General features: G+C 41.3%; 3 protein-coding genes, 1 long non-coding RNA gene and 3 pseudogenes across 4 annotated transcripts; 1 reads left to right on the forward strand and 6 right to left on the reverse strand.

Annotated features, from left to right (window-relative positions):
- Nucleotides 1-33,751: 33,751 nt before the first annotated feature.
- On the reverse strand, nucleotides 33,752-66,880 carry LOC145403366 (calcium-transporting ATPase type 2C member 1-like). Its single transcript, XM_080275152.1, has 5 exons — nucleotides 66,833-66,880; nucleotides 62,252-62,418; nucleotides 49,956-50,097; nucleotides 37,912-38,096; nucleotides 33,752-34,163 (listed from the first exon to the last, which is right to left on the reverse strand). Exons 1-5 carry the CDS (start codon nucleotides 66,878-66,880, stop codon nucleotides 33,752-33,754), a joined length of 954 nt encoding a protein of 317 aa, XP_080131278.1.
- A 3,271-nt stretch (nucleotides 66,881-70,151) lies between these two features.
- Nucleotides 70,152-109,599, reverse strand: LOC145403367 (calcium-transporting ATPase type 2C member 1-like). The gene is made up of 10 exons (XM_080275153.1): nucleotides 109,528-109,599; nucleotides 108,538-108,726; nucleotides 103,899-104,201; nucleotides 100,183-100,374; nucleotides 97,459-97,606; nucleotides 91,030-91,168; nucleotides 85,439-85,553; nucleotides 83,211-83,309; nucleotides 80,990-81,146; nucleotides 70,152-70,303 (listed from the first exon to the last, which is right to left on the reverse strand). The coding sequence occupies exons 1-10, from the start codon at nucleotides 109,597-109,599 to the stop codon at nucleotides 70,152-70,154; spliced, it is 1,566 nt and encodes a 521-aa protein (XP_080131279.1).
- A 9,333-nt stretch (nucleotides 109,600-118,932) lies between these two features.
- On the reverse strand, nucleotides 118,933-119,051 carry LOC145403420 (5S ribosomal RNA; annotated as a pseudogene).
- Nucleotides 119,052-119,056: 5 nt separating this feature from the next.
- Nucleotides 119,057-119,175, forward strand: LOC145403464 (5S ribosomal RNA; annotated as a pseudogene).
- Nucleotides 119,176-135,084: 15,909 nt separating this feature from the next.
- Nucleotides 135,085-194,197, reverse strand: LOC145403206 (uncharacterized). Its single transcript, XR_013897946.1, has 3 exons — nucleotides 194,063-194,197; nucleotides 153,857-153,910; nucleotides 135,085-135,161 (listed from the first exon to the last, which is right to left on the reverse strand). It is a non-coding gene; the product is annotated as an uncharacterized LOC145403206 (long non-coding RNA).
- Nucleotides 194,198-223,907: 29,710 nt separating this feature from the next.
- stas (Transmembrane protein stas) lies at nucleotides 223,908-272,177 on the reverse strand. Its single transcript, XM_080274869.1, has 8 exons — nucleotides 272,116-272,177; nucleotides 261,041-261,203; nucleotides 257,992-258,120; nucleotides 257,038-257,087; nucleotides 251,678-251,826; nucleotides 237,242-237,380; nucleotides 231,616-231,707; nucleotides 223,908-224,331 (listed from the first exon to the last, which is right to left on the reverse strand). The coding sequence occupies exons 2-8, from the start codon at nucleotides 261,199-261,201 to the stop codon at nucleotides 224,254-224,256; spliced, it is 798 nt and encodes a 265-aa protein (XP_080130995.1). The 5' UTR covers nucleotides 261,202-261,203; nucleotides 272,116-272,177; the 3' UTR covers nucleotides 223,908-224,253.
- On the reverse strand, nucleotides 260,757-260,873 carry LOC145403440 (5S ribosomal RNA; annotated as a pseudogene).
- Nucleotides 272,178-288,358: the final 16,181 nt, after the last annotated feature.

Genomic DNA, 288,358 nt, shown 5'->3' on the forward strand with positions numbered 1-288,358 from the left:
AACTTGTTTGTGTCTGTTCATCTGTCCTATTCGTCAATCTATCAATTCATCTGTGGACGCTAATCTTTGCCAGTCTGTTTGTTCACAAGTGAGTTAATAAGGTTCTTCCATGAAAAATCTGTCTATTCATCCATGTCTATTTATTGCGGACATATTATGCCATTCTTCAATCGGTCAATCTATCTATCTACTTACCAATCCATTTGTCTGTCGGTTTATCTATCTATCCCCCTTTTATCATTTACTTCGATCCATCAATGCCCTTGTATCTATCTGCCCGTCTATCCAACTATCAGGCTGTATTTAACTGTCTATCCATCAATCTAACTATTACCTACGTCTATCCATCTATCTGCCTGCATTATCTACGTCTGTCCACCTATCTGCCTGTCAATCTACCCATCTATATGCCTGTCTGTCTTCCCATTTATTTGCTTGTGACTATCAATATATCTGCTATATCTTAATCCATCTGCCTGTCTGCCTATTTAGCTGTATATCTGTGTCTGTCTGTATATACCTGCCTAATGACTTTTGTCGTTGCTCAGTAACCTGGGTCTGTCTAGCCGAGCAAACCCATCAACCGCAGGCAAACGACCGCTCCTGAAGGGCCGTCCCGTGCAGTATTCCCTACATTTCACGTTTTCTGTAATTCAGTCTGCCTTTCTTTCTACCAACCAAACTACCTACCCATCTATTTATCTACCGATTATTTGACAGTAAACTACCGATATTTGCATGTGTCCACACATCAGTCTGCCTGTCCAACTCTCAGGTATATGTCTAGCTCTCCATCTATTTACCTAACAGTGTGCATCTATCAGTCTGTCTGTCTGTCTGTCAACACGTCTCCATTCTTCTTTGTTCCTTTGAAAACTTTTGGGCTTTTCTGTGCTATCCCAACTTCTGCCTAGTTTCCTCTCTCTCTCTCTCATATATTTCTCCACCAACTTTGCTCAATATCCTCTCCCTCTCCTTCCTCATTTATTGCTCTCTTCCCCCTCTTCCTCCTTTCCATAGTTATTTTCCATCTCTTATTAAGTCTTCATTTCTCCTCCTCTTCCTCTTTCTTCTTCTCCCTTTCCTTATTATTCTCGACTCAGTTCTTTCAGTTCCTTTCTGTGTTATTCTCTCTCTCTCTCTCTCTCTCTCTCTCTCTCTCTCTCTCTCTCCATGTCCTTTCCTTTTTTTTCTCTCCTCTCTTCCTTTCGTTTCCATGTCCCCCGTCGTCATTCCTTCTTTCCCCTCTCCTCCCTTCCACCATGTCTCCCTCCCTCCCATTAGGAAAAGTACTTGAGATGGTCTGGCCATGTGGGGAGAATGGAGAACGAGAGACTGACTAGGAGAGTGTATGTGAATGACGTAGAGCGGGAAGGGGGAGACCGGGGAATGCTATGGAGAGGCACATGTGTTTGGAGAAATGGCAGACTGATGGCGAAGGAGAGAATGGCATGGAGGCATTTCGTTTGTAGTCACCCCTTCGTGATTAAAGCGTCCGGTTGTAGATGGACAGACTTTCCTACCCTTCTGTTCCCTCCTCCTACACGAGCTTTCTTTCCTCCCCTTCCCTCTCCTCCTCCCTCTTTACCCCTTCCATCTCCTCCCCCTTCCATTTCCCCTCCATTCTTCCCCCTCCTGCCTCCTTTCCCCTTTCCCGTCCTCTCCCGTACTCCTACCTTCATTTCCCCTCTCCTCCTCCCTCCATTTCCCCTTCCCCTTCCTCTCTACTAAACTTTCGTCTCTCGCCGCCCCCCCACCATCTCGTGTCAAGAAGTCCCACTACATATTTACCTCCCTTCTTTCTCCTCCCCATACCCTTCCCTTCCCTCCTCTCCTTTCCTCTCTGTTTCTCTCTCTTTTTCTTCCTCCCCTCCCATCGTTTCATTCTCATCTCTGATCCCATCTTCTCTCTCTTTTTCCTCCTCTCTCCCCCTCCCATCTCTTCGTCTCCCCCCCCCTTTTTCCCCTCCCTTTCCTTCTCTCCAGTCTCATCTTACCTCCTTTCTTTATCTCCCCCTTCCCTTCTCCCCGACCTTCCATCTCTTCCCTATTATCCCTCTCCTTCTTTGTATCCACATTCCTCTCTCTTCTTCTCTTCTCCTCTCCCCTATCCTGCCTTCCTCCCTCTACCACGTCATGTCAAAAACTCCACATGATTACCCACTTATTTTCTACCCCTTCCCTTTCCCTTCTCTTTTCCTCGCTCCCCCTTCCTCCTTTTCCCCTTCCCACCTCTCATTTCCATCTCCCCTCCCCTGCCCTACATCATTTCTCCCTCCCATCTGTTCCTCGTCTTTACTTTTCTTCCTCCTCTTAACATCTCCATCCTTCCGCCTTTTCCCACTTCCCTTCTACTCCTTTCCCCTTCCCGACGTTTTTCTCCTTTCTTTAACCTCTCTCCTTCCCTTTCCTCTCCCCCATTCCCTTTTCCCTTTCCCTTCCTCTTCCCTAACTTTTCCCTCACCTCATTCCTCCTCCATTTTCTTCCACACGCCCACCTTCCTCTCTCTCTCTCTCTCTCTCTCTCTCTCTCTCTCTCTCTCTCTCTCTCTCTCTCTCTCTCTCTCCACCTTTCCTTCCTCTGTTAACCCTTTCTTTCTCCCCCAAAGTTGCTATACTCTTCTTATTCTAACATGGACTAAAGTTCCCATCTCTCTTAACTGAATGCTGAGCTGTAGTAAAAGATTAACACTAGAATGATGCTAGTTACGAACAAACGCAGTGTGTCCAGGCATCTCGAAATGAACGGATCTTGATTTTGACTCTCTTTTGTATTGTTTTGGTTTTTTCTTGGAGGGAACGGTTTGCGGGCTCCGACCTTTGCTTCCTTCTTTCTTGCATTTAAAAAAAAAAAAAAAAAGTACTAAGGAACGAATGTAGACCCATATCATTAAATTATTCTGTCGCTGATCTACATGAAATAAACTGCAACAGGGCAAAAATCGGGGTCAAATGAAGGTGAAAGAGCTATAATCAAAGCTACTCACCTTTTTAGACAAGCGAGATAGGTTCCCCGACTCACTCACCTGCGGAAGAAAAAAAAATGGAGAGAATTAGTATTTTGTCAAGCTTTTGAGGCCTGTATTTGTACGACTGGGAGTAAATAACATTTCATCATCATCATCATGATCATCATCATCATTCCTGTCCCGGTTACATGGGGTGGGAAAAATACAAAAACACGAACAGGAAAGAATGGAAGTAGGAGAACTATATATCAACAGTGCCCTGTAAAAATAGCCAACACATCCAGCCACTCATCATTCATGCCTTCGATATTCTTAGCTTCATCTCACACGTCAAACGATTCACACACACACACACACACACACACACACACACACACACACACACACACACACACACACATGCGTTTCATAATACCTGTGGAAGAGAGCCATTCCGTCCACAGCCATTATTGTCATCTACACTCCGTTCACTTAACTAAACGTAAATCTCTATATCTCCATCCTAAATGCTGAGGTATAGCCAGAGTTATGGTGTTCTTGCTCACCCCAACCACAGGGATAGGACTGCCATATATCTACCTACTTTACCTGTTCTGCGACCTTGTTGGGTGATCCTCTAACCAAACGACTCGACCTTTAAAAAACAAAAAAGGTGGCAAAATCATGTCATAGGAATTACATATACAAATCCTGTCTATACTTTTGCATAGTAGAGATGCTGTTCATCGGAAAGTTGGTACAACTTTTCCTGGCAAGACAAAGGTTCCAAAGTGGAAGATCTATTGCGGAGATTTTATTAGCAAGATATGCCCAACCCATACATACATTTATACATACATATACATACTCTATCTGTCTCTTTATCTATTCTTTAATATATACCTGTCATCCTGCCTATCTATATGTCTACATGACTATCTATCAGCATTCAGTGACAATCAATCTACCTTTCCCCGAAATAACACCCAGAACATTTTTCGCTACAAGGACGTCTTATCACATCATTCAGTCGCCCACCAGACTACTCAGTGGATTTGTTCTACCCGAGTAGTGAGTGGGCTGTAAAAACGAATCGAACAAAAAATGTGGAATCCACATTTGTGGGATGCCATATTTGTGGGATCTTTTTATGTAATAATTACGGTACTGGGGGGAAAAGTGTGAGACGCAAGAAAGTCTTCATACTCGTTTTCAGATCCAAATGGTATAATGATATACTGTAAAACTATTCTTACGTACTGTCACGTTTACAAATTTCACCCCGCTCCACAAAGGTGATTAAGCATACTGACAAATTGCGAAATCCTTGCTGTGGAGTGCGCCGAATGCACAAATGTGGAATGCCACAATTATTGTTATATACGACCATAAGTTACGACAGGGAATCAACCTTAAATAACACCAGAATCCCTCCCCAAACCTGCTGCAGCATTTCAATTTAGCGCGGCGGAGTTGGAGCCTAAACAAGCAAGGCGAGCGGTTTGTCAGCACACCTGAAAGCGTCGTCTCTGTGAAGCTTGGCACGTTCAGCCGCGCATGGGATTCAAACACGATTTTTTTGTTTTACACCCACGCTCCGGAATCAAAGCAGGTGTTATGTTTTTTACGGTGTGTGTGTGTGTGTGTGTGTGTGTGTGTGTGTGTGTGTGTGTGTGTGTGTGTGTGTGTGTGTGTGTGTGTTTAACAAAATAGCACAGCTTTCACCCATTTTAACCAAACTTGGCTGGGTGGCGGGACACCCCATTTCGGAACCTATTGCTTTTTAAAACACTAGGCCAATGATCAGTGTCATAGGGCTAGGTTAAACGTTGACCTACCATAAGCATCTTAGAGAATTTATCCAACTTTCACCAAACTAGGAGGGAAAGGCTGAGGATCAAGCAAAAACAGTCATTGAATTGTGAGAACCAGTCAAAGGCCAAGGGCACAGGGCAAGGTCAAAGTTCGATCCGTCGTTGTAGTTTGTAATAAAATAACGACCAATTCTCATCCGAGTTTCACCAAACTTGGCAAAAGCGTTGAGGGTAAAGCCAGAGTAAACCTATCAGAGATGCACGTGACGTCCACAAATGCATCCACATTCTTGATGCACCCCAATTAAAATAAAAACCAGTATCCGCTTCTGTATCCGCAGTTTCACTGAAGTCAACATCCACATGTGCATTCGCGTCCACACATACGTCATCCACATCTGCAGCCGCACATACGTCATCCACATCTGCAGCCGCACATACGTCATCCACATGTGCATCTGTACATGTCATCCACATCTGCATCCGCACATACGTCATCCACATCTGCAGCCGCAGCCGCACTTACGGTGTAAGGATGTTGCTGATGTTTGTAAATTTATGAAATTATACTTTTACATAATTTTTGTCACTAAAACTTAAATAAGTAACACCGTTATAGTCGGGTCTCTCTCTCTCTCTCTCTCTCTCGGCTCTGACGCAAAGGGCACCAAAGTTACTGTGCAACCCCCACCCAAGTTTCCTTAACAGACAGAGCATCGCGTCTTTCAGAAACATGCATAGGAAAACTGCAGTCCCAGTCCCACTCCACGGCAGGGTACACCATGAAGCCTATGGACCCACAACAAATGCAAATACCATAGTCTGCCCTAAAGAGATTTCTGCAGCAATGCCATATTAGCCCTAAAGCAGTATTCCGCAACGCTCCACGATGCCCCAGATTGTTAGGCAACGGCTTCTGAGAACATCCCACCCCACCGAGAAGTCCAAACACTCTTTATTAGCGATCATCATACCTGCAGTTAATTTGACAGAAATATGAAATAAAGAAGGGTTGACGTTTATGTCAATCGACTACAAAGGGAACTTTAAGGCAGACACAGATACGAATATGTGCTAAGTCCCAATTTTCCCCTTGAATGCGGCAAGAAAAATCGCCTAGCTCCCAGATGTACTGAGTGGAGCTATGGGCCCCTAAGGAAAAAAAATAAATAAATACCTTGCTTTACTGTCGGTTATCCCCCGTGCGGTAAATCTGACGGAGAAATATGAACTACGAGAGCCGAGGCCTTCCAATTACCGAACGGTACCAAAACAAAGCGTGCCGGAGCTTAGCCTAATCACCCGGCACAGTTCATCCATTTTTAATCCCCCTTTCCTAGCGGATTTTTTCCCCCTTCGCTGTAAATATTCTCAGGAGCTTCCCCCACATTTTTAAAAACGGTGACGATAATTTTTCTTTCCTATTGGTTTTTGCCCGGCCCCTGTTGCTGTGGCAGATTTATCAAAAGGAGAGACTAATTCAATTTCTGTTATTTCATTCCCATCGCCTCGCTGATTGAGCTGGTGCGGGGACTGAGGCACGGGGGAGGGAAGGATGAAAGGAGCGGGGGGATTGAGAATGTGAGGGAGGAAATGAAAGTGGGACAGAGAGAGAGAGAGAGAGAGAGAGACAGAGAGAGAGAGAGAGAGACAGAGACAGAGACAGAGAGACAGAGAGACAGACAGACAGAGAGAACCGGGAAGTGAGGTAAAGAGGACAAGCAGCTAGGAGTCATGAGAGAAATTACCGAGAAATGAAGGACAAAGGAAATGAAAAGCAGAGAGGCTAATAAGAGGAACTGGCAGGGAGGAAGAGAACAAAGGATGTCATAGACCACACAGACCTACCAACTATATGTACCTATCAGACCACACACACCTACCAACCACATATACCTACCAGACTATACAAGCCAACCGGCCACGCACACCTACCGGACCACACATACCTACCAGACCACACACACCTACCAACCACACACACCTACCAGACCACACACACCTACCAGACCACACACACCTACCAACCACACACACCTACCAACCACACACACCTACCAACCACACACACCTACCAACCACACACACCTACCAGACCACACACACCTACCAACCACACACACCTACCAACCACACACACCTACCAACCACACACACCTACCAGACCACACACACCTACCAACCACACACACCTACCAACCACACACACCTACCAACCACACACACCTACCAGACCACACACACCTACCAACCACACACACCTACCAACCACACACACCTACCAACCACATACACCTACCAACCACACACACCTACCAGACCACACATACCTACCAACCACACACACCTACCAACCACACACACCTACCAACCACACACACCTACCAGACCACACACACCTACCAACCACATACACCTACCAACCACACACACCTACCAGACCACACATACCTACCAACCACACACACCTACCAACCACACACACCTACCAACCACACACACCTACCAGACCACACACACCTACCAACCACATACACCTACCAACCACACACACCTACCAGACCACACACACCTACCAACCACACACACCTACCAACCACACACACCTACCAACCACACACACCTACCAACCACATACACCTACCAACCACACACACCTACCAACCACACACACCTACCAACCACATACACCTACCAACCACACACACCTACCAGACCACACATACCTACCAGGCTACACACACCTACCAACCACACACACACCTACCAGACCACACATACCTACCAGGCTACACACACCTACCAACCACACACACCTACCAACCACATACACCTACCAACCACACACACCTACCAGACCACACATACCTACCAGGCTACACACACCTACCGGACTATACACACCTACCAGCAACACACGCTTACAAGGCACACACCTACCAACAACACACACCTACCAGACCACACACACCTACCAGACAACACATACCTACCAGACCACACATACCTACCAGACCACACACACCTACCAACCACACACACCTAACAGACCACACACACCTACCAACCACACAAACCTGCCACACCGCACACACCTACCACACCACACAAACCTACGAACCTCACAGACCTACCAACTTCACAAACCTACCAATCACACAGACCTGCCAGACCATACAGACCAAAAAGATTACACCACCTACAGCCCTGAGTAACGAAGTAGCAATTCATATAGCCTACAGGCAGGGAGGTATTACCATAAAAATAAACACCGACTGAAACTCCCTAAACAAGCGAGACCCAGTGATACCGGCATCACCATGAAATAAAATGACCAGAGAAAATTCACAAACAAGCGCTTTCATCTACCGCATATCTGCATCGGATAGGCATTAGGCGGCATACCCATCAGTCGGCATAACCCTGAGAACAGCAACAGTAACAACAGCCAAAGATTTTTCTTTCGTGAACTACGCAGAGATTAAATAATATTCCGGACACGAACTAAACCCATGTTTGGTAGTGTTACATTGATGGCTTTAAATCAATCCTCCTTAACCGCTTCAGTTCGATGGTGTATTTTTTCCCATATTCTTGTTATAATCCAGACGACATTTACTCATTTTTTTTTTTTTTTTCAAAGTTCATGTTAAACACAGCCTTCACTAACTCCTTCATTACAACAGGTTAGTCTTAAATTAAATAAAATCGCCTAGTTAACATGAATAAAAAACTATGTCACCAGACTGTAGGAGCTAAACTTTTCCAGTGTCTTGAGTCGTTATCGCATTTCTTTATTTACTCTCGAATTACCTTCAAAACAAATTTGTTGATTTTCCATTTTCATTTATATACGGTACAGAGATATATCTACTAGTAGTCGCGTGGTTACACCTTCCGAAACGGCACTTGTAACTATGACATTCAGTCTTTCTTTATTTGCCATTTTACCACCTGAACAATATTAAACAACAGTGAATGACCAGAATCGTTACTATCTTTGTAATACACATGCTTTTTATTTTGAATTTTAACATGAACAAAATCAGAAAAAATAAAATCTTCACCGCAGAAAAGCAGTACCCGGTATGCCTCTATTTTTATGGGAACGCATTTAAAACATACCGTAGTTCCTGAGACCCGCGGTTTTTTTTTTTTCTTTTTGTGTGCGCATGGACAGACATCATGTTAAGTGAGGCTCCCCTCTTTCAAATATCATGCATCCTACTAGGTACTGACTTCCGGCTGCATTAGGCCTACATGAGGTCAAGAAATGTTATACAGTATGCTACACTGGCGACACGAAGAGGCATATTTTGCATCAGGGGAGGCGGGCTTAGGATTTTTGCAAGGGTGTTCGGGGGGGGGGGGTGTTGCTCCAGGGGGGCAAGTGACCATGAAAAATGTTTTTGGTCCGGTGATGGGGAGGGGTGCAGGTAAGAGTGCCCCCTCCAAGGCTGAGAAAACCTTGAAAATGCAGTATCTTTATCACGGATTTTTCTTTTTGGAGAGTAAAGTTATCTGGCGTTAGCAAGAATTAAAATACCGGTATGTAATTTGACGGCCACTGTTTGGGTGTTAATGGAGTGAATTCAACGACTGTGGTAATCTGGATAATGCAGTGGCCTTGTATCCTAGGATAATGGATGAATAATCCAGCAAAGGCCCAACGGTCTAAGTCAAGGAGAGACGCACCGCAACCTACCGACTTATGGCGTCTGTCCCCAACATTTACCTTGCCTTTACCACCAGACGCTTTTATGCAGCTCAGAAGAGACTCGGAAATGGTAGAGTTATATATAAGTATAGACTATACTGACCCCTTCATTGACTGTGCTCTCTCCTAGGCTAAATAAGTTCCTCTAAAGGTGGCACGAAGACATCGTAGTGAAAGGTTCCTTCGCTGACAACCACAGCAAGGTGACTGCTAACAGAGGCTTGTGGTGATAAATTAATACAAAGATAGTATATATAAAATAAATATAACAATGCAAAAGGGTATTTCAACTCAACACTTTTTCTCCTCGTCAGATTTTCCATCTTGTTTGGTCACTTGTATCTGCGCATTCGTTAACCTGTTCAACAAGAGGACATTCTTTTCAATGAATTATACTTAATGCAACGGTACCGATCAACTGTGTTTATATCAACCTACAGGTAGCCTATGTATCTATTTATCATCTTATCTTTTTTTGTCCAATCAGAAGCGTAAGGGTCCGGGGCTAAGCTACTCAGTCCCAACATTTACGGCAAGGATGACTAGTCTCACTATACCCTCCCATGAGTGGCATTATTTATAAACAATAAATCCCAACCATTCCTCAGACGGAAATCCTTTAAGGTCCCATTCGGCTGAAGCGTCTTAGCTGACTACACCACAAGGTGTCAAATTTGCTTTATGGTTACTATCCATCGTAGTAAATGATTTCCTAGGGTACACGAAACCATTTGGCTTCTACTCTGTGTAGGGTAACCTGGAGGAAGCACTACATCGAGTGAGAGGATGACGGTCACCCGCACATACCATGTGTTTATGCTACTGCATCTCATCAATGGCTACAGTTCATGCACTTCTACATGACGGAGATATTTGTCATTTTCTCATCATGATTCTCGTAGCTCAATAGCGGAGTAAGACATGCTACGGCCCTGCAACCTTTCCTTTTTTTTTTCTTTTTTTTTTTCATCCACTTCTTCATGACTAACACCATGTTCTACCGTTAATTTCTTGTCACAACTCAGCACTCAAGATGGAGAGATGGCAAGTATGTGCCTTGTAAAAGTGAACAGATTATAGCTTCCGAATGTGGCTACAAATCTTCCTTCTGAAAAATCCACCTTTCTCTCCCTCCTTCCCTCCCTCTTTTTCTCCCTCCTTCTCTCCCTCCTTCCCTCCGCCGTTCTCTCCTTCCTTCCCTCCATCCTTTCATCTTTTTCTCCCTCTTTCCTTCCATCTTTCTCTCCCTCCTTCCCTCCATCTTTCTCTTCTTCCTTCCTTCCATCTCTCCCCCATCATTCTCTCCTTCCCTTCTTCAATCTCCTCATCCTCCCTCCCTCCCTCTCTCTTCTACTACATATTCTCAAGTGTCCCTGCCTTTCTTTCTGGCTGCCTGTTTGCCCGCCAGAGAAATTAAGGGGAACTATCAAGAGGGCTCCAAAGGGGTATACGAAGAAGTTAATGGTGGGTTTAAAATTGACGAACAGATGCTCCTGACGGCCAATGGCGGAACTATCAGGTCAACATGGTGGAGCTTGGTGGTATATTACCGTAGAGTTTTTACTTCTTCCTACACCCATATCAGTATTACAACTTAAAAATTACTGTAACATGTCAGTATGGTGGAGCGAGGTGCCCTGGTGTGTAGGGTGGTGGGCGGCGTAGGTGGGGTGTGTAGGCAGGGTGGGGTGAGTGGTCAGATACCAGCAAGTGACTGGGTGGGTGGGTGGGTAATTGGGTCCATGTCCTGAGTGGGTGGGAGAGTAGTGCGAAAATAGGTCCATGGTGTGAATAGGTTCATGGGGAATATATCCTTGGGAAAATGGACCCAAGGAGAACATGGAGTACATGCAAAATGGGACCCTGGTGGTCGTCTCCCACGGGGGGATGGCCCCCCTAAGACCCCGGACAATACGGGTACGCACGGTTCTCTGTTTATCGTACCTCCAACTCCCTTTCCCTCCCTCCATTCTCTCTCCTCCCCAACCTATTTCTCTCCCTCTCTTCATACTTGCAATTCTCCCTCACTCGACCTTTCTCCCCCTCTCGCACTCCATTTTTTCTTCCATCCCTCTACCTTTCTCTTCATCCTTCCATCTTTCTCTCTTTCCATCCCTCCGTCCGCCCCTCCCTCCCTGCATGCCTGCCTGCCTCCAGCCCTCGTGTCTATGATAAACGGCTAATTGAATGTCATGATCCAGAGAAAGGGAGAGAAAACGGGATGTGAGGGAGGAGGAGGAGGAAGAGAAGGGGGGAAGGAAGGTGGTGGAGAGAACAGGGAGTGAGGGACATGAGGAAGTGAAAGAAGGAGATGAAAAAATACGAGTACCGTACATGAGAAAAACCTCAATACAAAAAGAAAATAATACTAAGAAAGGCCAAAATAAAAAAATATATATATACACTACCGTACGTAATCTTGAAAGAGAGAAGGGAGAGAAGAGGGAGGGAGACTGTGAAGAAGGGAGAGGGAGAAAAGCAGAGGAAAGAGAATGACGAAAGGAAGTAAGAAAAAGGGGGGGGAGAGAGAGAGAGAGAGAGAGAGAGAGAGAGAGAGAGAGATGGGGAAGAAATGAGGGGAGAAGGGAGAAGGAGTGAATGAAGAGAACAGAGAGAAGGGCGAGAAAACACGAAGAGTGGGAGGAGGGAGAGACGGGGGGAGGAGGGAGAGATGGGGGAGGAGAGAGAGATGGGGGAGGAGGGGGAGATGGGGGAGGAGGGAGAGAAGGGGGGAGGAGGGAGAGCTTGAGGGGGAGGGAGAAAAGAGGGAGGAGCGAGCGACAGAAGGGGGGAGAAGGGACAGAACGGGGGAAGGAGAGAGAGAGAGAGAGAGAGAGAGAGAGAGAGAGAGAGATGAAAACGACAATGAAAGGTTTAACTGAAATGGGTAGACGCGCTTTACAGGAGGAAGAGGAATACAAAGGAATACTGTACAAAGGAAAGCAAACAGCAGCAGACCTTATAGTCCTCTACGGGCTGCTTGTTACAATGTAAACTATGACTACGAGCTCTAATTCTACATGCTGAAGGATAAGGATAGTAAAGCAAGAAGGCTCCCTCCGCCTCCAAAATTTTCCAGTTAAATCAGGCAGGAAAAAGTGACAAAGACCATCATGCAGCATGGAAAAACTGATACGAAAGTTTCATAGGAAAGACTGAAAAGTTAAATTCTATAATATTTTTTCTATTGTATATGCTACCAGTATGAATAACATGAAAGAGAAAGTAATAAAGTAAAATGAATAATCAATTAAGTAAATAACTATGGCATGACATTACGTACGGGTACAATGAGTTAATGGGGTGTCTGTAGACACAGTGTGGAAAATACACAGTGCGGATGTTCAGGGGTGGTGCGGCAGCCTTGCTTGGCGCTTTTAAGGTAGGAAGCAGCCAATCAGGCCCCAGATCCGTTCACTCAGTTGAGACATTGAACTTTCTCATGTGGAACAAGGTAACACAAGTTACCTCCTGAAGCAGTGACCCCTGGTACACTGAAAAAAAGCCCGAACAGGGATCCTCAGTGATCCTCAGCCCATCATAGGTCGAAAGTAAGGTACTGATCGTTAACTCAGGGCTATCTGTGCAGATCCTAGTCTGTGCTTAAACTACTTTATCTGTATTTAAGAAACTGATAAATATATAATGACGTGACGCAACGCTATGCATGGGTACGTTAAGTTTACGGGGTGTCTTCTGGACAGGAGGGGAATGACTTACGTGTAGATGGTAGAAGTAATTTATTCGGACAGGAAACAGAGTCAGCTGAGGACTCTCGTGCAAGTACTTGGCTATTTTGCTTTTACATGTCTTAGCTGAGATACTGTTCACGGTATCTGTGGGTAATCTTTTCCAGACAGGCTATTTACGACTCTGTTGAAGAAGCATTTTGTTTCATGGAACTGGAAACGCTTTCCCATAATTCTGCAGCCATTACTCCTGGTTTAACTCGACCGGTCTATTTCAAAATATCCCCTCATGATTTTGAAAACTTCAGTAAGGTTACCTTTTAATCTGCGTTTCGTTAGGTAAAATAATTTAGGTTCTTCAAGGTGTTCCTCATAAATTATGGTTTGTTTCTCAGTCGCAGGAGGAGGAGGAGGAGGAGGATTACATAGGATTACATAGGAAAGCAAACAGCAACAGACCTTATGGTCCTTTCGAGGCTGCTTGTTACAGAGAATACTATGACTACAAGATCTAACTCTACATGTTGAAGGATAAGGATAGTAAAGCAAAAAGGCTCCCCCCACCCCCAAACCCTCCAGGAAAAAGTGAGAAAAACCACCATGCAGCATGGAAAAACTAACATGGAAATTTCACAGGAAATACTGGAAAGGAAAAGTCACATTCTATAATACTTTGTCTATAAGCTACCCGTTTGAGTAACCTGAAAGAGAAAGTAAGCAAATAAACTAATAGTTACGGCATGACATTATAAACCGGTACATTGAGTTTATGGGAAGTCTGTGGACATAACGTGGAAACTACACACTGCACAGTGTGGATGTTTAGGGGTGGTGCTGCAGCCTTGCCTGGCGCTTTTAAGGTAGGCAGCAGTCAATTAGGCCCTAGCTCCGTTCACTCCACTGAGACAAGGAACTCTCCCATGTGGGACACGTACACAAGTTTCCTCCTGAAGCAGTAACCCCTGGTATATTAAAAAAGTCCCGATGGTGGTCACTTGACTAACAGGGACCCTCGGTGATCCACAGCCCATCACAGGTCGAAAGTAAGAGTAACGTAGTGACCGCTAACTCAGGGCTATCTGTGCAGATCCTAATCTGTGCTCATATTACTTTCTTTGCATTGGGGAGATTGAAAAATATGTAAGACGGGGTGTCTTATAGACAAAAGGGGACTGCACAGTGCACGGTGTAGATGTACAGTGCACAGAGTGGATGTTTAGGGGTGGCGCGGCAGCCTTGCCAGGTACTTTTTAGGTAGGCAGCAGTCAGTCAGGCCCTAGCTCTGTTCACTCCACTGAGACAAGGAATTCTCCCATGTGGGACAAGTATGCAAGTTTCCTCATGAAGCAGTGATCCCTGGTACATTTAAAAAATCCCGATGGTGGTCACTTGGCTAACAGGACTCTCAGTGATCCACAGCCCATCACAGGTCGAAAGTATGAGTAGTGGCCGTTAACTCAGGGCTATCTGTGCAGATCCTAATCTGTGTTTACTGTATATTACCTTACTTGCATTGAGTAAATCGAAAAATGTATAATGACGTGACGCGACACTATGTGCAGGTATGTGAAGTTTACGAGGTGTCCTGTGGACACAAGGGGACTGCATAGTGCACAGTGTGGATGTTTAGGGGTGGTGCAGCAGCCTTACCTGGCGCTTTTAAGGTAGGCAGCAGTCAATCAGGCCCTAGCTCCATTCACTCCACTGAGACAAGGAACTCTCCCATGTGGGACAAGTACACAAGTTTCCTCCTGAAGCAGTGACCCCTGGTACATTAAAAAAAATCCTGATGGTGGTCACTTGGCTAACAAGGACCCTCAGTGATCAACAGCCCATCACAGGTCGGAAGTAAGAGTAGTAACTGTTAACTCAGGGCTATCTGTGCAGATCCTCTGTGCTTATATTATTTAATTTGCATTGAATAACCTGAAAAATATATAATGACGTGATGCAACGCTATGTACTGGTACGTTGTTTATGGGGTGTCTTGTAGACAAAAGGGGAATGAACTTACACGTAGCTATCAAAGCAAGTTATTTGGACAGAAAAAGAGTCAGCTGAGGATTCTCGTGCAAATACTTGTCTATTTTGTTTCTGAATGTCTTAACTGAGATACTGTTCACGGTATCTGAGGGTAATCTGTTCCAGATATTTACGACTCTGCTGAAGAAGTATTTTGCTTCATGGGATTGGAAACGCTTTCCCATAATTTTGCAGCAATTACTTCTGGTTTGACTCAACCGGTCTGCTTCAAAATATTTATTCATGTCTAAGTTGTCATATCCCTTCATGATTTTGAAAACTTCAATAAGGTCACCTCTTAACCTGCGCTTCGTTAGGCTAAATAATTTAAGTTCTTCAAGGCGTTCCTCATATGGTTTGTTTCTAAGTCGTGGTATCATTTTTGTGATTCTTCGCTGTATTTTCTATAATTTTTCTGTCCTTTCTGTGGTATGGAAACCAGAAATGCACACAATACTCAAAATGGGGGCACACTAGCGAGTTGTGCAAGGCAAGTATGACTTTTTCCGATTTAAACTCGAAAGTTCTTCCAATAAAATCCACAAGCTTGTTTGAAATTTTAACCGCCTCGGTGCACTGTTTACTCAGTTTTAGGTCATTTGATATTATCACACCAAGATCCTTTTCATTGTCCGTACTTGATAACTGGATATTATTCATTTTGTAATTCACATGGACGTTGTTACTCCCAATATGAAGTACTTTACATTTTTCTGTGTTGAATTTCATTTGCCATTTTTCTGCCCAGCTTGCTAAAGTATTAATTGGATACTTTACAATTTAGACCCTCATCAGTATCGTTTATATAGATAATAAAAAGTATCGGTCCAAGTACTGAGCCTTGGGGAACGCCACTATAGTCACATTACGCCATTTGGATTCCTTTCTGTTTATCACAACTTGCTGTTTTCGGTCTGAAAACCAGTCTTGTAACCATTTCTGCGTATTTCCTTTTATTCCATATGCTTCTATTTTGCTCATGAGACGTTTGTGAGGGGCAGTGTCAAATGCTTTCTGAAAGTCGAGGTAAATTATATCTACTGCTCTTGAGTCATCATGTGTAAACGTCATGGAAGAAATCCAGTAAGTTAGTTAAGCATGAACGACGATGTCTGAATCCATGCTGCGTCTTTAATTATACTATTTTCTTCTGGATAATTAACTATTTTATCTCATGATTTTTTCCATTAACTTGCACACTACTGATGTTAACCTGATTGGTCTGTAATTTCCTGGGTGCGATTTATTTCATTTTTTGAAAATTGATGTTACATTTGCTAGTTTCCATTCGCATGGAACTTTCCCAATACTTAACGATTTATTGAATAAGACAGAGAGTGGCAGCAGTAACTCATTTTTTGCTTCTTTGAGAATTCTCGGTGATATTTTATCAGGGCCAGGGGTTTTGTTTATGTTCGTAGCCCTACTATTTATGGCTGAGAGGATATCGCTATTATGGATAGCATAGTTACCAAGGACTAGGTTATTTACTTGGTTTGTGGGTAACAGTAGGTTTCTGGTGGTGTTTTTTACTGTAAAACATACGCAAAATAATCGTTAAGAATGTTCGCAATTTCGACCTCATTTTCTGTGTGTTTGCCATTGTTCGTTTCTAGAGGGCCTATTGATGTAGACATAACCTTTTTTTTTTTTTTTTTTTTTTTTAATGTAACTGTAAAATTCTGTAGGATTTGTTTTGCACGTATTAGCAATGTGGATCTCCAGTGCTCTTTTGCTTTGTTTAATAAGTCTTTTCGATATGCGGCGTAGATTTTCGTAGTGTGATTTATCATCATTATTTTGTGTAGTTTTATATTTATGGTACGCCTGTTATTTGGCTATTAAATTACTTTTAATTTCACTGGACCACCACTTTGGTTTACTATTACCAGCTGGACGCCTGTTACTTAGTGGCACACATGACTTTACTGCTTCATTAAATTTTTTGGTGAATAGGAGCAGGAGGAGGAGGAAAGACAATAAGGAGATGAAAGATTAGAAAGAAAACGATGAGAAGAAAGAAAATTAAGCAAGTGAGATTTGGAAAAAAAAAAAAAAAAAAAAAAGGGGGAAAGCCAGAGAAGAAAGGGAAAATATAAGACAGGAGGATGAGGACGAGGAGAAAGGGGATAGGAAGGAGGAGAAAAAAAAAAAAAGACGCATCAGGGGGAGAAGACAAGATGAGGCGAAAGACCAAGAAAAGGGGAAAGAAGAGGAGGAAGAGGAGGGGGAGGTGGAAGAGAAACAGAGAAAGGACAAGGAAAAGAGTGAAAACAGAAGAAAGGGAAAAAGAAAGATAAGAAACGGGGAAATGTGGAGGAAAGATGAAATGATGCTGATGGAGTAGGAGAGGGTGGAGGCAAAATATGGAACAACTGCTTTTGCCTGAGGACATCTTTGTATTTCTTTCTTGCCGCCTCCAGACTATTTCATTCTACTTGCCGATATGTGTAACCTTTCGAAATGAAGGGATCAGGCACAGCAATCACTACGAGAAACCTTTGCTATGAAGAATAAAATCGCATAGAAGTGCTGCACTTAGAGTCAACTGAAATTACAGGTCATGTAGTGAAGGGGTTAAAAAGGCGAGGAAGAGACTAAGATGGAAAAATGAAACTGGAAAAAGGGATGGCTTCACTAAACCAAATAACACACTGACTACGATTACTTATTTGTTTTATTTTACTGTTACCAGACAATTTGATCTGGCTTGGAGGATATCTCAACCAGCCTAGTGATGGAGTTAATGAAGGCCATATCTGACCTCTCCAATTTGAGAAGTCTACCCTAACCTGAAAAAAAAAATAAAAAGAGACAAAAATCAAATAAAATTTGACGCCCTCAGACAAAAACGGTTAACTATTGTATATTAAGCAGCATCCGTCTAACGCCCAAGTTATTAAAAAAGAACTGAATGGTGTGTGTGTGTTAACCTCTACTATTTGTGGTCACTCATGGAACATTAGTAAGCTGTGATAAGGCTGCATCCCACATAACAATACAGTCAGCAGCGATACGGAACGGTCAGTCATGCTTTGGGAGTGTTCACCCGGCCACGTACTGCATTGGCGGACACAAGGAGTGCTGTGGTTGAACCAGTGTCGCTTACTGTAAAGTATGCTTGCACCCAGTCGGCTTGCGCGGGCCGATTACACTTGGTTCACAGACTACACACACATCCAGAGCCACTCCAACACTACAATTACACTACAAGCACTTCTCACCCTACATACAATCTCTACCAGACACCCTAACCCACTTGGTAGAGATACATTGGCTGTATCGTCCCGACTTCGGTCGGGATAGGCCGGTCCAGCAGTGGATACTCCAGCGGCTGATGATGATATATATATATATATATATATATATATATATATATATATATATATATATATCACCCGGACCTCTTTTCCCGCACTAGGGCAGGGTGTGTGTATTATGTGTATTATTTTAATGAGAGGTGAAGTCAGTGAATGTACAGCGAGGTTGGATGGTGAGGAATTGGAAAATGTGAGTACGTTTAAGTACTTGAGTAGTGTGATGAGTAAGGATGGAGGTTTGGAGGGTGAAGTGCTTGAAAGGGTACAGCAGGGAAGAAAGGTTGCTGGTTCTTTGAAAGCAGTGATAAGAAACAGGGAAGTGAGCATGGAAGTGAAAAAGTTACTACATGACAGTATTGTGATACCAACTCTAACGTACGGAAGTGAAGCTTGGACGTTGTTGGAAGGACACAAGTCAAGAGTGAGAGCAGTGGAAATGAGTTATTTAAGAGGAGCATGTGGAGTCACATGGAGAGACAGGCTGACGAATGAGGATATAAAGGAGCGTTGTGGTGTTGATGTGGATGTGATAGGAAGCGTTATGAGGAACATACTGAGGTGGTTTGGCCATGTGGAGAGGATGGAGGGTGAAAGACTGACGAAGAGAGTGTATGTGAGTGAGGTGGAGGGGGAAAGAGGGAGGGGGAGGCCGAGGATGAGATGGAGGGATGGGGTGGAGAGGTATATGAGAGAGGGGGGGTGTGAGTTGGAAGCAGGGGAGTGAAATGGCGGGGGACAGGGCGACTTGGAGGCGATTTGTTTGTGGCCACCCCAAACGGGATTGAGGCGTCTGGCAATAGATAGATAGATAGATTTTAATGAACATACATAAAAACTACTGAAGGAAAGGACGGACGAAAATACATACTAGCCAACTAACCTACTACAATTATTCAATTCTCGATTAATTATATATAAAAACAACCTAAATGAAACATATCCACTCCTAAATGAAGTGTATACACACACACACACACACACACAAAACTAGTGTGTGTGTGTGTGTGTGTGTGTGTGTATAAAGACTAAGACTGAAGCAGATGAAGATGAGTGATACTGAGGAGGCGGAGACAGAGTGGGGGAGGGGGGAGAGGATAAAGATAGATTTCGTGGGAGGAAGGGTTGTAACTGACACAAGTAACAGGGATGGTTATAAGTCCAAGCGAAACCAATCCTAACAGGAAACCGTGTAGGGCAAGAAAGACATTCATCATCATCATCCGGACCTCCTTTCCACCCTAGGGCAGGGTGAGGAGTAGCAACGTCCAGATAGCCCAAGTTTGCCCAATCCAATGGGCCACGTATCCATTCACTCATCATTCAAGCCCCCAGAACGCTGGCCCCCGGAACCACATTACGTAGCTTCACATACTGTATACGTATCCGATACAGTCAGTCCGGACGCGGTCACGTTATAAAGGTGTGCCAAATTCCTCATCACGCGCTTCTCACAATATTCATCCAACCAGATCGATCTCTTGTCAGTTCCCTCGCCTCACCGACTTCCATACCGCTCTTCCTCACTCATCCACCATATCCCTCCACCTTCTCCTTGGCCTACCTCGCCTCCTCCCTCCTTCAAACTCGTTCCAATATACATACCTTTTTTTCACCACTCTATTGTTATCCATTCTCTCCACATGACCATACCATCTCAGTGCACTCTCTTCGATTCTGGTGTCCACAGGTTTCCTCACTCCACATCTTTCGCGAATCACATTACAGGTATTTCGTATCTTATCCACCCTCTGTACCCCACTTATATTCCTCAGCAGTCCCATCTCCACTGCTCTCACTCTTAACTTTTCATTTTCATGCCACACCATAGTCTCACATTCACACGTTAAAGTTGGCACTAGGACTCCTTCATGTAAGCGTCGTGCAGCAGCAACATTCATGCCTCTGTTTCTTATCAAGGCTTTTATAGCACAAGCTACTTTCCTTCCTTGTGTCACTGTATTTTCCACTTCTTTTGCACATTTTCCTTTCTTTTCTATCACTGTACCCAGGTACTTGAACTCTCTCACTAATTCCAGTCTCTTTCCTATCACTGTAACATCACACTGGGAGCCACCTTCTCTCCCAATAACCATCATTTTACTCTTTTCTACATTTACTCTCAATGCACAATGCTCACAGATATTAGCAAAACTCCGCTCTAGTCTACCAAGTTCTTGTCCGGTATTTGCAAGTAGTACTGCATCATCAACATACAACAAATGAGATATTCCATCCATCACTATTCATTACCAACGCCATCCGTCTCTCCATTACTCGTGTTTTTACTTCTCTCATCACCCCATCCATATAGGCTACATATTGAACAACTGTGGGGACATCACACAACCTTGTCACACGCCCGCACCGATCGTGAACCATTCACTTAGATGCCCATTTACCCTTAGACATGTTACACTACCATCATAAGAACTCATGACGGCAAACAGCAGCTTACCATCTACAAGCACAAGCGCAAAACCTCCCACAATCCTTCTCTGTCTACTTTGTCGTATGCTTTTTCCAGATCCATGAATGCCATAAACAGCTTTTAGTCCTTCTCACAAGCCTTCTTCATTATCTGACCTACTGTAAATATTTGATCCACTTATCCTCTGCCACTCCCAGAGCCATGCTGTTCATCACTCATTAGGATTTTTGATATCTCTCCTACTTTCTCCATAACAAGCCTTCCATACACCTTCCCTACCACAATCAATAAACTTAAGCCATGACTATTCTTGCACTCACTTTGCTCACCTTTATTTTTGTACAAGGGTACAATCACAGCCTTTTTCCACTCTGCTGGCACAGTTTCGCTCATCCATGTCTTATTACACATCTCCAACAAGCACTTCATCCCGCTCTCTCCACTCCACATAATCATCTCTGCATACCCTTCATCATAACCCCAGCTGCTTTCCCATTTTACAGCCGCTTCACAGCATTCTTCACCTGTGCGAGCGTCAGGTTTTCTGGCACTGCATTCCTTCTCTGCACACCCCTCAAATCAATCATGTTTATTGTCGTTCTTCTCTCTCTAGTTCCATTCTTTAGGCTTTCAAAATATTCTTTCCATCTGGTCCTTACTTCATCCCCATGGGTTAATAATCTACGGTACCACTTACAACCTTCACACTTTCACATTTCTTTCCGCTGTCACTTTCATATAATCTCCTCACCTCCTTCCAGAATATCTTCCTATTTTCTGAGTAATTTGCGTTCATTTTTCATCATTTACCTCCTTTTTCCTCTTCACTAGTCTCTTTACGAGCTTCTAGCTCTCAATATATTCAGTTATTTCAACTGATTCTCTGTCCTGTAACCACCCTAGCCACTGCTTCCCCTTTTCCTCCACTGCTCTCTTAACCTCTTCATTCCACCATGCCGTACTTTACTTCTTTGTTGTTACTCTCGCCACACTACACACCGCTTTAGCATTCCTAACTAAACAATCCCTATATGCATTCCACAGGCTGCCCAGATCCATTTCATTCCAGTTCACTGATTCTAAATCCTCCTCCACTGTGGTCCAGTATTCATCTGCCACTTCTTTGATCCTGTTTCTCGACTTTCAGTCTTTCTCCCAGACTGTTCCTCTCTCTCTCTCCTAGTCCATCTCACTCCCTTCAGTTTGACCTTGTATACCACAATCATATGATCTGACAGACGTCCACATCGTTCTCTCACGGCCCTCGCATCAGCAACCATTCCCAGCATCGACCTCTCAGCAAGCACGTAATCAATCAGGCTCCTTTCAACACGATCCCCGTTCCCTCTATACCATGTATAGTATATTCATGTGCATCTTTGTTTGAAATACGAGTTACAAATGCACAACCCCTTTTCCTGACACACATCCTTCTGTCGCTTCCCATTATCATTTTCTCCTGGTACTCCATTACAACACATTATGTCATCCTCAGGACCAGTGCCTACTCTTCCATTCATATCGCCATTACAATCACTTAATAGCTTCTAGGCATTTCTCCAACTGCTTCATCCAGGTCATCCCAAAACCTGTCATTCTCCCTCTCACTCCTGTCATCACACGGTGCATACGCTACAATTACAGACCTTCTCAAACTTGAACTTGACATACAAACATCTCGAGCTGACACATTTGTTATCTCTCATTCCACTCTGCCACACCTCATTCATCAACAAAGCGACTCCTTCCTTGCATCTTCCTCGCCCATTCATGCCCGATCTCAACGCTTTTCACACCCTCCCACTCCTCCACTTCACACCCTTTCATCTTTGTTTCACACAATGCCATCACGGCATATCTCGCACTCTTGAACACATTCACCACCTCCATCCTCTTGCTCTCATTCACATCTCTCACATTGCACATGGCCATGCGAATCTGCCCATTTGGTCGGGGTCCTGGGCAGATACTGGGCCCTCCGGGTCTCTCGAAATATTTGCCATGATTAACTGATTTTAGATAGGGAAAACTGGCGGACACTTCACCCCGCCAAAAACCCCGGATATATGGTTACCACCCAGCGTAGTAAACGATTTCCTGGGTACAGGATATCATTTGGCTTGTCACTCAGTGTCGAGACCATATGGCATCCCTACACTGTGTGAGTGGATGATGGGCGCCTCCATCTACCACTAAGACAATACGCGTATTTCCACATGGCAACATACTAAACTAAATCCACACAAGACAAATTACTGCCTTGGTAAACTTCAGGGAGGCATGGGACCACCATATCTAGCAACTTTCTTCATTTTTTTTTTTCTTTACAAAGCTCTTCATGGAATTCTCTGAGCACTTTCTGGGTGCGTTTCAAATTTCGATTCCCCCCCCCCCTCTCTTAAAAACTGGTGAACAGCACTTAAAAAGCGTTCTTTGTTTACACCCCCCAACCACGCCGAAAACAGACGGATGTCATCTTAGAACGCCATTTTTGGCACTAACTACCCTTACCAGTTAAGGTTTATCCATACTCAACATAAATTTTTGCAGCTTATCCCAACCTAATTTATCATAACCTATTTTATGCTACCGGAACAAACTTATCCTAGCGAAACTTAACCTAACCCTTATAAAATTGTAATTTCCTTGTTTACTGGTGGATCATATTATACAAAAACGCATTTCCACATACCTTTGCGGTCACTGATCCAATTCAAAGGAAGGTACGATTTTTTGTTAATATTTAGGAGATGGCTCTATGTATCCTTGAAGATTACCACTGCTTTTTTTAATGATGAATGTTCAGTGTTAATATATACAAAAAAATAAAAAATATGTACCGTACAAGTGAACGTCCAGAATCGTATAATGCAGTTATGTGAAGTACGGTATTGCATGCTTTTGTGGATAAACTGGCATATAATCGCAAGTTGTAACTTAAGGTTAGTAAAATGCGTGCTCCCGCCGTCGCAGGAATGCGAAACTACTTCTCGGCCGGACCAGCCCTCATCAGGATCGGGGTGGGACTGCTCCAGATACAGTCCCACTCAGTACCGCGGTAACGGCCACTGTACGTACCGCGGAGAGAACGGCCACCGTACGTCTCTCAGCTGCTTCTCCCTGCAGCCCCGTGACGACGGCCACTGTACACGTCGGGGAAGGAATGGCTACTGTACGTCCTTCTGCTGCAGCCACATCTGGAGCCCGCCTCGGTGTGACGACCACTGTACGCACACTGACAGGCAAAGGCAGGAGTGGGACTGCAACAACGGCCACTGTAAGCGTTGGGGAAGGAACGGCTGCTGCATGTCCCCATCCACCTCCTCCTCCTCCTACAGGAGTAGCACCGCGGTAACGGCCACTGTACGTACAGGGGAGGGAATGGCCACGGTACGTCCCTCAGCTACTTCCCGTTGGGCAGGCAGACCCGCAGCGACGGCCACTGTACGCGCCGGGGAAGGAACGGCCACTGTACGTCCCTCATCTGTCTCTTCCTCCTTCGGGAGCAGCCCCGCGGCGACGGCCACTGTACGCGCCGGGGAAGGGACGGCCAATGTACGTCCTTCTGCTGCCTCTTCCTCCTTCGGGAGCAGCCCCGCGGCGACGGCCACTGTACGCGCCGGGGAATGGACGGCCAATGTACGTCCTTCTGCTGCCACCCCAAGGGGCTGTGGAAACGCGAAGACGGCCACTGTACATGTCGTGGGGAAAGACGGCCACTGTGCGCCCTGCGTCCACAGTCCCGAGGGTTCTTCCAGAGGAGAAGGTCCCTTGCGCAGCCCACTCTCCACCCCTCGGCTGCGTGGGACCCCCTTCTGTCTCTCCCTCCAGGTGTGGTTCCCCGGAGGTGCTGCCATTCCAGGAGTGGTGGCGAGGTCCTGTCGCTGAAGGCAGGGTTACGCTCTCCTGCCTGCCCCTGGACGACGCCAGATCCTGACGGACGCCCCGTGGGCGAGGTGCCGCAGCCAACCCCTGATGGCGCCCCCACCTAGAGGCGACCGCAGTCCCAGGCCTCCCAGGGCCAGCCCCCGGACCCCAGGGCGGGACCGCTCTGGCCCCACTCACCGTCAGCCCTCCACCAGGAGCAAGAAGCGGCAGGCCCGACTCCTGACACTGTTTGGCCCCAGTCCCGAGGGCCCCTCACCAGGTCGAGGCCCGAGCAGGAAAGGTCCTCCCTGCACCCCAGAACAGACACGCACCCGGGCCGCGACGCCCCTGAGAGCTGTCCCGTGCCTTCTGCAGGAAGGCTTCCCAGTAGGGCTCCCTCCATCCCCAGGGCGCCACCTCAGCTAAGCCCAGACCTCAGCAGCCCAGTGACGACGCCTCAAGACCCCAGTGTCGTGCTTGAGACTTAATAGTAACAGTGACTGTGTGTGGTATAGAAACAGTGAGACCGAAACACCACCCATAAAGTTTATCCAGAGTGCTGCGTTAATGCCTAAGCGCCCTAGAACCAGAGTAATAGTGTATGGGCAAGAGACCAATATACCACGCAGAGTCCAAAGAGGACGAGTGTATGAACAGTGTCACCATATCTATGTGCTATTCTCTTGTGTAGTAACTCAGGTGTAAGCACAGTGCCCATGTGATATATCGTACCAATATTAACTGACCTGTCACTATACGGTCTATATCCCATCCACAGTCAGTGTAACATTGGATGTATATTGTAAGGAAGTTGGACTAAGGCAACATATGTGTTAAGGTGTTTTGCCGAGTTTTTATGCCGTTCCTTTGTAAGTGTTCTATTTCCGGTCTAGAAAGAGGACCCCGCTCAGTCGCTGGTGTCTTTAGAACGAGAAGTCGGTCTAAAAACACCCAGCATAACAGTTAGGTTAGGTGGTGGACTATGTTACGCAACCAAAGTATCTACGAATTTCAACTAAGTACTTAGCTTCTTGCATAAATTTGTGTTACCGGTAATGAGAAAAATCCATGCACACTTTTTCTTATTTTACTCAAAATGTAGACTGCTATCTATGCAACAATAGGTGTTGATATGTTTCATTCCTGCAATATTCCACGTTATCCATGCACAGTACAAGATTCTGTAATACGTTACTGGTATTAATAAATAATCAATCGAGACTGGCAAAATGTCATTTTTTTTTTTTCCCACAGTGATTTAAAAAATTGAAACATCCCAGAAACATTAGCGTAAACTTGATTACGGTACTTGAAAACAGAAAATGTCATTCTGTCTCAACGCAAAACCTACAATAGTTGCATTAGAAAAGGAATTGCAAAGTAGGTTGGTTAAAGTACTTCAGTCGATACAAATTACTGTACTGGTTTCGGAGGGAGAAAATGGAAGCTTGCCTAAACTTTACTGTACAGTATGTGGCCACTGCTGAGCGGAGGCCTTATGGGAATCATTGCTTAATAAGTTGGTAATGCAACATTCCAGTGGCTTCAACCATACTGAAGGGATGGTTGGCAGTGAAGGTTGGAAATATGGGAGACGAGAGGGTGTAACAACTTGGGGCGGCTGAAAAATGAAGAGTAAATTGATAAAATCAAATAAAATGGCCTACCGTTTACTTGGACTAGCTGCATATGAGCAAGAATGTGGTATCGTCAATCATTTGATACTTTACCTTCTTTGATGGTAGTTTCGCACCCGTATCGTCCACCTATCACTACTACACGTCCTTCAGTCACCGACACACGAATGTCACAAAAGCTGGGCTCGGATTTGCAAACTTATCAGCTCCTCGCTGTTGTTTTCAAGAACGAGATTCGTTGGAATATTCTGTGTTCTTTGCTTGTCTTAATTACAAAAACAAATCACACATAAAGCAGAGGCTTAGTTTTAAGTGAATTCAGCAACTATCACATCACACACCCAAACGAGATATCGGTACAACTGCCCGTTACGCCGGAGTATAGTGTCTGTTGATATGGTAATGGACCGTCTTTTCCAAAGGACAGTTTTAGTATCATCCTTCAAATACCATAATATACTAGATAATGCTAGTAGACTTCTTCCGAATTTCTTTGGCTATACTATGGATCTATGTATATGCAATTTAAAAACCCTGTAAAGAAAAGTATTTTTATACCACAAGAGTGTGTCTACCAGTGAACGTTGCCTTTTTTTTTCTTTTCACTTGGCGAAAATAAACAAGCTTAGCCGAACGAGCATTCGCAAATGTTCGCGTATATGATCTTATTCTCAAGTAAGCATTTGCTGATGTCCCGGGACCTTCGTAGCAGAGGCAGACTTCACTCTCCTCACTACAATCATTCACATACCAAAATGTCAAGGAATTATTGTCATCTATTGGGTCTTGAAGAAAGAGAGAATGTAGCTACCCATTTGAACATTCATGTGAGCTCGCTTAGGCTCGACGGACAGGCCGCGCATGCGCACTACTTGGTTGGCGAGTATACAGTATTTGTACGATCTTCCGCCAAGTGCAACTCTACCTTACGAAGATGATTATCAAAATCGAGGTTTCGCGGTTCATTTCAATGTTTCAGATGATTGTAATAATTGCGTTCGGTCTAACTCAGCTTCCCAGGCGACAGATTCGAACAATCTCAGCACAGTCTTTCAGGCACGACACTTTAGCTCAATTTTTTAATCTATCTATCTATTGCCAGACGCCATAATCCCATACGGGGTGACCACAAACAAATCGCCTCAACGTCATCCTGTCCCCAGCCAGTTCACTGCCCTGCTACCAGCTCACACCCCTCTCTCTCATATACCTCTCCAATCCATCCCTCCATCTTATCCTTGGCCTCCCCCTCCACCTCACTCACATACACTCTCCTCATCAGTCTCTCACTCTCCACATGGCCAAACCACCACAATGTGTTTCTCATAACGCTTCCCATCACATCCATATCCACACCACAATGCTCCTTCACTTCCTCATTTGTCAGTCGCTCGCCATGTTACTCCACATGCTCCTCTCAAATAACTCATTTCCACTGCTCTCACTCTTGACTTCTCTCCCTCCAACAAGGTCCAAGCTTCACTTCCATATGTTAGGTTGGTATCACAATACTGTCATGTAATGAATTCTTCACTTCCATGCTCACTTCCCTGTTTCTTGTCATTGCTTTCAAGGAACCAGCAACCTTTCTTCCTTGTTGACATACTCTTTCAAGCACTTCACCCTCCAAACTTCCATCCTAACTCATCACACTACCAAAGTACTTAAACATACTCATATTTTCCATTTCCTCCCTATCCAACCTCACTGTACATTCACTGACTTCACTTCTCTCGAAGATCATAACTTTACTCTTCCCTACATTCACCTTTAGATTCCATTTCTTACACATTCTCCCAAACTCATCCACCAAGCCTTGCAGCTCCCTTCATCTTCACCTAAAAACACAGTATCATCTGCAAACAACAATACAAGTTTTCAAACACTGCCCTCTCTCATTAGGGCCACTCCAACATCCACTACCCTACCTTGTATATCTTTTATAACCCCATCCATGTACAGATTGAACAACCATGGAGACATGTCACATCCCTGTTTCAACACAACATTCAAACAGAAAAATTCACTCAGTTCACTATCTACAAGCACTGCAGCCTTAGCACCCTCATACATACTCTTCACAGCATTCAACAACTTCCCATCTACTCCATATATTCTTAATACTTTCCTCAATCCTTGTCTATCCTCCCTGTCATAGGCTTTCTCCAAATCCGTGAAGGCTGCATACAACTTCATTCCCTTCTCTAGAAACTTTTCCACTAAAGATCTAAGAATGAATATCTGATCTACACAACCTCTTCCCTTCCTAAAACCTCCCTGTTCTTCTCCAACTAATTCCTCTCTTATTTCCCTAACTCTGTCAATAAGTATCCTACCATATACTTTTCCCAATACACTAAAAAGACAAATGCCCCTATAATTACCAAACACTTCTTTCTCCCCTTTTCCTACGTACAAGGGAATAATTATACCCGACTTCCAATCCTCCCAGGCCAATCTGCACATCTTCCACATCCATTCTACTACTATCTCTCCTCCATGCTTCAGCATTTCACCACACACTCCATCAATTCCTGGGGCTTTCCCCATTTTGACTTTCTTCACTGCTTCCACAACTTCCATCCTACTGACTTCTTCCTGTCTTCTCACCTCCCTCTTTCTCCCAGCCACTTATACTTGCATTATTCTCACTGTCTATGTTCAACAATTCCTTAAAGTGCTATATCTGAGTGTTTATTATCGTCTGCTTTTAGCAAGGTGGAGCAATAGTGTCTTTGCCAGTGTGTGTGTGTGTGTGTGTGTCTGTATGTATCTGTTCCCAATATATCTCGAAAAGTTGTGGACGAATTTTCACCAAACCTTAAAGAAATAGCAAGTGTGTGGATGTGCAGAAGCCTATTACTTTTGGTGTAGATTTGATCAATGATAGCTAAATGGCAGCCGCCATATGATTTTTAATATGGACTGACTTTTTGCGAAATGCGGTGACGGAATTCTGTAGTTTTGCAAATTTTCTTCAAATTTATTTTGTGTGTAATTTGTACGTTATCCAATGACATATTTTGGCAGGCAATTAGCATCTGGCCCCCAAACACTTTTGTTTCATTATTTTAAGTGTTCTTTCCATACTTAAAATTAGATATGGGTCTATGAGGTACAGCAGGAAAAAAATTCATGGGAGCATGTGAAAACCACAAAACATGGGAAAATCTACAAGTGACAGTCAAATCAAATACACAAGCATTTACGAGACAGAGAGAGATAGAGAGTTTACTTCCATGGTATGAAATAGAACATGATGAAGTATGGATATGACTAACATAAAGTTAATATCTCAAGACAGTTTTGTCATTATGCAGCTTAATTACAAGGATTTTTACCATATGATGAAAAAAATGCAAAATCTTTATTTCCATCACAGACAGTAGCATAAAGAGATGACAGAATATATCTTAATGTATAAATATGCCAATTTTTAGGTCAATATCTACAATAGCGAAGTCAGGATGTATTTTTCAAGACTTGAATTTTAGGGGACTGCAACAAAAAACATCATGAACAGGTAGGGAGAAATGAGTTTGAACAGTGGCTAAAATAAGCTCCAAATGCCACCATATGATCAATACTAAATCATTAGTCACCTATTCACCTCAAAGCAGTGTGGATAATTACATTTTTTAGACTGACTCAAATGACATACGCCACAGTTGCCCACTGAGCAACCAGTGATATGTCACAGTTCTTGACATGATGATGATTGATGATGATGATGATGATGATGATAATAATAATAATAATAATAATAATAATAATAATAATTATAATAATAATAATAATCATTCATTAAGAATTCAATGGTACTCAAAACATACTTGCACCTCTCCAATTACATGAAATATGTCAACATTCATGTGTAGTACTTTACAAACTTCATATGCAAAAGTGGTAGCAATTACACCCAGTAGTCATCAATCACAACACCTCTCTTAAGATCATAGTTTCTTGAAAAGAGAAAGGCCTTGAGTTGCCCCTTAAGAGATTCAACAGATGTCAACTGAATGCTGACAGTCTGTTATATGGTCCTAACATGGAAAATGATCAATCACTGACAAACTTATGATCAATCAACTCTCACAACACAGGTTTTTATTTAATGAGCAGAACAGATGACACAGGAATTTGAATTCTCTGTTTCTTGTCCTGCCTGCAACAAGAACTACTAACTCATGACAATTCTCCACTTGTAATTATGCTTTGTTTTGTAGACACAGTAAGAGACATGGAGAGATTTCACCTTCTGCTCATCCTTCCTGCAAAAACACACACAGGTTACAAGAGGGAGTTGACTGTAAGTCTGTTTGTCTCAGTCACGGGGTCATATTCTGGTCAGTTTCAGGGACTGTCTTACACCTCTTTCTTTGCAATTTATTTTGAACACTACAATTTAATATTTTAGTTGTACACTATTTATGTGCTTGCATGTCAACACAGATTACAAAGTAACAAGAGAATATTGATGTGTCATATACAGAAATAAACTAGTAAGACAAGAGGTGCTAGGAAGCCTACTTAATCAATGCGAATGAGGGCCCCGAATCACTCCCACCCAACAAATTAGTAAGAAACAGTTGATATGATCAACAGATGGTTTTGACAAGCAAATCATGTTTAGGGAGAACTTAGAGCAATGTTGCCAGTCACTCATGTTGACCTTTAATACCGTACAATGATGTATTAACTGTATTCTTGCTACTTCCAGATTATTCTATTCAGCTTATGGGAATGCTTTTGAACTAGAAGAGTTAGATATGACCTTCACATACCCCTGCAATGCATGAGGTCTCCCTCAAGCTGAATAAAATTGCCTGAGGTAGCAAGAATAAGCTATTAAAATAAGTTACTAGATTCAAGCAGTTAATGCCATAAGAGTAGGATGTAGAGCTGTAGGACAAGGATATAATAATTTTCTTTATTGAAAACAACATATATAAACTAAAATGATAATTTAAAATATTTACTCAAATCTACATAAAAATACTGCTAACACAACCCATGTATACAAAAATAAAATTCACACAACTTATACGACAATGACTTTAAGACTCTGATTGGTAAAAATACTGCTGAAACATAATGAAGTACTGTACACAAGTAAACAATTTATCAGAATCATCAGAGAACAGACAGGGACAACTGCAAAAACTATACATTCACACAGGATGCACTAGAGACGAGATAATGTGAACACAAAAGTGACACACAGGAGATGTAATATAGGTATTCTGTGGAACAGATGTGCAAGATATCTTTGAAGTGATTCTCCTTTCCAGTGCATTACCCGTAGGATAAAAACTCAATCAGAAGCTTGGTAGGCTTTGTGAATCTTCTGCTTGCATTTGTGTAAACAGGAATAGACAACTTCAGAAAGTTCTGCTGCACCCTAAACTCTCCCCCCAAAATGTGGTAACAATTTATTTACAGCAGTTTAATAACTGCAGGTACAACACCAGCACATTTTTGTGATCTGATGGCAGTCTTGTCAGTAACATAAAATAGTGCATATTCGTGTGTAATGTCTGACTGGCACCACTCATATGCACAGAATATATCTTCAGAAAACCACCACTGTCGTAGACACATGCACTGTACAACACCAAGTCTGGAGAGAATTTTTCCCACAACTGCACTTCGTAGAAAATCACTGGCGTACTACCAGAACAACTCTATTGCATTGCATAGACAACACCTACAGCGTATGATAACTGTACCTTTTGCTTACAAAACTTCTTAATTTTTAGTTACAAAATTATTATAGGCTACTGAGGTGCAACTGAAGCTTGGTTAAAAACAAAATACTGTAATATCTTTACCAAAACTATAAAAAATGCACCTCTGCAAGTAGAAAATTGAACTGTGTTATCCTCAGTGAAAATCTTACTAACAAACATCCAACACTATTTTCCCTCTGAGTGTCCATAAAACAGATCTCTGGTGAGTATGTCACTGTGATAATTTGTGTGATGACTGATAAGGGTGAGACTGATAATGAACCATACCTAGCAGTGCTTCACTTTAAACACAAGATATAATGTGTATTCTAGACCCTTAGAAAGTTACATTTCCTTTTTATCATATACTATACAGTAAATTATAACTAAATCATGTAGAATATGAATTATGATACAGTAATTAGCAAGACAAAGATTTCTTTATATATAAAAATATTGTGAAAAATGTTTCAGTATGGAGTGAATGACCATAATTGTACTACCTAAACCTTTCAACAAATATTAAAACTAACAACCATTCATGTACAAAAAAGGATATCTTCTTGTACAGTCACTGGCAATCCTTCTATACTTGCATATTAATACAGCCTATGGGTATTCAGCACTTTATTAAAAAAAAAAAAAAAGTACTGGTATATATGAAAAGCTTATAGTACTGTATAAAATCTCATATACTATGATAATGGTATATGAAGACTTGAATATTATGTGAATGACTATGAAGAGGAAAATATTGCACTTTTGTATAAAACCATTTAGAAAAGTTATGGAAATGGTACAGGAAAAAATGGCATTCTGAAAAAACACAATTAACATCACTCTGTTTATCGTGTATTGATCCACATACAACTTTGGGCGATGACTATGCACAATCACTCTGTCATTTACAACACTATAACCAAATATGCACATATTTCAACACAACATGTTACACTGGCACTTTAAGCTCACATTTTCTGTAATTTGTTGCATATATCACAAACCTTACATATCAAGCACAACCTAAAATATGGAAAGAATAGTACATGAACTTCTTTTCATTAATAAGTATACCACAAATGGACAGTTATAAGTGTCTAAGTATGACTGAAGACACTGACACTGACAGCATAATGATACTGCACAAACTGCAGGCACACTGACAAACATGTTTGATCATAATTATAACACACACACACACACACACACACACACACACACACACACACACACACACACACACACACACACGCAAACACATACACACACAAACACATACACACACAAACACAAACACACACACACACACAAACACACACACACACAAACACACACACAATGTGCTGATAAGACAAGTACTAAATTCAGTGACCAAATGCAAAACAACTTGCACACCACCCAAGGAAAATAAGCCTGTGGCTCTTTTATAAGAACAGCCTGAGTCCAGTTAATTTGGGGGCACAAAAAATATGTGCTTAAAACTGCTTTTCCACTTTAACTCCACTATACACACAACATAACCACAAATATTCCCTCAGGAAAAATGAACACATCTTTACTGTCTTATAACATATGAACTCTCACACAGCATCCATCCAACTAGATTTGGATGATGAGATCTTCTTCCCTGCGAACCAGAACCTCCTAAATGGTTCTCCTTTTCGCACTTCACCTTGCCTGTCCAGGAATTTTCTTAACTCTGAGACCAGAAGGACAGTAGATGTGAGGCAGAGGAGGTACAGCCAATCAGAGAAGTGTATTCCCTCTGTCTGAAACACCCACTGGAGGAATGGGAGATACACAACTGCAAGGAGACATCCCATGGTTGCAGTGAGGGCAATAAAGAGGTACCAGTTTGAAGTGAGGCCTAGTTCCAGTACGGACTTGGACTGGGAGCGACAGGACATGGCGTTGAACATGTCGAACATCACAAAGCAGGCAAACGTCATGGTGGTGTCTCGCATAGTAACCATACCATCACTCATCTCAGATCTGCAGGAGGGAGAGGGTTAAGATGATGGACTGAAAAGGATGTAAAGTATGGTCTCACATGAAATATACAGTATGTGGGGGTAAAATACTACTTTAAATTAAACAAGTTTTTTACAGTACAAGTTCCATTTCTCCAATTCACTTCCTCTTATCTTTGGCTTGTACTACACCATCATTTCCTTCCTAAACCCTCTAAATTCAGATGATGTCCATTTTATTTTTTGCTGTTACCAATGAGCTTTATTCAATACTGAAAAGGCCTCTCATATTCTAAGAGATTCATTAAGACTGTATCTAACCCTTCCAGTTTGAAAAGTCTATCCTAATTTAAATTAAATCAGGAGATGGCAAGAAGAGACAGGGACATCACTGGGAAGAATGGGTTCAGCCTTGCTGAGCTGCAAACCTCATATGAGGCACAATGAAGGTCTGCATGAGCCAAGCCGGAAGCCTCATTTGAGGTACAATTTACTATCTACAGGTGGACCCCTACTTACGAGTAAGTTATGTTCTAAGAAAATGCTCGTAAGTTTATTTTTTCGTAAGTCAAAATCGCATTTAATAATTCATAAATTGTGGGGGCGCTCACCATCCACTCACTCGATGAAGTGCTGCTCTCAGATGCCTGCCCTTTCCTCTCTTTCTTCTTTCCAGCCTTCTTCTTCTGTCTTTCTTTCTGTCATTCTTTCCTCTTCTGTCTGTCTACAGGTGGCTTTACACACAGTGACAAGCCAAATGGTTTCCTGTACACCAGGAAGCCATTTACTAAGCTGGGTGGTAACTATATACTCAAATTATAGCACCTGGTGGTTTAGTGGGCAATTAAAGTGCTCCAATCGAATTAAGCCAGTGCAGGTTTATATCCAAGAGGTGGTTATCGTTTATTGCTTACATAAAGCCACTCAGGGATGAGTGAGGCTGGTCACTCACACCTTAAATGTTAGGACCAACTTGCCTAGCCCTGGGCTCCAACGCTCCTCATGGAGCCACACTAAATCAGATGATGAATGAATGAATGAATTCGAAACTGCATATAATAATCCTAACAACTGAATATCATAGCCTAGCTGAGCCTAATTTAAACATGCTTAGAATACTTACATTAGCTTAGAGCTGGACAAAATCATTAACACAAAGCCTATTTTATACTAAAGCGCTGAATATCTCATTTTATTAGTGAATTTCAAAGTACGATTTCTACATTCGTAAAGTTGGAAAATTGTAAGCGACTGTTTTTATGCACGGGACCACCTGTATATCTATTGCCAGATGCTTTGATCCTGTAAGGGGTGGCCACAAACAAACTGCCTTCATGCTGCCCTGTTCCCTGTTATTTCACTGACCTACCCCCAGCTCACATCCCCCTCTCTTATATACCTCTCCACTCCATCCCTTCATCTCATCCTTGGTCTCCCCTTCACTCTCCCCCCCTCAATTTTACTCACATACACTCTTTCTTGTTAGTCTCTCACACTCCATCCTCTCCACATGGCCAAACCCTCAGTGCATTTTTCCTAACATTTTCTATCACATCCACAACACAACGCTCCTTCACTTCCTCATTTATCAGTCTGTCTCTCCATGTAACTCCACATGCTCCTCTCAAATAACATTTCCTCTGCTCTCACTCTTGACCTGTTGTCTTCTAACAAAATCCATGCTTAGCTTCCATACGTCAGAGCTGGTATCACAAAACAGGTCTCCCTCCATATTCGCAGGGGTCATGGGGCACAGACACACGCAAAATACAGGGGATCCGCGAATTTTGGATGCTCCCCCCAGAAAACGCCTATACAGTATCAAATTACCCCTGTAAGCCCCTAAAAACCATTTTAGGGACCTGAAACCAGCATTAAACATGACACACACATACTGTACTACTATATACAATACTTTAATAATACAGAAATTATTGATGGATATTGCATACATGGAAGAACAAGTTATAACACTAAATTGCTCTTTAAAAAACTCACAAAACAGGGCAGCTGTTCACTCAACAGTATAGCTCAGCACTGCAATACCAGTTATTGTACCCTTTGCACACATGACAGCACTATACGGCACAATAAAGATAGAAATGTGATATTTCCTGGAGGCTGAAATGCTTGCAAGAGTGGCTGGGCAGAGGGTGAGACAAAGGTAGGGTGGTGCAGTAACGTAGCAGCTTCATACAGGGGCAACACAACTGGGTGCACAGAAAAGTGCAGGAAGAGACCAACACCGCAAACACCACGCAAATCAGTCCCGATGGTACCTCAAGGATTCCAAACTATAAAATTTTGTCACTGGCGATGAACCCACAAGTTTGCGGGGCCATGAATGGCAGGGTCGCAAATTTTGGGGGTTACCTGCACTCTTGTGCAGTGGCTTTTTTACTTCCATGCTCACTTCCCTATTCCTTATCGCTGCTTTCAAAGAACCAGCAACCTGTCTTCCCTGTTGTTCCCATTCATGCACTTCATCCTCTAAACTTCCATCCTTACTCATTACACTACCCAAATACAGTACATCAATGTACCCACATTTTCCATATCCCCACCATCCAACCTCTCTGTGCATTCAGTGACTTCATTCCTCTCAAAGACCACAACATTACTCTTCCTTACATTCACCTTTAGATTCTGTTCCTTATGCACTCTCCCAAACTCATTCACCAAGCCTTGCAGTTTCCTTTTGTCTTCATTTAACAGTACAGTATCATCTTCAAACAATAATACAGGAAGTTTCCAAATGCTGCCCTTTCTCATTAGGGCCGCCTCAACATCCACTGCCCTACCTTGTACTGTATCTCTTTTATAACTCCATCCATATACATACTGAACAACCATGGTGATATGACACATCTTTGTTTCAATCCAACATTCAGACAGAAAAATTCATTCAGTTCAACATCCATATGCATTGCAGCCTTAGTATCCTCATACATATACTCTTCATGGCATTCAACAGCCTCCCATTTACTCCATACCGGTATATTCATTTTCCACATTTCTTGTCTATCCACTCTGTCATGCTTTCTCCAAATCCATGAAGGCTGCATAGCCTGCAACTTCTTTTCCTTCTCTAGAAATATTTCCATTGAAGACCTTACGATGAATATCTGATCTCTGCAACCTCATCCCTTCCTAAAACCTCCCTGTTCTCTGCCAACTAATTTCTCTGTTCTTTTCCTAACTCTGTCAGTAAATATCCTACCATATACTTTTCCTGTCACACTACAAAAATAAATGCCCCTCTGATTACCACACACTCCTTTTGCCCCCTTTTCCTTTGTACAGAGGAATAATTATACCTCTTCCAATCCCCCGGGACTCTACTTCCTCCTAGGCCAGTCTGCACATCTTCCACATCTATTCTACTACTCTCTCTCCCCTGAGCTTCAGCATTTTACCACACACTCCATCAATTCCTGGGGCTTTCCCCATTCTGAATTTTTTCATTGCTTCCACTACTTCCATCCTACTGATCTCTTCTTCCCTTCTCATCTCCCTCCTCCCAGCCAGTCCCCAGCCACTAATACCCGCATTACCTTCATTCTCTATGTTTAACAATTCCTTACAGAGTTCTCATCATCTGCTCACTTTTCTCCCTTTTCCACTAGCAATCTACCATGTTTATCTGGTTATAAAACAATACCTCAGGGGAGATAAACTACCTTACAAAGAATCGACCTAGTGTGGGTTAGGTACCTTCAGTATTTCTGTTCTTTTATATTCTTCTTTAAATAAAATACAGTGTAGCTCACCTAAAGACCCAAAGCGTCCCACATATGATGATGGCAGCAGAAATGACACAGTTGCGAACTAGCTGGCGTGTGATGAGATCCTTCTTGGTGTCTCGTGGTGGCTGCGTCTTTACATCATCATCTATTGGCTCCATTCCCAAGGTTAAAGCTGGCGGACCATCCATTATAACATTGATAAGAAGAATCTGTTGGGGTATGGCCAACTGTTACTGAATACAATTACTATAGGAGTACACGGTAAGAATGTAAAAGCTCAAAATTATGAATATACAGAGGCACTCCTCATTATAAGTTACGGATGAGTTCCAGATTACAAACTTCACCACACAAGTGGTGCAATACAGAACAACAAACTGTGGAAAACAGACAAATTTACTCCACAGGTAGCAATGAACCTTTTTTTTTTTTTTTTTTTTTTTTTTTTTTTTTTTACAGTGTTCAGTATTTAATGACAAAAAGAATGTATAAAAAAGAGGAAGAAAAAGGCCTATTGTCTTATATAGTGATCTCTTGGTTACTGCACACTTGGTTATAGCAGTTTTCGTTATCACTGCTAGATGAAACTTTGCACTCCTGCCATTATTACGTATTTTTTGGCTAAAAAAAATTTTTTTTGCATGCACCTGAGTTGGTCCACGATGATGGTGCAAAATCTGTGGTTTCTGATGGTTTTGAGGGATTTAAAGACGAGGTCCTACTCGAGGAGTTAATTGCAGATGGTGGCGACCATTAATTCTCCATCCCCTAGCCTCAGAACCCCTTATCTCAAGTCCATCTCAGGTCTCTATATGGTAAGGGTTTCTTCCTTGTTATGCCTTTTTTAATCCTTTTCTATTAACCTAATCATGTATGTGTGTGTTTCTAATACTTACCAAAACAGTATTTATGTATTTGGTGGGTGTAGATTGTTGTAATGGGGAAAATCGAGGTTTACAAGTGGCATGCCTGGAACTGATTAGGATCAATCCTATAAGTTTTGCACTTTTGTTATCATGCAATTTCATTATCACAAAAAAAACCATGGGGGTATTATGTCGTGCGCGAAACGCGGGTGAATGAATGGATACCAATGAAAATTTTGTTTGGCAAGCCGACAACTGCATTTATATTGGTGTATGCTCCACATCCTAACTTGGATGATGTAAGAAAGATAAATTCAAGGATGACTTGGTACGTGTAGTAAGTGGTATGGGGGAGGAGATCGTAGTTTTGGGTGGGAAGTTGACAGGTCAAGTGGGTGAAGTAGCTCTAGGATACAAAGGGTACATGGAGGATGCACATATAGTACAAGGAATGTAGAAGGGAAAAATAATACTTGACTTTAGGGAAACAAATGAACGTGATTGTGTGCAACACGAATTTTAAGAAGAGAGAGAATAGGTTAATTACATATGAGTCTGGGGGAAACAGTAGTTAGACTATTTCCTAATCAGGAGGGTTGACAGGAGGTTGGTGAGGGATGTTAAAATTATAGGAAGCAAAGAGTGTGTGCAGCAGCACAAATTACTGATATGTGATATGGGGCTTAAGGCATGGGTGGTGAAGAAGAGGACCTATGCACCTAGAAGGAAAATAAGGATGTTGAAAAACCAAGCAGTAAGGGATGCCTTCTACAGCAGGATGAGTAGAATGATGACTGAGCAGGGACTTGTACAGAGCTCTCAAGAACAATCTCCTGAGACTAAGTGAATCAGTGTGTGGGTGGACAAGGGGATCCCCAAGATGTAAAGTAACATGGTGGTGGAATGAGGATATAGAGAAGAAGAGTCTTCCAGGAATGGAAAAGGGGTAGTAACAAAGAGAAATACTTGGCTGCCAAGCATAAAGCTGGAAAAGAGATATACCTCACCTCATCCTAGGTATTTAACCCCTCCGTGGCCGAAGGCCCGGAATATTCCGTGCACCCCAGGCCGACGCCAGGGCCATTTTTTGAAGTTTCGAAAACTGATTTTTTTTTCTTACCATATTGAACAGAAAGTTCAGATGCACCTAATAGTGCAAATCCCAGCTTCCTAGACACATTTTGTGGCTTGCAATGAAGTACGGAAGTTGCAGAAATATCGGCAACTGATATCGCCGCCCAGGGGACTGCCGCAACGCAACTGGGCAGGTGTTGTTATTTTTTTCTATTACTTCCCAAAACAATGTGAATGGTGCTGAAATGTTGTGCATATATAAGACATGATGATATCGAATGATTTCAGTACATAATCTGTTAGGAATGGCTGGAAAAAAAAAAAATTATGAATACATTTTCACCTTTTTGATATCAAATATGTTTATGGTAGTTTCGAGTTACTCTTTATGTTATCGTTGCGTCCATGCATGGAAAAGGGAGCGAAAGAGTTGAATTTTCATTCCTAAATGAGAGAACTGTACGTCCTCCAAGGCTAGACTCTGCCACGGGAGAATAAAGTGGAGGGTCAGATCCGATTAGCAATACGGAAGTTGAGTTGCAACTTCTAGCTCCCACATCACAAGCATGGGTAAAAATAGAATCGTAATGCAATTTCAGAACCAAGAATAAGTCTAATTATTACGAATACAGATGCAAAGCAGAAATAAATACGTTTACAGATGGGGGAAAACGTATTTTTTCCGTCATAACATGTTCATCTTTCTCTGTCATTTTAAGTTCATCTTTATCATTTTACCTTGTTATTTTTGCAATATATATTGCTGTCTCATAAACAGGGTGGTTATGTGTGTTTTGCAAGGGAGGAAAAAGATTGTATTTTCTGTCTGGGTCGAGATAATGTCTGTAACTGTGTGTTTAGGCATGGCCACGAGAGAAAAAATCGTACATCCACACGTCACGACAGTAGGTGGTGAACTGACAGATGATATGTGAGACGGTGAAGTCAGGGTCAGTCTCATGTCCCAGATTTTCGTTCACTTTCCGAAGGTTTTCACAGTTTTCTACAAGTTGCACTGCATCAAATGATCCAAACCATTACAGCAAACCTGAGCAAATAGGTAAAGATACCAAGACAAAAATGTATTTTTCACTTATCATGTCTTTTTTGTATGTGCCTGTATTACTTCATAATTGTAAACAGGTGGTTGTGTGTGTTTTGCGAGAGAGGACAAAGATGATATGTTCTTCCTGGGTCGAGACAATGGGTGTAGTTGTGCGTGTTTAGGCATGGCCATGAGCGAAAAAATCGAAAATCCACTAATCACAGCAGCAGGCTCTGAACTGTTTGATGGGGTGTATGGGAATGTAATGTAGGTCAGTGTGAAGACGTTCAGAATGTTCACTCACTTCCCAAAAATTTTTGCAGTTTTTTACAGGCTGCGCTCAAATGACGCCGGCGGCCATTAATCAGCTAAACGTCATTCGACGCTGGTTGCCACGGAGGGGTTAATGTGAGAGAGAGAGAAAGAGAGAGAGACAGAGAGAGAGAGAGAGAGAGAATTATCACGATTCATGATGAAGAAGGACATCTATTAGTAAGAACGCACTTGATAGTAAATCTGCTGGATACCAGGGTACCAGATATCCACCTACCCATTCAGGTCGGATACCAGATGTTCAGCAAAGCATCCAGGTCTGATACTTTAACTGTTACTTGTAATACACAAATCCTTGCATTATCAAATGAACAAGGATCCATAATGATGCAGAGGAGAGGGTGGGATCAGAGATGGATGTACCAAACTATGCAAGAGAGGTATATGAGGATATGGCCGAGTGGAAGCTCTTCTTAGATGGCAATCCCCATCAACTACTGGAGAGTTCAGGGTTCAGTTCAGTGCAATTCCTGCAAGAACTGGACCCATTACACATGCACAACACTTGCATCTAGAAAACATTACACAAACACCTGGACCTGCTCCTTATGCTCCTTCCCCCCACCCACCAACCCCCCTACAAATCCTACTCCTACTTCATCACACCTCCACAGCCAAACCCATTGATCCTTCCCACAACATCCACTCCCCCAACTTCTCCCATTCCAACCCATCCTAATCCACCTCAACCCTTACCTCCATCACAACCTCCTCCTACCTCTTCCCCTCCACCCACACCACCTCTCCCCCGTGCTGCAGCAGCCAACACACATCACACACACAACATAAACATCCTTCAGTTAAACATAGATGGCATAAACACCAAAAAACAAGAACTCACACAATTCATCAAACAACAGAACATACACACTGCCATTTTACAAGAAACAAAACTACACAGAGCACAGAAAACACCAACAATTCATAACTTCACCACCATTCGACAAGACCAGGCTGATGGCGGTGGCAGTGGACTCATCACCCTAGTACATAAATCCATCAACATTGCAGATACCAGTGCACACACAAAGTCACTTCTCTCCCCACATGACACCACAACAGAAAAACAATCAGTTAAAATACGCACTGATAACAAATCACACATAACAATCGTTAGCACATACATTCCCCCCCAATCGTTCCCCACAGTCACACAATTACTCTCCACAGATACACCACATCACTAACATACCCAACATCATCCTGGGTGGTGATTTCAACACCAAGTCGTCGGCCTGGCATGTCAACAACCCAGACACAGACAGAGGGCTGGTACTACAATCCCAGACAGATCATCTTTTCATATTGAACAATCTAGACTAACATACCCATATCCCACACCAAGCCCTCTTCCTCCCATCATCTCCAAACATCACCTTCTGCTCCCAAAACCTCGCCCCCACTAATAATGGAGAGTGGTCAAAACCCTAGGTTCTGATCACCTCCCAATCATCATCACTACCAAAACCAGAATCACCCCAGCTGGCCACAAACACACATACACTAATTATAAGAGAGCCAACTGGGAGGCCTTTGTAACTGAAACAGAACAACATTTTGAAATACTAAACAGTACACCCATCACAAACATCAACACCGCTGTGCACACTTTCAATACAATTATACAAAACGCAGACAACAGAAAGAGACACAACCCCAACTTCACACCAGAAATTCAAGGCCTCATCATACAACAGGACACACTGCGACACTCCCCAACACCCCATACACAAGACACCGTACAACAAAGACAAGAACTCAACACTCACATAAACAATAAAATACAGTAAAACCTCTAAAATTCGGCATGATACATGTGCAAGCCTTACCGAATTAGCCTATTTGCCGAGTTGTAGGGATGAACTTTAAGTTCCCCCCCAGCACACACACACAAAAAAGAAAAAATGGAAAAAAATTAAAAGTTTTTACAATAAACAGTAAAAGCTGCCTTACCATGATTCCATGGAGTTGTAGGGTGTATTCCAGGCATGGAGGAGGGCTTTTGGTATTTTTTGGAGGTGTTAGGGGGGCTCAAGATCAGTTTTGGGCCACCTTTACTGTACTGTACTTGTCACTGTACACTATGTAAAGCACAATTAACACTATAAAGGCCATTAGTGTAATGTATTTATCACTTTTACTATACTGGAGAACTAAACACTAAACACTTAAATATTACTGTACAACTCAGCATCTTACCGAGTTGGGGGGATTTTTGCCGACTCTCTTCCTCTCATGTGCGCATTTTTTGGAATTTTGGAATTTTGATTTTTTAAATGAATATTTTGGAGCCTTCCCGAGTTGTAGAGGTTTCCGACTAGAAGGATGCCGAATTATAGAGGTTTTACTGTATCAGAACAGCAAACACTAAACTGGAAAAATTACCTCCAAACATTTGACCACAAAACAAACATCAGCAAACTCTACAAAACACTAAACAGCATCACACTTTCCAACAGCAACACCACACAATCATATGCTGCCATCACAACAACAGACACCATACCCTCAAACAAACAACAAGCAAAGACTCTCATCAATCACTTTTCACAAGTCAGCCATCTAAACCCCCATCCCGAAGACCAGTATCATCAGATGTAAGAGACAGTTCCCCATAGACCTAGACTACGCACCTTTCACTTACAACCAGACGAAGCACATCATTAGCAACCTCAAGCACTCATCTGCCTGTGGACCAGACAACATAAGCAACATTCACCTTAAACACCCTGGACCACAAGGCATACAAGCACTCACCAACATATCAAACTACAGCTACTCACAGAACATAACACCCAGCATCTGGAAGCATGGCATTATCATCACTATCCCTAAACTCAACAAAGACCCCACGTTACCCTCCTCACACCGCCCCATCACACTCCTCTGCACCCCCTCTGAAGTCACTGAACGACTGGTACTACAACTAGTCACACCTCACATTCCCCTAGCCCAGTCACAACATGGCCTTAGGCCACTACACTCCACAAACACACTTCTTACAGACCTTACACAAAGAGTTTTTGATGGCATGAATTCAGCTAGGCCACCACACAGAACACTCCTAATCACACTAGACATTAGCAAAGTTTTTGATGCCATCCCCCACCACAACCTCACAAACAAAATACTCAACACAAACATGCACAATAACACAAAAAGATGGCTGGCAAACTACTTAGCAGGCAGATCTGCACACGTAACATTTGCCAATAAGTCTTCTAACATCAGAAACTTCACAAACGGCGTCCCCCAAGGATCTGTTTTGTCCCCTACACCTTTTAACCTATACATGCACGACATACCCACACCCCACACACCAGATACACATAGCTGCCTGTGCAGATGATATAACACTTACATGTACGCACCAAAATGCAAACACAGCTGCACACATCATTCAACCTTACCTCAACACACTACATGAATGGTTCACCACACACAGGCTCAAAAGAGCCCCAGCCAAATCTACAGTGACCCATCTCACAAACTGGACAGCAGAACACAGTCACATCCCACACCTCACCATTAACAACACTCCCCTATCACACACACACACCCACACACAAAATCCTTCGTGTAACATAAAATACATCAATATCATTTAAACAACACATCACAAACAATAAAAATGAAATAACACCTAGACTCAATGCTCTAAGGTCACTTGCCCATACAACATTCAGACACAACAAAGTAACCACCACCACAGTATACAAACAATACATACGTTCAGTGAATTATGCAAGCCCTGCCTGGGCTTCTAACCTCACCAAAACACACTACAACATGCTACAGACCATATAGAACAAGGCCCTAAAAATAATCACAGGCTGCACAGCTACTACACCCACAGACCACCTACATCAAGAAACCAAAGTCCTCAAAGTCAAGGATCACCTAGACATGAGAGGCACCCAGTATCTTGCTGCAGCCTCCACAAACCCACAACATCCACTATATTACATGGCAGCACATCCACCCACACCAAGGAACATCAAAACAACACCCAGCACATGATACCATACACAAATACCGTCATCTCTACCCCCTCGCCCACCTCAGACCAGCTTCCAGCAGCATATCCACACCCAGATCACTCGCCGCTCCATTCAGTCACTTAAAGATAACACACAGCTGCATGCACGGCCTCCTGACATCCACCCTTCTGAATCCTATCTACCTTGTGAGGACAGGGTCCACCTGGCCAGGCTGAGATGTGGGCACCATCCAGCACTCTTAACCCCTTAACCGCGGGGCGTCACTTTCGTGACGCTTGGGAGCAAGGGATCATACCGCGGGGCGTCGCTTTTGTGATTCTGTGTTATTTTGAATTCACCTGGGCTTCCAAGTGGGGGCTTGTATCATCTATCAGTACTGCCAATGTCCAACACTAGTCAGCACTCCTAATCTCATCTGTACTCCCATCCATTGTTGACAATTTAGCCATTTCTCCCTGTTCTTGACTCCCCTCCCTACCCCCCCTCCATTACACTATCCTCTCGCCTGCCCGGCCGTGCTACGCTAAGTAAATCTTCCCTGGAATTTTTCACTGATTTCATCCATTGAAATAAGCCCTATGCCCTATTCTTATACCAAATAATATATACAAGAAAGAAATAAGGTAAGTGAGAGTGCCATACACCTGGAATTGGCTAATTATCACCTGACAACACCTCACGTGCACTCGTTCGCTAATTTTCGCTGTTTTTTTCCCCTTGAAATATGCCATATAATCTATTTTCGTAATAAATATACATATAAGGAGGGAAGGGAGAAGCCTAAGTGATATTTACATTCACCTGGAACTACCTAATTTATAATGTATTGTCTAGATTTCCTGCCAATCATTTCAGTGAAATACATAGCTGTTTCAAGAGCTACGTTGGTAGTGCTGAATAACCCTCAAGTAGGCCTCAACCCTGGCCGGCCCTCCTATCAGTTCTCTCTCAGATTCCGAAGAGGAGGTACGGCTCGTCCTCTTGCTGACTTCAGGGCCTTTTTTCACCCCCATGCAAGGGCCCTGTGACCTTTACCCCCTACTAAACCTCGTGTGGAAAGAGGTAAAGGGCTGACAATTGATAAAAGAGTGACTACGATCTTTCTATTGAGTAAAACAGTGCAAGTGGAATTGTAAATAATGTGTAAATAATGTGTAAACAGCAAGTGAAAGTAATGAATGTAAATATACGTGAACAATGGAAAATAGTTTTATAAGTTACTTCAAGTGACAGAGCATAACACAGTGTAAAGAAAATAGAAATGTAAATAACGTAAATAAAATAGAGAACGTAAACAGAAATGTAAATGAGTAGTATTATAAGAATACGAGTATATACCCTAGGAGTAATGAAAGTGAAAGTTTCACTATAGCATGTCTGAATACTATGAGTTATGAGAGTGAAGATGAAAGTGACATTCACTCTCAATGCCAGTATACAGGACGAGAAAGTGAATGCTACGTATTTTACTGAAAGAAATTGAATCCCTACAGTGGCAATAAACTAATACTACTGAAGGAAACTTATGGATAAAGACTGTAGATATATATAAGTGTTATATAGTTATAGAAATATAAAGTGTGAGGGGTTTTATGAATAATAAATGACAGAGTACCAAGAGCGAACTAGCGGAAGTGCGGCGGTCAGATGCGCTCATAATTTTCATTGCTTTCACAGTGGTTTTTTTTTTGGAGTATGGATCCCAAACTACTTGAAAATCATAGAGTAGTATTTATAGTGTTAATATCTGGCTGTGGTAATCATATTACGGGTTGTCGGGAACTGTAAAGTGGAGACTTCGTTACCCGACTTCAGAGGTCTCCACAAGTCCTACGGTAACTGACGAAGGCTCAACAAACATTCCAGAAGAAAGCTGAAGGTATGTGCCATAAGCATTTATAATTTTAATATTCTAGGACTAATAACTGATTTTTGGCAAATATTTTTTGAGAGTCTGTCGGAGCCCGAATAACCCCGCGGCACACGCAAAACATCGGTAAACATGCCCGCGGTGTAGGGGTTAAGCTACCAGAAGAGGCTGGATGACTGCCGTTGATGCCTGTCCAGGATGCAACACAGCACTCCATGCACATTATGGAAGACTGCACTGCGCACAATCACCTACGCCAACAACACAATATACACTCTTTGAGAGCTCTGTGGGAAAGCCCGGTCTCGGCCATGGCCTTCCTAAGGGACTCGGGGCTGTTTGGCCAGACTGCCTAGGGAACAACTACTACTACTACTGGAGAGTTCCAGGAGGGGACTGAGGCACAGGTGCGTGGACTAATTTGGTCTGACTGATAGTATCCAAGGTACGAGAAAGCTTTGTACCTGTAGTTATGTACTGTAAGGTAGTTACATCATGGTATATCTGATATCACTTTTATTCTAAGAGAAATATAGTTTAACAATCAGGAAATAATATATCACATTTGGTAATGGCAGTCACATGCTAATTCACTGTACAGAATGCAGAGAGTAAGTCTATAGATTAATTTATAATAATTTACTACATTTTAATCCAATGGAACCAAGTGGGGAAGAATTTCTCACTGGGAGGAAAAATGGACATTCCAGGGGGGTGGGGTGAGGGGGGGGTGAGGAAAGAGATAAGACCAAAACAGTAAAAGCATCCTTTGTGATGTAAAGCTGGTTATAGATATGATATAATTAATGGTTGCATGCATATTCACTTTTAAGTTGCGTTTCTTTAAGAATAAGGCCACAAATTGGTCCTCAAATAATTACCATTTTACAAAAAAAATAAAAATAAAAATAAAATATTTCTAAAATCCTGCAAGAATTTCCATAACATGGCTAGATTTCTTACTGTTGCATGTTAAAAAATTATTTAAAAGAATACTCTTGAATATAGACTTATCATTAAATAAAAGAATTCCCAAGGGGGGTGGGGATGAATTTCCCCCATTTGAAGTTTGGGGGAGGGAGGGGATTTTCAAAGATTTACTGGCACAAGAAACAGGGAAGTGAGCATGGAAGTGAAAAAGTTACTACATGACAGTATTGTGATACCAACTCTAACATATGGAAGTGAAGCTTGGACGCTGTTGGAAGGACACAAGTCAAGAGTGAAAGCAGTGGAAATGAGTTCTTTAAGAGGAGTCTTTGGAGTCACATGGAGAGACAGGCTGACGAATGAGGATATAAAGGAGCGTTGTGGTGTGGATGTGGATGTGATAGGAAGCGTTATGAGGAACACACTGAGGTGGTATAGCCATGTGGAGAGGATGGAGGGTGAAAGACTGACGAAGAGAGTGTATGTGAGTGAGGTGGAGAGGGGAAGAGGGAGGGGGAGGCTGAGGATGAGATGGAGGGATGGGGTGGAGAGGTACATGAGAGAGGGGGGTGTGAGTTGGGAGCAGGGCAGTGAAATGGCGGGGGACAGGGCAACTTGGAGGCAATTGGTTTGTGGCCACCTCAAACGGGATTGAGGTGTCTGGCAATAGATGGATAGATAGAAGTTTACTGTTCTTTCATATATTATAATACACAAGTTACCATTGTATTCTTATGTGTTTATCTTATTGTGGTGCCTTTTACATATATCAGAGCCACTCACATAGCAGGTATGGAAAACGTGGCAAAGCTGTACAGAAGTTCATGCTCCACCCAAACCGCCAGTTCAGAGTGGTACCACCATAGGTGACACAGAGACTATCTGCCTGTGGCCACCCTTTAAAGGATAAAGGTATCTGGCTATATAGACAGGCAGACAGAATGATATTCTATGCATATTATATGTAAACTAGGGATAACTGGTAAATCAGCTTCACAATTGGTGATGGAACTAAAATGTACTAATCAATTTTTCTATAATTTAATGTAAACTTGCACCCTTCAAACCAATGATATCTAGTGTTGATTTCTTCTTGCCGCCTCCAGACAATTTCATTCAAATTTGGGGGAAGACCTCATGCAGCGAATGGGTTAAAGAAAGCTAGCTACCATCTCCAGTTTGAAAAATCTTTACGAACAGGAATAAAACTGTCTGGAGACAAGAAGAATAAAAATCTAGTGTGTTCCATGAATGTGAGGACTGGGGAGGGCTAGGATTATGAGTGGAGAGTTGAGAGGAAGGATGAAACTGGAATGTACTGGTGTTGTGAAGAGAAAGGGTAAACTAAGATGGTTTGTGTATGCTGAGAGGATGGAGGATGACTATTGGGCGCAGAAGGTGAGAAGTGTGAAAGTCGGAGGTAGGGTTGTGAGGGGCAGACTGAAAAAGACCTGGGACGAGGTCATAAAGTGTGATGTCAGGGAGAAGGGACTGAATACAGGGGCTGCCAGAGATTCTGCAGCATGGAGAGCCACCATTAAGAGGCCTAGGCTGATGCATGCAGGCATGTTGGAGCCTTTATAAACTATGCAACAAAGAATAAAAACCACACTGGAGCACAGCATTAATGGCAAAAGAATAAAAAAAAAAACAGTGATCTATAGCAAGGATTTACTGTAACTGAAAAATTTACCCATTAGCTGTTATGATTTTCTGTAAGCCGAATAATGCTGAGGACCATAAGCTGAAACAATTCTTCAATCAAAAATGCTAATAGTGATTTTTTTTTTTTTTTTTTTTTTTTTTCCCTGGGTGTTTCAGACTTATGATCATAAAAAGACAGTCTACTGCTAGCCAAATTAAATACAGAATAATAAATTCACAGCCAAAGGGTTAAAAAAAAATTGGCTAAATGGCTGATTACTCAATGACTGCAATGAAACACTCACCTGCATGGGATTGAGTGGGCTGGGAAGACCAAAGAGTGTGGAGAGGGCAATGAGGCTGAGGGCTACCAGACTTGTGCTAACTTGGAACTGCACAAAGTTGGAAATGTTGTGGAAGATGCACTTACCCTCCTCAATGGCAGACCTATGAAAAAGTAGAATAGTCTACTGTATCAAAATTAGGGAATATTATTAAGAATATTAGCACTTTAACATGGCACAGGTTGTCATACTTTTGCATCAAATTTCACAATACTCAGTGGCAGCATAAGAAAATACTATGGCTATATATCCTTTCCAGAGGATTTTTTCCTGATTAGTACTATGTTCTTATGCTAATTATAAGGACTTCTTCAAGACTACCACCATAATTTATTATTAAACACATTTTACAACTTGGCATTCAAAATAAAGGTATGGCAATTTTAGGCGCAGTTAAAGTGAGTAAAGTACTGTATAAGGTTGGGGGAAAAAAAAAATGCTCTATGACCTGACATACCACAAATTTACCCCAAAACAAGATTTTTCAGCAATGAATTAACAAATAAACTAAGCAATTTTGCAAACTGTCACACAATGAAGTATATAAATGTACAGAGATAGGTCAGTTATCCAAGCTATATGGCGTGAAGAGATGCCCGAACCGTCCGAAATTATGATTAATCTGGCGGAAACAAAACATAAGTACTGTTAGACTGATTTATTTACCAGTAAATGTACACTTTAAGCAGCAGAAAGACCTTACCAATTCAATTCATATTCCCCCAGCTTGTTTCTGTATTTATTATTTTCTGTTTGGTAAATTACTTTTTCTTACTGGAAAATTTCCTCCCTGTTATTATTGTCATGTTCCTTATGCCATATCTAAGATTGTTCCAGCGCAATGGATGAAACTCAACATACACAAAGGTGGATTTTGTTTCCCAATTTCCCAACTGGAGGTCAGGTTAGGTTAAATTATTAGTTACACTTAAGCTAGGTTAGGCCAGGTTTAGTTAAACACTTAGGTTGGAATAGTCCCTTCCACCATTACTTTAACAAATCAAACATGAATTGTCACAGCAGAACAGCTAAAACAACAAGAAAAACGATTTAACAAGAACATTTATTTACCAACCCAGAAATACTGTAATCAGAAAAATATAACAGACTATCAGGAAGAATTGACTTGGTAAAGTGCTTTTACTGCTTAAAGCAGAGTGTACTGTATATTTATCCCACTAAATGGCCATGAGTTCAGAAATTTGCGTGCTCCCACAGCTGGCCTCAGGATCATTTTTTCAAAGTTTTAAAATCAATTTCTTTTTCTAACAGATGTGAAAAAGACTTGTCTGGTGCACCTGGCTTTTTCTTCCCCCTAAACCCATGTTGTGATTTGCTATGATTTGTGAAAGAATTAATAAAATTATGGAGCATGTTATATTAGCAAGTAAACATTGACGAAAACACCTGGGATGAAATGACCACCTGACTGCTTGGGATGGTAGAGGAGGGTCGTGTAAACATACCAGGGACCTTTGTTCCCTTCCCATAATTGTTCGCAGTTTCTTTGAGCTCGCACTAACTTAAAGTCACTGACACTGGTACAGTGAAGCATTGTTCATGGCTGGCAGCTGTGAAGGGGTTAATGGAATACATTACTGTTTGCATCAGTACTCTCTCCTTCACACATACACATAAGAACGATCAAAATTATGAGCAGTAAATATACACTTAACTTTATGGAGCAGAAATAACTATGTTCAGTTGGTCTGAAATGTGTTGGGAAGTGTGACATCGACTGAAGAATGTGGAACTGGATGCTAACTTACGAGAACACATGGGATGAAAGAGTCATTTTTTTCTGATCAGCAAATATTCTTCTTCCATTTTCATTTAGTTTTTGAAGACTCCAATATGCCTGGATGCGTTGGCCTGGTCACCTACTGGTGGCTCTCCATACTGCTTGATCTATGGCACCCTCCCTGTTCAGTCCCTTAACCCTGAGGTTTTATCCAGTCTAGTTTTAAACCTCTGGAAGTTTTTTTTGCATTCACCACCTCTTTGTCTAAGTCATTCCAAATGAGGAGTCTCGAGGACAAGGGGCGAATGCGCCACCCCCATCAAAAATGAGTTATGCATTTTTTCCGATAGATGGAAGCACTGAAAATCTCGTGGTGAAGAGCGTTTTCCGATTCCGACCCATGTGGGTTCAGAATTCTAGGTTCAATCTCCCTTGTTTTGCACACGTGGAGGGGAGGAGGAGGGCGGGGAGGGTCTGTGATTTCAGAGCGGTAGGGGCGAACGTCGGCATGCGCCCAGCCAATGGGCGAGCGGCTCCCTCTGTCAGAGTTAAAGGGCCGCCTCTCGGCCTATCAGACGCATGCTAGCACCCCTGCTAGTCATCCCCCTAAGCACGTGAGTGAAGCCTGGCATTGTTTACACTCCGCATTACTTTGAGATTACGAGTGAATTACTCGGTGTCAAATGCCTTCTTGAGGTCAAGATAGACACAATCTGCCCATCCCTCTCTCTTGTATGACATCTATTACCCTCCTATAGAAACTTAATAGGTTAATAACACAAGATCTTTCTTCCCTACAACCAAATTGTTGTCTTGGTGTTGTCACTTCATTTTCTTCTAAATACTTTATCTATCTTTTTCTAATAATTTTCTCATAGATTTTACAAACGACACTAGTAACTGATACAGGCCTATAATTGAGTGGATCTTCCCTATCTCCTCCCTTGAAGATTGGCACAATATTTACTCTTTTTCAGATGGCAACATTACAAATGACCCATGTGGGAAAGCAGATATCTTTGCCAGTATATTTGCCAGAAATTCTACCATAGAGAAAGTCAGCCAGAATGACCCTGTACTAGAACTTGACTCTCCTGAAATTGTTCCACTTAAAATATAGACATGGTATGTAATATCCATCCTAGACAATTTACCTACCAACAAAGCTCCAGGCCCAGATGGAATTCCTCCAATTCTTTTGAAAAGGCGTTCCCCAGAATCTACCTTTGTTCTAGCTAAATTATTTAGACAATGCATACGTACTTCTTCATTCCCTGATTCATGGAAAGAGGCCAATATCCACCCAACGCCAAAGAAAGGAAGTTCCTCTGACCCCTCTAATTACAGACCAATAGCTGTCACATCTTCTCTTGGTAAAGTATTTGAAATTTTAATTAATAAGCAAATAGTTAAACATCTTGAATCCAACAACTTAATTAGTGATAGACAATATGGTTTTCACCATGAATGATCCACCATTTACATACTCAATCACCTGAATCATACCATCCATCAATCAAACAACCTACATGGAGAAACTCATGCAGTAACCCTTGATATTTCTAAGGCTTTTGACAGAGTATGGCACCATTCCCTGCTGTCCAAACTCCCTTGCTATGGACTAACATCTTTTGGTCCTCTGCTTTCCTCGTATCTCAGCAACAGAAAAATATGAGTAAAAGTAGATGATGTATATTCCAATTTCCACTCAATTAATGTCGGCGTGCCACAGGGATCAGTTCTGGTGCCAACCCTGTTTCTGATTCATAAGAGTATTAATGATCTCTTATCTGTCACCCACAATCCCATCCATTCATATGCAAATGACTCAACACTTCACAGTTCACTCACACTCAAACACCCATTTACAAAGTCTAATATCTCTAACTGTCAACTCAGTACAGCCCTCTCCATAAATCAAGATTTATCTATGATCAATGAATGGGGACAAAACAACCCTGTCTCATTTAATACTAGTAAAACCAAATATATACAATTTACTAACAGACAGACATTGCCAGATTTGTATATTACCTTCAATGCTACTAATATTCCCATCTCCAAAAGCAATGAACTTCTTGGCATGTCACTTAACAATGCCTTCAGCTGGACCTCTCATGTCAGATCACTTGCCAAAACCGCCTCAAGAAACTTGGGTTATTGTACAGAGTCCGTAACTTCTTCACTGACGAGCAATTAGCTATAATTCATAAGAACATCATGTGTGCTCTCAGCCTGAATGTTGCTTACCCTTGTGGAATGGATGTGGAGGGGTTGCATTGAAACAACTAGACTAAATTCAGAACAATGCTGTTGGAATTATTAATAGCCCTGCTGTTATAAACTACCTCCCTTACAAGTAAGAAAGACTGTTGGCTCCCTTGCATATTTTACAAATATTTTTATGCCAAATGCTCAGATGAAGTTGTGTCCATTGTGCCACCTCTCTATGCCTTCCCTCGTGCTACAAGGGCATCTGGTAGCACTAATGACTGGAATGTCACCCAGCCATATTGCAGAACTTCTGCCTATCAGAATTCTTTCATTCCCTGAACCGCATCTCTCTGGAACTTGCTTCCCTAGAGTTGTTTCCCTCCAAACTTCAACCTACAGCTGTTCAAGTCCAACTGTTACAGATATTTTATGAATGGAGGACACCAGTAATCTGGTGTAAGGATTATTATTATTTTTTTTATTCATTTGTTTTTCTTTCCTCTGTTCTGCTTTAAAAAAAAAAAAAAAAAAAAAAAAAAAAAAAAAAAAAAAAGTCCATTTTCAAGAGAGCCCTTAATGATGACATATACAGGCCACACTAATTGGTCAGCACATTCCTTGAGGATCCATCCAGCCACACCATCTGATCCCATTGTTTTCCTCACATCCAAGTCCCTCATCAGCTGTAGCACCTCATTCATGTCAACTGAAATATTCGCCACTCTCATCATCCTGGGTTCCACTTCAGTTTCCCTAAATTCCTCTTCCAACACATACGCAGACTGCAGCTTGTTCATTATTTCGCACAATTCTTCTCTTTCATAAGTTTCATCTCCATCCCTCAATTGTATTGTACTGTCCTTAACTTTCATTTTACCATTTACAAGCCTATAAAATAGTCTAGGCTCTTTCTTACATTTAGTTACAATATCTTTTTTGTATTTCCTTTCTTCCTCTCTCCGCACCCTTACATATTCATTTTTTACCTGATTGTACTCCTCCCATGCCCTTTCACTATACCTTCTTTTCACTTTATTCCATGCTCTTTTTCTTCCCTCAAGTGCCATTCTACACCTGTTGATAAACTATTCTTTCATCCTTTCCACTGCTGTGGGGAATTTTGGGACATATTTACTGTACTAACTCCTGTTTTATATACTTCTATCAAAAACTAATATTTCTCATCGACATTTGTGACAGCATTCATTATACTCCAGTCTACATTTTGGACAATGTTCCTCTGGGAAGCAAAGTCTGCCCTCCCATAATTGTATCTATTTTCTCCGTGTTTTATATCTCTTTCTCCTTCCCTTACTCCCACCACCTCCATCTCAATAACCAGATTATCACTTTTACCACAGGGACATTGGTAGGTTATGTTCTTCACATTGTTCGGGTCCTTTGTGAATACCAAGTCAAGTCTTAATGGTTCATTGTATCCTCTAATTCTTGTATTTTCTTTCATTAATTGAGTTAACATGTTTTTCATCACCAATTCCATCAATTTAATTCCCGATGATTCCTCATTGTTCCCAGCATCCATACTTTTCCAATCAACTTCTCTTCCGTTAAAATTCCCATGATTATTATTCTATTTCTTCATTCAATTAACATCTTCAGCTTAATAATGGATTCTCTTATTAACTGTTCATAATCTTCTTTTGCCCATGCCCTAGTCTGGAGGGCATACAAAATATAATTACATCTATTTTTATCCATAACAGTCCTCTATTTCCATTCCCAAAAGTTCAGCCATGGTATATTCAATTTCAATACTTTTTGTTTTATGTCAGTACAGGTTAAAATCATATCACACCTCCCCCAAACTTGCTTTCTCTATCCTTCCTCCAAATATTATAACTGTTCCATCCAAATAATTTTGTATCAACATCTCGGGGCAATTTAGTCTCCACCAAGCAAACTATTTCAGGTTTCTTTTCATTTATATAGTCTTCAATTTCCCCTTTCTCAGATATTAATCCATCTACATTACTATACATGATTCACAGATTTACTGCCCTGGTTTTACCTATACTCATTCTTCTCTTTTTCATTTTCATATCCATCCCCCTTGTTTCCTTAACTTTTAGTTCCACATATACCACTTCCTTACTTTTATAGCCATCACCCTTCAAAAATATATATTTACAGTCTTCCTCTGTTCACCTGTCATTTTTTTCCCTTCCTTGCTCCATCAAAGATTTTTAAAATTCTCTTTCTTCTTCATTCAAATCTTTTCTTACTATAATATTTTCCATCCCTGCCTCTTTACTTACTTTCCAAGTCACTTAAAGTATGTCGTTTACTACACTTTCTGATGACTACTTAACTCTCACTGGTCTTGTTTCCCTTTTCTTATACAGCCCTATCCTCCTTATTTCCTCAATTTCTTTTTCCCACTTGCTTCCTTCAGGATCGATCTTGCCCAACATTTTCTCACTTGATTCAAGTCACTCTCGGGTCTCACAGATATAACCTTTTCTTCCTCCTCCCTTTTTCCCAATATTACCATACATCTGTTCCTTTCTACAGTTTCTCTCACTATTTTCTCTTTCTACTTCAATATTTTCACTACATTTCCTTCCATTTTTCTCTTGTTCATTTCCCTCTCTTCCTGAATTATTTCCCTTAAGCTGACCACTTCTTTTTGTTCTTCCTCCACATGTGCCCACTTTGTCTTTTGCTCTTCTAACACACTACTTACCTTCTCCAATTTGTTACTGCTCTCATCTAATTTTCTTATTAATATGATATTTTTTTGTTTCAAGTTCTCAATCTCCTGGCTTGCCGTCTCACTGACCTGTATCAGACTCTGTTTACTGTTTTTGGTATATTCAGGCATTTTTCTTGATACTAGATCCTCCACTTTCCTTTCTAGTTCACTAATTCTCATAATAAACATTTCAACTAAATCCATCATACTTGTTTCACTGTCAAATCCTGGAAATTCGGGTCCCTCAATGTTTACATTGTCGGCCATGTTTGATGGTTGTACTAACAGCTGTTATCGAGATTCCTAAGAACATTCACGTATACACAAATATTTACTGACAAAGGTTCTTTACATTTTTAGCAGACTATATTAAGACAATACAGTAATACCTCGATATACGATACCCCTAGATGTGATACCCCTGCTTACCAATGGGGGTTGAAATACAGTACCACCATACCCCGCCTAACGATGGCCAAACCCTGGTTTAACGATGGGTTTTGATTTTCTTTTTTTACCGATTTTGATGATATTTTAGACTAAAATTGTGTGTCTAGGTTCATTTATAAACTGCTTTTAGACTTAGATTAACGAGTTTTAGCCATAGGTGGGGTGAACATTGTCGTTTAGGGGTGTAGTTTACTAAGCTTAATTTTTTCCAGACTTATATTTGACGATTTTCAGAGTTTATTCGTTGCTTTCAGTGAATTATTTATAAGTGTTAGGCTTAGGCTGGCTTCCCTGACAGCAGTTAGGCCATTTAGATTGACTTTAAAATTGTTTTGGGGCTCATTTGGGTGGGGTTTGGACTTGGTTTGGGGTGAATCCCATGGCTGGTAAACGCTCCACATTACATGTTAATAGTACTTATTGACAGAGTTAGAGAAAGAACAGAGAAATTAGTTGGAGAAGAACAGGGAGGCTTTAGGAAGGGAAGAGGTTGTGAAGATCAGATATTCATTCTCAGATCTTTAGTGGAAAAGTTTCTAGAGAAGGGAAAGAAGTTGTATGCGGCTTTCATGGATTTGGAGAAAGCATATGACAGGGTGGATAGACAAGGATTGTGGAAAGTGTTAAGAATATATGGCGTAGATGGGAAGTTGTTGAATGCTGTGAAGAGTATGTACGATGGTGCGAAGGCTGCAGTGCGTGTGGATGGTGAACTAAGTGAATTTTTCTCTTTCTGTAGGAGAAAGTCTAAGCGAAGAGATCTGCTTTATCAGTAGAAGAAATACCTACAGAGCCATCAGTGCATAAAAGTGGAGGGAAGGATGATGAAGTAAAGTTGTTAGGATGGATTTTGGCAAGGCGCCAGAAGGAGCGAAAAGAACTCGAATTGGAGAGTTTAGGGCATACAGTTCGGATGAAATTATTTTTAGCAGAGCGAAGAACAGACTTAGCATGATGCTGAACAGAAACACAAAAATTATGAGATTCAGGGGTGGGTTGGCTCCAGTACCTTTTGCAGGCCTTCTTGCTGTGGACAACATTAGAACAAGCATGATTAAACCAAGGTTTCTTTGCCCGAGAGTATAACCTCCATAACACACATGGCACATTCAGATGGCTCTCAGTCAAAGAAGCAATATCATTCCAGGGAAAATCAAAGAAGTACTGCCTGAGGGCCTCCCAATCAGCAGCTCCAAAGTGCCACAACTGACATATCTTTGGAGGGTCAACAGGCCATACTGGAGTGACAGGACAGGTTATGGCAATAAGGTTGTGGTCGGAGGAGCCCAACAGAGAGGAAAGACTGACAATGTAAGCTGAAGACTTAGTTATATGGAAGAGGTCAAATATGTTGGAACTCTCTCCATGGCAGTCAGGGATACAGGTAGGGTGCTGAACAAGCTGTTCTAGGTCATTAAAGATAGAAAAGATGTAGGCTTGTTCACCAGGTGGATCAGTGAAAGGAGAGGAGAACCAAAGGGTGGTGGTGAACACTGAAATCTCCTAGAATGAAGATTTCAGAGAAAAGAGAAATGGATGGGATGTGTTCGATCGCAGAAGTAAGATAGTTGAAGAATTTTTCATAGTCAGTAGAATTAGGGGACAAATAAAAAACACAGATATATTTAGTCAGAGAGTGACAGGAAAGCCAAAGCCAGAGAGTCGAGAATTCAGAAGAATCAAGTTCAGGAAGATGAGAGCAAGATAAGTCGCTGCGTACATATACACAACAGTCACCTTTGGCTTTGAAATGAGTATAGAGAAAGTAGGAGGATACAGAGAAGGGTTTGCTATCAGTTGCATCTGACAGCTGTCTCAGCCAGGAAAAGAAGGTGAGGTTTAAAGGAGAAGTGGTGCTCAACAGAGAGAAAGTTGCAGGAAAGGCCACAAATGTTGCAGAAATGAAGAAGTGAGTCAAACAGTGGTTCCAGGCATCTCACTGGGTTGTCACCAGGAGTGGGGCAGGGTGGGTGCTGGGGACATAATTATGTGCCCCCACCCCCTAGACTCCGAGGCCTGATTAAGAGACACCATTTTGATTGATTTTTGAATAGGAAGTGTAGTGTGTAATCTGCATGTAGTCTGGTGTTGACAGTTCGAGAAACTTGTATTGGAGAGTATGCTGGCCTACTCTCTGTGTTACTGAAACACTGAAAAAGTTCAACAGAGGGGCATGGTCAGGAACTAGTCCCGACAGCTGATGAAACGGGAGCTCCAGCTCTCCATCATCAGCTTTCCATCCACCTTGGGAGTATCGCCCTGCTCGACTGGTGCTCCAGTCCTGGGGGTTTACTGTACCTTCTGGAACTCTCTCCATTACCTTCATTATCGAGGCCAAAAGTTTTATGCCTCTATATTTTCCTCTTTCCAGGGCATCAACCTTCCCCTTGTACACATTTACACTCGACCCTCAATTTCCCGGACTAAAAGAGGGGGAGAACAGTCCGGGAACTCCAAAGTCCAGGAGTCCCAAAAGTCCGGCCCCACATACAATTCCCCAGACTATTACCATACTTTGTCCGAATTCTCCAATACTGTCCGACAATTATTCTGATATTCTAGAGCATTCTGGAATGTAGGCTACCTAAACCAACATAACTAACATACACAGTACATAAAATAATAACAATGACACAATAACAATAATAATGACACAACAGCAGTATTTTGCTAGCTACAACCCTAAGAATGGTTGTTTAGACAGTTGTTGATGAGAATGTGGAGGCTATGAGAGAAGATCAGAAAGCTGAGGAAAAAGAGGAAAATGAACAAGGAATGGAACACAAGATTAGCCAACCACTCATCAGCTGACTGAGCTACAAACACGCAATCATCAAATGTGATCTTGATCTTGGACCGAATCAGCAATTTTAATTGGAATATATTTTAATCTTTACCACCATATAGGTTTGCACACTTAATTATTTGAAATTCAGTCAAAAATTTGCGCTTAATTATTAACAGAAAATCAGGATGCAGAGCGAAAATTTCTTAAAGTTAGCAGAAGTGTTTTGCCTCTAGCCTAACAAGTCACCTTGACAGATTTTTGTTTTGTATAAATATCAATTTACAATGCAGATACATTGTTTTGTACTCAAAATAAATATATATGTAAAACAGAAGTTTGTCAAGGCGTGCTGATGATCTGATGGGGAAATATCTCCTAACATCGGCCAACCACTCATCGGCTGACCGAGATACAAATACGGAATCATCAAATGTGCTCTCGATCTTGGACCGAATTGGCAATTTTAACTGGAAAATATTTTAATCTTTACCACTATATAGGTTTGCACACTGAATTATTTGAAATTCAGTCAAAAATTTGGGCTTAATTTAATTATTAATAAAAAATCAGGATTCAGAGTGAAATTTTCTTAAAGTTAGCAGAAGTGTTTTGCCTCCAGCCTAACAACTCACCTTGATGGACTTTTGTATATACTGTATATCAATTTACAATGCAGATACATTTTTTTGTACTCAGAATACATATTTATGCAAAACAGAAGTGTGCCAAGGCGTGCTGATGATCTGAAGGGGAAATATCTGCTAATATTAGAGCATTTTAACTCTGAAATCTAATTTTTAAATTAAGTTATATTAAGTACAATTTTTTTTAGCGGATTTCAGATAATTCGGTGTGTATGACCCCCTGTGGCTAAAAAAAATAAAATATTTTCCAGTGAAAAGTGCCGATTCGGTATTTTGTCTCACCGAGTCGAGTGAGCTAAGTGAGTAGGAATGGATCCCACCGACTTTGTCCATAAGAATTTTCTTTTTTTTTTATTACCTATGAATTTTATTGTGTCCATGCCTTCCTTAAATTTTACTGTGTTATGCAATAACCTATTTGCAATGGCATTTGAGAAAGGTAAGAGGCAAATGGGATATTGTCACGAGTCAGAAGGAACTGGTGGGTGAAGCAGGTTGGTGGCCAAGATGCATTTCATGTATAAAAATATCTTCTTGTGTGTGTTACAAATGGCCTTTTTTGAGTCAAAACCTTACTAAAATTATACTGCATTGAGCAGCAGACTGCTGATAGTTTTTTTATGAGAGAATAATGGCTGGACTTTTGTGAGAATTATGGACTTATATGGGCATCAGTCTGGCATTTGATAATACTATCCAGCCTCAGCTTGTGTCCAGGAAATCCAAAAACCGGGAAATAGGGATACAGGAAATCTAGGGTCAAGTGTATAATCACACTTTTCAGCCAGTCATCTGGGACAACACTCATATATAATTGCATTTATTAAATCAGTAACTAACCCCACTCCTATATCTCCTGAGGCCTTCAGCATTTCAGCAGTCAACCCAGACACACCTGCCACCTTCCCCCAGTGTATCCTGCCTATTGCTCTGCTCACAGCAGCAACATCAATCAAAGGCCAAGGGCCAAACGCTGGTGTGCAATGTGAAACTGAAAGGCACACTGAGGAAAACATCCATCCATCATCCAATCCTACATTGCCCCATGAGGAGCGTAGGAGCCCGGGGCTAGGCAGTTGGTCCCGACATTTAAGATGAGAGTAACCAGCCTCACTCATCCCTGAGTGGCATTACATGAGCAATCAACCCCAACCATCACTTGGATATAAACCTTCACCGGCTCAATCCGACTGGAGTGCAAAAATTACCCACTAAACCACCAGGCGCCATAATTTGGTTATATGGTTACCACCCAGCATAGTAAATGGTTTCCTGGTGTACTAGAAACCATTTGGCTTGTCACTCAGTGTAGAGTCACCCACAGGCTGATGGAAGTGGAAAGAATGAAGGGAAGAAAGACAGAAGAGGGAGTGTAAAGTCACCCGTAGGCAGAAGGACAAGGAAAGAATGAAGGAAAGAAAGACAAAAGAGAATGGAAGGAAAGAAGGATGGAGAGGAAAGGGCAGACACCCGAGAGCAGCACTACATCGAGTGAATGGATGGTGAGCACCCCCACCTACCACAGACCAAATGAATGGAATACTCAGAATGAACTAATAAAAGGTGAAAAAATGAGAATCATATCTACAGCAGGTGAATAAGCGCTGGTAGTGATGGAATAACAAAACATTAACTTGGAATTAAACGAAAATGTGGTAGGAGAAAAACAGTAAACTTATTATTCAACCTCAAACAAACACAACTCACAAGATCGTAGTAAAGTCATCGTCATTAAGTATCATATCAGCTGCCTCTTTGCTGACAGCTGAGCCCATCTTTCCCATCGCGATGCCGATGTCTGAGCGTTTCAGAGCTACTACATCATTCACTCCATCCCCTGTCATCCCCACAAGGTCACCACACTCTTGTAATGCCTGGAGGGAGAAGCAAGAGACTGGGTTAATCTTTTAGCCCAACAGGGACTCTCTCACTTGAGTAAAACTGTCTGATGTTTAGGAGAAAATTCATAAGTCAACTCTTCTTTTTTAACCTATGAGCTGTAATGATTTTCAAGCTGAATTAAATCACCAGTGGGTGACCATACTGTATTATATTAATTGAATCAACTGTCACAGTTTATGGCATCAAATGTGGGGCTGGAGATCTTGGAACTGGGGGTACCTTAAGGAGGAAGAAGGAAAGCAGAATTAGTCAAAATGAGATGAAGTAAAGATAGGGAGTGAATACTGAGTGGGTGGTGATTAGCACTTTTTATGGGAAGTCCATCTAAATGAATGAACAGCTGTAAAAGAAGCAACCCTAGACCTTGTACCTGGTCACGGTAACTAAAGAATGCAATCTCCGACTCGTACACAGACTCGATAGGAAAGAAACAGCATTGCATACAGTCACGCCACCAGACAGTCCCAGGACAGTTAAATAAACATCTGTTATGCATAATAATAATCTATGGATGATGCAGAATCATCCGTGATGGAGATGCATTAATTTTTGACGAGGAATATGATATTGATGCTATCGGGATAGCCTTTTCAACGCCCCCCCTTTAAGTTGTTTTGGTTACTCTTCTCATTGCTGGGCTCCTTTAATTTCTTCTCTCTTATTTTCCTTAATTTATTAAGAAATTCCTTTGTATTTTCAAAGTGTTTTTCCTTGAACAGCCCAAGTGTAAATACATGATTTATCAATGTCACAGTTTTCATCAATGAAATATTCACTCATTAAGGCTTTCATAAATATTACATAATGTTTATTTAAAATTATTATTATGTATTCCATGATAGGTTACATGTTCAATGGTCTAACACGAAATATTCTTTGTTGAGTCGAGTCGCCTAGTTGTCCACACTGTTTTGTACCTTGTCTGATGGGCGAGAATCTGTACTCCAAATGACAGTGTTCACTCCACCTATGATGAAAACACATTTATCTAAGTCTAAAAACTGTTTATAAATCAACCTAAACAAAATTTAAGTGTAAATTATCATCAAAATCATTTTTTTTTAAATCAAAACCCATCACAAAACCAGGCCTATGACAGGCGGGGTTGGGTGGTATTTTTACACCCATAACTATTCCAGGGTATTGCATCTAGGGGTATTGTAAATCGAGGTTTGCCTGTACTCGCTATGAAGCCAGGAGACCCATATGAACAAAGGTTTTGCACATTTCATGCTTCATTGCACCTACACAAGACTACATGAAAACAGTCATTACTCGTTTTACAATGATTCGGTTTACGATAATTTGTTACAACGATAATAGAAAAGTTCCACCCCAAAATTCAATTTACAATAAATTTCCCACTATAATGATTTTGCCATTGGAAAGCGCCAGGCACATGCAAGGTGACCGCCGCTTGTCTCAGGCAAGATGGCGGTCCCGGCGTGCAGAGCATGCGAGGGGTACGTTCCCAGACCCTTCGTGTATGTGGTAAATTCGCGTATACGTTCTGACCATGTGTGCACGTAATTAAGCATGTGTATTAAGTGTATTACATCTGAATAATACTGTTTATGCACTACATTCACCTAATAAACTAGCATAAAGGATCAAAAACAACAAAAATGTAAGAGATTTAACACTGAAAGCTGACAAGCACAGGCATAGGTGGAGACACTTTAGCAGTCTGGTGTACTAGCCCTCACTGCCTCCCGTATGCTACATTCTGCCTTCTTTGTTGTACGAACAGTTGACTCATTCACTCCAAACATATGGTTCCAAGACAATTCACAGGCATAGGTGGAGACACTTTAGCACAGTCTGGTGCACTAGCCCTCACTGCCTCCCATAGGCAACGTTCTGCCCTCTTTATTGAACGAACAGTTGACTCATTCATTCCAAACATACAGTTCCGAGACAATTCACCGTCAAGTCAATTCACAATCAAAACATGGACGATTCCCTGTCAGGACAATTCGCACCCTGGACGATTCCACATCATTCTATAAATATAGTTATTATTGATTAATTACAGTAATACTTTAATAACTAAGTTTCAAGGGGATTTTATTACTAATATAAGTAAAAAACTAGTGTACTGTACTTGCTAAATAAACTGGTATGTAAATAAGTGACGGGAATCGTCCTGATGGCGAATTGTCGCTGACATTCCTTCCCTACGTTTGTCCAACACTTTAACTTTCTCTGTCAGCGATGTCACTTTACAAGTCCATTTTGGCACGTTACCATATGCATCACTAGCACTACGCTTAGGCCCCATGTCGGCAGACAAGGCAAACAATCACTGGAACGCAGAAAAATAAGCCAAAAATAACAATTCGCGAGTCACGCACAATTCAACCGTCGGATTCAAACTGATCGTGTGGTGCATGGTAGGCCGACCTCACACACACACACACACACACACACACACACACACACACACACGTATGTATGCACACGGGCAGCAGTTTAGCATTTTTATATTTTACTTATTTCTCTCGTATATTAAAATTATTTATTTGAATACAGTAAAATCTCAAATTTGGACAGTTTAGAATTCGATGAATCAAATTTTGATGCACTTTGGAGTGGTCTGCCTACATTACTTTTTTGATGCAAATTCGCGAATTTCGATGCTCTCAGGGTCAGACTCCAACCAAAACAAGCAAAGATGATATGTTTGATGCGAACCAAAATGCTAGAAGCGAAGGAAAATTATTAGAAAAAGTATGAACCTAACCTAATATCGTATGTAACATGTGCTCTCAGGGCCAGATTCCAACCAAAACAAGCAAAGATAATATTTTTTATGTGAACCAAAATGCTAGAAGTGAAGGAAAATTATAAGAAAAATTATAAGCCTACCCATATGTGGACATGCATTTCACTGCAATTTAGTTGTATGTATTTTCTTTGTATTTTCGTTGCAACTTACCTGTTTCAAAATGGCAAGCAAGAGTGGTTCTTTGGGTAGCAGTGGTAATGTATGAGAGCAGCCTGGCACTTCTAAATCTTCGCAGCCAAAGGAGAAATGGCAATACAGGAAAGGGCAGAAATACACCAAGTATACACTTGCTGACAGTATGGCAATACAATGCAGAACTACAGTTACTTAACCAAAATTATAGTTCATAAAGTTTACAGGGGATGTGGGCAAAAAATCATGATTTTAGGTAGTTAGGTTTGGAGGCCCCAGACCCAAACTAAGTTCAGTTTAAATTTCAATTATTTGAATTTCGCGGTGATTTTTAGGTACATATGTCCATCGAAATTTGAAATTTCACTATTATAATTTTATGTTTTAATTGCTGTACAAAAAATTTGTGGATAACAGAAATCGTGTGAAAAAAGTTCGCTTGAATTAAGGAATTACTTCCATGGATTTGTGTGCCCAGTGGTAAGGTTAGTGCCATGTAGGCCCCAGTGTTATGGTTGGTGCAGGTATGGGTCCCAGTGCTAAGGTTGGTGCAGGTATGGGCCAGATTCCCCTCCCCCTAACCTGTTCCTGTCTGACTCACAGGCTGACCACTAGTGCCTGTAAGCACAGGCTGTCCCCCAGCCTCGGGGGGGACAACTTGGAGATGACTTGGACTAACAAAGGAAGGAATGATGGTGGGTTGTCATTCATGGTTCAGTCTTTGTTAGGTGACTTTGGAAAGTTGAGTTGCCATAACTCCCCTTTTATAATGGGTTTCAATCTCCCGATTTATGATAAAATGGGTATACGATAAGGTATGACCTAACGTAACTCGATCGTAAAACGAGTAACGACTGTACCTTAATCAATTACTAAATATAAAAAATAAAGCATAGTGTGGCTTAATGATATTACAATGGTACAATTCAGTAATTGGTAAGTCACTGCCACCCCTACTACAATAGATCAGGATGTTAGGATCTGAAAGGAAATTCAGGCATCTTTTAGTCCTGCGTTGGCTGAGGTGTTTGAGCGCATACACTTTCACCTGGGTGCGTGCACCCATATGTATAACCATAACCACTTCAACCAGTATCCTTTTATATATCATTAATACAAACTCTATGTATCCATCTACAATAGGATGTCGCCAATATAACAACTTTGACAATAACGTTTTCGGCAATAGTGGTAAGTTAGAATAAATACCCAGCTTCTAAAATACCATTAGGATTCACTTGAATAAAGGTTATTCTGCAAATGCCATGTTGTTAAACCATATGTCCATAACAATATGAGGAATGAAACAAACAAAAAGAGATTACGGAAATTGCCAAAAAAGTTAGCAGCAGCAAGAAGGAGATGGAGGATCCTCCCCTCACCGCCTCCCCTGACTCACCCGCCACCATCCCCTCCACCTCCACCTTCACAGCCCCACCTGACTCACCAGCCGCCTCCCCCTCTACCTCCACAGCCCCACTTGAATCACCAGCTACCTCCTCCTCCACCTCCATAGTCCCACCTGACTCACCGATCGCCTCCCCCTCCACCTCCACAGCCCCATCTGACTCACCTGCTCCACCTGGCATACCTGCAACCCCTGCCATAATGACTGTTGTTGCATTCTGGAAGAAGTGTAACATTCGACAGGCCGTAAATTTTTTCATCAAGGCCCGGAATAATACAACACTGGCAACCATTAAACACACCTGGTTGGCACTACTGTCACAACTCTGTCTGCTGAGATGCAGAGAGAGCAGCCATCAGAGTTTACGACTAATGATTGTACCTGGAAGTCAGATTTCAAGAAAATATCAGAAACAGTATCACGACCAAGTGAATGCCCACCATCAATCACTCATAACTTGCTTTCTTTGACAACGCCTACCAGCCGAGGAAGAAAAACAGAAAGGGGTTGAAGCAGATGAAGACTTTAATGACACAGAGGACTTGCCAGAAGATTCTGATCTTGTGGGATTTGATGAAGTGTTGAAGGAAGTGGGTGACCCTGGTGCGAGAGGAAGGAGTGGGGGCAAGGCCAGCGAGGGATCAGGGGGTATGCCGAAATAGCCTCAATGTGCAACCCTCAGAACACTCATCACACCAAACACTTCATTAACTCCTTTAAGGCGAGTTTTACAATACTCATGACAATTTAATAACTCATTATTTCGGCTAAAAACAAAGTAGAGACAGGAGGGCCTCAAATACGAAAAATAGGTAAAAGTCCTGGGGTGGGAGCATCAATAAACCCTTTATATGTCATGCAAATAATGTTTTCGCCAATAACGGCATTTTTCTGGCACCAATTAGACATTACTGGCAAGATCCTATTGTACAGCCAGACGCCATAATCCCACAAAGGATGGCCGTTTGTCTTTGAGTTAGTGGCTTTACGAGAAGGGGCACTAACTCTGCCAACCCACTTGTTGACAAGTAGGGAACACGTGTAGGTTGATTATATGGTTACCACCCAGTGTTGTAAATAGTTTCCTGGTATACAGGAAATCATTAGGCTTGTCACTCAATGTAAAGCCGCCTGAAATGGAAAGAAGAGTAATAAAATGTGACAGGAAAGATGAGAGAAACAGGAATAGAGGAGGGCAGACACAGAAAAAGACTGATTGCGGTGAAGGAAGAAATAGGCAGCACTACATCAAGTGAGTAGATGAAAATACAAACTGTGTCAGTAATAAAACATAACAAATAACAGAGAAAGTTAGGGTGCAATATGCAAAACTGGTATACGGCCATCTATGTCTACCTAGAAAAAAGTCCACAGTCTTGCCTTAACAATGCGCAGCTTGTGTCGGGGTGAAACTCGATAGAAGACAGTGGCCTCCTGCACCAAACGAGACAGCAGGCGGTCATCCATGTTGTCTAACTGCTCCCCACAAAAGACCGTCCCTCCTCTCACCTGGAGCCCCACAGCTTGAGCAATAGCACATGCTGTCTCCTGGGCATCACCAGTCACCATTTTTACCCTGATCCCTGTGGACTGCATTGTGGTGACAGAGGTATGGGCTGCCTCACGTGGGGGATCCATGATGCCCACCACACCCATGTAGCTCAGCTCAGAGAGTGACGGCCCACGTGCAATCCCAATCACTGCAAGAAACCATTCTCATCATCATCACCATCATTATCTTCACTAAAATTAATCATCAACCTTCCTCCTCCTACTCCTCCTCCTCTTCATCATCATCATCATCATCACTGTAACCATCACCATCACTATCCTGCACTTTCTTCCTACCTATGGATGAAGTGAAACAGGATCCAAGAAAAAAAAATCCAAATAACTTTACAATAAACAAAATCACATGTACACAATAAAGATGCAACAAAGTAGAAAAACATTATGATGAACCACTGGAAAATATATACTAGTCCCTATTTGTTTTTACTGAACAACTCTGTTGCTTTCCTCTGCTTTCCTATTCTCTTATCGTGCTTTGCTCTTCTTTTTCCTGGTTTTATGCCATACAATGGCACTGATGAGGAGCTTATACATGGTGGCATTATGTATCCTCCATGATGCAAATGTGGCATCTACCTGAGAGCCAAACCTCCTCATACAGCAGACCCTGGCTATAATAAACTAGTTGGGGGGAAACCAGGTTCGTTAAAGCTAACAGTTTGTTATGTCCAAGGGTTCCCCCCACCCACTTACTTGGGATTTCAAGGGCATGCTTGAAAGCAAATGAGTAAAATATCATATTCCTGAAGTAAAAATGTTAACTATATCCATTCTACACTAACTTGGCTCATAATTTCACTCTTTTTTTGGTACATATTTCACATCCCTGCCATAGCACTTCTTCATGACTAGTACAGTATTACTAGTGGCTGTTATTACAACTCAGTGATCATAATGGGGAGAGGGCAATTTCAGGCCAGGCTGGAGTAAAACAAGTAGGAAACATATATACTGTACACCATACCTGTACAGATGGAGGTACACTGCTTACACTGCCACTCCTCTTGTTGGTTGTACGCTGAGTAAACCGTCATTAATCATCACTGTCAGCAAAGATGGCTTCTGGTGGCTCTGGTGTCAGGTCTGGTACAGTGAGTTATGACGTGCTGGAGGATGGGGTCCTGGAGGCTGTAGTGCTGGACCATGAGGCTATGTGGAAGCTGGCTGAGGGTGTGGATGCTACAGACAGTGGAGGTCTCTGAATGTGTAGTGCCTCTTGGCAAAAGGAGAGGACACAGGCCTGAAAAACTGGGAGATCTAAGGCTGAATCTTCTTTGGCTGCTGCTGCTGCATGCACTTCAGCCTGATGAGCCACATGATCTCATAATGTTGAGCCAGAGGTCCTCCAACTCTGTCTATGATGGTATGGATTGTGTATGCAGCATCAATGTCTGCAACTAAAGACAGTCCAGATGCCTCCTACTCCTCCTCCTCTTCTTCTTCTTGCTCCTTTGCTGCTGTCCTGTCTTCCTGTAGTTCTGCCATGATCATCTTTGTTGATGGTAGCCAGGCACACTAGCATCCTCAGTAACCCACTCTTGCAGCTCCTCCTCTGCAAGGTTCCCTTACCCTGCAGCTGCCAACAACTCTGTCATCCTTGGTGGCTCAAACCTCTCAGAATCATGCTGTGATGATAGTCTTGTGGGTTTTGAGGAGTTTGCACCATCCATTCTTCAGCATGGCAAGTGGCACTTTCTTCCACACCTCTATCCAGGTGAACAGGTATCCTTTATGATGTATTTCTTGAAATTGTGCAAAGTTTTCTTGCCTCTGGTGTCCACTAGTCAGCCTGATCCATCCCATCCTCATTCATATTGAGGCTCTGGTGCAGGCAGAGGGTTTCTGTAGTGCCCCTTGGCACTCTCTATGACTCCTTGGTCCACTGGCTGGATAACGGCAGTGGTGTTGGGTGGCAAAAACAAGGCCTTGACACAGCCATCCTTGCTGGAGAGTTTGCCTTCAATTCATCAGGAGTGATGTCATATCTTTTTTTGGTGTTGCCTCATGGATGAGTCAAGGCCATGGTGGAAACAGTCATTAATGACATCCTGGGTAAACCACACAGACCTGTTCCCCTTGTACTCCACAGGAAGCTTTACCATGATGTCCCTGAATGACCTGGATTGTTTGCTTTTACTTACTATGACTGGCTGTAGGCAATGAGTCATCAGGAAATGGCTCAGGCCAGAACAAGAAGCTGCTCCTTCACTGTTTTATGCCCTGGAGTGCTGGCAATATTTTTGGAAGCATGGGCGTTTTGCGGAAACACATGCCAGAAGACCCAGTCCCATTTGCACTGTAAATCTTAAAACCATGCAAGGCCTCCCTTTTCTCCACTAGCTTCCAAAGATGCAGAATGAATGACTCCACAGCATCAACATCACTGCTGAGCAGCTCTCCAGTTATGGCCTTGTTAACAATGCTATGACACCAGCCATCTTCATGAAATCTTCTATTCCAAGATGTGCAACATGCCTCTGTACTGTGTCTTGGATGTCCAGACAATGCAAAGGGACACCCTCAGCTAGCTCGTGTGTGTACCACTTATACATAGCTTTGTCCAGCTTCTCATGTGGTAGCTTCCTGGTCCTGAATTCATCCCTCCTCTTTCTCCCGCTATTTATTTTGTTCACTGCTTCATTTGTTTTATCTTTTGTCATTTTGGACATCATGAAGAGGAGTCGTCTTAAGGTGCATGAGTTTGGCCCTGCTTGTGCCTTTCTCATGGTTCTTGATCACCACCATCTTATCCGTGGTGGTAATAATCCTCCTCTTTGCTTTTTCAAGAGGTGCTGGGAGATTCCTTACTAGAAGCCATTTTTCACAAGCACAGTGAAAAACACTTGGAAATGTTGAGACGAGACACACGCACCATTGCCTGAATGCACTGAAAGATGCAGCACCACTGAGGCCAATCAAATGTGATACAGTGTTTCCACAGACTCCAGTCCTACCAAGGGCTAACAGAAGTAGCCTGAAAATAGGCCAATTCATCATTAATTCCCACTTGCAGATCTCCAATCTAGCCCAAGTGGGTGATAAAAACTGCTGCCAACCTTGGTTACTGTGTTCCGAGTCACCCCCTGCGTGGGAAGCAGTTCGTAGGGGTCGCGTGATGCACCCCATTCTATAGATACTGTTATAGACAAAAAATTGTTCCGTGGGCTTAGAGGTACAGTATTCGAGAGGGCCAGGTAATACGTCCCATTAACGAACCTTGCTCAGTATTGCTGACGTGACATTCACCAAATCCCATATCCACTTCAATGAGGTTCATTACAGCATGGGTATACTGTATTTCCCTGCACTCTCATGAGCAGACCCTGGTTTGATCCTGGCAAGGTGCCACAAGCAGGGGCCAGATCCCTACATGGTGTACATTATGTACAGTACTAAACCTGAAGGATTGCATCATAAGCAGTTGCTCACCTATGGTGATGGGTCAGCTTGACCAGACAGATCAGGGCTAAGCAACAGCAACAGAATCAATAACAAAAACAACAATAACAACAACAACATGCACTCCCAAGGGGCTCTGACACTGCCCAATGTACAGTAGTGGACTTCTGTTGGAGAATGTAACACTTTCCAACCAGATCCCCTTCCTGACATCCACCTACAGCCCATGGGCAGGCCCAAACACCTGACTTCTCAGTTAATAGCATGCGCTAAGTCACGAAAGCTAATACATTCTCATTACCTTCACTCAATGACATTATGTTTATTTCCTGTAAATGACAGGCAATTTTATTCAGCTTAAAAAAAAAGTTTACTGGTAGTGAGGAGGTTAATGATGCATACAGATACCACAAATTGACTTAGGACCTCCCCCTACAAGATATTAAAAAACACAGAAATCATAGCATATCACAATGTTTTTTCATAAAATGCCATTCATTAATGTGAAATCATGTTTCCCTTGTTTTTCAAGACCAGTTGGATGTGTTTTAGCATGGAATCATTTTGATCTCTAAAGTAATCTAAGGACATTCCTTTGCACCAAATATTTGTCAGTTCAGTCTTGAAGCTGTCCAGATTGGGTGTCTTCTTCTCTGCCATGATATTCTTTGACCTTGCCCAGCAGTTCAATATCGGATTTAGATCTGGACTGTTGCCAGGCCAGTCGAGGACCTCAATCCGATTATCCTGAAGCCAATTTGTCACCTTTCTTGACTTGTGACTTGGAGCTGAATCATGCGTGAAAATGTCGCACCCATGAATAGCAAAAAAGTTTAACAAATGATTTTTCAGAACTTGAATGTACCAGCCACCATTCATCAAGTTCTTAGGAAGAAAGTAGAGGCCTCCCCTTCCCATTTCACCTGAAAAACACCCCCATACCATTACTAATTGTGGGTGCTTAACAGTTGGCACCATGTAAGCAGGGTCATATCGACTACAGGAGGCAGGGCAACGAACTTTGGCAAAACACACCTGGAACACTTGAAATAAGCTTTCATCAGAAAACGTAACTTTTCTTCACTCATCCGATGTCCAGTGTGCATACTTCTAGGCAAACTGAATTCACTGCTTCTTAACACGGTCAGTGAGATGCAGTTTCTTGGGTGCGGTGCAGCTTGGCAAACCCAGCTCCCTCTGCACGTGGTGTTGGATAGATTGAATTGGGACATCTTGTAACAGCTGGGGATGCATTCTCTTCAATTCTGCTGCAGTCAGTCCAGGATTCTTGATTACTTCCATCTTCAAAAGAGTATCTGTACCTCTGGAAGTCATTCTCTTCTTTCCACCGCCATGCTTGTGCTGTGGTACGACATCAGGTGGCAGGCAGCGCGCTGCAACTAAGAATCTTCATGATGGTCGACTTTGCGCGTCCAGTATGTTCACAAATCATGTTGATAGGGACAGTATCCTGCCTCCATGCAATGATATGGACCCTCTCAGCACTTTCCAGGCATGACAACTCAACTCTAGGAAAATAACAAGGCAAACAGTAATGCATACAAAAAAAGAGGGAGGTGAAAGCTTGGAGCGACGGGAACATATACTGTATATACTCCCACTCTCGCTTCTGGGCAAGCACTGACTTGCTGAGTTTTTCACCACCTCCCGCCAACACAAGAGGAATTGCCAGTTACTTCTTGCCCAAAAAATTCACTTGGCAGAGATGGAAACACAAAGCAATGACAGACAACTCTCCCATAGCAATTCTGTGTGTAGGTCCTAAGTCAATTTGCAGTGGATGTAGATCTATTCCCCTCACTTGAAAAGTCCCCCCTGTGCTGAATAAAATAATTTGGAGCTGGCTTGATCAAACAAAATTAAATCCTTGCAATGAACTTTACCCACATGAACTCCATTATAACCAAGTTCTAGACCCACTTTATATAAGCCAGATCATACTCATGACTTTGGCTTTCACTTACTTTGTTTTTATTTTTTCTTAGAGGATACAATCTTGCAGGCTTCTGGCCTTCAGTTCCTTCTTCCTTGCATTTAAAAAAAAAAAAAAAAAAAAAAAAAAAAAAAAATGTTTTTCATAAATATATGCCATCGAAAAGTTTTTCACCTACCTCTAAGCAGATAACTTGTCATCTAAAGATATCTCCTTCCCAGATGCTTGAATGTTGCTCCACTGCCTATCATGGTAAGTGATCATCACTTACTTACCACTCTGTACACTCTAATTAACCTTTTTTTTATGCCCAGAGCTGTTCCCTGAGGTTGTATGCGCACTACAGCAAATGTACGGTATGATCAGGAGGGGGTAAAAGTGTTTTTAAACAGCCAAATGCGAGGGGAGGGGGGAGGACTTTGGGAATATTTTTGGATTTTACCAAACCATATAGCCATATAACATTGGTTTCAGAGTTGTGATTTTCCCACTTCAGTTTGCAAGGTAAAATATTCCTGGATACAATAGACATGCAAAGTGAGGGTCTACTGAATTAAAAAATGCAGGGAGATATTAAATCCTTGAGTCATTGTACAACTGTTACTTTTCTCTGTTTTAAATCACTGCTGTACAGTATATAATACAAACACTGTCCCAGTTCACTGACTGATTCACCTTTATGTCACTTCACCATCTCCTGGACTGACTCAGCGTCTCACCAAGGCCTGAGAGAATGTGGAGGCGAAAGTTGAAAGAATGCTTTTAAAATTTTCTTTGCATGCAGTTCGTAAATAATCCTCTGATCCTGGACTGATGCTCGTAGCATTGAATTTTTGGTACTCTTAAACCTAGATAGGCAACCTGGGGTCTCAGAAACCCCAAACCCCTTAAACTAAGTTTTTTATATATGAACTAAAGGTCAAGGGATTTGTTCTTCCATTTACGTTCCTGACTAGTGAAGTCCTTCATGGGGATGATGCGGTCATCCTGGAGCTGGCTCTACTTTTGCTCTACAGAGCCTCTGGGGTCTGTCAGACCCCAGGTCACCACACATGTTATCTCATATGTTCAGTTAATTTTCATTTGCTGTATTTCTCCTTTTGTCTACAGTAAGTCCCATTACTGGTCTGTAGCAGATGACCAAAAGTTTAAGATGTTAGCTTTCAGTTTTGCTACAGTTAAGATTAAAATTAGCATATATGATATTTTTGCACTTTTTTTCCCCAAAAAATTTCTAAAATATATTGTTTCATTTAAACTTTTTTTTTTTTTTTTTTTTTTCCCAATTAAAAAAAATGGCTTGAAGTACTTGTGTATTATGGCACATTCCAGTAAATAAAACGCATTTTTTTTTTCCTCTTTGGGGGGTATGTGAGACCTCTAATTACCTTAAAAAAAAAAGGGGGGGGTTACCTATCTAGGGTTAATACTGAAAAGTATCCTATATTAGTTAACCCTGTAACACTGAATTCTCATATAATGGATGTTCGCTTAAGGGAACGCAGTGTACAGGGTGGAATCGAGTCCATCAAAAACCAATTCAAGTCTTATGAAATGCTACTGCAAACTTCACATTGATCATGAACATGTAATTATTTACCTTGTATTGTACATATGCTGAACTCACTATTACAGCACAATTAGCACTTCTTTGCTAAAATGAGCAAAGTGCAGTTGCTAATTCAGTATATAATTCTAACTAGTGGTAATTGGTGGCAATCGTCATCCACTCACTTGACACAGTGCTGCCTACTTCTTCATTCACCATGATCACCATCCAAACCTCCTTTCCCACCCTAGGGCAGGGTAAGGAGTAACAACGTCCAGACAGCCCTAGTTTGCGCAATCCAATGGGCCACGCTTCCATTCAAAGCCCCTGGAATCCTGGCTCTATCTTCCTTCACTTTTATTCTTCTTTTGTGTCTGATCTCATCTTTCCTATTTCTCCCATCTTGCCCCCCTACACCCCCCAACTACATGCGGCTCTACACTGAGTGACAAGCCTAAGAGTTTCCTGTTACTCAGGAGGCCATTTACAATGCTGGATATAAGCAAATGCCAGAGTGATGATGAGCCTACTCTGGTGCCCCTGTTAACAGGGCAGAGACGACTGTAGTGTCCATCCATGAACCAAACCTTCACACTCATCCCCAAGTCTTGCTGTGGTTAGGCACTGCCTACTGCAAGGGAATATCAGTTCATTGCACGGGCCAGTCCTGCAGGGGTGGCTGCTTACCTGCAGTTGATGGGTCTGCTTGGCCAGACAGACCAGGGTTACTCAACAAAAACATTAACTGTTTTATCACTAAATACAAAATTTACAAAATTATCACAAACTAACAAAGGTAAAAATACCTGTAATTCACTCATTTTTCACATATTTCATACTATACTTCATTGTACTAAAACTTACCAATGACACATTACACCAATGTAGTGCTGCTCTCAGGTGTCTGCCCTTTCCCCTCCTCCATCCTTCTTTCCTTCTATCCTCTTCTGTCTTTCTTTCCTTCATTCTTTCCTCTTCCTTCTGCCTACAGGTGACTTTACACTCCCTCTCCTGTCTTTCTTTCCGTCATTCTTTCCTCTTCTTTCTGCTTGTGAGTGACTCTACACTGAGTGACAAGCCAAATGGTTTCCTGTACACCAGGAAACCATTTACTACACAGGATGGTAACCATACAACTAAATTTTGGCACCTGGTGGTTTAGTGGGTAATTACAGCATTCCAATCAGATTGCGCTGGTGAAGGTTTATATCCAAAGGGGTGGTTGAGGTTTATTGCTCACGTAAAACCACTAAGGGACAAGTGAGGCTAGTCACTCTCATCTTAAATGTCAGGACCAACTTGCCTAGCCCCGGGCTCCTACACTCCTCATGGGGCAATGTAGGATTAGATGATGGATGGATGGATATATAAGTTATACCGCTTGAACACAGGCGAGTGACAAGTGGGAGTTGAGATAGATAAAACAGCACATCAGAAAGGTTTTAAGCACTCAACTCATCAAACCAGGTTTAACTTTTGGTGCCAAACTTGCCATAATATAGAGATGGAATGGGGTACTGTACAAGGATTTGTAAGTAAACATGGATAAAACAAAAGTGATCATATCTAGAGCAGGTGGTGGTGCTGTCAAAGCAGAGGGTATATGGTCATATGCAGTTTGCCACAAGGGTGTAGAAAGTCACTCCATTTTGTGCAGCATTTGTGACAAGTGGGTGTATAAGAGATGTAGTGGTACTACAAGCAGGCAGCAAAATAATGCTGATTTTGTGTATGCAGTGTTTAGAGAAGAGCATGCAGAGGCAGAGACAGAAAAGGATTAATCTTGCTGGAGAGTCTCCCGAGTGTGTGGTGTAGTTTTGTCATTTAGGGGATATGGTATATCCAAGAGGTGAGGATGGAGACAACTCGGTGGCAAGGGTAAGGAGTGGTTGGAAGAAGTTAAGGTAGCTGTTGCCCCTCCTGATTGCTACGGAGTCCTTGTATGCAGTATGTGCTAGGAGCATAATGTTGTATGGTAGTGACACTCAGACAGTAAAGGAAGAGGATATTTGTAGGGTTAAACATACAGAGACGAATATGTTTAGGTCGATGTATATATTAGGTGGATGTATAGTGCATGACGGGCTCACAGGGGTTAGGATTGTCAACGGAAAGACAAGAGGAAGGTTGGAACTTAAGCATATTAATGTTATTATGAGAAGGGGTAGATTAACCCTCTTATACAAGAGGGCTTGGTAAAAAATCCAGCCGCTCGCACTTTTTCAACGCTGGTTGCATCCAACTGAAATCCAACCACTTGTAATTTTTTGATGTAGGATGTGTCCAACCATACAGGTTGCGGTATTTCTTTGCCATGATTTTCAGTTGCGTCCTAACTTAGGCTGTGGACATAGCGTGAGTCCAGGCCATGTGGATGTTGAACCAGGTGCTGCTGGCTGACGGAAGTATGCAACGAAGGAGCGTGAGATATTTCTGTTCCATATACCATGTTAATCTTTCTAACAGAGCTAGAAGTGTCCGTTTTTTGTGAAAATCATTGCAAATAAATGCTCTACAACTGTTTCTCAACAAGCACAGACGAAATGTTTATATATCTCTACAAAATAAATAAATGAATGAAAAAATATGGTAATCTATTATTCTTTTTTTTTTTTTTCTCTCATTAGGAAGATAATTCATTCATTTATAACATGAAATAATTTCATAACACTACAGTTACAAATAAGGGCAGGGGAATGAAATGATTGGAAACATTTTATGATGTTGAGCTAGATGATACTAGAGCAGCTGGGTGTGGTCAAAGACTAAGATATTTCTGTTTTGTATGCCATAAAAATCTTTCTAATAGGGCTAAAAATGTCATTTTTTTATGATAACTATCGCAAATAGGTGCTTTACAACTTTCTCTCAACAAGCACTGATGAAATGTTTATATGTCTGTGAGAAATCAGCTTGAATAAATGAGGGAACGATAAACTATGGTACTATAATTTATTATTATTATTTTTTTTTTTTCGTGAAGTGTTTGAAAGGGTACAACAAGGAAGAAAGGTTCCTGGTTCCTTGAAAGCAGTGATAAGAAACAGGGAAGTGAGCAAGGAAGTGAAAAAGTTACTACATGACAGTATTGTGATACCAACTCTAACGTATGGAAGTGATGCTTGGACCTTGTTGGAAGGACACAAGTCAAGAGTGAGAGCAGTGAAAATGAGTTATTTAAAAGGAGCCTGTGGAGTCACATGGAGAGACAGGCTGACAAATGAGGATATAAAGGAGCATTGTGGTGTGGATGTGGATGTGATAGAAAGCATTAGGAGGAACACACTGAGGTAGTTTGGCCATGTGGAGAGGATGGAGAGTGAGAGACTGACGAGGAGTGTATATGAGTTAGGTGGAGGGGGGGAGAGGGAGGGGGAGGCCGAGGATGAGATGGAGGGATAGAGTGGAGAGGTATATGAGGGGGGGGGTGAGTTGGGAGCAGGGCAGTGAAATGGCAGGGGACAGGGCGATGTGCAGGAGATTTGTTTGTGGCCACCCCATATGGGATTATGGCGTCTGGCAATAGATAGATAGATACAGTAGATAGATTTTTTTTCATTCAATAGGAAGATCATATATTCATTTATAACATGTAGCAATTTCATAACAATACACTTACAAATAAGGGCAGGAGAAAAAGTTGAATGGGAACATTTTCCAATGTTGCAAACATTGCTGAGTGAGGGGTGTGCGGCATGAGCCTGTGGGGATCATGCAGTACTCGGAAGCGGCTGGCCACAGGTTATGACAAGTGAGACTGAGAGGGTTAAGATGATTTTGGACTTGAATGTATAAGTGTTGTAATTAGAAGATTTAAGACCTGAATGTATTAGTGTTGTGATTAGAAGGGGTAGATTAATTTGGGTTGGGCATGTGGAGAGGATGGAGGATGACAACCAGATGCAGAGGGTGAGAGGTACAGATGCTGAAAACAAGGTTATACACTGTGACCTGAGGAATAGGGGCCTGAATAGAGAGGCTGCTAGAGACTGAGCAGTGAGGAAAGCAGCCATTAGGTGACCACAGACAATACATGCAAGCATATTAGAGCCATTACAACAAATGAACAAACCAGCAACACTGGGACTCAATGGATTAGGACTGAACTGTATCTAACTCCTCTAGTTCTAAAAGCCTATCCTAAACATAATTAAACCATCATGAGAGAGTGAGAAAAAAATTATACAGAATGGAAAGTGTTGCTTGGGGTGAAAGTTGCTTGAAATGCAGGGAAGAGTTCTGCTACCTGGAGATATGCTGAATGCAGGCTGAGGAGCAAAGGCTATTACACTAATTGCATAAGAAGTAGAAAAGAAATTTAAAGAACTGTTACCTCTCCTGACTATGAAGGGGATCTCTTTCTGTGCAGGGCAAATGTTACACTTACTTGATGTAGTGCTGCCTATTTCTTCCTTCATGTCTATCACTGTTTTCTGTGTCTGTCTACCTCTCTTCCTGTTTCTCCCATCCTTCCAGGCCCTATTTATTACTCTTCTTTCCACTTAAGGTGGCTGTACACAGAGTGCCAAGTCAAATTTCCTGTAACTTACGAAACAACTGACAATGCTGGGTGGTAACTAAATAATGAGGTAACATGGAACCTACTACAGTGCCCATATTAACCCCTAGGATACGCAATTCTGTCGACCGAACAGGCATGAAAATCTATATATGGAGCCAATTTTTTAACTTTTGCAGGAGTAAAAAATGTTATGCCCATGTTTTTGAGTTGGAATTTACACACCTTATGCCAAAACCAGAGCATTTTAGACCAACTGGTTCATGAGCTATAGCCCATCAAAGAGAAAAGTTACCCTTCCAGGCGGCACGACTCCTGTTTTCTATGCACTCCCACCTCATTCCTCCCTCATTCTTCCCCTCCCTCCTTTCCACCTATTCAGCACTTAGTTCTGATTGGTTGGAAGGGATATACATCACATTCAGGGCAAAGCACGTTTTCCCCAGTTTTTCCCTGAGCCCCTCAATCGATCACATTCGGTATCTTGCGTAATCCTGAAAAAGGATCGATTGATCCTGTTAGAAATTTAGGGGTTAACTGGGTGGGATGCAAATGTAGCATCCACCCAGGAACCAAGCCTGCACATTAATCCCCATGTCTTGTTGTGGAGAGGCATGGTCAACTGCATGGGAACGTCGGTTTACTGCACAGGACAGTCCTGCAAGGGTGGCTGATTGTCTGCAGTCAGTGGTCTGCTTGATCAGACAGACTGAGGCAGCACAACACTGACAAAAGTGTAAGTAGTGTTACACTGTTTGGAAAAAAAAACTAAGTCCGTGAAAGTAAAGTACAAGATGTGTGCAGGAAGGAGAGAACTGAAAAAAGAATGTTGAGATGAATGGGTAGAACATTTCAGAATGGCAGAACAGAGAACAATGTGCTACAAGAGAAGTTTTGTATAAGTAATATTCGAGAAGTGATGCCCCCAGTAAGTTAAGATGGCTTGAAAATGTTAAAAGCAGAAGGAAGGGTGACTAACTGAGGAGGACCACAGTTATGACTATGGAGGGAAGAATACCCAGAGGTAGATCAGGGAAGACTTGGGATGTGGCTCTGTACGAGGACCTATGCAATGGAGGTTTGCAAGAAAGGAAACAGCTCCAAATCATGACATATAAAGAGATGCCATCAAATCATAAGATCTACACATGCCAGTATGGTCCATGGTTTTCAAATGTAATGATACCGACAGCTTTAGTGTGCATGGATTAACTCTCCTCACCTCTCAGGCCAAGACGCCCCCATTCTACACTAAGCGCATAAACTTGTTGTCGTTTCTCCTGTGTTAAGGGCAGCACTGCCACATTCTGCTGGTAGTGTGTGCAGCTCTTCAAAACTGCCTCCACTGCCCCCTTCACAACCCACTCTACCTCACCCGTCTGGAAAAGAAGAAACGCACTGAGAATATGCACTGGACAACAAGATAATGACAATATCACCATAAACTGTTAGCACAAATCACACTCAAGGTTTACAAATGGAAGAGATCTACATATCAAGAAAATGCATAAACAGTCATGAGAAAAGATGAACCATAGTTTTGCCCTTTTGCAGCTTATTTCACATCCACGTCATGGCACTTGTTCATAACTAGTACAGTACTGACTGTTATTACAACTCACCAATCACAATGGGGAGAGGGCAATTTCAGGCCAGGCTGGAGTAAAAAGAGTGGGAAACACATATACTGTGACTGACTGCACCTCATTTAATGACTATTGGTTGTTATAGCCGACAAAATTTCTACCCCCCAACACCATGTCTTTGATGCAGCCGATTGACCAAAGGGTGTTTGCTGCATTTAAGGCCTACTACCTCCGCCACACAATGAAGCAGTTGGTAAGGGCCTACAACAGTGACGACAGGACAACAGTGCAGCAGTTCTGTGCTTTGTTATTGCACAGTTTTGTTATCACGCACTATGCCCAGTACCTGCACCAGTTATGTGCAATAACCAAGGGATCACTGTGTTTCGAGTGTGTGTGTGTGTGTGTGTCCATCCATCCATATTGATTGATTTATTCAACGCAGCAAGTGGCTGAAAAAACACAGGTCCTTAATCTAGTATCCTAACCTAAATGGGTCAACAGGCTGAATCTGGCTGCTCCTGAGGAGCGCCAACAAATTACCAAGCCTCACTGAGGCAGGAGTGAGGCATAGGCACAAGGTACAGATCACCTAATCTTTACCCCACTGAGTTTTGAACTCTTGCAGATTTTCCACCACAGCACACCTTGAGCTATGGTTCACTTTTGACAGCTGAGAGCTCACCTCTCCTACACAGGTAGTGCAGTCTGAGCGGGGCTTGAACTCAGGTCATGTGAATTGGGAGTTGAGTGCTCTGTCAACCATGCCACCATTGTGTGTGTGTGTTCTTACCTGATTGTTCTTATGTAATTTTATCTTTACAGGAATGAGTCAAGATCATAATGTCCCATGTATTAAACCATTTTTATTATACATATCTTTAATTTATGAATAGTTTTGACACTTTCATTTGGTATTGCAATCCACTGATCAATTGCCCTGATTGGGAAACTGAATTTCTTTACTTCTTTGTCACCTCTCTTTTTATGCAATTTTTTGCACTGCCCTCTTGTTGATGCCTCCCCATAAGTTATATACTCATTGATGTGTACTTTCTCTTTCCCTAAGATGCATTTATATAACATAATTGTGTCTCCTTGTGGTAGGTGGGGGCGCTCACCATCCACTCACTCGACGTAGTGCTGCTCTCAGGTGTCTGACCTTTCCTCTCCCCCATCCTTCTTTCCTTCTATCCTCTTCTGTCCTTTCCTTCATTCTTTCCTTGTCCTTCTGCCTACGGGTGACTTTACACTCTCTCATCTGTCTTATTTCCTTCATTTTTCCTCTTCCTTCTGCCTGTAGGTGACTCTACACTGAGTGACAAGCCAAATGGTTTCCTGTACACAAGTAAACGATTTACTACGCTGGGTGGTAACCATATAACCAAATTTTGGCACCCGATGGTTTAGTGGGTAATTACAGCGCTCCAATCAGATTGAGCCGGTGAAGGTTTACATCTAAGGGATGGTTGGGGCTTATTGCTCACATAATGCCATTCAGGGATGAGTGAGGTTGGTCACTATCATCTTAAATGTCAGGACCAACTTGCCTAGCCCTGGGCTCCTACACTCCTCATGAGGCAATGTAGGATTCGATGAGGGATGGATGGACGGCTATTTTACTCATTATGTACTTAAAATCCTCCTTCAGGAGGGGATCATTGAACTTGGCAAATAATCGGTTTCATCGAATTGTGCTTCCCCTTCCCCCAATTGATCTGATACAGAAAGGGTATACTGTATTAACAGATATGAACTTGTGGATATTGATCCAATGAATGTTGAAATGTTAATTAAAGCAGCTTCAACAGACATCCGTTATAATAATTAAGAAAAATACAAACAAGATGAACTCACCTTTTTATTTTTCACTTTCACTGACATTGTTTTTGTGTCGGACTTGAAAGGAAGTTCTTCTAACCTATGATATTTATCCTTTGCACTGTATATTCCATGCTGTAATAAAGAAAGACAAGTGTTATACAATCATGATATTAGATTTTTTTAAAGTAATACATTCACATTAATATAAATAATGAATCAGAAATCTTCACTAGTAAACTATGTAATGACAATCAATAATAGTAGGCAATATAATAAATAATTTATCTCCTTAACCCCTCGTGGGCCAGGGGTTACCAAGTTACATGGAAGGCCGATGGGGTACTGGAGGACCCCAAACCTTAATGGTGTATTTCTGCCATATTCATAAAGTTATATCTACTAAACTTTGTACATATGTTGCCCAGGACACGGCATGTGGAACCAACCCACCAAGTGTCCTTTTTTTTTTTTTTTTTTTAAAGGTTTGAGTGTGGAAGTACTGATTCTACACTTATCTGAATGTCTGATTGTCAGTATTCTTGGAACAGGTTCTCAAAATAATAACAAGTTCACGTGTAAAGTAAATTAGCATGATCATAAAATAAAACTATCCCTATAATGTTCGAATCTGGTACAATATTTTCTTGTTTTATCCTCTTGATGAGCATCTTCTGTATTACTACCACCACTTGCATTTTCAGAATTATCATCAGCACTCACAGGAGACTTAATACTGCTCAGCCTAATTTCACTGTCTGATCATTCAAGCACTTCATAATCATCAGCGTCGGATACAAATAAATCACCATCTGAATAATTTTCTTCTTCTTGGTCACCTTCTGCCATCGCCATTGAGCATAAAACTTTGTCACTGGTATTGACATTGTCCTAATGTTTATAATCTGAAAAATCTAAAAATAAATACAGCATATAAAAAAAATTAGGCACACGAAAGGCCAGGTGGGGTCCTGGTGGACCCCACTGACATTTATTGCAATGTCACTCCTTAATCATGCAAGATATTCTGTTCAAATTTTATTACTATATAAAATAACCATTTACAATAAAAGTCATAAGAGGCCATGCTGTGAAAGTAAAAAATGGCTTAATGGCAACATTTTAAAAACATGTTGGGGTCCGCATGGACCCCATTTGCCCACGGTGTTAAATCTAGTGACTTTTTTTGTTTTAGCTAACTCTTTCCAGTACCAGATTACTGTATTTTACTCATAATTAGTTATGACTGCTGGTAGTGAAGAGTTAATGATGACTGCATTTAATCCCTCCAGTTTGAAAGTTCTATCCACAGGTAAATACACATCTGCAGTTACCAAAAAACAAAATAATGAATAGGTCATCACATTGCATACATTATCCCCTTCAATCATATGACTTATGAGGTGCTACCTAAAAGTTCCTGAAATTTGACTAAAGAATGAAAAGAACTTGGCGCCTGGTGGTTTAGTGGGTAACTAAGACGCTCCAATTGGATTGGGCCAGTGCAGGTTTATATCCAAGTAGTGGTTGGGGTTTACTGCTCATGTCATGTCACTCAGGGATAAGTGAGGCTGGTCACTCTCATCTTAAATGTCAGGATCAACTTGCCTAGCCCCGGGCTCCTACGCTCCTCGTGGGGCAACACTGGATTAGTAGATGATGACGAAAAAAAATTAATTCCTAATTACCACCATCCCTTTTAAAGTGGTCTCTTCGGGCATGCAGACATTAATCCCAGTGTTTCCCCCAAGATCGGAACGCGTTTTGGAAGTCTTTCAGCATCAGCTCATTCAGGATCTTCTGTTAGTCCTCCTGGATCTCCCCAGTGGTGTCAAATCTTAGTCCTATCAGTTAGATTTTCATTTTCCGAAAGAGGAAAAATCACAGAGGGCCAGACCTGGTGAATATGGGGGGTGGGGGACAACCATCAAGTTTTTTAATACCCAAAACTGCTAAACAACAAGGGCTGTGTGTGCAGATGTACAGTCATAATGAAGCACCCATTTGTTTGTGTGCCGCTTGTCTGGACAGTTTCACTTCACGTACTCCCAGAGCCATCTCAAAATGTCCCAGTAGAACTTTGCACTGATGGTCTGTCATTGAGGAATGAATTCCTCATGAATAATGTCCTTAATGTTGAGGAAATTGATGATGAGCATTGACTTCACACTGTCCCTGACCTGATGTGCCTTCTCTGGTCAGGGCGATGCTGGTCTCTTCCACTGCAATGATTGTTGTTTGGTTTCTGGGTCCTACCCACAAACCCAGCTTTCATCACCAGTAATGACACCTGAGAGGAAGTTAGGGTCATTTCTGGTCATTTCCTTGAGCTCCATGCAGACCTCCACGTGATGCTGCATCAGCTCATCAGCCAGGAGCCTTGGGACAAACTTGGTGGTAACAAATCTCACGTCAAGGTCGCCAGACAAAATGCGATGGCATGTTCCATATGATAGGCGAACAATGTCACAAAAATTGTGCATTGTCCTCTTGCGATCTTCAAAGGTGGTTGCTCAAACTCTTGCCACGCTGCCAGGAGTTTAACTGGCGGAGGGGCAACCAGAACATGCATCATCATCTGTTGACGTTCATCCACTTTTAAAATGCTTAAACCCGTTGTAGGTTTGTGTAACCTTCAAAGCATTGTCACCAAATGCTTGTTTTAACATTTTACAAGTTTCTGCTGGATTCTTCTCAAGTTTCACAAAGAACCTGTCGCACAAATGTCACTCTTTCACATCCTCTATTTTTGAGATCACAAAATTCACAAACTAACCCAACCACAACGATACAAAAACACACACGTGCAATGAACACATCCACCCTGCACAATGCCACTTGACACGCTAACAAAGGAAGCATGCACTGCCATCTAGAATCCACAAACCACACAACAAGCAGTTTCCGCCCTGCTTTCAAATTTTGGGAACTTTTGGGTAGCACCTCATTTTATATACTGTATTTAACAGATTTTTAAGACAGATTTTTCAAATGGGTGAGGTTAGCTACAGCTTTCACTTCCCCCTCTGCTACTATGGCAGTCTCTTAATATGTGAAACTGTCTAGGCATACCAAGAACAAAATTTTTGAAATGTCAAATGATTTTAGGGTTTACAGCTGATTACATAATATACACACGAGACAGATGGAAGAGCTGAGGGAGGGGTTTTAATAATGACAAAAAAATATGACAGCAACGACGTTTAGAAATAAATACTGGAAATAAAAAGACAAAAGCTATAACAATAGAAATCATCAATGAGAAATGTAATACGATAGAAACAGGAGCAGCTTATATGCCACCTCGAACAAAGATATGAAATGTTGAAGAATAAGAAGTAATGAATAGAGGTGTGCTGAAATACTTCGAAAAATTGGTCCAAAAAAGAAATGGACTGGTATTAGGTGGAGATTATAACAGTCAATTGGTTAACTAGGAGGAAACCAATGTAGGTACAGTAATATCATCAATACACAGGGGTTATAACTTACATCAACTGGCAACAGAGAACTGATGGATCCAAAATACTGACCCTCTCGAACTCTTTTGACACAATTTGTGTCCAACAGCTTCTGAATATTATATGACCCCCACAGGCTGGCCCAGCCTTACACGCCACACACCCCTCACTCAACGATGTGCGTGACATTGGAAAATATTTCCATTCAACTTTCTCCCCTGCCTTTAACTGTATTGTTATGAAATTGCTACATGCTATAAATGAATAAATGATCTTCCTAATGAATAAGAAAAAAATATATATATATACCATATCGTTCACTCACTTATTCAAGCTGATTTTTCACAGACATATATTTCATCAATGCTTGTTAAAGGAACGTTGCAGAGCAATTATTTGCGATGATTTTTGTACAAAATGGCACTAGCTCTATTAGAAAGATTTTTATGGTGTAAGAAATATAAATATCTTATCGTCTTTGACCACACCCTGCCAGTCTAGTATCAGCTGGCACAACATCATAAAATATTTCCAGTCATCTCATTCCTTTACCCTTATTTGTAACTGTATTGTTATGAAATTACTACATGTTGTAATTGAATAAGTGATCTTCCTAATGAATGAATAAAAAAGAAAAGAACAAAAAAACAACACTACCATACTTTTTTGTTCATTCATTTATTCAATGCCAATTTTTAAAGACATATACAGTATAAACATTTTGTCAATGCTTGTTGAATGCTCTACAACTTTCTCCCAACAAGCTCTGACAAAATGTTTATATATCTGTGAGAAATCATCCATCCATCCATCATCCAATCCTACATTGCCCCATGAGCAGCGTAGGAGCTCAGGGCTAGGCAAGCTGGTCCTGGCATTTAAGATGAGAGTGAACAAAGCTGAATAAATGAGTGAACGATAAAATATGGTAATTTATTTATTTATTTTTTTCATTCAGAAGATTGCATACATCCGTCCATCCATCATCCAATCCTACGTTACCCCATGAGAAGCGTAGAAGCCCGGGGCTAGGCAGTTGGTCCTGACATTTAAGATGAGAGTGACCAGCCTCACTCATCCCTGAGTGGCATTGCATGAGCAATAAACCCCAATCACCCCTTGGATATAAACCTTCACCAGTTCAATCCAACTGGAGCATAATAATTACCCACTAAACCACCAGGCGCCAAAATTTGGTTATATGGTTACCACTCAGCATAGTAAATGGTTTCCTGGTGTACAGGAAACCATTTGGCTTGTCACTCAGTGTAGAGTCACCCACAGGCAGAAGGGAGAGGAAAGAATGAAGGAATGGAAAACAGAAGAGGGAGTGTAAAGTCACCCATTGGCAGAAGGAAGAGAAAAGAATGAAGGAAAAAAAGACAGAAGAAGATGGAAGGAAACAAGGATGGAGGAGAGGACAGGGCAGACACCCGAGAGCAGCACTACATTGAGTGAGTGGATGGTGGGCGCCCCCACCTACCTACCAGCTTATTCACTTATAAAATGTGGCAATTTTGTAACAATACAGTTATAAATAACAGAAGGGGAGAAAGCTGAATGACACAACCAAAAATTGTGGCAAAATATACTGCAACTTATATGGTTGGACACAACCTGAGCTGAAAAAGCTGGTAGTTTAGTGGGTAATTACTGCACTCCAGTCGGATTGAGCCAGTGAAGATTTATATCCAAGGGATGGTTGGGGTTGACTGCTCATGTATTGCCACTCAGGGATGAGTGAGGCTGGTCACTCTCATCTTAAATGTCGGGACCAACTGCCTAGCCCCAGGCTCCTACACTCCTCATAGGACAATGTAGGATTGGAAGATGGATGGATGGATGTATATATACACTCAATCCTTGTAAACTGCGGCAATTTGGGTCTGGATCACAGCCGTGATTTACGAATTCTGTGATTTATGAATAATAACTCTTATGTGAAAAATTAATTTGGGTCTGGACTTTGGCCAACCCGTCCCCACAGCACCCTACCTACACCTATCTAGGCACCATCAAACACAAACATACAAATTTGGGAATATTCAGTGCATGTAATAAATAGAAATATGCCAAGTTAAGGGATCTCACCTTAATCCTATGACAAAATTGCTTAAGTGAACGGAGTGGGGTGGTGTTGGGAAGAACTTAGAACCTTTCAGCACTTATTCTTCCCAAACTCTTTCGCCAGCTTTGAAAACTTCTCTCCCCTCTCAACACGACGAATGAGCTCCAAACGTAGACTGTATAACAACGGCAGCAGCTTCTTGACGCCATACTGCTTAGAGCACTTCATCGGGGGGTCGGGAGGGGCCATGGCAGGTAGGAGACAGGGGGAAGTTGCACAAAAAAGGCAGGTAGCTCTTGTACTCCATGGCGACGGTCTGTTGTGTGCGGACTGGCGGGAAAAGAACAACAACAACACGGCGGCATTAGTATGCACACATGCCACCAGGGACGTGCGGTGATTGGTTGTTGGGTTGCAATTTTCAGTTTGAATGCCGCAGTCTGGGGTTCTCCTTGGAAAAGGCCCACTTGGGTGCCTAGGTCCGCGATTTTCGTGACTTAACAGTGATTTAAGGCTGCCAGCAGTCTGACGGCCACATAGCGGTGATTTACGAATCCGTGATTTATGAACACGCAACTTAAGAGGATTGAGTGTATATATATATACAGTACCCTCGCGTCCAACACGCGTTAGTCCAGCACGATTCGGGTCCAGCACAGAGAGCAATTAATTAGTATTATTTAATACGATTTAATTACTGCAACACGAGTGTGTTAGCATAACACGCACAGAGCTCCGAGAAGTGGGCGAAATCCGCAGAGTTCACTCTAGCACGATCACCCCCGGTCCAACACGGTCATACTGGACATTCCCATGATGATGATAGCCAATGAAAAACTTCTGATCAAGTAGCCTTCCCCGCCCGCTATCGTGACGTGATCTTGATGCCGCCCAATTAAAAACGCTTCTGGTGTCACGTGATGTTTTGTTTCCATTTCTCCCGCCACAGCGCCACTCAGTCACATAATTGCATTGGAAGGGCTTTTTTCTTGCTGCATTTTCTGCCCTTGTTATTGCATTTTACCCTGCTCGCGATGCCTAGGAAGCCTTCTGAGAACCCCAAGAAGCGTCGGCACCTCCCTCAGGCCACCAAACTAGAAAGCATCGAGAGGAAGAAGAAAGGGGAGAGGAAAGTTGACATTGCCAAGGCCTACGACATGAATGAAGCCAACGTGATCATAATAAAAAACTTAAGACAAGATCCTGGCAGCCGAAGGCTATCACACGGCACTTCATACCAGGTTTGCCGAGGATACGATGGTAAATCGGAACGGTAACGTGGTAAAATTGCCGACGATACCACGGGCATTTGGAATTCATCTGGATGGATTCCTGCCAGCATACGACGGGGAAAACAGTGCGACCAAAACCCAGGCGACTCGACAGAGAATGTATCGTACAACAGCATTGAACATTTAGCCTGACACTGAATACATATTAATATTTTAGAATAAATATCAATCGTTTTGAAACCTTTCTCATCGGCGTGCATACCAGTTTATAAACAAAGTTGCTTCTCCTTATTCTCTACCGAGTCAGCGACAGCGATCACTTTCCACAGTCACGAGACGGGGCTCTGGCAACAGTGTGAGAAGCATGCACTTTGCCGAGGATTACACAGTGCTAGGACAGGCAGAAGCAGGACCTTCCATGGCTGTGGACAAAGGTAGTGATTCTGAGTGTGATTTCGAAGGATTTATGAGGGAGGTTTGATTTCGAAGGATTTATGAGGGAGGTTGAGGAGGAGCAACAGCCATTACCCGCTAGTGACGCCAGCAGCCATCCTCCGGGGACCCAGTAGGACTAACTACAGCCTTGGATACCATCTTCCATTCCCAGCAAGCCCACCAACACTATCCTAAAAGGTTAGTTATCATTTATACCACAGTACCATTTATTATAATTACAACAGTACCAATATATGTATAGGTATATGGTATGTATTTAGGGTGACTTTTCCGAGGGTGCTGATATAATTCATTTTTCCCCATAAGCTCTATTGTTAGTCCAACACGTTTTTGGTCCAACACGTGACCCATGCATGACAATATTACCGTGCTGGACGCGAGGGTACTGTATACTATATACCTAAGCTGCTTCCCCCAAGGAAAGGGAGGTAGCCAAGACAGGACAACACACTCCCAATTTACTCATGCACTCAAACACATTCACTTGTATCTTAGCCCCAAAGGGGAGATGTGACAGATCCTCACTGCACCACACCGCACAAGGGTCAACTGCACGGTGCAATCAGTGACATCCGCAGCAGGGCCTGACAGCAGAGCTGGTTTACCCTTGCCACAACATTATCCCACCTCCCACTCACCTCCTCCTAATATGGCCCTTAATGCTAAACGACTGTAAAACATCAAACCTCACCTTAATTGCAGCAGCCAGTAATGCCCCCTCTGTTGGTTGTCCCAGCAGCTGACCACCAACTATCTGGGCATTATTACACACAGCACCTGCCAACCAGACCATTTCAGTAATTTGCTCAAGTACTACAAGTTCATCATCACCATCGTAACTTTATCTCCTACCAATGGATGGGCTAACACAGGATCCAGAAAACAAGGAAAGAGAAAGTATTAAAGTGGAAGAAAAATTATAATCATCCTCATCCTCATCAGTGCCATCATCATCATTACCAAGAGCATCACCTTGACCTTTGTGTCCACCTAAGGATAAGGTGAAGTAGAATCTGCAAAACCAAGAGAGATCAGGCATGGAAAGGGAAGAACTATCAATTGTATGACAAGTAAAACAGGCCACACACACACATTCTCACTCTCTGGGTCTGCCTCACAAGCCTGGAAAATCTGCAATATATTTATGGAGGTAACTACTTTTCCTTGTACCCCAAGGAACTAGCAGTTGTTCATCAATCATGCTTCTCTAATTTGTCATTTCCCTATGTGGGCCCTAGATAATATAACTGATTGCCATTACAGTATCTATATTCATCCACCCATCATCCAATCCTATGTTGCCCCATGAGGAGCATCGGAGCCCAGAGCTAGGCAAGTTGGTCCTGATATTTAAGCCATTATCTATAAAACATAAAATTTCTGTTGAATCTTGTAAATGGTAACTCAAAACTTTTTATGAGATGCTACAATCCTGAAAAAGGTGTTGTGATGGATTATTACAGAGTTTCTACACTCCTCATGAAGCAACACTGGATTAGATGATGAATGAATGATGAATCAACCGGCTATACATAAATATATATATATATATATATATATATATATATAGTGTACAGACATACAACATATACCGTCATTACTCGTTTTACAATGTTTCGGTTTACGATATTTCGCTACAACGATAAAAGTTCTACCCCAAAATTCTATTTACAATAAATTTCCCACTATAACGATTATGCCATCAGAAAGCACCAGGCACATGCAACGTGACCGTCGCTTGTCTCAGGCAAGATGGCGGTCCCGGCGTGCAGGCATTGTTATGGTTCAGGTCCTGCCACCTCTTCGAAGCCCTGTCTTTTCAATTTGTTCATGTGTGCCCCCCAGTTATCATCATCTCTCAGCCAAACATCGTACTACAGTACTGTGGATTTGTGTGCCCAGTGGTAAGGTCGGTGCCATGTAGGCCCCAGTGTTATGGTTGGTGCAGGCATGGGTCCCAGTGCTAAGGTTGGTGCAGGTATAGGCCGGATTCCCCTCCCCCTAACCTGTTCCTGTCTGACTCAGAGGCTGACCACTAGTGCCTGTAAGCACAGGCTGTCCCCCAGCTTCGGGGGGGACAACTTGGAGACGACTTGGACCAACACAGGAAGGAATGAAGGTGGGTTGTCATTAATGGTTCAGTCTTGGTTAGGTGACTTTGGGAAGTTGAGTTGACGTATCCCCCCTTTTATAATGGGTTCCAATGTACCGATTTACGATAAAATCAGTATAAGATAAAGTATGACCTGACATAACCCCATCGTAAAACGAGTAATGACTGCACACACATATATATATATATATATATATATATATTCCTTTAAGAATTTGGTAATGAAAAGTTAAATTTGGTAATGAAAATTGAGGAGTTTGGTAATGTGGCCGAGTTCAGATCTGGTAACCCTGTCCCCAGGTACTGCCTAACCTTTGTTCACTGGATGCCACATGTGCTTGTTTTTTATGAATAAACAGTGAATAAACTGCAGTACATCGCCACTAGACCACATGGGGCTTTACAGTGTTGTGCAGTGTTAAGAAATAAGAATTTAGAGTGCAAAGGATTAAGTGTGGAGTGAGTGTCCAGTGCAAAGTGGCGGCTGAAACTGGCGTGGTGCAATTAAGAAGAATGTGCAGTGTTAAACAATTATAACTCACATTGCAAAGAATTAAGTGTAGTACAACACTGGATTACTATACGTGCTTCAAGAGCATTTTCAACACTACCAGAGCCTTAGAGAGTTAGAGGCAGCGGTCACAGAAGTGCTGTAAGTACAGTACCCTATACGCTTCTAGGCCTAAGTATTTTCCGTCCTCACTTCTAATTCCTCATTTTCTGGTTCCCTTTCATTTATTTCATGCTTTATGTCCATTACTGGTGTGAATAGGGTCTTAAATAGGTTTAAATAAGCGCTATGTATGTCCGGTAGGGAGTTATTTAGGTGGCTTTCAAAGTTAGGCTGGGTTAGGGTCATAAGTACCAGTCAAGCAGGCAGAGGCCCACTTTCCAGACGGGACCACTTTCCAGACATGCCTTTGGCTCTATTACATCGGACAGTAGAAGAATTACTGTATATACATACAGCAAGACCTCACTCTAACAGACTAATTGGGGCCCAAACCATTCCGAAAAATGCGAAATTCTGATGAAAGCGACATCCGGACTTCCCCCTGCTAACCCGGACTTCTTCCGACATATCAGACATTAGTCAGGATATCATGAACGGTTTTTAAACCATTTTGACTACCTTTCAAGTACTGTACTGTGTATAGCTCCACTACATTAATCAAACGGTATAATATATATAATAATTCTGTACTGTACATTGATAAACATGTCTTTTATTTACCTTATTGTGGTGAACATAGCTGAAGTGGTCAGGCAGTCTGGACTGTTTCTGGCTTTACTGGACATTCTCTGACATATAGGAATTTAATCCGGTAGCTCCTTCAGTCCGATAAAACCGAATTCTGGTCTATCGAAGTCTGTTACACCGAGGTTTTACTGTGTGTATATATATATATAGATAGATAGATAGATAGATATATGTACAGTATAGATAGACAGATATATATATATATATATATATATATATATATATATATATATATATATGTATATATATACATACACACACACATACACATAAACACACACACACACACACACACACTATCTATCTATCTATAGCCCGACGCCCTAATCCCGCAAAAGGTGACCGCAGACAAAACGCCTCCAAGTCGCTCTGTCACCCACCATTTGACTACCCTCCCCCAACCCCCCCCCTCCCTCATATACCACACACACACACACACATATATATATATATATATATATATATACAGTATATGGAGCCTCTATGGTACAGTGGTAGAGTGTGCGTTTTGTACACAGGTGAACCAGGGTTCATGCCCCGCCAGGGTAATAAACTTTGGGAGTGTTCATCCGCCCACGTACTGCATTGGCGGACACAAGGGGTGCTGTGGTTGAACCAGTGTCGCTTACTATTAAGTATGCTTGCACCCAATCGGCTTGTGTGTATATACAGTATATATATATATATAAACAGGTAAGCCCTAAATTCACGCGAGGGTTAGGTTCCCAGACCCTTCGCGTATGTGGTAAATTCGCGTATATGTTCTGCCCTTGTGTGCACATAATTACGCATGTCTATATGTATATTACATCTGAATAATACTGTTTATGCACTACATACACCTTATAAACTAGCATAAAGTATTAAAAACAACAAAAATATAAGAAATTTAAAACTGAAACCTGACAAGCACAGAAGTTTAGACTTATGGAACAGCCTTGACAGAGAGATCGTCCAGTCTAAAAACTTGAACGAGTTTAAAGCTAAATTTGACTTACTGAGAAACAGCAACAGAAACCCACGAGCATAGTACATTCCGTGTATATCACAATTAGGTATATTAGGTAAATACTTAAATATTTGGAACGACTTAGACAAAGAGGTGGTGCATGAGAAAAACATTCACGTGTGTAAAGGTAGACTTGATAAATGTGGATACGGAGACAGAACAACACGAGCATTGCTCAATTCCTGTATACTACAAATAGGTAAATACATGGCCAAACCACCTCAGTGTATTTCTCCTAACACTTTCTATCACATGCATGTCCACATGGCTGACATTAAAATTTCTTCAGCTGATGTATTTTCTGCCATCACTGGCCTCAATACTAATAAGGCATAGGGGCATGATGGAGTCCCTCCTGTTGTTCTCAAGAACTGTGCTTCTGTGCTTACACCCTGCCTAGGCAAACTCTTTCGCCTTTGGCTATCAACTTGTACCTTTCCTTCTTGCTGGAAGTTTGCTCTTATTCAGCCAGTCCTAAAGAAGGGTGACCACTCCCAACCCTCCAACTATCGTCCAATTGCTTTAACATCCTGTATTTCAAAAGTTTTTGAGTCAATTCTTAATAGAAAAATTTTAAAGCATCTTTCCTATCACAACCTTCTTTCTGATCGTCAGTATGGGTTCCGTCAGGGACGCTCCACTGGCGATCTTCTCACCTACCTTTCAGACTCCTGATCATTTTCCTTTCGGGACTTTGGCGAAAGCTTGCCATTGCACTTCACATCTCAAAGGCTTTTGATCGAGTCTGGTATAAATCTTTAATTTCCAAACTGCCCTCTTACGGTTTCTATCCTTCCATCTATGCCTTCATCTCTTCCTTTCTGGTCGTTCTATAGCCGCTGTTGTAGATGGCCATCATTCTTCTCCTAGATCTATCAACAGTGGTGTTCCTCAGGGCTCTGTCCTATCACCAACCCTCTTCCTTTTATTCATCAATGACCTAAGTTGTACATCTAACCCTGTCCACTCTTATGATGATGACTCCACCCTTCACCTTTCCATTTGGTTCCCTAAACCTCCTTTTCAGCAGTTACTTCAACAAACAAGGGATGAGGCTATGGCACACCTAATGTCTGACTTGGCTTGTATCTCCGACTGGGGTAAAAATAATCTGCTTGTTTTTAATGTATCAAAAACTCAGTTTTTAGACCTATCAACCCGTCAAAATCTTCCACAGGCATATCCACTAATGTTTAATAATATTCAGCTTAATTATGCATCATCCTTGAACATGCTTGGGGTTTCATTTACTCGGGACTTATCTTGGAAAGATCATATTACACCTCTTGTAAAATCTGCTTCCAAGAGATTAGGTGTGCTAAGCCGACTCCATTCTTTCTTTACCCTTGCACAATTGTTGACTCTATACAGGGGTTTTATCCGTCCCTGTGTAGAGTACAACTCTCATGTGTGGGGAGGCTCCCCACATACAGCTCTTCTCAATAGCGTGGAGTCAAAGGCTTTTCGTCTCATTAACTCTCCTCCTCTTACTGACTCCCTTCAATCTCTGTCTCTTCGTCGCACTGTTGCATCTTTATCTCTTTTCTATCACTACTTCAATGGTCACTGCTCCTCTGAACTGTCTGCATGCATTCCTCCACCTTGCGCAGCACCCGTCTAGCAGCAAACTCTCATCCTTTTTCTGTCCAACTCTCTATTGCAAGTTAACCGTTACTCCCAGTCCTTCATTTATGCAACAGGACAACTCTGGAACTGTCTCCCTCTGTCTGTATTTCTTGCTTCCTATAATCTCCAGTCTTTCAAACGCAGTGTGTCCAGGCATCTCGAAATGATTGGATCTTGAATTTGGCTCTCTCTTGTATTTTGTTTTTCTCTTGGAAGGAACAATAATTGCGGGCTCGTGGCCTTTGGTTCCTTCTTCCTCGCATTAAAAAAAAAAAAAAAAAAAAATCACAATGCTCCTTCACTTCCTCATTTGTCAGTCTGTCTCTCCATGTAACTCTACATGCTCCTCTCAAATAACTCATTTCCATTGCTCTCACTCTTGACTTGTGTCCTTCCAACATGGTCCAAGCTTCACTTCCATACATTAGATTTGGTATCACAATACTGTACTGTCATGCAGCGACTTTTTTAGTTTCATGTTCACTTCCCTGTTTCTTACCACTGATTTCAATGAACCAGCAACCTTTCTTCCTTGTTGTACACTTTCAAGCATTTCACCCTCCAAACTTCCATCCTTACTCATCACACTACCCAAATTCCTAAATGCACTCACATTTACCATTTCCTCATCCTCCAACATCAAGTTAAATCCACTGACTTCATTTCTCTTGAAGACCATGACTTTACTTTTCCCTACCTCCACCTTTAGATTTCGTTTCATACACACTCTTCCAAACTCATTCACTAAGCCTTGCAGTTCTCCTTTGTCTTCACTTAACAATACGGTATAATCTGCAAACAACAGTACAGGGAATTTCCAAACACTGCCCTCTCTGATTAAAGCTGCTCCAACATCCATTACCCTACCTTGAACAGTATCTTTTTAATAACCTCGTCCATATACAGACTGAAGAACCATGAAGACATTCACTCAATTCACTATCCACATGCACTGCAGCTTTAGCCTCCTCATACATGCTCTTCATGACATAATGAAAATAATAATAATAATAATAAGAAAAAAAAAATGTACGTCTGGTGAGAGAGAGTCTTCTGACCTGCCTCTAGAAGTTTTGTTAGCGCCTCACTGGCCAGGTCGGAGTAGCCGGCTTGGAACACCACCTGACCGTCTGCCGAGTATCCTACGCCGGTGAGATGACATTCATCACCCTCAGACGTCATGGCATGGGTGACTGTCATTTCATTCTAGTCCAACAAAATAATATATTTCAACCCTTTTGCTGTTAATCATGCACTGGATACTGTATTTTACTCAGAATAAAATATGATGACACTTATCTGGCTGATGATGATTTAAGCAGTATTGTAAAAGGGCTTATGGAGATATACTGTACCTTTTGTCTACAACAATTCCATAAGAGCTGAACTATATCATCTGGTGTTGCTAACTATCTATTTATCTGTTTATTTATAGCCAGATGCCATAATCCCATAAGGAGTGGCTGTTTGACTTTGAACTGGTTGTTTTAAGGGGAGGGGCACTAACCCTCCACCAACCCACTTCCTGACATCCAAGGAACACATATGAGCATGCAAGTAAAAAAGTCACTGCATGACAGTATAGTATTGTGATACCAACTCAAACATACGGAAGTGAAGCTTGGACCCTGTTGGAAGGACACATGTCAAGAGTGAAAGCAGTGGAAATGAGTTATTTGAAAGGAGCATGCAGAGTTACATGGAGAGACAGACTGACCAATGAGGAAGTGAAGGAGCACTGTAGTGTGCATGTGGATGTGATAGAAATCGACAGGAGAAATACACAAAGGTGGTTTGGCCACCTCGTGTATGGTAGAATACTTATTGACAGAGTTAAAGAAAGAACAGAGAAATTAGTTGGAGAACAGGGAGGCTTTAGGAAGGGAAGAGGTTGTGCAGATCAGATATTCATTCTTAGATCTTTAGTGGAAAAGATTCTAGAGAAGGGAAAGAAGTTGTATGCGGCTTTCATGGATTTGGAGAAAGCATATGACAGGGTGGATAGACAAGGATTGTGGAAAGTGTTAAGAATATATGGAGTAGATGGGAAGTTGTTGACTGCTGTGAAGAGTATGTACGATGGTGTGAAGGCTGCAGTGCATGTGGATGGTGAACTAAGTGAATTTTTCTCTTTGAAAGTTGGGTTGAAACAGGGTTGTGTCATGTCTCCATGGTTGTTCGATCTGTACATGGATGGGGTAATAAAAGAGGTACAAGGTAGGGTAGTGGATGTTGGAGTGGCCCTGGTGAGAGAGGATAGTGTTTGGAAACTCCCTGTACTGTTGTTTGCAGATGATACTGTGTTGTTGAGTGAAGACGAAGGGGAGCTGCAAGGCTTGGTGGATGAGTTGGGGAGAGTGTGTAAGAAACGGAATCTAAAGGTGAATGTAGAGAAGAGTAAAGTGATGGTCTTTGAGAGAGGTGAAGTCAGTGAATGTACAGAGAGGTTGGATGGTGAGGAATTGGAAAATGTGAGTACGTTTAAGTACTTGGGTAGTGTGATGAGTAAGGATGGAGGTTTGGAGGGTGAAGTGCTTGAAAGGGTACGGCAGGGAAGAAAGGTTGCTGGTTCTTTGAAAGCAGTGATAAGATACAGGGAAGTGAGCACGGAAGTGAAAAAGTTACTACATGACAGTATTGTGATACCAACTCTAACATATGGAAGTGAAGCTTGGACGTTGTTGGAAGGACACAAGTCAAGAGTGAGAGCAGTGGAAATGAGTTATTTAAGAGGAGCCTGTGGAGTCACATGGAAAGACAGGCTGACGAACGAGGATATAAAGAAGCGTTGTGGTGTGGATGTGGATGTGATAGGAAGCGTTATGAGGAACACACTGAGGTGGTTTGGCCATGTGGAGAGGATGGAGGGTGAAAGACTGACGAAGAGAGTGTATGTGAGTGAGGTGGAGGGGGGAAGAGGGAGGGGGAGGCCGAGGATGAGATGGAGGGATGGGGTGGAGAGGTATATGAGAGAGGGGGGTGTGAGCTGGGAGCAGGGCAGTGAAATGGCGGGGGGCAGGGCGGCTTGGAGGCGATTTGTTTGTGGCCACCCCAAACGGGATTGAGGCGTCTGGCAATAGATAGATATAGATAGATAGGTTTGGCCATGTGGTGAGGATGAAGAGTGTGAGACTAACAAGGAAAGTGTATGCATGTGAGGTGGAGCGGGGGAGAGGGAGGAGGAGGCTGAGGATGAGATGGAGGGATGGATTGGAGAGGTATATGAGAGAGGGGGGGTGTGAGTTGGGAGCAAGGCAGTGAAGTGGCACTGGACTGGGTGACATCAAAGCGATTTGTCTGTCACCACCCCTTATGGGATTGAGGCGTCTGGAAATAGATATATAGAAATAGGTAGCTGTAAACTAAGCTCTGCAACAAATAACAAATAAACTGTAAGGTATACACAAGTTAAGGCACAAACATAAGGTTAAGAACTACTCTCTGCTTGTCACATTTATCAAAATAAGATAAAATCACTGTAGACTCAGTTCTCTGCCTTTTCAACTTTCATGAACAATTCTCAGTTCTCAAAACTGACTTGTCTAAAATTAGATATTAATAAAAATATTATCTTCTAATCAGTAAATTAGGGTGATATTGGCAGAAATATGGAAAAAATTCTTGTTAAATCAGGCAGATACTTACAGAATATTCTTTGTTTAGGTTGGGCAGAACAGTGATTCAGCTATTGAATTAGCCCTTCAGTATGAAAATCTCTCTCTCTCTCTCACACACACACACACACATGAGAGAGAGAGAGAGAGAGAGAGAGATAAGTATACCTTAGTAAGAGTGCCAGTCTTGTCAGAGCAGACAGTAGTAATACAGCCCAGTGTCTCTACGGTGTGTAGACCCTTGACAAGTGCCGATCGCTGAGCCATGCGTCGTATTCCCAGACATAACGTCATAGTGACAACAATGGGAAGGCCCTCTGGTATGGCTGCCACTGCCAGTGACACCGCAATATTGAAGATCTGATGAAAATCAAACAAAATTTTACTACAACAATTACACAGTTCACACACTACAAATAAAAATCTTGCAAGAAAAGAATCACATGTACAGTAATTTCATTATGGGCATTCTCCACTACAATATACAATCTTCTAGAATATGACATTTAACTTGAAAGGTTGCTCATTTTTAACACCCTTCTCTGGCAAATGATTATCAGGCTTCTGATTTAACAATCATTATGGTGAAAAGACTTTATGATCTGCAGGAGTACTGTAACCCACCACCAAAACAATCATTACATCACCTTGAGAGACAGTATGCCATACTTATCCTACGTATGGCCTGTGCATTGTAATCCTCAATGATAACTCATATTTTTTTTGCTTTATTGTGACAAAAATTGAGATAAATGTGTGAACTGTACTTTAACATAACACTTCCAAGTTCTTAATATCAAATGACCATTCGGTGGTAAATGAGTGGGAAACAGCCAAAGCAACAATCAACATGAAAACAAAGAGTATATCAACCAAGATCAACATGAGCTTACTTTTAGTGATAGTTATCTTCAGTGTGATCTATGCACTGCAATTCTGAACAGCAATTTACCTATCAACTGCGATGTGCAGCCACAGCCTATGTGCACCTCATTAGTCACTGGTATGGCAGAAGGTCAAGGTCCCAGCCACTAAATTCCAAAAATTCACTACCGCTACACCAACACAGATACTGAGCTGTGTTCCATGATATTTATGCATGCACCCTTCCCTGTACTCACAAAATTTATTTATGACAAATATTCCTGGTAGATGCACTTCTGCCTAAGTCCCACCTTCTAAATACTGAAATATTCAAGCTCTTGACAGCTAAATGACAGCAGATATTGAGCTGAAAATCTGCACACCCATACTGCAGCATGGTCTCTTCAGTACTGGTCTCTGGAAAAAGTATTATATGTGCCACAAGGGTGTGGGCAGCAACTCCATTTTCTGCAGTATCTGTGACATATGGGTGCATAAGAGATGCAGTGGTATTAGGGGTTGACTGCAAGATAATGCTGATTTCATGTAAGTGGTGTGTCGAGGAACGCACGTAGCAACTGTCATGCGTGAAAGGACTGATCTTGCTGGTACATTTCTTGAGTGTGCAGATGAGTTTTGTTATTTGTGGGACATGGCATGTGCTGGAGATGGGGCTAAGGTAAAGAGTGGTTTGAGGAAGCTTTTGCCTCTCCTGACATTGCGAGGGCTCTCCCTCCATGCTAAGGATCTTTGTATGAGGCATGTTTTAGGAGTGTAATGCTGTACGGCAGTGAGACCAGGGCAGTAAAGGAAAAGGGCATTTGTAGGCCGAAACATAACGAAGTAACAATGAGTTGGTGAATGCATAATGTGTCCTTGAATGCGAGGCCTGGGGAAACTAGGTTTGCAACTGATGAGTTGAGGGAAGGGATGGGACAGGAGTGTATTGGTGTTGTGAGGGGTAGATTAAGATGGTCTGGGCATATGGCATGGATGGCATTGGGTGCAGAAAGTGAGAAGTGTGAACATTGGGCGTAGGACTGCAAGAGAGACCGAAAAAGACCTGGGAGAGGTCATAGTGTGACCTCAAGGATAAGGGACTGAACAGGTAGGCTGCCAGGGACTGAGCAGCATGTTGCGCCACCACTGGGTGACCAAGGCATGCGTGTTTTAGCCTTAAAAAACAATGCAAACAATATGAACGAACAATGTGCGTGTTTTTCAGCTCCTGAAATTACCAGTGTTGCCCTATGAGCAGCGTAGGGGCCCAGGGGTAGGCAAGTCGATCCTTACATTTGAGTGACCAGTCTCACTCATCCCTGAGTGGCATTACGTGAGCAATAAACCCCATTCCCTTGGATATAAACAAACTTCAAAATACTGTGGCAGCTAAACTACGGCATACATCAAACTACAAATTGATATACACATACTCTGGCACATCCTCTATCAATCAGCAAGACACAAAAGCAATTGTGAAAAACTAAAAAATATGTATATTTGTTTGTTTTTACACATGGACTGCACTTTGGATTTCCAGTCTGTCACAGGTTATTTTATTATTACTTGTTTAAAATCTGAATTGACACCCCAACACTAGCAATGAAGAAACATTTATATATCCATTTCACATGCAGGAGAGGTGATGGCAACCATCATCCACACATCTGATGCGGTGGTGCCGCCTACATCTAAAGGTGACTAACTCTACACTGAGCGACGAGCCTAACGGTTTCCTATAACCCAGGAAACCATTTATAAGAATGCTTCGTAACCATTTAACCAAATATTGGGGAGCTGTCGAACCTACTATGGTGCCCCTATTAACACAGTGAAGAGACACAAATGCAGTGTCCTTCCGGGAACAAAATGTTCACATTCTGTGAGGTGCTGTCCTTCTTAAGGACATATCAATTCACCACACGAGATGGCCCTGCAATGGGCAACTGCTTGCTTGTGGTTGATAGGTCTGCTCAGCCAAACAGACCAGGGTTACTCTATCGCTACTACTACCACTATTACTGCATGAAAGGCAATACAACAACTTGATCAGAAAACTGTGCTACAAGTCCCCTCCAGCACTTATCCATCAGAGATTCCTTAACCCCTACACGCCGGGGAGTTTCTGATGTCGCAAGCTCCTCCTTATGGGGAATATCTGTGATGGAAGAAAAATACCCTTACTTCAAACCCTAATATCTGCCAAACTATAACAGCCAGAGAAAAAATTAAAGATACATAAGACTCATCAACTCTTCCTCCTTCAAATGAAAGTATCCCAACATTTCCGGGTGGTCCTGTCAATGAGTAAGGATTAAAGTCCAAAGGGTGGTGGGAAGATGCTTGCGGCTATACATGTTAACCGGCGTTGCTCTGTGCCCAAAATCGTGACGGCTATACACATCAATCGGCGCATAGGGGTTAAATAGAAATTACTGAGTTCCCCTGGTACCTAGGCTTAGATCAGGATGTCATTCAGCCTTCCTCAGTTACCAGCTTTGATTCAGAATGAGTGGAATCAGTGATGGCAAGTGTCCCATTTGCAGAATACGTCCACACAACTAAACACATCTAATGGTACACTGCACAGCCCATGCCACACAAAAACACAGGCACAACATTAATGGTGTAATAGACAACCCCATAGAGGCAGCTGCCTACCCATAGTCAACAGATCTGCTCAGTCAGGCAGACCAGGGTTAAGAAACAAAACAACAACCATATCTGACCTTCATTTTTGAAGTCCTGGTAACAAATGCAACATTCCAAAGTAGGCCTAAGTATGACATACTATAGTTATAACAACAAACAGACATCATCAGATATGTCATAGATCAAAGAATGATGACATATAAGCATCATCATACAGATGGAGTTAATACTATCATATAGTACTAGTCACAAAAGTGTTATGGAAAAATTGGAATGATGTAATATTATCTTTTTCTTCCACTGAGCTGTAAAACAAGCTACAAAATGACAACTTCTCTGTCAGGTTACGCATAATGCACTATAATCACCTTCTGTATCGGTATGCCCTGGTAGAGGCCCAGAACAAAGACAACTGCAATGAAGCAGAATGAGAAGATAGAGAGTTTCTTGGCAAGTGCATCCATGTTGCGCTGGAGTGGGGTGCGTGGGGCCTCCTCCTCCTGCATCATGCGGTACAGCTCCCCAAACTGTGACCGCTCACCTGTGCTGGTTACCACGCCCCGCCCTCGTCCCGTACGCACAAACGTACCCATGTATGCCATGTTGCCCACCGAGGCTTCACATGAAGAGGATGAGGATCCATATGTGCTGGTGGTGATGGTACTGTTAACCTGAATAAGTAAGAGCAATCAGCAGCTGGCAACAAAATATGATGTTATGAACACATCCAGCACTTGTCTGGTTTGAAGACGTGCGTGGTTAAAAATAAGACTACATACAGTACAGTCAAACCTCCTTGATTGCTAGCTTTGTTATTATGGCTTATCTTCATCATGGTCTACTGAAAAAAAATCCAGTATCTTCAATACTGGAGGTAATATTGTGCTGGCTGCAGTTAAGCTCTGAGAAAAACTGAGGAACATCAAAGGATGTAGCAGAAATACTGCATCCCCCATTGCAGTGAGTGCTATCACTACCTCTGCAAAAGCTGCAAACATTTATCAGTGTAATTAACCCTTGCCATGCTGAAGACTTCTTAAGTGGCAATAATGACGGTCTGCACAGGCCAAGCTGCATCCCTCATATGAGGTAGAAGTTACATTGGTTATAAAACAATGACTCAGGAGATGTAAACTACCTTACATAGAATCAGCCCAGCAGGGGTTAACAACACAAACACAACAATACTGTTTTCTCGTTTTGTTTTTAGCACACTTGGTAATAAAAATATTTACTGCATTAAATCCCCCCCCCCCACATGGGTGAGTGAAAATACACATGTATGTGAAAATACGAGCAGCCAGTGTGGTAGATCACTGGGTAATTATTGGTCACTATGGTAATGGTGTGCCTTGGAGGTGACTGACTTCTACAAGCAAACGACCCAATAATGTAATAATGCTTATGCACTTTACACTCACTTATTAAGTGCCTCAGTAGATGCCAGTTATGAAAGCACCATCATCGTCATCATCATCTAATCCTGTGTTGTCCCATGAAGAGCACAGAAGTCAGGGGCTAGGCAAGTTCGTCCTGACATTTAAGATGAGAGTGACCAGCCTCACTCATCCCTGAGTGGCATCATGTGAGCAATAAGCTCCAACCAACCCTAGGATATAAACCTGCACAAGTTCAATCAGACTGGAGCACCTTAATTGCTCACTAAACTGCCAGGTGCCATAATTTAGTTACATGGTTACCACCCAGCATAGTAAATGGTTTCCTAAAGTACAGGAAACCATTTGGCTTATCACTCAGTGCAGAGTCACCCACAGGCAGAAGGAAGAGGAAAGAATGAAGGAATGAAAGAGAGAAGAGGGAGTGTAAAGTCACTTGCAGACAGAAGGAAGGGGAAAGAATGAAGGAAAGACAGACAGAAGAGGAAGGCAGGGAAGAAAGAACAGACACCCAAAGCAGCACTACATCGAGTGAGTGGATGGTGAGTGCCCCCACCTACCACAAGTTTTTTGACTAGGGTAGTAATTAAGAATAAACTGAACCACTGATAGAACTGTTTAATGATAAATTTAACTAAAAGAATGAAACATGAAAAGTGTCTAATCACACAGACAGAAATTAATGGCTAGGAATGGTTAAGATCACACAGACAGAAATTAATGGCTAGGAATGGTTAAGAATGGGAGTTTCATATTCAGAAAAAAATTCATTGCTAAAGATGTTGGCTCACTAGTTAAGAGAACTATAAAGAGAAAAGACTATCTGGTTCACAATCAAGAACAGTAGTAACATCATTGATTCAGTCCTTCCAGTCTGTTTAGGAGTTACAGTAATACTCGATTATTAGGTAAAATAGCCAGTGAAAGCCCATGGGTCCTGAATCAATTACTTTCACTGTATTCCAATTTCCTGCTTTATTTAATGATGATGATGACTTGGTTATTGCATGTTTTCATTATTATGGTAGTTTGGCATACCTATTAATCGCGATCAAGGAGGTATGACTGTACAAAACAAAAACTCACCCAGGCATAAGAGGTAACCATAACAATATTCCACATCATAGGAGTATGTAGTGACGGCGGTGATGGTAGCATAAGAAAAACACTCATTCCAGCTGTGATTCACAAAACTGCTAATTATGCAATGTTCAGAATTATATGTAAACCAGTACACAGAACTTATAACAGGCTATTAAAATTTTCTAGTACAGTATACTATTACTGACTCCCCAAAAATTTACAAACCTGTTATTTTCTTGCAAAATTCAACAAAGAAGTCTGGCACACATAATGCAAAATAGTGTTTAGCATAAATGCTTAGCAGAATTACCAAAGAGCTTTAAAACTTGCAGGTACAGTAATAAATCCGAGGCTTGACAAACTTGCTATTTTCATGCAAAATTCAACAGAGAAGTCTGGCACATGTATGCCCAAGACTGTTGATATGATTAACTAAACAAGATAGTGACATCTAATTACAAAAGAGTCCAACAATTTTGAGGGTAGGCAGTAGCCAGAATATTATACAAAAGTAGAATGCAGGTAAATTATGTCTTCCTAGGATGGACTTTATTTATTTATTTATTTATTTTTTTTTTAAGCATGGCATTTAAAATCAACATTTTCATCTTTATGCATCAACTCTTGCTGATGTGAAAGGAGGGAATAGGATAACTTTCACCAGAGGATGAGTGAAACCAAACAGGGCTCAAGATGCTCAAGCTGGTTGATGGGCAGACAATCTATATACAGTATATGTTAACCCTTTAACCGCGGGCATTGTTTTGCCCCGACTGTCCTCTCCCGTGGGGGTTTCAACCAAAATGTAAACAAACTTTAAACCTTTATAACTCTGCACAGAATAAATCTAGAGCGAAAAATAAGGTACCATTAGAAAGTACTAACCTTCGGCTTTGCAATGATGTAGGTTTCATGATTTCGTTGACTATCACTGGATGGGCAGTGCCATTAGAAGTAAGCGATCTAAAATCACTATTTTTCGCTCACACACCATTACCTTCGCTCATACACCATTACCAAATGCCAACCTCATTCTGATAATAATACTATAAACATATATGAACACTGCACATACGATAAACACCCACTCTGTGTTCACTGAGGCAGGTAAAAGGCACTGTAATTACCCGCACTTCACTGCCACATCAGCGGTGTTGTAATCACTATTTTTCGCTCACACACCATTACCAAATGCCAACCTCATTCTGATAATAATACTATAAACATATATGAACACTGCACATACGATAAACACCCACTCTGTGTTCACTGAGGCAGGTAAAAGGCACTGTAATTGCCCGCACTTCACTGCCATATCAGCGGTGTTGTAATCACTATTTTTCGCTCACACACCATTACCAAATGCCAACCTCATTCTGATAATAATACTATAAACATATATGAACACTGCACATATGATAAACACCCACTCTGTGTTCACTGAGGCAGGTAAAAGGCACTGTAATTGCCTGCACTTCAATTCCACATCAGCAGTGTTGTCACTCACACAGCTGGACAGATAATGATGCGTGTTTGGTCCGGGGTGGGGTGGGGGGCCCAGGGGGTGGGAGGTGGGGCCCCAGGGGGGGGAGGAGGGAGGTGGGGGTCAGCTGGAGTGAAAGAACTTAATAGCTACTCTCCCTTGAAACAATTGGCGCACGGAAAAAACGCGGGGTATTCAAAATATTCACAAACATTCGAGAATGACACCCGCGGTTTGGTCCAGTTTTTGCAGTGTCATTCTGGAATGACACCCGCGGTTAAAGGGTTAAGATGCATTAACCTGCTCTTGTAGTGTCCTTCTAACTTGTTCACTTTATCACAGCATGACTGGACTCAAATTTTACTGTTCAGTAAGATAATTAGTTCCTCACAACTACAATGATCAATATTTGTAAGCAGCCATTTCCTACAAGACTAATATTCTATAATGTGTAGCTAAAACCTAAAAAAGATGGACCTCTCACAAGAAAAAAGGATGTGGTAATACTGGATCAGCACATTTATTTCTTTACAAAATCTACATTATTTCTAGACATTTTTACATCAATTCCCCATCAGTGTAAGCGTAAAATAAACTGCTTTTAAAATACAACACCAGGGATGTACACTGGATTCCCCATACCAAAGTTTTGCCAACATTATCAAACTCATTGCATTTTCTTAGCTTCTAAGGTAGTCATAAAAATTTCACAAATTTAAGGTATACTTTGGGAAGACTTATCAAAATATGTTTTTAAATAATCTGGAAAATACACTTTAAACAAGCAGATTTTAATGTCTGATGATGTTCAAGAACACAACAAAGGGTTTTCTGGTCAATTACACAGTTCAATTATGGTTGCAAAAGCCTTTTTAGATGGGTCTGTATTCTTCAAAAATATCTGCAGGAGTGGCTGTTTTCAGAAACTTTGCAACAAATGAGAGATTACTGTATAATACTGTACTTACCATCCCCTTTTCCCAGTACGCTACAATATTAATCAGTGATACAGTGTTACTGAAACATCCAGGTATTCCAACCTACCTTAGCAGCTGGCTCTGTTTCACCAGTAAAACTAGACTCATCAATGGTGAGATCTGCTGCATAGGTGAGCCTAAGGTCAGCAGGCACACGGTCTCCAATGCTAAGGTGAACAATATCTCCTGGCACCAGTTCCCGTGCCTGGTACTCCCGGAGGGTTCCATCTCGCAAGCACTGGCATGTCAGTGGAACCTGTAAAGCAAACAGATACAGTTATCCCTAAATTATCCTATTTCATTGAGCCATCGGTACATTTGTATACAGACGATGTCTGGATACAGAACAATCCCATTCAGACCCTACCTATATGTACAGCACCCCTCCTAATTTTGGTAGTGTTCTTCGGTCTTTCAGTTAGACATCAAAACACACATGGTAGTATCTGGGATAATGTTAGACACTAAAAAAAATAATGCAAAAACAACAAAAATCCACAAAAAAGGCAATGAAGAAGATGAAGGCTACAAAAAGAATTTTAATAGTTACAGTAATGTACTCGACTGTACTTACCACCCACTGAACGGCGGACAGGTTTCGTAACCCGCAAGCCTGTACAGTAGCAGGTGTACAGTAACCTTGTGTGTTCTAGTGGCTAATGTACCGGTAATCACTTAACAAATGTTGGAAAACTCCTCCTCCTCCACCCACTGGAGCTGGGAAATGAGTGGGGATGTGAGGCAAGGTGATGGAGGCCTGCTACTGAACAAAGTGTTGCTATGTCTCTATCAACCATCCAGGTGACTTTGACCATTTGGTAGGGAGGCAAAGGGCCGCATGTGCCCGGGAGCGTCCGAGAGGAGTCATCTGGCCAGCCAGGCAACTCTGACTGTTCGGTGAGGAGGCAGACGGCCATTTTTGCTTAGCTGGTGGGTTAGGGTCTATTACCCATATGCAGCCAGAGAGGACAGCCAGTTAGCCAGCCAGGGGACTTTGACAGTTCGGTGAGGAGGTAGACGGCTATTTTTGCTCAGTGGGTGGATTAGGGTCCATTACCCACATGCAGCCAGAGAGGACAGCCAGCTGGCCAGGGAACTTTGACAGTTCGGTGAGGAGGTAGACAGCCATTGTTGCTCAGCTGGTGAGTTAGGGGCTACAGTTTTACCCACTTGCACCAGAGAGGGAAGCCACCCACCCAATCGATTTTTTTATTTTGCAGGTTGCCCAACTGACCACAAAGGAAATTTTATGTTTAGATACGGACATAGATTTTGGATACTGACAGAACAGAGCCAAGGCCTAACATAAGGATATGAAGCATGGTCGGATACAGGACGTCTGGATAATTGAGAGATTACTGCTAAGCTTCTGATTCCAATTCATGACACAAACGTACAGAAATCTGTGTATGCTAGGTGATCCGAAAGAACAGAGATAATACAACATATGGGTCCTGTATAGTATATGAATGACCGTAATGAAGAGGCTGGCCCGCACATACTTGACATGGCAGGCAATCCTACAATACACATTCAGGCTGTGTGTTTTAAGTATCTTGACGGTACATGTATATATCTGTACAGCAATCCCTTGGTTATTGAACACGTGGTTATAGTCATTATCATCATCATCCAATCCTACGTTGCCCCATGAGGAGCATAGGAGCCCAGTTGGTCCTAACATTTAAGATGAGAGTGACCAGCTTCATTCATCCCTGATTGGCATTACGTGGGCAATAAACCCCAACCAACCCTTGGATATAAACCTTCACTGGGGAGCACCGTAATTACCTACTAAACCATCAGGCACCAAAATTTGGTTATATGGTTACCATCCAGCATAGTAAATGGTTTCCTGGTGTACAGGAAGCCATTTGGCATGTCGTTCATTGTAGAGTTACCCACAGGCAGAAGGAAGAGGAAAGAATGAAGGAAAGCAAGACAGAAGAGGGAGCGTAAAGTCACCCGTAGGCAGAAGAATGAGGAAAGAATGAAGGAATGACAAGAGTGGATGGAAGGAAAGAAGGATGGAGGAGAGGAAATGGCAGACACCCGAGGGCAGCACTACATCGAGTGAGTGGATGGTGAGTGCCCCCACCTACCACCTGGTTATAGTGACTCATAATCACTGCTATGTGAAGCTCTATACTCTGTTGTTACTGCACATTTCTGATTTTAAAAACTTTGTTACTGCGCATCTAACCTGGTTTGTGCTGGCAGTGATGGTGCAAAATCTGTGGTTCTGATGGCTATGAGGGATTCAAAAATGAACTCTTACTAAATGAGATAATCCATGGTGGTGAAGACCACCAATTCTCCACCCACTAGCCTCAGAACTCCTTACCTCAAGCCCATCTCAGGTATGAGTTTCTTCCTTATTGTGCCCTATTCATCTTTTTCTATTACCTAACCATGCCTCTGTGTGTTTCTGATACGTACCATTATAGTACGTATCTATTAGGTAGGTCTAAACTGTTTATCCTGAACTGTATCGTGTTGTTTTATATAGGCTCTAACATGCTTGCATGCATCAGCATTGGTCATTTAATGGCAGCTCTCCATGCTGCTCAGTCTCTGGCAACCTCCCAATTCAGTCCCTTATCCCTGAGGTCACACTCTAATGACCTTGTCCTGTGTCATTTTCGGGCTGCTTCTTGCAACACTTTCCCCGACATTAACACTTCTCACCAACCACACCCAACTGTCAACCTCCATCTTCTCAACATGCCCAAGACATCTCAATCTACCCCTTCTCATCACAACACCAATACATTCCAGTTCCATCCTATCTTTCAGCTCTTCAACTGTAATCCTAGTACCCCCCCTAGCCTTGCATTCAAGGATGCACTATACATCCATCAAATCATTGTCATTTCTGTACATTTTTGCCTGTGAATATCCTCTTCCTTTACTACCCAGGTCTCCCTACCATACAGCATTAGACTCTCAATGCATGCTGCACAAAAATATCCCTTATCTTGAAGGGAGAGCCTTTTCAACATCAGGGGATAACAGTTCCCTGAACTTCCTCCAACCACTCCTTACCCTAGCCACAGAGCTAACCCCAGCCCCACCTCCAGCACATAACATCTACCCTAAGTAACAAAACTCTTCCACACACTCAAGAGAATCTCCAGCAAGATCAATCCTTTCACACATGACAATCTCTACACGCTCTCCCCGACACACTGCACACAAACAAAATCAGCATTATTTCGCAGTCTGCCTCTTATACCACTGTATTTCATATGCACCCAAAAATATCATAAACACTGTACAATAAGGAGTTACTGTATTTCCCATACCCTTGCGACAAACTGCACATGGCCACACTCCCTCTGCTCTGACAGTACTGTCACCAGCCCTGGACATCGTCACTCTTGTTTCATCGGCATTTACCCTCAAGCCCTTGTGCCCCATTCTGTCTCTCCATTTCCTAAATCTTTCATCTGCAATCAACACCAAATCATTGGCATACATCCTTCATGGGAGTTCATTTCTGAAGTCAAGTGAGAGAGCTTCAAGCACCACGACAAACAGTCAGGGGCTCAAGATGGATCCCTGTTCCACAGAAAACTAATCACTCAAATCTCCATTCACTCTCACCTGAGTGCATGCACCCACATACATAGCAATAAACACTCTAACCACTTACTCCTTTCTTATTGCCGACTTCACCACCTCCCTAGGGACCCTGTCAATGGCCCTCTCCAAATCAACAAAGCACACTCCAGCTCCATTTTCTTTCCTATATATTATTCCTGAGGCTGTCAGACAACGAACATGGCATCAATGGTTCCTCTGCCTGGCATAAACCCAAACTGCATCTCATCAATATTCACTTTTTCTCTTAACATACCTTCGAGGACTCCCTCCATTACCTTCGTTATTTAGTCAAAAAGTTTATGCCTCTATAATTTCCTCTCGGCAGGGCACCAACCTTCCCCTTGTACAAATTTACCATCTCACTCTTCAGCTGGTCTGGGACAACACACTCATAATCATATTTATCAAATCAATAATTAAACCAACTCCTGTATCTCCTGAGGCCTTCAGCATTTCAACAGTTTACAAATGGGGTGCCCGGAACCAATTACGATAAACACATCCTTTTTTTTTTAAGTCATGTCCCCTCTTTTCAATAAAGGCAAAGGCCTAGCTCCTGGGTAGAGGACTTTTGGTTTTGGAGAGTGTAGCACTTTATGACCAGATCCCCTTCCTGATGTCTATCAATGACCCTCAGGTGGACGCGAATGTACAGTGAGGTTGGAGGATGAGGAAATGGAAAAAGTGAGTGCACTTAAGTACTTGGGTATTGTGATGAATATGGATGGATGTTTGGAGGATGAAGTGCTTGGAAAGGTAAACAAGGAAGAAAGGTTGCTGGTTATTTGAAGCACTGATAAAAAATAGGGAAGTAAGCATGCAAGTAAAAGAAGCTGCTGCATGATAGCATTGTGATACCAACTCTAATGATGGAAGTGAAGCTGGGATGTTGTTGGGATGACACAGAGAGCAATGGAAATAGAATTACTTGAGAGGAGCATGTGGAGTTACATGGAAAGAGAGACTGACAAATGTGGAATTGAAAGAGCACTGTGGTGTGGATGTGGATGTGACAGAAAGCGTTAGGAGAATTACACTGAGATGGTTTGGCCATGTGGAGAGGATGGAGAGTGAAAGAATAATGAGGAGAGTGATGTGAGCGAAGTAGAGAGGAAGAGTGGGAGGGGGAGGCCGAGGATGAGATGAGGGGATGGGGTGGAGAGGTACTGTATATGAGAGAGAAGGGGTGGGCTTGGGGGAGGGCAGTGAAATGGCAGGGGACAGGACGACATGGAGGCAATTTGTCTGCAGCCACCCCCTTATGGAATAAAGGCATCTGGCAATTTCGTTTTCATGCATTGGGCACAGTACCAATTACGCACGATAACCAAGGGATCATTGTATATATTTCTGCTATCCTTGCTCTGCTTTTACTCCTGTTGTACAACAGCAATGACCTCTGTTGTTATGTTACCACAATCTTTTTAGCCTAATCAATCAATCCATATGGGCATGGCAACAGTACAGTTCAGAGTTTTCTCCCAGAACAAGAAAAACAAAGTACCGTACAAGTAAGCATACACGACTCTCATATACAGTACTCTATGTCTAGCAATGAAGGTAAAATTTTTAAAGATACCAACATTCTAGAGAGGCTAACTCATAAAGGAACAGCATTAAACTTTCTTTTTTCTGACTAATGCCAAATAATATCATTCCCATTAGGCGAACCTCATACCGTCAAAAGGCTAAACCTGTCTCAATTAATTTGGGAGTGGTGTCGCTGTTTAGTGTTGGATCATATATTGACAAATACAAGACAATTTCAAACAGCTCTAGGAATGTTCATCACTTGGAGTTAATGAGCATTTGTTTCTAACCTATTCAGATGGCAGTGCAAAACACAGGATACTGAAGGTATTAAAAGGTTCACTTCGTGGGAAAGTCCTACAGGGGATGCTTAAAGACATTTCATGTTGGAAAATACTGAATACTCCAAGTCCTGGTCATACAGAAATGAGAGAAAGAGAGAGAAAGAAGGGGTGGAGAGTGAGAAAACTGCACTGACAGCTGGAAATCGGACACTTGGTAATGAATATTGTACGTGTTGTCAAAGATAAACTTGCTACTTGTATCAGTTACACAACTGCATATGGCATTTTCTCAGGCCCTTATCATATACTATTATGTATACCAATGACACAGCTAAACTACTTTTCAAGGCTGGCATCGCCAGTACTTCTACGATTTATTACCTAAATAGTAATGAATTAAAACATATTAAACCAGTTAACCCTCTCACAATCATGACATTTATGGTATCCATTTCCAACTAACACCAAACAACTGTTTTCAGTTGAATAAGTCATAGAGGTCGAAGTGTATTGATACTTGTGCCATTTCATGATCAGGACAACTCTTAAGTTTTCTCTTCTAGCTAGGGCCATATGATTTAATTCTGCTGAAAGTAAGTAATATGAATGAGTGTTTGAGAAAGCTCTGTGGTGGCACTCTCTCTCTCTCTCTCTCTCTTTCTCTATACAGTACCCTTTGTGGTAGGTGGGGGCGCTCACCAACCACTCACTCAGTGTAGTGCTGCTCTCAGATTTCTGCCCTTTCCTCTCATCCATCCTTCTTTCCTTCCATCCTCTTCTGTTTTTCTTTCCTTCATTCTTTCCTCGTGCTTCTGCCTACGGGTGACTTTACACTCCCTCTCCTGTCTTTCTTTCTTTCATTCTTTCCTCTTCCTTCTGCCAGTGGGTGACTCTACACTGAGTGACAAGCCAAGTGGTTTCCTGTACACCAGGAAACCATTTACTATGCTGGGTGGTAACCATATAACCAAATTTTGGCGCCTGGTGGTTTATTGGGTAATTACAGTGCTCCAATCAGATTGAACTGGTGAAGGTTCATATCCATGGGGTGGTTTGGGTTTATTGCTCATGTAATGCCACTCAGGGATAAGTGAGGCTGGTCACTCTCATCTTAAACGTCAGGACCAACTTCCCTAGCCCCAGGTTCCTACGGTTCTCATGGGGCAGCATAGGATTGGATGATGGATGGATGGATGGATGGATGGATATACAGTACCTTTGCGTCCAGTAAGGTATTTTTTTCAGAGAGTACTACAGTCATTACTTGTTTTACAATGATCTGGTTTACGATAATTCGCTACAACGATAATAGAAAAGTTCCACCCCAAAATTTTATTTACAATAAATTACCCGCTATAAAGATTTTGCCATCGGAAAGCGCCAGGCACAGGTGTGGGTGGAGACACTTTAGCAGTCTGGTGCATTAGCCCTCACTGCCTCCCACATGCTACATTCTGCCTTCTTTATTGTACGAACAATTGACTCATTCACCCCAATCATACAGTTCCGAGACAATTCACAGGCATAGGTGGAGACACTTTTGCACAGTCTGGTGCACTAGCCCTCACTGCCTCCCGTAAGCAACGTTCTGCCTTCTTTATTGTACGAACAGTTGACTCATTCACCCCAAACATACGGTTCCAAGACAATTCACCGTCAAGTCAATTCACCATCTAAACATGGACGATTCCCCGTCAAGACAATTCGCACCCGGGACGATTCCCTGTCATTTTATAAATATGCTTGTTATTAATTAATTAATACTTTAATAACTAATTTTCAGGGAGATTTTATAACTCATACAAGTAAAAAAACTAGTATACTGTACTTGCTAAATAAACTGGTATGTAAATAAATGACGGGGAATCATCCTGACGGCAAATTGTCGCCGACATTCCTTCCCTAAGTTTGTCTAACACTTTAACTTTCTCTGTCAGCGACATCACTTTACGAGTCCATTTTGGCGTGTTACCACATGCATCACTAGCACTACGCTTAGGCCCCATGTTGGCAAACAACCGACCTCCCACCCGCACACACACATACACACACGTGTGCTCATGGGCAGCAGGTAGGCATTTTTATATTTTATTTATTTCTCTTGTATATTAAAATTATTTATTTGAATACTATAATTTTCTGTTTTAATTAGTGTACGAAAAATTTGTGGATAACCGAAATCACATGAAAAAAGTTCGCGTGAATTAAGGGATTACTTCTGTGGATTTGTATGCCCAGTGGTAAGGTCAGTGCCAGTGTAGGCCCCAGTGTTATGGTTGGTGCAGGTATGGGTCCCAGTGCTAAGGTTGGTGCAGGTATGGGCCAGATTCCCCTCCCCCTAACCTGTTCCTGTCTGACTCACAGGCTGACAACTAGTGCCTGTAAGCACAGGTTGTTCTCCAGCCTCGGGGGGGACGATTTGGACCAGCACAGGAAGGAATGAAGGTGGGTTGTCATTTATGGTTCAGTCTTGGTTAGGTGACTTTGGAAAGTTGAAATGATGTAACACCCCTTTTATAATGGGTTTCAATCACCCGATTTATGATAAAATCGGTATACGATAAGGTATGACCTGATGTAGCCCCATTGTAAAACGAGTAATGACTGTATCATGCTGGTCTAAATCCGTACTGGACAAAAAAAAAGGCCGTACGGGAAAAATGAATAATGTCAGACAAGCCTTGAAAAAGTCCCCCCAAAATACTACTTAACTACATTTTGACAAAACTAAGATTTTACCAACCTTCAAGGTAAGTGGTGATGTGCTTGGGGAGGAAAGGGTAGGGGTTTCTGAGGCTGTGGGAGGTCCTACTGACCCTCTGGAGGAGGGCCTTCAAGATCCTCAGGAGGCCTCTCTGCCCCAACCTCCCTCATAAATCCCTCATAGTCACTCACTGACACATCATCGTCTTCGTCATCAGAGGGAAGTGCAATACTGCAATTTGAATGGCACACACCATGAGTCACGAGGAAGGCGTACTGGACTGACGTGGCAGTACTAGGGAAACGTTCCTCAGTGTTGGCCGTCTTCCCGCACGCGCGTGGGTAGCAGTACTGGACGCAGCACGTCTACACTAGAGAAGAAATCCTCGGATTTGGTCCACTTTGCGCAGTCAATCCGTACTAGCCCAACAAATCTGTACTGCATTAATATATTAAATAATTTTTTTGCCGATCATACTGGATGAAAATAGTACTGGACAAATGTGTACTGGATGCAAGGGTACTGTATACATATATATATATATATATATATATATATATATACAGTGCTCGTCAGAAGTATCGAGCGCCCTGCGTCCCTCCTACAAAACAAACCTTTCAACATTGAAAAAACATATAAATAATGCATTTTAATTACCTTTAGTGCTTCGTAGGGTATCCTTTATGCTTCTTCACGGACCTGAGACGTCTTGGAAGTGAAAAGGCAAGGTTCCTGAGGTGCTGGAGGGGTATTTTGTCCCAGGAGTCACGAATGGCGGCTTCCAGCTTAGGCAGAGAGCTCACGTCCTTCCCTTGGAGATTCTTCTTTACGAGGTACCAGAGGTTTTCTGTCGGGTTGAGGTCTAGACTATTTCCTGGCCAGTCTGTCATGAATGATACCTCGCAGTAACAAAGCCAATTGGTGACCGATTTGGCCTTATGAGCAGGTGCACCGTCCTGCTGAAACACTCGTGCACCTGTTAGCTCGATCACACAGAAGCTCCAGATAAACGTCCTGATTCACTCTGCAGTTCTTGGGATGCACAACAAGCTTCCTCAAACCTTTACCAGAAAAACAACCCCATACCATGAGTGAATCAGGATGTTTAACTGTGCTTTCAACGTACCGTGGGTCAAGTGGGTCACTACCTTTGCACCGGTACACACGTGCTCCTCTGTTACAGGTTACACTAAACATTGCCTCATCAGACCACAACACTGACAACCATTGCTCCTCACCCCAGTTAAGGTATTTGTTAGCAATGGCAAGCCTACGAAGTCGCTGGTAACCAGTGAGAAGAGGCTTTCTCACAGGCCTGTGACTTGTGTAACCAAGTTCATGGACCCTTAGAGACACTGTGAGCACAGAAACCTCACCAAACACTTCCGGGTTGCTCTCCTTGATTTTCCTTGCACTCACACGAGGACTAGACTCCACTGAACGTTTTAAAACATTAACAGACCTCGGGGAAGTTTTCCTAGGCCTACCAGACCGTGGTTTATTTGTGGGAATGTCACCACTGTTTTCCACTCGAAAATGCGCGCACCACCTACGCACCGTCGATCAAGCCACGCCAACCAATTCACTAATTTCCTTCGTTTGGTGGCCTGCCTCCTTCAGAGCAATGATCTGGGATATGATTTCACTTGATAGTTCATGGGTAGGTGACATAACAAAGTGATGAAAGCCAAAACACTGCGGGACACTCGGTAAAAAATGGTGCGAAAAGAGAGGGAGACGCGGCGGAGTTCTTCTCTCTCAGGCAGCCCGGAGGCAACTGAGACAGGAACCAACTAGCGCGTAGGAAGGCCTCAGGGTACCGTGACGTCATGCTAGCACCGCAAACTTCTGGCTCAATTTTTACTACCAAAAACGGGTGATTCTTTTTTGGCCATAAGTATTGCGCGCCCAGCCATGGGCGCTCGATACTTCTGACAAGCACTGTATATATGTATATATAAATATATATATATACATATATATATATATATATATATATATATATATATATATATATATATACACAATAAAACCTCGATATAATTGATTCAATAGACCGGAATTCGCTTTTATCGGACTCAAGGAGCTACCAGATTAAATTCCTACATATCGTAAAGTCTGATAACGCCAGAAGCAGTCCAGACTGCCTGACCACTTCAGCTATGTTCACCACAATAAGGTAAATAAAAGACATGCTTATCAGTGTACAGTACAGTATTCATTCATTCATTCATTGCCAGACGCCATGTATCCGAAACGGGGTGGCCAAGGGCTTAGAGTTAACTGTTTTACAGGGAGGGGCACTAATCCTCCACCAACCCCACTTGACACGTAGGGATGCCAACAGCATCTGGTGTTCCCAGGTGGTCACCCATCCAAGTACTAACCAGACCCAACGTTGCTTAACTTCGCTGATCGGACGGGAAGCGGTGTACTCAACGTGGTATTATTATACATATTACACCATTTGCTTAATGTAGTTGAGTACACTGCTTCCCGTCCGATCAGCGAAGTTAAGCAACATTGGGTCTGGTTAGTACTTGGATGGGTGACCACCTGGGAACACCAGATGCTGTTGACATCCCTACGTGTCAATTGAGGTTGGTGGAGGATTAGTGTCCATCCCTGTAAAACAATTAACTCTAAGCCCTTGGCCACCCCGTTTGGGATACATGGCGTCTGGCGATGAATGAATGAATGAATTAATGTAGTGAAGTTATAACACAGTACGGTACTGCAATGGTAGTCAAAACAGTTTCAAAACCGTTCATGCAATTCGGACTAATGTCTGATACATCGGAAAATGTCTGGGTTAGCAGGGGGAAGTCTGGATGTCGCACCTATTGGAATTTTGCATTTTTCAGAATGGAATGGGCCCAAATTAGTCAGTTATAGTGAGGTCTTACCATACATATATATATATATATATATATATATATATACTGTATATATATATAAAATAATAATAATAATTTGGTTTTATGCCAGGTATCCCCGAAGGGCTAAGACGTTGCCCCTGGGCGGAGGACTTTGGACTGGAGCATGTAGCATTTTACGACCGGATGCCCTTCCTGATGTCTACCAATGACCCTTGGGTGGATTCGATCCTCCGACCCTTCGGTCAGAGCAGAGCGCTCTAACCCACTGAGCCACGGCTGCTACTATATATATATATATATAAATACAGATACAGATATAGATATATATAAATAGATATATATATATATATATATATATATATAAATACAGATACAGATATAGATATATATAAATAGATATATATATATATATATATATATATATATTTATATATATATATATATATATATATATATATATATACATATATCTATCTATCTATCTATCTATCTATTGCCAGATGCCTCAATCCCGTTCGGGGTGGTCACAAACAAATCGCCTCCACGTCACCCTGTCCCCCGCCATTTCACTGCCCTGCTCCCAACTCACATCCCCCTCTCTCATATACCTCTCCACCCCTTCCCTCCATCTCATCCTCAGCCTCCCCCACCCTCTTCCTCTCCCTCCCCACCACCGCACTCACATACACTCTCTTCGTCGGTCTTTCACCCTCCACCCTCTCCACAAGGCCAAACCACCTCAGTGTTTTCCTCATAAAGCTTCCTATCACATCCACATCCACACAATGCTCGTTTATATCCTCATTTGTCAGCTTGTCTCTAAATGTGACTCCACAGGCTCCTCTTTAATAACTCATTTCCACTGCTCTCACTCTTGACTTGTGTCCTTCCAACAACCTCCAAGCTTCACTTCCATACGTTGGAGTTGGTATCACAATACTGTCATGCACTAACTTTTTCACTTCCATGCTCACTTCCCTGTTTCTTATCACTGCTTTCAAGGAACCAGCAACCTTTCATCCCTGCTGTACCCTTTCAAGCACTTCACCCTCCAAACCTCCATCCTTACTCATCAAACTACCCAAGTACTTAAACATACTCACATTTTCCAATTCCTCACCATCCAACCTCGCTGTACATTCACTGACTTCACCTCTCTCAAAGACCATCACTTTACTCTTCCCTACATTCACCTTTAGATTCCAATTCACACACACTCTCCCAAACTCATCCACCAAGCCTTGCAGCTCTCTTTCGTCTTCACTCAACAACACCGTATCATCTGCAAACAACAGTACAGGGAGTTTCCAAACACTACCCTCTCTCACCAGGGCTACTCAAGATCCATTACCCTACCTTGTACCTCTATTATTACCCCATCCACGTACAGATTGAACAACCATGGAGACATGACACATCCCTGTTTCAGCACAACCTTCAAACAGAAAAATTCACTTAGTTCACCATCCACACGCACTGCAGCATTAGCACCGTCATACATACTCTTCACAGCATTCAACAACTTCCCATCTACTCCATATATTCTTAATACTTTCCACAATCCTTGTCTATCCACCCTGTCATATGCTTTCTTCAAACCCATGAATGCCGCATACAACTTCTTTCCCTTCTCTAGAAACTTTTCCACTAAAGACCTAAGAATGAATATCTGATCTACACAACCTCTTCCCTTCCCAAAGCCTCCCTCTTCTTCTCCAACTAATTCCTCTGTTCTTTCTCTAACTCTGCCAATAAGTATCCTATCATACACTTTTCATACTACTCTACTCTAAGAAGACAAATGCTCCTATGATTACCACACACTTCCTTTTCCCCTTTTTCTTTGTACAAGGGAATAATTATACCTGACTTCCGGGACTCTACCTTCCTCCCAGGCCAGTCTGCACATCTTCCATATCCATTCTACTATTATCTCTTCCCCCATGCTTCAGCATTTCACCAAACACTTCATCAATTCCAAGGGCTTTCCCCAATTTAACTTTCTTCGTTGCTTCCACAACTTCTATCCTACTGATTTCTTCCTGTCTTCTCACCTCCCTCCTTCTCCCAGCCATTCCCCAGCCACTTATACTCACATTACTTCCATTCTCTATGTTCAACAATTCCTTAAAGTGTTCTCTCCATTTGCTCACTTTTCTCGCTTCTCCACTAGCAATCTACCATTTTTATCTTTCACTCCCCTGCTAACTTCACTGCCACCTTGTCTTACTCTCTTCACCTCTCTCCAGAACATTTTCTTACAGTCCCTTCACTTTACACTCAAATTCATTCCAAATTTCTCATCCATTCTCTTCTTGCTCTCTCTTACTAATCTTTTCACCTCCCTCTTCCTTTCTACATAAGTCTCTCTTCTGCCTCTCTCTTCCCTTCTACATATAACTCTCTCTTCTGTCTCTCAACTTCTTCCATGCCCCTATTTCTCATCCATTCATTGTATGCTTTCTTCTTTTGTGCCACAGCCTGTCTCACCTCTTCATTCCACCATGCTGTTCCTTGCACCCCCTTCCGTCTTCTCATAACCCCACACACTACATCACATGCTGCACATATTTCTCTGGTGAATATCTTGCACACACCTTCCACGTCCCCCATCTGCTCCAATTCAAATTTACCCAATCGTTCCTCCACTTCTCTCTTATATTCTGCTGAATCGGTAGAGAGGCGGCTTGCAGTCCTAATGGACCCAGGATCTAATCCCGGCTGGGGCAGGGAACTGTTTAAGGATTTGAATTTCCTAAAAAGCAGACTTTCCTCATCTACCAGATGACCCGCCGACATGTCGTAAAAATACCCCCGCTAATACCAGTACACCAGTCCTGTATGAGACAGCCCTAGCATGTATTCAATATGGACGGTGGGTGTTAGCACCAAAGTGGTGACACGTGGAGGTGTAGGAGGACTACTGGGCTTTGGGATAGGCCACTGCCCCCAAGAAATAGGCCCTGCGCCTTTGCCCAGAGTCGGGCATGTAAAAAAAAAAAAAAATCCTCTTGTAACCTTTCCACTCTCCTTGTTCCTACTCCTTCCTCCCGTCCTTCCCTTCTTCTATTTCTCCATCTTACTTGGATCTTGATTCTGGCCACCAACAAGTAGTTGTCAGAAAGTCCACTCCCCCAACCTCTATAAGCTCTTGCATCCATTACACATCTTTGCATCCTTTCATCTACACACACAGAATCAATCATTGCCTTCCATTCATTCAGTTCACTACCCACCCTTCTCATCACTTGCCATGTATACCTGTGGATCATTTTGTGCCTGAAGAGGGTATTGGCTATCACCAACCCCCTCCCGGCACAAATGTCCACTAACACGCTGCCATTCTCATCTATTTCAGCAGGCACACCCCACTCACCAACGATTCCATCCACCTTCACATTCCATACTTTACCATTCATATCACCAATCAAAAACACTCTCTCATTCCTTCCAAACTTTTCCATGCACACTTCCATATTAATCCAGAGCTCTTCTCTCTCTCTGCTTGCACGATCTTGCGTTGGTGCATACACGCACACAATCGCCCACATTTGTACTCCAACTTTCAATCTTACCCACACAATCCTTGAGCCAACTGATCCATACTCTCTTATGTTTTTCTTCCATCTTATACTCACAACAATACACACTCCTTCTTTTGCCTTCTCATTCTCACCTACTCCTCCACAAATACCCCGTCCATACTCCCATTCTCTCACTCTCTCTCCTCTCCATTCAATTTCAGTTACTCCACATACTTCCACTTTCACACCCTCAAGCACCTGGACAATCTCTCTGTCATTCACCTCATCATTTGCACCCCTTACATTCCATGTCGCGATCCGTACCATGTCCTTTGTCCAGTCCTTGGTTGTCATCTTTTGGTCAGTCCTTGTCCGAGGCTTCTTGTTCGTCTCTTCAGTTAGCTGTGTTCCGGGGAGGGGCACTAACCCTCTGCCAACCATTTTAGTTGCCTCATATGACAAGCAGGAATACTGGGGGATTATTCCTGAAAACCCCCTATCCCCAACCTTCCCTTGGCTACACCGGCTCAATCTGATTGGAGCACCTTAATTACCCACTAAACCACCAGGCACCATAATTTGGTTACATGGTTACCACCCAGTGTATTAAATGGTTTCCTAGTGTGCAGGAAACCATCTGGCTTGTCACTCAATGTAGAGTCACCCACAGACAGAATGAAGAGGAAAGAGTGAAGGAAACAAAGACAAAAGAGGGAGTGTAAAGTCACCCATACGCAGAAGGAGGATAGAATGAAGGAAAGACACAAGAGAAAGGCTGGAAGAAAGGAAAGGGCAGACACCCAAAGCAGCACTACATCCAGTGAGTGGATGGTGAGCGCCCCCACCTACCAAAATACAGTGGTTCCTCGTTTTTCGTTGCTTGGATGTTCTGCCAAAACCACGCGAAATGCGAAAGGTTAAAGTGTGAAGTTAAGAATCAATGGGAAAAATAGAGGAGCGTTCCGGTGGGACATGTACCTACACTATCAGAAAGTACTATAACACCAAACAGGCCCTACACTCCCATGACGCAGCCAACCCCACACCAGGCGCTAAGGGATCTGCACACATACACACACACACACACACGAGAGAGAGAGAGAGAGAGAGAGAGAGAAAGGGAATCTGCACACACACACACACACACGAGAGAAAGAGAGAGAGAGAGAGAGAGAGAAAGGGAATCTGCACACACACACACACACACACACACACACACGAGAGAAAGAGAGAAGGAGAGAGAGAGAGGTAAAAATGATCTGCGCACACACACACACAGACACGAGAGAGAGAGAGAGAGAGATAAAGGGAATCTGCACACACACACACACACACAATGAGACAAAAAGAGAGAGAGAGAAAGAGAAAGGGAATCTGCACACACACACATGAGAGAGAGAGAGAGAGTAAATAAAGAAATGGCAGAACATGCGTCCCTTGCACGAATGAGGAGATAGGGAGTGACAGCCGTCCCTCTTTTCTTTCTCATTGAGAGAGAGAGAGAAAGAGAGAATAAAATACAGGAATGGCACAACGTCCTTTCCTCCCTTGGAATGAATGAATGACATCCCTCTTGTCTTTCATTCTCCATTCCCACCATCCTCTAGCCCCATCACCTAGGCCGAAGCCCTCAAAGTCGAACTCAGGCTCCAGCACCTCCACTTCCTCTCTGTTCACTTCTCCTCCTTCATCCACCCCTGCTGGCAAGTCCAAGTCTTACAGAATAGCAGCCACATTCTGTCTCTCCTGAAAATATTGTGTGATCTGTGTGATCCGGGCTTGTCTCTTCTGTATATTTCTGTTGTAGACGGCCATCACTTGAGACTTCAGATCATTCAAGGTCAATAGGATGTTGGTATCCTCAGGCATGCGTCGTTGGCTGCCGGCTGGGAGCATCGAAATGTAGGGAACTTCGCGAAGTGTGAGACAACTCGGAAACTTTATTCTTACGCGAAAAACGAGGTGTTGAAGTAAAATGTGTCGAAATATGAGGAACCACTGTATATATATATATATATATATATATATATATATATATATATATATATATATACATATATATATATATATATATACATATATATATATATATATATACATATATATATATATATATATATATATATACATATATATATATATATATATATATACATATATATATATATATATATATATATATATATATATATATATATATGTTTGGGAGGAGGGGGAAAGCACCTTACAGAACATTGTACAACAGAGGTATCATTTCGATCCATTTATAAAGGCTCCAACATGCTTGCATTCATCAGCCTTGGTCACCTAATGGCGGCTCTCCATGCTGCTTGATCTCTCGCAGCCTCTTCATTCAGTACCATATCCCAGAGATAACACTTTATATCCTTGTTCCAGGTCTTTTTCGGTTTGCCTCTTGCAAACCTACCCCCAGTGTTAACACTTCTCAATTCTGCACCCAACTGTCATCCCCCATCCTTTCCATATGCCCAAACCATCTCTATCTACCTCACCTCATCACAACACCGATACATTCCAGTCCCATCCTTTGTCTTAACTCTTCCATCGTAAACCTAGCCCCCCCAGGCCTTGCATTCAAGGATGCACTGCACAGCCACCTAATCATTCTCATTTATGTACGTTTAAGCCTGTGAATATCCTCTTCCCTTACTGTCCAGGTCTCATTACCTTACAGCATTGCAATCCTCCTAGCACATGCTGCATACAAAGTTCCCTTAGCACAACGTAAGAGCCCTCTCACTGTCAGGAGAGGAAACAGCTCCCTGAACTTATTCCAACTGCTCCTTGCTCTAGCCAACAAGCTAGCCCCAGCCCCACCTCCAGCACATAACACGTCTCTCAAGTAGCAAAACTCTTCCACGTATTGAAGTGACTGACCAGCAAAATCACTTCTTTCATGCCTGACGATCTCCGCATGCTCTCCCCGACACACCGCATACATGAAATCAGCATTATCTCGCAGTCTCCCTCTAATTCCACTACATTTCTTATGCACCCAGTTATCACAAACACTGCAAAAAACAGAATTACTTCCCACGCCTTTGTGGTAAACTGCACATGGGCACTCTCCCTCTTCCTTGACAGTACCACCACCAATGCTACTGAGAAAAGAAATTATCATCATCATCATTATCATTTATAGGTACAGTAAGCTCCCAATTATCTGGCATAACGGAGCCAAAGGCCTGCCGGATACTGTCAAAATGCCAGGTTATGCAAAAGTACCCCCTACGGACTCCTAACCCCCCCAACCCTACGACACTTATCCACTGTCTAACCTAATGCTTTAAAACATCAAAAATCAGCTAACTGATGTCTGCAATAATAAAATACTGTAATGTACAGTTAAGTACATTGCAATTTCATGTATATCCTTGAAGCAATTTCATTTTGACGATGAGGATAATATCAGAGTCCCCCCAGCCGGGAGACCCATTTTCTTTCGCCTGGCAGTAATGTATAAACGCACGCATTGTTAACACTACAAATCATTGAAAAAGAGCTAAAAGATGTTTCTAATACTCAAAATACTGTATGTGCTGTGAAGTACCCTGTAATTTTCTGTACGGAAACACATTTCTTGTTGATGGTAGTGGTGGTGGTGATGTAAAGATATTATTGGAGAACACTGTACAATAATGCCCAAAATAAACAATGGAAACATCAAAAAAACAGAAAAACATCAATAAAATGAAGCATGCTTCACTGTACTGTACTGTACTGTGTACACCAGACTGTACTTTCAATCCATCCATCCATCCATCATCCAATCCTATGTTTCCCCATGAGGAGCATAAAAGTCCAAGGATTGGTCTTGACATTTAAGATGAGAGTGACCAGCCTCACTTACCCCTGAGTGGCATTACATGAGCAATAAACCCCAACCACCCCTTGGATATAAACCTGCACCGGCTCAATCCGACTGGAGCACCGTAATTACTCACTAAACCACCAGGCACCATAATTTGGCTAAATGGTTACCATCCAGCTTAGTAAATGGTTTCTTGGTGTACAGTAAATCATTTGGCTTGTCACTCAGTGCAGAGTCACCCACAAGCAGAGGGAGAGGGATAGCATGGAGGAAAGGCTGTACTTTCATCAATCGGAATCCTAGCAGATGACTCCACAACACAGAACAAAATAAAACTTTTGTCTCGTAGTAGCAAGGGCAAACCTCACTTGGGATGAAACAGTTATCTAAATGATTTTATATTTTGTTAATGATTCCTTTCCAGCATGATTATTTTGCTTAGTAAAATCAACACATTTTCATCAACTCTTCTTGTTTGGTAACATTCTAATTGACTTTTCTTTCCAATACACTTTCATCGGTGCCTAAGCAGAATCCAACAGTCACTTGTACAGCAAAGTAATGTACACTTCAGAACACTGTAAGTTGTACTTAGAAGCCCATGCATGAGGAGAGGAACGGCAAAGGTGAGGAATCCCATGGCGAGAGAGAAGGGGGGGCAAAAGAACAATGTCAGACCCACAGCAGCACTAGAAGGCCAGCCAGGTTTTGGAGGGAAAACCCATTGCAAAGTTGCCATTTCATAATAATAATGTTTGGATGAGACATAGCTCATTTGTATATTGGCACCATAGCAGAGGAGGAATACAATGGGGAGTAAGAGAACATCCACCCTCCCGCTGCCAGCCAATGAAAACTCTGCAATAGAATTCTCCCTCCCCTGCCTTAGCCAACCAAAACTCTTCCACTCCTTACCACTGCATCTCCACATCAACACCCTGTGAGCCACTAGGCCCACCAACAGTCAACTCTCCCTCCCCCTCTCCCTCCCTCACTTTCATATTACAGTACAGTATAACCCCATTCTTTTTGTGTACTATATTTATATTCTTTTCTTGTGATTATGGCTGGAGGTTTGGTGACAATAACTGTCTCATGCATGACAATAATGTACATTTAGATAGAAGAAAGGGCCTTTCATACCAGATAGTGTCAAAGATTTTATGCTTACTGACAGGTATAATTTTAATTCAGCCATTGGCTACACCAGATAATGTTGCATGCCAGGTGGTGCCAAGATGGACAATCGGGATTTGCTGTACACAGAATATTGTATTATAAATAAAGAAGTGCTTCTTAGAAAAAAAAAAAAAAAAAAAAAAAAAAAAAAAGCAGAATCTTGGACACTACAGTACCTGTTTCTTAAGTTCTTCCAGTGCACGGTCTGTCCTTAGTTCCTGTATGAAGGCAACAGTGGCCACAATCACGATGGCAAGTGTTATCACCACAGCATCATCCAGTTGGCCCATCACCAAAGACACCAGGGATGATGCCAGCAGAAGCAGAATTAACGGTTCCTTGAACTGAGTGTAGAAGTAACAGCTGATATTAGATTCTTCTCTTTACTGTAAATACACGAGTCTTTAGTGCTCATATTGTACAGCTTAGGCAGAGTTACTTAACGACAAAAGGTACATATCTTTACTGTAAATACAGTACATGGGTCTCTACATCTATCTATCTATCTATCTATTGCCAGACGCCTCAATCCCGTTCGAGGTGGCCACAAACAAATCGCCTCCACGTTGCCCTGTCCACCGCCATTTCACTGCCCTGCTCCCAACTCACACCCCCCTCTCTCATATACCTCTCCACTCCATCCCTCCATCTCATCCTCGGCCTCCCCCTTCCTCTTCCCCCCTCCATCTCACTCACATACACTCTCTTCGTCAGTCTTTCATCCTCCATCCACTCCACATGGCCAAACCACCTCAGTGTATTCCTCATAAAGCTTCCTATCACATCCACATACACACCACAATGCTCCTTTATATCCTCATTTTGTCAGCCTGTCTCTCCATATGACTCCACAGGCTCCTCTTAAATAACTACTTTCAACTGCTCTCATTCAACTTGTGTCCTTCCATCAATGTCCCAGCTTCACTTCCATACGTTAGAGTTGGTATCACAATACTGTCATGTAGTAACTTTTTCACTTCCATGCTCACTTCCCTGTTTCTTATCACTGCTTTCAAGGAACCAGCAACCTTTCTTCCCTGCTGTACCCTTTCAAGCACTTCACCCTCCAAACCTCCATCCTTACTCATCACACTACCCAAGTATTTAAACGTACTAACATATTCCAATTCCTCACCATCCAACCTCTCTGTACATTCACTGACTTCACCTCTCTCAAAGACCATCACTTTACTCTTCCCTACATTCACCTTTAGATTCCATTTCTTACACACTCTCCCCAACTCATCCACCAAGCCTTGCAGCTCCCCTTCGTCTTCACTCAAAAACACAGTATCATCTGCAAACAACAGTACAGGGAGTTTCCAAACACTACCCTCTCTCACCAGGGCCACTCCAACATCCATTATCCTACCCTGTACCTCTTTTATTACCCCATCCATGTACAGATTGAACAACCATGGAGACATGACGCATCCCTGTTTCAACCCAACCTTCAAAGAGAAAAATTCACTCAGTTCACCATCCACACGCACTGCAGCCTAAGCACCATCGTACATACTCTTCACATCAATCAACAACTTCCCATCTACTCCATATATTCTCAATACTTTCCACAATCCTTGTCTATCTACCCTGTCATATGCTTTCTCCAAATCTATGAAAGCTGCATACAACTTTTTTCCCTTCTCTAGAAATTTTTCCACTAAAGATCTAAGAATGAATATCTGATCTACACAACCTCATCCCTTCCTAAGCTTCCTTGTTCTTCTCCAACTAATTTCTCTGTTATTTCCCTGTCAATAAGTATCCTACCATACACTTTTCCTATTATACTAAGAAGACAAATACCCCTATGATTGCCACACACTTCTTTTTCCCCTTTTCCTTTGTACAAGGGAATAATTATACCTGACTTCCAATCCTCCGAAACTCTACCTTCCTCCCAGGCCAATCTACACATCTTCCACATCCATTCTACTATTATCTCTCCCCCATGCTTCAACATTTCACCACACACTCCATCAATTCCTAGGGCTTTCCCCAATTTAACTTTCTTCATTGCTTCCAAAACTTCTATCCTACTGATTTCTTCCTGTCTTCTCACCTCCCTCCTTCTCCCAGCCATTTCCCAGCCACTTATACTCGCATCACTTCCATCCTCTATGTTCAACAATTCCTTAAAGTATTCTCTCCATCTTCTCACTTTTTCTCCCTTCTCCACTAGTAATCTACCATTTTTATCTCTCACTCCCCTGCTAACTTCACTTCCACCCTGTCTTACTCTCTTCACCTCTTTCCAGAATATTTTCTTACAGTCCCTCCACTTTACACTCAAATTCCTTCCAAATTCCTCATCCACTCTCTTCTTACTCTCTCTTACTAATCTTTTTACCTCTTTCTTTCTACATATAACTCTCTCTTCCGCCTCTCAACTTCTTCCACGTCCCTATTTCTCATCCATTCATTGTATGCTTTCTTCTTTTGTGCCACAGCCTGTCTCACCTCTTCATTCCACCACACTGTTCCTTGCAATGTACGTATAAAAATTCCTCTATTGTATCCTCTGTATCTTTGTTCATTTTCTTCATATGTTTGAGTGGCTAAATAACTGATGAACAACTGCATACCAAATAACCATTCCCTATTTTACAATACATTAATTCTCCTTTAACCCCTTAACTCCTATGTTCCTTCTGAATGGACCTATCGACAGACTGTGGCGTTCCTTTTAAAATCAACAATTCTACGTCAAAAGTTGTGCCCTGTATTCTGCCCCAAGAACTTTGTGTATTCGTCCACTCACACTCGGGGTTGCTAGTTCATCATTTTAGCTTCCTGCTATGTCTGCATGAACACTAGCAGGCATGAATAAGTATGAAGGAAAGTGACAACATGGTACCCAGAGTGTTGGATTGGCTTATGTCTGGGAGACTGCTACCATGGCTTTCACACACCCGTCAACTTCTAGAAAAGTGACTCATAATTTGTTAATAACTGGAAGAAACTTGTATGTGTAAGTGAATAAAATATTTGGAAAATGAAAGTCTGATGTAAGCTATATAAATACAGTGAGTCCTTGATAAACGAAAACCCGAAGAACGAATTTCCGATGTTACGAAAGCGATGAATATAGGACAAATTCCACAATACGAAAGTATCTGTCTCGATGATATGAAATGTGATACAAAACGAAATACGAAAAATTCAAAATGGACGCTCGTTTGCGGCGAGGAAACAAACTAACCCCTCTCTGGTAAACAGTTTTTTGCGCGCTTCTCAGTTGAGTCCACGGTTTCGGGACAATTCGCCGTAAGGACAATTCCCCGTCATTTATTTACATGTCAGTTTATTTAGCAAGTATATCAGTTTTCACTCTCGTCGTAAATGCTATGACCAACTTTCCTAGCCCTGGGCTCCTATGCTCCTCATGGGGCGACGTAGGATTGGATGATGGATGGATGGATAGATCAGTTTTCAAGTTATATGAGTTATAAAGGTGATGGTGGTTTATTCTTTTTATAATACATGTAAAATATTGCATCAGATAGTTGGTATTAAAGGAAAAAAATATGATATATTGAAACGTTAATCAGGTGATGTACGGTTTCAATTCATCGTTTAACATACGACTACATATGAGACATTGGCATTTATATAAACGCCTAATAACCTCAAGTGAATGATCGACATATACTCTAAAATTATACGAATAATCTTCATATGACGTTTACATTCTCAGCTAATCAATCAATCTCGACCTACTGCATCCAAAAATTACAATAAAAATTACTGAAGACAGCTATGGGAGATGCCAGATTATAATTCAAAGTCAACTACAGAAAGGCAGAAGCAAGTTAATTATTGACTACAAGTGTAAATTATTAATACCATCCAAAGCCTATGCTGTTGATACTTCCCCAAGAAATTAGTTATTATAGTATTAATTATTTAATAATAAATATATTTATAGAATGACGGGGAACTGTCTTGGGTGCGAATTGTCCTGATGGCGAATCATCCATGTTTTGATGGCGATCGTAGCTTAAGTGCATGAGGATATTTTCGCAGCTCTACACCTTTTCGTACTGTTTAGACATGCCTCCCAAGTGCCATGCTTCATCTCTAGCATCGGGGTAGCCCACTGCAGAGAAGCAGCGGCACCGTAATCTAACTTTGGAGAGGAAATTGGAAATTACAAGATACCACGAGGAGGCGCAGGGAGTCTCGGAGATTGGGCATGCTTTAGGGCTTGCAGCTTCCTCCGTTGGGACTGTGACCGAGAAAAAGGAGATGTACAAAAAAATGGCCACCTTGTCCTCGACATCTACAGGTATTACTTACCTCTACAGGTATTACTTCAAAACAGGAAGGGTAAAGTTTAGGTGGGGGGTCCGAGGGGGTCCTGGGACGCATCCACCCCTTTCTATGTTTATTTCAATGGGGAAAATTGTTCCAATATACGAAATTTCAAATTACGAAAGTTTTTTTCAGTCCCTATCCCTTTCATTTATCACGGACACACTGTATATATCATTGAAGTTAGCACTGTTTTTCACTGTTCAATATATCAATCATTTCCTGTGGCACCCAACGGGATGCATAAGGCCTCAATGAACTCTCCACACTGTTTTATTTTATAATGTCTGTAAAGTAATGATACTGACGTGCTAAGCAGCACATACACCACTGTGCAAATCCAAGTGATGCGCATAGTAGTGCGTGGTAGTGAAGTGAAGGGGTGGGCCATGGCGGAGGTCACTGAGGATGACGGATAGCAACAGCAATGCACAAAAACACCAAAGGTGACGTTGCTTCCACTTACCTCTACAACAATGTAGGAGTATCTACAGTAGACATTCACTGAAGTGCTCATAGGTAAACAGAAGAGTTTAGCTTTCTTGTGCATGTATGTTTTTATTTTTTAATCTCGTATAGAGGAATTGAAAAATGTGAGTACGTTTAAGTACTTGGGTAGTGTGATGAGTAAGGATGGAGGTTTGGAGGGTGAAGTGCTCGAAAGGGTACAGCAGGGAAGAAAAGTTGCTGGTTCTTTGAAAGCAGTGATAAGAAACAGGGAAGTGAGCATGGAAGTGAAAAAGTTACTGCATGACAGTATTGTGATACCAACTCTAACGTACGGAAGTGAAGCTTGGACATTGTTGGAAGGACACAAGTCAAGAGTGAGAGCAGTGGAAATGAGTTATTTAAGAGGAGCCTGTGGAGTCACGTGGAAAGACAGGCTGACGAATGAAGATATAAAGGAGCGTTGTGGTGTGGATGTGGATGTGATAGGAAGCGTTATGAGGAACACACTGAGGTGGTTTGGCCATGTGGAGAGGATGGAGGGTGAAAGACTGACGAAGAGAGTGTATGTGAGTGAGGTGGAGGGGGGAAGAGGGAGGGGGAGGCCGAGGATGAGATGGAGGGATGGGGTGGAGAGGTATATGAGAGAGGGGTGTGTGAGTTGGGAGCAGGGCAGAGAAATGGCGGGGGACAGGGCGACTTGGAGGCGATTCGTTTGTGGCCACCCCAAACGGGATTGAGGCGTCTGGCAATGGATGGATGGATGGATAATATGAAAGTTACTGAAGAGAAAATGGGAAACTTTTGGGTGGACTGCTGCAACAGGGGTCTCACTTTCGTCACCTTAGCCGCAGTGAAGGGGTTAACCCTTTAACCGCGGGCTTGATTTGCTTTTTCTTGCAGCACCCGCGGGCATATTCGCTCTCCGACAGACTCTCTAAAAATATTTGCCAAAAATCAGTTATTAGTCATAGAATATTAAAATCAAATATGCTTATGGCACATACCTTCAGCTTTCTCCAGGGGTGTTTGTTGAGCCTTCGTCGAGTACCGTAGGACTTGTGGAGACCTCTGAAGTTGGGTAACGAAGTCTCCACTTTACACTTCCCGACAACCCATTATATGATTACCACGGCCTGGTATTATCACAAGAAACACTATTCTATGATTCTCAAATAGTTTGGAATCCATATTCCAAAAAAAAAAACACTGTGAAAGCAATGAAAATTACGAGGGCGTATGACCTTCCCACTTGCGCTAGTTTGCCGCTGGTGTTGTCATTTATTATTCATAAAAACACTCAAAGTTTATATTTCTATTACTATATAACACTTATATATATCTACAGTCTTTATCCATAAGTTTCCTTCAGTAATAGTAGTTTATTGTCACTGTAGGCATTCAATTTCTTTCAGTAAAATACGTAGCATTCACTTTCTCGTCCTGTATACTAGCGAACGAGTGCACGTGAGGTGTTGTCAGGTGATAATTAGCCAATTCCAGGTGTATGGCACTCTCATTTACCTTATTTCTTTTTGGTATATATTATTTGGTATAAGAATAGGGCATAGAGCTTATTTCAATGGATGAAATCAGTGGAAAATTCCAGAGAACATTTACTTAGTGTAGCACGGCCGGGCAGGCGAGAGGAGAGGGTAATGGAGGGAAGGTAGGGAGGGGAGTCAAGAACGGGGAGAAATGGCTAAATTGTCAACAATGGATGGGAGTACTGATGAGATTAGGAGTGCTGACTAGTGTTGGACATTGGCAGTACTGATAGATGATACAAGCTACCACTTGAAAGCCCAGGGGAATTCAAAATAACACAGAATCGCAAAAGTGACGCCCCGCGGTATGATCCCTTGCTCCCAAGTGTCACGAAAGTGATGCCCCACGGTTAAGGGGTCAAGGCATTTTTGCAACACATTTTTTCCCTATAATGTTACCACTGAAAATACTGTAGGCACAAACATAGTTCATTATTAAGATGTCTGAATGGGCAGGGGAAGGTTCAGTTTGATATGCAGCAAGTCAGTAGCATTTCATTAAATAAATAACTTACTAAATCACACATTGTGTTACATGATGAATTACTGTACTTCTCAATTAAAATATTCTTGTGTCTCACCTGCCCTAGGTATTTCTTCCAAAGTGGGTCATCTGGTGCCTCGGAGAACTCGTTGTATCCAACAATCTGCCGCCGCGTGAGAACTTCTCGTGATGATAGGCCTGTACCTGGATCTGTAGTCAGCAGACGAGCCACCTCCTCCCATGGCAGCCCGCCCGCCTCACGTCCACTAACCCACATCCCACCCAACCCCGCCTCCTCCTTCACCACACTGCTCCCTTCAGATGTGGATGATGAGGCCGGCAAGAGCCCAATCTCTTCCTGGGAGAATATTGACTTTGCATGAGTTGTGATATAAAGACTGGCAAAATGGTCCCCACTTTCATAAGTTAAAGATGTTTCCTAGTACCTTTTCCTTTCCAGTACAGGAATATTTCTTTACTCGTACAATAATGTACTGGTATAGCAAGAAATATTTTCATTTATGTATGCAATCTGTCAACATGAAACCATCCATCATCCAATCCGATGTCGTCCAATGAGGAGCATAGGAACCCTGGGGCCAGGCAAGTTGGTCCTGGCATTTAAGATGAGAGTGACCTGCCTCATTCATCTCTGAGTGGCATTACATGAGCAATAAACCCCAATCACCCCTTGGATATAAATCTACACCTGCTCAATCCGACTGGAGCTCCTCAATTACCCACTAAGCCACCGGGCGCCATAATTTGGTTATATGGTTACCACCCAGCACAGTAAATGGTTTCCTGGTGTACAGGAAACCATTTGGCTTGTCACTCAGTGTAGAGTCACCCATAGGCAGAAGGAAGAGGAAGGAATGAAGGACAGAATGACAGAAGAGGGAGTGTAAAGTCAACCATAGGCAGAAGAAAGAGGAAAGAATGAAGGAAAGAAAGACAGAAGAGGAAGGAAAGAAAAGAGGAAAGGGCAGACACCCAAAGCAGCACTACACAGAGTGAGTGGATACAAAATAAACAATGTACAAGAGAATAATACATCATTTTATGCAAAAGCAAATTGATGAGGAAGAAATGCTAGAAAGCCTTCACGGCTTACTACACTGTACTGAAATACTTTAAAGTGAGTACCATGTACTGAAATTAGTGAACACAAAAACAAAGAGTTGTTTAAATAAATAATGGTTTAACAGTGTAGGAAGAGTATTTATAACAGTTCTTTGTTAAACAGGTGTGCAAGAGTTCATGTGCTTTTGGTGGGCATCTGAGAACTTGTACAAACGCCTAGGCCCCATTTTGTGCTGGCGCTCCGTTTAAAAGGCAATCACATTTCTGAAATAATAGCAGTAAAATATCAACATGAAATAATGTGCTCTACAGTTCTTGCTGTGTTACACTATATACAGTACATCATTATTACAACAGCCACTAGGGGCAGTTCTCTTTTAAGTACAGGTACTTTTCCTTCATTCTTGACCTGTTTTTTGCTGTGTTCCCAACCAATAACCATGGTTGCACTGCTATCAATGTACTTGATTTGTAAGTTCTCCCAATTTACAGCAGGAAATACACACAAAATGTTGATATTTTAGAATTTATCCTTTACTTAAAAAGGGGACTGCCTATGATATATAATACAGTATGACAGAAAAGCTAAACCATTCCCAATACATTCCTTTAGTCTTCACCTTTCACTGACACAAACTGCAACTATCCTGGCAGAGTATGGCCATGCAATGCAAACTATGGAAGAACAACACACACTATTGAAGCATGCTGGCTGGGAAACATGACATGAAGGAATGAGGCCTTAAACTTAAAATTTTATAATGTACCTTTTCACAATGCAGTATATACAGTAGTATAGCATGTCTGAGCTGCGTAATGCTGAATGCTGTGGCAATAAGAAATTTAATGCATGAACCTGAAACAGAAAATATGAAAAAGGGAAAAAAGGAAAAGTTATTCCAAGGTAGATAAGGTGTGGAGTGAAACTCAGTCTTTAGGCTATAAACTGAATCTGATGCACTAGAAAACAATACTCAACAGAAAATCGACACAAATTACACATTCCCATATAACATAAAAGCATAATCAATATGCAGTTAGCAAGGCAAAATTTGGCAAATAGCATGATAATGCTTATACATGTGTTTCTAATGTAAGAGCACAGAATGGCAAACAAAAGACAGTATCAGAAGCTATATAAGTATAACTGATTCACTGTACCACATTAGAAACTACAGTACAACATTTTTATTAAATACCTATCACATGGATATCTTGCAATCACACAAATGCTGTCATAATTTAAAAATAATAATGATAAAAATAATAATAATAATAGCTGCAAAATAATAAAAATAATTAGTGGTAGGTGGGGGCGCTCACCATCCACTCACTCGATGTAGTATTGCTTTGGGTGTCTGCCCTTTCCTCTCTTCCTTCCTTCCTCTTTTGTCTTTCTTTCCTTTTCTGTCTACAGGTGACTTTACACTCCCTCTTCTGTCTTTCTTTCCTTCACTCTTTCCTCTTCCTTCTGCCTTTGGGTGACTCTACACTGAGTAACAAGCCAAATGGTTTCCTGTACACCAAGAATCCATTTACTATGCTGGGCAGTAACCATATAACCATAATTATGGTGCCTGGTGTTTAGTGGGTAATTAAGACACTTCAATCGGCTTGAGCTGGTGCAGGTTTATATCCAAGAGGCGGTTGGGTTTATTGCTCATGTAATCCCACTCAGGGATGAGTGAGGCTGGTCACTCTCATCTTAATTAAATGTCAGGACCAACTTCCCTAGTCCCAGGCTCCTATGTTCCTAATGAGGCAGCACAGGATTGGATGATGGATGGATGGATGGATAATAATAGTAGTAGTAGTAATAATAATAATAATAATAATAATAATAATAATAATAATACAGTAAAAGTCCTCCAATTCGATCACCAATAATCCGAATATACCAATACTCCAAATTATTCAGGGAAAAATTTTTCGAGTTTTTCCGGACTCTTAACATATTATTCTAAGCTCTATCTAAGGATTTATCTGGCTTAGACTTGCTCTTGGACTTGGATGTACCTGCCTGCAATTATTCATCTAAACTTCTATGCATATCTGGTGAGTAAAACAATAACCCATATAATTTTACATGTTTATTTAATGATCACATACATATTTCTAATGTTTTCAGAGGTCTCTCCCAACAGCCCGAAAAAAACAATAGTCCGAAACACCCTCAGTTCCCTGTCATTCGGATTACAGGACTTTTACTGTAGTAATAATAATACCAGTAATAATAATAAAAATAATAATAATAATAATAATAATAATAATAATTAATAATATTAATAATAATAATAATAATAATATTAATAATAATAATAATAATAATAATAATAATAATAATATTGTTATTATTATCATTATTATTAATACTGAAATAATAATTAATATAATGTCTGTACATACAGTGATGCCTCTGACTTAATGTAACAAAACTAATCTGCAGTACAGGACTACTGCCTTTTACAATCCTAAAAAAAAAAAATTACCAATCACATAACCCTTGCTGAACTGCAGACCTCATATGAGGCACAGTGAAGGTCTGTTCGGGCCAAGCTGCAACTCTCATTTGTGGTACAGTTTACAAAACAGACTTAGGGAAGGTGTACCGGTACTACCTTCCAAGGAATCAACCTTGCAGGCGTTAAAGGTACAGCAACATCTAGTACGTTATTCATAGCAAAAGATTAACTGCACTGAAAGCAATCAACAGCATTACTTGCCAGAGAACAAGGATGCCACCAACACTTGACATTGCATGTCAAGTCATATCTGGTGCATTCTGAAGCAAGGTCATCTTTCTATCAATACAAGAAAAAAAAAAAAGGCAACTTAAAAATACAGTAATACCTCAATACATGATACCTCTAGATGTGATACCCCGGCTTAACGATAAAGGTAGAAATATCGCCATACCCTGCCCAACAATGGCCAAACCCCAGTTTAATAATGGGTTTTTATATTTTTTTACCAATTTTGTTGTTTTAGACTAAAATTGTGTGTTTAGGTTGATTTATAAACTGTTTTTAGAATTGATTAATGTGTTTTAGCCACTGGTGAGGTGAACACTGTCATTCTGGGGTACAGTTTGCTAAGCTTGATTATTTCCAGACTTACATTTGACGACTGTCAGACTTTATTTGTTGATTTTAGTGCATCATTTACATGTGTTTGGCTTATGTTAGCTTCCCTGACAGCTGTTAGGCTATTTAGATTGGGTTTAAACTTGTTTTTGGGCTCATCTGGGTGAGTTTTATTCTTGGTTTGGGGGTACATCCAAGGCTAGTAAACGCTCTACATTATTTGCAGTACCCTGATATACGATACCTCACCTAACGATGGGGTTTTACCTAACCAATTACATCATTAAACCAGGATATGCCTGTAATAAGGAATTAACTACTTAAGCACTCTCCAAGCTTATACTATCTGCAATGAATGGAAGTCTTGCAACTAAAAAATACATGTATGTACAGTAATGTGACAGCTAACACAAACACAACTGAACTGATAAGGCAAGCATATATAGATGTAATATCATAATAGGACTCATTCCTAGTAGTAGCAATATAGAAGATTCTACTACAGTGTGCTGTTGTTATTGTTGCTGTTGATGCTTTTGCAACCCCAGGTTCACCTGAATGTGTTCCTGGCAAACTACAGAATGAATCTGTCTTCTGCAATGCACCATACTCCTTAGAGAGAACAGGAATGGAGATGAGCGACATTTGTATAACCAGGAAGCAGAGGCACTTGGCCATATTGCTGCCACTACAGGAGGCGGTCCCTCATCTGCACCAACAACTGTGAGCTAAGGTCCCTTACTAACTCCTTCAACCCCATGACATTTTTGGAGTTTTGTTCATGCTACCTGTGAATGATTACTCTTAGCTTGAATGTGGGTCCCTGAACTGAATAAGGTAATGGAGAATAAACCTAACTGCCCAGTGCTAAATGGCACTTATAGCGCATAAAATCATCTGTAAGTAGCAAGAATAAGAAGAAAAATGTCACCAGAATAAAGGGTTTCATTCTTATAATAATCATGGAGTCTTAATACTCTGATGAAACTTTTTTCACTGCAGTGTGTGTGTGTGTGTGTGTGTGTGTGTGTGTGTGTGTGTGTGTGTGTGTGTGTGTGTGTGTGTGTGTAATATAGAGAGAGAGAGAGAGAGAGAGAGAGAGAGAGAGAGAGAGAGACAGACAGACAGACAGAGACAGACAGACAGACAGACAGACAGAGATGGTTTCCTATACACCTGGAAACCATTTACTATGCTAGGTGGTAACCCTAACACCAAATTATAGTGCCTGGAGGTTTAGTGGGTAATTAAGGCACTCCAAATGGACTGAGCCAGAGCAGGTTCATATCCAACAGGTGGTCGGGGTTTATTGCTCACGTAATGCCACTCAGGGATGAGTGAGGCTTGTCACTCTCATCTTAAATGTCTGGTCCAACTTGCCTAGCCCTAGGCTCCTATGCTCCTCATGGGGCAACAGGATTGGATGATGGATGGATATATATATATATATATATATATATATATATATATATATATATAAATACACACACACACACACACACACACACACACACAGTAAAAGTCCTGTAATCTGAATCGCACGGGACTGAGGGTCTTTCGGACTTTTGTTTTTTTTGGACTATTGGGTGGGCCCTTTGAAAACATTAGAAATATGTACATGATCATTAAATAAACACTTAAAATGATATGGGTTATTGTTTTACTCACCAGAAATACATTGAAGTTTAGATGAATAATGGCAGGCAAGTTCATCCAAGTCCAAGGGCAAGTCCAAACCAGATAAATCCTTAAAGACCAGAAAAAAAAAAAAAAAAAAAGCCCCGAAAATTCGAGAAAAGCCCATAAAAATTAGAAAAATTTCGTCTTAACAAATTTGGAGTATTGGGATTTTTGGATTATTGGCGACTGGGTTACAGGACTTTTATTATATATATATATATATATATATATGCAGCAAATGCTCGATTTAACGAGCTAATTCACCCAACCCCCATTCCGTTATCTTCAAATTTCCACTAAATCGAGTTCCATATCTATGGCTCAATAATGTACCTGTATAAGGGAAAATTTTCCGGTATTTCAAGGTACTTTCCACTAAATCCTTGAAGGCAAACCAAACCTAGCAAACTATGCTAACTCTCAATACTACACACAGCAATCTGAACCCATAAATAATACCTCCACAAGAGCATTATTGTACTGTATATGGAATTCCTTTAACAGAATTAGACTCGTTTTAACTTAAATTTTCCTTTAAATAATGCAAAAAATACCAGAAAAATTATTCCATTATCTCGCGCTTCCGCTAAATCGGTGTTTGTTAAATTGAGCATCTACTGTAAATATATTCCACAAGAAACCCAATAACAAAGAGTGAAAGGAGGTACTAAATCAGTTTACTAATCTCAAAATAAGTACAGTATAGAATAAATGGCATAAAAACACACACACACACACAAAAGCATAATCATATGCAACAGATAACTAACCCCTTCACTCTGATAATGTACAGCAATCTGTATGTTAAAATTGCTACCACTGTATCATTTCACTTAGCTATGGAGAGAATTTTCAAACTGGAGGAATTAGATATAGCCTTCCATAGCCCCCTCACTACCAGAAGTCCATCCCAAGTTGAATAAAACTATCTGGTGGTAGCACAGAAAAATAACAAATCATGTCATCAAACTGAAGAGTTCATAGTTAATGAGTGGAGAGAGTTAGATAAACAGACTGTATGTTATCAGTAAAAAATTAATAGTGAAATGTGGGCTGCTAGATATAAGTTCCCAGTGTCAGGCAATCACCGATATTCACATGGCAATCCATACACCTGCTGCAAGTCAGACAACATAATGATTAACCCTCCCACTTCAAGGACACTTGGCATCACCTTAGTAAATATGTGCTTCTTATCCACAGCAATAGTACTCCACTCTCTGAACAGTAACATTAGGATGAACAGAAATAAACTGGAACAGAACAGGAAAGGATCATTTTAAATTATCCAGACATTATTTATCCTTAGGCTGACTGTACTCTTCCTACCATGATTAATACAGGCACTGTATTAAAGTATTTCAACTGGGAACAAAATTATTATACAATGCAGTTTGGGAGTGTGTGTAAGAAACAGAATCTAAAGGTGAATGTAGGGAAGAGTGAAGTTATGGTCTTTGAGAGAAAGGAAGTAACTGAATGTACAGTAAGGCTGGATGAAGAGGAAATCGAAAATGTGAGTGCATTTAAGTACTTGGGTAGTGTGATGAATAAGGATGAAGTTTGGAGGATTAAGTGCTTGAAAGGGTACAACATGGAAGAAAGGTTGCTGATTCTTGGAAAGCAGTGATAAGAAACAGGGAAGTGAGCATGGAAGTAAAATGTATGGAAGTGAAGCTTGAACCTTATTGGAAGGACACACGTCAAGAATGAGAGCAATGGAAATGAGTTATCTGAGAGGAGCATGTGGAGTTACATGAAGAGACAGACTGACAAATGAGGAGGTGAAGGAACGTTGTGGAGTGGATATGGATGTGATAGAAGTGTCAGAAGAATACAGTGAGGTGGTTTGGCATTGTGGATAGGATAGAGAGTGAGAGACTAACAAGAAGAGTGTATAGCAGTGAGGTGGAGGGGAGAAGAAGGATGGGGAGGTCAAGGAGGAGATGGAGGGATGGAACAGAAAGGCATATGAGAGAAGGGGGTGTGAGCTGGGAGATAGGCAGTGAAATGGTGTTGGACAGGGCGACATGGAGGCGATTTTTCTGTGGCCACCCGTTACAGGATTGAGGCATCTGACAATAGATAGATAGATAGACAGACAGTACTACCAAACTGATACCTGTTACATGTACTGTAACTGCAGAATGATGTACTATTCAGTTCTTTATCATGGTAGCTACACTGTCAGTGTTGATTACATGACACATGATAACCTACTCTAAACCCCAACAAAATTAATACGGGTTACTAAAGTACTGTATGATGCAGCAGTCTGATCAGTACAGAAAACAGTGGAAATCATCAATGCACCTTAAGAGTGTGTGCAATACATTAAACTGTATGTATGGTGTTGGCGAGAAGTCATGTGATAAACATTACAACATGCAATTTGTACATATTATAAAGCATCATGCATCTTCTATTATCTTATTTCAAATCCAGTCACAGACAAAAAATCTACACCATGTACATGCCTACAGAGAACGGTACCATGCATGAGCTCCACCCATGTACACTGATGAAGGAAGTGCGTGTCCATCTGTACAGTTAGCTAATTTACCAACATCAAAACAAGGATGGTGAGGAAATGCTAGCACCTTTGTTTCAGGAAAAAAATACACACCAATTCTTGATAAACAGCACTGTGCACTTTATCATACAGGACATCAGAGAGATGGAAGTAAAATGCAAACCAACATAATACAACTATCAACAATGTCCAGTCCATATTATTAACCAAATTTACAGAAATAAGTAAAACATACACACAAAGGCAACAGTAATAAGGGAAAGCAACAATAAAAATTGCAGATTCTGCATTCCAACTCTGACATAAATCCAAAGTGAGTGAGATCTATCCACAAAGAAAGAGTAAAGAATATTAAGATGGTGAAAGGGATGACAGTGTTGAACAGCATACTGTGTAATACTCATGTTTGGAAAAATGGGTGACACATAATTATTTTACTTTACCATTTATATCTCAAGCACACTTCATTAGGTACTGAAATCATGAAACGACTTACTCTTATATATAACTGTCCTCTAAGGCACATAACCCTTGCCGAGCTGCAGTACTCAATTGAGGCTCAATGAATGTCTGCACAGGCCACGCTGCAAGCTTCATGTGAGGCACAATTTCTGTCTATCTATCTTTTGTCAAACGTCTTAATCCCGTAAGGAGTGGCCATAAACAAATCGCCTCCATGTCACCATGTCCCCTGCCATTACACTGCCTTACTCCTAGCTCACATCCCCCTCTCTCATATACCTCTCCACTCGATCCTTCCATCTCATCCTTGGCCTCCCCCTCCCTCTCCCCCCCTCCACCTCACTCACATACACTCTCCTTATCAGTCTCTCACTCTCCATCCTCACCACATGGTCAAACCACCTCATTGCATTTCTCCTAATGCTTCCTATCACACTGGTTAAAAAACAATGACTCAGGCAAAGTACCCTACCTTATAAAGAATCAGGTCGGCAGGGATTAAAGCATTAGAGAGTCATACCATTCAAAATGGTGTAGGAGAGGGACATCTTCTAGCAATGGCACTGGTATACAGTAGATGGGCACCTCTGCTGCCTGGTTGCATAAATGACCCTCAACTCTATTTCCCAAAATGGGGATCACAGACTGCTGGAGAAGGGCAGCTTCAGCCAGCCACTGGGTTAACATTTTAGCTGAACCTGGGGATAAAGCTACTATAATTACAACCAATCAAACTGAATGCAGACAGTATGTTCATTTCAGGCAACTTAGTGTCATTACAATATTATACAGTCTGTTAAGCTTAGCCAACTGTGGGAGCAAAAAAAAAAAAAAATATCTACTATATTTATAACACGGACACAAAAAAATTTTACCTGAACTTTATCATACTCTACTCAGGTTACACAGATTTAAAAATGGATAAGATGTGGGCCAAAATTTATGGCCCGGGACTATATCCAACATTACGGCAAATTTTTACAATGATATATTTTTTAAAGTTTAAACTAGAAAGAGATTAAACAAACTTTAGTGTAACAAACTTTTAAGATTTTGAAATACCATAATATAACCTATTCGCATGTGCGTGTGTGTGTGTGTGTGTGTGCAGAGCACACACACACACACACACATACACAAGTCGCCAACAGACAGAGCTCTTTGTGGATCGTGGGGAAACAATTGCCCAATCAGCGGCGAAAAGGAGGCCAGCCTATTGTGATTATGTGAATGAATACATGAGTGGTCCCATCTGATATTAGTGATAAAAATGCAGCTTTTGGTCATAAAAAGAGTACAAAACACAGTGGAAGTATAAAGTTTTTGTAATGCTGCATCATGGTGAAAAGGAATAGTTCACTGCTTACATCTGGTGGCGGTGAATTTGCCGGCTTCTCTGATGAAGATAAAGGTAAAGGAAGTACTAAACTGAACCAAACAAGAGTACCAGGAGTGGAGAAAATGATGGAGAAGAATATCCAGGAGTTAAAAAGGGTATGGTCAATAAGTAGAGAGTTGCAGGAACAGACCTTAGAACTGAAGAAAGGGATTAAGGTAATGTAGAGCAAGTTGGAAACCATCTGCACACACAGTGCTGAACAAGAAAGACAAGTTACAGAATTAAAAGTAAGTAACGAATCTGCCTCAAATGAAATGAAACAGCTCAAGCGGGAAAATAAGAGGTTGGAAGAAAAGAGGGACAGGATGAAAAGTAAACTAGATGAGCATAAATCAAAGTCATGGATGCAAGATGAACACATTCAGGAAATCAAGAAGCAACACAAAGGGTGGAAGAAAATTCAAGAGGAAGGAAATATAAACTTGAGAGATTACTGAACAACAAAGCAAGGAAAAGGTGGAGAAGGAAGTGGTTAGGGTAATAAGAAGTAGAGAATCATTAGTCATGGATGCAGTAGACAAGAAAAATGCGTGATAATTTCGGGAGTAAAACAAAAATGTATGACAGTAAGATGAGAAAGGGAGAGAAGAAATGAGTAAGGCTAAAGAGATAGTATCAGTAGTTATGGAGGGTAACAACGAAGCTGAAGAAGAGACTGAAGAAGTGTTTAGGCTAGGAAAGTATGAGGAAGGAGGGGCAGGGCCATCTGAAGTAAAGTTTAAGTCTCAGGTAATGGTAAATAAAATCATCAACAGAACATGGAAATTATCAGACAAAGAGGGGTTCAAGAATGTATAGATAAGGAGAGATGCAAATGAGGAAGAAAGAGGTAAAATAAAAGAGATAGTAAAGGAAGCAAACAAAAAAAATGAACAGAGAACAGAGGAAGAGAAGACAGTGTTCTATCAGAGTTCTATCTATGTATCTATCGATCTATTGCCTTAATTCCGTACAGGGTGGCCACAAACAAATCGCCTCCATGTCGCAATGTCCCCAGCCATGTTACTGTCCTGCTCCCAATTCACACACCCCTCCCTCATATACCTCTCCACTCCATCCCTCCATCTCATCCTCGGCCTCCCCCTCCCTGTCCCTTTCGAATACTGTACAGGGGTCTTAAGCTGATTTTGGTTCAACCATTAAAACCCTTTACAGGATCATGAGCTGTGAGTGGAGGACAACTTCGGCCTGCAGTCCACTTGTCTCACTTTCAGATAAGCCTGGGGTGGCAACTGCAACTTCTATTGTAGGAGGCGAGATAAAGTAAGGTGCAGCGGCCTAGGAATCTTCTACACCTGTACTGAGTTCAAACCTTTACTCTGATGTCGTGATTGTCTCCTATTCTTACAGTATTGCCCACTTCCTTCCACCTCTGGAGGTAGGGGGGTTTTCAAGAATACTCCCCCAGTATCTCTGCTTGTCGTATGAGGCGACTAAAAGTTTTTTTTTTTTTTGATGTAAGGAAGATGGAACCAAAGGCCATCAGCCCGCAATAACAGTTCCCTCCAAGAGAAAAACAAAATACAAGAGAGAGCCAAATTCAAGATCCAATCATTTCGAGATGCCTGGACACATTGCGTTTGAAAGACTGGAGTGCAAACTGGCAGTTGAAACCAGTCCAGGACCCAGGGACTTGTTGTAAGTACCCAAAATGTTTAATATTGTATAAACTCACCTCTTCTGGTTCTTTTGCATTTATTTCAATCTTTTATGTCCCTTATTGGTGTGATTTGAGTCTTAAATAGGTGCTATGCATGTCCAGTAGGGAGTTGTATAGGTGTTTTTCTGAGTCAGGGTAGGTTAGGGTCCATAAATACAAGTCCAGGAGACTGGGGCCCACTTTCCGGACGGGGCCACTTTCCGGACATGCTTTTGGCTCTATTACATCAGAAAGTGGAGGGATTACTATATATACTGTATATATATATATATATATATATATATATATATATATATACAGTATATATATATATATACGTATTCCATGCGGTGGAAGACGCAATTTTTTGTCTCAAAATCACTTTCAAATATCCCCCTGCGTCCTGGAGGCAAGACTAAGACCTTGGCTCCATTTAGAAGAATCACTTCTACAGAGGATCATCTCACTGTTTGACAGTCAAGTATTTTTTAGAGTATAAACACCTTTGATTTAGTGTAAAAAGTTACATTCACTTGTGTATATACTCAGATTTTACAATTAGAAACACCCAGGCTCAAGAAAAAATTTAGGGTTTATTTACAACTGGCCATGTGACGGTTTGGGGGTTTAGCGGTATAGCAGTTTAGCAATTTAGCATCTAGCACACACCCTACATTAGCAGGCTAACATGATCACTGGTGAACTCCCTGCTAACCTTCTGAAATGGAGTCATGATCACTTTGCTTGCCATCCACTCAGTAACTAGTAAGGGAATCATACTGGAGATGATGGCTAGCATGACATTTGAGTCATTGTAACAGATGTCTGTCTCATGGAAATTCAATAACCTTTGTTTAGCTGGCTTCTCTTACTGATATTTTGTTTCATACGAGACAAGAATATAATAGAAGGAAACAGTTTTATATTACCGTTACTGAAAAATGGGAAAAACAACTGCAATATTGAACAGTACTCTCTGAAATTACAGCTTATTAGCAGTTTAGCACCTAGCGTTCCCCCAACTCTCAGAACATGATCACTTCTGAACCCCTAGCTAACCTTCAGAAAGGCAATAATGATCACTTGCTATCCAATCAAAAACTAGCAAGCGAATCATATTGGAGATGTTGGCTAGCATGACTTTTGTTGAGTCATTGTAACAGATGTCTGTCTCATATGGAAATTCAAAAACCCTTGTTAGGCTGGCATCTCTTACTCATAATTTGTTTCATTCGATACAAGAGCATCATAGAAGGATGCAGTCTTTTATTACTGATAGTGAAAAATGGGAAAAATAGTTGCAACACTAAATAATACTTCCCGAAATTACAGCATTATTAGCGTTTTAGCAATTTAGCAGTTCAGTGCCTAGCAATATGGAAAATCGATCACCCCACGTTAGGATGACTTCTGGTACTTTTAGGGTACATAAAATGGTGTAAATATTCCTTGTAATTGATTTTTGAAAACTTGGATGTGTTGTCTGTGATTCTAAAATTCAGCACATGCAGACATTTGTTTTGGAGTTATAGTGTATCCCTTCACTTAATGGCCTATGTATTTTCTTAAATGAATGAAAGAACGGATTTTACTGAGTTCTGTTTTTTTAATTTCATGAAAAACAATACTTATCTTTATATACTAATACATATTTAGTGTACTTTAAAGGGGGTATCACACGGCACCTGAAATCATGGTTTGCCGACGGAACGCGTTCCTAGTTTGCTGGAACCAGGCACAAACGCTATCACACACGTTCCTCGAACGCTGCCGACCGTCAGCAAAAATAAAACAAAGGAAACCGGAGTCTGTCCCACCGTCTCACGAGTCATACGTATCAGATGCAACATGGTTTTTCTTAAATTTGCTGAAGGGAGAGTGATTGCTGCATTGGCCCTTGCAGTGGTGGCATTTGAGAAGAAAGAAGCGGTGGCAGCCAAAACCACGAGAAGGCAGCTGTGGAGCCGCCTTCTCGTGACATGGGAATGGCCTTATTTTTTCAATGAAGGCAATTTCAGCAGCCCTTTTCCATACTATCTGCCCAGATGTCTGCAGTGCTGAATGAACGGCGAGATACATAAAATACTCTTTCACTCAGCATGGTGTAATGTATCCACTCCCCAATGTAAACCACTGAATTATCGATATCGTTATTTCACCTGTGCACGATATAAAAGGTTATTTAAGCTTTCATAATTAATAATATATATAATGGAAAGTAACAGGCATTCTAGGAGGGAATGATAGAACTTTAAAAAAATAAACAAAATACTGCATTATAGCCTCCAAGTTCTCTATTCAGCTTGCTCTGCTATCAGAGAAAACATTTTGTACCTGGTTTCCCAGGCAGAAATGGATCTGAACCGATTCCAGTTTTGCCGATAAAATCCTTGGCGTCTACCACAGTTTCGTGGGAGGTTACCACAATTTCTTCGGCAAGCCACGATTTCAGGTACCGTGTGATACCCCCTTAATAGAGATGAACATCACGCCTCAAGTTACTGTATGAAAGGAATCGGACACTTTGGACTTCATATTTCATAAACAAACTGGTAGTGTTAAGATGGCGTCGTGGTATGGAGTAACATTTTATAAGGAAGGGGTTGTTTGTTTGTTTTCTTGTCTTGCACCCTTCTTTTACATAAAAATAAAGAAACCAAACATATATATACAGCACTGAAGAGAGACTCCAATCTGTTAAGATAGAGTCATGGAATGCAGTAACAGTATGTAAGGAAGGGGTTGTTTGTTTTCATGTCTTGTACCTTTCTTTTACATAAAAATAAAGAAACCAAAGACAGACAGTAGTATTGAATAGAGGTTCTGAAAGGTGAGTGTGTATTTTAGTGAAAAATACTCGTATCAAGCAACCTTTCTGTAGTCTTGGTCAAGACATACTTTTTTTCTCAGAACTTCCCTTCCAGAATTATGGTGCATCTTTCACACTGCAGCATCTAACATGCCATGAAATACGGTATATACAGAATATATATATATATATATATATATATATATATATATATATATATATATACAATATATATATATATATATATATATATATATATATATATATATATATACAATTTATATGTACAGTATATATACATATATATATATATATATATATATATATATATATACTGTATAGAGAGAGAGAGAGAGAGAGAGAGCCTCTGTGGTACAGTCATTACTTGTTTTATGATGAATCGGTTTACGATAATTCGCTACAACGATAATACAAAAGTTCCACCCCAAAATTCGATTTACAATAAATTTCCCACTATAACGATTTTGCCATCGGAAAGCGCCAGGCACACGCAAGGTGACCGTCCCTTCTCTCAGGCAAGATGGTGGACCCAGTGTGCAGCGCATTATTATGGTTACGGTCCCGCCATCCCTTCAAAGCCCTGTCTTTTCAACTTGTTCATGAGTGCCCCCCTGTTATCGTCACCACTCAGCCAAACATCATACTACAGTACTGTGGATTTGTGTGCCCAGTGGTAAGGTCAGTGCCAGTGTAGGCCCCAGTGCTATGGTTGGTGCAGGTATGGGTCCCAGTGCTAAGGTTGGTGCAGGTATGGGCTGGATTCCCCTCCCCCTAACCTGTTCCTGTCTGACTCAGAGGCTAACCACTAGTGCCTGTAATCACAGGCTGTCCCCCAGCCTCGGGGGGGACGACTTGGAGACAACTTGGACCAACACAGGAAAGAATGAAGGTGGGTTGTCATTTATGGTTCAGTCTTGGTTAGGTGACTTTGGGAAGTTGAGTTGACGTAACCCCCCTTTCATAATGGGTTTCAATGTACCAATTTACGATAAAATCAGTATACGATAAGGTATGACCTAACGCAACCCCATCGTAAAACGAGTAATGACTGTACAGTGGTTGAGCGTGCATTTTCGTACACAGGAGAACGAGGGTTCGTGCCTCGCCAGGGTAATAAACTTTGGGAAAGTTCTCCTGCCCACGTACTGCTTTGGCAGACATAAGGGATGTTGTTGCTGAACCAGTGTTGCATACTAAAAAGTATGCTTGCACCCAGTCGGCTTGTGTGGGCCAATTACACTTGGTTCACAGACTACACACACATCCAAAGCAACTCTAACATTACAATCACACTTACAAGCACTTCTCACCCTACATACAGTCTGTATGAGATAGCCTAAGCCACTTGGTAGAGATACATAGGCTGTATCGTCCCCACTACGGTCAGGATAGGCAGGTCCTGCAATGGACACTCGAATGGCTGATATATATATATATATATATATATATACTCCTCATGGGGCAATGTAGGATTGGATGATGGATGGATATATATATATATATATATATATATATATATATATGTGTGTGTGTGTATGTGTGTATATATATATATATATATATATATATATATATATATATATATATATATGTACAGTATACTTACAAAAAACATCCACACAGAACCTTATTTCTTCGGAATTAAGGAAAAAAATACAGTAATGTGCAAGGCTGTAACAGTCAAACCTTTCCATGTTCATCAACATTCAGATTTTGCACAGCGCCATTACATTATCATACTGTATTGAGCTCCTGATACCACCACTGTAATGTGCAGAATTAAATTCCCCCTCAATTCCACTGCCAATTCTGAGTAAATGTTTATTAAGTTGAAATCAAGTAAAAAAGCAGACCACACAATGCTCAAACTAGTCATTGTAAGTGTCCCATTGTTTATGTCTCAAGGATAGTGATAACAGGATTGTGGCTGAGCAAAGACTGCAATAGAAAAAAATAAAGTTAATTTATGAATGAGATGACGGAAAACGAATGTGTAAAAGTCAGATGTTAAAAAGGAGAAAGTGAGTGTGAGGCGACCCAGGAGTGAGAATATATTTTTTTAGGTATAACAGAAAAGTAACTGAGTAAAAAGTTAACCTCCTCAACCATATATTTTTTTTTATCTGTATCTTGCTGCTGCCAGACAATCTTAAACAGTATAAAAGAGCCTCCTTTTATTGAAGAGATTACTGAAGGTTATATATAACCATCCCAGTTCAAAAAGTCTCCTACGCAGAGTAAAACTGTCCAGATATGGAGAATAAAACAAAAAATACCATCTGCTTAACAGAATTAATGAATATAAAGTGAAAGAATTGTAAATGTGGCCAAAGAGAAAACGAAAAGAAAAAAGAAGAAAGTCTGAAGCAAGGTTCATCAAAAAAGGAGTGGGGGTGGAGTGGGAGGAATCAGTCTTAAAATCTAACCACTGTTAATCACTTCAATCAAGATTGTCATTTTCTTCTAGTTAATGCTTTTACCAGGTAATTTTATACTGCTAACAAGAAACTGTCCAAACTAGAGGGGTAAAAATACAGTTCCTTTCACTACAAAGATGTCCTCCTAAACTGCATGAACTTGTCCAGTAGTAGCCAGAGTAATGTATGGTAGAAAAAAAAATCTACTATAACTTAAGTGCTTAACATTATAATAGTTGGTGGTGTTCAAGCAAAAATTATCTGGTAGCGGAAAGGATAAATTACAAAACCACATCATCTTACCCGTGAAGGTTACTGAACAATATTTGGTGGAGTTCAAGCTACAGAGACAGGTTTGACTGTCGGTGAGTGCAGGTGGAATGGTAAAGAACAAATAGGTGCACACAGGAGAAGGACAGCTAAAGTCAAGACAAGAGTTCACCAACTACTATATACCACTGTGTCTAATTCACACTTCGGGTGCATCTTTCAATTTCCTACCTCATACATACAAAACATCATTGAACGAGAGAAACATAACAAGCCTCTCTCAACTTAGGAACGTTAGCCAGCTGAGGAAAAACAAAAACAGAAGTGGTAATATATTTAGTGAACTTTTGCCCCTAACAGTACTGTACTAAATAGTACATAAACCAAGCTTGCATTATAATGACCAAGACAACTTTGATTAGCTGATGCCAAAGTCTACCTTCAGCCATGCTGTAACTTTTTTTTGTTTTTATTCAGTGGGAAATCATACACTGTATTCTAATGTGTTAATAATCAATTAATGGTACCGAACCACAAATATGAAGTTCTACATCATCATAAAATTAACAACAGTAAGAGTTAGCTGTAAGCCATGGCTATGTTCTAAAATATAATTTTTTTTCCATACAACTGGTACAGTACATATGCTGCAAATTGAGGGAAAATGGTATATCAGTTTAACAGGCACCAGCAGAGGCAAGACAGACCGTTTTTATGAATTTATTGTACTTGATACTGACATGATGGCTGAGTGGTTATCACTGCTAATTACTGTACAATGTTGCTGGCTCATTAATGCCATAGTTCAAATCATGGTATGAACAGCTGGCACCACTTAACTTGGGTGTCTATCCACCTACATTAGGGTGGTTATTAAACCAGTACCTGCAGTTACACCTTGGATAGGTGACTGTGGTTATCTGGATGATACAGTGACCTTGCATCCCTGGAAAATGGGTGAATAAATAACCCACCATGGGCTCAAAGGCCTAGTTATCATGAAGAGCACCATACCTAAGCACCTTATGGCATTGTCCTCACCTTTCCCTTAAAAAAAAAAAAAAAATAAAAATAAAATAAATAAAGATGGCAAGTAACACAGCTTTACTGTCTATAATGGCCATATCTATTTTGATGGATAATACTTTTCAGACATACAAATGATCACAAGATTCTTCTACAATTAACCCAACCATATTCATTATTATCCTGAAAATATTGGTCTCTTTGCGTGCTGTAAATAATATGTTCATTAATACAAGGAATCTCCTAAACTTTAAGATTATTACAGCAATAAATTATTTTTTTCCCATACCGCATACATAAATACTGTACAGTACCATAGATGAATGACACTGAAATACAACTGTTTAGCCCCTTGACTCCAGCTATGTCTTTTCATTTTTGCTAATTCCAGGTGATTTTATTCAGCTAAAAAAAAAAAAAAAAAAAAATAGGGGACATATCAAACTGGATAGGTTAGATACAGTCTTATTGAACTGCCTTCAACACAAGCATTGGGGGGAAAATATCATCTAGTGATAGTGTGGTGAAAAATGAGAAAGACATCCTACAGTTGGGAGGTTTAAAGTTTCTTGGTCATTAAAATTCAACAAATCCAAATACGTTAGAATATAATACACTGAACATAACTTACATCCTCAACCCTTTTTTCTTGATGATTACTCATTACTCTTGAGAATCAAGACACCTACAAGAGAAGTGCAAAAAAATATGATAATTAGTTCACCTTAACTACAAGTAAATGTATTTTCAGAATAATGTGTGCCAATCACTTTTCATTAATATTGTTAGTTACTGGACAGTCAGAGATAAAAGTCTGCCTAATATTCCAAAATGTCTATTTTACACAGTTCATATTTAACACTTCCCTCCCTGATGGATCATACCAAGGAGTATCACATATAAGTAAAGAAATATACCATGCTTCTCTTACCTTAGGAACATTAGTCAGTACAGGAAAACAAGAAGTAGAAGAAGTAAAATATTATGAAAACTTTTGTCTCTGACTGAACTGGTATACAAACTGTACTGATGAAAGTAAATACTGTAAATATATAATGGGTTACAATACATGTACCCATATGAAATTCTCTGTTATAGCTTGCAGACAATTATCAAATACCTGTAGTGTGCTCAATAAACATAATAATAAAACACCCTTAACCAAAGGGAAAGGAATATTGTGAGCTTAAGTGTACATTAAGGTATCCTTTGGTGCAAGTCAAATGTTATAGGCTACTTCACACTAAAGATATGTATTTATTACTTTTATTTTCTGTATTAAAACTTAGCCTCTTTCTGGGCTGGAATATCCTCTGATAACTGAGAGGAAACTGGATATCAAACACCACACACATAAAAAAATGTAAATATAAAACATGGTACACCAGTTAATGTAGTGATTTTTTTTTTTTACCTAAAGCCTATTTCATCCTCCATAACTTTCACATCTGGCCCACTGAGCAATGATGATAAAGTTAAAACACCTGAAAAAGTGCAGAAAAACAAGAACTATACATCACCCAAATCATTCACCCACAACCAGCACATTATCACACTCAGCTCTTTCAAGGTCTCCATGCACCGTGACTCCACCAAATTGACTCCTTTACGTCAGTCCTCCATCCCATTTGTCAGTCTAGCAACAATATTGCATACCATACACTGCTACTCCCAAAATTTTAAGGTTTACTACAGTTTCATGCAAGTTAAATTCTCTCATTATCAAGCAGAGTATGACACTGGCAAAGGCAGAAGTAAAGTTTAAAGAACTGCAACATTTCTGTGATCACACCAATAATATATATTGTGAACTGGAGTGCAGTGTAATGCTGTACCAACCACCACAAACCTCAAGGTTTGGAACTGCTGAGAAAGTGTCACCATGTTTATTCTTCACATTTTCTTGAAAATATTAGTGTGTATATATAACAGAGTGCAAGTACAGTACTACTATAATGTCTTCAAATTTACATGGCTAATTATTTTTCAAAATCAGAAACATTGTGAGGCAACCTACATATGCTAGATCCTGGTACTACTACTGTCAAAATTAGGTATTTATACTTAGTACTCAATTCTGTACAATGTACAGTACTGTACTCTACCATGCTATTGGTTTGCTGGTTTCTTTCCCCAGGCATATTTAGAGGCGAAGATTTCACTACATAATGTAGACTTATCCATATGCAAAAGGCACCAGAAATTTTCATGGCCATTTAAGCTTGTAAGCAAGCCACTACCAATACCACTACACCCACCTGAGTTAACATATCCCAGTGATGTAAATGGATCTACATCTTACACCTGGCCTAGCCTCTTTACATCCACAAACTGAACCCCTACCCACAATAAATGTTTAAACAAAAAATTTAAAATGACAAGTCACTGAATGCAACAGGGTAATTTCACATCACTAAAATGATTTGGTTGGAGGCTGAAGAAACATAAATCAACATGTAAAACACATGGACTTTAGGAGCACCTACAATCTCATTATTTATGCTAGACCTGTAAGATGTTATGTGAATAACTTGCCAAAGCACCTCATCCTACCTACCTACCTACCTCATCCTGCTGTCTAAAATGTTTCCTTTAACAAAATGCAACTAACTATTGATATAACTATTGCCAATTCACCAAATGAGCAAAATTATTATAGCAACAGTTGTGCAACTTCTATCATCACTTATTATACAAGATACAGCTATTAAGATAAGAATCAGGGAAGGTGAGCTTAACACATGCACAAAAAATGCATGGCAAAGTAATGAGCAGCAGAGAGCAACAAGTAACACCTCCCCTCACCCCTGCTCACACTACACTGACAACTCTCACTCACATGCTACCAGACCATGCTCACCCCTCCCCCTCACCTCAGTTGCCACACAGCACTGATGATGCAATCTAACAAGATATCACAAACTAAACTAATGTACAGTAACTGAACTTTCATAAATCCTGCAATACTTATTTTGAATTCTATATCCATGTTTTAACACAACAACAGTGCAGTTCAGTTTTTAATTATGAAAAGCTTTTTATGAAACTGGAAGACATAATGGCTCCTCTTAAAGCCTAAGTACATACCAGATACAATAATAAGATCTGAACACAGCTTCCTGGTTAGTACCCGGTACTGTAATGAATCAACATCTGGCTTCAGAAATAAGTGCTTGATATTTAGCTGTTTTGGCAACAGCTAAATATCAAGCACCATAAATTCTCTTGACAACACCCATTTACTGCACTAGAAACACCTGTTAGCACTACTTACTACAAGTATTCCATACTAGTTCATCAATCTCTAAAAAGGATTCTTATTAAACTCTTGAAACTTTTTTAAAAAGTATATTCTTCCTAACTTCAGATGATTTTGTCAACTTTGGAAAAACCACCTGTAGTGATAGGGTTAGGACACAGCCTCCATTAACCCCTCCAGAAAATAATTTCTTTTACCAGGCTGAATAAAATATTCTGATGTTAGCAACAATAAAGTTTAAGTGAAACTGGACTGATGCTAAATAAAAGCTTCTCAAGATAGCAAGAATAACATTAAAAATATATTACTGGACTGAAGTGGTTAAATATGTAACTCAAAATCCACAAAATATGGCCATCAGAACCAGACATGGGGTAATAGTAATATGTAATAGTAATAGTAATAGACTATTACAGGGTTTTCAAAGTAATATTAATAGATCACAAGTTCCTGGCTGTAATAGTAATTGTAATAGTAATAGAAGGCAAAGTAATAGATAATTGTATATTACTTTCCCATTAAAGACACTTCTTTAATACCGTTTACCATAATCAATAAAAACAGCCTTCTCACTTTGGTTACCTGTTGGCTGCTCTCCAAGCTGCAGGTACCCCACAGGAGACCGTGCAGAATGGAGAGTGGTCAACAGGCCATCAAGTGATCTAGACACACTTGTGCATTCAGTGGAACAGCCTCCCAACGATAATGAAAATAAAAACCATTTTCAATTTAATTAATACCGTTACCATAAATAATATATTACTAGAGATAGATAGAATAGTAATAGTAATACTAATAGATGACCAAGTAATAGTAATAGTAACAGATGACCATTAAAGTAATTATAATAGTAATATAATAGAGAGCAACTGAAATTAATAGTACAGTAATAGTAATAGTAACAGAAACACAGTAATAGACCCCATGTCTGATCAGAACTTAGACACCAATGCAGCAGTCCTAGTTAAAACCTGACATAAAACTAAGAGTTACCAAATCCATAACAACAAAAAATATGGTCATACTATTCTGACCTGGGTTTCAGCCTAAACTCATAACAGTAATGTATACCATACGAGCAGCCATGACAAGGCTTGCTGCAAATATAAACATGGTACCGGTACCTGTATTATGAATCTCTGTTAGTTAGATATGACAAGATCATTACACAGTACTGAACCACTGCTTTTAAAATTTTATTAATACTGTTGTACACTAACTGCTAAACATGATACCGTTAACCTTGTTAACAGTATCATGTTATCTATACATCATCAAACCACAACTTTACTTGGCTCGTTCACTCACACCTCTCATTGTCACGTGCGAGTAATCTACTTTATATCAAAATGAACTTAACTCTCTATGGGCAGAGAACTTCCCTGACATGATTATCATCATCTGGCAACAGCCAAAACAACAACCTAAAATGTTCTAGCCAATCCTGAGACACTAATTAAGATGGGTTTTAACTCCATGACAATGCAAATGAAATATCAATATTAGATTTTAATCACTGACTGATGAGGATAGCTGTTACCATACAGGGTTACCCTCTTTGGGTTGGGTATTTTCTTTCATTAAATAAAACTGGCTGCTGGTGGCCAGAATAAATTTCAAAGTGTCCCAGCTATCCTTTAGGGCTGAAAACTTCCACAAATAACCCTCGTCAATTACTCCAATTACCTCTGCCTCATTAACTGATGCTTACAGATAAATTACTGCATCTTCCAAGTTGCTACTACACATACATCACTAGTCCTTCTAATTCCTAATGCTACTGTTACGGTGATTTAAAACTTCTAACTTCATCAACCCCTCCTACTCTACCTCCCTCTATGCCTCATTCTTTTCACTAAGACCATCACACATGATCTTCTCTATCAACTTAATGGCCTCCCAGGATTGTATTGTACCCACCAATCTCTCAACAATTTTCCTGACAAAGGGCAAACTGCTTATCACAGCTAACTTAGATCCACTTGTCACACTACTTCTACTGACACACCTCCTACTTGCTATGTTGGTTCTGACTCTATTAACCTCTTGAATCAAGTGATGTACTCTACTGGTTTATTCTTGCTACTTCCAGACAATATCTAAGTGGAGGCCTTTCATAGTGAAAGGGTCCGTGAATGTTACTGTATCTAAACCTCTAGTTTGAAAAGTCACTCCTAAACTAAATAAATCTGTCTGCAGGTAGCAAGAATGAAATTAACATTACCGTAAATCATCCGACTGAAAAAGTTAATCCATTTCATCTTCAAAAATTCCACTTCCACACTCTTTCAATCTTTCACCGTGACAGTTCATGAATCTCATTCAAATACAGTGCATGACAATGGGGATGTGTTACTTAAAAACCCATCATGTAACAATTTATCACATATCATCAATTATAATATGGGTTTAATGGGGATACATTTTTAGCCAAGGGTCAACCACCCAACAAAGTCTTTAAATAGGCTTCTGACTCGCCCCAACTAGTAGTTACCTCACTTTATTGCAATGTACTTAATTCTTACCTTCCCCAAACAAGGCTAAAAACGAATTCCCAGTGCACCTAAACTGGTACAGATGCTTATTTCCCTTCACTTGCTGCACAAACTCCACCACTACACTACACTACTATTCCATTACTGACACTAACTCACCTGACAGTGACTGAATTCAAAGCCCATCTTTCAACAAGCAAATGACTTTAAGCTTCTGTGTTGGTGATTGTAAATGCTAAAACAGCCACTGCGCATCAAACAGTGAGGCTTTGTACGGGATCAACATGACTGTATAAGCGAAAATATAACTGAATACTGAAAAAAATGTCCTATCTTTTTAGTCATCATATCGGCATGTTATTGTATACCAGTTCTAGGGACTGTTGTAACAGTGAACACAACGAACACTATATCTTGCACCCTTTCATTCTGAGGAGGTTTCATATTTAATTCTTGCTATTTAATTCTTGATCTTATTCAGCATAAGGGAGCACCCATGAAATGAAAGTGTTAATGAAGGCTATATCTAACACCTACAGTTCAGAAACTCATCATTAGTCAGCATTCATCATCAACATATCATCATAATCACTGTTGCCACCTCCTTTACTGCATGACACTGTCTAAAAGTGGTAAAAAATTAAACATACACCACTGAAGTGAAGTGGTTACACATTCCCATCTTTTTCAGAAGTCAGCTCGGTACACTGTACCATGCTCTTCATCTATCGCAAATTCTTGTCTTCTCTGTCTGTGGATAGGAGAAACAAAATAAGATGTGCACCATGGGAGTGAAGTGGTTATACCTATATCTCTACAAGCCAGCCGTGTGACAAAGGTAGGTGGTAGGCTGTTGGCCATGTCTGTGCATAAATCCACCAGATTATTATGACACCAGACTCTCACAGTGAATACAACAAGGAACAAAAAGAAGAAGAAGAAGGAAGAGGAGGAGGAGGAGGATAATTGACTGATGACTGACTGATGACCAACTGACTGACTGACTGACTGGTGGCTACCAGTAAATGACTAACTAACTGATAGGATGATATTCATGAGTTTTTTTTTTTTTTTAGCAAGAAAGAAGGAACCAAAGGCCAGGAGCCAACAAACCATTCCTTCCAAGAAAAAAACAGAAACAATACAAAAGAGAGCCAAATCCAAGATCTGTTCATATTGAGATGCCTGGACACACTGTGTTTGAAAGACTGGAGATCATATGAAGTAGGAAATACAGACAGAGGGGGACACTTCCAGAGTTGACCTGTTGCATAAAGGAAGGACTAGGAGTAACATTTAACTCTTGCATTAGAGAGCTGGACAGAAAAGGGATGAGAGTTTGTAGCTAAACAGGTGCTATGCATCCATTGTAGAGGTGGTGGGATGAAGGCAGACAGTTAAGAGGAGCAGTGACCATTAAAGTAGCGACAGAAAAGAGATAAAGATGCAACAATGACATGCAGTGACTCCCAGCCAGCAGATGCTGACATTGATGATGATGATGATAATGATGATGATGCATGGTAACATCATGTGGCTTTCAGCTTGTAGCAAATGACATCATGAGGTTCCTAGCTTGCAGCACAAAGACATCAAGTGGTTCCCAGCTTGCAGAAGCTGACAATGATGATGATGATGATGATGATGATAAAGATGGATGGCAACATCATGTGGCTCCCAGCCTGCAGCACAGTGCTGCACTGGAACAAGAAATTAATCCATAATGCTGCATTAAGCTGGTAATTACCTCGTGTCATGGGAGTCTACAACCAAAAAAAGCTCATAAGCAGATGCTGAATTGGAAGCATTGGATAGGAAGACAGAGCTGGAAAACATACAGTACATGTACCTTGATGGTATAGCCTACACACAGACTGGGCAATGCTGAAATATACAAGACATACTGTAATAATGGCTCTTTGAAAACAGTATGGAAAAAATGCAATACAGAGAAGTTCAGCACACAACACTGTGGTAGCCTTGAAAAAAGTGAATTAAGCTATTATTGTTGGTGGTGATGGACACCTTCTTGCAGTGGCACTAATATACTGTATCAGGATAGCAGAGATGTCTGATTATGTAAACATTCCTCTATTTTCCTCCCTCAACTTCCTCCTATTCCCCAAAGGGAGGATGGTTGACTGAAGAAGGGCAATTACAGCCAGGAGTCCACTGGGTTCATATCCAGAAGAGCCTAGGGACACAACAACAACAAAGTGGTTCATACATGGCTGGAGGTACTGTATTAGTTACTGCAACTCAACCCGTATTAGCATCTCCCATTCCCAATGCGTACACTCTTAACAATGCAGTGAAGAAGGCCAGGTACAGTATATGCTTGGGGAAGGATTTGCTGACATTAATCATACAGCAATGATCAAATACTGACAAGAAGTAGCTAACAAGTCGTTCATCATGTTTAAGAGGGGAATGCCTTTAGTAGTAAATTATCTCTTGACCTTTTCTTGGCTATGTTCTAGATATGAGGTTTCCTCAGTAACATATGACTTCATTCAACATTTTTCATCAGCAACATATCCATATTAACTTGGATAATGATAAAAAACACGAACAATATGGTATGTCACCATGATAAACCACGATAATTAAAACGTTACAAAACAATAACCTTTTTAGGGCTTTTTCCTAATTTTGTGATTACACATTAATTTACATTTTGTGATTACACATTAATTTACGCAGATGTTGAATTTTAATAAAAATCTAAACACAAAATTTATGAATCCACTGTAAATGTGCAAAACCAAGCACATGCACACCATCTTGGCCTATGATTTATTTATAACTTATCTTGGAAGCCAGACTATGGCTGGTTTAGTAGTAATGACAATGAAAACTATTTGCAAATTTCAGCAGCCACCAGTTAAATACTGTAATTCAGAAATAGAAGAATCCATTCAATCTGAGATAAAGCAAGCAGTGACATTAAAAAAAAGCCGCACTTAAACTAAAGTAAACTGTGTTGCGCCCTGCAAAACCCTCAGTGTGGTCACAATGGACTACACACAAAGGAAAGTTAGAATCGCCTCAGATTTTTGCCAATCCATTCAACATGGCTTGGTGTTCCATTTAATTGGCAACCCAGAGGTTAAATACCACTCACCTACGGCCACAAAAACACCACCAAGAATCTGAAAAGCTTCCTCTACCACAAGGAGAGGGGGGGGAGGGGAAGAAGGAGGCCTATTACAAAGTAGTTATTACTGATGTCTTACATACGTATATAGCAGACCCGCATCATACAATCAAACAGTATGCAATGACACTGATTATAGGATGACAAAAAAGTTAAGGCCTTCCAACCTTTTTTCGATATACATTAGAATTTTCAATTGTATGATCATTATGATCCTGTACAAAGCCTCAGTGGTCAACCTATGACTGTTGTTTTTGCTTTGTAAGATTTATCTTACACAACTCTACAGTCATTTCTTTATCCCAAGATTACATCTGCACTTGTCACTATCATGTGTGTTAGTCAGTGTCAGTGATGGAACAACAGTGTAGTGTTTGAGTTCAAGCTGCAAGTGAAGTGCAGTGGAGTGAAACAGCAACCAGTTTAGGTGAGCTGGAAACTTGTTTGTTTTACTTCACTAGGTAAAAAAACAAAAATGTATCCCCATTGAATCTATGATATAACTGACCCAATACTACAAATCATTATGCATGGATTTTTTAAAAATGCATCCTTATAAAATGAGGGCATGGCATATACAGAAGTCATGTCTCCTTTTATGAAATCCCCATACTGGAGTTAGCCATGGTACAACTGATGTTTTCTATGGACTAGATGTTATACCAAGTCCTCCAAACCAGCTAAGTACTTCCCAACAGTTACCATTAGCCACTGGGAAACAGAATTCTGTGATGTGTAGGGAAATTTGTAACACTATGAGAGTCTTTGCTTGGATTCTGTCTAGATAGTACAGTCACTGAAAAGAAAGATTAGAGCGACTGCATTTGTGGCTTAATGTTCCCTCACCAAAAGTGATGGCTGTGACTACTGTAGTTATGAATCTTGTAGCCACATTATCATCTCATGGTCGTGCTCCCAAGGTTAATGGCAGCTATCCATCTACTACCTACAACTAATAATAAATGCCCACTATCCAACAGCTACCTATAACTACTGTATTACTATGTCTTGCCTTGAAAATAACTAACAAAATAAGCCTGTCTCCTGCCTCGTCCTCTGGGAAGCAACACTTCCACCTACCCACCTACTTTGCTCATCCACCCATTCTACCTGCCCACCCACCCACATGACCACCCCATCCACCCAACTCAACTCACATACTCACCACCCCTGCCCACCCACCCACTGTGTCCACCTCACCTTTCCACCCATCAACCCAGCCACCCACCCAACCCTTCTGCCCACTATGGTTCACCACCAGTGCAATGATTTGCAAGTTTGTGCGCACTCACACACACACACACAAAACAGCTTAATTGTAGAGACGAATTGCCTATCTCATATTTCAAGTCAATCTAGCTATGCAGATAAAATTTCTTCCATACTGATAACACAACCAAAAGCATAAATTAATTATATACATATACAATACAGTAATCCTTCGATTATCCAAAGTAAAAGAGCCAAAGGCATGTCCAGATAATGGCACCATCTGGATAATGGACGTCTCCTCTGACCCCGATTCGTACATAACCAAACTCTGAAAGCCAGTGTGCAAGGCCACTACAGTACATCAAACAACACTCCTCTACCACAACCTCACAAACAAAATACTCAACACAAACATGCACAACAACACAAAAAGATGGCTGGCAAACTACTTAGCAGGCAAATGTGCACATGTAACATTTGCCAATCAGTCTTCTAACATCAGAAACTTCACAAACGGTGTCCCTCATGGATCTGTTTTGTCTCCTACACTCTTTAACCTATACATGCATGACATACCCACACCCCACACACCACAGATACACATAGCTTCCTATGCAGATGATATAACACTTACATGCACGCACCAAAACGCAAACACAGCTGCACACATCATCCAACCTTACCTCAACCTCAACACACTACAGGAATGGTTCACCAAAAACGGCCTCAAAATAGCCCCAGCCAAATCTACAGTGACCCTTCTCACAAATTGGACAGCAGAACACAGTCACATTCCACACCTCACCATAAACAACACTCCCCTACCACACACACACACACACACAAAATCTTTGGTGTAACATACATCAATGTCATATAAACAACACATCACAAACTTTAAAAGTAAAATAACACCAAGACTCAATGCCTTGAGGTCACTTGCCCATACAACATTTGGACACAACAAAGAAACCACCACCACAGTATACAAACAATACGTACGTTCAGTGATAAATTATGCAAGCCCTGCCTCGGCTCCTAACCTCACCAAAACACACTATAACACGCTACAGACCATACAGAACAAGGCCCTAAAAATAATCACAGGCTGCACAGCTACTACACCCACAGACCACCTACATCAAGAAACCAAAGTCCTCAAAGTCAAGGATCACCTAGACATGAGAGGCACCCAGTTTCTTGCGCAGCCTCCACACACCCAAAACATCCACTATATTACATGGCAGCACATCCACCCACACCAAGGAACATCAAAACAACACCCAGCACACGATATCATACACAAATACTGTAATCTCTCCCCCCTCGTCCACCTCAGACCAGCTTCCAGAAGAATATCCACACTCAGATCACTCGCCGCTCCATTCAGTCACTTAAAGATAACACACAGCTGCATGCACGGCCTCCTGACATCCACACTTCTGAATTCTATCTCCCTTGTGAGGACAGGGTTCGCCTGGCCAGACTGAGATGTGGGCACCATCCAGCCCTCTTAAGCTACCAGAAGAGGCTGGATGACTCCGTCGCTGATGCCTGTCCAGGATGCAACACAGCACCCCATACTATTAAGCACATTATGGAAGACTGCATTAAACACAATCACCTACGTCAACAACACAACATACACTCTTTGAGAGCTCTGTGGGAAAGCCCAGTCTTGGCCATGGCCTTCCTAAGGGACTCAGGGCTGTTCGGCCAGACTGCCTAGGGAACAACTACTACTACTACTACTACACTTGTTCCCATTGTTTAACACTGCTCTAGCTGGTCATGCAGACCTAAAAATGAAGTGGGCTCACAAAATACAATGGTAAAATGGAATAAAATCATGGCAAAATAAATAAAATCATGGTACAGTACAGTTAAGCTAGAATAAAATCAATGTCAACACTCATGATTCAACCATTCCGCATCAATCTTACCCAGCATCTCTTCTAAAGAGACAGCACTACTCTCTTCCTTTTCCCTAGTCGAGGGGCCATCATCACACACTCTCGTAAGAGGCATGATAGGAATAGCAAGGCCAGATGCAGGTAGAGAGCAACTATAAAAATCAACACATGTGCCACTATAACAACAGTTTACATCATGATGCGGGAACTGAGAGCAAGCAAGGGGGGTCTCTGGTGGACACTGGGTAAATTTACCAGCCAGACACAGTGGTGCCACTGGGATATTCCTGCCCGTCCGGGCGGAAATTTTCGCACGACCATAATTTCCAAACGGATGCAAGCATTTTGTCCGAAGAGTGGGAAAAAAATGTACGAATAAAAAATGGTTCGGAACAGTCAGATCACAACATCTGGGTAATGGAGTGTCCAGGTAGTGGTTGTCTGGACAATCGAGATTCCTGTATATGGTACTACTGTATATCATTCATTTCATTTCATTTTTAAAGGCTTCAACATGATTGCATGCATCGGCCTTGGTCATCTAATGGCAGCTTGCCATGCTGCTCAATCTCTAGCAGCAGTGCTGTAAATCGGTATGATAAAGCCAATTAATACCAGTATCAGTATCGGAAGAGAAAAATTATCCGACAATTGGAATCGGCTGTGAAGCGATGAATAATATATAAAGTTTGATGTACCCAATGACCTTAGACTAGCAATAATTTCTTTACCATTTTAGGCATGAACTAACATTGTAAAGATTATATTTTAAAGGTACAATCGTATCCCATATTCTACTGACTCTCTTAAATGGTAAAATGCTTGAACTAAAACATAGGAATTATTAAAACCATAATTTTATATCTACATGACAGCAAGTGGGCTGGCGGAGGGTTACTGCCCCTCCACGGAGAACAACAAACTAAAAATACAAATAAGAAGCCTCGGACCAGGACTGACCAAAAGATGACGATTAAGGACCATAGAAAAAGGACATGATATGGATGGTGACGTAGAATGTAAGGGGTGCAAATGATGAGATGAAAGAGAGAGAGATTGTCCAGGTGCTTGAGGGTGTGAAAGTGGATGTATGTGGATTAACTGAAATTAAATGAAGAGGTGAGACTGTGAGAGAATGGGAGTATTGATGGGGTATATGTGTGGGAGTAAGTGAGAATGAGAGGGCAAAATATATGGAAGAAGAATATAAGACAGTAAGGATCTGTTGGTTCAAGGACTGTGTAGGTAAGACTAAAAGTTGGACTACAAATGTGGGCAATAGTGTGTGTGTATGCACCAACGCAAGATCGTGCAAGCAGAGTGAGAAAAGAGTTCTGTACAAATGTGGAAGTGTGCATGGAAAAGTTTGAAAGGAGAGAGTGTTTTTGATTGGTAATATGAATGATAAGGTAGGGAATGTGAAGGTGGATGGAGTAGTTGGTAAGTGGGGTGTGCCTGCTGAGATAGAGGAGAATGGCAGTGCTCCAGTGGACATTTGTGTCAGGAGGAGGTTGGTGATAGCCAATACATGGCAAGTGATAAGAAGGGTAGATGGTGAACTGAATGAAAGGAAGGCAATAATTGATTATGTGTGTGTGGATGAAAGGATGCGAAGATGTGTAATGGATACACGAGCATATAGAGGTTGGGGGAGTGGACTTTCTGACCACCACCAAGTGGTGGTCAAAATCCAGGTCCATGTAAAATGAAGAAATAAAAGAAGGGAAGGACGGGGGAAAGGAGTAGATGTATGGAGCGTGGAAAGGTTACAGGAGGATGAGAAAAATGCAGAATATATGAGAGAAGTGGCAGAACAATTGGGTAAATATGAACTGGAGCAGATGAGAGACATGGAAGGTGTGTGTAAGATATTCACAGAAGAAATATGTGCAGCATGTGAGGTGGTGTGTGGGGTAAAGAGAAGACGGAAGGGGGTGCAAGGAACAGCATGGTGGAATGAAGAGGTGAGACAGGCTGTGGCACAAAAGAAGAAAACATATAATGAATGGATGAGAAATAGGGGCGTGGAAGAAGTTGAGAGACAGAAGAGAGAGTTATATGTAGAACGGAAGAAAGAGGTGAAAAGATTAGTAAGTGAGAGTCAGAAGAGAGTGGATGAGGAATTTGGAAAGAATTTGAGAGTCAAGTGGAGAGAATGTAAGAAAATGTTTTGGAAAGGGGTGAAGTGAGTCAGACAGGGTGGCAATGAAGTAAGTAGGGGCGTGAAAGATATAAATGGTAGATTACTAGTTGAGAAGGAAGAAAAAGTGAGCAGATGGAGAGAACACTTTAATGAATTGTTGAACATGAAGAATGAAAGTAATGCGAGTATAAGTGGCTGGGGAATGGCTGGGAGAAGGAGGGAGATGAGAAGACAGGAAGAAATCAGCAGGATGGAAGCAATGAAGAAAGTTAAATTGGGGAAAGCCCCAGGAATTGAAGTAGTGTGTGGTGAAATGCTGAAGTATGGGGGAGAGATGGTAGTAGAATGGATGTGGAAGATGTGCAGGTTGGCCTGGGAGGAAGGTAAAGTCCCGGAGGATTGGAAGTCAGGTATAATTATTCCCTTGTACAAAAGGAAAGGGGAAAAAGAAGAGTGTGGTAATCATAGGACCATTTGTCTTCTTAGTATAATAGGAAAAGTATACGGTAGGATCCTTATTGACAGAGTTTGGGAAATAACAGAGGAATTAGTTAGAGAAGAACAGGGAGGCCTTAGGAAGGAATGAGGTTGTGTAGATCAGATATTCATTCTTAGATCTTTAGTGGAAAAGTGTCCAGAGAAGGAAAAGAAGTTGTATGCGGCATTCATGGATCTGGAGAAAGAATTTGACAGGGTGGATAGACAAGGATTGTGGAAAGTATTAAGAATATATGGAGTAGATGGAAAGTTGCTGAATGCTGTGAAGAGTATGTATGAGGGTGCTAAGGCTGCAGTGCATGCGGATAGTGACCTGAGTGAGTTTTTCTATTTGAAGGTTGGGTTGAAACAGGGATGTGTCATGTCTCCATGGTAGTTCAATCTGTACATGGATGGGGTTATAAAAGATATACAAGGTATGGCAGTGGATGTTGGAGTGGCTCTAATGAGAGAGGGCTGTGTTTGGAAACTCCCTGTACTGTTGTTTGCAGATGATACGGTGTTATTAGGTGAAGACGAAGGGGAGCTGCAACGCTTGGTGGATGAGTTTGGGAGAGTGTGCATGAAACGGAATTTAAAGGTGAATGTTGGGAGAAGTAAAGTTATGGTCTTCGAGAGAGTTGAAGCCAGTGAATGTACAGTGAGGTTGGATGATGAGGAAATGGAAAATGTGATACGTTTAAGTACAGTGGAGTCTCTTTTATCCGAAAATCATGGGACTTTCAAAGTTTTGTTTAATCGATTTTTTCAGATAAAAGATATACAGTATAGTGTAATAATATGTAGGATACAAGGGAACAGTACTGTACTCACCCATCACCCATTTCTGGCGAAGTCTAGCCCACCACCACCAACAGCACCCCAAAAGCCACTCATCCATCACTAAAACACTTAATACAATGTAGAAACTACGTATGTAACTGCACTTTTGTGACTGTAATAGAAACTGTCAACTTAAATAAATCTTCACTCAAATAAACTTAAATTAACCTTCACCAAAACAATGACTTAATTCACTGTAAGCAATTCAAACAAATAAGTCTTAAACCTAACTGTTTTTTCATATTTTCTGTTTCCTTATTCAATCATTCCCACATCATCCACATCATCTCCCACATCATCCAAATCTTCCGAGGTGGTGGATGCAGGTGAGGGAGTGGGCAAATAGCTCTAGTGACTAGCGGAGCAACCGTTAACTAACATTAGTGGCATGAAACAAGCCTGCCGTGTTTGAATTTTCGGACAGATATCAGATTTTTGCGGTTAATCGAAATGAGAACATTTTAGTAAAACTTACGGTTAATGGCATATCACAGTTAAAAGAATTTCGGATAAAAGAGACTCCACTGTACTTGGGTAGTGTGATGAGTAAGGATGGAAGTTTGGAGGGTGAAGTAATTAAAAGGGTACAACAAGGAAGAAAGGTTGCTGTTTCCTTGAAGGCAGTGATAAGAAACAGGAAAGTGAACATGGAAGTGAAAAAATTATTACACGACAGTATTGTGATACCAACTCTGACGTTTGGAAGTGAAGCCTGGACGTTGTTGGAGGGACACAAGTCAAGAGTGAGAGCAGTGGAAATGAGTTATTTGAAAGGAGCCTGTGGAGTCACATGGGGAGACAGACTGACAAATGGGGATTTGAAGGAGCGTTGTGGTGTGAATGTGGATGTGATAGGAAGCATTAGGAGAAACACACTGAGGTGGTTTGGCCATGTGGAAAGGATGGAGAGTGAGACTGACGAGGAGAGTGTATGTGAGTGAGGTGGAGGGGGAGAGAGGGAGGGGAAGGCAAGGATGAGATGGAGGGATGGAGTGGAGAGGTATATGAGAGAAAGGGGTGTGAATTGGGAGCAGGGCAGTGAAATGGTGGGGTACAGCATGACATGGAGGCAATTTGTTTGTGGCCACCCCGTATAAGGGATTAAGGCATCTGGCAACAGATAGACAGATAGCTAGAATGAAGCTTGACCAATTACCTAGACAGCAGTCTTCTGCAAAGGAGCTGTGGAAAACTGGTAGGAACCTGTGGTACACATACATACACTGGTGGTATTCCATCAATGGTATACTTTCGAAGATACAAGAGCTGTGTGCAGAAATTCTGTTTCTATTCATTTATCCTATTAATCTTCAATAAAATGTATATAATTAAATAATGTACACAATTATCACTGCCTTTCTTTAAGGTTAAGGAACTTAGTGATAAATTTGGACTTCATTTGAAAACCTAATTTTGTTTAGCTAATGTGCAAAATGCTGGTACTTAAGAATCATATTCGTATATTATACTACATCGAAACACAGCTTCCTTTAACATTTTTTATATGATCTTTATTAATCTTAAATAAGCCATAAAATGGTAACTGCACTATACCTTTTTATTTAAAATGTTATTAAGATGCATTAATACACATAAGTAATGTCTTTGCCACTGAACAGATACAGTAATTGGAAACATAAAGCACATACTGTAACTTTTGCACTTCCATATCAGTACGCAACACTCAATCATTAGACAAATACAGTAGTAAACAAATACCATTTAGTTTCTAAATCTAAGCCCAAGTTTATTAATAAATGATAAATGAAATGCACACCGTATGTAAACTTCTGGTAATTACCCATATAATAAAACAATGCATTTATACTTGAAAGTACCATATGTAAAACCTTGGCTGGTCGACCATTAGCCATAAAATGAAACAACGTTTATACTTGTAAGTACATAACATTTTCATCAATAGCTAGCTCAGTCCAAACTAGCCTAGAGTTAAAGCAGAGAGGAAAAACTATACCTGCTTTAATCCCTAAGACTGGATTTAACATACAATAAGTCAAGGACTGTTCCTCATATACAGTATATCCGTTCATCCATCATCCAATCCTAAATTGCCCCATGAGAAGCGTAGGAGCCCGGGGCTAGGCAAGTTGGTCCTGACATTTAAGATGAGAATGACCAGCCTCACTCATCCCTGAGTGGCATTACGTGACCAATAACCCCAACCATCCCTTGGATATAAACCTTCACCAGCTCAATCCAACTGGAGAGCCGTAATTACCCACTAAATCACCAGGTGCCATAATTTGGTTATATGGTTACCACCCAGCATAGTAAATGGTTTCCTGGTGCAAAGGAAACCATTCAGCTTGTCACTCAGTGCTTAGTTACCCACAGGCAGAAGGAAGGGGAAAGAATGAAGGACATAAAGACAAAAGAGGGAGAGTAAAGTCACCCGTAGGCAGAAGGACGTGGAAAAAATGAAGTAAAGAAAGACAGAAGAAGAAGGAAGGAATGGAGGGAAGAGAGGAAAGGGTAGACACCCGAGAGCAGCAATACATCGAGGGAGTAGATGGTGAGCGTCCCCACCTATCACAAATATACAGTATATCATAATTAAAACTGCCTTCTGTTAAATAAAGCACGAGTGGCTAAGTCCAGTGTATGACAACCACATACTTTACATAGGTAGTATATTGTACTGTAGTGGTTCACATTACAAACACTGAAAATGTCATGCTCTTCTATATTTTTAGACTGTCTTCAGTCAAGTACTGGCATATATCTCATTTACAGTACTGTACGTTGAAAAGCTTAGCACTGAAGGCTCTGTTGTTGAAGTGAGCAACACTTTTAGGTTTCACATTGTCTTCAGTCATGTTAAATATTCGTGCTAAGGGCTCTTTGTATGCAGCATGTGTTAGAAGTGTAATGCTGTATGGTAGAGAGACTTGGGCAGTAAAGGAAGAGAATATTCTCAGGCTCAAACGTACAGAAATGATTAGGTGCATGTGCAATGCGTCCCTGAGTGCAAGGCCTGGGGGGGCTAGGTTTATGATGGAAGAGTTGAGAGGTAGGATGGGACTGGAGTGTATTGGTGCTGTGATGAGGGGAGGTAGATTGAGGTGGTTTGGGCATGTGGAGAGGATGGGGGATGATAATTGGGTGCAAAGACTGAGAAACGTTAATATTGGGGACAGGGTTGCGAGGGGTAGACCGAAAAAGACCTGGGAGGAGGTCAGTAAATGTGACCTCAGGGTTAAGGGACTGAACAGGGAGGCTGTCATGGATCGAGAAGCATGGAAAGCTGCCATTAGGTGATCAAGGTGAATGCATGCAAGCATGTTGGAGCCTTAAAAAATGGAAATGAAAACGAAGTGGAGCTCAATCTGTAAATCATTTATGCACACAAACTCTAGTAGCTTACACACAATCATCCATACATACACATCATCAGAACAGGTTCACACTCTTCAATTTACCGTCATTCCTTTGTACACACACACACACAGGGCGTCATCAGCAGCAAAGCTCCATGCAGATTGTGGAAAAATAACGCAAAATCAACGGCAAAATGGAAATATGCCTACTGTGAACATGCGAACTGAATGTGTGAGTGATGGTCCCGTCCACTTTGAGTGAAAATAAGCTGGAGGTGCCGGTCAATTAAGAGTACAGTAAAAAACAGTGATGGTTTACAATTTTGTCTGATTCTGCCATGGCTGACAGAAGCAGTCCATTGTTTACATCCAGTGACAGTGAGTTCATGAGGTTCTCCAATGAAGACCACAGCAACAAACTGAACCAAACAAGAGTAACAAGGGTGGAGAAAATGGCTAAGAAAAATACCCAGGAATTAAAACAGGTACGGGTAACACTTAGGGAATTACAAGAACGAACCTCAGAACAAGAGAGAGATGAGAGAATTAAGAAATAGGTTACAGAGCATCCGTTCACACAGTGTTGACCAGGAGAGAAAGATGTCTGAATTAAAACTGGGAAAGTAAGAGGCTGCTGAAGGAAAGAGACAAGAAGAAATATAAACTTGATGAGCAGGAATCTAAAACTAAGATGCACGAGGAACATACCAAGGAAATCCAAGAACACCATAAGGGGTGGGAAAAATACGCAACGGGAAGAAAAAATATGTCTTAGGGAGATTTTAGAACAAAAGAAAAGGAAAATTAGGTAAAGGTGGAGAATGAAGTGGTGTAGGTATTAAAAAGTAAAGAATCACTAGTCAGAAAAAATGCACAATTATCTCAGGTATGAAAGAAAAGCCGATGTCAGTGAGGTCAGAATGAGAAAGGGGAGAACTGAGAAGCACGAAGGAAAAAGCGTCAACTGTTATGGATCGTTTTCGTTTTTGTAGGCTCCAACATGCTTGCATGCGTCAGCCTTGGTCACCTAATGGCAGCTCTCCATGCTGTTCAATCTATGGCAGCCTCCCTGTTCAGTCCCTTAACCCTGAAGTCACACTTAATGACTTCGTTCCACGTCTTTTTCAGTCTACTCCTCGCAACCCCACCCCCAATATTAACACTTCTCATCTTCTACACCCAATTATCATCCCCCATCCTCTCCACATGTCCAAACCACCTCAATCTACCTCTCCTCATCACAACACCAATACACTCCAGTCCCATCCTACCTCTCAACTCTTCCATCATAAACCCAGCCCCCCCAGGTCTTGCACGCAGGGACACACTGCACATCCACCTAATCATTGTCATTTCTGTACGTCTGAGCCTGTGAATATCCTCTTCCTTTACTGCCCAGATCTCACTACCATACAGCATCACACTCCTAACACATGCTGCATACAAAGACCCCTTAGCACATAGGGTGAGTCCTCTCAGTCAGGAGAGGCAACAGCTCCCTGAACTTCTTCCAACCACTTCTCAACCAGCCCCACCTCCAGCACATAACATGTCTCCCAGATAACAAAACTCTTCCACACACTCAAGAGACTCACCAGGAAGTTCAATCCTTTCATGCTTGACAATCTCCACCTGCTCTCCCCAACAGGCTTCACACATAAAATCAGCATTATCTCGCAGTCTACCTCTAATACCACTACATCTCTTGTGCACCCATTTATCACAAACACTGCACTTCCAACAACTAACTGAAAGTAAAAACGGCCACCCCTTATGAGATTATGGTGTCTGGTTATAGATACACAGACAGCAAGATAATTTTGGATGCTAAGAAGAAACGCAAGCATAAAGTTAGCAATGCAATAATGACAGGTTGAAAAGAGGGTTGCCTACTATGTTCCCACATAACCTTGCTGTAATGAACTTCAGTTGCAGAGGACACAATTCATCATTGCTTTGTTTTCTTCAGTGTCCATTTACATGGACTACATTTTGCATATTTTTTATATACAATAGGTATATATTTAGAGGTTAGCACAAGTGCATAATAAGCGATAGGGATGAAGTTGGGTTTCTTAGAAAACAGTGTGTGCAAATTAGCTGACTATTCATTTTTGTTTTGTAGTGGATATTTTTCTGTTTGTTAATGATTTTTTTTTTTTTTCTTAAGGAAATGAATGAGTTGTTAGTAGGTAATGAGTTACCAAAAGCAAACTGGTCTCTATCACACTATCACACTGAGCATATTAGTCAAGAAAGGATGAGGGAAAACAACATCAAAACAGTGACACCAGGCCTTGATTATATTTTGTTTTTGTTTTACAGTCTCCCTTTTTTTTTTTATAAGGGCTATGGTGTCGCCCCTGGGTAGAGGACTTTGGTTTGAAGCATGTAGCACTTTATGTCCGGATGCCCTTCCTGATGTCTACCAATGACCCTCGGGTGGACTCAAACCTCCGACCCTTCGGTCAGAGCGAAGCACTCTAAACCACTGAGCCACGGCCGCTATGAAAAAAAATTCAAAATGATTTCCATTTAAAAGACACTTCAGTTTAGTGTGAAATTATCTTAAAATGAACTCTTATGTCCTGTCTCAAGTTAATTCAACATTCTATTGTACTGCAAGAGAAAAAGCACCAGTACTGTAGTTACTGAAATGCTATCAAACTGGACATACTGTAGTTTCAGTGACAACTGAGATAATACTGGTGTTGCGTATGCAAAGCAGCACTGTTATGACAGACAGACTATCATAAGCTGAGAGTCCATACATGACGAAAAAGAATAAAACACACGTGCTGCAATTTAATATAATTCATCCATGTTTCGGAGCACTGATAACATACAAGATTCTGTGTGCCGAATCGGGAGTTTGTTACATGGAAGTGTGTTATACTGTATTGAGAATATACTGTACCATTCACCACTCTAGCCCAAGGAAGTCTTTAATTCTGTTCTAGCTGACATCAGACTACAATATATTATTCAGCTTGCAGATGATAGTGAATTGTGAAGTGAGGACAAAGGGGAAGCACATGGCTTGGTGAATTACTCTGGGAAAGTATGTAGGACACAGAATCTAAAGGTTAATGTAGGGGAGAATAAAGTTGTGGTCTTCATGAGAAAAGAAGTCACTGAATGCATGGTGAGGCTGGATGGTGAGGAAATGGAAAATGTGAGTGCATGTAAGTACTTCAGTAGTGTTATGAGTAAGGATGGAAGTCTGGAGGATGAAGTGCATCAAAGGGAACAGCAGGGAAGAAAAATTGCTGGTTCACTGAAAGCAGTGATAAGAAACTGGGAAGTGTGCAAGAAAGTGAACGAGAACAACAGGGAAGAAAAGATGCTGGTTCATATAAAGCAATGACAAGAAATATGGAAGTGAGCATGGAAGTAAAAAGCTGCTGCATACCAGTCCTATGATCGCCAGTTTAAAGTATGGAAGAGAAGCTTCGACCTTCCTGGACAGACAGAAGTCACGAATGGGAGCAGTGGAATTGAGTTATCTGTGAGAAGCATGTGGAGTTACATGATGTCATAAAGGAAGTGAAGGAGCATTGTGGCGTGGATGTGGGTGTGGCAGAAAGAATTTGGATAAATACACTGAAGTGGTTTGGAAATGTGGAGAGGATGGAGAGTGAGAGACTAACCAGGAGAGAGTATGACAGTGAGGTGGGGGAGAATGAGGAAGAGATGGAGGGATGGAATGGAGAGGTATATAAGAAAGGGAGATGTAAGTTGGGGGAAAGGTACCGAAATGGCAGGGGACAGGGTGACATGGAGGTGATTTGTTTATGGCCACCCCTTATGGGTTTAATGCATCTGGCTATTGATAAATAGCCTGATAGATGTTTCGTGGTATAGTTAGTAAAAACAAACACAGAACCCCATCTGTTTCATGAAGTCTCCCAAAAGCTGAATACAGTAATCAGGAGCCAGAAGAAATAAACTATATGTTGCCAAATTCATAAGGTTAACTATGGAATCATAAATAAAACAGTATGAAACAGACCTTCTACCATCATAAACACCTCAGATAAGTACCATACAAAGCATTTATCTCCAATGTCACTCTTATCCAACTCTTCACTTTGTGGATAACGTATTATACCTCCGCTGAGGAGGTTGTTACCTCCGCCAAGGAGGTTATGTTTTCACCACTGTCCATTTGTTTGTCTGTTGGTTGGTTGGTTTGTGAGCAGGATTACACAAAAACTACTTGACAGATTTCCACGAAACTTGGTAGAAGAATGGGCCTTGGCCCACAATAGATTCCATTAAATTTTGGTGCAGATCCGGGATTTTATTTTTTCACTTTCTTTAACATTGCGAGATAAGGCATTTTTTGACATTTTCATAAATTTTTCAGTGAATATTGCATGGATGTTGATGGAGGAGGTATGCACTCTACTGAGTGCCATTCTAGGTATAGATCATTTCTCAGAAACTGTACTGTACTGTACATCTATTAGACCAACTTCTAACTTCTAAATTCAAAATTGTTATGAGGAGTAAAAGTACCAAGAAATATGTTAGTCAAGTATCATGTCAAGCAAATTTGAAAACCAAGACTCAAATACAGGAGTATAATACCAGGTACAGTACTATAATGGCTTCATGCATTTGTTTAATACTGTATAAAGATATACATATATGGTACCAGTAACTTATCACCTCCAAGTCAAGTTCATGTATACATTTTCATGTATCACACCAGCAGCAGATCCTCATTTTACAATGAACCGGTATATGATAAATCACTTATACGATGACTAAAAAGTAAAGACCTTTAATCGATATATAATCACATTTTTGCTTATACTGTACTATCACTATTTTCATTTTTACAATCAACCATAAGAAAGCCTATAGTCATCTGTTTGTTCTACGATGGTCTTTGAGCTCATCACTACTGGGTGTGTTAGTGTCTGTGCTGGAACAATAATGCAGTGTTGGAGTTCAAGCAGCAAATGAAGTGCAGCAATGTGAAATAACTACAGTACCTGTTTAGGTAAATTGTACACTTGTTTTTAGACCAATTTTTGGTAATATGCAAAAAGTAGGGTGCACAGAAGTGATCAGGCTGGAAGTTCTGGTGAGCAGGAAACTTGCTTTTAGACTCTGTTACTTGACTGACCTTTGGCCAAAAACGTATCCCCATACTAATATTATAAATGACTATAAACGGTACAATAAACCAGTGCAATAGATTTTATCTAACATTTCCTCATCATTAAATAAGCATGTGCTGAGAAGACTCTCATTATACAGTGAACTGCCTAGTTATACAATGACCAAAAAGTTATGACCTTTTCTGCCATTCGACAGAATTTTTTTCAACATGAATGATTATGATCCCTTATGAAGCTTCACTGGTCAATATATGATCACAATTTTTGCTTATCTGATCATCCTCCAACAAGTTTACAGTCATTTATATGTTCAAAGATGGGCCTTCCATTCATCACTCTCAGGTGTGTTATTGTCAGTGATGGAACAATACTGTGGTGTTGAAGTTCACGCAGGAAGTGAATGCAGTATTATAACTACCAGTCTGGGCGAGTTGGAAATTCATTTTTTGAATTATTTTTGGATTGCGGCAGGTGGGGGGCGCTCACCAACCACTTACTCGATGTACTGCTGCTGTGGGTGTCTGCCCTTTCCTCTCTTCCATCCATCCTGTTCTTTCTTTCCTTAATTCCTTCCTCTCTTCTGCCTCTGAATGACTTTACACTTCCTCTTGTCTTTCTTTCCTTCGTTCTTTCTTCTTTCCTCTGCCTATGGGTGACTCTACACTGAGTGACAAGCCACATGGTTTCCTACACACTAGGAAACCATTTACTATGATGGACGGTAACCATTAAACCAAATAATGGTGCCTGGTGGTTTAGTAGGTAATTAAGGTGCTCCAATCAGATTGAGCCCGTCTAGTTTTATATCCAAGGGGTGGCTGGGGTTTACTGTTCACGTAATGCCACTCAGAGATGAGTGAGGCTGGTCACTCTCATCTTAAATGTCATGACCAACTTGCCTAGCCCCACGTTCCTATGCTCCTCTATGGGGTTACACAGGATTGGATGATGGATGGATGGATAAGCTTCAAGTGAAGTTCACTAATTTGAATGAACAACCAAGTTTAAGTAAGTTGGAAACTTGTTTTTAACTGCTGGGTGAGCGATCCTTGCCCAAAAAACGTATTTCCACCGAACCCATGTTATGACTGACTCGATTTACTGTACAATAAAGTGTTATGTGATGGATATTTCAAACACATCACTGTAAAAAGAGGACATGCTGTATTAAACGTTCAGGGCAGTATGCAGTGTCATCTTACAGCCCAACCACTGAAAAGACACAAGTGCATGCATAATACAGTGGACTTACTGTTTACACACTCGCTGTTTACATGCTCATCATTTGCATTATTCAACTTTTACACTGTAATGCCCAGTGCTGCACATTCAGCTTTTACACAGAAATTTTTGCAGCTCATGCAGTTCTGAGGGCTTTGAAAAGACTCAGTCTTTGAGGGGTAGAGGTACCCCCACCTCTAGCCCCTCCGCCATGGATCCCTCCCCTTCAAACACAACTTAGTCATCTCTGCCATAGTCTCATGAGTTTAAATTTCACGTTATTACCATTGAAGGGTATCAGTACAGTCAATATTTCATATGCCTTATGATCATAAGTGAGAGAATATGAATATGTTTGGTGGTGGTACAGCTTTCAATAGGACCATGACAGGGACTACGTAAGTAAATATTATTCAAGATCTTCCCATCATTAGCCTATTATAATGGGTCTTATGGTACCATTTACACGGTCTTCGTTTACATAGCTTGTCTAACACCCTAGTTAACCACATAAATGGCAAGGCCACTGTATGTACCTTGTAATAATATTTAATCATATGTACAGTCTTTTCATGCACTGCATCCACACACACATCACTATGCAATATCTAACTTGCAAGATACAGTACCATTAAAAAAGCTGATGAATATTATTCAATCATTTCAATTCATTTCATTAATAAACATGCTTGCATTCCTCAGCCTTTTGTTACCCAATGTCATTCGGTCACTCAATGTATATTTTCTTTGCCAATCACTTTAACCCATTCTGCTTAGGGACTTTTTGAAGTTTATTCTGGCTGGTGCTAAACAAAATTTACTCATCTTAGAAAAGGTGTCCTTATGGCAAAGAGACTGAAATACAGTGGTTTATACAGGTATTCAACAACTGAGCACAAGCTATAAAACATCCAAATGAGATTATACATACAATTCTAAAGCACTAACATATTACAAATGCACCGAATGCTCTACCAGCAACAGAACCACACTTTATTATTATGGTTACAGGTCATTCACCCAAAGAAACATCAAAGTTCAATTCTAACCAAAAGATCATAAGACCGAGGAAAAATTCAATATGTACACAAACAACAAGCTAACAACCACCTAACCCTCATGTAATCCCTTACCTCTGAATAAATATATATATATATATATATATATATATATATACATACTGCATACAGATTAGATGATGATTTTAATATATATATATATATATATATATATATATATATATATATATATATATATATATATATAGTCCCTCCAGACTGTGACAGCAAATAATAACAATTCAATCAATGAGTTTTTTATGATACAGTACCAGTATCAGTATTTACATATCAGTGGTACAATCAGTCCTTTTTTGAAGTGCAGGAAATGTGCAGGCAAAATCCAAGTGAAGCGGCACTGACATAGTTATTTCTGGTTTATGGAAAAGAAAGAAAGAAAAAAAAAATCCGATATCAAAACACTTTACAAACAACTGTATGTGAGAAACAGATTCACAACCAATTATAATAATGAGACAACTTACAGTGAAATAACTTAAGGACAAACTGTACTGGATTCTGCAAACAGACTAATGCTTTTGGATCACAGTTCAACAATATTCACATTACATTGTATATGCATGAAGACAATGATGTAACAGTTAAAATAAGCTGGATCATAAGGCCCCACATAGTTGAATACCAAGGTAAATTCTACAGATACAGAATGAAAACAGTCAATATCCAGGACAGTACAGTGCTACACAATTACCGTAAGTGACTTACACCTATATGGATGGCTGTGAAATGACCATTCTGCATTTTCTCCCGGGAGTGCAGAGCTGAGTACCTTGCTGACAGCCTCATTTTCACAGTTCTTGAGTTTTTATTGATGGATGTTCCAGTCGCAATCACTCAACTACATGCAAAGGCAAGAAAATTGACATTGGGTATAAGCCAACTGATATACAAAACTGCAGTTTCTGTACTATTTTATGGTGTTCTCAAAGAGTCAAAGTATCACCCAAAGCACAGTTCTGGTTACAGTACTGCTTCTCACTTACTTGCTGGTATCATTAACACTTTGCTTTGCATATGGCTGCAATGAATACAAAGTCTGACACCTCAAATATAAAACCAACTATGTTAATCAATTTCTAGCTAACACTCAGGGTACCATGCAAAATTGCACACAAGGGTACCATGTAAAACTGCACACCACTATTTTTCTTTAATTTCTGTAGATACAAACTAAATTAAAACAAAAAACAGTAGTGATCAGCAACTCCGCAAAAACACAATAGTTGTATAACAGCTGAAACCAACACTGAATTACAGTTTATTCATTATGACTTGTCAACCAGATAAAAGTCGAAGCTTAACACACACATGCATGCCACTAGGCACAAGATCAGACTGATCTATTGTTTCTGTCAGACATGGTATATTGACCCGACCTTAATCTCAGAGGTGATCTATTATCTGTCTAAAGTGCCAAGTTAATCTCTTATCACCTATTATCTCAGAATTTATCACTGCTTCAGTCCAGGTAAACATGTGGAGGTTACATCACGGCAGTACTGTACTGTTATAGAATTAATACAGTGCGGCCATTCTCTGGACAACATGTATAGTAGTAGTTTTTCTTGGCTCAAGTCATACGTTGTGAATAAAGTTTATATACCCAAATGGGGGTAAAATGTCAAAACCTTACATTTTGCTTTCTTGCTTTAGTGTCTGCTTGAAACCTGCAATAACTGGTATGTGGTCCAAACAATTGTTTGTGGATATTGGCCATTATCAAAAAGCAGTTTTGTCCTGAAGTGCTGATTTGCCAGGAATTTTTTAATGGTGTTTTTTCTTACCCGAAAACAGGGGGTAAGAAAACACAGAGCCTGAGGTTAGAAAAAAAAACAGGCCGTATATTATTACTTTAAGAATATTAGCATCTTTTTGTTTCTATACAACTGAAATAGTGCTGCCTACTTCTTCCTTAGCCATTATCATTCTTTTTCTGTAGCTGCCCTCTCTCTTCCTATTTCTCCCATCCTTCCTATCACTTCTTATTGCTTTTCTTTCCTTTACAGGTGGCTTTACATTGAGTGACAAGCCAAATGGTTTCCCGTAAGCCATGAAACCATTTACAACGCTGGGTGGTAACCATATAACCAAACCATACGTGCTCCCTACGTGTCAACAAGTGGGTTGGTGGAGGGTTAAGTGCCCCTCTCCGTAAAACAGTAATCCCTCTAATATCCGAACACCCAATATCAGAACATCCCCACTAACCGGACATAATCATCCCGGGATCCAACATTCCCAAAATGGGCCAAAAACCGCAAAAAAATTTGAAAAAAATCTGACTTTTTTCTCTCCCGTAATTTGAAATTGCCGTGTGGTGCCGAACAGCTGTTACACCATGGTCCCTTCACCCCTTCCTTCCTCCCCCTTCCCCCTCCCCTGTCAGAGTTGCCATTTGGTATTTTTCATTACCAAGTGTGTCCCAATTTGGTAACGAAAAATTCGTTTGGTAATGAATCAGAATAATGCATTACCAAATGGATTTTTCACATGTATGAGGATACACAGGATGGAGATGGTGGACTGTTTGCTCTCTCTGATTAATCTGCTACCCTACACAGCGTGAAAATAATCAACATGGTGTTAATTATAAGAAGAGTGATTACATGTATTTCCACTTGTATATATAATTAGTGAAGAATAAATGCTAGCTTTACAAATTTGGTAATGAAAAGTTAAATTTGGTAATGAAAGTTGAGGAGATTGGTAATGTGGCCGTTGCAATCTGGCAACTCTGTTACCCCACCATCATCAACAGTCACAGCCAAACTCCGATCAGGAGCAGATGCTTATAGCAGTGCAAGCCACAGGTGCTTGTTTTTTGTGAATAAACAGTGAATAAACTGCAATATCTCACCACTAGAACACACAGGAATTTACAGGGTTGTGCAGTGTTAAGAAATTAGAGTTTAGAGTGTAAAGGATTAACTGTGGACTACAAACTGGCGGTTCAAACCAGTCCATGAGCTGGGGACTTGTAAGTACCCAGAATATTTAATATTGTACAAACTCACCTCTAAAACCTCATTTTATGGTTCTTTTGCATTTATTTCAGTCTTTTATGTCCCTTATTGGTGTGATTTGGGTCTTAAATAGGTGCAATGCATGTCCAGAGGGAGTTGTATAGGTGTTTTTTTGAGTTAGGGTCCATAAGTACAAGTCCAGGAGGCTGGGGCCCAATATCCGGACAGGATCACTATCCGGACATGCCTTTGGCTCTATTACATCAGATATTGGAGGCATTACTGTAACTAAAAGTCAAATGGCCACCCCTTTGGGATTATGGTGTCTGGCAATAGATAGATAGATAGACAACTGAAATACCATTATTTAATAGTATTTACAAATGTTTATTCATAATTTCAGTGTCCTAGCTTAAATTCAGAAGAATGTCAACTTAAATAAGGATCCTGTTTTAAGATAAGAATAATACTTTTTAGAAACTGCACATACCGGTATATAATTTATAATACTATTATGCAAAACATATATCATACATACATACATTATCTAATCCTGTGTTGCCCTATGAGAAGCATAGGAGCCAGGGGCTAGGGAAGTTGGTCCTGACATTTACAATATGAGTGATAAGCTTCACACATCCCTGAGTGGCATTATGTGAAAAATAAACCCCAGTCACCCCTTGGATATAAACCTACACAAGCCCAATCTGGTTGGAGCACCTTAATTATCCACTAAACCACCAGATGTCAAAGTTTGGTTATATGGTTACCACCCGACCCTAATCTACAGGAAACCATTTGGCTTGTCACTCAGTGTAGAGTCACCCATAGACAGAAGGAAGAGGAAAGAAAGAAGGAATGAAAGACAAAGGGGAAGGAAGGAATGATGGAAGGAAGATTGGAAAGGGCTGCCATCCGAGAGCAGCACTACAGGTACATAAAGTGAGTGAGTGCAAAATATAGTCCTAATATATTTTTCAGACTAAAACTGCTTTCAAAAGTTCACCTCTGACTAAGAATTCAGTTTTTACTACACAAAATACAGTGGAGCCCCGCATTTCGCACCTAACTGCTTCTGTGAAAAGTACCATGAACCATGAAACCGCTAAAATTGGGGCCATTGATTCTACGGGAAATTGGCTAATTGGTTCTGGGTCCCATGCCAACTCCCCCTAAAACCCATTTATGCAATGTAAAATTTACTGATCACACCCAAAAAGAAACTACCAGTAGTATTAATACAAAGTACATAACAGGCAAGGAAACTCACTTTGAAGGCTGCAGTGAGGTGCTTAATGGAAGGGATAGAGGTGTAATTTCTGAGGCAGGTGGTAAGGCTACTGCACCCCACCACCTCTGGCACCTCCACCATCCTCTGCCTCCACTCCTCCACATAACACATTCATCCTTTGCTGCATCTCATCTGTCTGCTGCTCCAGCACAAATCCAAGAGACTCCTCATCCTCGAGAAGGTCCATGATGGAATCTTCACTGGGTTGTGCTCCATGCTCAGCTGCTCCTGCCGCTTGCAGTGGGCCTTCCACCTCTTCCACTTCCTGGGGTCTACTGAGGTAGCAGGTTATCAGAGCTTGCCGTCTTGCATTCATCTTCTCAATGAACATAGTGTTTATCAGCTTTGCTAATCCAGAAACATGGAACAGGCACTCATGCTTGCTGGCAAACTCTACTAGGTTGACTTCCTCCTGCAAATTCTTGAGAGAGAGCTGCCACGATGGAAGTGATGACATTGTTGGTGTTTCTTTTATCTTTTGGCTGCTCTACTGGGTGCTGCTGTTCCATATTCTTCCAACTCCAGCATTTCTGCAACAGACACTGTCGGTGTGTGACTGATTAAATGCTCCAATTCATTGTTGGTTGTCAGCAAACCCGGTTTGTTTACATTTTTCTCGCAGCAAACATACGGGTCTTCGCACAAAACCAGGTGTTTGGGAATATTTGCAGGCCATCGCTAACCATGAAACCGCAAGTAATGATGCCGCTAACCATGGGGCTCCACTGTACAAAGTATTTGCAATATTTAACAGGTTTTCTTAGTACTGATGATATTCTGAAGATTTTTACAATGTTTTAGCAATACAGTATTCCAAAGGTTTTTACAAAGCCTTAGTGACAGTGCAAAGTTTTTGCAATCCTCTGAATGTATTTCCAAACTTTCAGCAACATTCTGAAGCCAATTTCAAGGCCTAAGACATACTCTGATAGCTTTCACAAAGTCTCAGTGATATTCTGATGGTCTTAACATTGTTTTAACACTACTTTCGATAACTTAAAGTTTTAGTGATATATAAATTTTTTTAATACAAAGTTTTAGAGTTATTCTATTTATCTCATGCAGTTGGTAAAGCAACCAACCAGAATACCAGATAATCCTGACCATAATGTCCATCTCTTGGATCAATTCCTGACAAATAATCCAGATCAATACAGGATAGAAGTACTGTCACCACTTGGATCCTCTGACCAAAATCTCATCAAAGCCTCATTAGTCAGCCCTCCCAAACCTCCCAGTTCTGAACCTGTCAGGGTGAACCGATGACACTTTGATAGGGCAAGCTGGGATGGACTTTGAAATTATCTTTCCATGGCAGTCTTTCTTTTCTAGTGATGTCAATTCCATCCAGTCCCATATTAATGACTTAATACTAGCACGTATGGATTTATTCATACCAAGTCAACAGTTCGCTAAAAAATCGAACTCTCCAAAGAGGTTTCATAGCAACTGTGCCAGACCAACAGCCCAAAAGTCATTAGTTTATAACTCTTACTTAAAATAAAAAACATCTGAATCACACTGTCAATTTAAAATTGCTAGAAACCATGCAAAAGCTGTAATAAATCTTGCTAAATCAAACTTTCTTCAAAATCAAGCATCAAAAACTACAGTACTTAACCCTAATGACAATAGAATATTCTGGTCAACCTCAATTCTTTCAATAATAACTTTAACAAGTCATCACCCATTCCCTCACTAAAATCTTCAGATGGTAACATTACAAATGACCCATGTGGGAAAGCGAATATCTTTGAGAATATTTGTCAGAAATTTTACTGTAGAGGAAGTATGCCAGAACATCCCAGTACTTGAACTTGACTCCAGAAATAAAATACAGACTAGATACGTAAAATCCATCCCAGACAATTTATCAACCAACAAAGTCCCAGGCCCTGATGGAATTCATCCAGTTGTTTTGAAAATGTGATTCCCAGAACTTACCTCTGTTCTAGCTAAATTATTAAGACTATGCATATGTACTTCTTCATTCCCTAATTCATGGAAAGAAGCTAATATCCACCCAATTCCAAAGAAAGGAAGTTCCTCTGACCCCTCTGATTACAGACCAATAGCTATCACATCTTTTCTTGGTAAAGTATTTGAAATTGTAATTGACAGGCACATAGCTTAATACCTTGAATCCAACAACTTAATTGGTGATAGTCAATATTGTTTTTGCCATGAAAGATCCACCATTGACATATTCAATCTCCTGACTCAATCAACTGACCAATGTGGGGAAAGTCATAAAGTAGCCCTTGATATTTCTAAAGCTTTGGACAGAGTGTGGCACTGTTCCCTGCTGTCCAAACTCCCTTGCTATGGACTGATGTCTTTTGTTCCTCTGCTTTCCTCATATCTCAGTGATAGAAAAGTAAGAGTAAAATTAGATGATGTACAGTAATCCCTGTACTATCCAGACACCCACTATCTGGCTCCCTACTTACCGGACATTTTGGGCTCAGGACTTCGTAACCCCTAAATTGCCCAAAAACGCAAAAAATTCCAAAAAAATCAGAATCCCCCCCCCCCCGTAATTTGAAGTCGGTGTGCGGTGGGGACCAGCCATGTTTTGGTGCATAGATCCGCCGACATCCGCTAGAGCACCCCTGCATCCTCCCCACTTCCCGCCCGTCATTTGTCGTGAGTGCATGCTCGTCACCATGGCCACCCACACACTCGCTTTTGTGGTGGTGCCCTACCTCCTGCAGGCTCTGCTGTTCCTTTCCTGCCTCTTCTTTGTGTGTGTGATGAAGGCCCTGCCGCCTGCCAAGAGATAGCGAGTGGTTCTGACTCTGGAGAAGAAGAGGGAGATATTGGACAAGGTGGACGTGGGATGGTCAACCTCACACATTCTCTGTGAATTCAAATTGGCCCACTCTACACTGTTTGATATCAAGAGATCCCAGGACAAACTCATGCAGTACACGGCTGACTTCTCATCGAAGAATAAACACAATGTGGTGAGGAAGATGATGTTTACTCCCCGGTATGCGGAAACTGACCACTTCACGCTGATTTGGTATCGTCAACAACGTGCTGCTGGTGAGCTGGTGCATGGCACGGAGCTGAAGGCTGCTGCTGAGAAGTTCGCAAGGTTACACGACACCCCAGACTTCAAAGCATCCAAGGGTTGGCTCTTCGCTTTCAACTTATAGCACGGCCTTACCAACCATAAGGCCCATGGCAAAGCTCTGGACGCCAACGAGGACGAAGCAGAGGAGTTTTGGCAGAAGGTGAAGGGTTTGATCGAAAGGGAGGGCCTCACTTTCGGTCAAGTCTACAATGCTGACAAAACTGGTCGATTCTATCACTCTTTGCCAACGAACATGGAGAAGCGTGTACCTGGCCACAAGCTCTGCAAGCAACGGATATCTGCTTTGTGTTGTGCGAATGCTAACGGCATACACCAGCTCAAGCCCATTATTGTTGGCCGTGCAAAGCAGCCTCGGTGTCTTCGTGGGGTGATGGATGTCCTTCCTGTCATTTGGTACCAATCTTTGAAGGCTTGGTTCACAGCCAAGATCTTCAAAGACTGGTTTCACCACCATTTCATCAAGGAGGTCATCCATTACCAGACGGAGAAACTGGGAATCCCGAGCAACCAGGTAAAGACCCTCCTTCTCTTGGACAATGCACCTGTGCATCCGTCTGACAAGGGCTTGGTGGCTGAGAATGGCCGCATTAGGTGCATTTTTTTGCCACCTAATTCGACTTCTCTCATCCAACCAAGGGACCAAGGAGTGATCGTGGCAACAAAGAGGCTGTACCGTAGGAAGTTCCTGCATGAGGTGATGGTTGTTCTCGAGGACAAGGTCGAGCGCAGGGAGGGACGGGACATGCAAGGCCAGTGGACTTTGGAAAACCTTCGCTGCTATGACATCAAGTCTGCCATTTACAACTGGGCCAGTGCATGGAAGAAAGTCCCTGTCAAGACTCTGGAAAATGGTTGGTCTCGTCTGCTTCTTGGGGTTGATGTGGCGCACAATTTTCTAGGTTTTGACGTGGATGATTTCCATGCACATCTTCGTGCACACGGCGATGATGTTGATATGGACGAAGTGCGTGAGTGGTTGGATGACGACGAGGGTGATCCTGGGTATCAGATCATGTCTGATATCGAGACCGCATCTTCAGCTGCAGGTACAAGTACTGTACCCAGCCTGAAGATTCTGACGAGGACAGCGACAATGATGTGGACTCCTCTCAGCGTGCCACTACTCCAGCCATCCCCAAGCTAAGCGCACTCTGGGAGCACATCAAGTTCGTTCTTGACTACTTGGAACACCCGGACTGCGAGAGGGAGATGGGGCCCTTGGAACTTGTGGGGGAAGTGTATGCTTTCAGGCAGCACATCATTAATCACCAAAATCGTTGTTCCTTGCATCAACCAACGATTGACAATTTTTTCAGACCCGTGACCCCTGCTGTGCCCTGTCCTGGCTCCACACCACTGCCTCCTCAAGACAGGCCTTCATCCTCTGAGCCACAGCCCAGCACATCAGGGCACGGTGGAGTTGCCACTGGACGTGAGTTTGCACCTGTCTTCAGAGTCATCTGCAGTGGGTAGTCCAACACCACGTCCCAGCGACGCACCCCTAGGCCACCTGCATCAGCTACTCTCTGACTCTGACAGTAAATAAACAGCAAGAACTTGCCACCAGACCACACGGGAATTTACAGTATTGTGCAGTGAAAAGAACAATGCGCAGTGTTAAGAAATTAGAATTCAAAGTGCAAAGACTTAAGTGCAGAATGCAACACTTATTTCATTAAGGTACAATGGAGCACAAGTAAGAACAGAGTGTACAGTGTTAAGAAAATACAATTCAGAGTGACTAAGTTCAGTACAAGACTTGATTACTGCATGTGCTTCAGGTACATCTTTTTACTGTCGGAGTCTGAGAGGAGGCAGGTTATTCACTGAGATGGCCAGGGACTTGTTATAAGAACCCAGAATGTTTAATACAGTATTGTACCGTATTTTCCATACTCACCTCTAAAACCTCATTCTCTGGTTCCTTTGCATTTATCTCACCCTTTTATGTCCCTTATTGGTGTGAATAAGGTCTTAAATAGGTGCTATACACGTCCAGTTGGAAGTTATGTACCGGGTAGGTGTTTTTCTGAGTTAGGTTAGGTCAGGGTCCATAAGTACCAGTCCAGGAGGCAGGGGCCCACTATCTGGACAGACCCACTTTCTGGACATGCCTTTGGCTCTATTACATCGGATAGTGGAGGGATTACTGTATATTCTAATTTCCACTCAATCAACGCTGGTGCACCACAAAGATCAGTTCTGGAGCCAACCCTATTCCTAGTTCATATTAATGATCTCTTATCTGTCACCCACAATCCCATCCATTCATATGCAGATGACTCAACACTTCACAGTTCATTCACACTCAAACACCCATTTACAAAGTTTATTATCTCTAACTCTCAACTCAGTATATCTCCATAAATCAAGACTTATCTAAGATCAATGAATGGGGACAAAATAACCTTGTCTAATGTAATGCTAGTAAAACCAAATACTGTATATACAATTTGCTAATAGACAGTAATTGCCAGATTTGTACAATACCTTCAATGCTAGAAATATTCCCATCTCCAAAAGTACTGAAATTCTCGGTGTTTCATTTACCAATGCCCTCAGCTGGACCTCTCATGTCAGATCACTTGTTAAAACTGCCTCAAAGAAACTTGGATTACTATACAGGGTCTGTAACTTCTTCACTGACAAGCAGTTAGCTATAATTTATAAGAGTCATGTGTGCTCTTAGCTTGAATATTGCTCATCCTTGTGGAATGGATGTGGAAGGGTTGCACTAAAACAGTTAGACAAAATTCAGAACAGAGCTGCTGGAATTACTAATAACCCTGTTATTAGAAATAAACTACCTACCCTACAAGTAAGAAGGAATGTTGCCTCCCTTGCATTGTTTTACAGATACTTTTAAGGCAAATGCCCAGACGAAGTTGCGTCCACTGTGCCACCTCTCCATGCCTTCCCTCGTGCTACACGGGCATCTGGTAGCGCTCATGACTGGAATGTCACACAGCCATATTCCAGAACTTCTGCCTATTGGAATTCTTTTATTCCCCCCAAACTTCAACCTACAGCTGTAAGTCCAACTGTTACAAATATTTTATGAATGGAAGATGCCAGTAATCCGATGTATGGAGTTTTTTTTTTTTTAATTCATTTGTTTTTCCTTCCTTTGTTCTGTTATTTAAAAAAATAATAATAATAATAATCTGTTGCTGGATGCCTTAAGGGTGGCCACAAACAAAACTTCTCCATGTCACCCTGTCTGTCCCCTGTCATTTTGCTGCCCTTCGTCCAACTTACAGCCCCCTCTCTCATTTAACGCTCTACTCCATCCTTCCATGTCATCCTTGGTTTCCTCCTCCCTCTCCCCCTCACTCACATCCACTCTTCTAGTTAATCTTTCACTCTCCGTCCTCTCCACATGGTGAAACCACCTCAGTGTATTTCTCCTAACACTTCCTATCAATCCACATCCACACTACAACACTTCCTATCAATCCACATCCACACTACAACACTTCATGTAACTCAACATGCTCCTCTCAAGCAACTCACTTCCACTGCTCTTGCTCTTGACTTGTGTCCTTCCAACAAGGTCTAAGCTTCCATACATTAGAGTGGGGATCACAATACTATCGTGTAGCAACTTTTTTCCTTCCATGCTCACTTCCCTATTTCTTATCACTGCTTTCAATGAAACTGATTTTCATATACACTTTTAGTAAATTACCTTATTGCTGTTTTTAAAAAGCTTTAATGATGAACTGATGGTTCTTACAAAGTTTCTGCACTATTCTTAAGTTTTTAATAATTTTAGTGATAATCCAAAGGTTTTAACAAGGTTTCTGAAATACCATACATTCCACAGGTTTTTACAAACATTTAGCATAATTCTGAAGGCTTTTACAAAGTGTTCGTAGTATTCTGAAGACTTTTACAAAGCTATAGCCATATTCTAAAAGATTTTACAAAATTTTTGCATTAAGCTCAAATTAATGCTTTTATAAACTTCTGGTGATATTCTGAGGGTTTATGAACAGTTTTACTGATATTCCAGAAGTTATTAAGCTTTAGTAATATCATGAAGATTTTTACAATGATTAAGTCATACTCTTCAGGTATTTACAAAGATTAGGCCTAAATAATATTCTGAAGGTTTCTACAAAGTTTTAGCAATACTCTGAAGGTTTTTGAAAACCTATGCATCAGTCTGAATAGCTCTCCAAAGTGTTAGTAGTGTTCTGAAAGTTCTTGCACGGTTTCAGCAATATTTTACAGGGTTTTGCAATGTTGAGCAATACTCTGAAGGTTTTTACAAGTTTTGGGGGGAAATTCTAAAGCCTTACAAAGTTTCTGCTATATTTTGATATTTTCTAATAATGTACTGATAATCTGCAGTGTTTGTAGTGTTGTGGCTTACAGTTTAACTTACATAGGTCTTAACTGGCCTGTACAGGGCAACAACCTGATAGAAAAAAGGGACTGGTGAGAATGAATCTATATAAAACATCCAGGGAAAAAAAAAAAAAAAAAAAAAAAAAAAAAAAAAAAAAAAAAAGAGGGCAGGTGAAGTAAAAGTTGTCATCCATACAGTGCTAACTAGGGTAATAATAGCCATACTACTGTTCGTTTCATTTAAAAGGCTTCAACATGCTTGCATGTCAGCCATGGGCACATAATGGCAGATCTCCACATTGCTCAATCCCTGGCAGCCTCCCTCTTCAGTATGTGTGTGTGTGTTTACTACTGTAATTCAGTTTTGACCTTCACTGCTGTTGCAGTTTAACCTCTTCCATTAACCAATCTAGCTGGTAAATTTTTCTAAATATACCGGTACCAAACTCACTTGCTTTTATATTTATTTGTTTTTCCAACGGTTTTCTGTGATTAATACGATTTTTACATTCTTTTCTATTGCAAACAGCACCTAACAGTGGAAGCCTTGTCCCTAAACCCTCCAAAATTTACTAACAATTTCAAAACAATCTGCAGAATAAATGCCATTGAGGAAAAGTCAGTTAATGTGATGAATACTACTAACTGAAAGTACAAAATGATAAACTTTAGGGAGACATGGGACCACCTCTTAAAAATTTTTATTTTTACCAACATTTGAATTGATTCTGTGACTTTGTATAACTGTACAGAAGTGTATTTTTAAGTACAAAGGGGATATATCAATAAACAAAGAAGATATTATTACATATGGGCTAGGTTAGATTAGGATGACATTAAAAAGGTTAGGTTAGATTATGAAAAATAAGGCTGTCAAAAAAAAAAAAAAAAAAAAAAAAAAATTGATAGGTTTGGATAAATAGGCAATGATAAGGGTAATATTGTTCAAAAAAGGCATTCTAAGATGATGTCTGTCTGTCTTCACACAGCTGAGATGGCATCTGCCACGCTTCACCGTTTAGGATTGTAAACAAACGCAAACAGCTCTTTTAATGCTTTACATCACTTTTCAAAGAAATATAAAACAATGAACTTTGAAAACTCACCCAGAAAATACTCAGAGAATCCCATGAGCAGCTTAGATAAAAAAAAATAACAATAATAATAACAAGATGGTTCTGTATCTCCTTGAAGATTACTGAAAGCTACCACAAACATTTATCAACATCTTGCAAGAGTGAGTTTGGAAAATACCATCTAACCTAACTACATGTGCCTAGATTAATTCTTTGGCTATCCTCCCCCACTCTTCTCCATCACCTCCCAAATACTGCAACAGAGGGCTCACCCTTATAGTACAGGTACCCTGTGCTGATCTGGAACCATAATACATCAAATAATTTCATGATTACATAAAAGCACAAATTCACTAAACAGCCAATGATTAACTGGTAAACTTAAGGCTGCTACCAACCCATCATATTACAGCAATACAATGTATGACTTCTCTACCACCATAAATCGGTAACGATTAACATATCCAGTCTCACTTTTACGGTCAATCTTTTTTTTCTCCAATTTTTGGTAAATATTTCCTTTATTGCCATTTCCTGTCTTTGTCGTTTTTTTTTTTTGGTTTCATTTGACAGTTCTTTAGTTCATCTGAGTGTTTTGAGGCCTCAATTGTTGTACAAATGAATAATAACCACAGAATGACTAGTGAAATGGCGAGGGACAGGGCGACTTGGAGGCGATTTGTTTGTGGCCACCCCAAACGGGATTGAGGCGTCTGGCAATAGATAGATAGATAGACTATGACAATCTGATCAGAAATATTAGCAATGGTGGAAGTGACTGGACTAATCTAAGCGTTTAACTAAACCTAATCTAACCTAGCTTAACTGTACCTAATAATTTAATCTACCCTAATCTAACCTAGCCTAACTCAACCCAGCCTAATCCAGCATCCAGTTGGGAAATGAATCCACCTTTCAGTATGCTGAGCAAGATTTGGTAATAATCATTTGCACAACCACACATACAGGCATACGCTATATGACAGCACAAATCCACTGGGTATGGTAAGATTGCCCGCTAAAGAAACTATCTATCTATCTATCTATTGCCAGACACCTCAATCCTGTACAGGGTGGCCACAAACAAATTGCCTCCACGTCACCCTGTCCCCCGCCATTTCACTGCCCTGCTCCCAACTCACACCCCCCTCCCTCATAGGCCTATACCTCTTCGCTCCATCCCTCCATCTCATCCTCGGCCTCCACCTCACTCATATACACTCTCCTCGTCAGTCTCACCCTCCATCCTCTCCACATGGCCAACAATAAATAAATACCCAATTTTTTTGTGTGATCTGTTCAATTTTGACAGTCTCTTCTATCTTGTAACACCTAATTGGGAGAGCTTTGCTCCCAAACCCACTCTAAAGTTATGAATTTTAGTAATCACACCAATTTACTTGGGAAATGCCATGAAAGAAGTCATATATATTGATGAATACCACTTAACTGAAAGCAAAACTATATCTTCGAGAGTGAAGAGTAAACAAAAACCTATCTGCTAACTATAACTTCTCTACCTGTCTACTATAACTACTTCTGCATCTGATCCACTGCCCTAAAGTGACTTAGGTTGGCTGATGCTTGTTTCCAAAAATAGCAGGGACAGCATACTAACAATGAATTACATCTAAAAAAAAAAAATATTAAAAAAAATAAATCCAAGATGCCACAAGAACCTTCTACCGTTCACCTTTGTCATGGTAAATCGCATGAGGAAAAAAAAAGAAGTCACATTTAAAGTGAAATTATACCATGAAAAACTCTCTTGACACCTGAACTTACCTTTCTCATATGGTGCTACTTTACTGCCTCCCATCACATCCCCATTATGAAACTGATTACATGATTATCAACACCTCTAAAGATCATTGCACAGCCGGAGGTGGTAAGCAGGTAGAGGAAAATGGCACAAAAAAGGTGAAATATGCGGACTCCCGTGCACACGCAACCGAGCCACACTAGTTGACTAAATAAACATGTTAAGTATTTAAGTTATATCTTTTTCACCACTCGAGAATAAGGTGGACATTTATTCGGCATATTACGGGAATGTTTCACACGTTCAGTAAAAGCAATAATGGTATGATAGTTATTTTTAGTCGAAATAGGAATGCTTATATATCTATAGAACATTCGGTTATGTGAACTTGATAGCTCGTACAGCATCAATACTATACGCGGGTAACACGACCTAAAACTGCCATCGCTCCAGTAGTTTTATACTTTTTATGCTTGTATACAATGATCCTTATTTCAATACTTGAATTTCCTTTGTAAACAGACAAAAATACCTCATGTTCCTGTGATAGTATTACTGTATATAGTACATAATCTATAGTTTAATGCTAAAGGAGTATTTGAAAAATAATATTTTGCACTGCTTTTATGTACTTTTCCCGGGATTCTCCTGGATTCCTGTATAATCTCATGTCTCCCGAAATGGATTCCTAATCTCCCGGAATCTTAGAAAAATATAGCCTATTCTGTTTTCATTAAAATGCAGTACCAGGGTCGCACATTAATTAATTTAATGTAATTATTTTCTAAACGTAATGTAACACAAAACGTGAGAGACGAGGTAACACGTTCTGCACAGGATAGGTGGTGGAGACGGATCATCTGCTGAACACTACCGGCTCAGTCACTCCCGTGGTCAGGTCAGTTACGTTTTTAGTCCCTTCAGGTGTGATGTCACGGTGTATTATAGTCGGCCATCAGACGTTCACTCAAATTGTGTCATGGGAGTTGGGAATGCTACGAAAAGGAAAAAGCATTACTGTACCTTCAGGGATGAATGGTTACAGCAGTTTGAGTGGCTGAAAAAAAGAAATGAACTTCAAGGATAATGTAGGCTTTGCCGACAAACTTTTTCTGTGAAATGTGGGATTGCGAGGTATTATTAGCCATTATGACTCAGACAAGCACAAAAAATCCGTAAGAAAGTAAATGGAGAGTAAGAAAAGTGCCAGCATTAGTTTTTTCCCGATCAGAAACTCTGGTGAAAGTGATCTGCAGCAGAACTCACTGTAAAGCATTATCACAGCATTAACAGGCAAGATTGTGGAAATAAGTTACTGTATCCAATGTGATGTTTAATGATTCTTCAGTTGCTAAAAAAAAATTGGATGTGGACACAAAAGCCAGCACTATTGTCGAAAATGTGTTACCACTGGCAGGACAAGAAATTCTAATTGATGATCTATTGAAATGCGTGCTCCCGCCGCCAGACCCCCCACCCCACTAATCCATTATGGAGCCGCAGCCCCACCCCCACCCCAGAAGGACATCACAGTGAGCCAGGTGCATGCAATGCTGGCTCAGCGCGAGGCGGGCTCAGGTGCGCCCCAACCTTATGTCCCTCTTCCCCTCAACTTGCCCAACCACGACGTCACAGGGATGCGAGACTACTTCTCAGCCGGACCAGCCCTCATCAGGATCGGAGTGTGACTGCTCCAGATTCAGTCCCAGGCAGCACCATGGTAACGGCCACAGGACGTACCAGGGAGGGAACGGCCACTGTACGTCCCTCAGCAGTTTCCCCCTGCAGCACCGCGACGATGGCCACTGTATGCATTGGGGAAGGAACGGCCACTGTACGTCCTTCTGCTGCAGCCACATCTGGAGCTCACCTCAGTGTGACGGCCACTGTATGCACACTGATAGGCAAAGGTAGGAGGAGTGGAACTGCGATGACGGCCACTGTATGCGTCGGAGAGGGAACGGCCACTGTACGTCCCTCCTCCACCTCCTCCTCCTCCTACAGGAGTAGCACCACGGTAACGTCCACTGTACATACCGGGGAGGGAACGGCCACTGTACGTCCCTCATCCACCTCCTCCTCCTCCTACAGGAGTAGCACCACGGTAACGTTCACTGTACATACCGGGGAGGGAACGGCCACTGTACGTCCCTCAGCTACTTCCCGTTGGGCAGGCAGACCTGCAGTGACGGCCACTGAACGCGTCAGGGAGGGAACAGCCACTGTACTTCCCTCATCTGCCTTTTCCTTCTTCGGAAGCAGCACAGTGGCAACGGTCACTGTACATGCCGGGGAAGGAACGGCCACTGTACGTCCTTCTGCTGCTATCCCAAGGGCCTGTGGAACCACGACGACGGCTACTGTATGCGTCGGGGAAGGGACAGCCACTGTACCCCCTTCGTCCACAGTCCCGAGGGTTCTCCCGGAGGAGAAGGTCCCTTGCGCGGTCCAAAATCCACCCGGTGGCCACGCGGATGCCCCTCTGTCTCTCCCTCCAGGTGTGGCTCACCGGAGGTGCTGCCATTCCGGAAGTGGTGGTGAGGCCCAGTCGCTGAAGGCAGGATCCATGCCCTCCAGCCTGCCCCTGGATGACACCGGGTCCTGACAGATGCCCCATGGACAAGGTGCTGCAGCTATCCCCTGACGGCGCCCCAACCTAGAGGCAACCGCAGTCCCAGGCCTCCCAGGGCTGGACCGCCCTGGCCCCACTCACCGTCTGCCCCTCCGCCCAGAGTAAGATGCGGCACGCCCGACTCCTGATGCTGTTTGGCCCCTCACCAGGTCGAGGCCCTGACAAGAGTGGGCCTCCCTGCACCCCGTAGGCCAGAAACGCGCCCAATAGCAGTCCCGTGCCTACTGCAGGAGAACTCACCTGTAGGGCTCCCTCCAACTCCTGGACGCCACCTTGACTAAGCCCAGACATCGGCAGTCGCAGTGACAACACAGTAAGATCCCAGTGTCATGTTAGAGACTTAGCAGTGACAGTGCCCGTGTATTCTAAAGACAGTGAGTCAGGAAAACCACCAGTAAAGTGTCTAACCCAACATACTCAGTGTGCTGTGTCAGTGCCTAAGTTCCCAGGACTAGAGCAGTATACAAGTGTGTGGCGATACCTAAGTGCAGCAGACCAGTGTACTACGGAAAGTCTGAGGAGGCAGATTGTATAAACAGTGCCACCATACCTATGTAATATTCTCTTATATGATAACCCAGGTGTAGTCACAGTGTCTGTGTGATGTGATGTATTATTGTTAACTAGCCTGTCACTATACCCGTCCCACATCTAGTGCACCATTGTATGTATATTGTAAGGGAAACTGGATTAAAGCAATGTATGTGTTAAGGTGTCTTGCTGAGTTTTTATGCCCTGTTCCTTTGTTCTATTTCCGGTCTAGAAAGAGGATCCCGCTCAGTCACTGGTGTCTTTAGGACGAGAACTTGGCCTAAAAACACCCAGCATAACATCTATCTATCTATTGCCTGACGCCTTAATCCCATATGGGGTGGCCACAAACAAATTGCCTCCACGTTGCCTTGTCCCCTGCCATTTCACTGCCCTGCTCCCAACTCACACCCCCCTCTCTCATATACCGTACCTCTCCACTCCATCCCTGCACCTCATCCTCGGCCTCCCCTCCCTCTCCCCCCCTCCACCTCACTCACATACACTCTCCTAATCAGTCTCTCACCCCCCATCCTCTCCACATGGCCAAACCACCTCAGTGTGTTCCTCCTAATGCTTCCTATCGCATCCACATCCACATCACAGTGCTCCTTTATATCCTCATTTATCAACCTGTCCCTCCATGTGACACCACAGGCTCCTCTTAAATAACTCATTTCAACTGCTCTCACTCTTGACTTGTGTCCTTCCAACAACGTCCAAGCTTCACTTCCATATGTTACAGTTGGTATCATAATACTGTCATGTAGTAACTTTTTCACTTCCATGCTCACTTCCCTGTTTCTTATCACTGCTTTCAAGGAACCAACAACTTTTCTTCCTTGTTGTACCCTTTCAAGCACTTCACCCTCCAAACTTCCATCCTTACTCATCACACTTCCCAAGTACCGTACTTAAACGTACTCACATTCTCCATTTCCTCACCATCCAGCCTCACTGTACGTTCACTGACTTCACCTATCTCAAAGACCATCACTTTATTCTTCCCTACATTCACCTTTAGATTACATTTCTAACACACTCTCCCAAACTCATCCACCAAGCCTTGGAGCTCCCCTTTGTCTTCACTTAACAACACAGTATCATCTGCAAACAACAGTACAGGGAGTTTCCAAACACTACCATTTCTCACTAGGGCCATTCCAACATCCACTACCCTACCTAGTACCTCTTTTAATACCCCATCCATGTACAGATTGAACAACCATGGAGACATGACACATCCCTGTTTCAACCCAACCTTCAAAGAGAAAAATTCACTCAGTTCACCATCCACACGCACTGCAGCCTTAGCACCATCATACATACACTTAACAGCATTCAACAACTTCCCATCTACTCCATATATTCTTAATACTTTCCACAGTCCTTGTCTATCTACCCTGTCATATGCTTTCTCCAAATCCATGAAGGCCGCATACAATTTCTTTCCCTTCTCTAGAAACTTTTCCACTAAAGATCTAAGAATGAATATCCGATCTACACAGCCTCTTCCCTTCCTAAAGCCTCCCTGTTCTTCTCCAACTAATTCCTCTGTTATTTCCCTAACTCTGTCAATAAGTATCCTACCATACACACTTCCTATTACAATAAGAAGACAAATGCCTCTATGGTTAACACACACATCTTTTTCCCCTTTTCCTTTGTACAAGGGAATAATTATACCTGACTTCCAGTCCTTAAAAGGGCTAGGTATAGATGCATCAAACTGTGGTAATTTGAAAATGTTTCCAGTGATCATCCAATATTTTTCAGAAGAGAATGGCAATAAACTTTTTTTTTTTTTTTTTTTTTTTTTTTTTTAAGATTCATAAGAAACAAATCATAACAAATTGGATTCTTTTTGTGCTTCAGAAAAATGAGTTTGATATAAATTCTATGGCTGGGTTTTTTGCTGATAATGAATCTGTCAACTTCGGGAAACATGTTTCTGTGTATGAAAAACTGAAAAAGGAAGTACCAATCCTTACCAGGGCAAACTGTAAATGCCATATTCTACACAGTTTCACAACATTTGCTCTGAAGGCCCTTTCTTTTGATGCAGAAGCACTCGTATTAAAAGTGTACAGTGAGTTCTCTTCATATGCAAAGAGAACAAGTGAACTTGCATCTCTCCTTGATTTTGTAGACTTGGAGTTCAGATAAATTCTGAGGCATTCCCTTACTAGATGGCTCTCCTTACTACCAGCAGGTGATTGCCTTCTAATGAAGTGGAATGCTCAAAGATAATTTGAAATGCCTTTAAAAATGAGGAGGTAGATTTTTCATAGTCTGTAGAATTAGGGTATAAGTAAACAGTGCAGATATATTTAGTCTGAGAATGACAGGAAAGTCGAAGCCAGAGTGTAGAGAATACAGAAGAATCAGGTTCAGGAACACGAGAGCAAGATAAGTCGTTGCGTATATATACACAACAGCCACCTTTGGCTTTTAAATGAGTATAGAGAAAGTAGGAGGATAGAGAAAAGGGTTTGCTGTCAGATGCCTCAGACAGCTGAGTCTCAGTTAGGAAAAGAAGGTGAGGTTTAGAGAGGGGGAGGTGGTGCTCAACAGACCGAAAGTTAGAGGAAAGGCCGTGAATGCTGCAGAAGTGAAGAAGAAGTGAGTCAGATTGTGGTTCCAGGCAGCTTGAGTCGTCACAGGGAGAGAGGCAGATGGTGGGAGCATTTATGGTCCCCCCCCCCAGGGACTCCGAGGCTATTTAATGAAATGCCATGATTTGTTTTGAATTTTGGAAAAGGAAGTGTAGTGTGTACTGTGCATGTAGTTTGGTGTTGATAGAGAAACTTGTATTGGAGAGCATGCTGCCCCACTCTCTGGGTTACTGAGACACTGAAAAAGTTCAGTGAAGAGGGATGATCAGAAACTAGTCCTGAGGGCTGATGAAACAGGAGCTCCAGCTCTCTCTGTCATCAGCTTTCCTTCCACCTTGGGAGTAGTGCCCTGCTCGACCGGTGCCACAGTCTACTCCATTCCCAAACCTCTAACTATCACCCAATTGCTTTAACATCCTGTGTCTCAAAAGTTTTCGAGTCTATTCTTAACAGAAAAATTTTAAAGCATCTTTCCTATCACAACCTTCTTTCTGATTGTCAGTATGAGTTTCATCAGGGACACTACATTGGCAATCTTCTCACGTGCATTTCAGACTCCTGGTCATCCTCCTTTCAGGATTTTGACAAAAGCTTTGCCATTGCACTTTTGACATCTCAAAGGCTTTCGATCGAGTCTAATATAAATCTTTAATTTCCAAACTGCCCTCTTATGGTTTCTGTCCTTCTCTGTGTGCTTTCATCTACTACTTCCTTTCTGGTCGTTCTATAGCTGCTGTTGTAGATGGCCACAGTTCTTCTCCTAGATCAATCAACATTGGTGTTCCTCAGGGCTTTGTCCTGTCACCAACTCTTCTTTTTATTCATCAATGACCTTCTAAGCTGTACATCTAACCCTGTCCTCTCATACGCTGATGATTCCACTCTTCACCTTTCCATTCGGTTCCCGCAATGTCCATCCCAGCAGTTACATCAACAAACAGGGGAAGAGGCTATGGAACACCTAATGTCTGTCTTGGCTTGTATCTCTGACTGGGGTAAAAATAATCTTGTTGTTTTTAATGCATTAAAGACTTAGTTTTTACATTATCAACTCAACAAAATCTTCCACAGGAGTACCCACTAATATTTAATAACATCCATCTCAGTCCTGCATCATCCTTAAACATACTTAGGTTTTCATTCTCTCAGGACTTATCTTGGAAAGATCATATTACATCTCTTGTAAAATCTGCTTCCAAGAGATACGGTGTGCTAAGCTGACCCCATAACTTCTTTACCCTTGCATAGTTGTTGACTTTATACACAGGTTTTATTCGCCCCTGTGTAGAGTACAACTCTTATGTGTCGGGAGGCTCCCCATATATATTTCTTCTCAATAGGGAGGAGTCAAAGGTTTTTTGTCTCATTAACTCTCCTCCTCTTACCGGTTCCCTTCAACCTCTGGCTCTTTGCCGCACTGTTGTATCTTTATCTCTTTTCTATCACTACTTCAATGGTCACTGCTCCTCTGAACTGTCTGCTTGCATCCCTCCACCTCTATGACGGGCATGTAGCACCCATCTAGCAACAAACTCTCATCCCTTTTCTCTCCAGCTCTCTAATGAAAGAGTTAGCTGTTACTCCCAGTCCATCTGTGCAACAGGGCAGCTCTGGAACCGTCTCCCTCTGTCCGTATTTCATTCTTGCTATGATCTCCAGTCTTTCAAACGCAGTGTGTCCAGGCATCTCGAAATGAACAGATCTTGAGTTTGGCTCTCTTTTGTAGTAAGTTTTTATTGTGGCATCTGGCAATAGATAGATAGATAGATTGTTTTTTTTCCTTGGAAGGAGCAGTTTGTGGGCTCATGGCCTTTGGTTCTTTCTTCTTTGCATTAAAAAAAAAAAAAAAAAAAAAAAAAGATCCAGGGTTGGAAAAAATCACAGGTTTTTTAATTCAAATTTTTTTTTTTTTTTTTTTTCTTTTTCTTTAATGTGATTTTTTTTTCCCAACCCTGTTTGTGCCTCTGAGAATTCTGTCAAAAGAGTCTTTTATCCTCCCACTTGCTGCAATGTGTCCATTAGGCAAGATTATATATCACTGTTCAAATAAACAGACTTACAATATTGAAAATATGTTAATGGGATGTGGGAGTAAGGCAGTGCAGCACAGGCCAGCACTTCTTGGTATGGGGGAGGTTACTCACACTGTCAGATACTGACAAAATTTGCCAACTTCTCTTTTATATTTTGTCAAATTAGGATCATAATCATTAGACTGAATCATGTTACTGTGTATTCAAAGATGAGTTTAGTTCATATGTTAACACTGAGTATAATCACATTTATTGTTATTATCAAAAAGCATTCTTTCTATCTATCTATCTATTGCCAGACGCTATAATCCCGTAAGGGGTGGCCATTTGACTCTGAGTTATTTGTTTTTCAGGGAGGGGCACCAACCCTCCACCAACCCACTTGTTGACACTTTGGGAGCACGTATGGCTCGGTTATATGGTTACCACCTAGTGTTGCAAATGGTTTCTTGGCTTACAGGAAACCATTTGGCTTTTCACTCAAAAAGCCACCTGTAGTGGAAAGAAAAGCAATAAGAAGTGACAGGAAAGATGGGAGAAATAGGAAGAGAGGAGGGCAGGCACAGAAAAAGAATGATAAAGGCTAAGGAAGAAGTAGGCAGCACTACATCAAGTGAGTGGATGATGGTCACCACCACCTTTTCCTTTTTTTATTATTTGCCTTGTAACAAAATGCAATCACTTGTGCCTGACTTGATCAAGATCAGTAGAGGAGAAGTACAGGCCAAGCAGCCTTGATGCATCTGTACAATACACATCCATAACATTCTCTTTCCTTCATTTTTACTGTATTTATATTTAAAAAATCCATTTTGATTTAATCATGACTTTTTTACTCTGATTTAAATCAATTTAAATCACATGATTTAAATCATTTGATTTAAATCATACCAACCCTGCAAAGATCTAAGCCCTCTCAATGTTAGGAGAGGCAACAGCCCCCTGAACTTCCTTCACCAACTCTTAGCTGCAGGGCTAGCTCCAGCCCCATCTCCAGCACATAACTTGTCCCCCAAGTACCAAAACTCGTCTACACATTCGAGATCCAGCAAGATAAATCTTTTCAAGCCTGACAATCTCTGCATGCTCTCCCTGACACACCACACACAAAATCAGCATTATTTCACATCCTACCTCTAATACCACCCTATCTCTTATGCACCCACTTATCACAAACACTGCACAAGATGGAGTTACTGGTACTTCCCACACCCTTGTGACAAACTGCACATGGCCACATTCCCTCTGCCTTTTCAGTACCATCACCAGTCCTAGATATCATCACTTTTGTTTTATCTGCATTTGCTCTCATATCCTCGCGCCTCATTCCATTACTCCATTCCTAACTCTTTCCTCTGACTTTCTTTCATTCTCTGCAATCAACACCAAGTCATCAGCATACTGTACATCTCCCATGGGAGGCCCATTTCTGAAGCCACATGAGAGAGCTTCAAGCACCAAGACAAACAATGTGAGGCTCAAGCATGACCCCTGATGCATGTCAACATTCATGGAAAACTTATCATTCAAATATCCATTCACTCTCACCTGGGTGCAAGCATCCACATACTTAGTCATACACTAACAATGAGTAAACACTACACACCCACTTCATGCAGAGGGTAATACAACCACCCATCAATATTATCATTAAATAGAGCTGACTGAGTTCTACCTAGGCTTAGATCAGGTCACCACCAAACCCTCCTAAGCCATACCAGCTTAGATTTGCGTTACGTGGAAGTAAACAGTACATGCTCCATTGGTTGATTAGGCCCACAGGACATGACACATACTGGAGCACTACTGAGCACATGCTACATTAAGATACAGGCATATCATCAACAGCACGGGGAACCTGTGGGACAACCTCATGGGACAGTTGCTTACGTGATAGCTAGGTCTCGTTGATCAGACAAGATAGACCAGAGTTAAGCAACAACCCTTTTGAACAGAGGTCTTGTCCCTCGTAAAGCAGTCCAGATGTGGAGGTGTTGTCACTGTGTTGGCCGGGACACAGCGAGTGCGTCTCTCTGACTGTGTGTGTGGGGCCACTGGGCCATCCACTGAGACAGCACCCACAGGTCCAGGCTAGTCAGTGGTCAAAATGGTCCAGTATGAGGGAGGATGACCAGTGGTTAAAATGGGCTAGTATGGACAAAGGTGGCCAGCAATAAAAATGGGCCATTATGGAAAAAAGCAGCCAGCAGTAGTAACAATAAAACTAAAAGGTTGTCCTCTGTCTGAAGGGGATGAAGTGTTTATAATAATCTGTACTTCCTGCAATCAACTTATATATTGTGGAGAAATTAAACAATAAATATAAGACATCATTTATTTCTCAAAGGTTAACAATTTTGTAAAATTATCAAAATGTTTTGTTCTTAACAAACAATTTCTAGGTAAATTACTGTATAATTTTCAAGCAGATCCTGTTTAAGAAATTACTGTTTTGTTTGGTATTAAAGAGTTCCTAGTAAACAGCTTGCCATAACTAAAACTAAATGGATCACAGTATGCCCTGTGTTGCACAGAAAGTATTTGTCTGCCTTCATTACTATCTCTGTAATGCTCAGCTAAGATGGAGGTCAGCCTTAAAGGGCAATATACAGGTACAGGTTATTTATAGGATTTATTTTACTAAATGCATGAACACAGTTATGGTGAAGTGACATGAGATAATTTTTGTCAAATGTTGAATGTGAGGTAAGGTAGGGGAGTGGAAGCACCATATGAAATGGTAAAAACAGCAACAGTCAGTCCTTTATATCTCTTTGGGGATTTAAAGAGCCTACTGTAGGGCTCAGGAGGGCCCAAGACTAGGCCACCGTAGTCCAGACCAAATAAAATGTAAGAGAACATCCTTGTCCTTCGCAGCACTTTTACACACACACACACACACATACACACACACATACACACACACACACACACACACACACACACATACACACACACATACACACACACAGTGGTAATGGTAAACGAAATCATCAACAGAACACAAATTATCAGACAAAGAGGGCTTCAAAAATATTTAGATAAGGAGAGATGCAAATGAGGAAGAAAGAGCTAAAATAAAGGGGTTAGTAAGGGAAGCAAAGGAAAAAAACGAACAGAGAACAGAGGAAGAAAAGACAGTGTTTTATTGAAGAGTTATGGATCAGAAATTGAGGAAGTGGTACCAATGGAAAGAAGGAGATTAAAGAGTATAAAAAACAACAAAAAAGTTTGAAAGTGGCGTATACTAATGTTGATGGTTTAAAATAGGCAAGGTTAGAAATCAACGATTTCTTGAGGGTACATGAACCTGATGTTAGCTATGTGCTTTGTAGAGACCAAGTTAAAAGAGGATATTGATGTCCATATGGGAGATGGTAAATAAAAACTGGAGAAGAGAGAGAAAAGAAAAAATAGGAGGAGAAGTGATGAGAGCAATGAAAAACAACATAAATGTAGATACTGTGGAAATGGTAGAGGGCAGGACTGAAGTGATATATATGAAATCTGAAACTGGAGGGAATGGCAAGAGAGATATGGCAGTAGTGTATGTTCCCCCTATGACATGAGCATGGAATGACAATGAATACCAAAAGATGTTGTCAGACATGGCTAGTTTTTTATAGAAAGTGATTGAGAAAAGCAACAATATAATCTTAATGAATGACTTTAATTGTAAAGACGTGAACTGGGAGGAATGGGACTCAGGAGGCAGTGAAGATTCGTGGGGCACTATAATGTTATATATAACAATGAATAATGTGATGACGCAGTGGGTCAAAGAAGAGACACGATTCCAAGGTGAGGATACACCAGCAAGATTAGATTTACTGCCAACCAAAGAACTCGACGTAATTGAATCTTTGAAATATCTGTGTCCTATAGGAAAAAGTGATCATGTGATCAATGAGTTCCAGATGATAATAGGGAACGTGGTGCCAAGAGACGAGCTTTATATGCATAGAGGATACAACTTTGGGAAAGCAAACTTTACAGGATTGAGAAAATTTTTCGAAAATGTGGACTGGAGAAAATTCAGAGAAACGAGAGATACAGAGGAAGTGGTATATCTTTCTAGACCTCTATAAACTGGGAGTGGAATAATATGTGCCAAGAGTAAGGGGGAAAGAAAACAAGAAAAAGGAGTGGTTTAAAAGAAAGTATATGACAGCAAAATTTGATTTGGACATGGCGTGGAACAACTGGAGAAAGAGAGTTATAACAGAACAAAGGAAGAATATAAAAGAACTAGCGATGAATACAGAAGAATACGTAGAGAGGAAGGAACTTTGAAGAAGGTATAATAGACAAATGTAAGGATGGACCCAAACTGTTTTACATATTTGTCAGTGGCAAATTGAAACAAATGGAAGGAATCATCAAACTTAACTCATACAATCCAGCCGTCAGCATGGTGCCGACAGTACAAAACGTCTCGATTAATCCCAGCGACGTGATGGTGCCGACAGCAAAATTCGAGCGCTGTAGCATGTCTCAAACTACTTTAATCTGGCTGATTTTTTGCCAAGGAGTTTCTTAATGTATTGGCAACACTGTGTCCAAGCAGTTGTAGTACTGAGTTTGGTTCTGTGTGGGTGGGTAACATCAGTGTGCCACTGTCCGTCATAGCATCAGAATGTGGCGAAAATCACGCCATTTTTCCACCTCATTGGGCTGGAGGAGGCTGTTGAAATTGTCACATGGACCCTTCTGTCCCTTCATTTAGTGATTCTTCAAAAGAGAAAGGCCTGGATGCCTATTCTGGGGAGGAATATGAGCCAGTGGAGGACATTGAGAAAAGGGAATCCCCCATTCTCCTCCCCCCGTTCTCTCTCATCCCACCCAGCTGGGTGGGAAAATGTTGCTCACGGCTTGGGAAACTGGGCTAAAAACACGACGGACGGCCATCCTGCTCTTATTTCTCCTATAAGGAGTACGTTTTTCGGCTTTTCCTTGACTTATATGTCCTTTTGGACTGTTTTATGCAATAAAATTTTCCGTTTTTGGTCCGGGCTTAGGTGGGTATATAATTGCAATAATGCCTAGGATGGTACAGGTTAAAGTAGATGGAGAGGTCTATAAAGATGCGTCAATGCAAGCTGAAATAATGAACAAATGTTTCCAATCGCTTTTCACTAATGAAAGGGAGTTTGTGGAAGGGGAAGGAGTGACTAGTAATGTAGTGATAAAAGATATAATAGTGCAAGTACAGGAAGTGTATAAATTACTGGAAACTCAAGATGTAAGGAAAGCCCCATGACTGGACGGAATCTCTAATTGGGTACTGAAGGAATGCAGAGAACAACTAGTGGATAAGATTCACAGATTAATTATGCGTTCTCTGGAAGAGGGGAAAGTGCCTCAAGAATGGAAGAGGGCAAATGTGGTACCAATTTATAAGGGAGGAAGCAATGAAGAACCCCTGAATTATAGACCACTGTCCCTAACCTGCACGGTCGCAAAATTGTGCGAGAGAATCCTGAAAGCTAGATGAATAAAATATCTGGAAGAGATGAATGTTTTAGCTGAAAGTCAGTTTGGATTCAGAAGTGGAAGGTCACATGTTTGCAACTTGTTGAGTTTTTGCTCAGGAGTGATTGATGTGCTACAGGAGAGAGACGGTTGGGTGGATTGTGCGTACCTGTATTTAGATTTGGAGAAGGCCTTCGACAAGGTTCCCCATAAGAGACTAATGTGGAGACTAGAGCATATAGGAGGACTGAAGGGAAACCTCCTGGAATGGATGTGAGACTTTTTGAGAGACAGACAAATGAGGACAGTAATAAAAGACAGGATTCTGGATGGAGGGAAGTAACAAGAGGAGTCCCACAGGGTTTGGTGTTGGCGCCAGTAATGTTCCTGATTTACGTAAATGATATGGTTGGTGGAGTGAGCAGTTATGCATGTCTGTTGATGATGCAAAGATCTTGAGGAAGGCAGAGGCTGAGGAGAACTGTAAAATGCTGCAGGAGGATCTGGATAGGATACATGATTGGAGCCAGATGTGGGAAATGAAATTCAACGCAAGGAAATGTAAAATAATGGAAATGGGTAAAAGTACCAAGAGGCCATCACTGAATTATTTGATGGGTAATGAATCAATCACAAAAGTGAGAGAACTGAAAGATTTGGGAGTGCTGGTCCAGGATAGCTTGTCACCTGAAAAACATATTAACAAGACAGTTAGAGAAACGTACAAACTTTTGACTAACATTAAGGGTAGCATTTCATTACATGGATGAGGAGATGCTAAAAAAATTGATAGTGGCCATGATCCGCCCCAGGTCAGAATATGAAGCAGTAGTGTGGTCCCCAAACAAAAAGGAAGATATATACGAGACTGAGAGAATACAAAGAACAGCAACCAAGATGGTCCCCACTCTGGCAGATGTCGTACAGAAAGAGGCTGGAAAAGCTGGATTTGCCTTCCTTGGAGGAAAGGAGAGAGAGGGGGCGACATGATTGCAGTGTTCAGGACCATGATGGGAGTAGATGAAACTGACAGAGAAGATCTGTTTGTATGGGATAAGAGAGTAACAAGAGGACACGGAATGAAACCGAAGAAGCCAAGCTGCTTGAAGGATATCAAGAAATATAGTTTTCCTTATAGATGCATAGACCTGTGGAATAGCCTGGACAAAGAGACTGTCCAGTCTAAAAACTTACATGAGTTTAAAGCAAAATTTGACTTACTGAGAAACAGAGATGGGACCCCATGAGTGTAGCTTATGTCCTGTATATCACAATTAGGTAAAAAATAAATATCTATCTATCTATCTATAGCCCAACGCCCTAATCCCGCAAAGGGTAGCCACAGACAAAACGCCTCCAAGTCCCTCTGTCACCTTCAATTTGACTACCCTTCCCCCAACTCATTCCCCCCTCCCTCATATACCTCTCAACTCCATCCCTCCACCTCATCCTCGGTCTACCCCTCCCTCTCCCTCCCTCCACCTCACCTACATACACCCTCTTAGTCAGTCTTTCATTCTCCATTCTCTCCACATGTCCAAACCACTTCAGTGTATTTCTCCTAATCTTCTCAGCCACATCCACATCCACCCCACAACGTTCCTTCACTTCTTCATTTGTCAACCTGTCCCTCCATGTCACTCCACATGCTCCTCTCAAGTAACTCATTTCCACTGCTCTAACTCTTGACTTGTTCCCCTCTTGCAAGGTCCACACCTCGCTTCCATACGTCAGGGTAGAGATCACAATACTATCATGCAATGACTTCTTAACTTCCATACTCACCTCCCTATTTCTCATCACTGCTTTCAGTGAACCAGCAACTTTCCTTCCCTGCTGTACCCTTTCACGCACTTCATCCCCCAAAGTTCCATCCTTACTCATCACACTACCCATGTACTTGAATGCACTCACATTCTCCATATCCTCACCATCCAACTTCACTGTACATTCTGTGACTTCATTCCTCTTGAACACCATAACTTTACTTTTGTTTACATTAACTTTCAGCTTCCTCCTCCTACACACTGTCCCAAATTCATTCACCAGACCTTGCAACTCCCATTCATCTTCACTCAACAATACTGTATCATCAGCAAACAGCAACACCAAAATCTTCCAAATCTCATCCTCATTCATTAGAGCCACCCCCACATCCACTGCCCTACCTTGCACCTCCTTCACAACCCCATCCATGTATATATTAAACAGCCATGGAGACATCACACAACCCTGTTTCAGTCCCACATTGAGATAAAAGAACTCAGCTCACCATCCACTTGCACTGTAGCCCTAGCTCCTTTGAGATCAAAGAACTCACTCAGCTCACCATCTACTCGCACCGTAGCCCTAGCTCCTTCGTACATACTCTTCACAGCATTCAACAATTTCCTCTCCACCCCATATATTCTTAATACCTTCCACATACCTTGCCTATCTATTTGTCATAAGCTTTCTCCAAGCCCATGAAGGCAGCACACACTTTCTTTCCCTTCTTTTGATACTTCTCCACTAAACATCTTAGAACAAATACCTGATCTACACACTCTTTTCCCTTCCTAAATCCCCCTTGTTCTTCTCCAACTAGCTCCTCTGTCATATGCCTAACCCTATCAATGAGTATTCTACCATATATTTTACCAGTCACACTAAGAAGGCAAATACCCCTATGGTTACCACATACTTTTCTCTCCCCTTTTCCTTTGTATAAAGGAACAATTATACCTGATTTCCAGTCCTCTGGAACCCTTCCCTCTTCCCAAGCCAATCTACACAATTTCCATATCCACTCCACAACAATCTCACCCCCATACCTCAGCATTTCACCACACACTTCATCAATTCCTGGGACCTTTCCCATCTTGATCTTCTTCATTGCTTCCATTACTTCCGCCCTACTGATCTCTTCCTCCCTCCTCTCATCTCTTCTCCCAGCCATTCCCCAACCACTTATACTCGCATTGCTCTCACTCTCTACATTCAACAAATCCTCAGAGTGCTCCTTCCATCTCCTCAATTTTTCTCTCTTCTCCAAATAAAGAAATAAATAAAAATAAAAAATAAACAACTTCAATGACCTCTTGGATTTGAATTGTGGCATGTTTGTGTATGCTCTCCCATGACCAGAGACTTATATCAACCATGTCACCAAGGCACCAGTAAGGGAAATACTGAATAAATGAAAATGGAATGCATCAAGGCAGTGGATGGATATGTGAGGGGACTGTTACTGTACAGTGAAGAGAGAGACATCAGTTCTGGATACTGTACGGAGAATATGCTTTATGCAAGGCAGTGATGGGCAGCTTACAGGAAAGCAGATTCTCATATTCAACTGTCCCAAGGGAAATTGTAAAGAATATGCAATAATTATAGATGTGTTATGACAGTTTGCTCAGTACAACATGAAAAGTTTACTGTGACAAAGTGATTTAAAAAAATGTTAAGAGATTATCTCCTTCAGTCCAATAACATTTTTTTTTTTTTAATTCTTGCCACTGCCAGACAATTGAATTTGAACTACAGTAATCCCTTTAATATCCGATGTAACAGAGCCAAAAGCATGTCTGGAAAGTGGGTTTGTCTGGATACTGGGACCCTGCCTCCTGGACTGGTATTTATGGACTCTAACTCAGAAAACCACCTACATAACTCCCTACCGGACATGCACAGCACTTATTTAAGACCCTATTGACACAAATTAGGGAAAGAAAACATGAAATAATGAAAAGGAACCAGAGAATGAGGAATTAGAGGTGAGTATGGAAAATATTTAGCAGTGTACAGGGTACTTACAACACATCCGTGGCCATTACGAAAATTAACCTGCCTCCTCTAAAGCTCTGGCAGTGGTGAAAATGCTTTTGAAGCATGTACAGTAATCCAGTGTTGTGCTGAACTTAATCCTTTGCACTGTGACTTATAATTGTTTAACACTGCACATTCTGTTCTTATTTGCACCACGCCACATGCTAGCGCCAGTTTGTACTCTGTACTTAAACCTTTGCACCCTGAACTCTAATTTCTTAACCCTGCACAACACTGTAAATTCCCATGTGGTCTAGTGGTGAGGTATTGCAGTTTATTCACTGTTTATTCACAAAAACGAGCACATGCGGCACCCTTTGCGATGAGCATCTACTCACAATGGCAATTAGGCAGTAACCGGGGAGGGGAGGAAGGGGGCCGTGTGTAAACACAGCTGTTTGGCGCCAGGCACCATGTTCAAATTACGGATGATTTTTTTCCTTTTTTTTTTCTTTTTTTTTTTTTTGTTCCGAAGGCCCAGACCCAAAATGTCAAGACATTGGGGAGTCTGGTTATTGGGCATCCAGATATTAAAGGGATTACTGTATAGGGTCAAATATAGTTTTCATTAAAATTGTAAAGTATACACGGTATGCAGTAATTATGGCTGTGTAGTGACAGTCTCCTCAGTACAATATGAAACATTTACTGTGACAAAATGATAAAAAATAATGTTAAGAGACTACAGTCTAACCAATCTGGATATCTCGGTTAGCTATGCCCCTTTCCCCAGCGCCTAAGTTATCATATGGCTGGCTGGGCTGTAGGCTATCACTTACTGTCTAACCACAGAGCTGCTAAGATCTCATAATAACATTCATCATGCAATATAAGATGTTTTAATACCTATAGATCTACAGTTACTTGTGCTACATAATTTTCCTGTACACCACTATACTTGTGAATATTATGTCTATGGAAATTAATTTACAAAAGGTATAGAGAGGCTACAGTAATATAATTAGAGCGAGAATAAGTACAAGAATGGCAGAAAAATGCTTATACCACTTTTTACTAAGCATTGATTTTTACAGCAAATATTGAACCAACTGAAGAATGAAGTAAGAATTCTCAGAAAGTGAATTATCTTGATTACCATGGTCACTTCAAATTTTATGAAAAGTATAGCAGAGCTGAGGTGGAGAATTTTTTATGCAAAGATTTGTGAGTGCATCGACTTGTGTGTTTGGGTGATGCACCCTACCACCTCTCCCTCCCTTGTCTCTGTGTACTGCAGTCTCCACCCCCCCTCTTGTAATGTACAGTGGTGTCCTGGCAGCTCAGGGAGAGTTGCGCTTAATGACTGTTGGCAACACAAAATAGTGCCAAAATCATGCCAGTGAGGCATACAAGTCAATGTGCGTGCAAATCTTTGCATAAAAAATTCTCTACCTCAGCTCTGCCATACTTTTCATAAAATTTGAGGTAACCATAATAATCAAGATAATTTTCTCTGGGAATTCTTTCTTTATTCTTGATCTGATCAGATAGTTGCTGTAAAAATCAGTGATCAGTAAAAGAGTGGTATAAACATTTTTCAACCATTCTTCTATTCACTCTTGCTCTAATTTTACTACTGTAACCTCGCTTTACCTTTTGGGAAATTACTATCCATGGATAAAACATTCATGACCATTGTGGTGTATGGGAAAATTATGTAGCACAAATAACTCCTGATCTGCAGGTATTAAAACATTCTTTTATCTTGCAATGAATGTTATTATGAGATCTTAGCAGCTCCTTGGTCAGACGGTGACAGAATACAGCCCAGCCAACCGTACGATAACTTAGGCACCAGGGAAAGGGGGCATGGCTTACTGAGATATGCAGATTGGATAGCCTACAGGTAATCTGAAATACTGATTTCCATTAACAAAAATTTATTGAGGATCTTTACCAACTTTAAGCAATATTCTAGCAATTTCACTGTTAATATTTAGCAATTTACTTTGAGGCTGTTGTGCTTTGTGACATTCAAACACTTGACAGCAAGTTTAATGATGTCTTGGCAGCTTTACTGAGAAAGTTCAGTACTTATAAAACAAACTCAAATGAGGAACAGACCTAACTTACTACGTGGCATAGGACACACATACTGTGACAGGTTGCTTCTGTGGGATCTGAGTAGCAGTTACAATAGTAAACTACAATACTCTACCATACTTTATTTTTGGACAAGATCAAGTCATGGAAGCATTATGCTGACTTGGCTCATTAACTTGTACTGTACTGTATACAGACTATTCAGCAGGCAAAGGTAACCAAAGAGAATTTATAGGTCAAAACTACATCAGACTAGAAAGAATGCACACTAAGGAGTGCTTAGAAAATAAAAAGGTAAAAAAAAAAAATTCAAGAAATAATGATTGGACAAAACTAAAAGTTAAAATCATCACACTCAAAAAGCAGATACGGACCATGTCTCGTATGAAACAGATATAGTAGTGTAACAAATGGGCAAACTGAGTGGCAACTCTAGACACAAGTGAACAAAAGAGGCAGGCTGAAAATCATATACAAGAAGGAAACTATGTCACTTGCTGGGTTAGGGTGGAACAAGCAATCATTCAGATGGAGTGAAAAAAGTTAGATGGAATTCTTGTCTTACAGTGCAATGGAGTAAAGCTGATGATGACAAAACAGTGCCAGCACCCATGTCTGAAGATTGTGTGTTATTGCATGGAAATAAGGGAGGCACGGGCATTTATGAAGACTGGTAAATGAGTTTGAGAGGTAATGTTAAAGACATTAGCCCCTTAGGGAAGAGATTACTTATGCCAACCCCCTGGGGTAGGGGAATACTCTGGGTTCTGGGGAGGTAACATACTGTACTACCCTCGTATTCCCTGCATGCTGTAAGAGGCGATTAAAATGGAGGAGCTGGTGGGAGCTGGAATCCCACTTCCCTATGGATAAGGTCTCCCACATACTCCAATTCTGCCAAAGTCGACTCTGCTGGCATCGAATCTATCAATGCTGAATCTGTCAATGCCAACTTTATCAACTCCAACTCTCAGTGCCAAACCTATCACCACCAACTATATCAACGCCGATTCTGTCAATGCAGACTCCATCAATGCTGAATTTATCAATACCAAATCTATCTTCACATCCTGTACTGCTACCTTCTACCTTTAGTGTCATATAGCCATTTTATGGCATGGTGTTTCTTCTTTATTATGCTTTCTTTCGTTCCTCCCCTAAGCCAAACAAAATCACGTGACATAGCCAGAATAAAGTACTTAAGTGTGATACCACTCCTAAATATATTAAAGGTGCTTAAGACAGGTTAGGCCTTTTGAGAAGCACTGATATCCTGAAGATAAATTAAATCATCTAGCATTAGCTGGAATAAAATATTGTACTAAGGTACAGTGCCACTCCTGAATGGGTTAACTGAATTAAAAAAAAAAAAAAAAAGTACCATGATATATCCAGCAGGCTCAAATTCCAAATGTGTGATTAGACTGATGGGTTGAAACAGTGTTGTATCAAGCAAGAATAACAGAGCAGAGATAGGAATGATTTCACAATAAACTAATACCAAGTACAGTATCGAAGATCATATGGCATTGACTCAAGAAAAGTTATGATACAAAGGTACAAGGGTAGTTAGAAAACTGTTAACGGAGTAAGCTAGAATTTCCAAAATGAGCAGAAAGGATCCACAAAAATTAAATACAGAAGAGATCAAGACATGTGATATGACATTTCATGGTTTAGGGAGATGTCCAGGGACAAGGTCAGCAGAAGTGAGACAGCGAAAGAATGGTACTGATCAAGGGTACAGAGCATGCTGGGAAGAAAGACATGGAGAACAGTTAAAATGAACCACAGCTGCTAGAACACAAGGGTAGGAGGGTTGATCTGTCATTAAGTAGTCATGAAGATAGGGATAGAGCAGAACAAACTGTACAGTGCAGCAGAGGAGGCAGTGGCAGTACATGGGGTGGTTTATTGAATGTGACATAGACTGAGAATGGTAAAATTATCAGCAAAGGTGAATAACTGAAACTGATGGTTTGAGCACTTGATGACCTACTCGGAAGAGCACCCACTTTGTAACCCTAAATAAAGCTGCAGATTAACCCAATAGGAAGACCTGGGTTCTATCCTATAGATGTTATCATCCTTAGGTACCCAGTTTAAACTAGTATGGTGAAGTGTGGATTACATCTCCCTAACAAAAAGGTCTGGTCCTGCAGCAGACTAGCCAATGAATGTCACCAATGAATGTAGCCAATGAATGTATGAATGCTGAGGGAGGAAGAAGATACGAGGATCAATGGCAGCATGGATAGCTGCCATTAGGTGACCATGGCTGATGCATGCAAGCATGTTGGAGCCTTTGTAAACGAAACGAAACGAAACAGAGAGCAAGTTTCAGCTATCCTTGATGAAATTTCAAGACATGGCACCTTGTACAATTAGCCACAAAAACTATAAACTACAGTCTTTGTCTGGGAGACTTCATCTGACGACACTGTCCTGGACAGAACAGAGAAAGATAAATACAGGAGAGATCATGACATTTGAAATGATTAACACAGTTGAGGGATTTGTCAGAAGACTTGTTCAAAAGCAGGGGTCAGCAGAAGTAAGACAAGAAAGTGAAAGCATAAACAGTGTAGGAAGCAGTCTGAGTTCTTCCATACATATACTGTATGTTATGCATATTTGCTGAAAATATATACAGCCTTTCTATTTACTCTGCACACTGTATACTTCTTCCTGTGGTCAGCTGTACCTGATACATAATTTAAGCACTTTATCTGGACCCAAATATGCCAAAATTGATGATAATTATGTTTTAGTCTTACTCTGGGACCAGAAAGCTTGGGTGTGTGTTCTACACCTTCAATGACTATACAATCCTTCTGAATCTTAAAGACTGGTAAGCAGCCTAAACTTCCCTCATCTTATGCGTCAGCAAGTGGGCTGGCAGAGAGTCACGGCCCCTCCCCATAAAACAACTAACTCAGAGACAAACGGCCACCCCTTACAAGATTGTAACGTCTGGCTATAGACAGACAGATGGACAAAAATTCACCTTCTTGCCAGGAAATGCAAATGATAACTCAGTTAAAGTGTTCAACAGTGGCACAATGTGTTAACAGTGCTGACACTTACAATTCATCTGAGTTCACTCTACTGGGTACAGCAACCTAAAAGGCACCGAGTTGTATTCTCATCAGCTAAGGAGGCTCCCTTGCATCTATTCCTTACCAGTTTATTCCTGTAGATTGGTGGAGAGTTTTGTGGATGTCTCCTGCCGAACAATGGGCTTTGGATGTAATTGTGAATATGAGGAAAGTAATGTTTGTCTGGAAAAAAAGGTAATACACAATGTGATAAGATGATGAATGGAATCTCAAACTGGTGAGGGAGTTTAAGCTGGGCAAAATGATAGACGAAAGACGTTAATGTGAAAAAGAAGTAGAAAGTAGAGTAGTTGAGGAAAGGAAAGTGGATGGAATTATGAAAACCTTGATAAGAAACAAGAAGTTTGGGCGTGGTGGCTGTGAGAGGCTTGCGTGGAGCAGTATAGAGTCTGCATTAACAAGTACGTGTAAGACTTCGGTGTGACATGCAAATGAAAAGTCAAGAGTAAAAGCAGTGGAAACAGGGATGTTAACTCCTAAGGTATGCAATCTGACTGACCGAACCTGTGTGAAAATCTGTATATGGAGCTGATTTTCTGTATATGGTGCTGATTTTTCGACTTTTGCAGAAGTAAAAATGTTACGCCCAAGTTGTAGAGCTTGAATTTACACACCTTATGCCAAAACCAGAGCATTTTAGACAAACTGGTTCATGAGCTATAGCCTGTTAAAGTTGAAAAAAGGAGGTCTGAGTCAAGTCTCATGAATACCCGGTGCATAGTACCCCTTTATTTTTATTTTTTATTATTATTTTTTTTTTTACGTGTCTGACTCTGGGGAAAGGCTTCAGGGCCTATTTCTCGGGGACAGAGACCTATCCCAAGGCCCAGTAGTCCTCCTACACCTCCACATGTCACCACTTCGGTGCTAACACCCACCATCCATATTGAATACATGCTAGGGCTGTCTCATACAGGATTGGTGTATTGGTATTAGCGGGGGTAATTTTAAGACACGTCGGCGGGTAATCCGGTAGATCAGGAAAGTCTGCTTTTAGGAAATTCCAATCCTTAAACTGTTCCCTGCCCCAGCCGGGATTCGATCCTGGGTCCCTTAGGACCGCAGGCTGCCGCTCTACCGACAAAAACATAACAAATGAGTTGTAAACAAACGCAGTCATCTGGAAATCCAGTACCTAAACGCACCCATTTCCCCACACAATTTCCCTCAGGCAATTGAGTAATATTACTGAGCAACTGAATAATTATGGGAGAAATTAAATGCCCGTGTTATTGCAAGATCGTTGCTTCCCTTTGTCTTAAATTGCGACTCTACTGTACAGGGTTCTGACTGAGTTGCATTGCCATGCAAGTGAAGTGGGCGTTTTGATGATCATTCACCAATTGCACAGGAGTATCTGGAGGTGGAATGTTGTTAAAAAGGGACTGGTAATGATTGTGTGAGGATGATACTGTGCTCCTAGTTGTATTCTGTGTTTGTGCCACATAATGACAGGGGTGCTGTGAGTTGACACAAGTTACCTCACAGAACAGTGTCTCTCTCATACTGAAATAATCTCTAACAATGTAGTCTGTAGCTTCAGAATGTAGATGAGTTACATGAGCAGTACTGGTGCAGTCAGAGATGATGTGCAGGGCATCGTTCTGTATGGTCTGCAGGGTTTTAAAGTTTATATATGATGGAGTTCATACTGGGGATGCACAGGACATCACTAATTTGATATACTGCTTGTAGAGCAAGAACAGCATTTCTTCTTACTCTATAAGCACTCTCAAACATATTCATGGGCTCTAAGTGTGTTTAGTCTGAAGAAGGAATGCCTTTTTGTCTTGAACTGTATATAATACTTGAAAGTGTCCAGTGTCATACGCTATGCCAGGAAGCCTGGTCTCTGAACAGTGTCCTGTGTCATGTTACTCCAAGGATCATTGTGGAAAGAGTATGTGGCACAGGCACATTATTAAGTGTAATGTTAGGGGTGTATTATGTTCATGATTGTCACTTATCTGGCTGATGCAATCATACGTTTGTTGTCTATGACTCACGTCTGAAGTGTATTATGGTAGTCTTGTTGCAGTGAGTGTGCTGTGTCTGTGATGTGGTGTGTAGTAGTTACTGTAATATCATCTGCATATAAAGCAACATTTGAGGGTTGCTGTGACATGGGAATATCATGCATGTATAGGCTGAAGAATGTGGATGAAAGAACAGACTCAAAGGAACCCTGTTAACAAAGTTCTGTGTTCATAATTACTTGCCCTGGAATGTCACATGTGTCTGTCTACCTAACAGATAGTTAGCAAGCCACCATTTGTTGTTCTCCATGTTTCTGTTGTAAATTTTGGTGATAAGTTTGCACTGAAGGATGGTATCAGAGGCTTTATTACTGTCTATTGATGTAATAAGTGTACAATGAACAGGTCTCACATGGTTAATGTGACTGGATGCATGCTGTGTGAGGTTGGTAAGTAAGGTGTTTAGTGCTCTGAAGCTGCGTTTAGGTGTAACTTTGTAAGGAATCAGGCATTCAGTAGTAGCTGTTCCCTAGGCAGACTGGCCAAACAGCCCCGAGTCCCTCAGGTAAGACCGGGCTTACCCACAGAGCTCTCAAAGAGTGTATGTTGTTGGCACAAGTGACTGTATGCAATGCAGTCTTCCATTCCATAATGTGCTTAATAGTATGGGGTGCTGTGTTGCATCCTGGACAGGCATCAGCGATGGAGTCATCCAGCCTCTTCTGATAACTCAAGAGGGCTGAATGATGCACACATCTCAGCCTGGCCAGGTGGACCTTATCCTCATAAGCGTGGTAGGATTCAGAAGGGTGGATATCAGGAGGCTGTGCATGCAGCTGTGTGTTAAGTGACTGAATGGAGCAGCAAGTGATCTGAGTATGGATATGCTTCTGGAGGTTGATTTGAGGCAAGCGAGGGAGTAGAGATGACAGTAACTGTGTAGGGTTTGATGTTCCCTGGTGTGTGTGGATGTGCTGCCATGTAGTGTGAAGGACGGTGTGGGTTTGTGGAGGCTGCTGCAAGAATTTGCGTGCCTCTCATGTCTAGATGATCTTTGGCTTTAAGGACTTCGGTTTCTTGGTGTAGGTCATCTGTGGGTGTAGTAGCTGTGCAGCCTGTGATTATTTTTAGGGCCTTGTTCTATATAGTCTGTAGAGTGTCGTAGTTTGTCTTAGTGAGATTAGAAGCCCAAGCAGGGCTTGCATAATTCATCACTGAATGTATATACTGTTTGAATACTGTGGTGGTGGTTTCTTTGTTGTGTCCAAATGTTATATGGGCAAGTGACCTTAAAGCATTGAGTCTTGGTATTAATTTATCTTTAATGTTTGTGATGTGTTGTTTAAATGACACTGATGTATGTTACACCATGGATTTTGTGTGTGTGTGTGTGGTAGGGGAGTGTTGTTTATGGTGAGGTGTGGAATGTGACTTAGTTCTGCTGTCCAGTTTGTGTGTGGTAGGGTAGTGTTGTTTATGGTGAGGTGTGGAATGTGACTATGTTCTGCTGTCCAGTTTGTGAGAAGGGTCACTGTAGATTTGGCTGGGGCTATTTTGAGCCAGTTTTTGGTGAACCATTCATGTAGTGTGTTGAGGTAAGGTTGGAGGAGGTGTGTGCTGTGTTTGCACTTTGGTGTGTACAGTACATGTAAGTGTTATGTCATCCACATCAGTTATTTTTGATGGTGTACAATAAGTAATATGGGTCTGTATAAAGAAGGATGTTCTGGGATTTTGTTTGGTTTGAGTATAATAATGACTGTTCCATGTTTCCAAATGCTGACAATGACACAGTATGCTACAGTTACTACTGGTATCTTGAATTAACAGACCTAACACTTCTTATAAAATCTGTGTTTTCAGAACAAACATGTTTACATTTCCATGTTTTAATTTCCAGATAAAACTTAGTAATAACACACAAAACAGTTCTTACTGTACGATGTGAGATCTAAAATATACATATAATAATTAAACATTCTGTGCTTAGGACTAAATTATTATACAACATTCAGAAAACCTGGTATGGCTTTAACATAAATAAAAATGTGCTTGTACATAGCCTTACATTCTTAGGCTAAGGAAATGTATATAATACAATTATTGTCACATACATTCTTCTACAGTCATACATCCATCACTTTTATCTACATTTTTCCATGATACTTATAACAATTCTAGAGACCTCTGTCTGACATAAATACAGTAAATATCTGCATTACTCAAACACTCCAGTGAAAATATATATATATATATATATATATATATATATATATATATATATACTATACAGTATTTTGACAGCGCTGATAGATGAAGAAATGACAGAAGACAAGAAATTGTACTTTGACTGCTGAAGACATTTTGCAATCATGTAATATGCATTACATCAGTCCATGTTCAAGTTGTTCTACACTGGTCCATATTCTAGTGCATTAAGAGCAGTCTCTAGCACCTTTTCTTTTTTCTGTATCTAACACGTTAATTTTCCTTGCATGATATTTATAGTTTTTGTTGATATAACCAAGAAATTAATAACACCCAAGAAAACATTAGAGTAATATAGAAAATAAACTGCTAAGGAAGAGGTGTAAGAAATCCTTCTAAACCTTAGAGAATACAGCTCTTCATCACTCATCCCTAAGGAGAGGATGGCAAGAAACATGACATCCCTAGGCCAACGAATCCAGATATGTTCTTAAGCTGTGCTTTGCTGGAAAGAGGCTTTAGCTTTCCCCATTTTATGAAATACTTTACTATGTTAAGCTCTTAACTATGATGACTAATTTGCTCTAAACTTTCATTCTTCTTTACAAAAGAGGCAAGAAACACTGTAACATCCCAATGAAGACAGACGTGCAGACCTGTTCTTACAGTGTTTGGATCCATCCATCCATCATCCAATCCTAAGTTGCCCCATGAGGAGCGTAGAAGCCCGGGGCTAGGCAGTTGGTCCTGACATTTAAGATGAGAGTGACAAGCCTCACTCATCCCTAAGTGGCATTACATGAGCAATAAACCCCAATCACCCCTTGGATATAAACCTTCACCGGTTCAATCCGACTGGAGCACAATAATTACCCACTAAACCACCAGGCGCCAAAATCTGGTTATATCGTTACCACCCAGCATAGTAAATGGTTTCCTGATGTAGAGGAAACCATTTGGCTTGTCACTCAGTGTAGAGTCACCCACAAGCAGAAGGGAGAGGAAAGAATGAAGGAATGAAAGACAGAAGAGGGAGTGTAAAGTCACCCGTAGGCAGAAGGAAGAGAAAAGAATGAAGGAAAAAAAGATAGACGATGGAAGGAAACAAGGATGGAGGAGAGGACAGGGCAGACACCTGAAAGCAGCACTACATTGAGTGAGTAGACTGGAAAAAATACACCATTTTCCTATTTTATGATATGCTAACCTTATTAATCCCTTCATTAAGATGACATATATTTTACTCTTGCTACCACCAGATAGTTTTATTCAGCTCAGAAGAGACTTTTAACTGGAGAGATTAAATATATAATCCATGCAAACAGGGGAACCAATGTACATCTTTTTAAGAATATTCAGTCAACTGGTTCCAGATATAATGTAGCAAAACAAGCATCTTAACCATCTTCATCCGTAAAAATGTACAAACTCTTACATTATTTTATATCAGATATTCTACAGCAATTTACAGTAGACCCTCGGTATAACAGGCTAACTGGGGAAACTACAGGCCTGTTAAGGCCGAGAGTCCATTATATCCGATGGTCCCCCCTAAGATGGCATTTCAAGAATATGTTTCAATAAATGAGTACAATAGCATATTATAGTACTAAAAATGTAAACTACAGTAAACCCTCTCTAATTTGAACCCGAATAATTCGGAAATCGGTTAATTCGGATCTTTTTTGACCACCAGACAAATCATTTTAATTTGGATAGAAATTCAAATTATATGAGACAAGTCTGAAAAGGGATCCAGTGATAAGTGGACATGAACAGTTTCTGTAGTGATAAGTGTCGTAATAAATGTAATTTTTAAGAACTGTACAGTACCTTCGGTATAGTTAAGTGTACTGTACTCTACTACTATGTTGCAAGACTCCATTATCAAGGTTTGACACTATTTTATTTATTGTAATGTGCACTCTTTGAGTATAAAGTAATAATATACTGTACTGTTCAAAGTTTTTGTGACAAAGCCATGTTTTTGTGAGCGTGGGTGTGATTTGGGGATAGGGCATGCATGAGCTCCAATAATTCAGATTTTTGGATAATTCGACATAGGGTTCCCCCCAATTAATCTGAATTATAAAGAGTTTACTGTATACCCATTTTACACTAACTTGGCCCTAATATCACCCTTTTGCTGCTTAGTTCATATCTTTGTCATACCACTTCATGACTAGTAGTTTTATTACAGTCTGTCATTAAACTCAGTAGTCACAATGTGGAGATGGCAATTTCAGGCCAGGTTGGGGTAAAAAAAAAAAAAAAAAAAAAGTAGAAAATATATGTACTGCAACATATTTTGCCCCAATTAATGAACATTTTTCATTATAGCCAAGGAAAGTTGAGTGGGCTTCTTGGTGTCCATTAAATCCAATATCCACCATACCAGGATTTGTTATTGCATGAGTCTATTGTATTTCTTGTCCATAACTCAATACTGGCTCAGCATCATCTCCAGTAAACCGCTTGAATCTGGTAACTGTTATGTCTGCTTTTAGAAACTATATTCTAGCTTCTACAAGACCATTTTGGTCAGCTCTGGAGGGCCATGATTCTTGTAAAACATCAGAAAGTCTCTCTAAACTCTTACCACTATGAAAAGTCTCCCCAAAGCTGTTTAAAATTGTTAGGTGATAGCAAAAACAAAACAAAATGATGCCACAGGACTCCTAGTAGTAATCATTTCCCTATGGCTCATTTACCCCAGATCAGTACCAATAACAATGTCATTTAAAACTTTTACCTTCTATGGATGTATAGTTATTTAATTCTGACTACCACCAGCCAATTTTGTTCAGCTGTGTGGAAATCTACTATAGCTCTATGAGGGTTGAAAATTATAATAACCCTTGGACTGCTAGAAATCCCCTCACATTCATAAAAACAGTCTTGATATAACCTGAATAAATGCCCAAGTGCATTCATGGCAACAAAATGGTCAACAGCTGCAGCTGGGCTTGTTCAGTAGTACAAAAATCATCAAAATTATTAGACATATATATAATGTAGAACAACAATAAACATCAAAGTACCTACCAGTATTTTATATCCACTAAAGTGAACGTAATAGTTTTGGTGACAATACCCACCCCATTGTACTCCTTTAGCCTGAGGACATCATATTTATTTTACTCTTCTTCCTTCTTGAATGATTACAGTATACTAGCTAAAAAGAATCCACAAATAGCAAATAAGCTGATGAGGACTTTATTTAATCCCTTCAGTTCAAATAATCACTTCTTAACTTAATTAAATCATTCTGAGAGAAGAGGAATAAAATAAAAGAGTACATCATCTGACTCACAAGGTTAGGATTTATTATGTGCCAACATTATGAAACACCAAAATTCTCTCTCTCTCTCTCCTTTGCATCTTCGTAGTCTCCCTCTCACCAGTGAAGTTTTGATACTGTGTCTTATTTAGCTCTACTCCCTCCTGATAATTTTACATTCTTTCCTGGACTGTCATGCAAACATCTTCAATCTTTGTAGCTTACTCTAGGTACACAGGAATCTTTGTACTGCAATACCTTTTACTTAGCAAGTTACTATCCATATTCTTACACCTTAACATTCAATCTTATGTTACCATTTACATACTTTTAGTACTGACACAATCTACCTCAATAAAACACAAGAGGACAAACAGGAACAATATGCAAAATAAATTGTGAACGTGCAAGAACGCCTCTTAGTCCAACTAGAATACACGGCTTTACTACATACCCAAGCCCTCCCTGCTCCAGCAACCAATGTGATGAATACCATGTCTAGTCAAACTTCTCTCTAAGCCTGTTCTTAAGGATGATGGGCACCAGTGATAACAAGGCAGCCAAGCCTAACAGCACCTGTAGACAGAAAGAAGCAAAAATACTTATAGTTCATTTTTTGGTTTAAATTCCTCATCTACTCGTTCAGTACACAATCACCGGATTTTTTTTTTTTTTTTTTTTTTTCCCCATATATGTATAGCTTTTTAATGCAAAGAGAAAACCAAAAGTTTAAACCATTAAAGAAAAAAAAATCTGTCCAAGAAAATTTTAACAAACAAGAGCCAAATTCATGGCCCAGTTTGCATGTCTGTCACTGGGTGGTTGTTACCTGTATCTATTTATAACCTGTTAGCTGTACATCTCTAGATTTCTGATACAACTCAGGTAAGGAAGTACAGAAGAGTGCTTAGCTGGTACAGTAACGTGGAGACAATGGATGTTGACTAGGTGGCAACACGAGGTATATGTGAGTGACTTTAAAGACATGCGGCATGGTAGGACAATGAGAATGTAGATGGCTTTAGTAAATGAAAGTGTATGTGAGGTATAAAAGTTGATGGGTCAATGGAAGTGACTGGGGACTGAGATGGTTGGATGAATTATGTACAAAGAGCATATGACAAAGGTTTGGCATCCCCTTTTCAATGTGACAGTCAATAGATTGACTATACTGAGCATGTTTTTTTTTTTTTTTTATGTGAGGAAGAAGGAACCAAAGGCCGCAAGCCTGCAATTGTTGTTCCTTCCAAGAGAAAAACAAAATACGTGAGAGAGCCAAATTCAAGATCCGATCATTTCGAGAAGCCTGGACACACTGCGTTTGAAAGACTGGAGATCATAGGAAGCAGGAAATACAGACAGAGGGAGACAGTTCCAGAGTTGACCTGTTGCATAAATGAAGGACTGGGAGTAATGGTTAACTCTTGCATTAGAGAGTTGGACAGAAAAGGGATGAGAGTTTGCTGCTAGATGGGTGCTACGTGACCGTCGTAGAGATGGAGGAGTGCATGCAGATAGTTCAGAGGAGCAGTGACCATTGAAGCAGCGATAAAAAAAGAGATAAAGATGTAACAGTGCGACGAAGAGACAGAGGTTGAAGGGAGTCAGTAAGAGGAGGAAACGAAAAGCCTTTGACTCCACCCTATTGAGAAGAACTGTATATGGGGAGCCTCCCCATACATGAGAGTTGTACTCCACACAGGGGCGGATAACACCCCAGTATAGAGTCAACAATTGTGCTGGGGTAAAGAACGGAGTCAGCTTAGCACACCCAACCTCTTGGATGCAGATTTTACAAGAGATATAATAATTATGATCTTTCCAAGATAAGTCCTGAGTAAATGAAACCCCAAGCATGTTCAAGGATGATGCAGGGTTAAGCTGAATATTATTAAACATTAGTGGGTATAACTGTGGAAGATTTTGTCGGGTTGATAGGTGTAAAAACTGAGTCTTTGATGCATTAAAAACAACAAGATTATTTTTACCCCAGTCAGAGATACGAGCCAAGCCAGACATTAGGTATGCCATAACTTCATCCATTGTTTGTTGAAGTAACTGCTGAGATGGACGTTGTGGTAACCGAATGGAAAGGTGAAGGATGGAGTCATCAGCATAAGAGTGGATAGGGTTAGATGTACAGCTTAGAAAGTCATTGACGAATAAAAGGAAGAGTGTTGGTGGTAGGACAGAGCCCTGAGGAACACCACTGTTGACAGATCTAGGAGAAGAACGATGGGCGTCTACAACAGCAGCTACAGAATGACCAGAAAGGAAGCTAGAGATGAAGGCACAGACAGAAGGATAGAAACCATAAGAGAGCAGTTTGGAAATTAAAGATTTATGCCAGACTCAATCAAAAGCCTTAGAGATGTCAAGTGCAATGGCAAAGCTTTCGCCAAAGTCCCGAAAGGAGGATGACCAGAAGTCTGAAAGTTAGGTAAGATCGCCAGTGGAGCGTCCCTGACGGAACCCATACTGGTGATCAGAAAGAAGGTTGTGACAGGAAAGATGCTTTAAAATTTTTCTATTAAGAATTGACTAGAAAACTTTTGAGATATAGGATGTTAAAGCAATTGGACGATAGTTAGAGGGTTGGGAATGGTCACCCTTCTTTGGGATTGGCTGAATGAGAGCAAGCTTCCAGCAAGAAGGAAAGGTACATGTTGACAGACAAAGGCAAAAGAGCTTGCCTAGACAGGGTGTAAGCACAGAAGCACAGTTCTTGAGAACAACAGGAGGGACTCCATCAGGCCCATATGCCTTATTAGTATTGAGGCCAGCAACTGCAGAAAATACATCAGCTGAAGAAATTTTAATGTCAGCCATGAGGAAGTCAGACGGGGGAAGTGATGGAGGAACAGCACCGGAATCGTCTAAGGTGGAATTGGAGGAGAAAGTCTGAGCGAAGAGATCTGCTCTATCAGTAGAAGAAATAGTTACAGAGCCATCAGCGTGGAAAAGAGGAGGGAAGGATGATGAGGTAAAGTTGTTAGAAAAGTTTTTGGCAAAGGTGCCAGAAGGAGCGGGAAGAATTCGAGTTGGAGAGCTGAGAGCATTAAGTACGGATGAAATTATTTTTAGCAGAGCGAAGAACAGACTTAGCACGATTCTGAGCAGAAACGTATAAAAGATGTGATTTAGGGGTGGGTTGGCTCCGGTACCTTTTATAGGCCCTCTCCTTGTTGCGGAAAGCATTAGAACAAGCTTTAGATTCCCTAGGCTGTAGCCTAGGGGTTAAATGGCTCCAACATGTATTCATGCATTAGCTCTAAACAATGCTCAACCTCAGCCACTCTGATCAGACCTTTGTCCCTGATGTCATGCTCATCTCCAAGTCTTTTACGGATAGCCTCTCACAACTCTATCCTCAATGTCCACACCTCTCACCCTCGGCATCCAGTTTTCATCCTCTATCCTCTCCACATGCCCTACCCCTTAATACATTCAAGTCCATCCATCCTCTTAACTCTTCACTGGCAATTCTACCTCCCTAGGCCTGTCATTCATGGACACACTATACATCAATCTAATTATTCTCATCTCTGTATACTTGAACCTATGAATATCTTCTTCCTTTCCTGTCCAAGCTCACTACTATACAGCATTAAACTCCTAACACATGCTGTATACAAGGACCCCTTTGCATGAAGGAAGAACTCTCTTAATGTCAGGAGGGGCAACAACTCCATAATCTGGACCTAGTGCAGTGGCATCTGCACTGTGGGTCTACCCCCTAGAGGCTGTTGAAACAGAGGAGGAGGACAGCATTGGGGCCAAACAACCACAACCCCTCCTCTGGCCCCTCACAGGGACAAGAACCTGGGAGTGGCTTCGGTCGCCCAGGCAAGTACCACATCTCAACAGAACACATACAACAACACATTTTTTTCTACACCAAGAAATGACTCACCGGCAGTCATTTCTCGAAGATTTCTTCTAGCCGGTGACATTGAGAGCAATCCAGGAACCATCAACAAATACAAATCTCCAGCATGCTCAAACTATCACTTTTAGCAGACAAACAAAGGATTTGGTTCAATGCAATTCTGGCAAGAACTGGACCCATTACACTTGCACAATACTTGCATCCAGAGAATATTACACAAACACCTGGACCTGCTCCTTATGCTCCTTCCTCCCACCCACCAACCATACTCCTACTCCCTCCACACCTCAACCTAACCCACTGATCCTTCCCACACCACCCAATCCCCCAACCCCTCCCGTTCCACCCCAATCTAATTCACCCCAATCCTTACCTCCATCACAACCTTCTCCTATCCCTTCCTCTCCACCCACACCCCCACCTCCCCCCCATGCTGCAGCACCCAACACAAGTCGTACACACAACATAAACATTCTGCAAATAAACACAGACAGCATAAATACCAAAAAACAAGAACTCACACAATTCATCAAACAACAAAACATACAAATTGCCATCTTACAAGAAAAAACACCACACAGAACACAAAAAACACCTACATTTCATGATTTCACCACCATTCGACAAGACCAGGCCAATGGCAGTGGCAGTGGACTCATCTCCCTGGTACACCAATCCATCAACTTTTCAAATACTAGTGCACACACAAAGTCACTTCTCCCTCCATATGACACCACAATAGAAATACAATCAATTAAAATATGCACTGGTAACAACTAACACATAACAATCGCCAAAACATACATTCCCCCCAGTCGTCCCCCACGGGACCGCACAATTACTCTCCTAAATGACACCACATTGCTGACATACCCAACATCATCCTGGGTGGTGATTTCAACGCCAAGGCATCGGCCTGGCATGTCAACAACCCTGACAGATAGCGCTAGTACTTCAATCCCAAACAGATAATCTTTTCATTTTCTATAATCTCAATCAACATACCCATATCCCACACCAAGCCCTCTTCCTTCCATCATCCCCAGACATCACCCTTTGCTCCACAAACCTAACCCCCACAACATCCTGGAGAGTGGTCAAAACCCTTGGCTCTGACCACCTCCCAATCATCGTCACTACCAAAACCAGAATAACCCCACCTGGCCACAGACACACATAACAGTACACTAATTATAAGACAGCGAACTAGGAGGCCTTCACAACTGAAACAGAATAGCACTTTGAAACATTAAACAGTACATCCATCACAAACATCAACACCATTGTGCCCACTTTCAATACAATTATTCAAAATGCAGACAAAAGACATCCTTAGAGGCAACAGAAACAGACAAAACCCCAACTTCACACCAGAAAATCAAGGCCTCATCAGTCAACACGACACACTGCGACACTCCCCAACACCCTATACACAAGACACCGTACAACAAATACAAGAACTCAACACTCAAAAAAACAATAAAATATCAGAACAGCAAACACTAAATTGGAATAATTATCTCCAAACACTTGATCACAAAACAAACACCAGCAAACTCTACAGAACACTAAACAGCATCACACTCTCCAACAGCAACACTACTCAATCACATGCTGTCATCACAACTACAGATACCATATCTTCAAACAAACAAAAAGCAAACACTCTCATCAATCACTTTTCACAAGTCAGCCATCTAAACCCCCACCGTGACGACCGACATGTCATCTGACGCAGGAGACCGTTCCCCACAGACCCAGACTTCGCACCATTCACTTACAACCAGACGAAGCACATCAATAGCAACTTTAAGCACTCATCTGCCTGTGAACCAGACAACATAAGCAACATACATTTTAAACACCTTGGATCAAAAGGCATACAAGCACTCACTAACATATCAAACTACCACTACTCACACAACATAATACCCAACATCTGAAAGCATGGCACTATCATCACTATTCCCAAACCCAGTAAAGACCCAACATTACCTTCCACACACCACCCCCATCACACTCCTCTGCACCCCCTCCAAAGTCACTGAACGACTGGTATTACAACTAGTTGCACCTCACATCCCCCTAGCCCCATCACAAAATGGTTTTAGGTTGCTACACTCCACAAACACTCTTCTTACAGACTTTACACAGAGTGTTTTTGATGGCATCAATTCAGCTAGGTCACCACACAGAACACTGCTAGTCACACTAGACATTAGCGAAGCTTTGGATGCCATCCCCCACCACAACCTCACAAACAAATATTCAACACAAACATGCACAATAACATAAAAAAGATGGCTGGCAAACTATTTAGTGGGCAGTTGTGCACGTGTAACATTTCCCGGTCAGTCATCAAACATCAGAAACTTCAAAAACGGCATCCCTCAAGGATCAGTTTTGTCCCAAACTCTCTTTACCCTATACATGCACGACGTACCCACACCCCACACACCACAAATGCATACGGCTTCCTATGCGGATGACATAACACTTACATGTACACACCAAAATGCAAACACAGCCACACACACCCTCCAACCTTGCCTCTACACCAATACATGACTGGTTCACCACAAACAGGTTCAAAATAGCCCCAACAAAATCTACAGAGACCCTTCTCACAAACTGGACAGCAGAACACAGTCACACTCCACACCTCACCATAAACAACACTCCCCTACCACATACACACACACACACACACACACACAAAATCCTTGGTGTAACATACAATACATCAATGTCATTTAAACAACACATCACAAACATTAAACATAAATTAACACCAAGACTCAGTGCCTTAAGGTCACTTGCCCATACAACATTTGAACAAAACAAAGGAAACCACCACAATATACAAAAAATATATACGTTCAGTGATGAATTATGTAAGCCCTGCTTGGGCTTCTAACCTCAATAAAACACAATACAACACTCTACAGACCATACAGAACAAGGCCCTAAAAATAATCACAGGCTGCACAGCTACTACACCCACAGATCACCTACACCAAGAAACCAAAGTCCTCAAAGTCAAGGATCATCTAGACATGAGGGGCACACAAATTCTCACCACAGCCTCCACAAACCCACACCATCCACTACACTACATGGCAGCACATCCACACACACCAAGGAACATCAAAACAACACCCAGCACACGATATCACACACAAATACTGTCATCTCTCCTCCCTCGCCTGCCTCAAACCAGCTTCCAGAAGCATATCCATACTCAAATCACTGGCTGCTCCATTCAGTCACTTAAAGACAACACATAGCTGCATGCATGGCCTCCTGATATCCACCCTTCTGAATCCTATTGCCATCGTGAGGACAGGGTCCATCTGGCCAGGCTGAGATGTGGGCATCATCCAGCCCACTTGAGATATCAGAAGAGGCTGGATGACTACGTCACTGAAACCTATCCAGGATGCAACACAGCACCCCATAATATTAAGCACATTATGGAAGACTGCACAGCACACAATCACCTCCGCCAACAACATACACTCCTTGAGAGCTCTGTGGGAAAGCCCGGTCTCGGCTGTGGCCTTCCTTAGGGACTCGGGGCTGTTCAGCCAGACAACCTGGGGAACAACTACTACTACTCTCTAATCGTCTTCCAACCACTCCTTACCCTTGTTACCAACTACCTCCAGCCCCACCTCCAGCACAAATTATGTTTCCCAAATAACAAAACTCCTCCACACATTCAAGGAACTCCAGCATGACTAACCCTTTCCCAACTTTCTGCTTCTGTGTGCTCTTCTTTACATACTGCACAGTTAAAATCAGCATTATTTTGCAGCCTACCTAAAACACATGAAACAATATATAAAAGCATAAAACAGCAGTTCTATAGTGCTGATGTGGTAGGATAAGCAATAAGTCATCACAGCTGTGTAGCACTAATGTGGTAGGATAAACAGAAAGTCAACACTACACAAAGTATCACAGCCTACCAATGAGGTAAAGGAGAAGGCGTCACGTGATGAAGTGAGCTGGTATAACGTTGTTCCGGCTTGGACAGCCAGAATGCTAGGAGGAGCCACACCTGGAGAATTAGCACACAAATGAGAATGAACCTCCAATATATTAATATATCCTACTCACTGATATTCATATAAAAAATATATGCTAATATTAAATACCTGTATTAGAAAAACTTATCACACTCCTGGCAATTACCCTAATTTTCAAAGCTGTAGAATAATTAGTATAGGTCTAGTACTGCATCTGTAGACTGTGACTTCACTATGTTACTATATACTGTACTGTATACCTACAGCTTAACCTTATGACCTATCATGATCACTAATTTCTTTACCCCCCTGCCCCAAGGGAAGTTGAAGTCAAGGCTGAAACAGAGCCAGGCGTTAGTTTAATGGTCTGATAATGTTTCATGAACTGCTTCATAACTGTGCTTATGTATTTCGTCTGTGAGACTGAGTTGTGATTCAAGTGAGTGAACCACTAATAATCAAGTGGTCTGTGTCCACTCGCCTGGCATGCCTTCTAGCTTGGCCAACCCACCTTGAGCCAGGGGAGGTAAAGAAATTAGTGACTGTGACTGTAACAGATTATGGAGAATGATAACAAAATTACTTAACCAAGTTACACATCAACAGAATGAAAAAGCATTAACCCCCACGTCTGATACTGCAGAATGCTGGATATTGCAGAACGTCAGATACTGTAGAACGCCAGATATTGTGCAGGTACCCCCAATCAGCTAACCATTCGGCAGGGGTATCGTTAAATGGGGACATTATAACACAGAAAGCACAGGGATGCATCTGGGACCTGCTGGATGCCCCCACCCCAACCAAGTCCAAAACCCACTCAATTCAGTCCAAAAACAAGTTTCTAGCTCACCTATACTTCCAGATAATCTTAATATATGCTAAACTAAGCCTGAAAGCAGTTTATAACTCACCTAAACCCTCCAAACAAATCTGAAAATCATCAAAAATAAGTCTGGAAAAAATCAAACTTAGTAAACTGTACCCCAAAATGACAGTGTTCACCCCACCTATGACTAAAACACATTAATCTATGTCTAAAAACAATTTATAAATCAACCTAAACAAAATTTAAGTCTCAAATATCTTCAAAGTTGGTTAAAAAAAAAAAAAAAAAAAAAAAAAAAACTCATAGCATAACCGGGGACTGGCCATCGTTAGGTGGGGAAGGGAATTATTTTTTTTTTTTAAATCATGAAGGCTGGTTATCGCATAAAGAGGAGATCGTAAAGCAGAGTATACCTGTATATATGTATACTGTTTATGTGTATATATAAATGTATACTATGTGTGTGTGTATATATATATATATATATATATATATATATATATATATAGAGGTCTCCCTTGTTTTACACTGTGTCGTTTTACGATATTTTGCATTTACGATCCTTCTTCTTTAGTACCAAGTGTTCATTTTACGATTGAGCTCCCTCGCATTTATGATTGGGCATGTGGAAATCCCGCGCTCACAGGCAGATCAACTAAGAGCAGTGTGGCATACCCGCCCCGCCCACACAGTTTCCCGCGCTTTTGCCAGTCTCACCCGCGTGCTCATTCAGCATACAACCTCTATGCGTCTGTGTGCATCAGTGCCCAGGATATTACTATTTTTCCTGTTCTTCATATTTTGCACCCCTAGTTCCACCACCGTGATGTGTTGTAAATGCCCTGCAACATCTGGTGTTGGTGATATGAAGCCAAAGAAAGCAAGAACGTCCTTAACCCTGGAGTCTAAACTTAATATTGTGAAGTGGAACGAAGCAGGTGATGGGGCAAACTCCATCGCTCATTCCATAAGTCTTGCACAGACGACTGTATCGACTGTTATAAAGAATGCTGTCAACATTAAGAAAGCTGGGGAGACAAGCATGACTCTTATGGCCAAGATGCTGACTCGCCAACGGGAACCCATCTATGAGGAGATGGAGAGGCTGCTTAAGCTTTGTATAGATGACCAAACTCGACGCTGCATGCCCCTATTCACCTCCCTTGTGACTACCAAGGCCTTGTCTATTTGGGATGACCTGTGCAAGAAGGGCTACAAGGTTAAGAGGGAACAACATTCACCGTAAGTAATGGCTGGTTTGAACGTTTCAAGAATAGGGCATGCCTACACAACATTAAAATGACTGGTGAGGCTGATAGTTCTGACAAGCCTGCTGCCGATGCTTTCAAGCCAGCCCTTTTGAAGCGGATAGAGGAAGGTGGATATTCCTCTAAACAAGTTATAAATTTCGACAAGACTGGCTTATACTGGAAAAATATGTCCTCTAGGACATTTATTTCCCAGGAAGAAAAAACAGCACCAGGGTTCAAGGCGTCAAAAGATAGGCTGACGCTACTATTGGGTGGCAATGCAGCTGGCGACCTTAAGCTGAAGCCTATGCTCATCTATCACTCTGAAAATCCCAGGCTATTTAAAGGACTAATCAAAGCTTACTTGCCTGCGATTTGGAAGTCGAACAGAAAGGGATGGTTGACCTCAGCACTCAACCAAAGTTATGTTGTTGATTATTTATCTCCCAGGCTTCGTCAGTATGCATCAGAAAATAATCTTGACAACCATTTTCTGTTGCTGTTAGACAACACACCTAGCCATCCATCTGTCATGCAAGACTGGGCAGATAATATAGAGGTGATGTTCCTGCCACCCAACACTATTGCATTAATTCAGCCAATGGACCAAGGTATAATCTCTGCATTCAAGGCCTACAACCAACGTCTCACCATGTCGCAACTTCTCGCTGCCACCGACACCCTAGACAAGCCAAGCATAAAAGAATTCTGGGCAAAATACATCAAGAAGGCCATTGACAACATAGATGCAGCATGGAAGGAGGTGACACAGAAGGCCATGAATGAGAGTTGGAGAAAGATCTGGGAGGAGTGTGTGGCAGACTTCACTGGCTTCCCTGATATGCAAGCAGTACGGAAGGATATTGTAAGGATTTCACACCTTGCAGGGTTCAAGGAGGTGGATGAGGACGACATCCAGCAGTTGTTGGACTCACATGATGAACCTCTGTCAAATGAGGACCTCATGCAGCTGCAGCAGGAGAGGGCCTTTACTAAACAGGACAATGAGGATGAGGACAAGGATCCACAACGGGGCCTTGATGTAAAAACACTTCAAGAGGCGTTTGAGAGCATAGAGAGGGGCATGGAACTTCTCAGGGAACATGACTGGAACCCAGCTTGGAGTGCAATAGCTACACATGGTGTGGCTCAAGCCCTAAAAGTTTACAAGGAGATGTACGAGGCCAGGAGGAGGCTGGCAAAGCAAACAACAATTTCCAGCTTCTTCAAACCCACTGCTAGTCCATCTGCCTCTGCTACCACTGAGTCATCCAGCCCTGCCACCCAAACCTCCACCACCTCTCATTCTCCTGAGTCATCCACCCCTGCCATCCAAACCTCCACCACCCCTGCTTCCTCCCTCTCCACCTCTTGTGTTGACGAGTGATGGGCTTTGGCCCAGGATGTCTCCTAGCCTCCGAGGAGACATTAAGGCATTATGTCCTCCAGCCTCGGGGGGGACCGACTAAGGGTGGACGGAGCTACAGTACAGTAGGAGGGTACATAACAGTACAGTACAGTACAGCTGTATTTCATGTTGTTTTTGCTATTTCATGTGTTTATGTTTGCAAATGTACATACATATGTGATTCAGATGCACTACAATACATAAAACATCATAATTATTATTGCATATTAGATCACTTGTAAGGGTCTTGTGTTCCTTATACACGAGTCCAGGAACGCATCCCTATTTTTCCCATTAAACCTTAATTTCGCTTTACGATATTTTGGTTTACAATTGCCTTTCTAGGAACGCATACCAATTGTAAAACGAGGGAGACCTGTATATCCATCCACCCATCCATCATCCAATCCTATGTTGCCCCATGAGAAGCGTAGGAGCCCAGGGCTACGCAAGTTGGTCCTGACATTTAAGATGAGAGCGACCAGCCTCACTCATCCCTGAGTGGTATTACGTGAGCAATAAACCCCAACCACCCCTTGGATAAAAACCTTCACCAGCTCAATCCAATTGGAGTGCCGTAATTACCTGCTAAAGCACCAGGCACCAAAATTTGGTTATATGGTTACCACCCAGCATAGTAAATGGTCTCCTGGTGTACAGGAAACCACTTGGTCTGTCACTCAGTGTACAGTCACCCACAGGCAGAAGGAAGAGGAAAGAATGAAAGAAAGAAAGAAAAGGGAGTGCAAAGTCACCCGTAGGCAGAAGGACGAGGAGAGAATGAAGGAAAGAATGACAGAAGAGGATGTAAGGAAAGACAGATGGAGGAGAGGAAAGGGCAGATACCAAAGGGCAGCACTACATCGAATGAGTGGATGGTGAGCGCCCCCACCTCTCTCTCTCTCTCTCTCTCTCTCTATTCATATATATATATATATACCTATATATATATATATATATATATATATACAGTATATATATATATATATATATATGTACATATGGCCTTTGGTTCCTTCTTCCTCACATAAAAAAATATATATATATATATATTTATATATATAAATAGAGAGAGAGAGAGAGAGAGAGGTGAGGATGCTCACCATCCACTCACTCGATGTAGTGCTGCCCTTTGGTATCTGCCCTTTCCTCTCCTCCATCCGTCTTTCCTTCCATCCTCTTCTGTCATTCTTTCCTTCATATATATATATATATATATATATATATATATATATATATATATATATATACAAACCCATCTGGGTTTTAACTCAGTAAGGAGACAGAAGAATTGACAGGGGTAATGTGCAGGGTTCATACGTACGACTGTGGTACAGATTTTCACTACTGTATTTTAGTTTTTATTTAGTGACATAATAATGAAACTATTAATTGATGCATTGTACTGAATGGAGATATTGAAAGGTGAGTGAGAATTTGTGTGAATGTGCTACATCAAGCTGAAGTTTTAGTTTGTTAGGAGTCCAAAACTTTCTTGCCTTAGACTTGCTCTTCCAAAATTAGGGCGCATCTTACACAGTGCAGCATATTTCATCCGAGAAATACGGTACACCTGTACATAGCTTCACATTCACCTACCCAGCAGAGGTAATCTGGAAAAAAAAAAAAAAAAAGGTACCAAACCCTGGTCATACACTCCTCTGTACAAAATTCATCCAGACAGTGCGATCTCTTGTCAGTTCCCTAGCCACATCAGCTTTAATACCTCTCTTTCTCACTTGCTCATTTACCACATCTACCCATCTTCTTGGCCTATCACATCTCCACCCACTTAAAACTCACTCACACATACCCTGTTCACCACTCCGTTCACACCCATTCTCTCCATATGACTGTACACACTATTCCTTATCCTATCCACTCTCTGCACTCCACACACACCCCTCAACAGCCCCTTTTCTACTGTTCTTTCTCTTGACAGGCAATAAAACTCCTTCATTCAGACCTCTCACATCTGCCACACTCAAATACAAATGCAGCAAAAATAAATAATCTGCATCAAAGCATACAGGAAAAAAAAGGGATACTGAGAGGATTACATTTCAGTAACATACTAACCAAGGAATGTGCCAAGCCAGAAGGGCCATAGAGGGACATTGATGACAGGACTGGTGATGTTGATGAACCAGTTAGGAAGGAAGGGGGTGATTCGCAGGAATATGATGTAGAAGAGCAGGTTGTCTCCCTGCTTTTCCACCTGAAAGAGAAACAAATTACAGTACAGTACACCCATAATATTAGTGTCAACTGAACAGTGACACATTACTGATGTGACATGGCAGTAAAGAGGCGGGTAATAAAGAAAAGGACATACCGGTACGCACCCAAGAAAAACATATGTTAACTAAAAAACCAAGGCAGTAAGGAATACCTTCTATATTGAGTGGTGGCCAAACAGGGAGATGTAGACAGACATGATAATGAGCAGTACAGCCTACAGAGCTCACAAAAACCATCTCTTGTGAGGTATGATTCAGTGTGTGGATGGACAAAGGGCTCAACAAGACATATGGCAACAAGGAGGTGGGATGATGGTGTAGCGCTCACAGTTATGGAGAAAAGACAACCTTTCCAGGAATGGAAAAGGGGTGGTAAAAGAAAAGAACACTTGGCTGCCAAGTATAGTGCCAGAAAGGAGATATGCAGGGTAAAACTTTAGTCTCTGAGACTTAACTGGATAGCCTTAACAGTGTCAAATGGAAGAATGTGGTACTTAAAGAGGCAAACAGATGAAGGCAGAAAACAAAGATATCACAGGTGAGCCCTGTGTGGAGAATGATAAAGGAAAGGTAGCAGTGAGCAGCTGCATCTTCATCCCTTTTCTATCGCTACCTCGATGGTCACTGCTCCTTTAAATTGTCTGCTACGGAGGGAGCATACCACCTGTCCAGCAGCAAACTCTCATTCTTTTTCTGTCAAGCTCTCTAATGCATGAGTTAACTGTTATTCCAGTCCTTCATGTATGCAACAGGTGAACTCTGGAACTGTCTTCCTCTATCTGTATTTCCTACTGCTGATGATCTCCAGTCTTTTACACACAATGTGTCCAGGCATCTCAAAATGAACAGATTTTGAATTTGGCTCTAAGATATTTTGTTTTGATTTTTTCTTAGATGGCACAATCTTGTGGACTTCTAGCTTTTACTTCCATCTTTCTTGCATTAAAAAAAAAAAAAAAAAAAAAAAAAAAAAAAAAGGATATTAAAGATGTCTGGAGAGCACTAAAACTGGATGCTGAATGGGGAGATTGGCTGGAACATGTTTGGCCCTTGACCTTTGAATGATGCGACTACTCTGAGCAGGGCAATTAGCAGGATGCAGTTGGGGAAGGTGGTGGGTGCGTCTGGGTTGACTGCTGAGATGTTGAAGGTGTCACGAGATATATTAGTGGGTTTAGTTACTGATGTGATGTAACTGTTAATATATGTGTTGTTCCAGATGACTGGCTGAAGAAAGCTAATGTAAATGTGTGGCTGTAAGGAGAAGGGTGATGCCCTGGAAAGATGATATTATAGAGGCATCAAACTTATGGATCAGATAATGAGGGTAATGGAGTTCTGGAAGGTATAAGGGAAACTCTGAATACTGATGAGATGGAGTTTGGGTTTATGCCAGAGAAATGGACCATCATCATCATCACCATCATCCAGACCTCCTTTCGCACCCTAGGGCAGGGTGAGGAGCAACAATGTCTAGACAGCCCAAATTTGCCCAATCAAAGAGGCCATGCTTCCATTTGCTCACTATTCAAGCCCCTGGAATCCTGGCTCTATCTGATAAGCCAAAAACATTTACCACGTTCCGTAGCTTCACACAGACACATCCAATAGAGTCAATCTGGACACTGCCACATTAAAAAGGGGTGCCAAATCCCTGATCATGCACTTCTCACAACATTCATCCACCCAGCTCTATCTCTTGTCAGTTCCCTAGCCTCGCCGACTTCCAGACCTCTCTTCCTCACACACTCATCCACCATATCTCTCCACCTTCTCCTTGGCCTACCTCGCCTCCTCCCTCCTTCAGATTAGCTCAGATATATCTTTTTCACCACCCTACTGTTATCCATTCTCTCCACATGACCATACCATCTCAGTACACTCTCTTCGATTCTGGTGTCCACCGACTTCCTCACTCCACATCATTCACGAATCACATTATTTCATATCCTATCCACCCTCTGTACTCTACATACATTCCTCAGCAGTCTCATCTCCATTGCTCTTACCCTTGACTTTTAATTTTCATGCCACGCCATAGTCTCATATCCATATGTTAAGTTGACACTAACACTCCTTCATGTAAGCCTTGTGCAGCTGCAACACTCAAGCCTGTTTCTTATCAAGGCCTTCACTGCACCAGCTACTTTTCTTCCTTGTGTCACTCTACTTTCCACTTCTTTTGCACATATTCCTCTCTTTTCTATCACTGTACCCAGGTATTTGAACAGTCTCACCAATTCCAGTCTCTTTCCATTCACTGGAACATCGCACTGGGAGTCATCTTCTCTTTCAACAACCATCACTTTACTCTTTTCTACATTTACTCTCAAGGCATGACACTCACAGACATCAGCAAAACTCTGCACTGGGCTACCAAGTTCTTGTCCGGTATTTGCAAGCAGTATTGGATCATTAGCATACAACGGACTTGAGATATTCCATCCATCACCATTCATTACCAACACCATCTCCCTCTCCATTACTCATGTTTTTACTTCTCTTATCATCCCATCCATATATATATACTGAACAACCACGGGGACTTGTCGCACGCCCATACCGATCGTGAACCATTCACTTTGATGCCCATTAACCCTTAGACATGCTTCACTACCATCATAAAAACTCTTGACAGAACCTAGCAGCTTACCATCTACACCAAAAATATGCAAAACTTTCCACAATCTTTCTCTGTCCACTTCGTCGTATACAGTTTCTAGATCCCTGAATGCCATAAACACCTTATGGTCCTTCTCACAAACCTTCTCTGCTATCTGTCTCACTGCAAATATTTGATCCACACATCCTCTGCCACTCCTAAAGCCACCCTGTTCATCACTCACTAGGACTTCTGATATTTCTCTTACTTTCTCTATAATACTGTAATTCTTCCATATACCTTCCCTACCACACTCAATAAACTTCTGCCACAATAATTCTTGCACTCACTTTTATTTTTGTACAGGGGTACAATCACAGCCTTTTTCCACTCTGCTGGCACAGTTTCACTCATCTATGCCTTCTTACATAAGTCCAACAAGCTCTTCATTCCACTCTCTCTACTACACTTAATCATCTCTGCATACATCTCATCAACCCCAACTGCTTTCCCATTTTTCAGCCGCTTCACAGCACTCTTCACCTGTGCGAGTGTCACATCTGGCACTGCATTCCTTCTCTGCACACCCCCAAAACCAATCAAGTTTACAGCTACTCTGCTTATCTATTCCCATTCATCAGGCTTTCAAAATATTCTTTCCATGTGGTCCTTACTTCATCCCCATGGGTTAATAGCCTACCACCTACATCCTTCACACCATCACACCAAAGATGCAATATTCACTGTCTGACAGCTTCATGAAATATAAATATGAAAGAGGAGGGAGCTGTACTTTTTATTTCAATTGGAAACATATGCATTTGCTGGGTTAGTTACTGATTAGATAAATATAATTATATATGAGTGCGATGTCCAAGATGACTAACTGAAGAGTGTGCTTGTAAATGTGTACGAGGGGATGGAAGATGCCCTCGAAAGGCAAAATTATGAAGGCACAAAACTTGTGGACCAGATACTGAAGATAATGGAGAGAGTTCTAGAAAGCATGATTGGAGAAAGAGTGAATACTGATGAGATGAAGTTTGGATTTATGCCAGGGAAAGAAACCACTAATACCATATTCATTGTTCTACAGCTTCAGGAAAAATATATAGGAAAGAAAAGGGATTTGCATTTTATTTTTGTTGATTACCTTTCCAAACAAAGTTGGAGGAAGTTATGTACTCATCTGTGTTTGTCTGTCCATGTAATATTTCCGAAAGAGCTCAATGAATTTCAATGAAATTTTGTGGAAGGGTGGACCATGGGCAAAGAAAGAATTTATTACATTTGGGGGCAGATCCAGATCCACATCTGGATCCTGGATTGGTGAAGGTATGCACTCTTTGAGTGCTTTGTAGTTTGGAGAAGTCTTTGACAGAGTCCCTTGGGAGGAGGTGAAATGGGCAATGAGAGAGCTTGGGACTGAGGAGTGGCTGGTTTGAATGGTTATGGCTATGTATGCAATTGCTCACACCCAGGTGAGAATGATTTGAGTGATGAGTAATCTGTGAATGTTGGCGTGCATCAGGGTTCAATCTTGAGCCGCTTATTGTTTATTATGGTGCTTGAGGCTCTCTCATGTGACTTCAGAAATGGACTCCCATGGGAGATACTGTATGCTGATGATTTGGTGTTGATTGCAGAGAACGAAAGGGAGGCAGAGGAAAGATTTAGGAAAAGGAATGATGGTATGGGGCACAAGGGCCTGAACGTAAATGCAGATAATTCAAAAGCAATAGTACTCAGGGCTGGTGGCAGTAATGTAAAAGAAGAAGGAGAGTGGCCATGTGCAGCTTGCCAAATGGGCACAGGAAGTACTTCCATTTTGTGTAGTATTTGTGATAAGTGGATGCATAAATGATGTAGTGTTATTAGAGGTAGACTGTGAGATAATGATGATTCACTATAGTAGGACTCACGTAAATTTGCGGCTGTGGTGTGGCCCGCACCTGTGTACAGTGTTGCCACGTTTTCTATACCGTTATCTCTCTCTCTCTCTCTCTCTCTCCTGGCTGGAGATGTGAGCCACCCTGAGTACTTTTGATTCTTTTTAAGTTATTTATAATTGTGCTTTCATTTGTTAATTTGGTTTTGTTATATTTAGTGATATTTATCATTTTTTGTATACGGCGACAGATGACACGTTATTGCAGTACCATGATTGATTTTCATTCATTCATTCTCTTTCCCCTTCCTCCATCTCTCAGCCTGACAATGCCTCCACCACCATTACCCCCCGTCATGCCGACAATTCATTTAACCTTGCCCCTCTCCTGCCTGCCTCTCTCTCTCTCTCTCTCTCTCTCTCATTGCAAGAGACATTTTGGATATTTTCTTTTACATCATATTGTATATATTGTAAATTTGATATAATTTCCACACCACCCTTGAGGTCAAGGCCACTGACTGGGTGTGGAAGTGTTGCCGCTCGCGAGTGAATTTTTTTTTTTTTTTTTTTTTTTTTTTTTTTACTTCAGTATTGGCATATGCCTACCATTTTGTCCTACATATTAGCTTATGATTATAAATGTGATTATTCCTCGCCCTTAAAATTATGGTAAAAGCCAGTAAATGTGAGCATTTTTCCCTAGCAACACCTGTACAAGCTATGCTTGGGTCTACGGAGGGGTACATACTTTACCTTAGGCCAGACTGGGTGTGTCAGTGTTGCCACTCACAAGAATTATATGAATTATTTCTTTTACTTTGGATATTGGCATATTTCTTCTTTTTTCAGGCTCATAATCTTATATCCATAACTGTGATATTATTACCCGCCCTAAAACTACGCTAAAAATCATTAAAAGTGACTACAATTTCCATTAGCAACACTGTACAATATGTATGCCATGTTTCTGTGTTACTGTATAAATATTTTATGCATAATAAGATTACTGTTGATTCATCCATCAAATTACACAAGTGTAAGTTTTATTCATCTGAATTTATCGTATTTGTGATGCCTTGTACATAAATAGCTTCCGTTTCACATCGCAAGTTGGGGAAACGTGGCACCATTGTACACAGGTGCGGGCCACACCACAGCCGCAAATTTACGTGAGTCCTACTATAGTGGTGTGCTGGGGATAGCAGCGGAGATTGTCAGGGATAAAAGGATTGATGTTGCTGGCAAGTCTCTTGAGTGTTGGAAGAGTTTTGTAACTTGGGACCCATGTAATGTCTGTGGCTAGAGTATGGAGTGGTTGGAAGAAGTTCTGGGAGCTGTTGCCTCTCCTGACACTAAGAGAGCTCTCACTCTGTTCTATGGAATCTTTGTATATGGCATGGGTTAGGAGTGCAATGCTGTATGGTAGTGAGATTGCAAAGGCCTGGGGAGGCTAGGTTAAGATAGAAGAGTTGAGAGGAAGGATGGGACTGGAGTGTGTTGGTGTTGTGATACAGAGGAGCAGAGATGGTTGAGGAATGTGGAGAAGATGGGGGTGACAATTCGGTGCAGAAAGTGAAAAGTGTGAACGATGGGGGTAGGGCTGTGATAGGCAAACCAAAAAAGACCTGGGACAAGGTCATAGTATGATATTGGAGATAAGGGACTGAACAGAGATGCTGCCAGAAATTGAATAGCATGGACAGCTGCCATTAGGTGACCAAGGCCAACGCATGCAAGGAAGTTGGAGTCTTTATAAACGAAACAAAATGAAGGCAGTTCCTAGGGAGGTACAGTAGTAAAATGGGCAATGAGAATGCTTTGGATCAAGGAGTGGCTGGCTACAATGGTTATGGCAATGTACAAGAGTGCTCACACTCCAGTGAAAGTTAACAGAGCTCTGAGTGATGAGTTTTCCATGAATGTTGGCATGTATCAGGGGTCAGTCATAAGCCTCTTACTGTTTATCACGGTTCTTGAAGCTCTCTCATGTGAGTTCAGAACTGGACTCCCGTGGAAGATGTATGCCGATGACTTGGTCGTGATTGTGAAGAGTGGGAGATGGAGGACTGATTTAGGTAGTGGAGAGATGGAATGGGGTACAAGTGTTTGAAAATATATGTGGATAAAACAAGCGTTGATATCTAGGGGTGGTGGCAGTACAGGTACTGTCAAAACTGAGGGAATGTAGCCCTGTGCAGTTTACCACGAGGGTGTTGAAAATAGAGTAACTCCATCTTGTATGGTGTCTGTGATAAGTGGGTGCATATGAGATGTAGTGGTATTAGAGGTAGGCTGAAAAATAATCCTGATTTCATGTGTGTGGTGTATTTACCTAATTGAAGCATACAGGATTTTTGCTATGGGCATGTTGTCCCCTCTTTATATATGAGCAGTCTTTATCAAATCTAGACTTAACCTGTACCATGCTAAAAAAAAAAAATAAATAAATAATAATAATAATAATATCCTTCTATGCCGGCCAATTTTGGATTTTTTTTTTCTGGTTAGATGGGCTTAATATATCAATATAAGATCCCTGGCACTAATGAAAGAAATCACTAAAGCCAGAAAGTTGGTTGAATTGAGTCAGGTTGGTGCCACTTTACCTCTGAAATCTTCAGGGTTAATGAGAAAGCAGAGCGGCTATGAGACTGTGAACTGATTTTGGATTTTTTTCCTGGCTAAATGGGCTGAAATCATCAGTATAAGATCCCTGGCACTAAAAAAAGTAATCACTAAAGCCAGAAAGTTTGTTGAATCGAGTCAGGTTGGTGCCACTCAACCTCTGAAATCTTCAAGGTTACAGAGCAAAGCAGAGCAGCTGTGAGCTTGTGAAGACTCAATCGCCTCCCGCGCTCATAAACCGGTGTTGTAGGCGTAACAGAGAAATGTCTGAAGTTAGTGAGATACGATATTACCTTCCATTTTACTTTGGTATCTTGCAATGATTTCTCAGTGCTACAGGATGTAGATCTACATCACCGGCGTTTTTGAGGGGGATGTAGCTCTACGTCGATAACACGGTATGGGTTAAACACATGGATAGTCTTTGTTCATACCACCTCCTCTTCTAACTTATTCCAAGTGTCTATAGCTCTATTTGGGAAACTAAATTTCATTTACATCACTGAGGTATCAACTATTTCCTGACTTACATTCATGACCTCTTATTCTTCTATCATCTCTCACAAAGAGTTCCTCTCTATCCACTCATTCTACTTCCCCCCGCACCATTAGACATCGTAATCAAATAATTCTCCTTCCTCTCTCTCAGGATTGGTAAATTTAATTTTTCTTTCTCTCCTCATATGGCAAGTCTTTTAATCTTGGTATTAATTTTGTGGCTATCCTTTGTATCTTCTCTAGTTTGTTAATTTTTTTTTTTTTTTCAAGTGTGGTGACCAGATTATTTCTGCATATTCTAATCTCAGTCTTATCAAACACAATATTAACTCCTTTAACATATCTTCATCCATATAATTAAAAGCCACTCTCATATTTGTTAGTACTCCATAAGCTCCTCCAGGAAAACTGTTTATGTGTTTTTCTGGCGATAGGTCATCCCGTATAGTCACACCATGGTTCTTTTCTTCCTTTGCCTTAGGTATTATCACTTCTCTCACCTTGTAAATATACCTTGGCCTCTTGTCACTCACTCCCATTTCTAAAACATAGCATTTTCAAGCACTGAATTCCACTTGCCATATTTCATTCCAACTGTAGAGTTTATTCAGATCCTTTGGAATTCCGTACAACAGTCTACCTCTTTGATATGCTTCATAATTTTTGCATCATCTGCAAATAAACTTGTATAACTACTCAACTCTTTGGATACATCATTTACAGCACATACTGTACATCAAGAATATGTTCAGGGCCAACACAGAAACCTGGGGCATTCCACTTGCCACCTCTCTCAGTTGGGAAAACTTATCTCAATACCTATTCTTGTTTTCTTTCCACCAAAATAACTTCCCCTTCCATGCACACCTCCAATGATTTTTATTTCCACAATATTGTAACCTGTGTAGCACTTTATCAAATGCCTTCTATGTAGATGCAGTTTACCAAGCCTTCCTTTTCTTGTACAATAACTACCACTCTGCAGTAGAAACTTAACATGCTAGTAAAACAAGATGACCCTTCCCTGAATCCAAACTGCTTTGATGTTACTGTCTTATTTTCCTCCTAGAATCTTATCCATCTTTTTCTAATAACATTTTTGCAAAGTCTGCAAGCAACACTTGTGAGGGACATTGGCCTATAACTGACTGGGTCCTCTCTATCTCCTCCTTTATAAATCGCAACTGTATTCGCTCTCTTCCAATCAACTTGGAATTCCCCCCACTAGAGGGCACTTAATAATATAATGGACTGGCCTGCACATTCCTTCAGAGTCCAACCAGCTACTTCATCTGGTTACTCTTCCTTCTTCATGTCTATGTCCTACATCAGCTGTAGTACCTCACTCCTCTTAACTACTATGCTTGTAACTGCAGAGGTAACACATCTGCTTCACATTCTAAAAATTCTTCTCTGTCAGAAATACTGATTGCAGTCTATCATTCATATCACACATCTCTTCTTCTTTCTCATAAAGTACGGTACTTCACCATCTCTCAGTCTCACAGAGGTACTTTCTCTTACTTTCATTTTAATGTCAATAAATCTGCACAACAACTTGGGTTCATTCTAACTTTTACTTACACTATCCTTCTCACATTTTCATTCCTCCTCTCGTCTTATCTTTCCACTTCCATTTCTTGCCTCCTTATACTCTCTCCAAGTTCTTTCACTGTATCTTTGTACTTTGTTCCAGGTTCTAATTCTGGTCTCAAGTGCCTCCCTACATCTTTTTAAACAATTTTTTTTTGTTTCCCATTCCCACAACGAATTCTGGGACATGGTTACCAACTCCTTTCCTATATGCTTCCTTAAAGATTTTGTATTTCTCTTGGATATCTTTTGTTCTCTCCATTTCACTCCGGTCAGTACTCCCAAAATGTTGCCTTAGGGAATCAAAATCTGCTTTCAAATAATTATATCTGTCTTGTTGATATGCTTCTTCTTTCTCTGTGCCTTCAACTAACATCATCGCAATAAGCAAGTGGCCACTCTTTCTCGGAAGCAATAGTAATGTATATTCTGTATGTCATTACAATCTCCGACTCTGTGCCTTCTTTACCCCTGCACAGCTGTTGACTTTATACACAGGTTTTATTCACCCGTGTTAAGTACAAATATCATGTGTGGGGAGCCACCCCACATAAAGCTCTTCTCAATCAGGCAGAGTCAAAAGTATTTTGGTATCTTTTACTCTCATCCTCTTAATGGCTCCCTTCAACCTGTCTCCCTGCCACACTGTTGCATCTTTATCTCTTTCCTCTCACTACTTCAATGGTCACTGCTCCTCTGAACTGTCTGCCTGCATCCCTTCACCAAATACCACAGGTGAATAGCACCTGTCTAGCAACACACTCATCCTTTTTCTGTCCAATTCTCTACTGCAAGAGTTAACCATTACTCTCAGTCCTTCATGTATTCAACAGATCAACTCTGGAACTGTCTCCCTCTGTCTGTATTTCCTACTGCCCATGATCTCCAATCGTTCAAACACAATATGTCCATGCATCTTGAAATGAATGGATCTTGAATTTGGCTCTCTGCTATTTTATTTATGTTTTTCCTCTGAGGGAACAATTTCTTTCCTCTTCCCCCAGCCTACAGGTGACTTTACACTCCCTTTTATGTCTTTCTTTCCTTCATTCTTTCCTCTTCCTTCTGCCTATGTGTGACTCTACACTGAGTGACAGGCCAAATGGTTTCCTGCACACCAGGAAACCATTTACTATGCTGGGTGGTAACCATATTACCAAATTATGGCACCTGGTGGTTTAGTGGGTAATTAAGATGCTCTAATGCGATTGAGCCTGTGTAGGGTTATATTAAAGGGATGGTTGGGGTTTATTGCTCACGTAATGCCGCTCAAGGATGAGTGTGGCTGGTCACTCTCATCTTAAATGTCAGAACAACTTGCCTAGCCCTAGGCTCCTACACTCCTGATAAGGTAATGCAGGACTGGATGATGGATGGTTGGATGAGAACAATTTGCGGGCTCCTGGGCTCTAGTTCCTTCTTAATGGCATTTTATACATATACTGTATGTATGTATATATATATATATATATATATACATACAGTAAAACCTCTCTAATTCGAACCCGAATAATTCGGAAATTGGTTAATTCGGATCTTTTTTGACCACCAGACAAATAATTTTAATTTGGATAGAAAAGGGTTCCAGTGATAAGTGGAAGTGAACAGTATCTGTAGTGATAAGTGTAGTAATAAATGTAATTTTTAAGAACTGTACAGTACCTTCGGTACAGCAAAGTGTACTGTACTCTACTACTGTGTTGCATGACTTCATTATCAAGGTCTGACACTATTTTCTTTATTGTATTGTGCACTGTTCTGAGTATAAAGTAATAATATACCATACTGTTCAATGTTTTTGTGATAAAGCTATGTTTTAGTGAGCGTGGGTGTGATCTGGGGATAGGGGCAAACATGAGCTCCAATAATTCGGATTTTTGGATAATTCGACATAGGGTTCCCCCCAATTAATCCGAATTATTGAGGGTTTACTGTTTATAGATGGATAGATAGATAGATATAGATATATATATCACTACAATCTTTTGTAAAGATCAGGTCAAGTCTCAAAGGGGCATCATCCTCTTTCACAATATTTTCATTAATTAACTGCGTTAACCTCTCCATTACCAAGTCCATCAGTCTATGTCCCCAGGATTCCTCGTTCCTCCCTACATCAATCCCTTCCCAGCCAACCCCTCTGCAACTGAAATCTCCCATTAGCACCAACCTATTTCTCCACTCAATTGATATCTTTAGAATATCTAGGAATTCCTTCACCAGCTGCTCATAGTCATCTCTTCCATGTGTATGGGAAGAGGACTGAAATAACTGGAGGGTCTTTTGAGTGTGTGGAAGAGTTTTGGTATTTGGGGTTGGAACTACTGGTACATCTGTGGCCAGAGAAAGAAGTGACTGGAAAAAATTCAGGAAGCTGTTGCCTCTCCTGACCATGAGAAGGTTCTCCCTTCATGCTATGGGATCTTTTGTTTTTGTTTTAGATGGCTCCAACATGCTTGTGTGCGTCAGCCTTGGTCACCATTAGGCGGTTCTCCATGCTGCTCAATCTATGGCTGCCTCCCACATCTTTTTTAGTCTACCCCATGCAACCTCATCCCCAATATTAACACTTCTCACTTTCTGCACCCAATCATCATCCCCCATCTTCGCCACATGCCCAAACCCCCTATCATCCCCCATCCTCTCCACATGCCCAAACCCCCTCAACTTACCTCTCCTCATCACAACATCAATACACTCTAGTCCTATCCTCAACTTCCTCCATGCCTCTGCTTCCTATTCACTCGTTATATAGTTTCTTTTTTTGGCACCATCTCTTCATTCCACCATGCTGTTCCTTGCACCCTCTTTTATCATCTCTTCATCCCACACACCACCTCATAAGCTGTACAGATTTCTTCCGTGAATACCTTGCACACACCTTCCACCTCTCCCATTCCTCCAAATCATATCCACCCAATCACTCCTCCACTTCTCTCTTATATTCTGCCTTTTTTTTTTTTTTCATCCTCCTGCAACCTTTCTACCCTCTTCCAATGGACTGCTTCAAATGAACAGAAAATTAATTAGTGGGATGACAAATGTGAACACTTACTGTATAAGAGACGAGTATTTTCAATGGAAGAATGTGACTAGTGAAGTGCTGCAAGGCTCGGTTTTGGCTCCTATTACATTTTTTATATACAGTATGTAAATGACATGCCAGAAAACTTTAGCAATTACAGTACTGTATGTGAATATGAATACAGATGATGCAAAAATTATGAAGCAAATCTAGAATGGAGACAGTTGTGAGGAGTTGCAAAATGATTCTTCAGAGTTATATGGCTGGACCCGGACTTGTAAAGTGGAGTATACTATTTAAAAAAAAAAAAAAAAAAAAAAAAGTCCTAGAAGAGAGAGTAAGTGGCAAATGACCTAGTTTTGAGTATACAGTAGGGCCCTGCAAGTAACGTTTTTTGACTAGCGATTTCCAGTCTAGCGACAGGACAGAAACTGTCTTCAGCTTCATAACTTGCGACAAAAACCTCGAAACTAGCGACTCCGTGGCAATCGTCGTCTGGCGAACGAGTCGCGAGGGACATTTTGACTCGTTTTCCTAACGAGCGAGTCTCATCTAGCAAGTGAGCCATACCTAGCGAGTGAAAAAGTACAGGGTTGAAGACAAGAAGAAAATCATTAAACTCACAGAAGATGGCTTGAAAACATGTGAAACTGTGAGACAGTTGAATGGTCCGGAATCGAGTGTGCATAACATAAGAAGAATCAAGGACAAGGTAAATATAAGTTTGAAAGTGGCAGACGGATACTTCACATGTGCTAGTGGTTGTGGTGGTGATTGTAGTACTCAGCCCCATTGAACCTAACGACTATGAAGGGTCTGAAAGTGATGATGAGATACTACAGGAGATCAGGAGAAAGGCTGGTGCTCGAGAGGGTGGCAGTGGTGGAGAGAAGGGTGGTGATGGTGGAGAGGAGGGCAGCAATGGTGGTGGTGCCACTTACTCCCAGTAAGCATGTGCACTCCCAACTCCCAACTTTTTCTTTCAATAAACTGCATTCTGAGCATATAAAGGTAATGTTCTGATGCTTTGTAATATTAATTATAATAAATATATAAAAATGTGACTATTTAGTGGATAAAAGTAGACAAAAATAGAAAAATAGTCGAACTTTCTAAATGATTGTCTATTTTTATTTTTCGCTATATAAAGTTTGCCTCCAAACTAGCGGTTTCAAGACTAGCGAGGTTTCATCAGTCTCTTAAGATCGCTAGTTGCGAGGCCCTACTGTAAAGTGAGAATTGAAAGGATCAGTAAAGTAAGGGATGCAAAAGATCTAGGAGTGACTAAACTGGATGATCTCTCACCAGCAAAAGCATCTAAACAAGATCACTGGAATGACATATATTATAGACTGATGGCTAATATGAGAGTGGTTTTCAGCTATCTGACTGAAATGTTGAGACAGATAACTGTGTCCATGATACAACTGAAATTAGAATATGCAGCAGTGATACGGTCACCTCATTTGAAGAAGTATAAGTATGTATGAAAGCTTGAAAAGGTACAGAGGATGGTGACTTGGATGCTACCAAGTTTGAAGGAACTGTCTCACGAAGGGAGACTGAAGAAGCCACAGTTACCTACACAAAGTATGAGGAGAGAGAGAGAGAGGGCATGATTACGATGTTTAGGGGAGTTAGAAAAATGGGAAAGATGGACAAAGAAGATGTTTTTGGATGATGATGGGAGGACAAGATGACATGAATATAAAATGAAAAAGAGTAGATGCTTCAATGATTTGAAAAAATTTAGTTTCCCAACAAGAAGCATAGATATTTGAAACAGTTTGGAAGAGGAATTGGTGCAAGCAAAGCACATCCGTGTGTTCAAAAGATGATTGGATAATGTAAGATAAAGACAAGACAACACGAGCTTGGTCCAAACCCTGTATATTACAACTATGTAAATACACCTAAACACACACACACACACACACACACACACAAAATGCATGAACACACTCATGCATGAACACACAAAACCAAGACTTAACAAATTACGTGGTTTACTGTATGACCATTACCTTCCTGAACACCTTACTTTTTGTTGCCATGCTCTGGTGCGATCAGGCAGATACTTGAGCACAATGGGTCGGCCAACAAGGTAGGAGAGTAGGTAACAGAATGACGCACCCGTAGCTGAACAGAAGCAGATCAATACTAATGCCACTTCCCAGCGAAACAGAAACCCTGGAAGGAATAAAAGATGAAATACTTTACTACTGTACATGTAAAATATAAACATATCTGGATGTCACCCTCTGAATGATAAGTTAATCATCATCCTGACCGACACTACTTTTTCCACCAATGAATGAAGTGTGGTGGGACAAACATTCATTCACACACTAATTAATCCCCTGGAATCCACAGCCAACATTACAAGCCTAATCATCTGCACATATTTTTCTTTTTCAATAACTTCCTTTAACGATATACCACACCTGCCCCATTTTTGTTAAGCAGCTGGCTACCAAGTTAGCCCCTGTGAAGCTGATTCTTTATACAGTAGCTTACCTCCCAAGTTATCGTTTTACAATCAGTATAAATTGTACCTCATGTGAGGCCTGCAGTTTGGCACATGCAAATCTGCGTTGTGCCTCATATGAGGTCTGCAGCTCCGCAAGGGTTAAAAGAGGGGTGCCAAACCCTTGTTTATGTGCTTATCCATACATAATTTGTCCATTTAGCTCAATCTCCACTTAGTTCCATTGCCTCATCAACCTTCCAACTTTGCATTCTTACTCATTTCCCATATCCTCCAACAACAGTCAATTATAATTAATTATAGCTTACACCTAACTCAGAGTGTAAAGGCATATACCACACCTACCAAATAAAAAATATAAATGGCAGAGAGATATGATTGCTCCACTACTCATGAACTTTCTGCTTACAACTTTCAGAGTAATGAACTTTTCTTATTTTTTTTCTTAATGCTATAACATACTGTACAAAGCACTTTACCATATTCTATCTTTCCTGCAGAACTGTTTAATCCCTTAGTGCACACCAACGTGATTTGTGTCACAAATTGTACCATTCAAAATTGCAGTGAAAACACCTTTTAAATTTGGATCAGAACACTATCTGCATCACAAAATTACCTTTTGAAGTTAGATTTTGAGGAAGATTGTGTCACAAATCCAGGAGAAATTAGTTCTGATTAAAAAAGAGTAACTCAAAAGACAGACATACTTCAATCAATCACGAGTGCATTGTGCATGAAACAACCTGCCCCAAAACTTACAGCCATGCTCAAAACTGTCAGCAAAAGCTACAATACTTGTCAGCAGTTCATTCTTCTTATCAATTACCACTTCAGCAACTTAAAAAGCATAGGGGTACAATATTTGATCTCAGGTAAGATTGAATTTTGACTTTGGATCGTTTAAAGTTATGAACCAAGTCTCAAAACCAACTAAGTTCTTAAGCTGGGGAGCAACTGTACTTGCACCGGAGGAAAAAAAAAAAAAAAATCTTCAAGTACTCTAATGGAGGTCTCATATTTTATTTTCGCTAGAACACACATTCTGAACCAAGAAATTTGAAAGCCAGCGGTGCTTCTATTAACCTCTTCAGAGGAAGGCTTTGATCTATCTATTGCCAGATGCCTTAATCCCATACGGGGTGGCCACAAACAAATCGCCTCCATGTCGCTCTGTCCCCCGCCATTTCACTGCCCTGCTCCCAACTCACACCCCCCTCTCTCATATACCTCTCCACTCCATCCCTCATCTCATCCTTGGCCTCCCCCTCCCTCTCACTCACATACATTCTCCTCGTCAGTCTCTCATCCTCCATCCCCTCCACATGGCCAAACCACCTCAGTGTGTTCCTCCTAACGCTTCCTATCACATCCACATCCACACCACAACGCACCTTTATATCCTCATTTGTCAGCCTGTCTCTCCATGTGACTCCACAGGCTCCTCTTACATAACTCATTTCCACTGCTCTCACTCTTGACTTCTGTCCTTCCAACAACGTCCAAGCTTCACTTCCATACGTTAGAGTTGGTATCACAATACTGTCATGCAGTAACTTTTTCACTTCCATGCTCACTTTCCTGTTTCTTATCACTGCTTTCAAGGAACCAGCAACCCTTCCGCCTTGTTGTACCCTTTCAAGCACTTCACCTTCCAAACTTCCATCCTTACTCATCACACTCCCAAAGTACTCAAACATACTCACATTTTCCATCTCCTCACCATCCAACCTCACTTTACATTCACTGGTTTCACCTCTCTCAAAGACCATCACTTTACTCTTTCCTACATTCACCTTTAGATTCTGTTTCTTACACACTCTTCCAAACTCATCCACCAAACTTTGCAGCTCCCCTTCGTCTTCACTTAACAACACAGTATCATCTGCAAATAACAGTACAGGGAGTTTCCGAACACTACCCTCTCTCACTAGGGCCACTCCAACATCCACTGCCCTACCTTGTATCTATTTTACTACCCCATCCATGTACAGACTGAACAACCATGGAGACTTGACACATCCCTGTTTCAACCCAACCTTTAAAGAGAAAAATTCACTCAGTTCACTATCCACATGCACTGTAGCCTTAGCACCATCATACATACTCTTAACAGATTCAACAACTTCCCATCTACTCCATATATTCTTAATACTTTCCACAATCCTTGTCTATCCACCCTGCCATATGCTTTCTCCAAATCCATGAAGGCTGCATACAACTTCTTTCCCATCTCTAGACACTTTTCCACTAAAGATCTAAGAATGAATATCTGATCTACACAACCTCTTCCCTTCCTAAAGCCTCCCTGTTCTTCTCCAACAATTCCTCTGTTATTTCCCTAACTCTGTCAATAAGTATCCTACCATACACTTTTCCTTTTACACTAAGAAGGCAAATGCCCCTATGATTACCACACACTTCTTTTTCCCCTTTTCCTTTGTACAAATAATTATACCTGACTTTCAATCCTCCGAGACTCTACCTTCCTCCCAGGCCAATCTGCACATCTTCGACATTCATTCTACTACTATCTCTCCCCCATGCTTCAGCATTTCACCACACACTCCATCAATTCCTAGGGCTTTCCCCAGTTTGACTTTCTTCATTGCTTCCACAACTTCTATCCTACCAATTTTTTCCTGTCTTCTCACCTCCCTCCTTCTCCCACCCATTCCCCAGCCACTTATACTTGCATTACTTCCATTCTCTATGTTCAACAATTCCTTAAAGTGTTCTCTCCATCTGCTCACTTTTTCTCCCTTCTCCACTAGTAATCTACCATTTTTATCTTTCACTCCCCTACTAACTTCACTGCCACCCTGTCTTACTCTCTTCACCTCTTTCCAGAACATTTTCTCAGTCCCTTCACTTTATACTCAAATTCCTTCCAAATTCCTCATCCACTCTTTTCTTAACTCTCTCTTACTAATCTTTTCACCTCTCTCTTCCTTTCTACATATAACTGTCTCTTCCGCCTCTCAACTTCTTCCATGCCCCTATTTCTCATCCATTCATTGTATGCTTTCTTCTTTTGTGCCACAGCCTATCTCACCTCTTCATTCAACCATGCTGTTCCTTGCACCCCTTCCGTCTTCTCTTCACCCCACACACCACATCACATGCTGCACATATTTCTTCTGTGAATATCTTGCACACACCTTCCACGTCCCTCATCTGTTCCAACTCATATTTACCCAATCATCCCTCCAGTTCTCTCTTATATTCTGCCTTTTTCTCATCCTCTTGTAACCTTTCCACTCTCCTTGCAACTACTCCTTCCTCCCGTCCTTCCCTTCTTCTATTTCTCCATCTTACTTGGATCTTGATTCTGGCCACCATCAAGTAGTGGTCAGAAAATCCACTCCCCCAACCTCTATAAGCTCTTGCATCCAATACATATCTTTGCATCCTTTCATCCACACACAAATAATCAATCATTGCCTTCCTTTCATTCAGTTCACCACCCACCCTTCTCATCACTCGCCATGTATACCTGTGGATCATTCTGTGCCTGCAGTGGGCATTGGCTATCACCAACCCCCTCCCGGCACAACTGTCCACTAACGCACTGCCATTCTCATCTATCTCAGCAGGCACACCCCACTCACCAACTATTCCATCCACCTTCACATTCCCTACTTTACCATTCATATCACCAATCAAAAACACTCTCTTATTCCTTCCAAACTTTTCCATGCACACTTCCACATTTGTCCAGAACTCTTCTCTCACTCTGCTTGCACGATCTTATGTTGGCGCATACGTGCACACAATCACCCACATTTGTATTCCTACTTTCCATCTTACCCACACAATCCTTAAGCCAACTGATCCATACTCTCCTATGTTCTTCTTCCATCTGTTACTCACAACAATACACATTCCTTCTTTTGCCCACTCATTCTCACCTACTCCTGCACATACACCCCATCCATACTTCCATTTTCTCACACTCTTTCCCCTTCATTTAGTTTCAGTTACTCCACATACATCCACTTCCGCACCCTCAAGCACCTGCACAACCTCTCTCTCTCTTTCACCTCATCATTCGCACCCCTTACATTCCACATCGCGATCTGTACCATGTCCTTTGTCTGGACCTTGGTCGTCATCTTTTGGTCAAACTTTGTTCGAGGCTTCTTGTTCGTCTTTTTAGCTAGCTGTTTTCCGGGGATGGGCACTAACCCTCTGCCAACCCTTTTAGTCACCTCATATGACAAGCAGGGATACTGGGGGAGTATTCTTGAAAACCCCCCTACCCCCAGGGGAGTAGTTTTACTCGCCTTGGGAGAGACTTTTCAAACTGTACAGGTCAGATGCAGCTCCGAACTAACACTCTAATAGTATATCTCATAAGCTCAACAAAATTGTTTTGAGGTTCAAAAAATAAACCAATAAAATGCTGCAACTGATTAAAAAGCTTAAAAATACAGTACATGTAAATACTTAAAGAAATAAAGCAGGATAAATAATACATCCATTATCAAATCCAGTACTGTACTGTACTGCCCATCAGTTACATAGGATCCCATGGCTAAGCTACTCAACCCAAGCATTTACAGCAAGACGGACCAGTGTTCTTCCCTTAGTAGCATTATGTAAACCATAAACCCTCCAACTATCTCTCAGAATCAAAGCACCTTCACTCAATAGACCACCAGGCATCTAACAAAAATTGTGTAGAGACAATGGTGATCATGCATTACACTACTGCAAAGCACAACAGCCCACCTATGATCTCCAGTACACAGCACACACACCCACCTCTGGTCAGTACAAAGTACAAAGCCTCACCCCTGATCTCCGGTACACAGCACAAAGGCCTACCCCCAATCTTGTACGCAACAAAAAACTGTCTCAAAAAGGAGAGAGTACCAAAATTCAAAACTGATCAAGATTCATCAACTTACCTGAGAGAATGGAGAGAAATATTGATCCTGGCACAGCAAATGTCTGGAGGCTGAGGACAAGCTAAGGCAACAAAAAAGTCAACTGGGAGGTAATACCAAATAAATTATCAGTACAGTAATGATAACTGGAATATGGGTATGTACCGTAAGTATCTGTCATTACGAAATTTCAGCTATGAATACTCAACAGATGTCTACTTAACATATAAAGTGAGAAATAATGAACCACTTTATACAGTACTCAAGATTACATATGTATTTCAAGTATCATTCTTCATCTTGTTAAATCTGCTTTATCCATCTCACACTTCCTATATATAATTCATGGAAACAAAAATGTAAATGACAAAGAACCTGCGTGCACCAGCATACCACAATGCCCTCAGAAATTCTATTATTGTTACTGCCTTGTGAAATTCTTTTTACTGCTACCATTAAATCCACAAGTTCAGGGCAAATTCAGCTATACACACATTAACCTTTAAGCTAAATCTCTCTATCTAAACAAAATGTTCTGACTCCTGCATTACCACATTCAGGGTATATAACAACAGCCAATTTTCAGTAATTATTTATCATCCTATCCTTTCATCATTTCAAAGCCAAAAACTTTAAATAATCTGTAGTTGGTTTGTTTTCATCTGACAAAACTGGGTCAATTCCTCAACTTGAATACTAACTCATGGTTTCATGAACTTTGATGAGCCTTAGCTACAAAGTAGGACTCTCCTTGGTTGCTTGTCAAATTAATTCTCCAGTCTGACATTTAGTTATCTACTAAGCTGAAAAGGGTTGGGGGATCTTTGTCAGGATAGAACATGCACTACAGTATATATATACAGTAGTACCATAACACATACTGCACATCTGCTTTCCACTTAAAATTAACATACTTTATTTCACTTTTAACAATCCAGTAACTGCAATGCCATCAGTAAGAGTTCCAAAGGATACAAAATATAGGTGACAAAGACTGCTAATAAAACCTCAGTGTAGTAGCGGTCCTTATAGTGGGATAACACTCGTCCCAGATTTTTGGCATCCTCGATGTCTGTAGGGAGCTGCAGATACTGATATTCTTCCCTGAAGAGAAGGCATAAATTGATGACAGTTATTTAGAAAAGTAGGCAGGGTTGGTTAGGCTGGGTTAATATTTGTGGTAATCTATAAATGCTGGAATATATAATGGGAAGGCATAAAACTCTAGCTAAAGTATTACGGCTGTTCAAGTCCAACTGTTACAGATTTTTTTATGAATGGAGGACACCTGTACCCTGGTACAGTATATAGATTATCTTTTTTATTCATTTTTTTCCTTCTTGTTCTGTTTAAAAAAAAAAAAAAAAAAAAAAAAAAAAAAAGCTAATTTGTCAAGCTGATCTATGATTAGTACAATGTGATATGATACAGTAATGTTTACATGTGCTTGGTCATATAGGTACTGTACATCAAGACAGTATTCACTGCACAGATAAGTTTGTTCAGCTAATGAAAGATCTATCATTAAAAAAAAAAAAAAAAAAAAAAAAAACTATTTCCATGAACCTCTTCTACTGTATACAAGGCACCTTTTTAAGTTAAACTCAATCATATGTTTTAAGAATAAAACAAGGACCACTAAAAAAGTGCAACACCTGCAACCACCAAATGGTCTAAGTGCCAAATACTGTATATATATGACTTTGCCCTGCGACCTTGACGTATGACAAATGACTCTCAAAATCATGGTAGATGTGGTGACCATCATCCGCCCACTTGATTTAGTACTGCCTACTTCTTTCATCACTGTGCCCTGATCTCTTCCTGCTTCTTTCATCTTTCCTGCTACTTTTCTTATTAATCTTTCCACTTCAGGCAGTTGTACACAGAGTGACAGGCCTAATAGTTTCCCATAAATCATGAAACTATTTACAACACTGGATGGTAACCATATAATCAAATAATATGATAATGTGGAACCTACTGTGGTGTCTGTTAGCTGGATGGAGAGATGCTATTGTGGCATCCATCCAGGAACCAAACCTTCAGAATCTTCCCCACACCTTGCTGTGGTGAAGTTTTGTTTACCACAAAAGAACACTTGGTTCACTGCACATGACAGCTCTGCAGGGGCAACTATTTACCTCTGGCTGATGGGTCTGGTCAGACATGCAGATCAGGGTTACCCTACTATAGTCGCGGTGCAAGACTCTGAGGTTGTGATTATCGTACCCTGGCAACCTACCATTCAAAAATGCGTCTGATTTCGTATCATATTATACACGAATCATATTATTATGCACGAATATATTACACACGAATATTTTTATACACGAACATAATATACACAAATCATATGCGTCTCATATTATACACAAAATCATACGCACTTTTGAATGATAGGTTGCCAGGGCAAGATAACAACCTCAGAGGCACGCACCGCGACTATACTACTGATCACAGATACATGGGTCGAACTATGGCCTTGCTTATGAACTTGACCAATGACTGATTTTTCAAACTGAATCCTTCTGTTCTTCCCTGATCCTTCACCCTTCCACTTAGTATAATTCAAATCAGATCAAAAGTGAGCTGACCTTGTTATATAACCCTTCCCTAAGAATTTGGCCTTTGACTGACTGTGCTCAAAATCCATCCATCCATCATCCAATCTTATGTCGCCCCATGAGGAGCACTGGAACCCGGGGCCAGGCAAACTGGTCCTGACATTTAAGATGAGAGTGACCAGCTTTACTCATCCCTGAGTGGCATTATATGAGCAATAAACCCCAACCACCCCTTGGATATAAACCTGCACAGGCTCAATGCAACCGGAGCACTTTAATTACCCATTAAACCACCAGGTGCCATAATTTCATGGTGTACAGGAAACCATTTGACTTGTCACTCAGTGTAGTTACCCATAGGGAAAAGGAAGAGGAAAGAGTGAAGGACAGAAAGACAGAAGAGGAAGGAGAGAGGGAAAGGCAGACACCCAAAGCAGCACTACACTGAGTGAGTGGATGGTGGGCCAAAATCAAATTCTTTTATTCTTGTCCCATCCTCAACCCTTTCACAAAGTCTTGCCTAAATCGGATAAAAACTTTTAATGTTATCTTGCCTTCTGACACTGACCTTTGAACTACTGTTCTAAAAACAATAATAATGATAATAAAGGTTTCGTTCCTCAACCATGCCACTAAGTATGGTTAAAGCTGGACATATTTTAACAATCACATACACACGGGTCAAACTCTGACCCTGCCCTGTGACCTCTTCATTTGACTGTTCTCAATACTGAATCACTTCGATCTTGTCCTAAACTCTGTCCTTCCTCCAAGCTTGGTCAAAACATGATAAAAACTGTTAAAGCTGATTTTGCTGCATCATTGTTTGACATAGATCTGTGCCCCTGACCTCTGACTTATTGTTCTGAAATACTAACAGGTTTCCTAATAAGTTGTCCCTCAAGCCTTCTGCAGTTTGGTTAAAGTCAGGTAAAAGCTTTTTGGGTTATTTTACAACACACACAAAGGCACAATTATGTCACGCACAACATAATACCTGTCAGTACTTGCTTTGCAAACTACAGGTGTAATTAATGTTGCTGCTGTACTGAATGGTTCATTCATTCATTGCCAGACGCCATGTATCCCAAACGGGGTGGTCAAGGGCTTAGAGTTAATTGTTTTACAGGGAGGGGCACTAATCCTCCACCAACCCCACTTGACACGTAGGGATGCCAACAGCATCTGGTGTTCCCAGGCGGTCACCCATCCAAGTACTAACCAGACCCAACGTTGCTTAACTTCGCTGATCGGACGGGAAGCGGTGTACTCAACGTGGCAATGGTAAACATGTATATTTGTACAAGTAAAAACAGGCTTGGTTCTGTTCAAGTCACGTAAGGAAAATACAAGGGACAGATGGTAATAAATGTGATGTATATGAATTATGGGAACATATTTGTAGTTAACATGACAGAGTTTGATGGTGCACAATAGTGGCTGGAACTTAAACTTACTCTTCTAGTTGTGGAAAATTCTTGTAGACAAAAGTGAGTGAAAAGAGGGAAATGAGGAAGATGGCCGCTAAGCAGAGAAGTGCTTGGCGAGTGTTCATACTCGCTTCACCTGTCCCCACCACTGTTCCTTCCATGCGGCCATCACTCTTGCTCTGTGTCATCTCTGTAAGAATAAAATTTATCTTCTGTATCTATTTGTAGCCAGACATCTTAATCCCAGAGAGGGTGGCCACAAACAAATCGCTTCAATGTTAACTCAGCCTCTGCTATCAGGCTACGTTCCTTGTATCTTCAACCACTCTCATTTACGTACAGCACCTCCAGTGATAAACAGTAGACCCTCATTAGACTGCACCCTGGTATAGCAGATATTGGATTTAATGGATACCACAATGCCCACTGAACTTTCATCAGCTATAATGAACAATGTATGTTAAATGGGGTGCAATGGATCGCAATATGTTTTTTCTACCCCTTTTTACCCCAACCTGGCCTGCAATTGCCCTCTCCCATCGTTACTGCTGAGTTGTGATAACAGACTTTAGTTGTACTATACAGTACAATTTATGAAGAAGTACACTGACAAGGATGTGAAATAAGCTGCAAAAGGGAGAAATTATGGGCCAAGTTAGTGTAAAAGGGTTACAGTTTACAGTTTTAGTACAAGAATATCTTATTACAGTAATCTCTTTAAGACCTGTATCACACATTTTTTGGCTAAAAAACTTAATTATTGCACACCTGAGCTGGTTTCTGCTGAAAATGATGATGCAAAATCTGTAGTTTTTGATGGTTTTGAGGGATTCAAAGATGAGGCCCTAATTGGGGAGTTAACTCAGGAGGTGGGGACCATTAACTCTCTACCTCCTAGCCTGTGTGTGTTTCTGATAAAGTACTTACCATAAAGCACAGTATATATGTACAGTATTTAGTGGGTCTAAACTGTCATATTGGGGAAAATTTGGTTTTACAAGTCGGGTGCCCTGTACCAGTTAGGATAAATCCCACAGGTTCTGTGCTTTTGTTATCATGCATTAAGGTAGATGCAGTACCAATTACATCCGATATCCAAGGGATGACTGTATATAATGTAATGTTCATGGTACTGTACTGTGGCCTATTTATCAATGTACATTATTATCTCTTAGTTATCTTTATGATTCTGCTTTCCAAAGTACCGTATTCAATTTCCCCAAAAGCCTTTTGAACCAGCTCTTTAGATTCAAGAGTTTGTACTGTACCAGACAGATGCAAGACCATATGAGGCTTCATTAGAATGCAGCACCATGGGTAAGAAAATCCTCTGGGGGCAACTTTGAAGCACCATATATAGCTATGTTAAAGTAAACCACCCTGAGTGTTAAAATCCATAGGGAGCTAACAAGAAGCACTATTATGAGGATTCACTAGAGTGAACCAACTTGCATGTAACAATCCCCAGGTGTGGCTGACAGACCAAGCTGCTCCTAGAGATGATCCTACATCTAAAAATGTATGCAGGAAACTTGAGACTGCCGTGGAACATTGTGGAACTGATAACTGGTATTTTAAATGGAAGTACCAGGAATAATTAGAGAAAGGAAAAAGTAGAATAAAGACTTGGAAAGGCCCAAATGGTGAAACTGAAATAGCTAAATTAATATCTTCAGACCTAACACCAATTAACCTAACCTAAAATTACACTGAAACATGCCTAGGTTGGGCAAAATTATTTGCTGGTCAGGTTTAGGTTCTGTACGTCTCTCCATTATGCACTGGAGGAGGATGCAAGACAGAAGAAAGAAACGTAATAAAGGTAACACAGAAACAAAAATAACTGGAAACTCTTGCCTTATCAAAGTTACAAAAATAAAGCATGGAAATCTGACACCTCTCATACATGTAGCCTTTTTTTTTTTTTTTTTTTTCCACAATACATTACAATAAAACCTCGATAAGTCGACCCTACAGAAGGTAGAATTTCTGTTAAGTCGGACTCTAACCGAGATGTGACCTAGTGTTTATTCAAAGGGTTACATTTTAGTTTCTAATAATCCAAGTGCTACATTTTAGTTTATTATATTCCAAGTGTTACATTTTAGTTTGAATGGCTGTAAAGCGAGATAACTACAGTACTGTAAGTGCAGAACTTTATGTAACTAAGTGACTGTTGCACCCCTCCACTATGCAACCCCCTATCCTAGCCTATCCTATGACAAGCACCAAATTGTTTTCATAGTCTGCAGTACTTTTATCATCACCCAGACCTCCCTTCCCACCCTAGGCCAAGGTGAGGAGTAGCAATCAATTAAACTAAAATGTACCACTTGGAATAAACTAAAATGTTGCACTTGGAATATAAGAAACTAAAATGTAACCTTTGCATAAACACTAAGTCACACCTCGGTCAGTGTTCGACTTGCTGGAAATTCCGCCTTCTGCAGCGTCGACTTATTGAGGTTTTACTGTACAGTATAAATTGTGGGGGAAAAAAAAAAAAAAAAAAAAAGTTAGGCTACATGTGTGAGAGCTGTCAGAATTTCACCCTTTATTTTCGTAACTTCGATAAGGCAATAGTTTCCAGTTATTATTGCTTCTGTGTTACTTTTATTACATTTATTTCCACTTTCTTGCTTTATAAATGCTTCTTTAGATTAGTGTTAATAAACAAGTATGCATGCACGCATGCATGCATTGCCAGACGCCATGTATCCCAAACGGGGTGGCCAAGGGCTTAGAGTTAATTGTTTTACAGGGAGGGGCACCAATCCTCCACCAACCCCACTTGACACGTAGGGATGCCAACAGCATCTGGTGTTCCCAGGCGGTCACCCATCCAAGTACTAACCAGACCCAACGTTGCTTACCACATATAATTTGCAATTACTTGCGGGTATAGTTTTTTCGCAATTATTTCTGGTTAATCAGAAAACTGGGTAAGTCAAACTACCCTGGAGCCCCAAATAATTCAACTTATGGGTTTACTGTACAATTTTGTTTCATTTCATTTATAAAGGCTCCAACATGATTACATGCCTTGGTCTTGTCACCTAACGGCGGCTATCCATGCTGCCCGATCTCTGGCAGCCTCCCTATTAAGTTCCTTATCCCTGAGGTCACACTTAACTATTAGATCATTTTTTATTTCAATATCATTAGTGAACTCACAAGAGAGAGAAAGAGGAACTGACCAACCACGTGTATTGACTTACTTACAGCATTACCAACAATGAAAATATCATAAGTAATACTGTACTACCGTATGAACTTATCACCTCTTGGAAAGACTGAACATTTTTTTTATTTTGATCTTTTAAGTACCACTGTACCGTACCTGTACTACATTAAGTCATGGGGTGTATCACAAGTTTTATTATGAGTGAGGAGATTATGTGGCCTCAGGAAAGGAACTGAAAACTGCATGTGGAGACCGAAGATGAGTGGAAAATTTTCTTGGATACAGTCAACAGTGTAAAAGATTAATATGCTAGTATACCAAACAGACTGATCTACCCAACACAAATGAAGAATACAAATGCACCATAAGACTTTTGATGCAGTTAGGAAGAAATACAAATGTTGTAATGGATATATCAAAACATGGGATAAAAATGGAAGATGAAAACAATATAACGGTAGCTGCCGTAGCAAATGAGGCTATCAAATCCAAAGGATTTCTGGAAATATGGAAACAGTAACTTGAAAAACAGACCGGTAGTTAAAACAGCTATGGTAATTTGAAGATGAACTAAATCGTACCATTTATAAAGGCTCCAACATGCTTGCATACATCAGCTTTGGTCACCTAATGACAGTTCTCCACGCTCCATGATCTCTGGCAGCCTCCCTATTCGGCCCCTTATCCCTGAGGTCACATTGTATGACCTCATCCCTGGCCTTTTTAATTTGCCTCTCACAACAATCCCCCCAGCATTCACACTTCTCACCTTCTGCACTCAACTGTCATATTCCATTCTCTCAACATGCCCCACCCATCTCTATCTACCCCTCCCTATCACACACCAATACTTATATTTGTCTCATCTTTCATCTCAACTCTCCAATCACAGTCCTAGCCCCACCAGGCTATGAATATTGATAATAAGCCAGAAAGCCTCAACTAAAAGTGATTTTGAAAAGGTGGAGACTCTGGCCAACTTCTTTGCCAATGTGTTTACAATTAGAGAATAGTGTACCAGTGTTATCAAGAGACAGACAGTGATATTCTGGAAGACATCACTTTTACTTCAATGGATAAAAAAGTTATCTTAACTGCAAATTAACAAAGCACCAAGACCTGATTCACTGCAGCCAAGAATACCGTACTGAAAGAAGTAAAAGACCATTTAAGTGACGTACAATACATAATTTACAGAAAGCCTCTGCAAGATAGAACCCTGCACAAAGAATGGAAAACTGCAAACATTACTGCTATATAAAATGGAGGCAACAAAAAGAATCCTGTAACTACAGACCAGTAGCTGTCTTTCTTGTATGTGTTTTAAGATGCCTGAGACAATTATTAAAAATCAATTAATGTAACATACTATCTGAACAAAAAGACATTTTTAGTAACCTGCAATATGGGTTTCTAAAAGAACATTCAGCACTTCAATTTTTTTAGTATAATGGATGAATGGACAAAGGCACTGGATGATGTATATGAAATGAACATAATCTATTTGGACTTCAGTAGTCTTGGACACCATACTACACAGATGGCTGCTTAACAAGATGGAATGGTATGGAACATAGGGAAAAGCAATCAAATGGGTGCCTGCATTTTTATCAGAGGAATACCAACATATGGATGTGAATGGTTGTAACTCATCATGGATGCCAGTTCTTAGTGGAGTGCCTCAAGGCAGCATTCTGGGTCCATTGCTTTGTTTCACCTACATATATGATTTACCAGATATTACACACTTAGCAGTATATAAGCTTGCTCATGACACAAAAGTACTGTAGTATAAGGAATAATTGGGACTGCCTGTGACTGTGTGACAATCACTTCGCAGAATAACACCGACAAACTTCAGTAGCCACTGGTCTTGGAAGTGGTTGCTAGAATTTCATCCTGATAAATGTAAAATAATGACAATAGGCTACGTAGAAACAGCGAGAATGACCACGGAAAAACTTTTATGATTAACATCAGTGGTGAAAAATGGATACTGCCAAAAGGTCAAGTGGAGAACAGTTTAGGTGTGGCTGTTGATGACAAACTTAATTTTGTAAATCATGTGCACCAGAAAGTTAATATAGCTATGAAGATAACAGTTGTGACTGGAAGAACATGCAAATCATCTACTCACTTGATGTAGTGCTGCCTACTTCTTCCTTCAACTTGACTGTTGTTCTTCAGTGTCTGCCCTCCTTTCCTCCTGTTTCTCCCATCTTTCCTGTCATATTTTATGACTTCTTTCCTTTTTAGGTGGTTTACACTAAGTGACAAGCCAAATGGTTTCCTGTAAGCCAGGAAACCATTTACAATCCTGGGTGGTAACCATATAACCAACCCATACATATTCTCTATGTGTCAACAAATGGGTTGGGAGAGGGTTTGTACCCCTCCCCATAAAACCACTAACTCAAAGACAAACGGCCACCCAATACAGGACTGTGGTGTCTGGCTATAGACAGATACCATAGATAGATATATAGGCAAATTTGAATTATTAAGACCACATCTGGAGTAGGCAATGGCTGTTGGAGTTCCCTAAGAAAGAAGGAAGAAAACATGCAAAGGTCTACAAAACTAATATACTGTACCAGAATTAAAAGATTATTGTTATCAAGGTTGAAAGTATTGGATATATCTATGCTTGTGTGGCTACCACAGGAACTGTGGTGACATGATAAAAATGTGCAAAATACAGTAGAACCTCACTCTAATGAATTACTGTAACTGGGGGAAAGTTAGGTTCGTTAAAGTCGATAGCATAGTTCATTACATCCAAGGGTTCCTCCCCAAAGATGGGATTTTGGGTACATTTGAAAATATATGAGTACAACAGCTTATTCTGGTACTAAAAATGTACATTATACCCCTTTTACACTAACTTGGCCTATAATTTCACCCTTCAGCAGCTTATTTCAAATCCTTGTCATACCTCACACGTCTTCATGAATGGTAGCTACAGACTTAGCCTACCATAGTCTGCTACTACAACTCAGCAATCATGATGGGGAGAGGGCAGTTTCAAGACAGTCTGAGTAAAAGGGGTAGGAAACAAATTTATTGCTACCCACTGCACCTCTTTGTTATGGCCGACGAAAGTTTGATGAGCTTTGTGGCATTCATTGAATCCAAAATCCACTAAATCAAGGTTTATTATAGCAAACGTTTACTGCATATATTTACTGTGTAAAGATGAATGCATGATAAAAGAAGCAAAAGAATTTATTTGGTCTGGCTCACAAATGCCCAAAAGTTATACTAATGCATTCAATGATACTTTCTCATCAAACACAGAGGATCTTCTCTTCGGCATTTCTGTCGTAAATCCATATTTTTGATGTTGTCGTGATGGTCATGAAAATTACTCGTCACAGGACAGAGATCAGGATGTTGCAAAAACAACCGGTACTTTAAAATGATCTGCAATCGTGATGCCCTCTGTCAGCCCTCTTGGTTATTTCCTACTGTGTCACCCCTTACCAATCTTTCCTGAATAAACCAATGGAAGAAGCATGACTAAACCTTTATCCAACCAGCAATGACCTGACTCACACTGGCTGTGACCCCATTTGCCTGTGACAGAAAGCATGTCTTTTCAAATATGTCACCACTGTGTGAGGGTGTGCTCCTGTGCAAATGGAAATGTTAGCAAAAAACGTAGCAAGCCTTGAGATATTGCAATCACAGGGTTATTACTACTGAAGCAAAGTGTCACAAATTTAACATACAGTACAGGTATTCCAAACACACCCAGTTCACCAACCCATGTCAATTATGTTGAGGGGGAAAAGATATACAATATATAAGATCAAAACTGAAGATTCAGAGATACGCAGTCCACCAACCCAATCAAATATGCTGAGAGAGCGCAGACATACAATATATAAAATGTAATTCACATTGAAAATTCAGAGAAACTATTTACACAGAAAACTGTAGACACATGGAATAGTTTACCTTCGTATACAGTTGAAGCCCCTCCAGCTGCAAACTTTGAGAAAAAATCAGACAAATTTTGGAGCAACCATGATGTAAAATATGACATTAACCTGGACTGTGTTGGAGAAAAATATACCGGTACAGTATATATACTGCATATATATATATATATATATATATATATATATATATATATATCCCTCTACATACGCTGGCCAATTTTGGATTTTTTGTTCTTCTGGCTAAATGGGCTTAATACAGTACATCAATATAAGATCCCTTGCACTAATAAAAGTAATCACTAAAGCCAGATAGTTGGTTGAACTGAGTCAGGTTGGTAACACTCTACCTTGGAAATCTTCTAGGTTACTGTGAGAGCAGAGCAGCTGTGAGCCTGTGAACCGATTTTGGATTTTTTTTCTGACTAAATAGGCTTAATACATCAATGTAAGATCCCTGGCACTAATAAAAGTAATCACCAAAGCCAGAAAGTTGGTTGAATCAAGTCAGATTGGTGTCATTCTATCTCTGAAACCTTCAAGGTTACTGAAAGAGCAGATACGGTAGTCTTTGAGCTTGTGAACCGATTGTGTGTGTGTGTGTGTGTGTGTGTGTGTGTGTGTGTGTGTGTGTGTGTGTGTGTGTGTGTGTAAATGGGCTTAATACTTCAATATCAGGTCCCTGGCACTAATAAATGTAATCAACAAACCCAGAAAGTTGGCTGACTGAGTTAGATTGGTGCCACTCTAGCTCTGAAATCTTCAAGGTTACCGGTACTGAGAAAGCAGAACAGCTGTGAGCCTGTGAAGACTCACTCGCCTCCCATGCTCCTAAATTAGTGTTGGAAGCATAGTGGAGAAATGTCTGAAGTTAGCGAGATACAATATTACCTTCCATTTACTTCAGTTGTTTGCAATGACTTCTCAGTGCTGCAGGATGTAGATCTACATCACCAGCGTTTTTTAAGGGAACATAGATCTATGTCGCTAGCATGGTACGGGTTAAAGTAGCATTACAATCCACCAACCTAGTTGTACCTGAAGATGCTTTGGTAGATGAGGCTCTGGATCTAGATATACAGGATTACCTGTGTTCAACTACTGTCTACGCAAACCTATGTACGAAAGGTTAGGTTTAGGGGCAGTCTGGATGGTTCATATCATGGGGGGTCTTGGAGGAAGCCCCACCCCGATAGGTACCTGGTTTTTCATGAGCTTCAACTGATATTTTTCCTATGTTCATTTTTGTCAGAAATGCTGGTGATCAGCAGAAGGGGCAGAAAATGGCAAAACTGGGTATTTTCCATGAAAATGCACATAAAAAAACATTCAATACACATGGAAATGCATCAGAAAACTGGAAATCAAAACCATAATACAGGATTGTAGTAGGTGGTGGCGACCACTGTGGTAGGTGGTGGCGACCATCATCCACTCACTTGATGTTGAGCTGCCTACTTCTTCCTTAGCCTTTATCATTCTTTTTCTGTGTGCCCTCCTCTCTTCATATTTTTCCCATCTTTCCTGTCAATCCTTATTGCTTTTCTTTCTTTTACAGGTAGCTTTACATTGAGTGACAAGCCAAATGGTTTCCTGAAAGCCCAGAAACCATTTACTATGCTGGGTGGTAACCATATAACCAAACCATACATGCTCCCTATGTGTCAACAAGTGGGTTGGTGGAGGATTAGTGCCCCTCCCCATAAAACAGATAACTCAAAGTCAAATGGCCACCCCTTGCAGGATTGTGGCGTCTGGCAATAGATAGATTGATAGATAGTGTTAAACTAAGAGCATTCACCTTAATGACCTACATGGCTGGCAACCATTCTGATACAAGCTGTGTAAAACTGACAAGGTTATACAGTTTATAACTTCAATGTCCTTTTGTAAGATTTTAGAGTAACCATGGATTAAGCTAGTTTCTATCTATCTATTGCCATATGCGTTAACCCTGCTCAGGTAGACATGGGTCTGTGACTGACAGGGTTATATAATATATAATGTCAAAATTATGTCCTTTTGTAAGTTTTTAGAGTAACCATGGATTAAGCTAGTTTCTATCTATCTATCTATTGCCAGACGTCTTAACTCTGCTCAGGTAGACATGTGTCTGTGAGCCCCCCCCCCCATCCCATTTTCTAGTTCACTAACTTTTTAATACCTGGGGAGCCCTGTTCTTCTCAGTAGCTTCCTAACTTTGTGTATCCATGCCACAGGTGAGAGGTTTACTTCAAGCTCTCTCTCCATTTCCCCAGTATAAGGGTGGTTTTATATGTTAAGGGTCTGTGAGACCCATGTCTACCTGGGGTGTGGGGGGTTTTTGTTCTCTCTCATTGCAGATAAAATTGCAGTCTAGCATCCCCTCTTCACATCATGAAGCACCATCCCATACCATGCTATGGGACCACTCAAACAACCATTCAGACTTCTTTAAATTTTCTTACAGGTCAAAATGTTATTACTGTTTTTTCTAGTTTTTTTTTCTTTCAAAAATGTTAAAAATATAAAAAGACTAGAAGTTCGTTTTTTTACGTTTGTGTTGCAGAAACATTAAATATGTTACTCTGTGTTCAGTATTGGAATAAACAAAATAATAAACATGTTTCCCAAATTTTTATATTTGTGGGTCTGAGAGACCCTAGTCTACCTGCTATGCAACACGGACCGACCTCTACCTGAGGAGGGTTAATCCCATAAAGGGTGACCACAAACAAATTGCCTCCATGTCGCCACGTCCTCCACCATTTCATTGCCCTGCTCCCAGCTCACACCCCCTTCTCTCATATACCTCTCCACTCCATCCCTCCATCTCATCCTTGGCCTTTCCCTCCCTCTCCCCCCATCCACCTCACTCACATATACGCTCCTCATCATTCTCTCACTCTCCATCCTCTCCATATGGCCAAACCACCTTAATGTGTTTCTCCTAATGTTTCCTATCACATCCACACCACAATGCTCCTTCACTTCCTCAACTGTCAGTCTGTCTGTCCATGTGACTCCACATGCTCAATGCATTTACACTGCTCTCCCTCTTGACTTTTGTCCCTCCAACTAGGTCCAAGCTTCACTTCCATGAGTTAGAGTTGGTATCACAATACTGTCATGTAGTAGCTTTTTCACTTCCATGCTCACTTCCCTGTTTCTTATCACTGCTTTCAAGGAACCAGCAACCTTTCTTCCCTGTTGTACCATTTCAAGCATTTCATTCTCTAAACTTCCATCCTTACTTATCACACTACCGGTATCCAATACTTAAACGTACTTAAACGCACTCACATTTTCCATTTCCTCCTCACCCAACCTCACTGTACATGCACTGACTTCACGTCTCTCAAAGACCATCACTCTACTCTTCCCTACATTCACCTTTAGATTCCATTTCTTAAACACTTTCCCAAACTCATCCACCAAGCCTTGCAGCTCCCCTTCATCTTCACGTAACAACACAGTATCATCTGTAAACAACAGTACTGGTAGTTTCCAAACACTGCCCTCTTTCACTAGGGCCACTACAACATCCACTGCCCTGCTAGTTTACTGGCAAATAATCTACAAGTTCACCAAACATCTACCATTTGCACCAAACTTTTCATTATATGAATGTTAATTCTGTGTCATTTTGTCCAAGTATGGAATATACATGTCTATTGGTAACATATTCCCACTGCTTAAAATGTTTTTTTTTTACCCTGATGTTAAAGCCATACCGTACTCTTGAGTATATGTTTTGCTAATGCATGGCTGATGTCACTCTTCATCTAGAGTCAGTAAGCAGTTATATGCAATTTTTACAAAACGAACTACTGTATATCACATTCATTACGCCACTGCAACCCAAATAAACCTCTGACTAGTGGAAATACAGTACTGTTCTTGCTGTGTCCTTTCGCTCATTTCATCGCTCGTTTCCTTACACTTCATGCTACTAACGTATTAAGAATACTGTATAACATATGAATCTTTCAAAGTACCTTAATGCAACTCTCAGCTGCAATATAAATTAAACATTAACGATGGCACACAGATAACCTCCTTGTAAACACGAGATACAAGACTCGGCTGATGTTCCTTATTCCGTGGGGTACATTGATAAATAAACGTAGGCAGACGTGACTCTTGTACATTAATAAAAACAAAACGTCATTCAAGTAATTATTCTGAATGATTCTGTTATGCCTATTCATATACAATCTATACAAACAATTAAGTTCTTTACTTCATCATGATATTACCTCCATAGGGAACTAGAGGGAAATGACGCAAGAATGACCATTTCAGGGATGCTGAAGCCGGTATTCTCTTGCTACATAAGCTTTCTAATTTTTTTTTCTTCATATATAATAATGTTGATAAAAACTCCTCTCTTGACCGCAAAATAAGAAGCAAAACCTTTCTTACTCGAGGGATCCCTGTCTCCAGCTCAAAAACCACCAACAGAGAAAATAATGCTCGTTTGTAGTATAAAACCATGTGGTTCTACATTACCTTTTTACTAAATTAGTCTGGCTCATAAACACAGGTAATTTCAAGCATACAAATTTACTATGGGCCCGTGATATGACCACTCTATAGCATGCAAGGGGCCATCTCTGCAGCGGGCGTGTGACTTTGGCCGCCACATTGAAACACCCGGTCTCGTCTTCTCCGTCATACACTGTTCTTAGTTTGCTGTTTCTGTTTCGCTGTTGCTTACGTACGTTGAGCAGTGGGCCATGGCACTATATCTTAGCTCCACAGTGGATCATGGCACTATATTTTCCGACTTTGTCGACTGATTTCAAAAGGCGCGGGCGTCGGGTGTAATGCATGAACATCATCAGCGCCGCCCTAGGCCTCTAGCTGCGGGCACACAAAGTACGCGGGGCTACCCATGTGAAAGCCTCTACATATTATAGGGCTCAGTGGGTATGACATACACAGAAGCTACATCAGTTCACATGTACATATCATAAACTTGCACTGGATACAGATGCACCCACGGGAGGACAAATTTATTTAAGTATTGGAACCACAGCTCACTTTACCACTTTCATGCAAGTTACCGTTTTGTAACGTTTACAGTCTCACATCCTCAGGCAACTTCTAGAAAACAATTTTTATTAAATTAAAACAGGCACATGAAGAGTGCGATGTGTGGCCTTCTTCTTTCTTCTTCTTCTTCTTGTGACCTTTGTCGCTTTGTATCGCTTCGTAAGTCCTCCTTCTCCTCTTGCTCCTTATCCTCTTCTCTTTTCTTGATCACACTTCATCCAGTTTTTTTCCGTTACCTTTTTTTTTATATGTATATTTACTGTCTTTCTTGCTGTTGCCTTTTCTTCCAACACTGTGTTAAGAATATTTTAGCAAACTTCATTATTCTTCCTGTTTCTTCCTTATCCCCATATAGTCCCAGTACTGTACAAATCCCCCCATCTTCTTCCTCAAGTCTTCTCTGCCATTCCTCCATTCCTATCACCGCTACTACCGATGCTATTAACTTCTCCCTTTGCTCTTCGTAGTTGTTGCATTCAATAATTAGGTGCTGTATTGTTTTATCCCCTCACAAAATTTGCAGTTCTTGTCCTGTTCCTCTCTATTTCTACCATTCACTTCCAGAGTACCTGTCCTAGCTTTAACTAACAGTCTACTTCCCCAGTCTCCTACATGTCAGTTTAGCCCTTCTGGTTTTTGCTTTCTTTTATACCATTTCACAGTCGCCTTTCCTGTTAACCCCGCTTTCCATCTGTTCAATCCGTTCTCTTCAATCTTTTCTTAATTTGTTTGCCTTCTGTATGGCTCCAAACCTCTGCCAGGTTTTCTCTCCTCTTCCATCTGTTAATTTCTCTCCCCCACGATGATCTTGCCCCTCTTTTCTCCAGCACCCTCTTAGCCCATCTTTCCACACTGAGTTTTTCTATTTTCTTTGTGAAACCCAATTTTCCTTTCACTATTCTTTCTTTGAATGTGCTCCAGCCCATGTCTCCCCTTATGGCTACTGATCAATTAAGCCGAACGAAAAACAAAAAAAGGTAAGGAATCTGCAAAATTGAAGTGAACAACCCTAAATGAAAAAGTAAAGAACTAGGTGATTATGTTAACAGTTTGACAACGGAGTCACGGTTGTTAATTTCAGGTCTGAATAGTGAATAGCCCGCATAGGCTCAAGGATGTATAGGGTCTCTCCCATCTCTAGCTGAGATTTTAGCATCTGCAACAATTACAGTGCAAATACTGACATGAACATGTGACTTGTGTCCGAATTAGGTCTTTTAATAAGAAATATTATTATTATTATTATTATTATTATTATTGTTGTTGTTGTTGTTGTTGTTTGGGGGGATTATGTCTTTCCATTATATAGGCAAAGCAGGAAGAAGAGGAAGGGGGGGAGTATAAAGAAAAAGAAAATAAAACATTAACTCCTCAGATACTCTTCTTCGTTTGCTCTGCACTCCACTGTCGCATTCTTACAAGAAATGTTCTTGCACGACATCCACATCCAGGTACCGGTCGCTGATTTCTGTTCTCTGTACTGTTTTTGCACTTCTCATCCAAGAAAGTCTAGGTTAGTTTTATAATTAGGTTAGGTTAGTTTGTTAGTCAGGTGAATGTTAGAATAGTTGTAATTAGGTTTACGTTTAACAAAGAAAGAAAAGAAAATTGGGAGGGTGATGATCATGGGAAAATCAAACTTAGAACGCAATGCAAAAATTGTATGGAGAACAGAAATCTGCGTAGCTGTTTGGTTTAACCCTGCCACCTGCCGCTTTTAGGTCACGCCACTAACGAAGCACCGCCTCTGCCGCCAAAAATCACTTCGGACCATCTCATTATGTTCCTTGCACGCCATTCGCACTCTTTAATTCCACCTCTTCCTTGGCCTACCCCACCCCCATACACTTGATTTTACTTCTGCCTTATACCCTCTTCACTAGTCTATCATTCCTCCATTTTTCTCAATAAACTACTACTCTCTGCTCAGCTCTTTCCCCGATACTTCTCTCTTTCACAATCACTTATTCTGTTAAAAACCACCTTACTCCACCTATCGTTCTTAAAAACTATTTTTTAAGCAAGGAGGAAGGAACCAGAGGCATGAAGTTCGCAAGAGTGTATCCTCCATGATTTATATATATATATATATATATATATATATATATATATATATATATAACAGCAAGTCATATTCAAGATCTTTTCTTTCGAGATGCATGGATACACTGCGTTTAAAAGACTGGAGGTCATAGACAGAAGGATATACAGACAGAAGAAGACAGTGTCAGAGTTCACTATACATGAAGGACTGGGAGTAACGGTTAACTCTTGCAATAAGGAACTGGACAGAAAAGGGGTGAGATTTTGCTACTAAACGGATGCAACGCGTCCGCCATCATGGAGGGGCAATGCAAGCAGACAGTCCAGGAGAGCACTGAAGTAGCAACAGAAAAGAGATACAGATGCAACAATGCTGTGAAGAAACAGAAGCTAAAGGAAGTCAGTAAGAGGACGAGAGTTAATGAGACTAAAAGCCTTTAACTTCGCCTTATTCAGAAAGCTGTATGTGGGAAGTCCCCCCCCCCACACACACACACATGAGTTGTACTCTACACAGGGGTAAACAAAACTGTATAAAGTCAACAGCTGTGCGGGGGTAAAGAAGACAAGGAGTCGGCTTTCCACACATTACTTCTTGCAAACAGATTTTGCAAGAGAGAGAATATGAGTTTGCAAGAGAGATAATGTGATAAACCCCGAGAGAATAAAACCCCAAATATGTTCAGAAATGATGAAGATTTTGTTAGGCATCATGGTGTAGGAACTGGGTTTTTGATGCACTGAAAACAACACTGTTTCATTTACACTAATATAATGTATGAACCAGATCAAAAATTAGGTGTGCCATAGCCTCATGCCGTGTTTGTTGAAATAACTGCTGTGATGGACGCTCCAAGAAGTGAATGGAAAAGTGAAAGGTGGAGTCACCGTCATGTGAGTGGATAGGATTAGATACGAGTATACAGCTTAGGTTTTGGGAGAATAGGAGGAGAGTTGGTGATAGGACAGAACCCTGAGGAACACCACTATGGGGCTCTTGGTCCCTAAGAAAAGATCGGTGGTCGCCTAAAACAACAGCTGTAGAACGACCCTAAAAGAAACTAGAGATGAATGCACAGACAGGATAGAACCCGTAAGAGGAAAGTTTGGAAATTAAACAGCTTTGCCAAACTTGATCAAAGATGTCAAGTGCAATGGCAAAGTTTTCGCCAGAGTCAAAAAAAGAGGATGACCAGGAGTCTGAAAGGAATGTGAGAAGATTGCCAAAGTAGAGCGTCCTTGGCGGAACCCATATTGGCTGTCAGAAAGAGGGTTATGATAGGAAAGATTTTTTTTTTTTTTTTTTTTTTTTTTTTTTGGGAACAGATTCAAAGGCTTAATAATACAGGATGTTAAAGCAAGTGGACTATAACTAGAGTGCTGGGAACGGTCACCCTTCTTCGAGACAGGCTGAATGAGGGCAAACCTCCATCTAGAAGGAATGATACTCGTATAAGTTGACAGACGGAGGCGAAGAGTTTATCTACAACGGGTGTAAACACCTAAGCAAAGTTCTTGAGAACAATGAGAGGCACCCCATCAGGCTCCTGCGACTTGTTAATGGTGAAGTCAGTGAAAGCAGAAAGTACTGTACATCAGTTAAAGAAATTTTAATATCAGTCATGAGAAAGTCAGAGGGGGAAGAGGGGGAATAACAGCACCAGAATCGTTTAAGGTGGAACTAGAGGAGAAAGTCTGACAAAAAGTTATGACCTGATCTCCATCACTTCAGTCTTCTTTCTTTCTCTTCCAATTAAGGTCTAACATTCATATCCATATAATACTGTTCGCCCTACTTGGCTACCATCCGGTTTTATGTCCACACCTTGATAGGTCTATATGAAACTATTTTTTTTCCAAAGTATTTTCTTATAGGCTAGACCTATCCTCATTTTACCCGCTTCTCCTTCTTTAACCTCCTCATTTCACACACCCTGCCAAACCCAGTCACGGGGCTTCCCATTTTCCTTTTTTTCCTGCGTATGCTACTACAGCCAACATCTGACTCACTTCCCACTCTTTACCCCTTTGTACAAACAGCCTCGCATCTCCTCCCATCATTCTTGCATTTACCTCACTCACTAGCCCATCCATGCACAGGTTAAACAACCATGGGTACATACCGGTAACACCCCACTGCTGCTGTCTCAGCCCTACTCTCACCGGGAGCCACTTTTACTCTCTTCTTTGTTCGCCATTGTCGGATTTACTAGGGGGGAGGGGGGTTACAAGGGCAACTGCCCAGGGCTTCCACCACTTGGGGGACCTCCACCAAGTACCTGTTATTTTGTAAGACATGTTGGAGGCTAAAGGAAGCCATAGCCCCCTTCAGCGATTTAAGGCCTAATTGATGGATTTTCCCCCCTAGATGTAAGGGCCCCTCACACGGCCAATATTTATTGGCAATAATAAATTGTCATTTACAATCGTCACCTCATGTTCAAGACAAATCGTTTCGGGTCAGTCACACCATACTCTGTTCACATTAAGTAGAACTGAATTGAATAATGGAATCCATGGGCCTGGTTTCAAAGACCATATGGCAATACTCCAAGGCAAAGATATATGACTAGCAATGGGACCGAAACGGGAAAGAAGTAGAAATGGTTTTGGCGTAGAAGTGGTCTTGGTGTTGAAGTGGTCTTGAAGTTGAAGTAGTCTTGGCGTTGACGTGGTCTTGGCGTCGAAATGGTTTTGGCGTTGAAGTGACTTGGTGATGAAGAAGCCTGGCGATGAAGTGACTTGGCGTTAAAGTGGCTTGGCGATAAAGAAGTTACCTGACTACCAAGTGGACTGATTGGTCAGTTGGCTGAAAGACATGACCCAAGAAGGGAGGAAGGGTCGACGTCACTGGGAGGTCCTTAAACTAATCATACCATGAAAGCAAATGTTTAACCTGATAGGAGTAGGGGGAAAATAAGGGCCGGATGAAACAAATATTACGGAGAGGTGGTACAAAAGAGAATAGGGCAGTAAGGAGAAAGTTTGGAGACAAAATGGACCTTTTTGGTCGCCTCTTATGACAAGCAGGGATACTGGAGGAGGACCCGGTATTCTTTCCCCTCCTTCCTCGCCAGGAGACTTAAGTGCAAAATTGCTACCGTATCTCTTCATCTTGAACGTTAACCTGTAGCAAATGATTAACACAAGACGACGGCGCTTGCCGCAAAGAAGTGTCAGGGAAGGGATGCTCAGCCATAATGTTCTCTCTCTCACTCTCCACTGAGCTGCAAGAAATAGCTGCAAAAGGACAAAAACCTCGCCCTAGGTATAGTGAACTGTGCAACCAGACGATTCTATTCAGCGATTTCTACTGTAGTTGGGGGAACTGAGTAAGGCTGTCTAACCCTTCCAGTTTGGGAAAAAAAAAAAAAAAAAACTGAATAGAATCGTCTGGTAGCAACAAGAATGAAAAAGTAATCGGAGTGAAGGCGTTACGGGTGATATTATTATTATTATTGTTGTTGTTGTTGTTGTGGCCCCATGCTGATCCGAAACGTGAATCCTGGTCGAGTTGTCCTCCCGCTGCAGTTCACCATCCTCCTTCACGGGGACAGGGAAGTAGCTGAGGGATGTTTGTATATCCAGGCAGTTGAGCCGCCCGGCCATGTCAGTGCCACCACATGAAGGCGTCCCTATCCCTCACCCAACGAAGCTATAATCATTTAAATTCTTTAGAGCTACAACATACAGGCTGGACCATATATAACGCTCCTATTGCTCGTGTGTTACAGGTATCATGGTCTACCCTTCATCATTTACCCATTTCCTACCCTCACTACCACACCACAGTCCATACCAACAAGATGAGCCGTCCCCGCAACACAGGAGATACCGCCATGCGAGTTTCTAGTGTAGCGCTATTTACGGACCACGCTCTGTAAATATCCCAGGGCAAAGCCAATTTTTCATCCCTAGTTTAACTGGTGATCCAGTATTGCATCCTCTAAGTGCCTTTTCTTGCACTTTATTCTTGTTACCTCCAGGCGATTTTATTTATCTTAGGGCGACGACGGGTTAAAGATGGCTATATTCAGTCCTTCAGTTCGAGCAGTCACCTCTAAGCTGGACAATAACGCCTGGGCAATGTAAGTCAGTATAAAAGACACCATTTTAGTGAAGAAACAAGAGTCAGTGTGTGGAATAAATCGCCGAGGAGGGGGTCTTGCGAAATCTCCCCAGCCAAAGAGCACGGGCCCATAACAGATCACAGCGTTGGAAAGAGCGAAGGTTCAAGTTTCTCTTATCAAGGCCAAGATAAATCTATTCTGAAACCAGGTGCCAGTATATCGTGGAGGTTTGTCCTCTTTTAATCTGATGACGTATTATACTGTATACATTTTGAATTCTTGTTTTTTGGTGTTGGGGAGGTGCCTTCACGTGGTGGGACCCATATGACCGAGCGGTGGAGCTGCCTGTCCCTTCCCTAACCCTCGTTATTGATTTTTTCATATCAAAGTGGCCCAGATTGTCGTCCGTTTTGCTGCTTATATCACGTGAGTCTGACAAAAAGACAGTACTACGGCTGTTCAGTCTACCTCTACTACCACTACCAATAATAACAGTAATAATAATAATAATAATAATAACAATGGTACTACTACTACTACTAATATTAATAATACTGATAAAAGTAGTAGTAGTAGTAGTAGTAGTAGTAGTAATAGTGGTAGTAGTAGTAGTAGTAGCAGTACAGTACTAGTAGTGTACGGTAGTGATGGTGGTGGTGGTTGAAGTATAGTAGTAGTAGTAATAGCGGTGGTGGTGGTGGTGGTGGTAGTGGTGGTAGTAGTAGTAGTAGTATTGTACTTAGGAAGGACCTCAATAGCTTTTTTACTGTAACTTCGCCGAAATCTGCCATCTCTTTACCTTGAATGTAAGTTGTACCTATAATTAACAGTAGGCTACAATCTGATGCTGGTCACGAAAAAGTGCTACGGAAAGGATGTCTAGTTATAACATCGTCGTTTTCTGCCACTAAGTTAGTTGATATAAACTACAAAAGGACGAAAATCTGTCAAGGTGGAACTATAGTAGTGAAGGAGATAATTAAGGCTCTGAGCTGAATAAAATCGCCTGGAGGTGGCGAGAATAAATTAGTGAAGCACGTCCTCTGCCTGAAGGGGTTAAAATAATAGTCTTTTTAATCTCACGACCTAATTTTGCCAAATCTGTCTTGAATGCTGATCTGTAGCAATAAATTCGTACTAGAATGTGATGGCAGTCACGAAGATGGGCAAATGGAAAGGATGCACAGCCGGTTTTTTTTTTTTTTTTTTTTTTTTTTTCGCCACTAAGTGATATAAGCAGCAAAAGGGACGAAAATCTGGGTCAAGGTGGAAGAACTCAGCGCTTCTTAGAGCATTCAACTCCTGACGTAGTTTTTAGTTTTTAGCTTTTATTTATTTAGTTTATTTAGTGTTTATTCCCGCTACCACCAGACGATATTATAGTTACAACCCACAACAGCCCTCTAGTAGCGAATGGGGTTAATGAAGGTTGTGTGTAAAACTGCACAACGTAATGTTTCTCCAAAGCTGAAAAAGAACTTCTGATGGTAACAATAATACAAAATACGTATTGGAAGTGAAGGAGTTAAACCTGATTGGTATATGGTAATAGAACATCCATCCATCTATCTATCATGGGTCTGAATAGTATATAATTATACGGACAAAGAGGCGTACCTTACCGGCAGTGTTTCAAAATTCAGTAATATTCACAGCCACCAGACGTTTGGAAGTTTATCTTGACTCAGATACTGGCAGCCTGATAACACAAATTTGTCTCAACATTATCTTCAGTAAAACGTGGCAATGATCTCACTAGCCTGATACCAGTCAGATAAGTGCTAAGTGAATGGGTGTCTAGGTTTAGTTTATTTTTATTTATTTTTTTTTTAATGATCCTTGTATGACGATGCGAGATATCGGTTTAGGAAAAAAATTAATGCCATACATGACAGCATCAAGGTGTAATACACAAAATAAATAGTTAATGAAAAGTTGGTACGAAGGCTCCCATGCCAACGAGCCTATTTACCGTACGGTACGTTTAACCTCTGCTAGCGCTGTGACCAAAAAATGGTCAATATTCGCTCTCTCTCTCTCTCTCTCTCTCTCTCTCTCTCTCTCTCTTAAAAAAAAAAAAAAAAAAAAAACAACGGTATACCTTCAGGAGTTTCCATTTCTATCTGAACTTCAGTGAACGCCAGGCAATTAGAGGAGGTGGTCGTGTGTCCCTTTTCTGGTAACTGTGGTGGTGGTAGTAATGGCGGTATTAGTTGTGGTAGTAATGGTGGTGATGGTTGCGATGTTGGTTGTTCCGCTTCGACAGATACGGCAGTCACAGTTGATCTGCACAGCGCTTCGCAGGCTTTAGTAAATCCTTCAGTTATCAGTACCTTCTCTTGTGGTATGCTATCATTACTGTTTGATATACTCGAACTACCACTTCTTAAATCAGTCGTATTATCTGTTTTAAAAGGTGTGGTTGGGGTTGTATTTTCACCACCTAATCCTTCCTCCGTCGCCCTCCTTCCTTCCAACTTAGTGGCAAGCCTCACAACATCTAGGGTTCTCTCCTCGTATGGAATTGCTGTTGCACTTTCCAAATGAGCAGTCCTTTCAGTTCTCCCAGTTGCATTTATGCATCCATTTCTATTTCCACTTAGAATTTCGAGTTCAGTTTCGACTTGTATTTTACTTCGAGGTTCGATATTATTACCTATAGGCCAAGTTGCCTTCCTTGCTTTCCATACGTTCTTATTCCTTTTCACGTCGTGCGGTCCATAATTTGCAATAATCAAAGCAGGTAAGCTTGTGACGGCCACTTTATTCCCGTCATTTACTTTAGAAATGGGAGTAAGGTGTCGCCAACTATCATTCCACTCAAAATTACTGTTAACTACTTTGTTTCCCGCTTCCAAAGGAGAAGGAAGTGATTGTATTTCGCCACCATAGCAAGTCACGGAGGAAGAGTCACTACGTATCGTTCTGCCGCCAATTTCCTGTATTTCACTCACTCTCGTTCCACCGCTTGGGTTCGTCTTGTATTGATCAGTGTCGTCTACTTTGTTTCGCACTTCAGCAGGAGAAACAAGTGACAGGAGTGATTCTGTTCCCCAATTGTTGCAAGTCATGCAGGGGGAAATGTCACTATATATCGGTTTACTGCTTATTTCGTTTATTTCACTCACTTCCGTACCACCATTACCGTTCAGGTGTTGGCCAGCTGCTGATGCAAGATATGTTCCACTTACTATCGTTTCTTTCCGCTCTGTTTCATTGTGCCTGAAGTTATCTTGGGGCTCTCTCATAATTTTCAGTCACAACGTTCACCTTTGTTTATTTACGTTCATAGTACCAATGGCCGACATTTCCCACATATTTTCATTATTCGGGTTTCAGTGTTACATCATAATATCAGAAAGTTAACTTCTCACGTACTTGATTCGTCATTTCGTTGGCTTTGGAGAATTCGTAGCACCTCTTCCTGAGCAGTTTAGTTGCACCTTAATATCATCCTGCATGTTATTGATGCAAACTAAGTCCATACTGAATATGACACAAATATCGTACCAGAGAATATGTGCAAACTATAAATCGTTCAGTACGAGGTGGTATGGAGTCCACGCTAACTAGATCATGTGGTCGCCAGCTTAAACGCCTTTCTAACACAGCGATATTTTATGCAAACTATGCTTTACTGCTGTCTTATTGATTACAGGTACTTAAGGATTTGTAATATCTACAGAAAATGTTAACGTATACGGTATGCTGAAATATATCGCAAGGAAGAGATGCTAGAAAGCTACGATAATGCGGTCCCATACCACATACAAGAACGCAAAAACCTCTTGATCATAAACTGACTTGGTTTAAAACGGTCTGTTTACAATCTCTCCCATCGCTAGGGGTGGAGCGTGTCACTACTCATAATACTGCACAACTGCCAGCGTGCCGGGATCCGTGTGTGTGTGTGTGTGTGTGAGGGGAGGGAGACAGGGATGAGGGTGAAGCCTGAGAATTACTTCCTCTCCACACGCCCGTACCGGTACCACCAATCAGAACCCACCTTTACAACGCTAGCCACTCAGTATCCGATTCTCGCATTCATTTTCTACACATCAACGAGTATGATCAGCGACGTGTTATCAGTGGCGTCTAGCACTTCATACCAAGGACCATATTGCATTCTAATATTCTCATGTCATGTCTTTTCAGCATGGACAGAGTTTAGTACACAATAGGACACTGAAGTGCAACGTGCAGAATAATTCATTGAGGGAGAGATGTTACGAGCTCTCCACAGACATTTAAGCACTGAAAATATCCTATTACCTCTGGCACTGACAAGCATATATGAAACATTTGCAATAACATATTTAGATAGAACATCCACATGATTAGGCGCATACTCACCGAAAGCTCCATCTATATCCAACACAACACTGTATGACTCGGCTCGAGCTCTCATTGGTCGAGGGAGGCCGCACAAGTGGTCCACATATCAACCTGAAAATTAGATTAAAGCTTTTCAGAGCCGATAATCTACGCGTGATAATCTGTATATCAGTTCAGATGTGTCTAAGATCTCTGGCCAAGGTGTAATCGGTCCACAAGACAATATCTCGTGATAAGATGGGTTCGACGAAGATAAACTGATACACTCGCTATCATAATATTCCGCAGATGCTAAGGTCACGTGATAAGATGAAAGTGAATTGTCAGTTTGGTCGTGTTATCATTGGCCTAGATGTGTTGTTCAAACTTTTGTGGCTAGTGTACCTCTCCCTGGATACTATTCATCTAAATACTGTACTCTCTTCCCCGTCTCAGCTCATTATTGAGGTATGGTTCATCAAATGGCGGGAAACAGAGCCGGCAATAATCAACATTCGGCAACCTTTATACCCCAAGGTGTTACAGCTCGTCTCGTGAGCGAAAAATTCTACAGTTCATTAAGAAAGACTAACTGGGCCTACCGTGAACAATGACTCAATACCTCACTCTCTTTCAATCCCATTCTCTTTGTCTCTCTGCCTCCCTCCCATCCTCCTTGTCTTTCTTTTCCCTCCCATTTTTTTTCCTTCCTCTCTTCCCCTCCCACCCTCTTTCTCTCCCTCCTTCCCTCCCTTCCACTTTCTGTCCCTCCTTGCCTCATCCTTTTCCTCTCCCTCCCTCCCATCTCCACTATCAGCCATATACTTTTCCACTTCTAATTTCGTTCAGTTAATGTAGTATTCATCGATGACTTTTGTGACGTCAGTCGATTTATATTTTAGGAAATTAATATCATGTACGCCTCGTTGATCAACTTCCACCTATAGACAGTTTGGTTTCATCTGACAGAACTGGTCCACTTCCTCATATTGAGTACTATGTGACTGGTGCATAAAAATCAATGAGCCGTAGTTACGGGGTAGGAGTGAATCTCCTTGGTTACTAGTTAAATCTTCGTCAGGTTAGAGTAATCGCACAGTAATTACACGTGCACCAGTCTGAACTACACTGGCTTAGCAAACTTCCCAGTACTTCTTTCCCATTTTTTTTTTTTTAATTTTGCTGTTTACACTTAATATGGTGCTGGAGAGGGATGTCTTCACGTGGTGGCACCGGTATGGCCGGGTAGTGGAGCTGGCCTGTTATACAAGCGCCCCTCAACTCCACATCCTCTTCAAGGAGGATGGTGGACTGCAGAACAAGGACGACTTCAACCTGCAGCTCACTGAGTTCACATCAAAAACAACAATTACTATTATTACCACTACTGCTATTACCACCACCACCACCACCACCACTACTACTACTACTACTACTACTGCTGCTACGACTGCTACTACTGGTACAACTACTACTACTGTACCTTCATATTCTCTTGTATGTTGCCGGTTATAATATCAACGCAATCTAAGATACATTTTGTCGGAGGCATCATAACACTTCTTCCTTGGCTATTTATTTTACACATTACACCTTATATTGTATTCTGTGTTATATGAATCCTTTTAATACTGACCTAGTTTAAATCAGGAACACACCTGTATGGGAGGATATTCAGTCCGGTGACGCATTCCCTGCTTAAGTTGTGGTGCCTTCAGACGATTTCATTCCGTTTAGGAGAGATTATTATTATTATTGTGTCCCCCCCTGTGGCGGGGGGGACACAACCTGGCCGCACTATGGGGTGGTACTACTACTCTGCGGCCAGGTTGTGTTAGGAAGAATACTGCCACCGTATTCCCTGCGTGTCGTAAAAGGCGACTAAAAGGGGCGGGGTGAGGGGACTAGGGACCCCCTCCTCTGTTTTTTTAGTTCCTAAAAAGAGACAGGCCAGAGAAAGGGATGGGGGATGGAGTTATCCCCGTACCCTGAAGATTGGGTCTATGAATGTGCGTGGATGTAGTACGATTGAGGCTAAAAGGGAGGTGATTGGGAGAATGTTTGTGAGAAGAAAGTTGGATGTGTTAGCTTTGAGTGAAACGAAGATGAAAGGGAAGGGGGAGTCTATGTTTGGAAGTGTGAATGGAAGATTGTCAGGTGTTGATAGAGGAAGGGCAAGAGAAGGTGTGGCCTTGTTAGTGAGTCCGGAAGTACAGCAATGTGTGATTGAATGGAAGGAGGTGTCATCGAGACTGATGTGGGTGAAAGCGAAATTTGAACGTGAGTTGTGGGTGTTTGTGAGTGCATACGGGCCTGGTAGTGAAAGGGATGAACAAGAGAGGGAGTCTTTCTGGAATGATGTTGATGAGTGTCTGCAGAGTTTTGGAGCGAATGTGAATGTGGTAATGATGGGAGATCTGAATGCTAGAGTGGGAAATGTAGCAGTTGAAGGCGTAGTTGGTATGCATGGTGTGCCTGGAAGAAATGAAAATGGGGAACGAATGATAGCGATGTTTGTTGAGCGAGAGATGGTGATTGGGAATACGCTGTTTGAGAAGAAAGATATTTATAAGTATACATGGGTGAGACAGGAGGGTGGAAGGGTTGTTGATAGAGCTTTGATGGACTATGTGGTTGTGTCTAGGAATGTAATAGGAAGATTGTTGGGTGTCAGAGTTCTGAGAGGGGAGGGTGGAGGTATGTCTGACCACTATCTGGTGGAGGGAAAGTTAAGAGTAGGTAAGAGATGGGTGAGAGCTAGGAGGGTTAGGTGTGGCAGGGAGGTTTTGAAAGTGAGTGAGTTAGATAAAAGAGAGAAAAAGATAGAGTATCAGGAGAAATTGAAAGATGAGTGGAATGCGGTGAAAGATCGGGAAAATGGCGGCGTGGAGGAGGAATGGCAGTTGTTTAAGAGTGCTGTGGTGGGGCATGCAGAAGAGGTGTGTGGTGTGAGACGTGTGGGTGGTGGTGTAAGAAAAGGAAGTGAATGGTGGTGCGAGGATGTAAGTATGGCTGTGGCTGAGAAGAGACGTGCATATGAAGTGTGGCTGCAGAGGAAGGATGAGATGTCATATGAAAGGTATCAGGAAAAGAGGAATAGAGCGAGAAGGGCTGTGCGTGATGCTAAAGTGGCAGCAGATGAGAGGAGGGGTAGGCGGCTGACAGAGAATTTTCAACAGAATAAGAAAATGTTTTGGAAGGAGGTGAAAAGGGTGCGAAAGGGAGAGTCTTGGAAGGAAGAACGAGTAAAAGCAGAGGATGGAAGGATGTTAATTGAGATGGATGCAGTAAGGAAGAGATGAGCAGAGTATTTTGAAAGATTGTTAAATGTAGAGGAGGAAAGGGTGGCTGAGCTTGTGGCGGATTGAAGTGTGCAAGGAATAAATGTGTTGGGAGAGTTGAATGATTCTTTGATCACGAAGGAGGAAGTGGAGAAGGCAGTAAAGGAGTTGAAAACAGGGAAAGCTGCAGGTATGGATAGGTGTGCTGTGGAATGCCTGAAGGGTGGTGGAGTGACAATTGTTGACTGGTTAGTAAGATTGTTGAATGTGTGCTTTGAGAAAGGTATGGTGCCAATTGACTGGGCAAGTGCTTGTGTGGTCCCGTTGTATAAAGGCAAGGGTGATAAGTATGAATGTACTAGCTTTAGGGGTATAAGTCTGTTGAGTGTTGTAGGTAAGGTGTATGGTAGAGTGTTAATTATGAGAGTTAGAGAGGGTACAGAGGGAGTAATTGGTGATGAGCAGTGTGGCTTTAGGAGAGGGAGAGGATGCGTTGATCAGGTGTTTGCTGTGAGACAAGTGTGTGAAAAGTATTTAGCGAAAGGCAAGGATGTGTTTTGGACATTTATGGATTTAGAGAAAGCGTATGATAGAATTGATAGGGAGGCTTTGTGGACTGTTTTAAGATTGTATGGACTTGATGGTAGGTTACTAAAAGGAGTGAAAAGTTTTTATGTAAATAGTAGAGCGTGTGTAAGAGTGGGAAATGCTGTGAGTGATTGGTTTCCCGTGAGAGTGGGGCTGCGACAGGGATGTGTGATGTCGCCTTGGTTGTTTAATATTTACATGGATGGTGTTGTAAGGGAGGTGAATGCAAGAGTTTTAGGTGGAGGTCTGAGTCTGGTGAATGTTGATGGTGGAGAGTGGAATCTGAAGCAGCTGCTGTTTGCAGATGATACTGCACTGGTGGCTGATTCAGAGGAGAGATTGAGACAGTTGGTAGAGGAGTTTGGAAGGGTGTGTGAAAGGAGGAAATTGAAAGTAAATGAGAATAAGAGTAAAGGGATGAAGTGTACGTGGTTGATAGATGGTAGGGGGATGAATATAGTTTCGAATGGTGAGTTGCTTGAGGAGGTAGATTGTTTTAAATATCTAGGGTCACATGTTGCTGTGGATGGAAGAATAGATGCAGAAGTGAAGTTTAGAATAAATGAAGTAGGAAAGGTGCTGGGAGGAATGAAAAAAGTGTTTAAATGTCGTTCGCTTAGAATGGATGTAAAGAGAAGGCTGTATGAGGGTGTTGTGGTACTGACTGCGTTATATGGGGCTGAAACATGGAATATGGGTGTAGCAGAGAGGAAAAGTTTGAATGTAATGGAGATGAGGTGTCAGGAGTATGTGTGGAGTGACGCGTATGGATCGGGTGCGAAATGATGAAGTGCGAAGGAGAACTGGAGTTGTTAGGGAGATGGCTAGTAGAGTTGAGCAGAGGGTGTTGCGATGGTTTGGGCATATGGAGAGAATGGATAATGAGC

This window comes from Coenobita brevimanus, chromosome 60 (genome assembly GCF_032717465.1).
Source record: "Coenobita brevimanus isolate Jiangsu-jjx chromosome 60, ASM3271746v2, whole genome shotgun sequence".
NCBI classification, from domain to species: Eukaryota; Metazoa; Arthropoda; class Malacostraca; order Decapoda; family Coenobitidae; genus Coenobita; species Coenobita brevimanus.

What these genes read in the sequence shown, in the direction of transcription:
- LOC145403367 (XM_080275153.1), bottom strand. Translation starts at nt 109,599, where the DNA reads ATGGCTGTCTACCTCCTCACCGAACTGTCAAAGTTCCCTGGCCAGCTG. An exon ending in AGGGCATACCGATACAGAAG is followed by an intron (nt 100,375 to 103,898) that starts GTGATTATAGTG and finishes GATTTTCATCAG; the next exon opens with ATCTTCAATATTGCGGTGTC. An exon ending in AAGGGCCATATTAGGAGGAG is followed by an intron (nt 85,554 to 91,029) that starts GTGAGTGGGAGG and finishes GTTTGTCCCAAG; the next exon opens with GCTCCTGGCTGATGAGCTGA.
- LOC145403366 (XM_080275152.1), bottom strand. Translation starts at nt 66,880, where the DNA reads ATGGAGGTGGAGGAGGAGGTAGCTGGTGATTCAAGTGGGGCTGTGGAG. An exon ending in ATTCAAGTGGGGCTGTGGAG is followed by an intron (nt 62,419 to 66,832) that starts GTAGAGGGGGAG and finishes TTCTCCCTCCAG; the next exon opens with GCATTACAAGAGTGTGGTGA. An exon ending in GGGACGCTTTGGGTCTTTAG is followed by an intron (nt 34,164 to 37,911) that starts GTGAGCTACACT and finishes TCCCTCCTGCAG; the next exon opens with ATCTGAGATGAGTGATGGTA.
- stas (XM_080274869.1), bottom strand. Translation starts at nt 261,201, where the DNA reads ATGACACAGAGCAAGAGTGATGGCCGCATGGAAGGAACAGTGGTGGGG. An exon ending in ATTTCTCTCCATTCTCTCAG is followed by an intron (nt 251,827 to 257,037) that starts GTAAGTTGATGA and finishes TATTCCTTCCAG; the next exon opens with GGTTTCTGTTTCGCTGGGAA. An exon ending in CTGGCTTGGCACATTCCTTG is followed by an intron (nt 231,708 to 237,241) that starts GTTAGTATGTTA and finishes CTAATTCTCCAG; the next exon opens with GTGTGGCTCCTCCTAGCATT.